The 281,908-nt window shown below is 37.9% G+C and overlaps 31 protein-coding genes and 2 long non-coding RNA genes across 49 annotated transcripts in view; 15 read left to right on the top strand and 18 right to left on the bottom strand.

The window, feature by feature from the left end:
• Positions 1-791: 791 nt before the first annotated feature.
• On the bottom strand, positions 792-2,585 carry LOC135618353 (3-ketoacyl-CoA synthase 6-like). The gene has a single exon (XM_065119238.1). The coding sequence runs from the start codon at positions 2,489-2,491 to the stop codon at positions 992-994; it is 1,500 nt and encodes a 499-aa protein (XP_064975310.1). The 5' UTR covers positions 2,492-2,585; the 3' UTR covers positions 792-991.
• Positions 2,586-15,515: 12,930 nt separating this feature from the next.
• LOC135618360 (nucleolar complex protein 2 homolog) lies at positions 15,516-25,791 on the top strand. 3 transcript variants are annotated; one of them, XM_065119253.1, is made up of 13 exons: positions 15,516-15,678; positions 17,962-18,002; positions 18,095-18,186; positions 20,429-20,500; positions 20,587-21,111; positions 21,223-21,537; positions 21,655-21,723; positions 22,349-22,678; positions 22,755-22,961; positions 23,058-23,144; positions 23,213-23,307; positions 24,821-24,949; positions 25,034-25,791. In XM_065119253.1, exons 2-13 carry the CDS (start codon positions 17,966-17,968, stop codon positions 25,353-25,355), a joined length of 2,280 nt encoding a protein of 759 aa, XP_064975325.1. In that variant the 5' UTR covers positions 15,516-15,678; positions 17,962-17,965; the 3' UTR covers positions 25,356-25,791. The 3 variants fall into 3 exon arrangements, with proteins under 3 accessions (XP_064975325.1, XP_064975316.1, XP_064975321.1); XM_065119244.1 differs by lacking the exon at positions 15,516-15,678 and adding an exon at positions 16,070-16,151; XM_065119249.1 differs by lacking the exon at positions 15,516-15,678 and adding an exon at positions 16,932-17,090.
• A 5,048-nt stretch (positions 25,792-30,839) lies between these two features.
• On the top strand, positions 30,840-34,397 carry LOC135618379 (glutamine synthetase nodule isozyme-like). Its single transcript, XM_065119264.1, has 13 exons — positions 30,840-30,999; positions 31,754-31,793; positions 31,888-31,991; positions 32,103-32,151; positions 32,429-32,535; positions 32,645-32,732; positions 32,971-33,099; positions 33,192-33,266; positions 33,347-33,400; positions 33,494-33,531; positions 33,628-33,787; positions 33,876-33,936; positions 34,033-34,397. Exons 1-13 carry the CDS (start codon positions 30,926-30,928, stop codon positions 34,122-34,124), a joined length of 1,071 nt encoding a protein of 356 aa, XP_064975336.1. The 5' UTR covers positions 30,840-30,925; the 3' UTR covers positions 34,125-34,397.
• A 674-nt stretch (positions 34,398-35,071) lies between these two features.
• LOC135636008 (protein FLOURY 1-like) lies at positions 35,072-35,569 on the bottom strand. The gene has a single exon (XM_065147516.1). The coding sequence runs from the start codon at positions 35,567-35,569 to the stop codon at positions 35,072-35,074; it is 498 nt and encodes a 165-aa protein (XP_065003588.1).
• A 4,153-nt stretch (positions 35,570-39,722) lies between these two features.
• Positions 39,723-42,196, bottom strand: LOC135618386 (probable inactive receptor kinase At1g48480). The gene is made up of 2 exons (XM_065119272.1): positions 40,761-42,196; positions 39,723-40,676 (listed from the first exon to the last, which is right to left on the bottom strand). Exons 1-2 carry the CDS (start codon positions 42,058-42,060, stop codon positions 40,045-40,047), a joined length of 1,932 nt encoding a protein of 643 aa, XP_064975344.1. The 5' UTR covers positions 42,061-42,196; the 3' UTR covers positions 39,723-40,044.
• Positions 42,197-43,638: 1,442 nt separating this feature from the next.
• On the bottom strand, positions 43,639-46,564 carry LOC135618395 (plasmodesmata-located protein 6-like). Its single transcript, XM_065119283.1, has 3 exons — positions 45,711-46,564; positions 44,173-44,274; positions 43,639-44,087 (listed from the first exon to the last, which is right to left on the bottom strand). Exons 1-3 carry the CDS (start codon positions 46,438-46,440, stop codon positions 44,077-44,079), a joined length of 843 nt encoding a protein of 280 aa, XP_064975355.1. The 5' UTR covers positions 46,441-46,564; the 3' UTR covers positions 43,639-44,076.
• A 5,524-nt stretch (positions 46,565-52,088) lies between these two features.
• On the top strand, positions 52,089-53,234 carry LOC135636704 (nudix hydrolase 17, mitochondrial-like). 2 transcript variants are annotated; one of them, XM_065148626.1, is made up of 5 exons: positions 52,089-52,303; positions 52,418-52,511; positions 52,602-52,685; positions 52,783-52,899; positions 52,989-53,234. In XM_065148626.1, exons 1-5 carry the CDS (start codon positions 52,233-52,235, stop codon positions 53,100-53,102), a joined length of 480 nt encoding a protein of 159 aa, XP_065004698.1. In that variant the 5' UTR covers positions 52,089-52,232; the 3' UTR covers positions 53,103-53,234. The 2 variants fall into 2 exon arrangements, with proteins under 2 accessions (XP_065004698.1, XP_065004694.1); XM_065148622.1 differs by having other exon boundaries at positions 52,418-52,685.
• A 2,512-nt stretch (positions 53,235-55,746) lies between these two features.
• On the bottom strand, positions 55,747-58,415 carry LOC135636712 (non-specific lipid transfer protein GPI-anchored 3-like). The gene is made up of 3 exons (XM_065148639.1): positions 57,924-58,415; positions 56,777-56,839; positions 55,747-55,856 (listed from the first exon to the last, which is right to left on the bottom strand). The coding sequence occupies exons 1-3, from the start codon at positions 58,258-58,260 to the stop codon at positions 55,762-55,764; spliced, it is 495 nt and encodes a 164-aa protein (XP_065004711.1). The 5' UTR covers positions 58,261-58,415; the 3' UTR covers positions 55,747-55,761.
• A 1,150-nt stretch (positions 58,416-59,565) lies between these two features.
• LOC135618402 (mediator of RNA polymerase II transcription subunit 23-like) lies at positions 59,566-91,942 on the top strand. Its single transcript, XM_065119290.1, has 22 exons — positions 59,566-59,964; positions 60,062-60,105; positions 60,711-60,810; positions 60,904-61,117; positions 61,216-61,895; positions 63,891-64,128; positions 65,062-65,279; positions 65,981-66,194; positions 68,020-68,306; positions 70,299-70,382; positions 73,892-73,986; positions 77,006-77,168; positions 77,261-77,506; positions 79,151-79,321; positions 79,411-79,524; positions 79,614-79,739; positions 81,373-81,518; positions 86,926-87,166; positions 87,248-88,004; positions 90,478-90,659; positions 91,198-91,301; positions 91,403-91,942. Exons 1-22 carry the CDS (start codon positions 59,878-59,880, stop codon positions 91,617-91,619), a joined length of 4,728 nt encoding a protein of 1,575 aa, XP_064975362.1. The 5' UTR covers positions 59,566-59,877; the 3' UTR covers positions 91,620-91,942.
• Positions 91,943-92,536: 594 nt separating this feature from the next.
• On the top strand, positions 92,537-97,699 carry LOC135618412 (uncharacterized). Of its 2 annotated transcripts, XR_010488995.1 has the most exons (4): positions 92,537-93,517; positions 94,738-94,858; positions 95,309-95,501; positions 96,969-97,699. It is a non-coding gene; the product is annotated as an uncharacterized LOC135618412 (long non-coding RNA). The 2 variants fall into 2 exon arrangements; XR_010489001.1 differs by lacking the exon at positions 94,738-94,858 and having other exon boundaries at positions 96,969-97,698.
• Positions 97,700-98,991: 1,292 nt separating this feature from the next.
• LOC135618435 (cleavage and polyadenylation specificity factor subunit 3-II-like) lies at positions 98,992-118,666 on the bottom strand. Its single transcript, XM_065119308.1, has 13 exons — positions 118,519-118,666; positions 118,251-118,428; positions 116,963-117,035; positions 114,687-114,804; positions 113,351-113,424; positions 111,827-111,963; positions 110,474-110,537; positions 109,239-109,304; positions 107,787-107,856; positions 107,167-107,271; positions 102,687-102,828; positions 101,759-101,855; positions 98,992-100,237 (listed from the first exon to the last, which is right to left on the bottom strand). Exons 1-13 carry the CDS (start codon positions 118,541-118,543, stop codon positions 99,395-99,397), a joined length of 1,992 nt encoding a protein of 663 aa, XP_064975380.1. The 5' UTR covers positions 118,544-118,666; the 3' UTR covers positions 98,992-99,394.
• A 229-nt stretch (positions 118,667-118,895) lies between these two features.
• On the bottom strand, positions 118,896-124,708 carry LOC135618444 (MACPF domain-containing protein At1g14780-like). Of its 4 annotated transcripts, none has more exons than XM_065119320.1 (8): positions 123,179-124,708; positions 121,510-121,751; positions 120,550-120,751; positions 120,394-120,468; positions 120,120-120,303; positions 119,863-120,032; positions 119,696-119,760; positions 118,896-119,623 (listed from the first exon to the last, which is right to left on the bottom strand). In XM_065119320.1, exons 1-8 carry the CDS (start codon positions 123,410-123,412, stop codon positions 118,996-118,998), a joined length of 1,800 nt encoding a protein of 599 aa, XP_064975392.1. In that variant the 5' UTR covers positions 123,413-124,708; the 3' UTR covers positions 118,896-118,995. The 4 variants fall into 4 exon arrangements, with proteins under 4 accessions (XP_064975392.1, XP_064975388.1, XP_064975400.1 ...); XM_065119316.1 differs by having other exon boundaries at positions 121,510-121,817; XM_065119328.1 differs by having other exon boundaries at positions 121,510-121,824; positions 123,179-123,349.
• Positions 124,709-124,854: 146 nt separating this feature from the next.
• Positions 124,855-128,534, bottom strand: LOC135618423 (alpha,alpha-trehalose-phosphate synthase [UDP-forming] 6-like). Its single transcript, XM_065119301.1, has 3 exons — positions 125,758-128,534; positions 125,397-125,670; positions 124,855-125,320 (listed from the first exon to the last, which is right to left on the bottom strand). Exons 1-3 carry the CDS (start codon positions 127,761-127,763, stop codon positions 125,021-125,023), a joined length of 2,580 nt encoding a protein of 859 aa, XP_064975373.1. The 5' UTR covers positions 127,764-128,534; the 3' UTR covers positions 124,855-125,020.
• Positions 128,535-133,029: 4,495 nt separating this feature from the next.
• Positions 133,030-136,633, top strand: LOC135618471 (uncharacterized). Its single transcript, XM_065119336.1, has 3 exons — positions 133,030-133,501; positions 135,051-135,288; positions 136,048-136,633. Exons 1-3 carry the CDS (start codon positions 133,193-133,195, stop codon positions 136,197-136,199), a joined length of 699 nt encoding a protein of 232 aa, XP_064975408.1. The 5' UTR covers positions 133,030-133,192; the 3' UTR covers positions 136,200-136,633.
• A 5,074-nt stretch (positions 136,634-141,707) lies between these two features.
• Positions 141,708-142,224, top strand: LOC135636714 (uncharacterized). The gene has a single exon (XM_065148648.1). The coding sequence runs from the start codon at positions 141,741-141,743 to the stop codon at positions 142,050-142,052; it is 312 nt and encodes a 103-aa protein (XP_065004720.1). The 5' UTR covers positions 141,708-141,740; the 3' UTR covers positions 142,053-142,224.
• Positions 142,225-143,169: 945 nt separating this feature from the next.
• Positions 143,170-150,733, bottom strand: LOC135618475 (annexin D5-like). The gene is made up of 6 exons (XM_065119348.1): positions 150,576-150,733; positions 147,907-148,052; positions 146,940-147,158; positions 145,278-145,493; positions 145,109-145,198; positions 143,170-143,618 (listed from the first exon to the last, which is right to left on the bottom strand). The coding sequence occupies exons 1-6, from the start codon at positions 150,649-150,651 to the stop codon at positions 143,415-143,417; spliced, it is 951 nt and encodes a 316-aa protein (XP_064975420.1). The 5' UTR covers positions 150,652-150,733; the 3' UTR covers positions 143,170-143,414.
• LOC135618479 (uncharacterized) lies at positions 143,721-144,175 on the bottom strand. Its single transcript, XR_010489025.1, has 2 exons — positions 144,040-144,175; positions 143,721-143,954 (listed from the first exon to the last, which is right to left on the bottom strand). It is a non-coding gene; the product is annotated as an uncharacterized LOC135618479 (long non-coding RNA).
• Positions 150,734-152,440: 1,707 nt separating the features above from the next.
• LOC135636719 (type IV inositol polyphosphate 5-phosphatase 9-like) lies at positions 152,441-154,973 on the bottom strand. 2 transcript variants are annotated; one of them, XM_065148665.1, is made up of 7 exons: positions 154,753-154,973; positions 154,562-154,669; positions 154,138-154,477; positions 153,859-153,965; positions 153,441-153,549; positions 153,214-153,365; positions 152,441-153,135 (listed from the first exon to the last, which is right to left on the bottom strand). In XM_065148665.1, the coding sequence occupies exons 1-7, from the start codon at positions 154,875-154,877 to the stop codon at positions 152,961-152,963; spliced, it is 1,116 nt and encodes a 371-aa protein (XP_065004737.1). In that variant the 5' UTR covers positions 154,878-154,973; the 3' UTR covers positions 152,441-152,960. The 2 variants fall into 2 exon arrangements, with proteins under 2 accessions (XP_065004737.1, XP_065004729.1); XM_065148657.1 differs by having other exon boundaries at positions 152,442-153,135; positions 153,859-154,043.
• Positions 154,974-158,478: 3,505 nt separating this feature from the next.
• LOC135618487 (uncharacterized) lies at positions 158,479-164,174 on the top strand. Of its 3 annotated transcripts, XM_065119370.1 has the most exons (9): positions 158,576-158,785; positions 161,148-161,265; positions 161,505-161,607; positions 161,940-162,019; positions 162,092-162,421; positions 162,664-162,740; positions 162,857-162,899; positions 162,974-163,042; positions 163,907-164,174. In XM_065119370.1, the coding sequence occupies exons 2-9, from the start codon at positions 161,218-161,220 to the stop codon at positions 163,928-163,930; spliced, it is 774 nt and encodes a 257-aa protein (XP_064975442.1). In that variant the 5' UTR covers positions 158,576-158,785; positions 161,148-161,217; the 3' UTR covers positions 163,931-164,174. The 3 variants fall into 3 exon arrangements, 2 of the variants coding, with proteins under 2 accessions (XP_064975449.1, XP_064975442.1); XM_065119377.1 differs by lacking the exon at positions 161,148-161,265 and having other exon boundaries at positions 158,479-158,785; XR_010489037.1 differs by lacking the exon at positions 161,148-161,265 and having other exon boundaries at positions 158,582-158,785; positions 162,971-163,042; positions 163,907-163,973.
• Positions 164,175-164,476: 302 nt separating this feature from the next.
• Positions 164,477-174,522, top strand: LOC135618482 (IAA-alanine resistance protein 1-like). Its single transcript, XM_065119362.1, has 11 exons — positions 164,477-165,162; positions 165,270-165,353; positions 165,449-165,498; positions 168,614-168,665; positions 169,962-170,066; positions 170,896-171,164; positions 171,945-172,091; positions 172,175-172,282; positions 173,791-173,892; positions 173,989-174,033; positions 174,113-174,522. Exons 1-11 carry the CDS (start codon positions 164,817-164,819, stop codon positions 174,263-174,265), a joined length of 1,461 nt encoding a protein of 486 aa, XP_064975434.1. The 5' UTR covers positions 164,477-164,816; the 3' UTR covers positions 174,266-174,522.
• A 983-nt stretch (positions 174,523-175,505) lies between these two features.
• Positions 175,506-179,890, bottom strand: LOC135618493 (uncharacterized). The gene is made up of 8 exons (XM_065119384.1): positions 179,752-179,890; positions 179,489-179,529; positions 177,703-177,748; positions 177,516-177,592; positions 177,278-177,423; positions 177,097-177,178; positions 176,137-176,250; positions 175,506-175,692 (listed from the first exon to the last, which is right to left on the bottom strand). Exons 3-7 carry the CDS (start codon positions 177,734-177,736, stop codon positions 176,137-176,139), a joined length of 453 nt encoding a protein of 150 aa, XP_064975456.1. The 5' UTR covers positions 177,737-177,748; positions 179,489-179,529; positions 179,752-179,890; the 3' UTR covers positions 175,506-175,692.
• Positions 179,891-180,340: 450 nt separating this feature from the next.
• Positions 180,341-182,833, top strand: LOC135618497 (non-functional NADPH-dependent codeinone reductase 2-like). Its single transcript, XM_065119392.1, has 4 exons — positions 180,341-180,712; positions 180,874-181,117; positions 181,199-181,378; positions 182,354-182,833. Exons 1-4 carry the CDS (start codon positions 180,381-180,383, stop codon positions 182,576-182,578), a joined length of 981 nt encoding a protein of 326 aa, XP_064975464.1. The 5' UTR covers positions 180,341-180,380; the 3' UTR covers positions 182,579-182,833.
• A 3,756-nt stretch (positions 182,834-186,589) lies between these two features.
• LOC135618506 (non-functional NADPH-dependent codeinone reductase 2-like) lies at positions 186,590-189,195 on the top strand. Its single transcript, XM_065119399.1, has 4 exons — positions 186,590-187,077; positions 187,238-187,481; positions 187,562-187,741; positions 188,716-189,195. The coding sequence occupies exons 1-4, from the start codon at positions 186,746-186,748 to the stop codon at positions 188,938-188,940; spliced, it is 981 nt and encodes a 326-aa protein (XP_064975471.1). The 5' UTR covers positions 186,590-186,745; the 3' UTR covers positions 188,941-189,195.
• A 3,755-nt stretch (positions 189,196-192,950) lies between these two features.
• LOC135618513 (non-functional NADPH-dependent codeinone reductase 2-like) lies at positions 192,951-195,556 on the top strand. Its single transcript, XM_065119411.1, has 4 exons — positions 192,951-193,438; positions 193,599-193,842; positions 193,923-194,102; positions 195,077-195,556. The coding sequence occupies exons 1-4, from the start codon at positions 193,107-193,109 to the stop codon at positions 195,299-195,301; spliced, it is 981 nt and encodes a 326-aa protein (XP_064975483.1). The 5' UTR covers positions 192,951-193,106; the 3' UTR covers positions 195,302-195,556.
• Positions 195,557-199,309: 3,753 nt separating this feature from the next.
• On the top strand, positions 199,310-201,854 carry LOC135618516 (non-functional NADPH-dependent codeinone reductase 2-like). The gene is made up of 4 exons (XM_065119418.1): positions 199,310-199,800; positions 199,961-200,204; positions 200,285-200,464; positions 201,503-201,854. Exons 1-4 carry the CDS (start codon positions 199,469-199,471, stop codon positions 201,725-201,727), a joined length of 981 nt encoding a protein of 326 aa, XP_064975490.1. The 5' UTR covers positions 199,310-199,468; the 3' UTR covers positions 201,728-201,854.
• A 3,390-nt stretch (positions 201,855-205,244) lies between these two features.
• Positions 205,245-207,022, bottom strand: LOC135636724 (uncharacterized). Its single transcript, XM_065148679.1, has 5 exons — positions 206,844-207,022; positions 206,578-206,753; positions 206,417-206,495; positions 205,826-206,032; positions 205,245-205,766 (listed from the first exon to the last, which is right to left on the bottom strand). The coding sequence occupies exons 1-5, from the start codon at positions 206,914-206,916 to the stop codon at positions 205,480-205,482; spliced, it is 822 nt and encodes a 273-aa protein (XP_065004751.1). The 5' UTR covers positions 206,917-207,022; the 3' UTR covers positions 205,245-205,479.
• Positions 207,023-214,561: 7,539 nt separating this feature from the next.
• Positions 214,562-215,714, bottom strand: LOC135636725 (transcription factor MYB54-like). The gene is made up of 3 exons (XM_065148695.1): positions 215,493-215,714; positions 215,006-215,377; positions 214,562-214,920 (listed from the first exon to the last, which is right to left on the bottom strand). Exons 1-3 carry the CDS (start codon positions 215,671-215,673, stop codon positions 214,763-214,765), a joined length of 711 nt encoding a protein of 236 aa, XP_065004767.1. The 5' UTR covers positions 215,674-215,714; the 3' UTR covers positions 214,562-214,762.
• A 2,189-nt stretch (positions 215,715-217,903) lies between these two features.
• On the bottom strand, positions 217,904-223,277 carry LOC135618519 (DNA polymerase epsilon subunit B-like). Its single transcript, XM_065119430.1, has 13 exons — positions 222,901-223,277; positions 222,618-222,795; positions 222,254-222,407; positions 222,041-222,173; positions 220,939-221,015; positions 220,339-220,443; positions 220,138-220,218; positions 219,921-220,051; positions 219,608-219,702; positions 219,229-219,328; positions 218,808-218,922; positions 218,607-218,717; positions 217,904-218,530 (listed from the first exon to the last, which is right to left on the bottom strand). The coding sequence occupies exons 1-13, from the start codon at positions 223,067-223,069 to the stop codon at positions 218,384-218,386; spliced, it is 1,596 nt and encodes a 531-aa protein (XP_064975502.1). The 5' UTR covers positions 223,070-223,277; the 3' UTR covers positions 217,904-218,383.
• Positions 223,278-224,505: 1,228 nt separating this feature from the next.
• Positions 224,506-226,351, top strand: LOC135636726 (uncharacterized). Of its 2 annotated transcripts, none has more exons than XM_065148708.1 (3): positions 224,506-224,878; positions 225,054-225,136; positions 225,442-226,351. In XM_065148708.1, the coding sequence occupies exons 1-3, from the start codon at positions 224,603-224,605 to the stop codon at positions 226,133-226,135; spliced, it is 1,053 nt and encodes a 350-aa protein (XP_065004780.1). In that variant the 5' UTR covers positions 224,506-224,602; the 3' UTR covers positions 226,136-226,351. The 2 variants fall into 2 exon arrangements, with proteins under 2 accessions (XP_065004780.1, XP_065004783.1); XM_065148711.1 differs by having other exon boundaries at positions 224,508-224,878; positions 225,445-226,351.
• Positions 226,352-231,825: 5,474 nt separating this feature from the next.
• On the top strand, positions 231,826-233,454 carry LOC135636735 (homeobox-leucine zipper protein HOX11-like). Of its 2 annotated transcripts, XM_065148727.1 has the most exons (4): positions 231,830-232,226; positions 232,611-232,891; positions 232,979-233,058; positions 233,155-233,454. In XM_065148727.1, the coding sequence occupies exons 1-4, from the start codon at positions 232,007-232,009 to the stop codon at positions 233,423-233,425; spliced, it is 852 nt and encodes a 283-aa protein (XP_065004799.1). In that variant the 5' UTR covers positions 231,830-232,006; the 3' UTR covers positions 233,426-233,454. The 2 variants fall into 2 exon arrangements, with proteins under 2 accessions (XP_065004792.1, XP_065004799.1); XM_065148720.1 differs by having other exon boundaries at positions 231,826-232,226; positions 232,611-233,058.
• A 2,603-nt stretch (positions 233,455-236,057) lies between these two features.
• On the bottom strand, positions 236,058-239,144 carry LOC135618526 (protein trichome birefringence-like). Its single transcript, XM_065119438.1, has 5 exons — positions 237,606-239,144; positions 237,337-237,529; positions 237,058-237,251; positions 236,817-236,975; positions 236,058-236,720 (listed from the first exon to the last, which is right to left on the bottom strand). The coding sequence occupies exons 1-5, from the start codon at positions 238,868-238,870 to the stop codon at positions 236,384-236,386; spliced, it is 2,148 nt and encodes a 715-aa protein (XP_064975510.1). The 5' UTR covers positions 238,871-239,144; the 3' UTR covers positions 236,058-236,383.
• Positions 239,145-249,410: 10,266 nt separating this feature from the next.
• On the bottom strand, positions 249,411-256,861 carry LOC135618529 (uncharacterized). 3 transcript variants are annotated; one of them, XM_065119463.1, is made up of 8 exons: positions 256,692-256,861; positions 256,322-256,414; positions 255,541-255,690; positions 252,136-253,011; positions 251,939-252,034; positions 250,079-250,179; positions 249,917-249,985; positions 249,411-249,791 (listed from the first exon to the last, which is right to left on the bottom strand). In XM_065119463.1, exons 3-8 carry the CDS (start codon positions 255,677-255,679, stop codon positions 249,426-249,428), a joined length of 1,647 nt encoding a protein of 548 aa, XP_064975535.1. In that variant the 5' UTR covers positions 255,680-255,690; positions 256,322-256,414; positions 256,692-256,861; the 3' UTR covers positions 249,411-249,425. The 3 variants fall into 3 exon arrangements, with proteins under 3 accessions (XP_064975535.1, XP_064975525.1, XP_064975542.1); XM_065119453.1 differs by lacking the exon at positions 256,322-256,414 and having other exon boundaries at positions 256,692-256,859; XM_065119470.1 differs by lacking the exon at positions 256,322-256,414 and having other exon boundaries at positions 249,487-249,754; positions 256,692-256,860.
• A 736-nt stretch (positions 256,862-257,597) lies between these two features.
• Positions 257,598-281,908, bottom strand: part of LOC135618536 (kinesin-like protein KIN-7D, chloroplastic) — a 26,070-nt gene continuing 1,759 nt past the window's right edge. For 2 of the 3 annotated variants that reach the window (XM_065119479.1, XM_065119483.1), the window contains exons 3-23: positions 278,157-278,246; positions 276,563-276,615; positions 273,013-273,078; positions 272,864-272,917; positions 271,949-272,008; positions 270,735-270,813; positions 269,579-269,646; positions 268,890-268,952; positions 268,577-268,681; positions 264,287-264,391; positions 264,097-264,204; positions 263,772-263,918; positions 263,114-263,296; positions 262,806-262,964; positions 262,148-262,375; positions 260,467-260,607; positions 260,260-260,385; positions 260,125-260,175; positions 259,858-259,905; positions 259,579-259,761; positions 257,598-258,278 (exon numbers count right to left, since the gene is read on the bottom strand). In XM_065119479.1, coding sequence (XP_064975551.1) covers positions 257,775-258,278; positions 259,579-259,761; positions 259,858-259,905; positions 260,125-260,175; positions 260,260-260,385; positions 260,467-260,607; positions 262,148-262,375; positions 262,806-262,964; positions 263,114-263,296; positions 263,772-263,918; positions 264,097-264,204; positions 264,287-264,391; positions 268,577-268,681; positions 268,890-268,952; positions 269,579-269,646; positions 270,735-270,813; positions 271,949-272,008; positions 272,864-272,917; positions 273,013-273,078; positions 276,563-276,615; positions 278,157-278,246 — 2,621 coding nt within the window. In that variant the 3' untranslated portion in view covers positions 257,598-257,774. Of the gene's footprint in view, positions 258,279-259,578; positions 259,762-259,857; positions 259,906-260,124; positions 260,176-260,259; positions 260,386-260,466; positions 260,608-262,147; positions 262,376-262,805; positions 262,965-263,113; positions 263,297-263,771; positions 263,919-264,096; positions 264,205-264,286; positions 264,392-268,576; positions 268,682-268,889; positions 268,953-269,578; positions 269,647-270,734; positions 270,814-271,948; positions 272,009-272,863; positions 272,918-273,012; positions 273,079-276,562; positions 276,616-278,156; positions 278,247-281,908 lie in introns of those variants that run through there. The other variant, XM_065119484.1, reaches the window with a different exon arrangement.

The raw sequence follows: 281,908 nt of genomic DNA on the forward strand, positions 1-281,908 counted from the left end.
TAATTTAAGTTAATCTAAATCCAAATTCAAATCTCCCAATCATCTATTCTAACATTGTTTTACGAATAATATATAATGTATTATCCGTGAAAAGATAGTATCACATATTTACATATGTTTAGTGTTTTTTTAATATCGAGATATAAGCATGATCGATAGATACTTACAATGTAACTGATACCTTGATGCTATATGATCGACACACTAAGACGATGTTGCTCGTCATATTTATGATTATTGTAAGTTCTTTGGATTCGATGTAATATGATTCTATTAGTGATATTAAGGTACGTCTTTGTGTGTTTCGTCCTCTCTATAACACAAATTCAAATACACTAAAATGCTAGTTGATATCTCGTAACTAATACTAACTTAAGTTTGACATCTTATAGATCGAGAGAATTTGAATAATTTTTTTTGTTAAAAATAAATAATAGGATATCGGTTGGCTTCGAGTCAGCATCGGAATTGGACAGCTAAAATTGGCATTAACACTTTTAAACATCAAAGCCATATAAACATCAACAACATAATTAGGCATGGAATTAAGGCATTAAATCGGCTACGGTGGCCCATCATCACTCAATGATGAACACATAGGGTGGGGAAGCAGCTCGAAGGCAGGGGAACATAGGTTCGTGGGGGGTGCGAAGAAGGCTTACTATTAGATTTATAGTCGGCCTGCATGCAATGAAGATACCGAGTTGTGCGTCCTGAGAATTGAATGCGAGCTCAGTTAGATTCTCCCCATTCGAATGCTTTGAAGCCATATCGCGAAAACGCCATTATCATACCAGCTCAGGCCATCACAATGCATTCATAACATCAACCAGACGTGGTACAGTAACATGCCATGCCACTGTTCTGTCGTACCCCCAACACAGAATATTAAAGACGCCATGAAGACTGGCCGAGGACACTGTAGATATGACATAAAGAAGAGAGAGAGGATGGATTGATGGACGCATGAGAGGGGGTGAAAGCGGTGGAATTATAGCAGCTTTACGACCTCGGGGATGTGCACGGGATAGCGGTGAATGCAGTCGGACCAGGGGCCGTCGACGGGGGTGGCGACGGTGCGTAGGGAACGCCACACGGCGCTGTTGCACTTGAAGCCGCTGCCGAAGCCGATCATCCAGACGCGGTCGCCGCGGCGCATCCGGCCCTTGGCCTCGATGTAGCCCAGCTCGTACCATAGCGAGCTGCTCGACGTGTTGCCGAAGCGGTGCAGCGCCATGCGGGACGCCTCCACGTGGGCCGCTGACAGCCTCAGGTTGAGCTGCAGCTCGTCGATCACCGCCCGCCCGCCGGCGTGGATGCAGAAGTGCTCGAACGCCCGTTTGAAGTCCGGGATGTACGGCTTCCAACCCCGGGAGCCCAGCAGGCGCCGCGCCACCAGGCTGGCCAGGAAGCGGAGCTGCTCCGTGACCGGCAGCACCAGCGGTCCCACGTCCGTGATGTTGGACCGCAGCGCCTCGCCGGCGATGGCCATTAGGTCCTTGGAGAGTTTGATCCCGGAGTTGCCGTCCCCGTCCTCCTCCTCGTAGACGCAGCGGTACGCCCGGTCGTCGGCGCCCTTGTGGGTGCGCACCACGTGGAGGAGGCGGTACTTGGCGCGGGCCCGCTCCCGGCGGCGGTTGGAGAGGAGCACCGCCGCGGCGCCCATGCGGAAGAGGCAGTTGGGGAGGAGCATCGACCGCTCGTTGCCGGCGTAGTAGTTGGGCGTGATAATCTCGGTGGAGACGACGAGCGCGTACGAGTTGGGGTGCGCCTGGAGGAGGTCGCGGGCGAGGTCGACGGAGATCAACCCCGCGCTGCACCCCATCCCGGAGAGGTTGAAGCTCATGATGTTGCTGCGCAGCTTGTACTTGTTGATGATCATCGCGGACAGCGACGGCGTCGGCGAGAAGAGGCTGCAGTTAACGACCAGGATGTCGATGTCCTTGGGCTTGAGGCCCGTCTTGGCGATGAGGTCGTCGATTGCGGAGAAGATTACCAGGTGGGCCTCGGCCCGGGACGCCTCCATGGAGGGGCACGGTGGGATATAATGGTTGGCCGGCGGGAGGCAGGTCTCCTCGCCGAGGCCCGACCGCTCCAGGATGCGCACCTGGAACCGGACGCTCTTCTCGTCAAAGAAGGGCATCAGGCGGGCGTGCTCGAAGAAGGTGGCGAAGGGCACGCGGCAGTTCCTTGCCGGCTGGAAGCAGGCATAGTCGACCAGGTACACCGGGCGCGGCCGCGACATGAAGTAAGCGGTCGCGACGAAGACGACGAGGAGGACGGTGCACAAAGCGTGGATGGCATTGATGCCGAGGGACCTCCAGAGGGAGACGAGCTCGTCCGGGCCGATCTTAGCCGCCTCCAAGAAAGCGGCCACCATGACAGGAATGAGGAGGAAGGTGAGCATGTGGTTGGCCAGGTACTGGTACCCAAGCTTGACGTACTTGAGCTTGATGGAGCTCAAGAACTGCGGCAATGGCTCAGCCGGCATCTTCTAATCTTTCCAGCTAAACAAGGCAAGATCGAAAAAGGAGTGCAAACAGTCGAATCGGGCGAGACGCAGCGCTCCTCGATACCTAGTAGAAGAAGCAACGGTACGGGGATTTATAGAAGGAGGACATGGCCATGGATCTGCAGACCGCAATGAATGGGGAGGCAGCTCGGTAGTTCGAACTTGATGTTCGCTGTCCGGCCTACTGTGAAAACAACGTCCTTGGGATCTTCTATTGTGGTTATTGTTATAATATTTGTAATTGCAGTAAGGAACGGCTGCGATAGCATTACATGTCGTACTCGATCCATTTCTTTAAGATCCCGAACCACAACCCCGAGGCATCACCACAAATGCACCGCCCATCGCACGAGCCATGGACCAGAGATGTGCATGCGCACGATGTCAACCACAATGTCAGCCATACTTTATTGGGAGATCAATGTCACCCACAATGTCCGCCATGCTTAAATTGGGAGGCCAAGCAGCGTTCAAACATGTCAACCTGTAAAGTGGGTGATTAATCAATCACTCTTAAATATGGGTAGTTGTGCAGTGCCCAATTTCACATAAAATATAATAAATACATCCAAAATTATATATAACATACCATAAAACATTCGCCTACCAAATCCACTTACTGAGTGGTAAAAAGATCTGATTTGTGGTTGAATGATTCTGCCAATCCTATGATTTGTTTATAGATTTAAGGACATAATTTGAGATGAAGGATGATCAATACAGTACTGGAGATACAAGGATGAGTTGGCCAGTGGTCCAAGATGTAACCATAGTGCGTGTGCATAGTTAAGGTGCACAGTCATAGCAGGGGTGATAAGGGTAAAAATGACGATGTGACACGCCATGACGTTAGCCGACGTCTCATGTCTCGATCGGCGCAACTGCACTCGGTTAACCGAGCCGGAACATTGGTCGAGGCGCATTAACACCTAACTTAGGCTTGGTTCTTCACGCCACGCCAACCCCATGTCAGACGCTATCAGCCTGCCTCCTGCAGGCAGCCACATCAGGTAACATCACACTCATCTATAAATACCTCAGAGTTCTAAACGAATGGTGAGGAGGACGAACTCACACACAACACTTGTATGGAGGCATCTCTTACTCCAAAACCCTCTCCACATCGCTAACTTGATCGTCGGAGGGGTCGGGTCGAGCTCCCGGCCCGACCTGTGTGCAGGTGCGAGACGGTGCTGCCTCTTCCCGGCGCTGCGGCGGAGCTTCCTCCCGACCCGACCTACCGACCCGACCTCCCGACTCGAACCATCGTGCTCGGCCGCCGGGAGACCCCGAGGGACGCCGCCCGAGATCCCCGACATCCGGATCCCCGAACCAAGCCGCGTCGGCCCCGAGGCCACGGCTTAAAAAGTTGTTTCCCACAACAAATTGGCGCTAGAAGGGGGGGCCCGAATGTCGAGGGATCCTCAAACTGATCCCGACAAACTCCCTACCGAGGGATCGTTCTTAGTAGGGGCGCAGATCGTGCGTGACGGGCCGCGGGCTGACGACCTCCCCGCGACCTCAGAACGCTACTGGCGTTCATTTGACAACCCGGATCTGCTTCCGCCCGAGGGCGCTCCGAGCGTCCCCTCGCCGGTGTCGTCCGAGGCCTTTCACGACCTCGCTCGTCAAGTCCGAGCTCTGACTGATATGGTGCAAACCATCATCCCACTCGTCTCCCAACCGACACCCCCGCTTATGACTCAGCCGCTACGGCAACAAGAGCCTCCCGCTTGGGCCCACATGACGCTTCTAGAGCCTCCCGCTTTGCCTTGGGTCCGACCGACCCCATGCGGGGATCCAGTGATGGCAGACCCGAGCAGCCCCCCGGAGCCCGAAGTATTATCTCCGGAGTCAACGGACTCTCTGCGAGCCCAGCTATGCTTTCTTAGTCAGCGGCTCGACGAACTAGAGAAGGAATTTCGCAACTCAAAGGGAGAGCTCGGGATGGACACATACCGAGGATCTCCGTTCGCACTAGAGATACGATATCACGCGGTTCCCCCGAACTTCCAGCTCCCTTCTTTGGACGCATACGACGGCTCCACTGACCCAGCGGACCATGTCGCCTCTTTCCGTGCCCAATTGGCACTGTACGGAACGTCTGACGCTTTAATGTGTAGGGTGTTTCCCACGACCCTGGGGGGTCCGGCCCGCACATGGTACAACGGCCTGAAGATCGGCACGATCACCTCATTCGGCCAACTCGCCAAGGACTTCGAGCTCCACTTCACAGCCCATGCCCGGCCAAAGCCCTCCGCGGCACTGCTCCTCGGATTCAAACAAAGAGAGGACCAGCCCCTCTCACATTTCGTGGATCGCTTTGCCACGCAAATCCGGAGCTTACCGAACACTCACCCCTCTCTGTTAGTGCAGGCGTTCATGATAGGCTTGCGACCTTCCAGATTCTGCTGGTCCCTCGTAGAGCGACCCCCTACCACAGTACCAGATATGTGCTAGTCATAGGTGCCCGGCAAGCCAATCACGTGAGTGATGGCACGTGTGACTTGATACAAAATCTTTTTGCTTATTATATTTTGACGTATATCACTTTATAACTATTGCATATGTGCATATATATATTGTGATGTCCTTGGATTTGTGCAATGGGAATCGGATCGTGATGAGATCACGATAATGAGATCGATTCACCTTTAAACACATATCCTAAATAATTCCGGTCATAGGTTACTCGAGAGGGACATCATGATAACTAGATAGACTGGTGTGCTGTATACCCGTCCATATGATGGATGCAGTTGGTCTCATAGCTGCTCGTGTAGGGACACTAGGGATATAGTACAGGTGCTCATTAGAGAATGAGTTAACTGATTGATCCGCTTACGAAATGCTGGATGGTTGATGATGCCTTATTGTCAGACAGCGATTCCATAGTCCTAGTGGTGTATCTGGTCCTTAGACTTGAGACACCAAGGATGTCCTGTATGAGTGCTCCACTCTTTGATACCAGACTTATAGGTTTGACTGTCCCAGATCTAGTACAGCTGGTCATTGGGAGTGGTAGTCGACCTTACGAGGGCTATTGAGTGTCGATAGAAGATCATCCACTCTCGGCGTCATGAGAGGAATATCCTATGTGTTCTTGCTCAGACAAATCCCTGGCCAGGGTCATTCGGGTTGAGAGAGAAAGAGTTCTCCGGGAGAATCCGATTAGAGCGAGACTCGAGTAGAAACCATATGGGTCTGACAACACCATGCTCGATATACGGTCTCAGTGATATTAGATGGATAAGGGATTATAGGTACACGGTAACTGAGGACAGACAGGTCCAATGGATTGGATTCCCCTGTATCGTCTGGGGACTACGGCGTAGTGGCCTAGTACTTCCGTAGTCGATGAGTCAAGTGAATTATTACAGAGATAATAATTCACTGAGTTAGAAGGAGTTCTGACAGGTATGACTCACGGCCAGCTCGATATTGGGCATAGAGGGTCACACACATATGGTAGGCATTGCGATGAGTAGAGGTTCGGATATGAGATATCCGACGGAGCCATTGTCTTATTGGATGCAGATCCAATACTTAATAGGGGAGGACCCATTAGGGTTTGACAGGGGACCTCTATAAATAGGAGGGATTCAGAGCCTCATAGGCTAGAGCCTTTGCTTGCCTTTCCTATTCTCCTCTTCCTCTCCACCTCAAAGCAGGCCTGGAGTCTTGAGGAGCGTCGTCGCAACTCTGCTGTGTGGATCACCGCTAGAGAGGAGGACGCTTGACCTCCTTTACCCTCTCCTAAGGATCTGCAAGGAAACAGGGATATACGATCTCCCTAGGTAACACAATCTACTCTATACGCAGTTTCATGTTTCGCGGATTTTTGCGCACCAATCTTCGCACGACGACGAACATCTTTTTGGGAATCGGGGATTTTGTTTTCTTGTTCTTCCGCTGCACATGTGATGTCGCCCCCATGATTTCCCAACAATATGCTTCAGCGAGCTAACCGGTACATCGCTACGGAAGCTTGGGTGACCGCAAGGAAGAGGAGTGACTCTGGGCAACGGGCCCTGTAGCAGCGGTCAAGCATCCGTAGTGGCTATCCGGTGTAATCCTCGTGCAAGGAATCTAGCCCCTGCCTCAGTCTCTTCCAAGCGAAGGCTCCATGTTTACCTGACCGCCTCTTGGCTCACGGTTAGCTTTGGCTTAACCCCCCTCTTTTTTGCATTCGCACGACTCGGTCTTAGACGGCCCGAGTCCACCTCAATGCGGCCTGCGCGCCTGAGCGGTGCCCCTCGGTCGCAGCCTGCTTGCGCCGAGCACCTCGGCCACACACTGCCGAGATCCACCTCGGCGCGGCCTGTCCGCCTGTGTCATGCTACTCGGTCGCATGGTGCCCGAGACCACGTCCGCGTGCCCTGCCCGCCTGCGTCGTGCTACTCAGCCGCATGGCCCTCACGACCACGCCTGCGCGGTCTGCTCGCCTGTGTCGTGCTCCTCGGTAGCATGATGCCCCACACCTGCGCGGCCTGCCCGCCTGCGTCGTGCTCCTCGCTCCCATCATCCCCGAGACACACCTGCGCGACCAGCCCGCCTGCGTCGTGCTCCTTGGCTCCGTGTTCCCGAGACACACCAGCGCGGCCAGCCCGCCTGCTACGTGCCCCTCGGCCATATTCATTGCCGAGTCCATCTCAGGGCGGGTTGCTCACCTGGGTCACGTCCCTCGGCCGCAGCCTGCCTACGCCGAGTTTCTCGGCCACACGCTGTCGAGTTCACCTCAGCGCGGTCTGCCCGCCTGAGCGATGTCCCTTGGCCACACCGCCGAGATGCACCTCAGCGTGGTCTGCCCGCCTGAATCGAGTCCCCCGGCTTTTTGCCATATCCCTCGGCTACGTGTTGCCCGAGACCACACCTGCGCGGCCTGCCCGCCTGCGTCGTACTCCTCGGCTCTTCGGCTCCGTGCCGCCCGAGACTGCGCCTGCGCGGCCAGCCCGCCTGAGTCGTGCTCCTCGGCTCTTCGGCTCCGTGCCGCTCGAGACCACGCCTGTGCAGCCAGCCCGCCTGTGTCGTGCTCCTCGGCTCTTCGGCTTCGTGCCCCTCGCGACACACTTGCGCGGCCTGCCCGCCTGCGTCGTGCTCCTCGGCTCCATGTTCCCGGGACACACCTGCGCGGCCAGCCCACCTGCGTCGTGCTCCTCAGCTCCTCAGCTCCTCAGCTCCATGTTCCCCGAGACCGCGTCCGCGCGGCCCACCCGCCTGAAGACAGAAGCCATGCATCGGTCTCCCCTCGTACAACAGCCGACGATAGCTCCTTTCGGGAGGGGGGGGGGAGGGGGAATATGATAAGGGTAAAAATGGCGATGTGACACACCATGACGTGAGCCGACGCCTCATGCCTCGATCGACGCAACTGTACTCGGTTAACCGAGCCGGAACACTGGTCGAGGCGCATTAACACCTAACTCAGGCTTGGTTCTTAACGCCACGCCAACCCCATGTCAGACGCTATCAGCCTGCCTCCTGTAGGTAGCCACATCAGGTAACATCACACTCATCTATAAATACCTCAGAGTTCTAAACGAATGGTGTGGAGGACGAACTCACACACAACACTTGTATGGAGGCATCTCTTACTCCAAAACCCTCTCCACATCGCTAACTTGATCGTCGGAGGGGTCGGGTTGAGCTCCCGGCCCGACCTGTGTGCAGGTGCGAGACGGTGCTGCCTCTTCCCGACGCTGCAGCGGAGCTTCCTCCCGACCCGAACCACCATGCTCGGCCGCCGAGAGACCCCGAGGGACGCCGCCCGAGATCCCTGACATCCGGATCCCCGAACCGAGTCTCGTCGGCCCCGAGACCGCGGCTTAAAAAGTTGTTTCCCACAACAAGGGGTATATCGGATAACCTGAACATGAAGTTAGAAGAAGAGGAGGGAACCCAAAGGAGAATAGGTAGATGAAACTTTGGAGAGGGTGATGGATTTTAGACTGATATTTTAGATATTGAAAATTTCTCAAAGGAGAATAGCACATAAAACCCTGCAAATATTTAGATATTGCAAAAAAATTATCCTAAAATAGTTAAGAAATTTTAGACTCTTTTGTTTGTAATTTTAAATTTTAAAAGGATCACAAAATGGATTTTCATATATTATTTAGGCATATTTTTCTAATGTTTAGATAATTTTGAAAGTTAAAAATCTTGACATGAACTCAAATAGATGATGATCACATATGAACCATATCATCTCAATATATTTGATATCCACCTCATCGGACACATTTCCACTCCTCCCTATATATAAAAAAAACAAGTTAAAATGGTATTTATCAATTTGTACAATTCTATTATATTAACACTCACTTTATTAAAATAAGAACATATCAACTAGCCTAATTATTTAATATATTTATTCAGATATCGTCTTAAGAAAAGTATATTATCATAAATAAAATATAATAGAACATTAGAAAATTCTACACTCAGTCCATCTACGTTTATATTATATATATATATATATATATATATATATAATTTTTTAAAAACTAGTGTAATATACATATAGGTCTTTTGAGGTGATAAGAGACTATTTGGTCGATGGACGTACTTGTACGGTTTTGTTCTTTTCGAAGTATATGAGTTTCAAAAAACATCTTTAGGGGCAAGAAAGACCTAGCGGACTTATGAGCCATTTGTTCCAATAATCCTCAACCAATGTGGGACTACATGATCTTATCAGTGCTCCCTTATGTATGAGAGCCAAGGTGTATGGTTTGAGAGCGAGTTTGCGCAACCAAGATACAGGCCTCGGGCACTCCTTCTAGTACCAATATGATAAGGGACCATTTGGTAGATTGATCATCGGTGCAGCTCGTAGGCTCGTAAGGAATTGTTCGCTTTGGACGATGGGCGTACTTAGCACAATTTTTTCTTTTTCGGAGCATATGGGCTCCAAAAGGTGCCTTTGAGGATAAGGGAGACCCAACGAACTTATCATCCCTTTCCCATACTCCTCTGGCATTAAATGATTTTATCAGTATCCCCTCTCATAGGGCCGCACCAATGATCGACCGACAAAATGATCTCTTATCATAGACTAATTTTACTTATCATCCAATCTTTTATAGCTAGTTTTTGATCCAAAAGCATCATTTTTAATAATCATTAATAATTAAAGTAGTGGGTCATCGGTTACATGTCATTCATCATCGAAGGTACATTCATTATAGTTGAGAAAATTAAACGATACACCACATGTCAGGCAATGATTTATCCACCTAAGGTACATTTATTGTAGGTCGAGGAAGACCTACCAAATGATCGGTCGACATTGCTTAACCCTTTGGTCCCCGAGGGAAACAGGGGGCATCGCAATTAAAATAGAGGTACGTACTCCAGTAGCTGGTTTGCATGCGTCACCTTCTTTGATATCAAGATGGTTTTATGTCAGCGTACAGTAAATGCAGGTTCTCCTCATGCTAATAGTTGGTATGCATGATGTTCATCGAAGGTGTTTTGATGTCGATCTGTGGCGCAACAAAAATGGAGGCACTTCTTATGTTAATAGCTGGTAATGCATTATGTTCTTTGAATTCAAGAGGATGTTTCAATGTATAGAACAATAAATATGATGTTTTCTAAATTCAAGAGGGTATGTTAATAGATTAATAATAAAAATATTGATCCGATAATATATTAGATCTATTAATCCGATGATAATATAGTGAACTCGCTTATCAAAGTCTAAAAAAACCTCATTCAATTTATATTTTGACCCCATTACAGATATGATATATATGAAACTTAGGAGAGGGAAGAATGATGAAACCTTAATAGAAAATTTCTAGTTTTTTTGTCTAAATAAATCCTAACCATTAACGTAGATGTAAAGATAAGTATATTAGATGTATGATTTTTTTCATGTTATATGAGTCATGACATATATTTAATATTGTAATGTACTGCAATTATATGAAAACCACAATGTCACAACTAACAAAATCTTTATATGAAAACAAGTGAAGAAGACTGATTTTGATTTTGATTTTGATTTTGATCCGACTAACAAAAATCTTTATCCCTCTTAATTTAGAAGGTCAAAACAGTATATTATTGTCATATTCCAAACAGTATATGTGATTTATGAGATTGAGACATATGTTGAGAATACCTCAGATAAAATAATCGTCAGCATAAAGTGATGTGAAACACACCTGCAAGTTCACGTGAGGGCCCACCGTCCGGCTTCCGCCAGCCGCAACAAGGCAAGTGACGTACCCTGCGGATACCCTTTGGCCCACCCTCAAAACGATCCAGATGTCTATGCACACCAGCGCGTGGATCCCAATGATCTGGTCCAGTGATTATGATGGTGAAGGCATGGGTACGTTCCGAACGATGTAATTGCCGATCAAACCAACGTCACTCTTGCCAGGCTTTCGGTGCCCAATCACGATCGGGTAGTTAGGGGAGTTTATGATGATGACGACGGTGAGATAAGTGCCGGTCCCACTTACGGGTCTTCCCCCCGCCGCAGGGTAGGCAGATGGGGTTATGACGTTGTTGATGATTAAGTGCGGGTTCCGTCTGGCGTCGATCTTTATTCTCCTCCCTCGTCCGGGAGGTCGCCGCCGCATCCGGCCCGGGTTCGCTCGCCGCCAGCTGCCTCCGCCTCTCCAGGAAGATCTCCTTCCTCTCCCACTTCCTCGAGGAGATCCGCGACTCCGCCGCCAGATCCGGCGACGCCACGCAACCGCCTCCCCCGGAGGCGGCCTCCTCTTCGTCGCTGCAACCATCCGCATCTCATCTTGCTTGGATGATCTCTTGATGGCGCTCGTGGTAGCCAAGAAAGGAATGAGGGCCGGTCGAGAAGTGACCCTAGTCCTCTGAATCGTAAGAGATGACTGTCATAAGTGTGTATGGTTATTATGCTTTAACTTCTCGTCGGATCTCCGGCTTCAAGCCCTCAATGAAAATCCCGAATAACTTGGTTTGATACTTCTGAATAGTGGAGGTTTGTCGGATCTTTGCTAGTTGTCCATCAGTATTCTCGTAATCAGTGTTTGTCGGATCTTTGCTAGTTGTCCATCAGTATTCTCGTAATCAGTTGGTTCGAAGCGGATCAATGGTCATTTTTTGAATTTGTTGTCATGAGAGGACTCCATGAGTGTGTTCAAACTAGTCAAATCACTGTATGGCATCCCCTTCAAGATGTATAGCTGTAATTTCCACCATAGATGCGTCCGCGATTTTGTGATATATTTTTTTTTCTCAACCGCCCCGTGCTTGCGCGAGGCCTACGGTCGGTGTGTGACCGTCGCGACGAACGACCGTCAACCACAAAGCTAACATTGACCAGAGTCTGACAACATCCTTTCCAATGCCCTAACATTGAAGACGACTATAATCCGAATGTGTGAACGATGCATGATCACATGCTTCGATCGAAATAGAAATAATAATTAGATATAATCAAAATAAAATTAATATATAAATTGATATTATTTCTTTAATAATCTTTGATAACTTAGATATTAATGACATTATTTTGATATAAATTATAAAAATATTTAATATCAAGATTAAAATTATTTACTCTTTTTCTATTTTTTTTTATTTTCAGGAGAACAAATGATTTAGAAAAAGTAATTAGGAGATTAGTTCTCATCAAATTCATCTCTTAAGGTATCCAAACATAATTAAACTTCTATTCTATTTGTTGATAACTAGCATTAATTAGGGCTATAAAATCAAGCACTTTTTCATATAATTAGACAAGCATTACAAGAGAAAGATGGTGAAAAATCACTAATTGTTCCATCTTCATGTGGCCAATTTGAACTTAGATTGAATGACATTCTATTTTTCTCATTTTTTGATCCATTTTATCGCTAAGTGATATATAATCATTCTGTCTGTCGTTTGGACTATTTTACTGGCCAAAATTTAGTCATGCTTCCATTTCCTTTCATGAACTTCATATTGCAGATATGCAATGTCATCTGCAATATGAATACTTTCTCATCCTATCAATTATTGTATTTACGCTTCTCTGGATCAAATGTCTTTTTAGGACGATTTAATGGTCAATCACATATGTATTTGTTTCAAAAATCTTGTTCTTGTAGTGGCATTCCAATCCTAACAATGTGACAGACCATCGGGGCTTTTGTTCAGACTTGCACCACTTTTCCATGCACTACTGCTTGTCTATTGTGTGAATCTTGCAAAAAGGAGCACAGACAGAGGCAAGGCAGAGGCCATTCCAGTTCTTGTGAAGCTGCTATCAGCTAATGACCATCAAATTCAAGACCCTTTGAGCAATGGCATGATCGATGAGGCACTCGCCACATTATCACTTCTTGTAAGCCACCAAAGGTAAGATGGCGATTGCCAAGGCTAACACTATCCCACTTCTGATAAGGGCTGCTAAGCACCATGCAAGAAAGACGATGAGAAGAACTTGGCATGCATATGGAGTTAGGTGCCTTGATGCCACTGACTGCACTTGCAAATCGTGCCACTTCTCTCATGGAGCATCTTAGAAAGTTGCAGATGATATGGCTGAATTATGCATTCTGGTATTACTTACTGAGCTATTGTGTGTGCTTGAAAGCTAGCTTGCCTAAATTATCAGTGAAAATTGTAGATGCCAAATCCATTTATGTTGCCTTTTTCTTTTCATTATTTGATTATGTGCAAAACTTGTAAGGATTATTGAGTATCTTTTGCTATTCTCCAACTTCATGTATTGATCTTGTAATGATTTTGGATATTCTGTTTACATATTGACGCAAAACTTTGCAGTATAACAAAATGTCACTCTTTTGTATTATTAAACTTCTCAATTTGCGTATAAATAATCTATTAGATCTATTATTAATCTACCTCTGCTAGTTCAAATACTGAAGATAATCTATACATTAACTCCTTGAAATATACCGACTGGGCAAGAGAGATTGGGACGACGGATACTGGGAATGAGTATGACTCAAACTGATCAAGACTAATGTTGATGCCACTAAATATCAATACAAGTCAAGTCTAATATAAATCAATTGGATCTTCCAAACACTTAATAATAAGTCTAACAAATTAATATTTTCATAACATATCTTCCTTTCACATGTTGGTTGATTATCTCTGTGCTCTTTAAGAAAATATTCACTTATATTCAAGTCAACGTGTAGTTTAATTTACATTACTTGACTCATCTATTTTAGTGAACTTAGATTAATCTATTTATTCTTTTTTTGGGTTCAAACTCTACTTGATTCGCTGTTAATGTTGAAAAAGTTAAAATGGTGAGCCTGAGCCAAATTCATCAGAATTAACATGCATAAAACTAGACACCAGATTATGACACTCGACTTTTTTTTTTATGAGGTACCAATTTATTAAAGCTTCGTTCTCAGGTTAAATTGAGAAAAATTAACCATAATTTTGAGAGATATACATGTAATTTTGTCAATCAAAATTGGTTAGGCTAATTATAGATTAGCTTTTGTAGTTAGAACCTTTTAGCATCTCAATTTTTGAATTTAAAATATTTATATTAAAATTTCTATAGTTATGAAAGTAAAATATTAAACCCCATTTTCTATGACGTTGTTAGTTTATTGACGGAAGATATAACATGTGTATGAATAACACAAAGATGATGGATAAAAAAAGTAATTTTAATGATGATGATAGACTAGTTACAGATCACCCTACGTAGTTAGATCTCTTTAGTATCCCGGTCCCTAGGCTTAAAAAATATATATTGAATTTTCTATAATTATGAAAGTGAAACATTTAATCTCATTTACTCTAACGTCGTCGATTTTATTAATAAAAAATACAACATATACATGAATAGTATAATAATAATAATAACCAAAAATATAATTTCAATACTAGTGATGAATGATGGCGTTGTGAGTGGCTGTTATGGTGGTGGTCGACGATAACAACGCAGTTTTTGACCTTGCTAATATCGATCCGAACATCGATAATGAGAAGGAAGAGGAGGCAGAATAACGAGGAATCTATATTGATACTAGAGGAGGAGAGGACGAAGGTAAGGCATTTGCATCAACATTGCACTGCTCTACCTCCTCTTCCTCCTCTGGCATCACTTTGCATCTACGTTGACACTGAAGGAGGAAGTTGAAGCAGATGAGGCATCTGTGTCGCTAATGACGAGGAGGGAGAAGGAAGAGAAGGCAAGTGAGCTAGCATAGATATGATCAATCGATCTCAAAACCCTAGCCAAAATGGCAATTTCCAATCCGAAGGCTAATTGCAATGCGATGATCTATCGTTTCTTCGTCATCTCGCTCGTCATGTTCGTCGCCACCATCTTTTTGATACTCTCCCCCACCACCACGGTGTTAGAGATGAGTAGGAAGGAATATGAGAATTTTTTTATCTCTCCCACCATCGAATATGTATTCTTCGAGCCTCCATTTTATGTGACGATTAATCCTCGTCATTCAATATGAAGTAGGTTAGCGATTATGCCACTATGGTTGGGGCATATGCATCATTCGCTTGTTGGTTGAAGCTCGAGAGCTCGAAGCAGGCACACGCCTCTTCATTGAGCTCACTCGCAATCTCTCCCTTCTTCTCACCACCCACTATCCCTTCCTTGAATCTGTCACACCATTGAATGAAGTGATTGTTTAAGAATTTGAGCGTGACACCGATGCATATGCCTCACCTACTTCCTCTTCCTCCTTTGACGTCGACATAGATGTAGAGCAACGTTGGAGGAGGAAGAGGAGGTAGAACGGTACAACACCGACGTAGATCCAAATCACCTCCTTCCTCTTCCTCCTTCGATGCCGATGGAGAAGCCTCGTTACTCTGCCTCCTCTTTCTTCTCATCGTCGATGTTCAAATCGATAGTGGTAAGATCGACCATCATCACAATAACCATCAACGGTATCAATGTTTGTTATCAGTAAAATTATCCTTTTATCGATCGTTTAAATATTAATTTTTATAATTTTAAAAATTTAAATATAAATTTTTAAAGCAGGTCACCGCCTGCTTTGTCCGATCAGGATAAAATTGGTTGGAACCTTCCTCATCGCTTCTCGCCTCGTGCGCTGCAAGGAGCGATCGCCTCCTTTGTCCGATCACCCGCCAACGCCCGGTCACCGCATCTCCCAGCACCAACCGCCGCCCCGGCCGTCTCCCGCGCCACCTGCCATCAATAGGTTTGATCTCTCCTCTCCCTCCATTCTTTCGCTCTTTCTCGTTCCTCTCGTCCGCAGCATGGAACCGCCCCAGTGTAGCCCTCCCCGCTCCTGCCTCCGTCTCCCCCTCCTCTCTTCTGTCGCGGACACGACTCCTTCCTCTTTGCTTCCCTCCTCTTCCCTCTCGGCAGTGGCGCCTTCCTCTCTCCTCCCTCCACTCTACCCTCGGCCACGACTTAGAACAGCTGTTGGTACACTCCCCGCTCCTCACGTTGCTTCCTTTCCCTCGTCGACCGCAGCCTGTTGCGATCGCCCGATCTACGGTGCAGATCAAAAGAGGCGTGTCGACTCGGTAACTGACCGAATTTACCGATTCGACTCGGTGATATATACACACCCAACCCCGTCCAACGTAAACGCATACCCTAGCCGCTGCCGCCTCGGGCGACATCTCTCGAACCGTCCGTCGCCACCCTGCAGCGTCGCGCATTCCGGTACGCCTGCTCCGCCCTTCTTCTTTCTCTGTTCCCCTCTCTCCACGATTGCCGCCCTTCCACTTATCTCTCTCTGACCAGGAACGCCCGGTCGAACGCTCTACTCTCTTCTTGTCTCATCTCTCCGCCGTCCCCTCCTCCTTTCCACACGTGTCTCCCCACTCGCTTCTCCCTCCTCCCTTTCTTCTCCGACCTATCCTCTCCTCTTAAGAGGCAAAAGGAATTGGTGCTGATGCTTAATTTTGTCTCTAGATAACTAATGTAGAGGCATATTTTTACAAATAGTTTTTCTTTCTCCAGTAGGTTGCAACTAAATCTGTTTTATGTTATCATTTGATGTGTATTGTTTTTGTAGAACTATTTTCCGAAAATAGTTTTGGTCAAAAACAGCTCGCCTAGGCGCTCGGGCGAGGCGAGGCCCTCTTATAAGGACCAGGCGGCGCGCTTCAATAAAGCGCCGCCTGGGCGCTCGCCCGAGCCCAGCGCCGGGCGCTTCGAGCGAGCGCCTCGCCTCGCCTCGCCCGAGCGCCTCATATAAGGACCAGGCGGCGCGCTTCAATAAAGCGCCGCCTGGGCGCTCGCCTTGAAGCTCGCCGCCTGGGCGCTCGCCCGAGCCCAGCGCCGGGCGCTTCGAGCGAGCGCCCGGTTGATATAAGGCAACCGGGTTCAGTTAAATCTGCGTTAGTTGGTTCAATCGAACCAACTACCGCTCGCAGTTACCTCAAAACCTGCTCGCGACCCTGACTTCCAAACCTACGGTGCGCTTTCTCCCTCTGCCTCCGCCGCCGACGATTTCTCCCTCTGCCTCCGAGTCTTACTCTGTCGCCGACCGAGTCTCCTCAGCTTCCGCTGCTGTCCGCTGCCGCGGCTGTTGTCCTCTGCTTCTCACCGCTGCTTCTCTGAGTTCTGACTTCTCACTGTCGGTTTCACTTTCACTGGGTGATATTTTTTTATCCCTTTTAACAGTTATACTCTTCCCTTCTAACTGTTGTTAACAGTAAATTATTTGTTAACAGTAGATTATTAGTTACTTTACAAAATAATCTTTATTTATTAGATTAATAATATCATATATTTTTATATTTTAATATTCTAGAGTATCTCGTTTCGTTTGTCTCGAGCGTTTTGGGATCTTGGTGCCTAACACTTTTTAAATCATTACCATGATATCATTAAATAAGTGAAACTTTATAAAGATGATAGTAAATTTAGTCAACATAGCCAAAGAAGGATGGTTTCTATGATGATTAAACATATATTAACGATATATTATGATGGACTCCAAGGCCAACCGAGCAATTATGAAGTACCAGAACATATCTTCGGGCAATTTAGCAATCAAAAGTAGCGATGCAGGACAGGTTTGTGACAATTTGAGGAAGTATTATCTTAATTTTTTAAGAATTGAGGAAGGGAAAGATAATGACTGAAAAAAAAGTAAGAAAAAACGATGACACACTCTGGCTCAGTAATGAACTTTCATGGTTGAACGTCTTGTAACTCTGCACGTTTCATACGTGAACAATGGAACCTGATTGCATCATTCTTTTACGTATCATACCCATAACAAAAAAGACTGAGTTAATTTACGAAAAAATACTAAATTTTTTAAAAGCTTTACTAGCTGGAATTAAAAAAATAATGGTGATTGAGGAAATTCAATCACATTTTTTTGTTTTCACTTTGAGGAGTATTGTTGATTTTGTTTGTTTGTTTGGTAATCTGTTTCGTATCTTTTTTTTCCCCCACTTTGAGGAGCATTGCGGTATAATTTTAAAGTTTTGTTTCTGTTGTATATTCTATTTTTCAGAAGGATGAAGGTGAATGGCATGTTTGACTACGATGATTCAGGTAATGGTGGAAGCTATCTTCTAACTGTTACTATCTTAGTATCCATCTATGTACTAGTTTGTCATCTAACACAATGTATGTGCATTTGTTAGAGAAAAGTAGCTTTGGGGAGGAAGAAAGCCTTTCTAGTTCACGGAAAAAAGCCAAAGAGCATGTGAAGCAATTGCAGAGACTTCAAGAAAAGGTGACATTTTTCTCTTGTGTCATCTTAGTACATGAGTTTGTGAAATATATTTATGCACTATTAGAATCTTCCCTTTCAATAGCATTTTAGGATGTTTTTGTCTTTTATAGGTACTGCCATGTTATTTCGTTTAAGTTGGTTGTTCTTGACGTGGTATGGTGTTTGATGCTTGGACCATAATATTTGATTGAAATGACTTGTCAATGTATTTGTCTAGGAGCTCTGCATATGCATGCTTGTCTCATATGTAAAGGAGTTAATAGTGTGTCTTTGTTATAAAAATATTGTAGTGATCACTAACTAAAATTTATTTAGAAATCTGTGAAATGTCTAGACCAAGGCATTAAGATAAGGGAAAAAATGATGGTTATCTACCTGATAAATGATGGAAGAATTTAAAGATAGGGAGAGACTTTGTCTTCTATGCATGGTTACTTTTGACTTGGAATAGCATATGATATGTATCTTAGGAGAAGAATCTAGATTTTTTGATGTAATTATGGTATGTAGGAATTACCATAAAGGATTATATGAGGTGAGTCAATTGAGTTTCTAGTAAGAACAGATTCATATACTTTTACCTATTTGGACTAATTGTGTTTGCCCTTACAAGACATTCATGATAAAATTTATGGTACAATTTATTTATTTGTGATATTTTATCAATTGACTAAAGTAGAATATTGATCATTATTGAAATCTATTGAACATTTTGTATGTTAAGTTGAAAAATATTGATAGAATTAGGGATGACTTGTATTACAAGAAAAAAACAATGAGAAGTTGCACTGAATATGAATTACAATTAAGACCAATTGAGTTTAGGAGACCTGAATTTATTGGGGTGGTTCTGTAGATAGATCTAACGAGGACTTTTGAGAAGTTGAACAAAGATTTGCTTAGAAAAACGAGAGAAGGTGATATCTTTAAATTACGAGGATTATCACCCTAAGCGAAAATAGATTATAGGATAGTTTTGCTTGAGGTTTTTGCCCTTTAAGTGTTTAAATCATAGGAGACGCCCATTGATTTCAATCTCGGTTATTAAAAGTATGCGCTGATTGTTATACTGTCACAAAGTATAAGTGAAGTGCTTCAAATATTTAGATCGTAGGAGAGGCCAATTTTAAAAAATTGACAAGAAGATCTAAGGAAATTTTTAGCTCATAGTTTATAGCAAATTTTTTCCTTTACTTGTATGATAGAGTTTCTGATAAAACTATCAGGTAGTGAACATTAATCAGGTTTGATGCAGTTGTTTATTCGAGAAAACAAGTTATGGAAATCAAACAGTCTTGAAACTTGTCTGCCACCAACATAGAAAGATCAAATTTATTGTTCACCAATATGGCATGCACATATATTCGTAGAAGTATGGCAAGATGCTTTTGAGTTATACAGGCATTATAAACAAAAAGGTTTAAATTAATTAGGACCAGGATTGATCATGTGAAATATAATCTAACAATATTAAGAGAGAAACCGAGGAACTACTTGAGACGGAGAAATGAGATGTTACTGCATGAATTGCCGGTATCATACCAATCCAATAGGCGAGTATGGTATAAGACCAACCCTTAAATCCTTGCATAATATAATTCCTCAGTTTTTTCTTTCAACATTAGAGAGCTTCATCTATATTGGTCTGGATGCATGATAAAGATCAAGTGCTATATACATGATTACTCGAGAGAAACCAAGGAATTCCTCAAGACGGAGAAATGAGATGTTACTGCATGAATTTCCGGTATCATACCGATCCAATAGGTCAGTGTGGTATCAGACCAACATTTAAATCCTTGCATAATATAATTCCACAGTTTTTTCTTTCAACATTAGAGAGCTTCATCTATATTGGTCTGGATGCATGATAAAGATCAGGAGCTATAGTATGTACAGGATGCTGAGATATTCACATTTTGCTTCAGCTCTGGAGCTTGTGGTGTAAAAAATTATCAACATAATTGTTCTTAGAAATGGTTATGACTGCGATGACCTTTGTTGGCAACCTTGTCTGTTGCTTCTCCGCTACAGAAGATTTTATTCTCTTGTAGCCTACTATGCACCTCTGTAATTGCTGGTCTCGTCTCCTACACTTCGACAAATATCAAAGTATTTTTTTCATATTCTCCAACAAAGTCAAAGAAGTAATGTTTAAGACGACTTCTGATAAAGAATTTTACTTTGGATTCATGTGACCAGCTTGATTGAACTTCATTTAAACATCAATTTGTTTTTGCAGGATCCAGAATTTTATGAGTATTTGAAAGAGCATGACAAAGAGCTGTTGGAGTTCAATGATGAAGATATTGACGTGAGTGTCAATCAGATTGATTTATGGTTTCATGTCTTGTTATGGCCAATTAGAAAGCTGACCTGTTTGCTCAATGTGCTTTCTAGGAAGAGTCGGGAACTGATTTGGAGGAGGATGTTAACTCTCATGTTACTGTACAAAAAGAGCATGAACCATCAGGGAAAGTAATCACTACTGCGATGGTTGATGGATGGTGCATCGCAATTAAAGAAAATAAAAACCTTGGTGCACTTAGATCTCTGCTGCGAGCTTTTCGGATGGCATGCCATTATGGTGATGATAGAGAAGATGGTTCAGCTCCAAAGTTTAGTATCATTTCGAGCAGTGTATTTAATAAGATAATGGTGTTTGTTCTAAATGAAATGGATGCGATTCTCCGTGGTTTGTTAAATGCCCCTAGCTCAGGTGGGAAGAAGGAGACTGTTATAGATCTCATGACATCTAAATTGTGGAAGAAGTATGGTAGCTTAATGAAGTTATATCTTGGTAATGGACTCCATATATTAACACAAATGACAGATGAACAAATGATATCATTTACTTTGAAGCGTGTCAAGGCATCAGCTGTTTTTTTAGCTGCTTTTCCTACTCTTTTGAGGAAGTATATCAAGGTACCTCAAAATTGATGTTCTTTTGCAGTGCATTTTTCTTATTTCAGTGTCTAGAGATTTAGGACTTTCTCCTCTTTTTAGATGTGATTTTCAACTGTTAAGCTGTTCCAGGTTGCTATTCACTCTTGGGGCACTGGCAGGGGTGCTTTACCTGTGGTTTCATTTCTGTTCCTGAGAGACTTGTGCATTCGACTTGGTTCCGATTGTCTTGATGCATGCCTTAAGGGTGTATACAAGGCTTATGTTTTAAACTGCAAACTGTCCAAGTCCATAAGTAGATCAAAGTTGCAACACATTCAATTCCTTGGGAATTGTGTAACTGAACTGTATGGTGTGGAACCGCCAGCTGCATATCAGCACGCATTTGTTTTCATTCGTCAGTTGGCAGTAATATTACGAAGTTCCCTTACTGAAAAGGGAACAAAGGTAAGGCAGTGCTGAAAATCTTAATTTTTTGAGTAAGCATCTGTATGCAGATAATCATCATACTTTGTCCTTTGTTTACTTTTTTTAATTTTATGCTTCTCATATTTCATCTTGAAGGCAGTAAAAGACAAAAATAAAGGGAAAAAACAGCAAGAAAGCAACAAAAACACAAAGCAACAAGTTCAGGTGAGTCCTGTAGTGATCTCTTTATGGTCCATCTCTTTGTACTTGTAAAACTGGCTTGTTTAAGATTAAGGTTTAGCTGCGTTAATTTTACTTGGAAGAAGTAAATCCAGAGCAATTTGTCGGTGCACACAGATTTTATGTGCGGTGTAGCTTCATATTGCTAGAGAAAAAAAAAGAAGAAGAAAAGATATGTTCTTCATTCTAGCGAAACTATGAATTCTGCTGTTTCATTTTTTTTCTTATTTCAACAGCATGGTATATTTGATGAATGTTAACTTTTTTTTTTCTAGTTTCCATGCCTTATTAAATGCACTTAAATCAGAATTACATTGTTCTCGAAATATTTTTACCGCAACATTAGGAAAAAATATCTCATGGGAGGTTTTGCAATAGTAGGATTATGTAAATACTATTTACTAACATGCTTATTCAGTGCATTTATCAGTATAAGGTTCTTTAATAGACAGTGGAAATGAAGATGTAGGTTTTTTTTATGTTGCAATCCTAGTGGGTAAATCCTTTAGAAAATGGATCTATTTAGTTGCCTTGTTTTTGTAGCATTTATATTTTCAAAGAAGCCTCATTGTTTCATACTGTTGACATTATGGTTCATGTCCTTTTGCAGAAAGCGTATCAAAAGGTCTATGATTGGCAGTTCATATTCTGCCTTGAAGTTTGGACTGGTGTTATATGTGCCTACAACTCGGAAGCCGATTTTCGACCTTTGGCTTATCCACTTACTCAAATAATAAGTGGGGTAGCATCATTGGTACCAACTGTTCGATATGTACCACTTAGGCTTCGATGCATAAGAATGCTCAACCGCATTGCAGCAGCCACTGGTACCTTTATTCCTGTGTCTTCCCTTCTGCTTGATATGTTGAAAATGAAAGAACTGAATGGTCCTCCAACTGGGGGTGTTGGTAAAGCAGTCAATTTGCTTAACATGAAGCAGGTGAAGTTTGTTTTGATAATTTTATAATACAGACTGACAGCACTGGAAGAATTTTCACCTTAAAATGTTATTGCAGGTGGATAAGACGACAATGAAGACACGTGCATTTCAAGAGGCTTGCATATATTGTTTGGTTGAAGAACTAGCTGAACATCTGGCTCAATGGAGCTATTCACCCGCCTTTTTTGAGCTGTCATTTATCCCTCTTGTTTGGTTGCGGAGCTTCTGCAAATCCACCAAAGCGGATAGACTTCGGCGGGAAATAAAGGAGCTAATCCGTCAGGTATTGTGTGGTAAATAGCTATGCACACCAATGACAAGTACCAAAAAAAGGAGAAAATAATTTGTATTTTCATTGAATGTCATGCCTTTGTCTCAGGTGGAGGCAAATTGTGAATTTACAAACTTAAGGCGCTCAAAAATTGAATTCTCACCTAGCGATCCCGCCATAGCATCATTTCTTAAGGTATCTGTTCAACAACATTTTTTTTATAACTTCTTTATCCGGGCTAATCAAATTTTGTTTTACAATAGGCTGAAAAGGAATGTGGAGATAGTCCTCTTTCAAAGTTTGCTGCTAATTTACGTTTCAGATCTCAACAGAGGAATGACTCTCTGGTGGAATCTAGGTTGGTATTATTAGGGATGCAAAACCATCACTGACTTATTTTACTGTTTTTAAGATAAGAAAAATGGACTAGAGTGTTTTGGCCAGATTCAATACATGGTCAATTGAATATTCATGATCATCTCTTTATATTTAAAGAGAAGAGAGAACCATTTGTTATCTTGATGCTGTGTCTGTAGTACATCTCAAAACGAAACCTCTTTTTTTCTAATTCCAGCAAAATTAGTCTGATCATCAGTAGTTGAGTATAGATTTAAAGAAACTTTAAGGGGGGAAAGAGAAATAATGTAGAACTAAATAGTAGGGATGGCAATGGGGTGTGTTGGTGTAGGTTTTACCATCCCCATCACTATCCCAAGTTAGATTTAGTACACTCTGTTCCTACGATATTGCTCGGACATCTCTGTTTTAATAGGCCAAAGGATTGGATGATGGCTGCATAGCTTCAAATCCACCGAACAGCATTGATGATGGTGAGAGTTATTAAGCAACAGGAGAGCTTGTTGACACTGCTGCTGCAATTGTTTTCAGATATGAGGGAGAATTGCAGAGGAGATGCTTACTAGGAATATAATTGTGTAGCAAAGGAAGGAGAGAGGGGATGGTAGGGAGGAAATAGATTGAGAGGAAAGGAGGGAGACGAGTGAAAGCAAGTGGAAGGACAGGGAAAGGTGCAAAGATAATATGGAATTGGGGACGTGAGATAGGAATTTAGACTAGGTGATTTAGGGATACGTGAAACATTTAAGGGATTAAGTTTGGGTAACTCTGTTTGAGGTTTTCTATCCCCATGGATTCAGATTTTATTTTAACTCTACTACTTATTGGCTATAGAATAAATAATAGTGGACCACTGAATCTTGGAGCCAGTGAAAATCATGACTTAAGATCTTATGAATCAAGGGGAACAGAAAGAATTTAAAGAAACCACAATGTTTGTTGTTTAATGATTAAACAAAGAAGTGTTCATGTTTCACAAGCATGATGGTTGCTATGCAGTTGACTTTGATAGATCAATTCGTTTATTGCTTAGGTAATAGTACAGGCAACTAGATTGCAGATAAGTATTGATTGAATCATTTACCACTCAATATCTCTCACAAGTGAATGTATATAATGCCAAGTTTAAATGTATATAGGTTTGTTTATATACAACCAATCTCATTAGAGATTTGAATACAAATTTGGAATTAAATGGGATGTGATAAATAGCATCATTATTCAAGGCTTTGAATAATGAGGCACACATTGTCTGTATCAAGTGAAACAGTGGCAGATTTTCTTTTCCATTTAAAATTTTGAACACGATGGTTTTGAGCTCTAGTTCAAGTATTGTATTTTGCAATATGGTACATGTTAAAATTTTGAGTGTCATGCCTAACAAAATTTCTAAGCTCTTTTAACGTTTTAGGAAGATAACTTGTTCCTGTCCATTGGCTTTCATGAGTGCTCCTTTATTTCCAATGAAATTCTTAATTTGCTTATGATTAATACATGTGCTTTTCTATTGTCAGTGTTCTTGTTGGAGCAGAATCTTCTTTGTTTGGCAGCAAGATACCTGAACTTGATTATGAAGATGATGGTGGAGATGTGGAAGAAGGTGCTGCTGTGTTTAGCTCATCTTGGTTGCCTGAAAAGAAAAGGTGTGGTCCTATTTATGATTAGATGCCCATCTTCACTTGTTGTCATTTATCTTCCACATTTTGATGATGTATAATGTTGCACAGTAAGGAAAAGAAGAAGAGCTCGAAGAAGCGACCCAGAGATGACAAGCACGATGTTGGTGGAGATGAGGATGTGATTGAGGATCTGGTCCTTAGTTCGGACGATGAAGGTGATGATGTTGATAATGCCAGTGCTCGTAGCAGTAGTCCCCCTCTCGAGGATGGATACCAGGAGGTGGGGCAGGATTCTGTGAAACAGAATCATAAAAAACGGTGGCTAGCTACCTCATTAGATCATGTCAAGGGGCAAGAAAAGTCAGCAGCTGCCACTGGTAAAAGAAGAAAACCTCGGAGAAAGAAAGCCAAGAAGAGTGTAGATCCTTGAACTATGGTTCCATACTGTGATAAACTTGTTATATTCCTGCTGTCGGAAGAAGAACACAAATGCTATTGGTTTTTGTGCCTGTGAATGAAAGTCTATTTAAAGGCTATTTGGCATAGAGAGAGGCAGGGAGGTGGGGAGGGAGAGTTTTCACTGTAGGGAGGGGAGCGAAAGCAATCATGGTTGATCGGGGATAAACAAAAATTTTGCTTGTGAGATGTATATCTTTGGTGATATCATCTCGATAGCTTTTTCTAGTTTCTAGTGTCTTGTTTATCCGCTTGGATTTCAGAATATGTAGTAAGGAGGTGGCAACTATATTTTACAAGGCAAATTACTTACAAAATTGATTAACTACATTCACTAGGTTGTGCTACTTCTGTAATGGGAAACAGAATCATTTTTGCTATATATTTTAATAAATTACACTTCCTGGTGATTGTGGTGTTTTAGAGATCCTTGATCAAAGTTGATGAGTCATTAATTTCAGCTTCTTAGTAATCATGTTCATAATTATTTTGAGGTTTTTATATGGATATCCTTTTCAAATTGGAAATGGTTTATTAGTCTGTCATAATATATGTTCTTTCAAAATGGTGCATCAGTCTAAGCAATTGAGTTGTTTATAATTAAATGACAATCAACAGATAGAGATTAACCATTAAGGGTATATGCACATTTATTTATAGGAAAGTTTTTAGGTTTAGTAAAGAATTACATATGCTAAACTTCAATTTAAAGGGACAAATGCAAAAATCATTGATTTTGGGGTGCTCTCTCTCTCTCTCTCTCTCTCTCTCTCTCTCTCTCTCTCTATATATATATATATATATATATATATATATATATATATATATATATAATTTTGTTAATTATTTTACCTTATTTTAGAAATTTCTCATAATATCATTTAATTTCCAAACCCAATCATTATGATTTGCGACAACTGAATCTTGAGAGAAGAAACCTTTGGTTGGCATGATGCCATGTGGTTGAGATTCTTAACACCATATAATCCAACAAAATCTCCTCATCAATCATATTCCACTCACTGTTCCATGTTTTGGAGCTTAGTCATCATTTTCTAAGATTTTAGATTCGAATCTCATCTCTCATAAAATAAATAAATAAAAATCTGAGAGAATAAAGGCATGTAAGATGGCCTTAGCTTCCCTCCGTAAGCACATTATCCATGAAACTTTGGAATATTTTGCAGCAAAATTGAGGTCCTCAGCTTCAAATTTCTTGGCAGATAAAGACCCCGACATGCAACCTAATGATGCTCTCTCGGAAGTTGCCAACATGCATTGGGTTGGCTCTCATTTGGTGCTCTCAGTCTTCCCTGTCATGGTCACTGACCATCTTGCCAACTCACATTGGAGAATTATTTGGTCCAGGGTGATTCTTTGACCTTGATTGATAACCAGGTGATTCAAGAACGATGTGAAGGAGCAGCCTCGTAGCTAAGCCCTTCTCTTACGATACCAATCGGATCATTTCAAGTACTCCAATAATAATTTGTGGTGAGTATCCAATTTGCAACCTGTAATTTAATGAATGATTCATATCTATCTTAGAGAGGATGCCGAGAGTTGATGATGACATATTTAGGTCATTCGATTTCCTTGTGTAAAACACGTCGTTCTTTTATAATCTCAAAATTATAATGATTAAGAATCATTAGATAAAGATATTCATAATTTGAACTATTGTATATATAAAAAAAATTAGTTTAATTTGGTTGAATTGAGATGGATATAATACAATCCAACCAAAAAATATAATTCACTTTGCTAACTAAACGATCAAGTGGAGTGGTTTGGATAGGAGGACATGTTCCAAGGACCACACAAGTAGTCTTCTTGCATCTCCCTCTTAGCTTTCTTCCAATGGTCCTATCTTGCCAATTAGACAAAAAGATACTATACATGAGAGGTGAAAGGTTTTGTCTTTAATAGTAGAACTTTAATCTTCATCTTACACATTTTTCTCATGACCATGATCGATGATGATGATGATATTTCATAAATCTGAACCGGCTTGAATCGTTCTTGTGATCAAGGAAGAATATATGTCTCTTAAGAAAAAAAAAAAAAGATCAAGGAGTGCTTAAAAAGCATTATATGCATAATTAATCAATCGGAAGAGGATCGTTTGGGATGACAAACTCCCTTAAAAAAGTTCTTATCATCAAAAGCAAAAAAAAAAATGTTAATAATATAGAACATTTAATGCATTTGGCTTAGGAAACAATAATATTAGTTGAGTTCGAAATAACAAATGTTAAGATTTAGGAAGCCTAAGAACACATTGTAGACTTTATATGATTCCTGTTCAAATACAACAAAAAGGTTGCACATAACAAAGAAGATAAAGATGCCATTTCACTTTATTATCCTCTCCTTTTGAATCTCCCCAATCTCCAGCACAATATCTAATTTGGATCATGGGAGAAAGTTGCGGAACATGTGTTCTAGTTGGGATATCTATTCGGAACCCATTCGGTTCAGTTTCCGAAAGAATAAAGGCACAAAGTTGTAAGAACAATTGTTAGGTATGTGTGTCGTAGTAGCAAACTCGGATGGCATTTGTTTCACTTTTGCATCCGAGTCGATACCCACATTAATGTTCAAAGTGATTAGAAAAATGAGATAATTACAAGAAAAATGAATCTAGAGATCCATCTTGCTGGGATAATTGATCTTTTAATTTATTAAGTTCGAAATATTAATTTAAAATACTTAAAATAATATTAATAGTATATCTATAAAATCATTATAGATCAATCTAAATCTTTTTTTCACTACAAATATGAGATTAAATTGAATGTTATAATCTTTCTAAAACTAAATCTAAGTGTTACAATCTTCACTACTTAAGAGATTGACCATATTATCGAGGTTCAATATATCTTAAAATTAGATCATAGTATTATTATGATATCATTTTATCGAATAAATCTAATATAACTTTTTATTTGAGTCTCTCATGATATCAACTATTATTATTTAATTAAATGAGACAACGAGCTTAGTAACTTTGTCGAGCCTTAACTATCTGTTCAAAAATTCTCAAACTAAAATTAATAGTTATATATTCATTAAATCTTTATAAATCGCTTGAATATGACTACATTCGGGACTTCCAATATCAACATTTAGTGATTGCTAACGTGTTTAGATTTATTTAATGACACAACATCCAACATGCATCTGACTTAGAGAGCCACTAAAGTGATGGGCACTATATAGACCACTTCCAATTTAATCCATTGTTTGAAATAGCACCACCAAATATATATATATATATATATATTATATGTGTGTGTGCGCTTGTGCGTGCGAAAGTTTAAGCCCCTTAATTATTATCCGTATTAGATAGAAATTATTACCATCTAGCTAGATTTATTATTTGAATAGCATCATTTTAGGGCCTAAGATTTTATTGGAGATCGTAAGAAAAGGAAAATAGTCTTAGTTTGCATATGGTATGATTGGATTAGTATATTACTTATATAACAATGCCAATGAGGAGCAGTACCCAATTTGTAATTGCAGATACTTATAACCATGCATTTCCCTAAGATTAAAATTAATTTACTTCTCAAGATAAATTTTATTTTGTTGAATTAGTCTTCTATTAATATCTAAGAAGTGCTGGCTATTTCAATCTCTGCAGTTGTCATGTTCAATCTAGTTGATTTGGTTTTGGTTGCCTGTTTAGAAGTGGTTTGATATGCTCAGATTACATACTCAGAATCTTGAATAGATTATCTGAATATAGAGAAAAAGTTATCAGAGATTGATTGAAGTTTTCATGTAGATGTTGACGTAGATATCGACATAAGATCTTGTTACAGTAAAAATGTGCCATATTGATGCCACTTACTCCATAACTTAGCTCTATTTGGACATCTCCATTTTATATGATTGATATGGTGGAGCCATCTGATTGGTGAGCCAACTCCATATGATTGATATTTCAATTGTGCATGAAGAATATCTCAGCTCTATGTGATCGATATGATGGAAGAGAGCTATAGAATCTTAAGTTTGATGCAATATAATAATAACTATAATGAATCATATATCCTCGTAACAATAACACAATAAGTAATATAACAATCATGCATACTATAAAAATGATGAATAGATGACATACTATATCTTAAGTCTGATTTATCCTACTTATCAACTGACTTAAGCTTCAGGAACATTATTGAGAGCGTCTTCCATATAGTTTTGCAGGATTCAAAAAACATTTGAAAGAGATTATTTTGAGATCGACTTAGAAAGAATCATTCGAATTAGTTTTCAATTTCAACAACTAGAAATTAAACTAATAGATATATATATATATATGCCAATTCATGGCATATAAATGGAGTTGGGTATGATATATTTTCTTGGACTATATATATATATATATATATATATATATATATATATATATATATAACCTATCACAATGATATTATGTTTACTCTGATATGATATTTTATAGTCATAAAATTAAGGAATTACTTGCTTAAGTCTTCAGCTAATAAGTAATTGGATCGATGGATCAATCAAATCCACTACATGTTTACTTAAAATTCTAAAATATATAAAAATATTAGAAAAGATCAAACTTAAAATACTAAAAATGATAAAAAAAAAAAAAAAAAAAAAAGAAGAATGTGGCATGTTATGTAACTGTAAAAAAAAAGAAAAAAAAGACAATAGGACAAAAGAGACAAAAAGTGTGGCCAAATAGTAGGTGGAGAGGGAGGATTGTTCGAGAGAGAAGGTTAGAGCTCTAAATATAATTTATTTTTGCTTAACATTATAGATACTAAAATAATCTTGAATCAAATTTTTTATTTTTTATAATAATAATAACAATAATAAAAATCATAAATCTCAATTATTTGAGATTAACTATATATAAAAATGTATATATTTAGTTAAGTTCAAAATACTTAAATATTTATTTATAATTTTTATTAAATCTTTATATATATTTTTTAGTGCATACTCAAAATATCTTAAATAATCTTCTCTTATCTTATCTTCTATCGAGATGATATATAGTTGTTCATATATTAAAATATTTTTTTATTGCTCATTAATCTTTAAAGATAATTTATTTTTGCTTAACATTATAGATACTAAAATAAATCGAATCAACTTTTTTCTTTATTTTCTTAGATAAGTAAAAAAGAGAACTTCTCTGAAAAATTTAAAGCTATGTTAGCTTTCTCATTCTATCATCCATTACCATAATTATTTTTACTAATCCCAACATAATAATTGTCAAATTATAAAATAAAAAATTATAAAGTATTCGTCACCATCATCTATTTATATATTTTTAAATAAATTAATTAATAATTATATATTTGTTTGTGGTTAAGAATATATATAGATAATTGACCAAAAGAAACGGAGTGCCCATTTTCCTCCACGATCTCACCACCAGCCGCCTATATAAACCCTTTTGCCACCCCTCTCCACCTCGCTCTTAGATCTTTTCCTTTTTGTGTTTGTAGGAGAGAGAGAGAGAGAGCTTTGATCGCTTCGTTTGCAGCAGCCATGTCTCTGCTCACAGATCTCGTCAACCTTAACCTTAGCAACACCACTGACAACATCATTGCCGAGTACATATGGTACGTTTGCTTCCCTCTTTCCTCTGTTATTTTGCTTGTCGTTTCTAGTGCAAAGGCGGCTCCTTTACTGAATATTGAGATCGCAAAGACGCTGTTCCTTCTCCCTTTCTTTTTGTTGGAACTTCTCTGTGTGTCGTAAACTCTTTTCCCTTTCACGGATCTATTCTCCTTTTTTGGCACGCTTTTTAATGCTAGTTTCTACTGGTCTCAGTAAAGATTTCAGTGGTAGACTTGGATCTTTGGCCTTGAGGACCGTTCTCTGATCTATGAAATGCGAAAAGGCTGTTCCTTTCGTGCATTTAGGGATGGTTTGAGTTTTATAATTAGAGCGCAGTAGATTCTTTCTTACTCTTTCTACGTTTTGATGTTCTTTTGCTGAATCCTTCCCTCCTACCTGTTGTGGCTCGATTATTACTTCCATTGGACTTTTGGTTTTGATTATCTTTTAGGTGGTAATGGAGACGATGGATTCCAGGACTCTATCTATGCTTCCCTACATCTGATCACTATATACGTCCAATTCTAACATATGTTTCTGAAGAGAGCCTTCTGATCGTCCATATATGTTTAGTCCTTCATCATTTTGTTCTTCTGTTTTGTCCAAAATTTGATCTTAAAGAGGTGTTTATTATTTTAAACATATATTTTACACTATTTCTTTGTGTAAAAAATAGTGTTAATATATGTTTCATGGTTTCTGCTTACCATTCAAATTGCTAGATGACATTTAGTATATGTTTACTCTATGCAACAGGATAGGAGGAAGTGGTATGGATATGCGAAGCAAAGCCAGGGTATGTTGTTGTTATCTTAACTAGATGATTGGTAATATGTAGTTATGTTTTCTGTACTGCTTACCAAAATACTGAGTTTGTTCCTTTTGAGCAGACTCTCACTGGTCCTGTCACTGATCCCTCTAAGCTTCCCAAGTGGAATTATGATGGTTCCAGCACAGGTCAAGCTCCTGGTGAGGACAGCGAAGTGATCTTGTAGTAAGTCTTGCATCTCACCTTTTTCCATTTCTTACGGTTTTAGGTATTTTTTGGATTAATTCCGACTTGTTTGTGTTATAATTCCTTGTACAAATTGCCTCTGTTGTGTAGTCCTCAAGCCATCTTCAAGGATCCATTCAGGAGGGGCAACAACATTCTTGTAAGTAGATTCAAACACAGCTTTTGTAAGATATCAAAAACATTTATTGTCCAGGAGTATTTACAGGGGCTTAAAATTGTTTATGGTTGGCTCTGATTCGTATGTCCATTAATATTCTACACCATTTGTCTTTGATTAGATGCTTGTATTTATATAAATCTGTAGAGTGTAGTCTTTTGATCCCAGGAAGGTGTTCATTTCTTGAAAGGTTTGCATAGTATGTTTCCTTCAACTCCATTACGTACAAGAGAACTGGAACAGTTCTTTTGACTTGTAGGTCATGTGTGACTGCTATACCCCAGCCGGAGAGCCAATTCCCACCAACAAAAGGTTCAATGCTGCTAAGATATTTAGCCATCCTGCTGTTACTGCTGAAGTACCATGGTATATGTCTATATATATGATCACCTTATTATTTTGTTTATTCTCTCTCTCTTTCTCTCTCTCTCTAGAAAGAATCCTAACCTTGCTTCACATTCTACATGAATAATAGGTATGGAATTGAGCAGGAATACACCCTTCTGCAAAAGGATGTCAAGTGGCCTCTTGGTTGGCCAGTTGGTGGGTTCCCTGGTCCTCAGGTAATCAAATTATTCTCAGAAATACTTGATTAAATGATAGGATTATGTATCTTGATACTTAATTCTTATGATGAAAGTTACTACAATTCAATATCCAATACTACTAGAAGGTATAATCTCTATAGTTATCACTTATGTTCCTTTGAGATGAAGAGTTCCATTTGTTTTGATCTTAATTTCCTATTTTATGTCTCATAGTGTGCTCATTCAATCGTCGTGTTCTTCTTGTTTGTGGCAGGGACCCTACTACTGTGCTGCTGGGGCAGACAAAGCTTTTGGCCGAGACATAGTTGATGCTCATTACAAAGCTTGTCTCTATGCTGGTGTCAACATCAGTGGCATCAATGGGGAAGTCATGCCGGGCCAGGTAATCTTTGTTTCCTTGCAGTGAAAAGGTCTCATTTCTCTCTCCCCTCCTTGATAGTGTTTGTAAGCAGCTGCTCTTTCTATGATGTGCAGTGGGAGTTTCAAGTTGGTCCTGCTGTTGGCATCTCTGCTGGAGATGAACTGTGGATTGCTCGTTACATTCTTGAGGTGATTAATGTTGAGATTATGAGAACATAACTCACTATGTATCCATTGGCTAATTCAAGCTTTCTGTTTTCTCCATCCAGAGGATCACTGAAATTGCAGGTGTTGTTCTTTCTTTTGACCCAAAGCCAATCCAGGTTAGATTTGTGTTCTCATTTTCTTCCTTCCTAAAGCATATGATGACAGAATGGGAATCACCATTTGAAATCATTTATCTGTGTGACTGCTAGGGAGATTGGAATGGAGCTGGTGCTCACACAAACTACAGGTAACACAAATTGCCTCATCATTGAATCCTGCTTACATGATTTGCCATTGAAAAGAATGACAGCCGTCAAAGTCTCACTCTAACTTCTGCTTCCAGTACCCAGTCCATGAGGAGTGATGGAGGATACGAAGTCATCAAGAAGGCCATCGAAAAGCTTGGCAAGAGGCACAAAGAGCATATTGCTGCATATGGAGAAGGCAATGAGCGCCGACTCACTGGGCGACATGAGACTGCTGATATCAACACCTTCCTTTGGGTATGTGATTCATTCCCTGATCGAAATCATACTATTCTACTGTCGTCTCAGATCTGTTCTCATTAAGCTGCAAAATTTTGGTCGGTAGGGTGTTGCTAATCGTGGAGCTTCCATTCGAGTAGGCCGTGAGACGGAGAGAAATGGGAAAGGTTGAACTCCTTACAACTCTTCTTGTGTCTCATTCAATTTGCTTAATTGCAGTCTTTTATCCTTAGTTATGATGGATGTGTTATACATCTCTTCAGGTTATTTCGAGGATCGAAGGCCCGCATCGAACATGGATCCATATATTGTCACTTCCATGATTGCTGAGACCACCATCCTCTGGGAACCATGAGCAGTGGAGCAGCCATGGATCCTTATATTTCAGGGAACTCTGTGTTCTAATGAATTGTGTTTCATTGGGAAGTCTCATTTCTTTTCCTGTTAAGTAGGGAAGAATAAACATACTAAGATCATTGTGTAATGTGCTGTGAAAGTCTGAAATGGCTTTTCTATCAGCTTTGCCTTTGCAATGGATTTCAGAAGATAGGATATGAACTTCTATGTTTGTGATCATAATTTGTAAAAGGTTATCAGAAGAAGTATTTAGGGAAGTAGTGTTTCAACATCTAGCAGTTGGATTGGATAATCATGATTTGACCATGAACTGATTGCTGGTGGCTTTTCCCAGATCTGTAAAAAGTTAGATCTCTCAGTTCCTAATTTCCAGGACTCTCTTGCCCACTGCAATTTCCAATTAAATCATTAGGTTGTTCTTCATGTGAGAGGCCAAAGCAATAAGAGTGGGATTTGACAAAGAATGGAAAGGTTAAATATGCTGAACAAAATTCTCTTTGATATGAGAAATTTGCTATTTCTTTTCTTTCTTTTTGGCCTTAGTGTATGATGACAGCATCTCCATTTGCTTTGCAAATTTCAAGGAATCTAATGCTTTATTTGTAAGGGCCAGTAAGTCTTCAGAATTCTGCTTGTGATCTGATATGCTCTGTTTGTTCTTCACCATCCCATAGAAAAGATACTATTCTGAAAGGCTATTGCATCACCAGGATATGATTCCTTTGTCAAGTCTTTTGACATCAGATAATGAAGGATTGTGAAAATTAGCATGCTTGAAATTTAGTTGCTTGAAAATGAATCTGATAAGAATTTTTTTTATTATTGCTAAATCCTAACTTCTATAACAAAATTCAATCCACCATTGCAACTCCAGATAACTTTCAGACATTGCTCTGCTCAAACTTTCTAACGCCACCTTGTAGTTTTGCTTGAGCATTCACCATCCTACACTGTGGTTCTCATTATGTCTGCTGATCTCCCTGCCTCAAGTTTCATGATGATCCAATGCAAAGTTTCGATCACCAGATCATCATACGACTGCTTCTGCTCTGCCATTTCGCGGAACAGCCGAGCTTCTCTCTCAATCAGTCCTTTCTCGTTCTGTAGCTTTGCAATCTTGGCCATGGCCTCTTCGGCAGCCGATGAAGCTGCTACCCTCTCCTTCTCTGGTTCAGAAACCGCCGCGGTCCGATGCTTCCTTTCCTCTGCAATCTTCTCCTTTAACTTCACTGTACCATCTCCCTGGAGTCCATCATTCTCCCCTTCTTCATCAGATAAATCTTTGAAACCATTTCTGATCGTCCAATTTCTACTCCCCAGCTCAAGCAAGCATACCTTATTTCTCTTTGATCTTTCAGGTTGAGAGGGCTTCCGAGTTCCAATTTTGGTGCCGCAAGCAGCACAAACACCACCATTAGTACACAGTTCCTTCTTCCAGTTCATGAGTACCTTTGGGATCAGCCTGAGAAATATATCGAGCTCCTGGAAGCGAAACCCAAGGCACCATACTCTCAATCCTAAGAACAAGAGGCTTGGCAACACAAACATGTTGCATGCAATGGAAAGAGAAGGGAAACCAAGAGAACCACAGAAAAAAGCCAACAAGCCAGGAACTGATGCCATGAAGAGGAGTTGACAGCTCTTCCTCCTCCTCAGATTACTGGCTCAGACTTCTCTCCAATCCAAACCCATTTATCCTTCTACTGGCTTCCCTCCTCACTTCACTTCAATCCAACAAGATTAGTTTCTGGATAATGTAAAGAAATCAAGGGCAGGAAAAGTTGCTTCTTGTTCTTGGTGTGTGCATGGCACTGAGAGAGAATTTGTATGTAAATATGTAAGAAAATGGAAAGTGAAACCTCTTTGGGGAATTCAAAGTCTACAAAGTATTGGGAGTGGCAACCTTCAAAATGTGGAAGGAAAGCTATACATGACAAGATACTAATTGATTTTAGAGTAGATAAGGTATCTAAACATCATGTGTGCTCTCAAGTGATAAAAATCATAGAAAAAAGAAAAAAAAAAGTTTATTCAGCTTTTTTTCTATAGTAAAAATCATAGAAATTTTTATTTTTAATAATATATTTTTTAAATATCTTTTCGAAGATATTCGATGAAATTAGAATGATACAGAGGTTAACATGATCTCAACATAAGGAAGGAATATTTTTTTTTTTTTACTGTCTTAACAACTAATGATCTATTGAAAGCTAACGATCTTCAACGCAATGGTCAATAATCAATCAATTTTTGTCTATTGGCTCATCTATTGGGTGATTGATGTTCGAACTTAATCGACGCAACCAGTATTTACTATCTAACAATGATCGATAATCACCATATCTTCTTATTTGAAAGTGACTTTAATTTTATTTCTCAGAAAAATTTCAATTAAATCATAGCCTGTCACCAAAATAATCATCTTAATATATTTATGAGGTATATTAAACAAAGTCATACTTGCGGATATCCAAAAGTAAATGTTAGGAAGGGAGAGAATACTTTCAAACCAAAAAAGAAATCTTAGAGATAAAAAATTAAAGAATATATCAAAAAATTGATGTAGAATTAACATGATTAATTTTTTAATTATAAAATTGATGTAGAATTAATATATCAATTATCGATATAAAAGTTAATTTTTTTATTTAAAAAAACTAATAGAAAGAATATCTAATTGACCCAAAATGAAAGAGAATAAAAAATTGGCCAATTGGAGCTTCTCACTACAAAATAATCAAATTAAATGCCAAAGAAAATGATCAAGGAAATAAAGCCACAGCTTCATAAAGTGATTTCTGCTGCTTCACTGAATCAGAGAACATTATTAATAAACATTTTATAAGGACCAATAGTGAAGATTCAAATTGATTGATCTGATGAATCTAAATCACTGATCCAAAATATCTAAGCCCAATATAATTGTCGTAGGGCGACGATGATATTTTAGTAGTTTTGATTAAAACAAAAAATAATAAAAGTGAAATATTTAAATAATAATAATAATAATGTTATAACATAAAATTACATATTTTCTATGAAAAAGAATCAGTGGATGTTTTCTTGATGATGTCAAGTTCAATATTCTGAACCTGCCAACTCCAAGCTGACTCATAAAATGTTGAACATAATGATACTCATTTCAACATATCTTTGACTTGTTCTATAGTCAGACATGGCTTAAGAAGAATCCCATTTCAACATAGGTACAGATTGTTGAAATAATATTCACAATTTCCTATTTCCTTCTTCTTTGGGGAGGACTGACTCATTCAATGTTATAGGAAACAGCTACGAAGCTACTGCAAGAGAAATTATATACAAGTCCTACCTACACAAATTCCAACTCTTCATCCCCTCTTCATTGTTTCTGATGAGATGCTGCCACCCCTCTTTATGTGCAGTGCAATAACTCAGCAACTACTTATTTCCTTTCATCTAATATTTAATATGATCAACATATGTGTGTAGCAGTAGCTATCAATTCCAATTCCAATTCTGTCTTCTTGTTCTTTTGTTTCATATTGTTCCAAAGCAGCAGTTTGGCAGCACCAATTTCTTGGAATATGACTTGCATTGGTTACTATCTTTCCAGGAATTAAGAGAGGGGCTGAGAGGCTTGCAAAGAGGGAGGAGTTGATGTCTTGACCTCACTCAAAAATCTGATTATTCAACAGTTCAATGCTGAGAAAGTTCATGGAAGATGTAGTTCCATGACCAGTTCTTAAAGCGTGAGCATATTTCTTTTGTCTCATTTTTTGGGTTTAAGATCCAGATCAGATAGTGGGCATGTTGCAGAAACAAGATTCTATTGTTCTTGGAAGAATGTTTTGATATGATTTCTATGGGAATCAAATCTGCTTTATTGGGTTTATCATTCTCTGTATAAAGCTTGCTTCTGTTTCTTAATCTTTGAGCTTTCTCTTCTTTTCACAAAGCTAGCATTGTGTTTAACAAGCTTCCTTCACTTTCTAAAACATTGTTCAAAGTTCACCAAAAATCTTATAATTATTTTGAACAATCTTAAGTTGAATTGGTTTGACTCAAACATTTTAAACTTGCATGATTTACATTAGTCAATGTCAAGTGATGTGGATTTCAAGTGAGTCAAGAGCTTTTGTCCAGATCCTAATTTTAAGGGAAAGGTTGGACAAATAATTCTTCAATGTCAAGGCATGACAATAAGATTTGAATAAAAATTTGGAGCTGTTGATAGGTAAGGATTGTTTAATTCCAATGGGAATGGCCTAATTAATATGATGGTACATAATGGTCTAAACCAATAGAAATTAAAACCTTGTGCTCAATACTTTAATCATGTGGTTGTCAGTCATTAAATGATATATCAGATGGAGGATTAAAAATGTTTATATAATCAGAATTTAACAATAAAACTTTGTCCTTTTTGACATTAAAGTAATGCATTCAAACCTATTTATGCCAGCCTGAATTTATCTCATATTATTTTTCAACCCTATCATTTTTTTTCTATACCTAAAAAATATTTTTAGAAAACCTTTTTGCCTGGACATGATGTGGACAATGACAAGAGTGAAAAATTAAAAGGAGAGATACAACCAGTAAGGAGATATATTTTAAAGTACAAAAGAACTTAAATATAGCTGTGCAATATGTAATTTCTCTAATTTTTTTTTCTTAATAGGAGCATTAAAAAATCAATTGGAGTTATTTCTTTTTCTTAATAGTGCTGGTGGCATGTGATGATCTCATTAAAGCTTCAGAATCAATCCATGGCCTCAGTGTCTCTCAATCCAAAATCCAACCAGCTAATATGTGTATATATAATTGATACATGCCCTTTGATATTGATATTTCCCATCTATTTCTTATCATCCAAATCTACCTCAGAGGCAGGCTTGCCTCCCACAAATTTACAAGAATCATATAAATGGAAAAGAAAATATCCAACTTGATCACAGATCTGCACAGCTGTTCAGAATAATAAATCTTTAACTTCTTTCTTATAAAATATATAATAACTTAATCTGGGTCCTGAACTGGATGGAATCTCACTTGTGAGTTCTTCACTGAAGCTTGATCATAAAATATATGCCAACTTGTGGCAAGATCTCAAACATTTGAAGAGTAATCTAACCATCAATTGATGTCCACCAAACCCAAGTGAAGTCTGCTCTTTTATTCTTTCTGATTAGATAAAACACAGTGGAAGTATCTGCATTGCTTTGCCAAACTAATAGAATATATGAGGCTATATTGAAACTTACCTAGGATTCCTGGCTCACAAGATTCACTTGATGATTGAAAGCAACAAGGTCAAAAGCACCCATTAATGACTAACTTCACTCTCTGGAGTGGAACCCACAATCAAAATGTCACCTTGTCACATGAGACAACCCTGTCATGTTCTTTTCTTGACCATGAAAGCTGACACATAGTGAGCCATAGACAAAGAGTTGGTGACCAATAAATAGAGCCTTGCATTGAGGACATGCTAACCATTTACACAATCCAAAGGGAGAATAAGTCCATGATGACATTTTCACAGAAACATACATGATTTGGATGGTTGACAAATTACAGCAAAACGACAACAACAAATGGAAGCATTAGCAGATTCACAGACAAACTGAATACTTAATTGAGAGTTTCAACCACAGCTACAAAAAACTACTACAATATTATATATAGTATGAAGAGTGGAATGCAATTGCAACAATGGCCAAGCAGCCACCAATCACACCATCACATCTACCTAAAACATTAAGAGTCTCAACATCAAAAAAATGATGACATGAGTTTTAGAGCCAAAATCCAACATATAACAGTTTGGACTTAAAAAGGGAGAAGGAATAAAAGAACGATCAAACTTTGATTCATCCATGGAGGCAAGACATCCTTAAGATGATAAGACCAGTGCAATTATCATCATGTAAAGCTCAATCACTGTTTGATATGGCACCAGCAGTGTCGATGATGGTGCCACCTTGCTGCTGAGTTCTCTTGCTCGAACCTCTGCAGATCTCTTCAATCCGAGCCACAACCTCAGACATCGAAGGTCGGTTCTCTGGGAACTGTACAGCACAATCAATGGCCAACTGCAGCAGCTGTACCATTGCCTCCTCAACGTTTTGGTACCTCAACAATTCATGATCGAACACCTCGGAGTTCCATTCCTCCCTGACAACCGATTCCACCCACCTGGGGAGGTCGACGCCGTCCTCGTTGTTGAGCGCCTGCGTTGGTGGCTTCCCTGTGAGTAGCTCCATGAGGAGCACGCCGAAGCTGTATACATCAGCCTTCTGGGAGACCCTTCGGATGTCGGTGACCTCTGGTGCACGATAGCCGGCGGAGCGTTGACTTGGCATTGGAGTTGACCCGAGACTGTTTAAGCCGAAGTCTGAGACAAGAGCTTCGTTGAATTTGGCGAGAACGATGTTGGACGACGTAATGTTGCCATGGGAGAGGCCAGAGCTTTTCAAGTGGATATACTCGATGCCTCGGGCTGCTCCAAGAGCAATCTCCAATCTCGTCTTCCAGTCGAGAGGGGTGCGACCGGATGATTTGTTTCCTGCCATTGGAGTTCAATTTAGGAGAACATTTTCAATCCTTCTGTCGATCCGAAATCCTTGAATGTACAGAAGAGAGAGCTCACCATGAAGGACGGAAGAGAGGCTTCCGTTGGGCACGAACTCGTAGACCAAAAGCTTCTCATCCTTGCTGTAGTAGTAAGCCTGCAGGGTCACCGAGTTGGGGTGGTCCATGGCGCCGATTACCTCCATCCGATCGCGGAACTCCTTCTCGGGGAGGTTGACGTCCCGGAGGCGCTTCACTGCCACCACCATCCCCATCTCCAGCATCGCCTTGTACGTCGTCCCGGACGTACCCTTCCCGAGGACCTCTGCCGACGCCCGCAGCAGGTCCTCCAGGTCGTATATTCTCTGAACATTGCCTACGAAGACCAGCTTCTTGCCACCCCCGCTTGCCCCTCCGGCCACCGCCGCCGCTGTCCCTCCCGCGTTGTCCGCCACCTCTCGCTTGCCCCTCAGCGCCATCTCCGCCTCCGGTCCCATGCTCCCGCCCGCCTTTGACTCAGCCTCGGCATTTCTCTTCTTCCGGTAACAGGGGACCAGGAAGAGGAGAAGAGCCAAGAAGCCGACGGCGGAGCCGATCGCGATCCCGGCGATCGCGCCGGCGGAGAGCTTCTTGCTCCCTCCGTTACTGTCGATGCCGCCGTTGGGGCTCGATGAAGATGGCGCCGGAGACGGAGAGTGCACGCCGGCGCAGGGGCCGAGGGGGCCCCCGCAGAGAGAGTTTCCGCTGAAGGAGCTCGCCGGAAGGCTGCGGAGTCTCGCGGGTATGGAGCCATTGAGCTGGTTGAAGGACACGTTGAATTGGAGGAGGTTCGGGAGTCGGAGGTCGGGGATCTCTCCGGAGAGCCGGTTACGCTCGAGAAGCAGCGTGGAGAGGCGGGTGAGGTTGTTGAACGCCGGGAGGATCGCGCCGACGAGGGAGTTATCGGCGAGGTTGAGGCGGCCAAGCTGGCGGAGGGCGAACACGACGGTGGGAATCTCACCGGAGAGGCGGTTGTCTTGTAAGTAAAGGTAGCGGAGGCTGGCGAGGGCGGCGAAGTCCGGCGGGAGGGTGCCGGAAATGAGGTTGTAACGAAGACTCAGCGTGCGGAGCGCAGTAAGGTTACCAAGAGTTCCCGGCGGGATCGGGCCAAGAAGGGAGGATCCTGGGAGACGAAGCTCGGAGACGCGGCCGGCGGCGCAGGTCACCCCGTGCCACGAGCAAGGCGAGAGGTCGGAGGCGTTCCACCGCCGCGTGGCGCCGGAGACGGCGGCGCGGAAGGCGAGGAGCGCGGCGCGGTCGGAGGCGAGGTCGTCTGGTGCTCCACCCCCGAACAAGGATAAGAGGATCACCAAAGGGAGAAGCATGAGCGGCAAGCCCATCGATCGGTGACCGGCCTCTGTTTTTCGGTGGTATGCCTGCAGAAGCTTAATAGAGAGAGAGAGAGAGAGAGAGAGACGAAGTCGCAGGCGTCGTTGAAGACGCCCTTGTCCCTGTCCTCCCTATCGCAGACTTCTCTTTTGCTTTTGGGAAAGAGCAACGCAGTGGGTGTTGTTACATATAAAATAATTATTTGGAAAAAGAAAAAGAAAAAGAAAAAAAAGGGGAAAAAAAAGGAAGGAAATAATTTTCAGTATATTTCTGGGAAGGTGTGAGCGTGTCAGAAGCTCAAAAAAAGGGAATTAATTTGGACTAATTAATGATCGGGGAACCGTTGTCGGAATATGGAGAGTCGGCGCTCCTCGATCGGTGAGATCGAGCCGTCCATTTCGCGGAAGGGGATGTCTCCACCGTCGGTGGTGTTGTTGGGCCGCGATGCGGCTTGGTCGTACGGTGATGGGCCGGCCGGCCTGGACGAACCGGTTATAAATGGGCTGGATCTGGTCGACTCGAATTGGATCCGATGTCAATCTTTTATATCACATCACACTTTCATGGATGCATTTACTTTCACCATTATTTAAGACTATAACTTGTAAAAGGATATACAACTGTATCTGTATTACATGATGTTGACTGCAATAAGAACATTGATTTGGCACACCTGCATGCAACAAGAGGCTCATATGGATACTCTTTAAATTATAGTTTCTGGGATCATTATTATGTTGAGAGTATGCAAACATATTTCAACCTTGCTGGAGGCTTATAAGTCCTTAATTTTTCTGCTCCTTAATCAATATGAGATTAAATATTCATAGGATGATAAAAATATTGATTTATCATAATATAACTAGAAGGAGAGTCATGAACTTTTTGAGGGTACTGACAAAAATATTTAATCTCATATTAATTGAAGAATAGTAAAATAAAAAATTTATAAGTCTCTATCATTATTATTTTTATGATTAAAGATACCTTTTTGGAGTTCATAATTTTTTTTTATGTAAATTCCATTTGAATTTACAGATTGATCATGTTGGAATCAGCAGACATGACCAAATTCTAAATTGTTGTACATGGAAACAGTGGCAAAGAAAGGCACAGATGACTGACTGATTAGATTCTGTACAGGAATTGATTATTAAGAAGGTTATCTTCTTCCTTTTCAGCTCTAAAGAGAAAAGAGAGAGAGAGAGAGAGAGAGAGGGAGAGATTAGATTCATCCCCACTCATCATTCATGCTTTTGGTACACTTTTTTTGCTTTTCTGCTTTTTCCTGAGCAAATTGATTACCCCATTAAGGTCCACCTTTGTAATCCATACTTTTGATGGCTGTGTTCAGCTTTGTCAGTACACAAACTAATATTTTGTTGTTAATATATTCTCAATATGTTCAGCAGAGAAATATGTTAATAAAATTCTTTGTATATGTTGCCTTTGATCGATTATATGAGAAATTTTGTAGAGATCAATAAGCTTCCATATGTCCAACAATTAAGCTAAGACTTAGAGATCATACTCTCTTAGAAAATGGAGTTGCTAAGATAGCAGCACCACACAACTTTCTGGATCAAACAGAAGCCAAATCTATTTGGTATTTGGATTTGATTGATACATGGCTAAGGACATTTTAATTACTCAACCAAACCCTAGAACATGGAATCCTAGTTTCCTACCATTACATTCCATCACAGATCACCAACCTAAGAGGCAAGAACATCATGCACTAAATTAGACCCATTCAAAAGCTAGAATTATTTGTTCAGAATGATCAAAATATGAAATAGCTTATTTTTACATGGATTTAGAGTAGTGTGGGGTGTGTTAACAATCTTCCTCTTTGATCCAATTGGGGAACCATTTCCACTTCACTCATCTCGAGGAAGTTGCTCATCCACATCTTTCTAAGTCTCCCCTCCCACTCCTTCAAAAGTCTCCATAAAGCTAAAAGAAATTAAAGAGAAGAAAGCAGAACAAGGAGAGAGGCCCCAAAAGCACTATGCTTCCACTTCACCTTAGTATTTACCTGCAAATGAACCAAAAGAACAAGAGAGGATGGTAAGGACATGAATGAAATGGTAAACTGGACAAGAATGTGTTTGGGGAAATACCATCATGTCCAGCTCTTCTGAGGAAGGATAGGAAGACAATTATGAGAGCTACTCCTGCCATGAGGCCAATGATAATTGCCAGTGTCTTCCCAGCCTCATCACCTGAAGATTAGAGAGAGAAAAGTTGCACAGCATTTGTAAACTTGTTGAACAACATCATTAAAGAATAAAAATCTAGACCAAAGGAAGAAGGAAGAAATAGCAGTGTAGCTATGAGTATCTGTAGCAATACTGATTCCTAGAAATGTGCAAGGTTAAAGACAGTAATAGGAAGTAGATATTGGCATCAATTTGCTTCAAGTTTAGGTATTTATCACAGTAATTAAAAGCTTAAGCTGCATAGATTTTTGGATCTGACACAGCATTACCATTTGAACACTATCAACACCTCTGAAAACTTTATCCTTTCTACTACTTTAAAGCTTGCCCTTCCAATGCTTTTGCAGATCTCTTTCTTTTTCCTTTCGGAGTGGAAGATCTGTATGTGCCTGATCAAAGTAGAACTCTTTCAGTCCATAGCTTGGATGAGAGCATTGTAGACGGAGAAGGGTAGTGGAATGTGGCAGGTCAGGTTGCCCACCAAACTCTGTTGTGTGTTCCTCAACATTAAAGGAGACCACTGAGGAAACATGTCCGTATCAGAAAGCTGGCCTAGGAATTACACCAGATTTGTAGAGAGAGAGAGAGAGAGAGAAGAGAGCCCTGTGTAACCCATCCTTTCTGTGGTCTTCCTTTGGCTTTTCAATTGATTAGGATCTGACAAACACAGTATCAGCCTACCTTTATAATCCATTTGCCAAACAGTAAAAAGATGGAACACCAACTTGTGTCTTACATTCATGTCGGAAATGTGAGATTTGCAAGCTTTTGTAGTGAAGAGATCTATGAAGAATATACTTCTCTTTCTTGGAAAACTTGATCAAACACTATAATCACTAGACTCCTCCTCAAAAGGCCATGGCTAGAAGCTTTTCCAAAAGAGTTGCAACACCATTGTTCTACCAGAGCTGAATTCAGACTTGAATACATAGATGAGAGCAATGAATGGAGTTGTTGAACACATTGGTGATACTTCAGACAACATCCACCTAATACTTTCCTCCTAGCATCAAAGCAACCTCTATCCTTGCCCTGCTGCTACACCTAAATATTTACTTGCTTTCCTTTCTTCAACCAACCAATGGAAATGATACCTGTTTATTCCAGTGACTAAATGGAAACTCCAAATAACAAGTAATAAGATGTTTATTTCAAGCCCATTGTGCAAGATTTTCCTCAATCTAGCATCTAAAACATGTCCTCTAAAAAGATTTTATTTCAGGAAATTTACTGATGAAAATAAACCTTTCAGGAGACAAAATGATAACCTAAATTATGATCTCAAAAATAAAAAGATAATTACAAGAAACATAAAGACTATGCCATAAAGTTAATAAGCTAAGGTCAATTTTCATAAGATCAGCACATCATAAGCAGGTAATTTAGTGGATTGAAGTCCAAGCACAGGGGAAAGAACGCCAGAGTAGGGAAGAGCTTACCATGGTCAGTCTTGGATGTGGTGTAGACTCCATTGGACCAATACTTGGCGTAGCACTTGCCGAGGTAAGCATCGCCGGCCACGGCGAACCCGCACACGGCCCTGAGGTGCGCCACCGCCGCTGCCACACAGTCGTCGCACTCCTTCGCGCTCTGGTCCCCGACGCACTGCGCCATCGCCTGCACGTATCCGGCGGCGCCGACCCTGTAGCTCCCCCCGGCGGCGCCGGACGTGAGGTCGGCGAGCGCGGCGTCGCGCATGCCCAGCTGGTCGGAGTTGTAGCCCCCGGCGGCGGCGGGGCCGCACTTCTTGTAGAGGACGCTGGTGTCGGGCTTGCCGAGGAAGGAGTCGTTGCCGTAGCGGAGGAAGCATCCCCTGAGCTGGACGGCGGCGCCGGCGGCGGAGGGGCAGAAGGCGGAGAGCCGGGACAGTCCGGAGCGGACGCAGGAGTCGCAGTCGGAGAAGGGGAGGTCGCCGCGGCACTGGAAGAGACCGTAGGCCGGGAACGACCCACCGGCGGCGGATGAGGTGAAGTTGGCGTAGGAGGAGAAGGCGGCGGCGTTGGCGAGGGAGGTGAGGACGGAATCGACGTTGAGCTGGTAGGGCGAGCCCAGGGTGTACTTAGGCTGCGAGCAACCGGCGTAAACAAAGTCTGTGTAGTCGTCGGAGGCCGACGTCGTTAGGGAAGCAATGGAAGAGGCGAGGAGGAGGAGAAGCATGAACGTAGACATTCCTTCCTTCCTCTTTCGTACGTCCTTTCTGTGCTGTTCTTGATGAGTTTGAGGTGTTCGCGTGGAAAGCAGTGAGAAGCGGGTGTGTAAAATGCAGAGAAGAAGTGAGGAGAGGGAGAGAGAGAAGGTGGAGAAGTGTGCAGTAGTTATAGTGGTGGAGAGAGGAGAGAAGGAAATGACATGGGAGGTGTGTGGTGGGGTTGCTGAGAACAAAAATTACAGTGGGGTGAATGTTCTGTGACAGGGATGGGCTGACGAGTAAATATTTGTGGGCATGCTTTCATGGAAAGATGACATGCAAGTGAGGACTGAGAAGTTGATTTGATTAGATTAAGATGGGTGGACTTTCTGTTCTTCTTCTTCTTCTTCTTCTTCTTATGGTAGGTTAGCCAGAGATGAAGGAGCAATTGAAGAAGATGGATTCCAGGTTGACCATTTTGAAGTCCATATTTGATGAAAGAAAGTTGACTTAGCTATTAAGAATTTTGGATTTGAATTCTATCTTTATCACTTATTCAAAAAGAAATCATTTAACATTGAAATAGTTAAATCATAATATTTGAATTGAATTGATACATAATATTATATACATTAATCTTGACTAAGTTAACTCAAATTTATTATTTGAATTCTAACACTTTGACTCACTAGAGGATTTATGATGTAAAACTAGGATTTGTAGGTCATAGTTGACTTGCTTAAGACTGGCACTAAAGTTTCTTCTCTGCTTCATCACAGATATCTATAGACATCTCGAATCGAATCAAATCGAATTTTTTTTAGATTCAATTAAAATAAGATAATTTTAATTAAAACCAATTTATAACTGTCCAACTAAATTGATTCAAAATTGATTAATCTGATTCGATTAACATATTAATCGATTTAAAATTTTAAATAATTATATATATATATATATTAATATAAATTAGTTCAATTCAATTGAATCCAATGAGAATTTTGATCCAATTTGAGGACACCATAAAATTTATAAAATTAAGATAATATCATTTATAAAATTAATTTGATTCGGCTTGAATTGATTAATTATACTAAGGGTACTCTTGAATTAAAATCATATAGGTTGGTGAACCTTATGTCGTGGCCGCGGGGTCGGTACGGCTTAGTCCGACTGGCAATATCTAGGACTATCTCGGGGATTAGGTTTTCGTCTGATCGGGTCAGGCTCGGATTTGGTTGAGATGCACTTCTTCAGTGAGCCCGTCCAACTTTATCGCCATCGGATTCCTACAAACTGACCTAGGTCGGGATGGGGAGGGGGATCCCGACTTAAACCTCTCCAAAGATCAAGTTAGTGGTATCCTAGTATTCCCGATGCCCCTTGTCAGATGTTGGCAAGGGATTTTTATCATAGTGCCTAGGGGTCGGCTGTACGTGGCCTTCGCGCGACGGTCAACTCCTCGAGCGATGAGTGTACCTTCGAATGTTCGCCGCCTAGGATATGTGGAACGGCGCCATGTGGTGTCGTCCCGAGCTTCCCGGAGTGGTCCTTGCTACGACGATGCTGGTTGGTGCGGCCCCAGACGACGCGGGAGGAGAACAGCCGTTATCCTGGATTTCTAGTTGCACATCTAACATGGTGCTGCGTCTTCCTCCTTAGGCTCTGCACCTGGACTGACGTGACGGGTGTCGTGTCCTGTGACGGAATTTATAATATGCTATATCAATATATACTCTTTAAAATTAAGTGATTGATAAATCAATTTAGATCAAACTGATTTTAAACCAGTTTAATTCATATTCAATTTTAATTTTTCGATATGAAATTTCAATTAAGGACCGGTAGATTGCAAAACCCGGGCAATTAATTCCTTGCCATTTCATCCAAGTGGCTTTACCTTTATACTTTTTCAAGGCCACTAAAATGCTAATAAAGTTGGTAGCATAAAGCATTTCATAAAAAGTGTAGCTAAATTATTGGTCACAAGTTCAGAATTTTTATACATAGAAACAGTGAATCAAAGCCCAGTTGAAGAGATAAAAGAGTGACAAGTCTTTATCAGTATAAAAGAAAGGGCAGAAGGAATAGTGTGATGGATCCTACTTAGAATTGGAATATTTAAGATTCACACACACACACACATATATATATATATATATATATATATATATATATATATATATACACACACATTTATGAGATCTGTACTTAAAGAGGAAGTCCCCATTTATTAGATTTAATGACTGTGGAAGGATAAGGTAATAGGCAGAAATCAGCAAATAGTTCATTAATCTCTTGCAAGCTGATGCTGAGAAATGATCATTTCATCCAATGACATATTTTTACTTAGTTATGATAATAACCAAAAAAAAAAAAAAACAATGAACACTCAAATGTCATAAAATAGGAAGAAATTTTCTTCCCTCCATTTTTTGTTTTTGTTTTCTCTTTCTCCACCTATGTTGAATTGTAATGATATACACATAGAGGAAACACATAATGGTAAAGATGAGGTTAAATCCAAGATCTTAATGATTTTAAGTTTGATGGTGCCCCTACATATCTTAAAGACTTAGGATAATATGCATATAGTTTTATGGACTCCATCTTGGACCACTATTTGTAGGATCTACTGATGGTTTCCTCAATCATGGCACCATTCCATTATTCTACTCTGGTACAGTCTTTCTTGTTCATATACTCCATAGCTGCAGTTGCAAGTTACTATCTGCCAGACTCGAAGTATAATATAGCACCACAGTCTTCACCAAGCACCAAGGACTTCACAGGAACACCAAGTCACAGTTACATGTTTAGGCTCCTTAGACTTTGGTGCAGTCTCATTCCAGATCTGCAAGTTCCATAATGATTCATCTACGTATCTGTCAAAATAATGGTCACACAACACTGGCCTATAATTGCTCCACAAGAAAAGCTCAAAAGCTTCTAAGCATTGGTCCACTGCCCTACAAAACAGGCTTCCTGTAGGACAGTCTTTATTCCTCCTCAGAAAACATTGCAGAAAAAAAGGTGACTTGTTGTTTCTGTGATACAATGCATGTCCACCTTCAATTGTTATCGACCAGTGCAAGAGGTCACATCGCTATATGCTTCTAGTGCTCCTGGTTCATTAGGGTTTGCAGGAAGCCACTGCACCACCACGGAAAAAAATGGGAGGAAGAGGAGAAGTGTCACACCCAAACTGTCCTTGTCATTGTAGTTATGCCAGTTTGCCTTCCTTCCATCATCCATACCATCAATGCCAGACATCTCATTTCAATGATACAGCGAGGTTTAAGTCTCCTCATGCTGCATGGCCCACTCGGTGTGCAATACTGATCTCAGGTGTCACAATCTTGTAGATTGCTCCAAAACCAAGCAGAATTGTGGCTGTGGTGCTGGAAGAAAGAGGAACCACATCTCATGCATGGCGAATTCGATCCACCGAATCCCATGATCGATATCGAGTGACATGTCTCAGCTTGCGGCAGCTCATCTATTTTGTTCTAGTGAGATGATTAGGTGGCGACATGTGATGAAGAGGGAGAGAAGTATTTTAAAATCAAAAGAGATATATAAACATCAATAAATAAGGAATATATTAGAAAATTGATATACGATTAACGCGATTCCATAATTTTCTATTTGTATCCATAAAGAAAATTAAATTATTAATCATATGAAATCAATTATCTGAGTTATCTTCATTTCAGCATAATCTCTTTGTATATCGTATAACATGAATAATTAAAGAACCTACACTTTTTATTATATATGAGATATATATAGAAGAATAAAACTTTGATTTTTAAGATTTTCTTCGAGAACTATTTCTTATATTATGATTTATTATCCTCGTACGATACTAGATTTAGGAATCCTGAGATATTTATTTGCTTAAGACTGTGCTTATTGTACCAAATAAGAGAGAATAGAAAACTTTCATCTTAACTTAAGCAGCAGCAGCAGCATAAATACATGAGAGAAGAGAAACAATAAACATGCAGTGAGAATTTTCTCTTTTTTTGCAGTGAGAATTGCTGCAAGAGAGAAGAACAGGAGAAACTGCAAAGAATTATTTGAAAGTTGTTGTTTTGTGATGGAGATCGGACATGGAGAGATTGAAAGTAGAATTCTCAATGTCCTTTTAGTACTGAGGCAGATTTGTTTATCTTGTTTGGTAAATCTGCTCATGACCTTTCACCATGGATACAGCCACTAGTGACCTACAATTGTGGCCTTGCCAACCCTATGTAATCCTTTAGGTCATCTACTTGTCACCTTTTGCTGCTGCTGCTGCTGCTGCAGATGATGATGGTGATACACAAAAATGTTACATGTACAAGCAAAGTATATATATATCTTTCCAAATTCTTGATGTGTTGATGACAATTTTTTTTTTTTTTGCTTTTTTGTGATGTCACTTGATGCATTAATCTCATGAAGAATACGATTATAAATCGTATTAATATGATCATAAATAGGTAAATCAGATTAATTTCTAAACCCAAACCCAATTCATTACCAATGACTCTGTTAATGTCATAAACTATCCTAATGGGATAATTGACCCATTAGCTTCATTGAGTTTAGACTAATATGCTTAAGATCATTGACTCCCTTTAGTTTATTCATGTTTATCTCACTTCTAATTTGGGATTAACATAACTATTACAATCATCCCCGTTAAAGGATTAAGGATCAACATGGTCCAAAATCTAATCTTATGTGAGGTCTAATTGACCTTTATTGACATAAATTATTTTCAACTCGGGCCTCTCATCGTATCGAATAATACTAAGTTAGTTCTGATATTATTTATCATAGATTGATATAATGAGATACTTGATATATTAACTTAGTCGAGCTTAACCCATATCGATAATAGTTGCTAGACTCATTTAATCCTTTTAATTTATTAAAGCTTTCTCTTAATTTATTTTGGTGGTATATGCATATCATCACAACATGAATCTATGATAGCCTTGTCTTTTAGCACTAGGAATTGATGATCTATGGAAAATAATTAACCTTTGATTTCATATAATGTGACATCGATACATGATATACATATAAATTCTCTAAGCACACCAAAAATGGTTATAATCTTTGAAAATCTTTCATGGGTTGATTAAATCCCTTTATTTTAAAAGGTACAATAATATTTATGAATATTTGGTTGAGTATTTGAACTATATTATATTATATTATCGAGTTATTTTTTCACGTGATCTCTCTATCATAATTATGAAAGAGCGTCATCAATGGGTTTCTATATTAAAATTCAAAGTTCGTGAATGGGAGGACTATCTGTTCTATGAATAGAACAGTTTGAATAACGAATAGGTAAGCCCGTCGGTTCTGAATCTTGACTCTCGCTTCCGACGGTCAGCATATCTACCCTCGACGTACGTCTGAATCAGTAAGTCTGACACGCTGAACTCCATTCCACCAATATGACGCAACGTGATCTCTCGTCGCGGAACGCGCTTCCGACATGCCGTCCACGCACGCACCGAGAAACGAGTGACGAAGAAGAAAGTCAACTCCCGCAACGCCTGCATCGACGGTCAACACCGCGAATCTTCCCCTCGTCCCGCCTCGCCTCCTTTACGAAGGCATGTGTAAGATCTCTCTCTCTCTCTCTCACACACACACACGACAGGCTTTGCAGGCGGCAATTGGATGAGAGGAAGCGAAGGCACAGTGAAGTTCTCGCTTCCTTTGCTCCTTGTGGTTCCAAGAATCTCGTCTTTAAGAGTACAGGGTGGAAATCTTCTTGAAAGGGAAGTGAGGGGGAGAGAGAGAAGCGAGGAAGACGTTGAAAAGGATGGTGGCTTTGGTGTCTCGGCATGGGAGGAGGCTGCAGCGGTACAGCTCCGGTCGCCGCCTCGTCGTCGGGTGTGTCTCGCGTGCTCTTCTTCTGTCTATCGTTCCTATCGACATGCTTATCTGACTCTGCATTTGACTCGTTGAAGAGTGCTCTATTCTGATGCAATTCTTGCTGATCACCAGATGCATCCCCTACAAGTTCAAGGAGGTGGACGAGCCAGCGATCGAGGTGCTCGTCGTAAGCTCTCAAAAGGGTCCTGAGCTTATGTTCCCAAAGGTTGATGCTCCTCTGTCTCATCTGATCTGCAATCTTCTGTATCAGCCTATGCTTTATGATCAACCACAAGGTCTTGCGTTCTTCCGACAGGGTGGTTGGGAGCTCGATGAAAGCATGCCCGAAGCAGCTTCCAGGGAGGCGTTCGAGGAAGCCGGAGTGCGTGGAAACTTGGAGGTCAGCTCGCAGAGCTTGCGACTCCATAGCCCCCCGACTTCCCTGCCATTGTCCCGCAAAACGTGGCATTTCACTGAACACCTTGTTCCCGTTGCAGGGCACGCTTGGCAAATGGACCAGCAAGGGGGACGACAAGATCCACTTCATGTACGCGTTGAGAGTTACGGAGGTGCTGCAGCAGTGGCCGGAGATGGACGCCCGAGAACGGAAGTGGGTGAGTAAGAAACAAGCTTCCAATGCAGATCCCTACACAGAGTAGTGTGAGTTCAGCACCGACATTTCTTCCGTGATTTGGTGAACCAGGTGACCGTGGAGGAAGCAAGGGAAGTGTGCAAGCATTCATGGATGAGAGAAGCAGTGGATAAGCTGGCAGACCTTCTATCAAGTCCAAGTGGGCAAGAGATGAACTCAGCATAGCATACTAACATCACTGACCATTAAAAACAGAACATTCTTTTATTTTATTATTCTATTATTATTATTATTATTATTATTATTATTATTATTATTTATCGAACAATGAGTTAGTATCCATGTTGTTCTTCGGCAAATAGCTTTGCTGGATGGGTGTATCTATATTTAATGTTTAAAAGAAATAGTGATTCCAATCAAAGATTACATAATTTGTACATTTTGTTGGAGCATTGAGTACTAATCTTGTCACACTGGACAAAGTGGAAATTGGGTGACCAACTTTAGTTTGTAAAAAATGTTAGATTTGGTTGCACTGGTGATGGTTGGTTGGTTGGGTTAATCCAAATTTCTAAATATTAATGATGTTTGAAACATATATATATATATATTTAAGTCAAAATCATATAAATTTAATTACTTAAACAAACTATTATTTCATATGTATCATATACTTCATATTGTCTCAAATTGGATTTGATTCAAGATGGATTAAATTCAGGTAAAAAAATCAGACTGGATGTTGGATCAAACCTAACCCACCCACTGAACAGGTTAGATCAGGTATGATAACTATTGGCTGCCATCACTGCAAATATGATGTTGGAAATCAAATCAAATCATCAAGAAACCAGGATAGAAACCTCACACATCAAATCCTAGCTTACTCTACCTAGCAATCTTGTCTTCTTCTCCTTTGGAGATCTTTGTTCTATGTTTCACTTTGTCCATAAGATCAAGTTGGCATCTGCACTTCCTCATATCCAGGCTGAGTGAATCTGTGGGAGGATGTGGACTCTTTTAGCAATTAAAAATGTTCCAGTGGTGGACAATTCATTTGACCTTATCCTTTAGGATGATCATCATGTATCTATCTATCTGTACCTTGGAATCCAGCCACAGATTTGGGTTGGTGGTATTGGTGTGGTGTCAGACCCAACCACTTCAAGTGCTAGTTTATAAGGCAATTACTACTGCTACTAGTGCTATGGGGGGGTCTTTCCACCACATGTTGATCTCTCTCATACCTTAAAGGTTTTCCTGAGCCAAAGATTAGATGAATGTTTGGTCAATCTGGCTCACCATCCTCACTGTTTGAATGAAGGGTGTTGGTCATATCATGAGAGCCTGTCACTTCAAATGAAAATAAATGGTCAACATATTGACCCATCCAATATCATTTTCCACCAAGCCAGATGTCAAAGTTTCATAGTCCAAATGAGGCCAACTTGGAATTCCTCCACCCACCCACCCACCCACCTACAAATCATCTCCTCCACATACTTGTAACAAAATGAAGTAAAATCCTTCAAAAATGGTACATATGATAAACACTAGTCTTTGTCTTTGTATCATTAAACCCATGCTTCAAATTATATGCTCTATAATACACATGTTTGGTCAAAGGAAAATGATGTTCATACTCTCTCTCTCTCTCTCTCTCTCTCTCTCTCTCTCTCTCTCTCTCGCTATAAATAGAAGTGACCATAACATAGCAGATTAGGAATGCGATACCAAAGGAGGATTTGGGTCTAGAAATGGAGAAGATGAAGCAAAGCAACGGAGGAGGAAGACAACAGGGAATCGAGCAGCGACACTGCGTTCCAATTCACAGCCAAGTCAGGAGGATCAAACAAGAGGATGAGAAGATGGAGGACCAGCTTCGGCCGAAGATGTTCAAGAGGAGGCCGGCCGTCTTCCAGGAGCTGAGGAGGCAGCGTTCGCGGTCGCCGCTGGGAATGGTCAGTCGAGAGATTTCGGTGGGGGAGTAGCATTAGATCGACTGCAAACTTCTAAATCTTCTTTCAGAGTTCTCTCTCTTTTCCCAACTTATGATCGACTGTAAATAGTTATGTAGGATTTCAACTCGTTTCATGGTTTCTATGTGATCATAGGTGACATGTTTTATGTGAGGTTTTTGATTTATCTCAAACGTAAGTTGAATCAAAAACCTTAATAAGATAGTTCTTATCTTAAAGAATAAACGATGAAAGTGGATTTCTAATAAAATCTTGGGGGTCGGATGAGATTTCGATCGAATCCTCAATCTTTAACGAGTGAATTTGATATCACTATCAAAATAATATTTTAGATGAATGATATTTTAAATTCACTCCGTTGTTGATAAGTGAGTTTAGAATGATACCACTAAATTAATGTTTTTTAGGTGTAATAAATGTTGATGACAATGAAAACTTTTAGGATGCAAATATGAATCATCAACTGTGTGATTATCAATGATTTATTGATAACAAATATTATGTAATTATCAAAAGAACAAAGTCAATCCGAAGAATTCTTTTTTTTTTTTTCCAATGGATATGCTAATTAGAGGTTTATTGATGATAGAATCCAATAAACAAAATCTACTCCTTGATACAAAAGAACAAATTGCTCCATCTTACTATGAGTGCCTTCTTATAAGAGTTCCATGACTGTACAATCATATCAATATTACCCTTGCATCAATGAAAAGCTAAGACTTTGGTATGCATCACCTCATTCTGATCATTAGAAAATTAACATCTGATTAAGAACTAGATTTTTGAATTGAGAAATAGCTTGAACATCAAATTTAGTTATTTTTTATCAAAAAAAGATAAGAGTAACATGTTCAGATGTCCTCTAAATTACATATCTAAAATGAAATGGAGAAATGTAAGTCCTAAAAAGGACTTGTTACAGAAAACACCCAAATGATAATTAAAGCTAATACACTCGTTATGTCGATTCCTATGGCTGCACTGCTTGAAGATGGTGCTGAAAACAAGAAACAATTAGTTTCTTAGCATTCCTCTAACATTCAATTTGCAACAACATACACAAGAAATTAAACCACTTTCCTAATATCAGAATAAGTTATTCTTGCTCATCCAAGACATAGCTGAAGAGATAAATGAAAAGGCCAATACATTGCGACAATACTAATCAATCTGACTTGACTTGGAGAACATGCACAGAAATTTGAAGTTTAATAAATTATGAATGTAAATTGTCATTCAGATGAGTTCATTTATGTGTCTCAAGTAGTTTTTTTTCCAAATAGCTAAATTAATTCGTGTATATCTTTCAAATTCACTTGAAGCCTTTATATTTCCAATCATTATTATTAAGAGAAAAGTCACTATTAAGATACCATTTTAATTAGGTCCAAGCAATATCATGAAATTAATCATCATGGCTTGTCGAACTTTCACAATGGCTAAGATTCTAGAGTTTTGCCTTGTTCATTATTTCCATAACAAGTACGCAATTATGAGTGAAGAGCAAGTAAATGCATAAGCTGAGCTATAACAAGCCAACTTTGATTTAAAAAACACAAAACAAAAATCCATTTGATTCCAAATCAAGATTATTTGGATCAAGTGCTATTAGCAAAAATTGACTAAAGTAAAGAAATATAATGCACATTAAATTCTTAATGGATGTGTCTGATGCATAAAAAGAATACACATGCATGTACATGTGTGTATATACATATTATATATACATATATGTATATGTATATATACATATACATATAAATATAAATATATACATATGCATATACATAAATATATATATGTATGTATAGAGATATATATATATATATATATATATATATATATATATATATATATATATATATAATATATATATATATATACATATATAAAACTAGTTCATGAAAGACCATTTACCTTTAGGAGTTGAGGTTGGAGGCGATGAAGCATGAGGTGGGATGGGATTTGGTTTTGGAGCATCTGCAGAAGTCATGAAAAAGTTTAATAGAGCATATAAGTATACTAATTGTATTAGTGATCACCAAGTTACTTAAGAAAAACAGCTTTTATTCTTATTTCACACTTGGAGCCAGGAAATGATCGCTTCGTTTAATTTTGATTAATATTTACAGTAAAAATTACAATTGAGTACAACAAACATTGTCATCTCCTAATTATTTGCTATCATTATGTACTAGAATATTTAGTATGTGAAAAAGGAAAGAGATAAATCTGAAACCTGAGAAAGATATTTTTAGATAATCCATGATTTTTTTTTTGCGGTTTTTGCCAAGTTATTGGGCATAAAAGAGTTTGGGAGAATCCAACAAAACTAATGCTGGATTTGTCATGCAGCAATAGGTATGGTCAAATCAAATTATTTGGTTCAAAAGTTTCTTTCAGGGCAATTGAACTCTAGATGGTATAAGATCTGTCAGATATGGAAAGACCTATATTAAAAGCTTAATTGTGGGATGGGATTTATGGCCTGCCTTAATTATGAATGAATTTGGAACGAGAATCGAAAGATTGTATTTGGTGGAAAATGATTTCCTTTCTCTGACTATAGAGATCTAATGAGATTAAAATGGAAAGACTGGATTATATAAGAATCCATTTCGTGGAAAATAATTTCCTTACTTTATTCTCTCTTTGTTTAGATTAAATCCTCATATTTTTCTATCCATGTCCAAATCTATAGATTCAAATCTACCCCTTTTTTTGGACAGGAATATTGAACTTACCATTTTTTAGGATTCTTGAACAAAGATGTACCTATACATTTCTTGACTTATTTAGGGGGGCATGAACTCACCCACTGCATGTTTGCCACATCTCCATATGATATTATATAGATCAAACATACAAACATGAATAAAAGACTATAACCATCTTTTTAATTTTTAGTTAAAGCAAATTATTGACAAGTCGATTTCATATTAGGTTAAAATCTACAAGTATCCAAACATCATTTAAGTTTATGCAATGGCAAAAGAGGCAGAAACACTGTCTTAGGAATCCAATAACAATAGCAAATCTTCTAGGGGAAGAGCTAATAATCTACCTGAAGAGAACTTGCACTTAGTAACGTCCGGCGCCTTCAATCCGCAGCGCGGGGGAAACCCCAGGATTTGGGACTGCGAGATGTTGAGCGACTCGAGGAGATGGTCGTCGAAGAAGAGTTTGCAGAGGCATTCGATTTCCTCATCCAACGCGCTCCCCAGGGGGACGCAGCAGGCGGCGGGCGGCTTCTCCTGGGACCGCAGGTAGTCCAGGCAAGGCAGTAGTTTCCTCACGCACGGAGGCACGCCAACGTCGGTGTCGCCATCGGAGACCCCCATGGAAGCCCACAGAGAGAGCACGAAGAGGAAGCAGAGGAGGAGGCCCTTGTTGGACGCCATTAAGGGTCTATCGAAAGGTCTCCTGTGCAGCAGCAGAAGAACGACACACTTACGTTTATATAGAGGTTGTGAGAGGGGGAAAAGGTTATTATTATTATTATTATTACCCTTCTAATATTAATTATTATTCATATATACCGTTTTCAGTTACATGCATCCTTCAAAGCGTTAAAGAAAAAAAAAAGGATATTTAATTACCTAAAAATGACTCTAATATCAACATTGAATTGTAGATGCTGACGTAGAATACTATTATATTATATAATTATTTATTATTAAAAAAAAAACCAACTAAACTAAAAAAACATTTCCATTATTATTGTTAACATTTAACTTAATCTACAAAATAGTAAAGAAATCATTTGTGTATTAGTGAAATCAATATTAGGTATTTCTTGAAATGTGCACGTGATTTGAGCTACGTTACGTGGAGTAATATTTCTTGATATTTTTTCCTTAGCTTTTGAACTAAATGTAAGTAGATTTATTTTCATTCCCAGGAATGAAGATGATATTTGTTATTGACTCTCTGATCGATTTGCCAATCACCTGGGGACAAATATAATAATTATTATATATTTCAATAATTATGAGGTTTATTTAGGACCAAGCGTAGTTATTAGAATCTAATAGTAAAAAAGAAAAGTGTTTTAGCACGTATTTTGGATATAATCTCTCTATTCTTTCGAGGAAGGAACTCTTTTTAGATTTTTATATTTGAATAAAATTTCATATATATATATATATATATATTGAATTAGTTAGGATTTTGAACATTTGAATATCTCCTATTTCGAGGATAGAATGTTGTGAGCTACAGAAAATCATTTTGGTTAGAGGTGTTAATTATACTTATGAGAGACTTATGACACACACTCGTAATTGATATTATTAATTAGACTTGATAGTAATTTTTTTTAATTATTATTATTTGATAGTAATTTTTCATTACTCACATAGATATAGAGCGAGAATGGATATAATATTCCTTAAGTTGTTTATTTAATATTTAATAATAATAATTATTATTTATAAAATTGATATTATTAATTAGATTCGATAGTAATTTTTTAAATAGGAGAATATAAAAAATTATTGAATCCTTTGTGTACCTTGGAAAGATAAAAACAAAATGTGGAAGAGAATAAATATTTGTTTGGATGTTATGCATTTGAAAGTAATTTTATATGTATATGTGAAAGTATGATGCGTTCCGGTGAGATGATTCGGAGTGATGTGAGAGTGCATGAACTTGGAGACGCAGATATAATTCCAAGGAACATCTTATCGTCACCGATGGCAGTTTGGTCCGGTAGAACAGTGCGTGCGATAAAGTAGCCGAAAGCAAGGGTTTCATGTAATCCGTCGAATCGATTCCAGGGCGTTCATTCCATTACTCCACCTGTTGACCCGCCCAAGCTCGAGTCCTCGCTCCCCCCCCCCCACCTTGTCTTCCTCCACTCCTCTTCGTCTCTGGTGGCGAAAGCTCTCGGCGATGCAACGAGCGAAACAAGAAGCGTAGCGAGAACGGCAACCTCCGGTTTGTTCCGTGCGATGGATGCGATCGGGTGCTGTTCGGAGGATTTTTGGTGATGAGTCCCCTCTGAACCCCAGTTAATGGAGGCGAACCATCGATCCTCGAGGCCTCTCCAGCTCCACCCCGCTCGAGTCGCTGTCGTCGATCTCTTCAACCTCTATCTAGGCGTAACCTATCTAACCAAATAATCTCACTCTCTCGGTCTTTTTTGTTTCTAGGACCATCGATGGGCTCTCTCCTTCTGATGGATCCTTTTGTTTGCAGAGGAACGGCCGGCAGAGATCGGAAGACCGGTCTCCCGAGGCCTCGTAAGTTGAAATTATACCCTTTCTTACAAAGATTCGATTTATGGTCAGCGTCTTTGAGGCAACACTGAAATAAATGGAAATGAGGATATCGAATATGGCCTAGGGCTTTACTAGGAGTTAGCTAAACTCTTGGTCGCTTATGGTACTTTATGGCGACGAAAATAAAATATCGTGAAATGATGTTTCATGTACGAGGAATTAGGAGTCAAACATTCCTTTTAACGTATTTGGTCAGTGATACCGCTGTTTGGAGTCAAAAATAGGCAATTGGGTGAGTGGGTTTTGCTAGATCTTTAATATTGTTTGTGCGTGTGTTGGGGTGTATAAGTGCTTTAGTTTTATACAAGTTATGACTTTTTTGATGAGTGATTGGTGCTGTTTGGTGCTAGCAATGGCCATTTTGTGCTAAAATTTCAGCAGGAAGATTCTAGGGTATACAAAATTCTTTTGGTAATTCATCAAATATTTTCTTCTTTTTTCGTTCTAGCCTGAGCTTTTCTTAAGATAGAGCAGATTCATTAACTGTCGTAGTGGTTAATGTGTTTTTGGTTCTGGTTATGATGTTGTATTGGTTTGGCTGATTTTGTGGTTTATGTCTATGTTAGAAACAAATTACAGAAGAGGGTCACTGCTCCTCACGGGGAGCTTCCACCGCGTGATGAACAGTTTATATTGGATTTTGAGCAGTTGCAGGGTCAATTTCCAGTATGTATCAGAATCTTTCTGCTACCTTTGCAAATGATTTTGTTTCGTTGACAATGACTTGTAACTAACTGTGCTTGCACTATTGCACTTCAGGATCCGGAGCAACTGCGTACAGGCACAGAAACAGTTATTATGTCTCTTGTTGTGCAGTGCAGCAGTCATGCACCTCAATCAGAATTTCTTCTTTTTGCGATACGGAGCTTGTGCAGCATAGGCTATCTGAAATGGGATACATTCCTTCTTTCACTCCTTTCTGCAGTTTCCGCTGCAGAGGCAACACTTGCGCAGGGTACTCCAGCGACACCAGGTGTGTTTACTGGGTTGTCATCATCTTATGATGTTTTCACTTTTCACCATCTACCGCTACCGTGTCATCTGCTCTGAACCTCCATGCTTCTAATCCAGCATCTCCATTAGCAACTATTCATGGGGTCAGCTCTCCTGCCCAATCTGCTACTGATCAATCTGCTGGGGCAACTCTTTCACCGGTTAAACCATCCGAACTCTCTGGTTCTGGGCATCAGAGTATAACAAGGTCCGGTCAGATGACAAGAGGAACTGCTATGGGTTCTCTCCGTCAATTCTCATGCAAGATTATCTTAGCTGGACTAGAATTCAATCTAAAGCCAATTACGCATGCAGAGATCTTGAGTCAGATGCTGAATTGGTTGGTTAATTGGGATCAAAAGCCTGTGGGATCAGATGACAGTGATGGCAAGAAGGTCTGGAAGCCTGAGAGGCCTGTGCATGAATGGATGCATACATGCTTAGATGTTATATGGAGGTTGGTGGATGAAGATAAGTGCCGCATTCCCTTTTATGAGCTTCTTCGCAGCAACTTGCAATTCATGGACAATATTCCTGATGATGAGGCAATGTTTGGCATCATTCTGGAAATTCACAGGAGAAGAGATATGGTTGCCATGCACATGCAAATGTTGGATCAACATCTTCACTGCCCTACCTTTGCCACTCATAGGTTCATGTCACAATCCTATCCAAGTATAACCGGTGAATCATTGGCCAATGTTCGTTATTCTCCCATCACTTATCCTAGTGTTTTAGGAGAACCATTGCATGGAGAGGTGAGAAATCTGCTTTTTGTTTCAGTATAAAATCATGCATTTTGTATCTTGTTTGCAGCATAACATGCTGCTCTATGCTTGCAAACACGTCTCTTCTTTATCTCAATTTTCTTTGTGGTTGTCCTATCAGAGATGGGAAAAAGAAGAATTCATACAATTGATGAATCTTGTTTGATGCCTACTTGTTTTCTTGTGATTGGTCTAATTGAGGTTCTTTACCATGTGCTAAATTAAAATTGAAGATCTGGTTTTTAAAGATTCAACAGCAGACCAAAAATGTCAGACCATCTAATCATAAAACCCTGACATTCTGTGAGACAGTATGACTTGTAGGTTTGACACCTATGCTTAATTTGTTATGGCAAAATGCTATGTGGATTTCATGTCATACTCTTTAGTATGATGAGTTAGCATCTAAGAGCATATTTCAACTGTGTCGGGAGTAGGAATTAGGACATTGAGTTTTATGGGGAGCACATACATAAAGGCATAAAATACAACTTCAAGGATCTTGTCAACTGATTTTTAACTTGTTGGAAGTATTAAGCTATAAAGTTGAATTAGGTGATAGGATTTCACATAAGAAAGATGAAATAGTTTGAATTTCAAGGGTGATTTGTTGCCCACAATAAAAAATTAATGGCAAACATATGTTGCACGGTTGCATCTACAATTGTTTGATTTCCTATGAATAGATTTACACTCGCAATTCATTATCTTAATTCTTTGGACTTTTGCAAATTGGATGAATAGGGAATGCATACTGATAGAGTGAAGTTACCCTTCTTCTCAATATGTCAAGAAAAAGAGTAGGAATTGGGTTCATTGTTGAGAAGGGAGAAAGATAGGGGTATAGGGAATATGGATGCAGAAAGTTTGGAGGAGAAGAGAGAGGATTAGGAAGAAGTGGGGTTTGTTTTGTAGGTCCAACCCTCTTAGTTAACTTACCAAATTGCATCCCACCTGAGGAGCAAGTTATCAAACATCGCACAAGGTCGAAATATTGCATGCGCAAATCTAGGGACCATAGATTCCGGCAACCATACTTCCCTTGTTTTCTTGTGTCGTTGAGAAATAAAATTGAATGTTTTCTGGAAATATTTTAACATTCTAAGATGTATGGTCTGGATCTAGCAATTTTATTAATTTGATGAAATTGAAAAGTTTCAAGAGTTCATGGTTGTCGATCAAGGGTTTTCATGATGTCTCAAAGGAGCTTACTGTTTGGAGGGTTTCAGTAATATTTGAAAGATAATATGATTGGATGATAGTCTCTGCCAAAAGTCTTCAAATTTTGATCTTACATGTTAATTTCTATAGGTGGAAATCTGACTCAGATTACATATGTAAGAGTAGTGGATTTTGTAAAACTTTTCTTGAGTGAAGCATTGCTTATGTATAAATGTTTGAACAGATGAAAATAAAACGAAATGTCTTTTATAGATATATGTTTAATACATGAAAAAGGTAAGGTTATTTAAGGATAGGAAAAATAAAAAAAGGTAGTTACAAGTAAATAGTGTAGAAGATAGTCAAGGTATTATAGATTTTATTGAAGTCAGTTAACTACTGTCTATCTGATTGTTGAACCATCTTCTTAGGTTATATGGAATTGTTCACCCATCAAACAGCGTACTTTGGTGTCTTTATTAGGTGCCAGACACATTTACAGTGCCACAAGTGATAGTTTAGATGGGGACTGTGCTGATGGTCTATGATTATTTTCTTTTGGAGAGTAGGGAAATTGGAAGAATTGGAAGGAATTACTTGAGTAAAACATGTAGTGGCTGGTGCTGCTTACTATGAGTTTTGCCTGGAGTCGGACCAAGTATTTTTGTTTCTGTGTGTAATGCTATATTATATTTGCAATTACTCTAACCAATAGATCATGCTGATCAGATATATAATTGGGAAATATAAATCATCATCTTGTTGCATTGAGACACAAGAATATCACTTTACTGTTGTCTTACAGCTTATCTCTCCAATTGACAGGATCTTGCTACATCTATTCCCAAAGGGAGTTTGGACTGGGAACGTGCTTCGCGGTGTCTAAGACATGCTCTTCAAACAACACCATCACCAGATTGGTGGAGACGTGTGCTTCTTGTTGCCCCTTGTTATAAACCTCAAGCTACACAGGCATCAACCCCTGGTGCTGTTTTTTCCCCTGAAATGATTTGCGAGGCTGTTGTTGATAGAACAATGGAACTATTGAAGATCACAAACTCAGGCAATACTATCAACTTGTATTATTTTGCTGTATTATTTTGCAAACCCATGAGTAATTCAACAAGTAATTGATTTCCTTCTCTCCAGGTATAAAACTTAGCAATAACTTAATATATCAGGCAAGGTTCATCATACTGTAACATACTATTCAAACTATTCGTACGGGTAGTACATATCTGTCTGACAAGGGGCCGGTATGAGTGGTTCATACCGGTCTGTTAGTATGTCCCATCGTACCATGTATCGGTACGTTGGTATGGTTTGATATGTACTGTATCGACAGTTGGTCGGTACATTGGTACAGACTAGGAAGGTGGACCATATTATTAGGTGACATGCATATTGGATTATGACTCTAATAGCTTCTAAAGCATGAGGAGCTTCTATAGTTGTATTTTCTTTTACACACTTCACATATAAATATTTTTTTTTTATTTTTCAAATTCTTTGTTGTGCATGTCATGATATTGTCTCGATTGGTACCTTGCTGCTGAAATTTCAGTCTCAATTGAGGACCAAATTGTTGTCTTTATTTCAGTTATACTCACATTGAATTATTGAGGATTTTTTTTGACTGGTTTGAACATTTAATATTTAATTTTTATGATGGCAAGTGAGTGGCTATCTGCATTGAGTTCACAATTTTATGAGTGTAAATGTGTAATAATGAAAGAAATACAGTAGAACTTGAATAGTAGATATATTTAGTTTTTTCAGTATTTCCATAAAAAATGCTGCATCTGGTTTAGATTTTGTGCATCTTATGTCTTTATATACTTGTTGCTAGTTATATGTTAGGACTTTCTGTGCCTTATATTTTATGCCACAAGTTCATTAGTTTGTTCTGTCTCTTTATCAAGTTATGCTATTTGCACATGCTATATCTATCCATACTTTTTTTGGTGGTTTTCATGTTCTTGTTTGGCGTTGGCAGAAACACAGTGCTGGCAGGAGTGGCTTATATTTGCCGACATATTCTTCTTTCTTATGAAGAGTGGATGTATCGATTTTCTTGATTTTATTAACAAGATTGCCTCTCGAGTCACAAAGGGTGACCAACAGATTCTTCGCAGTAATCATGTGACGTGGCTGCTTGCGCAAATTATTCGCATTGAGATTGTGATGTCTACATTGAGTTCAGACCCAAAGAAGGTGGTTTTTGTGCATAAGTCTGTTGTTCTCTGTATTTTTTAAGTCTTGAAAGGAGTTAATGCTTGTCTCCTTATATTTTTATGTTATCTATTTTGCTTTTCTAAAAAATATTTTACTTCTAAATTCTAATACAACAATTATAGTTAAGATTTTAGTGTGCTTGCTGGCATTCTGCATCTCATTGAATGAAACCAACCTTTGGTATGCCCATGTTAGCTCATATTCAGTCACTTGCTTGGGCATATTGTTGAAAAGATAAGGTCATGCCTATGCCCATGGAACCATGCTATCGACATCAAACCAATAAAATCTTGGATGATGTGGCATACACAGAATTAACTGTGCTTTCTTTAACTATTGCCTATAATTAGTTGTATATTTACTTTGGAGCAGAAATGACATGTACAAGTACTTTATTCCATGGCTTGTAGCGATCTTTTCCATTATATGTCAGGTTAATCAGCATGATTTTTGGCCTTTTGGCCTTTTACTGGCCATCTAGAAATGTTAATGCCAAAATGCCTTGACACATGATCAGCATTGTCTTGGTAAAAAGGTGTGGTTCAAGGACAATGAAGTGCTCACATGTAGATGGTAGGATATAGCATTTTATGTGTTGCTTGAGCGTTCAAATCTTTGTAAAACAGCTATTGTTAATTTACATCGATATTTTAGGTTTATATTTTTCTGGTTCTTGTCAGGTGGAAACTACAAAAAAGATCATTTCATTTCATAAAGAAGAAAAAAATATTGATCCAAATAATGTCAGTCCTCAGTCAATTCTTTTGGATTTCATTAGTAGCAGTCAGACTTTGCGTATTTGGTCTTTCAACTCTTCAATTAGGGAATATCTTAACAATGATCAGCTTCAGAAAGGAAAGCAAATAGATGAATGGTGGAAGCAAGTAATCAAAGGTACTTCTGTTTAGAAGTGTGCTTGGATGAATTTATTAATTTTTTTTTCTAATACTGATGGTTATTCACTTTTATTTTCTAGTACTTCTATTCCGAGGATTATTCATCTTCTGTATGCAAGACTTGGAGAATGATATGTACACCTAAAGTCTATTTTACATGTGACGTTTTGAAGATAAAATGAGTTTTTTGTCTTTCATAACCACACCTATCATCAGGATGTCTTTCATCTATAGTTATTTTTGATTTCTGAAACATTTATGACAGGTTGAAGTCAAATGAGGAATTTTCATTTTTTGTCATTGGCAAATATTTGTGAGAAGGGTGCTAATAAGGAAGGTTTAAGCCATATTTATTCTCTCATGGTTTTGTAGACAATGTACAGAAGGCAACTGGCCCGAGCTACTTCAAGAATTCTTTTGAGTTACTTCTCTCATGCAACATTGGAAAATTTGCAGTTTAATCTATATAAAAGTTGAATGGCAATCTGTTGGATGTATGAGATAAAGCCTGAAATTGTTTGATGATATGAATTGTTGGTGTGAATGCACAATATTATGCTATTTGTGGAATGATTTAGACATGGATGTTGAACTATAAGCATGTCTCCATGAACCATGTAAAGTTTGAGTCATATAAATATGCATTGGAAAATAACTTGTCTTTTGCTAGTTGCATTTAGGTAGAAAAGGATTTGGTCTGGTTGCTGTAACATTCTTATTTTTATTTAACATGTCAAATGAGTCTTTTAAATCTAGGTATGATTCAATTTGTGTCTTAACCACCTTGGACTACAGATTTCTGTCTTTACGATTTTAATGTTCATCATTATTTTGAGGATTTCTGTCTTTAGGTTTTTAATTTAAGTTGTATTAAATTAAGCTGTTCTGAACTTGTGGAGATTGGGTTGGTGGAATTTGTGGGAATATATGGCTTATGATTCAGGGTCACAAATTAGTTGCTGGGGCCAGAATAGTTATCACTTAGCACTGTAACTTGTGTCACTGGTCAAATACCCAAAGAAAAGGTCCAGTTTTTTGGGATTTTTTTGCAGCCAAAATAGAGATTCCAAAGAAGTTATTGAAAATTGAAATACATACCTTGCGCTCTGTTCAGCTTCTTCTATGGTCTCCCTTTATTATTAATAGACATTATGCTCCTGCTTCTTGGGCTAAAATTGCAACTCTTTGTTCTTTTATATTTGCTTCAGTTGTCTGTGATTCTTTTGAGTTTTTCATTTTATGGATGCCTTTATTCCCTTCTTCTCTTCTTTTTTCTTGTTTTTACTCACTCTTGTGTTTAATATCGATTCTTTCAATTTTGTAGAATATTTAAAAAAAAAATAGCAAAAACCTGTGACATAAATTATTTGTAATTTTGCTCAGATTGTTTCTTTAAAATATCTGTTATTTCATGAATATAGCTAGATATTTAATTTATATATTTAAAAAACCTTACTACTAATACTGATATAGAGCGTAAATCTTTGGTGCTCTCTTTGTTGTATTTACCATGTTAATGTTGTGTAGCTGGTCATGATTCTATTATGGACATAACTTTTTTATGTCATCTGTTATCGAAATGAAAAATCTTACTATCTATTTGTATGCTTTTCTATTGATTGAAGCAGCTTATAACCTGATATTCTTAATTGATTTCCTGAACAATGAGTTCATCTGTCAAAATTAGAAAATACTGGGAGGTTCGATGCAACATATGAACCATTTTTCAGCATTTTTTAATCCATCATATAGACATGCAAAATAAGTTCTCATTCTACTTTATTTAGTTTACATCTTTTATAGTTTTTTTCCTCAATATTTAGTTTCAGGGGATCGTATGATGGATTTTACGAGTTTAGATGATCGATCAATGGGCATGTTTTGGGTTCTCTCATTTACTATGGCTCAGCCAGCTTGTGAAGCAGTTATGAGCTGGTTTACATCAGCTGGAGTAACAGATATTTCACAAGGACCTAATGTACAGTCCAATGATAGGATGATGATGATGCGTGAAACTTTTCCTCTGTCAATGACATTACTTTCTGGTTTGTCAATCAACTTATGTCTAAAGCTTGCATTTCAGCTTGAAGAAACCATATTTCTTGGCCAGGTATGACAACATGATGTATATTGCTTGGCTTATCTTCTTCTGAAGTAATATTTCTTCCCATAGTTATTGATCATGTGCAGGATTCTATTTGTAATGTAGTACTAACAAGTAATAACTAATAAGTAATTGCTAGTTCTTTTCGTTAAACATCGAATGGAGATCAATTTTCCTTATTTTGTTAGAGTTGAATTCTCAAATCAAATTTTCACTAAGCTACAGTAAGTATAACTTGTTTTAGGTCAGAAAGGTAGAAAAACAAAAACCTTGTTTGAAAATGGTTCTTATGGAGTGCATTTATCACCTATAACCTTGGAATCATCACTTAGACTCTTTGAAGTCTTGAAATGATTCACATTATTTAGAGAAGAAAATCCAGTCACCCTGATTTTAGGTAAAGCCTTTCCAACCAGTACTAGCCTGTCTATTTACATACTAAAGAATAGTTTTGTGATTAATGCACATGATATTTTAAATTTTTATTAATGCATTTCCTAGAACTAGACTTTGCAGATAACTAGTACGCAGAATTTGGATAAAATCTAATCGTAAGGATTAAGACATCAATCCTTTACCTCAAAATTGAATGTGGAATCTCCAAATTGAAGATTAACCCCATTTGTGATCTGCATCATTAAAAAAATTTTCAAACTAAAATTCGTGTGATTTGGATATGATTTGTATGTTTATCAAAAGTGACACAAAAAGACCAGTGTAAAATATGTTTATGCATGACAAATATAATCTAGACTGCTTTAATTAATGATTGAATAGATTGACCGTGATCTAAATATGTATTGTTGATCAAATCAGGTTCTATTCTATGTCCATAAAATAGCTTAATTTCTTCTCCACTCAATGCATATGTTAGGGTCTATGAATAATATGATTTTTATTTATGATTTTTTTAACATCATTGATCATATTCAATTGAGCTGCTCTTTGTTTTGGTGTCTCCAGGTTTGTTTTTGAGGTAATATGATGGATTTTAAATCCTTCTGATAGGGTTCTAGCTCAATTCAATATTAATTAGAAATATAAGCATTGAAAAATGGATATGGAAATGATTAATTGTACTTGCATGACCGTTTGAACTTGCTGACTAATATGTAGTTGTTGCTTTTTGAAATATATTTCTAGAATCTTTTCCTTGTGAATGACTTGTTTGCTATTCATAATAAATTCAAATTGTCTTGTTTCTATGCAGTGTGATATTGCAATTCTAAGAAAATGAATCCTGCTTTGAAGCCATATGTTGAAGAGGATTTAAGATTATGTGAACTCTTTAACTTCTATATTTATTAAGGTGCATGAAAAGGTTAACGAGATTTCAGTTAGATAATGATTCATGGTTGTCAAACTCTTAAATGTCCACAACAGTCCATGAAAACTCAATCATGAATGTCTTTCTTGTGTGCTTATTGTCTCTGCAAGTAATATTTAAGCACTAGATTCTGTGAAAGACTATTAGTTTTATAAAAGGAAAAATAATCTCTAATATTTTTTTTTGAAATTTACATCTGCAACTGCCTGCTGTTTTGACTCTAGGGTACTTGGGATTATTTTCCAAATTTAACTTTTCCTCAAGAAAGAAATTTGTAAAAATTTGAAGATGATTTTTTGTTTTTATTCTTGTCGCTCTTGGTTCCTATCTCCTCAGACTTTTGTGCTGAAAAAAGAAATGGTAACATCTGTTAAAGGTGAAATTTTAAATTCCTGGTTTCTATGAAAGATCCAAGATTTAAAAGATTGCTTGCAATTGTTCATACTTCAGTTTTCATTTTGGGTCCTGTTTGATATGTGGTTGCTATAATTCATTAACTTGTTAGACAATCTCTTTGTAATTATAGTTTAAAGACTTTTAAAGTTTTTATCCCGTTGAATCATTTTTATTGTTAATTCTGCATAAACCATGATTTATCATAGTTTTTAATTATGATATTTGAAAAACTTAATTTCTATGTATTGTTATTGACATCTTTCATTCTGTTGTAGGCCATCCCTAGCATTGCCATGGTTGAAACATATGTCAGATTGTTGCTTATTGCACCTCACTCGTTATTTCGCCCTCATTTCACGGTACCCTTTTGTGTCTTCTCTAGTCTATTTGCCATCTATCTTTGACTTAAAAATGGAGTGCTGTTGTCACCCTGAAAATTTCTATGCTTGTTTCTGACATCCATTTGTTACCTTCTGTTCTTAACTGTTCTTTGAATTTTAAAAAAACTGATTAACATGCATATAAGCAACATTATTTCGAAGTTGAAGTTTGGATCCAGTAATTATTTGCTATAAGTTGCATGACTAATCTTTGTAAATTGAATAATATAAGTATCTCTTTTCTTCATGGCAAAAGACTAGTTTAGCAACATCTGATAGCTTTTTGTTAACAAATTATTTCTCCATTGAAAATATGCTGCCAGGTGTACGTGAAGTGCAACTTATACTTTTAAGCAAGGTCTATCGTACCGAAGCGTACCGCCTATACCGGGCGATACGTACCGGTCCGACAGGTTATCGGTATGCAGATCGCCCGGTACAGCTACAGTACTATAGTGCTCGGTACGCCCTGATGTACTGCCCAGTACACCGGTACCATACCGTACCGAGCCCGGGTCGAAACGCCGGTATGGAACGGTACAGCGAACCTTGCTTTTAAGTTTTGCCAGTAAAACTTTTGAAAATTTTGTTGTAACTTGCCAAAAAGATTATGAAATAATCAGTTAACATAGCAAAAAATTAATAATTTCCTGTTGCTGTGTTTATGCCAATCTTTTAAAAGCAGCAACGAAATGCTGGTGGTACGGTTACACTTGTTTATGACAGCATATACGATAACTTATATACCATTTACTTTGAATTTATCTGAAATTAAATTATAACTAAATGTTAAAATATTGCAAAGGAAGCACAAAGATACTTAACTGAAGACAGGGAAGAGGCAATGATACTGTAGCAAATGTAGAACATGAGCTGTACAGTAATTTGAACGGAAAGGTGTAAGTGCTGCCTGCCACTGCTTGGTGGGATTTATCTAATTTATAGATTAGGGATTCTTTAAACTAAGGATTGCTGTTTCGGGTAGCGGATCTGTATTGGTCCTTGGTGGACTGGTATGGACTGGTCAGGTATGTGTACCGACACATGGTACATCGATATGTACTGATGATTCGAAGAAGAAGAAGGAAAAGAGGAAGGAATAGATGACAGTGGAGGAAGGAGGAGGAGGAACAGGAGGCTGTGGTGGAAGAGGAAGGAAGAAGTGGAACGCGGTGGAGGAGGAAGGAATGAGAAAGAAGAGGAAGCAGTGTAGGAGGAGGAGGAGAAGAGGAGGAAGAGTACCAATGGTCGGTAGTATGCAGCGTCGGATGGCAATGGCAATTCCGGGCTTGTGAAACATGGGCCGATATGGAGAGAGGTCTAGCATTTGCGAGCCCTAATTGTAGGAGAACTTTTAAGTTCTTTTTACCTTTTTAATGGGTTGGACCGGATGGTTCGAAATGGGTCGGTACGCATACTGGTTTATGCTGGGACTGGTATGTACAGCCCATTTTGTACCAGTACGGTTGAAAAAGTCATTCACTGGTTTAAACAAGAGTGAACAATGTAGGAGAGAATTCATTGAGCTGAGAAGTAGTAGCAGTAGGCTGACCATTATTTGCCGCCGTTTACAATGTTCTGCAACTGCTTGCCCGTTTAATAATTACCAACCTTGAGAGAGATATGGCATTTAAGTGTGAGTGAAACTGAATAGATTAATTTACAAATTTCCTTCTTATGCTGAAAGCAGAATTGGCAAACTTGGACAAGTTTGTAATCAGTTCCAAAGTAAGATGCATATGGGTACTGGATCCATACTGGCCTATGGCATAGATAGAGAAGGTGTTGAAAAAGAGCAGGGTAGGAAACAATGATGGAGGAGGAGAAGAAGAGAAGGAGGTGACATCAAAGAAAAGGAAGGAGGCAGCAAAGGAGGAAGAGGAGTACTGATGATACGGGGCCAGTGGGTGGCAGCGGATGTGCATGAGAGATAAGCCTGATGCAGGCGCAGACAACAAACACATGTGAGAGAGAAGAGGCGGTTGGTCCAGGCCCATTACCGTTATTGGTTGCGTAGCAAACCCGGTTCACAGGGTTTACTGAGCAATCTGGTCACGGGTGGACTGGCATGTACCGTTCCGCTAGATTTCTGCCAGATTTGTCAAGCCATGGTTGATACAGTGTGGTCCACTCTGGCTTTCTGGCAGATAGTGGTTTCTTTCTCATTTTTAACACTGGGTTAGGCATTCATTGGTCTAAACTAGAATGGATCTTACTTCTGTAGAAATAAGCATGAATTCAAGCATGAAATCAACAACAAAAGTATTAATAAGCACAAAAAAGTGATTTATAATCAAGGCTTCAAGAGTAAAATTAACCAAAAATTTTCAAGTTTAGCTTCAAATTTACCTTGCTTTGTAGAATATGACCTAGATTCTATAGAATGAAAGTTTATTTAGTTGAGACTGAAGCTTGATTTGGTTGAGAGGAAGATTTGAGTGAGACTCCGGAGTAAAGAAAAAGGTGGTGGTTGCTGTTGGTGAGAAAATGGGCAGGAGGGATGGGACGATGGGTTGACTTTGGATACTGGGCTGTAGGCTTACTGTTTGATACACGTATGCTTACCAGTTTGCACCTGGTTGATTTGCACTTGGTTTGTCATGGTTGGAGTATCAATTCTGTGACCAAACTGATAAAATACTAATTGGTATGAACAAGTCTGACTGGGTTTAAACTTGATTTGAACTTGTATATTATTTGCTTAAAATGAGACTTCTAATGTTACTAAATCTGTATCGGTAATCTTAACTAAAATATTATTCTGTCTTGATGAATTTGTTTTAGTTCTTATTACAAATTGAATTTTGTGATAGGTCTATTTATTTAATTTATATAATTTATATGCTTTAAATCTCAGCATGTTCACAGGTTTTTGTGTAATTTGTGATTCATTTGGCTATATTGTTTCACCATTTGTATTAAAAGATGGAATTATGACATAATAAGGATATTTCCTGAGTGGTTAAAATCCTTGCTAAGCATAGACATATGGTATATGGATTTGTCTTAAACTAAGATGAATGACTACTATTTTTCTCTTTAACTAAAAAAATTTCTTTGTGTTTTGCCTTGTTCTGTAAATTGAGTACCATAATTTTAGCATATATGAAACTAGGGAGTCATTTTTTGTTCAAATCTAATGATAAGAATGTGGTGATAATTTTCACAACTTAATTGATTATCTACCATTGTTGACACTTTCCTGAGGCCTTCTTGGTTGAAACAAATAGATCAACTTAATCTCACTTTCTGGATCTGAAAACTAGTTCTTAGTTGCTTTTGAAGTGTTTGAAATTTTATTTAAAGCTTTTATTAGAAATTTTGCAAATTTGAGGCATCTTTCTTGTTTGATTTATAAAAATATTCTGGAATTCCTGTTCGATCTATATTAGTTCCTTGATAAATCCACTGTAAGTTTTTACCATACCACATGACATAGTAATTCCTCCATTTTTATGTAACTTCTGTGTTTGTTCTTTTATCTATAGACTTTGACACAACGATCTCCATCTATTTTAAGCAAGAATGGTGTGTCTTTATTGCTCCTGGAGATATTAAACTACAGACTACTTCCTCTATACAGGTGCTACAACTGCCTCCTTTGTATAAAACAGTCTACTACCAATGCTAATTTTAGTATATTACGTCTCACTGCAACAACTCAATTATTATTTAGTATGAATCATTTGCGCACATTGTTGAGTGGACATTAACAAGTAATTTAATAGCATGAACTGACATTATCTTAAGTCATGTGTGATGACTGGCATATACCGGGATACTATACATTTATCTTGCCTCAAGATGTAATCTTATACTTTATTATATTAAGTACTACTCGATCAGATGGGTTCCCGAAGATGGGAACAATTGTCATGAGTATGAGCAAGGTTTGACTTCCGGTCCGAGCTAGAGTGTTGGTCAGCCGGCTGCATGACACATGCTGCTCCGTACCGGTGTACCAACACATGGTACGCTGGTGTGTATCGATGTTTTGACGAGGAAGAAAAAGAGGTTGAAGAGGAAGGTCTGGTGGAGGAACAGACAAGGAAGAAGGAAGAAGAAGAAAGAAAAGGAGGAGAAAAAGTGCAGCAATACCTGGGAAGCAGTGACGGTGTTGAAGGGAGACTGTAGCATCACAGCGACGAAGAGGTGGTGCCATTGTAGCATTGCAATGACGAAGCGGCGAAGAGGCAGTGTTGCTGCAGCATCGTAATAGTGAAGCGATGAAGAGGCAGTGCCACTGCAGCATCACAGTGGCAAATCAGCGAAGAGGTAGCGTCGCTGCAGCGGCGAAGCAGCCAAGAGACGACACCGTTGCAACATCGCAGTGGCGAAGAGGCAGTGCCACGACTTCGTACGTGCGAAGAGCCCTAATATGCTTTTTTTTTAACGCTGAGATGGATTGGGGCCCACCACTTTTTGATTTTTTTTTTATTTTAATGTAGACTGCCCGAAGTGGTCCGTGTATTGGTCCACGGTCGGACCAGGGTGTACTGCCCAAACCATACTGTTTTGGGCAGTACAGCACAGATTCCCATCTTGGTTCCTTTATAGACAGCTTTGGTACTACTGTGCTAGGCAGTTTACGATTGATACCACCACCTGCCATCACTGAATACGAGTAATAATAAAATGCTGTGATTGTTTTACCACCCGAAAGAGCATTTTATGGGCGGTATGTACTGGTCCGAGCATGGACCGATACACGGACCACCTCTGTTTCAGGCGGTCCAATGAAAATATAAAAAAAAAATCAAAAAGTGGTGGGCCCCAGTCCATTTCAATGTTAAAAAAGAAATAAAAAGCAAATTAGGGCTCACGGATGCAAACCCTCTTCTTGTGTATGATGCCGCAGCCCTCGTTGTTGCCTCTTCACTGCTGTGATGCTACAAAAGCTTAGCCTCTTCGCCACTGTGATGCTGCCGCTTTCGGTTCAATGCTGCTGCTTCTTCCCAGGTACGCTGCCGTTGCACTTCTTCTCCTCCTCTACTTCTTTCTTGTTCTCCCTTCCTTTCTCCTTCCTCCTTTGTTCCTCCATCGCCCTTTCCTCTTCACCCTCTTTTTCTTCCTCGTCGAAACATTGGTACGTTCTGGCATCCCATGTGTTGTTATACCAGTACAGACCGGTACATACCGTTCTCGCAGATTGCCAAAATCAGTCCGGTACCCAAAAAGGCAAACCTGATAGAATGAAAATTGACCAGTTCATGTTATGCTGTCCGGTATCAATCCTTCGTCAGACTAGTAAATAGTGGTCTGTACACATTGATATGGATGGTATTGAGTTCTGTTAATTAGATATATGTTCCTTGGAGCATTTGGTTTATTTTGTTTTGCAGTTTTAAATGAGATAATTATACATTAGAATATTTGGATAAAGTGACAGATGAACAGTGTGAACATGGAAAAACACAGAGAAAACTATTCTACCACCCTCTTTTTGTCTTATCTTTACTGTATCTCTTCTGTGGAAGGAGTAAAAAATTGATCTGAGTATTTAGTTCTTTCTATTTCAAATCCATGCATCAAAGATAGCTGTTCTGGAACCTTTAAATTTCTGTGAAGCTAAATCTAATCTTTTTTACGACTTATATAGAACATCTGCACTGGATTTAATTAAACTAGCACACAAACACATGCATGTACATTTTTGCAAAACGTAACAGTTTCAAGAAATTCTAATCAATAAACATATATCAATTAGTTAAAAATTGACATTGATAAATATATTCATGTTTGTCAAATAAGATATAAACCAGCACTATATAATAAACCAAAATGATTGGAAACAGTTATTCTGGATATTCAGCTAGGTACTTTGCTACTTTTTTCTTGTTATTCCCATTGCAAGCCAGGGCTGCTGCGTGGGACATTGTGACATAGCAGAAATTGGAAATTTATCCAAACTAACTATCGATTGTAGAATTTTAATATCATAAATGCACAAACCAAACTAACAATTGGTGAAGTTTTGAAAGCATACTAACTACATATATAAGGATTGGAACAGAGTTCTAGTCCTTTATGCATTATATATGAATGCCTATATAATTTACCAATATTTTCACAATCACTTAGTTCACTCTTTCCAAGTATTTGCAATTTAAGAGGTTTATCTTTTGCATGAGCTTAAACTGCAGTTAATAGGTTACATCTTTTGAACTATCAATTATTTGGTAACTTGAGAGGGTTGTCTGTTGCTTGATCTTAAACTGCACTTAATAAGTTGATCTTCCTAACTATCAATGAGACTTTGTCTTTATGGCAAGACCCTCTTGTGCGTAAACTTGTTTATGCCAGGTATTTGGCCTCAACTTTATAGGATTGACTTTGGCCTGCTAGCCCATGACAAGGATCTGTTCAAATTTCTGCTGATGCCTTTTTAATCTGGGATTACATAACGAATTGAATAACATTCTTGGATAAGCTGCTGATGACAATGTTGGTGATGGTGACTTATGATTTCTGCTTGGCGGCATTATTCACCCTTTTGAGTCTTAATTTTTAATAGTCATCTGTTCATTGGTTCAATATAAGTCACTTCCTCTTAACTTTTTATTGAAACTGTATTGTGATCATGTTGGTGTGTATTGTTTAAGGTATCATGGCAAGAGCAAGGCATTGATGTATGATGTTACAAAGATAATCTCTATGATAAAGGGAAAGCGTGGGGAACATCGCCTTTTTAGACTGGCTGAAAATTTATGCATGAATCTGATTCTCTCAATACGAGATTTTTTTCTGGTGAAGAAAGAAATAAAGGTTTAACCAACTTTGTTCAACTTACTGCTATTAATACCTTTAGATAAATGTTAATAAACCATATCTTTCCTTAGTAAGGCTGGTTCTTACAGGGTCCAACTGATTTCACTGAGACACTTAATAGGATTACAATAATTAGCTTAGCTATCACCATTAAGACACGTGGAGTTGCTGAGGTTGAACACACGCTTTACCTTCAGCCCTTGCTCGAACAGATTATGGCCACTAGTCAACATACATGGTCCCAGAAGACTTTACGTTATTTCCCTCCAACTATTCGAGAATTTTTGATGGGAAGGATGGACAAAAGGGGACATACTATCCAAGCATGGCAACAGGTATGCTATTTCATCTTGAATTTTCCCTTGTTTGTTTGGGTTTTTTTTTGTGCACCTGAGTTTCATTTCTGATTTTTATTAGCCATCTGCGTGTATTTAAATTGAATTTTATTACATATTTTAGACTTTTAATGAACTATTGGTATATTGTTAAATTGAAATAAGGAATGACAATTTTTGATAATTCTGTTATCATTCAATTGTTCTCGAGTTGATCCATTCAATGGTTCAAAATGTAACAATATGGCAAAAGAATTGGATCCCATGATCCCAGTTAAGTATTTGTTGGGTCCCTTAGGCACTATTGTACCTAAAATAGCAAATTTCTATTCATATTACCACTTAATAACTTATAATCAGATATTGTTAAAGAAATATTTGCTACTAGACAATTTTATGACTTGAAAAATCGATTTCAGTAACGATGGTCTTTTGTTATTGATAATCACACCTTCAAGGTATATATCTTTACATCTGGATAGATTATCTGGGAAGGTAAGCGACAAAACTATATAATTTGATGAGGTCAAAATGTAATTCGTTGAGATAAAAGTTGTTGTACGAACTTGATACTTAAATCAAGTCAAAATCTTGATGTCTAGGTGCTTGAGTAAAGACTGGAGTTATACAATTTTTAACATTTGGTGAAAAAGCTTTCACTCTGCATTGTTCATAATCCATTTATGAAGTAAAATTATCCACAATGGTATTTAGGGTAAGATTAACCTGGTTAAGGGAATTTTAGGAGGCACATGGGTAGGTGCAGGCAGGAAATCTGGTGGTATGATGGTGGCCAGGCCCCTCTAGAGTTGAAAACATCCATTCTAACTACCCCTTTGCTGGGCTTATTTTGAAGGCAACGAGCAACAGATCTTGCTTAGGCACCTAAGCAAGTGACCATGACTATAGTATCTCCAAGATGAAATGAGATAAAAATTTAGATGCTAGAATTGCTCTTTGAGGAGCTTTATCTGTTCTAAAATTTTCTGTTGGGAAGAATTAATTTTGCTAATCTCTGGAGAAAGCCTTATACATGGAAATTTCCATGGTTATTAAGTTACGGTTCAGCCCACTTAAAACTAAAATAATGATACAGAGAATTCCAGCTTTGCAAATATACTCATTGAAGTAGAAAGGTTGAAAAAGAAAACTGATAGTAGTTCTCGTAGAATATGTTGGTTGTTGGAGTGAAACATAAACCTTGATCATCTACTGGTCTACCTTAGATAAGGAATTTATGATGTACCAATGAACATATTCTGCCATGTAGAAAGATCCTATATACATAAAGTTCTTTTAGGTTAATTTAGCTCTTATTCCAATAAAAAATTGACTCTATGTATGTTGCAATTCCATGTTCTTATCAAACAAATATTTATATCCCCATATAAATTATTTGGAAAGAACATCCAAAAATCAATGATTACTTTAAAATGAGCTGGAATACAAAATCCTGTTGATGGAACTAGTACAAATGCAATATTATAGTAAAAAGGATGAGCTAATGTTTTAATGAAATGTGTATGGATATACAATAGTCATTTCATTATATTTGGTTACTGGAAGTCAAATTATTGTTTGAGTTAAATGCTCTTTTCGTTATCTTGTGATTCTGATTTGTTATTACCTTTTATTTTACATCAGGCAGAGTCTACAGTTATCAATCAATGCACTCAGCTTCTCTCACCCTCTGCTGATCCTACTTATGTTACGACTTACCTTGGTCATAGCTTTCCTCAGCATCGTCAGTATCTCTGTGCTGGGGCTTGGATGCTTATGAATGGTCAGCCAGAGAGCATCAATAGTACCAATCTCGTGCGATCCAATTTCATCTTTCTATAATAATTATTTATACATGCTCGTCTATATTTTCCTACTTGGAACTCAAATCTGTTTGGATACAGGGACGTGTCTTGAGAGAACTGTCACCTGAAGAAGTGACATCTAATATATACACAATGGTGGATGTGCTTCTTCATCATATACAGATCGAGTTGAAACATGGACATCCTGCACAGGTTCACTCTTTTTATAAATAAAAAATCATCTGCTTTTCAAAATTTTGATAATGTGTAATCATGTTTGTTGGGATCTAAATCTGCTGCAGGATCTTCTATCGAAAGCAATTGCAAATTTTTCCTTTTTTATTTGGACACACGAGCTACTTCCTTTGGACATTCTACTTCTAGCTCTTATTGACCGAGATGATGACCCTTATGCTCTGCGCATTGTGGTATGTTTCCTGGAATACTTCTTGTTTATGTTATTAAATTGAAGATCATGACATGATTGCCTTGATAAATGAAGAAATTTGTTAGTAAATGAAACTTTAATATAGGATTTATTTTTTGCGATATATTTTTGAATTATAACATGTAATGAAATCTCACCATCTAGAGTAAAATGGCCAAAAATGATCTTGGTTGACCATCAATCCCCATTTCATTATATCATAATTCTTGGTCCATGTTAGGGGCGGCAAGTCTTAATGCAAGCAATCAACCTGACGATCCAGACTGAACATAAGATTATCCAGATCACATTGAATTTGTTAAGTTCATGAATGATTGTCCAGGTTCAAGTTGTGTCTGGATGTGACCAACGAAATTGACTTCATAGGTGATCAATTGAATGTGTAAGGGTGTCTTATTTTTCTTGTGTTATTCAAAGCATGTTTGGTTCATCCCCTAATTTAATCAGATGACATTAACTGATAGGTTAATCATGTCTAGGGTGTTCAATTTGAATTTGTATGGGCTGGTCAAGTCAGTCAAAGCTTCACTTTTCCTGTTATTATACTGATATGCATGCTGGATTAGGTTTAAACCTCAAGATACTTATTTATCATTTTTGGTTAAGAGTTATATCCTACATTTTGCATCTCAGCTTGATACAAAGGTGACAAACAAGATTGATCTGACCCAATCCCTCCTTAGCCCATACAAAAACTGTACATGCTCTTGGGCAATAGGGTCAATCTTTAATTTATCCTATAATAAATCAGTTCAGTTAACATTTGAGTACGCAGTATTCATCTTTTAACATTACATGTCAGTTTCAATCTACTATCGATCTTCTTAACTTGAGAATAGAAATTTTGCTTAATGCTAATGGCAGGGAGGAGAGAACATGGACAGATTTGGTCAAATTGGGAAAATATGCTTCTAGCCTTCTAGTACACCTAGATGATGGGGAAGATATGGTAGTAGTCAAGCTTTAATCTTAAATGATAGGATTCTTGCTTCTAAGATATGGGTTCACTCAGACATGTTATAGCATCATCATACAATTATTTACGCATGTTAATCTGTGATGTGGAACATTGGATTGTGATGTTCTGTAGATACAGTTATTTATACTTCACTCCACCTTTTCCTCCTCATCTGTTGGTCTTCCTTCCTTCTTCCTCCTCCCCTCTTGTCTTCCCCTTTCTCTTGGTTCGGATGATAATTCATACCGAATGTTGGGATGTCAATCCATATCTGAATTGTACTAGAAAATAGATAAAAACATTTAGATTTATTAACTCTGATTCAGGAACATTAAAATAATTGGAAATGAATTCAAGAATAAATTAAGTCATCCGAGCCAGACTTGATAATGCTTGACTATTTCTCCAGATGACAGGAAAACTCTCCTTTAGCAAAAGGAATTACTTAATCTCCTAATAGCCCAACCAAATACTTAGTGCAATAAAAAAACCCAAATCAAAACTATCAATTGAAAATCATACTCCAATCTATCATGCTTCTTGGTCATGCATTTTTAAAGTCCCATACATGCAACTGTTTTGTGATTTTTGTTTGACGTGAAGGCCACTTATCAGGTACATTTTCCTAAATGATTTTGTAATTTATTTGACTCAGATAAATCTGCTTGACAAGCCTGAGCTTCAGCAAAGGATTAGAGTGTTCTGCACCAATCATTCTTCTGAACATTGGGCCCATAATCAACCTCCAAAAAGAGTTGAACTTCAAAAAGCTCTTGGAAACCATCTTTCCTGGAAGGATCGGTAAGACTTACTCTAGAGGAAGTTCCGGTGCTTGCATACTTCATAGGTCAATTTTCTAAATTTAGTCTTCTGATTGATATATTTATGTGAGTGTGAGGTTCTTATTTTCCAAAATTGAAGGGATATTTTCACAAATTAAACCTTTTTGAATATCCCATTACCGACTTCTTTGGGCCTGTTCTAGACCCAAGTATTGGAGCAGAGAGAGGTAGGCCACTGTCAATATGGATAATTTGGTATGAGTTGTTAGGTTTAGTCATTATACTGGCATTTTCTAATTATTTGAGGATTGCTGCTGCATACTACAGTACGAATTTCACTACATTGGTTTCCTTTCTTCTGCGTATATCGTTTGCCATAAAACTTAAGAATACCACACTTGCTAAATCCCTGCTCTGCTTTTATGAACATCATAAGTATGTTTCTTTTGAAACCCAGATGCTGTGCCATCAATTTATATCCTTGGCTTTGCATACACCAAGTTAACCGGTTCAGCTTAAGTTGGCGTTCTGTCACTGACTTAGTTGGTTTTGCCTAAATCGTGCGGCACCCTTGCATGTCCGTCCGCAAAGGTCAACATCCCTGAAACCTCCCATGGTCTCTCAGGACCTACAAAAAAGAAAATGGGTTAGAGAAAGCGCCTCACTCGGGATCCACAAGCAAACATTTCCGAAAACACTTCATAGTTAATGCAAATTACAAACACACTTTACAAGCTCTGAATGGTTGCACAACAAAGGGTCAAAATGGTCCACTACAGACCGAATATCTTTCACAAGTATTCACATGACACAACCTTTATTTACAAGCCTAAAACGGCCACCAAACCCAACTAAAATGGGGTAGTTAAGTCTTCGACTGTCCCTTTACATGCTGTGCAAAGCAGGAACAAACCAAAAGATACGGACATACACAAGCATTACATCAAACATCCTGTTTAGAATTTTGTCCGTGACAGTTCGTTGCCTTTCTTTTATATGAATTGGATGATAATAGCTGTACAATTATTAAACTTTTCTAATGCTTTTTGGCTAATATTTACTTCAAAACCTCATTTAAGCTCATGTCTCAATTGAAGATCTTTATGAAATGAGTTTGTTCAGCATTATTCTGAGCTTCTTTGGATATTGCCATATATCACATGGACCAAGACCATATTGGTGGTAATATTTGGGTCCATTAATGATTAAATGCGTTTAATAAATACTTGTAGTGTCTTTTCCATGTTGTTTCATATCGAAGCATAAGCCAACTCTTGGGTAATGATGTGATAATATGTCAAATGATTGACATGATTACATCCAGAAATGAATCTTATTCTAATTATTTACATCAAAGATTGCTCAATATCAACAAATACAGTTATTAGACCTCTAGATGGTGAATGAAAGGGCGAAATATTTGTTAGATGAACAGTGTGTATGTTAACTGGGAATAACCATGTTTGTTTATCTGACCTCTTGTTTAGCAAGCTCCATCTTATGAGCATCAATTTGGCACTTTAGCACTTTATATGGGTCTTTGTGATGGAAGGGGGCAAGCCTGCTATGCATAGTAGTTTTTCAGATGCACCTGCACTGTATAACTCCCAGTTTGGACATTTCTTTATCCCTACACTAATTCACAGATCTCCTTGTTCTTGTTGTAAATGATTTTTTCTTTTGTTCATGTTAGTTTAGACTCAGTTCCACTACAGCAGCTTCTAACTAGAAGGGACATGTCTTTCAAAAAGATGCTAATGTAAAATGATTCCTTTGACTATGTTATCACCCATAACATAGTCAAAATCAATGGATACTTTTGAGACATGTGTAAATGGGAAGAGGGTAGATGCTTCGTGCACGAGCTCCATTATTAGACAATACTGAGGGAAGATAGGCACTTACCTAACTTGTATAGTATCTAAGATCTTGTCTAATACTGGGATGAGAATACGTTAAAGTTTAGTGCATTACTAGGATACCATGTGGGTCCAAATCAGAGAATAATTGGATTAGTGAGAATTCTATCCCATATATGTTGCACGAACTCCATGGACAAATGAAGATATTAAAAAAAAATTTCAATTTGTTCCTTACTATCACTTTGTCTTGTGGAGACCATTATAGTGGTTTCAATAGTTACAAAAAAGTTTTGTGCTACAAATTGGAAAAAAGTTGAGAAGATAATTTTTAGCTAATAGTACCCATCATGACATCATTCGAATATAAATAGCATCATTTGTGATCTTAGTTGTGTACTTCCCATAATTCTAGGCTGAAACTGAAGTTTTAAATAATAGTTTTATGTCTGAGTAAAATGTAGGGAATTGGTGATCTATAGATCACCAATGTAAATCAATTATTCTGAAGAAGTTAAAGTTTTCTCAAACACATTTACTATATAATACTAGGTTGTAGTTGCAAAAGTCTTATGTGCATAAAGATTTATCTAAGGGGCACATTCCGATTGGTTTATGCATCTGATCGTTATCTCCTAGTTGAGATTCTGTGGTAATGATTGAGATACAAATATTGTATGGGTATCCATGTCAAGTGAATAAGGTCGTAGAAAAATAATAGATTCTATGTTAATCAAGGATCAATGGAGTTATTTGGGGTCTTAGATTGTGATAAAGAGGTGCACACTGTGGGTGATCATGTAGCTCTGCATCATAGAAGGTTGTAAAGGATGGTGTTCAATGGTAGTTCTTTAGGAAGATGATAGCTTTTGCTTCTGATATAAAGAACCTATTTCGTGGAACAAAGGTAATAGGTGCATGTTTGCCTGAATTAGTAAATAGTATTATAGTTATGGGAAAACCTTGGTATCTCATCTTTTGCACTATGGATGCCTTGAAAATCATTGAACAATGTAGTGTAAAAGCCGAAGAAATGTAGACTTGTCTAGGTATTTTTACTTTAGGTAGTGCCATCATATTCACGGGCCCTTCATTCTTTGATTGAATCCGATGAAGCTTCAAGGATGAGGAGCTAAATGATTAAACTGTCTTTATGATAGCAGACAGAAAGACTATTTATCCTTTGATGCATTGCATTGTGAATAGTAAATTAAAGATATGAATATTTAAGTAGAACTATTGACAGGCTACATGGTGTCCCAGCTACGTAATGTATGGAACTTTAGTGGAAAAGAGAAGTCACTACATAGAAATTGGAAGCCCTCAAGTTAGCATGTCCGCTTCAATAATTTGTTGAATATTTTGAAAGCATGCTGAATTTCTGAGAGGTATGAGGGCATTTCCAGTTAGTGTTGATCCATGAAGGATTCACATAAGAGGTTAGGTCAAGTGACATTTCTTTGTATAGTTAAAAAAATTGAAGGTCTATATGATTGGATTGGAAACATTGGAAACTGGACCATTCACAGTTCTGGTCCGCTTCCTAGATAATTAAAAAAAAAAAAACTGAATGAACTGGCTGACATAACTAGTTTTTTGGATAATCCATATGATAGGTCAAGTCAAATAGAATCAGCCTGCTTTTGTATCATTTTCAAAGCTACTTTGAATTTCTGCATTTAAATCTTCTTATTATTTGTTTTCAGTGTATTTAAGTCAATCTAAAATTAGGATTGAGGGGAGAAAGGAAGTGCTCTTGTCCAGGAGCCAATTGGCCTTTCTCTTTCCTCATATGGTCATGACTCTCCATCCATCCCTTCCTTCCCCGCTACCCCTCTCCCTCTAGCACTCCCCCTCCGGCTACCATTCTCTCCACCTGCCCTTCTCTTTCACCCTTTTCTCCTGTGCACCTCTTCGTCCCACCAACCCTCTCCCTCCAAACACCCCTCCCTCTGATCTTCACACACATTGTACTCTAGTCACTTATCTACCCATGGTTGCTTCTCTCCCTTCGGCAAGGTCTTTCTCTAATTTGGATTTTTTAATTTGGTTAAAGGTCATACTTATATTTGTTTATGCTATCTTTTATCTTATTTTATAATTTTATTGCTTTAGATTTTAAAAAATATTTTATAATGCTACATATATATCTTATATATTTTTTTAGTCAAACATTCGGTCCGACCAATTGGTCTATTGGTCCAACTAGTGACCCAGTATCCTGAGGCTCAATTGAATTGTTTTTGGGTTATGCTTCTTTGCATTTTAGGACTAGAATGAAAACAGTAACATCAACAACACAAGCTAGGTTTGTGGTGGTATGTTGTTACGAAATGTCCAAGATAGTGATTTAAAAAGGCGCTCGAGCGAGGCGAGGCGAGGCGAGGCCCGAGCGCCTCGCTAAACTTCCAGGCGGTGCGCTTCAAAGAGCGTCGCCTAGGCGCTCACCTGAGCTCAGGCGCTGGGCGCTTCGGGCGAGCGCCTGTGTTAAACCAGGCGACCGAACCAAGATTTTAGGTTTGGTTCGGTCTCCAGTGGTTAGTTGGTTCAATCGAACCAACTAAAATCGATATCAGTTGTCGCTGCCCAACCCTAACCGGCTAACCCTACTCGTTTCCGCTGCCGCTTCCGCGCTCGCTACTCATCGTTGTCACTGCTCGCAACCGCTACCGCTGTCGCCGCTCCCGTTGCTCGCCGCTGCCGTTTCTCGCCACTGTTGCTACTCGCCGTTGCTGCTGTCGCCGCTCTCGCTCCTACTGCCGCTGCCTCCTTACACTCCCGCTACCGTTGCCTCCTTACACTCCTGCTACCGTTGCCTCCTTACACTCCCACTCCGGCTCCCGCTGCCGTTGCTGCTGCCGCTTCCTTTTTTCTCAATCAGCAGACACAACACTCCCTCACACTTCCTTCTCCTTCTGTATACTGCAACATTGTTGTATACTGTTAACAATATACTGTTAACAGTATACAATATACTATTAACAGTATAACAGTATAGTGTATACTGTTAATATTGTTAGGTTTTGAATTTTGAAACTTTTTGTTAATGTGACATTGTGATTTTTTATCTTAGATTTTCTTAATTTAATAGCATATTTTTATTTAAAATTTTAAATAATTATATTTATTAATTATATTATATATTTTTATATTTTAGCGTCTCGCTTCGCTCGGGCAAGCGCTTGGGTGAGCGCCTAGCGCCTCGGGCGTTTTTGGACCTTGGCTCCTAACGCTTTTTAAATCACTGGTCCAAGAGCCTCAGCCTGATTACAGACAGGCAAATTTTGAGCTGAACCTACCATTTTATTTTGACTATGGATTGTGCTTACACATCTCAATCTCAAAGTCTTGTTACATCATAAGTTACTCCACTATGTGTCCACATCACCCATATCAAAATTGTGTTGAGTTGATTTCCTACAGGGGTAGAAAAAGAATGAGAACATTGGGTTAGTCACTTTTGACTTGTCATCAACTTTTCAAATGTACCTACAACAAGATATTTCTGTTCTACTAAATTTGATGGGTCGAATTGAATCTTTATAATCACATACATGATCATTGCAGGTACCCCACTTTCTTTGATGACATTGCCGCACGCTTAATCCCAGTTATTCCGCTTATAGTTTATAGGCTCATCGAGAATGATGGTACTGATATTGCTGACAGAGTTCTTAGTTCTTACACTCAACTTCTGGCTTTTCATCCTTTGAGGTTTTCATTTGTTAGAGACACTCTTGCATATTTTTATGGTCACCTTCCAAACAAGCTTGTTTTGCGAATACTAAAAGTACTTGATCTTTCAAAGGTACTTCACCTTTTCTTTTCAATATCAAACCTATTTTTACTTTTAATTTAGTGCTTTAATTGAAGCTAGATTTTTTTTCAGATTTCATTCTCAGAGTCTTTTCCTCAGTATATGGGTTCATCGAACTCTGTTGGCTGTCCTCCTCAAGAATATTTTGCAAACCTTCTACTAGGTCTTGTGAATAATGTCATACCCTCTTTAAATAGTAAAGCAAAGTCAGACTCCACAGGAGATCCTTGTAGCAATTTTGGGCGTCCAGCTGCAAATAGAAGCCAGGCAACTTCAATTAATTGTTCTGATGGTCAGAAAGCCTTCTATCAGAACCAAGATCCTGGGACATACACACAACTTGTCCTGGAAACAGCAGCTATTGAGATTCTTTCTCTCCCAGCATCAGCTTCTCAGGTAGTAGCTTCACTTATTCAGATTGTTGTCCACATACAGCCAACACTTATCCAGTCTGGCAATGGACTTCAAAGTATGTCCCATGGGCAAAATTCTGGTCTACCAACATCACCTTCTGGTGGAAGTCCTGAATCCATGAACACAAGCCGTTCAACTACTTCAACAACTTGGGTCAATGCCAACAATTTCGTTTCCAAAAGTGGCTACTCATGTCAACAGTTGTCTTGTCTAATGATACAAGCATGTGGGCTTTTGCTTGCCCAGCTCCCACCAGAATTTCATATGCAGTTGTATTCTGAAGCATCACGCATCATAAAAGATTGTTGGTGGCTTGTTGATAGTAAAAAGTCACTTAAAGAGCTGGACTCTGCTGTTGGCTATGCTTTGTTGGATTCTACATGGGCTTCTCAGGACAATACATCAACAGCCATAGGTATGTCTTGGGTTAAGTAGGCATTCCATTGATATTTAACATTTAAGATGTTTCATGTTGATTGATCGTGTTCATTCTTGATATCATTGATTAGTATATACCATTATGATTGCAAAGTGCTTGCCTTGGCCGTCCAACATAGACTAGCTATAACCTTCTTGCGTATCTTTCTAGTGGTGAAATAAGAAGCCAATCAAATGACGAATCAACCATCAAAGATGATCTCTTGAATTTTATTGTCGTGGAGATGATTGTAGTAGTTCTCAGTTCCTCATCTCATGTAAAGTTTCAGAAATGATATTAATGGGATTTGCTAATTTTTTGTCAGTCAATTGTTAGATGGTCGAAACTTCCCATCTCTATTAAAATCCATTTACTAGTATCGACCTATATATCAGGCATGGAATAGGCACCAATTAAATATAGAAAATTTAGCATGATATGAACCTTATCCAAGATTTCTAATCTCAGAGTGCCATGTATCTCCAGTAAAAAATGTCATATACATGCTGATCAACCTATGCTGGTCTGTGGAAACTTATGCTCTGTTGGAATGCTAGCTGGGCTCTATGAGAAGCTTGTGTTTGCATGTCCTTGGCGAGGAAATGAACCTGTGTCAACATCATGCTTGTACATTGAAAATGACCAAGACTGACGTCCATGACTTGGCTCTCCATATCAAATGATCTTTTATCATTTTTGGTCTATAATTAGAAATTAGCTTTTAGAATGTTGCAATTAGCTTCAAGACTTAAATGTAAATAATAATATCTCTAGTTTCTAGGCTTTGCAGGTCTGCTATTGTTCCTATTGGCTAATCCAAATTTGGCAAGCCTTCTTTAGATGTCATAACTGTGAAGTGATCAAAATCTTAATAGGCTGAAATCTTAGTTGCATAATTCACAAGATCAGTATTGGGATCATGGGTAGCTGGGGATCATACAATTGATATTGGTGGTATCACTTGGATTAATGGGATCAATGTCAACTGAAAAGTTAAAAAAAGATAAAAATAATAATTATTAAAATATGGAATATTAAAATAATACATGCTAAAAGACTATATTATCATCATTTTTCATAAAATAGCTATTTTTCGTAAAAATATATTGGTCTTGTAGAATGTAACAATGAAATTGATTCAGAATATTTATAAAAATAACTATTGTTTAAATTGTGAATCCTATGACACTTGGTGTGATGATGGCATTCCTACCTTATGAGGTTTCTTTTGCTTCATGTTTTTTCTCTTCTTCTCCTCTGCTTTCTTCTTTTTCTTGGTCTGAGGTCATCTAATAATTGACCAAAATTGGTCAACTCTGATTGAGTTTGATTGGTTCTAGTTTATTCCAACCAAATTCTAGTCATGAGGTCGAAAGTTCAACCGAATCACATCAATCTTTAATAAGATCAATATGGATCAGACATACCATATTGTGAGCAGGCAATATTGCAGACTATGCTTCATCAGTGGTCGCTTCACAATGTCATCTTTTTGCCCTTCTGTATCCTTTCTGCAACAATAGCATATAGCAAAATGGTAAAGTGTTTACTAACCCCCTGCAGATTGAGTCTCTAATCCATCCCGTTGGAATATTTCACCTATTGTCAATTATTCCAGGCACACTGGAAAACTTTGAGTGGCATGTATGCTCCATCTTATGGCCTGTAATACATGATCAACCTACAACTCTTTGCAGACTATCCCATGCCTTCCTAGCATCAAGGTTTTAAATACTGGATTGATTCAAATTTTGGCTACCGGTAGATCAGTATAGTACTACTATACCTGGCAGTATACTGAACTGCACCATCAGATATCAATGGAAAAAATAATAAAAAGTACATATCGACTGGACCAACCTATATGGTTTAATAGCAGTCTTTGGGCAAATTAATAAATATTGATTAATACTTATTGGTTGGTATGATATTTGAAACCTCCATAGCATTATATTTTGTGCCTCTTTAGCTTATTATGGAGGAGAAAGGATTTGAAATAAGTTATTATTGACATGAAAACATTATCAAGATGGTTGAGGCAATTTAACATTTTACTTGCTGCTTTTCTAGATTTTATGCCAGTTTATAGAAGGTGTTCGGAAGCCCCCATAGTTTAATTCCAGAGTCACAGATCGTTGTGTTCTGCATGTCTGACTCTTGGCAATATGGCTTTGACTTTGAGCATGGTGCTATAATTTCCCTGACCCATTCGTATAAACTTATGGTTTACATAGCACTACAAATTACCAGCAGAGGAACACATGCACCCTTGCCATGCAAACCCTGATATGATGTGGAGCCATGCTACAATTTTGCTTGTATTTGCTAAACAAATGTCTGGGACTTAACTCCTATGAAATACTTGCATTGATCCATATCTTTTTTCTTACACTGGACTATTTAAATCTTCTCAGCTGTTTAACTTTCTCTTTATTAACCCAATGTTACTTTTTACCTTTCTGTGTCTCAGGAAATATTGTGGCACTGCTGCATTCATTCTTTAGCAATCTTCCACATGAATGGCTAGAATCAACACATACAATAATTAAGCATCTTCGGCCATTGAATTCTGTTGCGATGCTAAGAATAGCTTTCCGCATAATGGGCCCTTTACTGCCTCGTCTTGCCTTTGCTCGTCCATTGTTCATGAAGGTACACATAGAATTATTTGTATGCACATTTGTGAATATATGTATTACTATTTTTGTGTTAAAAGTTGTGTTTTGTATCAAATCTACGAGGGACCATATTGGCATACCATATTAATCCAATTGACTATTAGAGTGGCACCAGTACTTGAAAATTCTTGGTTTTGTTACTTGTTAACATTTATAAATGCTTTAACAGTGTGCCACTCATTCTATTAAAAGATCTGATTGACAAACTACTTGTTTTGTGTTATCCTCATTACTATGTTAACAGTTGCATACTCGGATGCGATCACTGACTATTATTTCTATCTACAAAAAGGGGATTCTGCCGGTTAAGATGTCATTTTGACTTTCAACATTGCTTTAGTCTTTATGACCTCTTAGACAAATTGGAAAACTATATAACGTATTATATGATGCAGGCACTCTTTTCCATATCTTGTTCTGTTTAATCTATAATGTCCATTGAAGTTCTTATAATTGGATGATACTTGTCCTTTGTCGACCCTAACATGGACCACTTATATCTTGTTCCGTAGACACTAGCTCTGTTATTCAATGTGATGGCTGATGTGTTTGGAAAGAATTCACAGCCTGCAGTTCATGCTGAAGCATCAGATATAAGGGACCTTATTGACTTTCTGTAAGTTGTATACATGATCTCTGATTTGTATGTCAACATATATGGATTATATTTGCATGTGAATTATAATCTCTTGTTCTTCTAACATTTTGTGAAATCAGGCACCATGCTGTCATGTATGAAGGACAAGGGGGACCTGTGCAGAACACCAGTAAACCCAGAGTGGAGAGCTTGACCTTGTGCGGCAAAGTCATGGAACTTTTGAGACCGGATGTTCAGCATCTTCTTTCACACTTGAAGACTGATCAGAACTCCTCCATTTATGCAGCAACCCATCCAAAGCTAGTAGTACAAAATCCAACGCAAACAAATTTATGATCGGTGAGATAATCGAGTTTAATCTTTTCAGATTTTTAAGATACATAGATTGTTTAACTACTAGCGATGGAAAAGGCATTGATTAACTGGAATTTTAGAACTGTAGAGCTCCTTGAATGGTTCTTTTTTATTGCTAGTTCTTCCCTGATCACGGTATCATCCACCTCTATCAGTAAGGTATGTAAAGGGATTTATTTTTGTGCTATTAACTCAGTGGTGACAAAAAGCTTAAAATAGTCTATGTCCTGTTAGATCGATACTGTACGGCGTATAAATGGGATATTGATGTGTATTGTTAATAAAGATGGATGTCAGTGTATTAATATCGTGCTGTGTTTCAATGCTGTGATTTGGTTGAATCAACTCATTGATTGGTACGACCTTGATTTGATTACCATCTCGCTTCGTTGTTTGTAAAAGCGATCCTGAAAAAGGAAACAACAGTTGAAGTAACCATGTGCATCGACCTGCAAAAAGGTTTCTTCATAACGCAGTCATGTGGCGGTTTTGTTGTGTATGTTAATGTGCAGGATGGAGACTGTACCTCAAAATCATGTTGTTGGAAAAATGTATTCGAGTTGGAACCAAAGAGACTACTCTTTCTCTTCTCTTCGAAGCAAGAAAGTAGAATTAATTCAAACCCTAATCTGTTCCTGCCGCTATAATTTTGTTAGCTTCAGTTAGCGGAATCTTCATCGTCGTCGCTGTGGCACGCCGAGCCTAAGCTCGAGTTGGGCCTAACCCAGACTTGATGTGGTCAGGGTCATAGGTCCCGTTCGGCTTTGAGATGCGTGTTTGATGCTTTGAAATTTGTGATCTTCTCATCGGTGTCTCATGACGAACCTTAGCTTTCAGATTCGCGACGTGATGATTTATTTAGTTGTAGCTTGTGCTCTTATCACAACTCGCTAATCCAAACATGTATCGGTGCTTTGACTTAAACCCTTTCTCGGCCAAATTCCGCCGCCGGTAATCATTTCCCACTCTCGCAGTAAGTGTTCCTCCTCTCCACTCCGCTGCGGCTGCGGCTGTTGGATGGATGTAGGACCTCCGGTGTGGCAGTTTCCGGCTGGCGGGTGACTGATGGCCTGAAAACTCCTCCCTTCCTTTCTCTATTTGGACTCTGCTTTTATACAACACTTTCCACGGCTTCTTAGTTTGGAGCCAATTTCTGTCGTTCTACACTTGGAAACCCAAACACAGTTGGTTGATTACTAGCCGGTGGTATACCATATTAGGGATTGCTTAGTGCGGTAGCAGATGCCCAAATTAATGGAAATGTGATTTACCAATGAGTTTCAAATATTCTGATAGGTTGCTTTGCTTATAGTGGTCACCTTTAATGGTTGTGTTCCGATTTACTTTCTCCGAACAGGGTAGTCATGGACTTTCCTGCTCTAGCAATCAAACTAGGATTATATGACTCTGATAGTTGCTTTTACTTATAGTGGTCACCTTTAATGGCGATTGCAGGAAAGTAGATATTCTGATAGTTTTCTTTTCTCGGTCAAATTCTTCTGCCGGAATCCTCCGGGCAGCCATAGTGCTCCTCGGTAGTGACCATGACCAATGGTTTTATTGCAATGTTCATTACCATTGAAATGTTAATTTGGCTTCCTTCATATGATTTTAGTTCTGCTTCTTGATATATTTTTTTATCATCGAGTCTTCACAAATAACATTATTCTTAGACCTTTGATTTGATAACTAAATCCTTGAATGTCTGATTTGTATTCTTCATTCTAACTGCTGTGTCATTTGTATTTGCTTATATTCTTTATTTCTTGGACTGGTTTTAAAGTGTGAAGTCTTCCGTTGTCAATTTCCTCGATCCAATCCCTTCTACTCTGATGAACCACCAAGACATTATGGCACTGACAAACCATTGAGTGTTGGAGGTAATTGAATTTATCTAATATAATTGTTTGAGAAAATAAGGATCATATTCCTCTGTTGAACTGTCAAGTATTGCTAAAAATAGCTTCGCTAGATGAGATTTTCATTTCTTAAATTACTCCAAACAAGTGAACTCTTCTAGATTGAATATTTATATAAGTATATAGGCGATGACCTGATTCAAAGGGATCTATTGCCCTTGAACAAAAAAAAAAAAAAAACTTTTTGTGAAACCTTAAGAGGAAAAAAAGACTATATTGGATTATTTTATGGACAAGCAGCCTATTATTCTAGAACAGTTCAGTGATCACAAGATCAACAAGGATCCTGTGTTAGCGTTAAGGAACTCTACTTAACGAATTCTCCTTAATGGTTTTGAAACCATGTTCAGATCATCATGTGTGAACGTTTTTATCTGCCAATGCAACTATGGTAATAAAGATGTTCCCTCATATCTAGAATGTTGCTTGGTTGTAGGGAGACTTTTCAACTGATGAAAACTATTCCAGCTAGTAAGGAACCTTAATTATTGCAGAAGGTCTAACAAGAATAAAGCAATTGTTGATTATAAGGAATAGCAGCAAACAAGATCATTATAGATATAATCTTCTACCTTTGTTGGATTCTTTTGTTTTTATAGATATAGCTGATTATATTGAAAAATTCATAACCTTGACATAGTCAATCAAATAACTCATATAAAATTCATTTTCACATTATTTCTAAGTAATTTCGGCTTGTAAAAAAATTTCAATGCATATAACATTCTTAAGGCTTGCATTTCAAAGTTGAAATTCATAGATATCTTGAAAATGAAATAAATAAAGAATTAAGTTTATTTTATCACTGGATAAAATCCAATTGGTAAATATCTAGAGACAGCAGAGTAAGAACAAAAAAGCAAGGGTAGATCCAATCCCTTTGACGTGATCTTGATGATTTTGTGCCCATTCCTGGTCCTACTGACCTTACACCTGTCCTGCCTGTATTGCGACCCCTATATTTCAGCTTATCTTATATCATTGGCTTTCTTGAAAGTATGGTTTGCAGTACCGGTCCGTACCGCCCGGTACGGGCGGTATGTACCGGTCCGACAGGCTTCCGGTACGTGGACCGCCTGTTACCGGTCCGGTACTGCTACACTATCACTATGATCAAGAAGTGATCCTTTGTTTCTGAAAATCATGCGATAAAAACTGAAGGATTTCTGTATATTGAACAGATACTGTCGAGATCTGATGGCAAAACCACTGTGGCCTTTGCCTTTGTCGATTGGTTACCCCACCATAGCCAATATTAAAAAATGCAACTACTGCAATGGTCCTTTATGCTATGAATTTCAGGTTTGATATGAATCTGTGCTTTTCTCTCTAAATCTTATTAGCTATTGCTTATTTCAGATAAATATGCAAACATTATTTAATTAAATTGTCATGAAAATTTCATATTGTTAAGTAACATGGTACTCAATACTCAAATAGTATTCCAAATTTTTAAGAAATGACTGAAAAGTAAGATGAACAACATTTACTGGTTGATTAGCAGAAGAATCAACCTGTTCTGATAGATCAAATGGGTAAGAATTGGAACCGAATGATCTATCTATAAAGTGGAGGCGAATATATGCTTCTAAGCATTTTGAGGTGGTGCATGTTTCTCCATTTGTTCAGCTGAGATATCACTCCTATGCTTGTTTATGTATAATGAAGGAATTTGAGATTGTTGTCATCTTTCTTGTATCACACATCTATATATCAGGAAGTTAATTTCTTTTGAAATTGTTCCATTTGCAGATCATGCCTCAGTTACTTTATTACTTCGGTGTTAGAAATGATCCCGACTCTCTTGATTGGGGAACCATTGCTGTGTATTCGTGTTTAGCCTCATGCGAATCAAAGAGGAATTCACATGGGTTCAGTAATATCCTAGCACACCAATGACTTGAGGGTGCTCCGACATATATACCCTCTATGATTAGAATTCCAGGTTCGATGAACTTGTTTACTTCCATGTCCTAATAGATGACTCTTTTCCTTATATATGTTTTATAGGATTAAGTGAGTATGGAATTAGAGTCGAAGTATGGCAACTGATATCAAACTATCTGAGAAGATACTTAGCATTACACTAGTTGGTTCACCGCTCATCAATAGATTTTGGAAAGAGACACTAGGTGCTGCATCATAGGGTCAAGCCTTGCATGGCGATTCGACACCACAAATAGGGTGTAAGACCCATTCAAGCTAATTTGAGTTTGTAAAATACCATAGAGAGTAACCATCCATCATAACGCGATTAAAATATAACTAGCATTCATGATACAGTCATGATATTATTTTTGCTTCTATTCTCAAATGAGAAGGTGTTAATTTCAAGGTTAATTCACACAGTTGGTAGAGTTGGTAGATTGTTATTTTTCTCAAAATTTTGCCTCCTAGCTTGATAATTGTAGTTGTTCTTGCTTCATGTTTTGGTAAGCCAAAGATCTTTAGGTATGACTGCTCAGTTTCTCATATTCTTGACTTGTCATCCTTATGAGGTTGTTGTCAAGGGAGAGTGGGACTGAAAGGCTTCCTCCCTCTGTTTTTGCTTCTGAATCATGTTCAAGATTAGACGTGCAATTCACATGCTTCTTTGTCAAGTTTATTGTGTCAAAATATGGTTGCTTTGCAGTGCCACAGCATTTTCGAATTTATAGTACAATACATTAATCTTAATCTTCTTACTTGTTCTTGTATATCAACATATCAGATACCTTTTTTTTTCTTTTCGGCCAAAGTAAAAATTCAGAAACATCCTATCGAATCTTTGTTTTCTGGATTATGGAGAGAATGTCACGATGAGGATATCTTTGTTTAGCCTTCTTTTCCGTCTCAAGATATATCACCATGTCCTCAATTCTTCTGTATTTTTCTCGAGTTGTGTCTATGTAACACCCCGAAAGTGGACAAGATTAAGATTAGCTTATAAGGATCTGATAAGTGTACTACTATCAACTTCAGCTTAAGCATTTTGATCAGTGAATTAGACTAAACGAAGTTAATAGGCTAGTTAGCTCATCAGGCTCGAGTCTTAATAGTCTACGAACACAGTGAATTTTGCGATCATTTCTTTATATCAATATTTCCTGTCAAGCAGAAACTCTAAGATGAGATCTTTCAGTATTCCAGACTGCATAGGCATAATGATGATATATGGAATAGGAATTTTTTGTTTATTATGTTTCTTGTTTATCATATTTTCTGGCATATGACATGTCATTAGATACAAATATATTATTATTATTATTATTATTATTATTATTATTATTATTATTATTATTATTATTAATGTGAGCGATGTCAACTATTAAGTATCGATACATGATTTGATGTGAAAAGCACCATCGACTGCTAATCCTGTCAACGAAAGCCGTTTCAAATACTGACCCGAAGACGTGCATATTTATTGCAGCAATCGCCTTCCAATTTATTGCACCCGTCACCGAACCTGAAAGCTCAAACTACTGCCGGCCGCCGGCACCCGACGTCGACGCCACCGGCTCCGCCACACCCTCCTTGGGGCTGCATAACCCCACCGCGTGCCGCGCCCAAAACCCGCCCGCCGCCCTCGCCCTGGCCGCCCGCCTCCTCTCCTCCTCTGCCGCCGCAGCAGCTGCCGTCTCGCTCCGCTTCTCCTGACGGCTCCCGACGATGAGGCGGTCCAACTCCCTCCTGATCCACTCGATCTCGTAGGCGTCGAGCAGTGGTATGGCAGGCCTAGGCTCGGCCGTCGAGCTCTCACCAGCAGCAGCGCGGTCGTCTAGCAGGCGGCGAGACGGCCGCCAGGCCGCTTGTGCCTCGCCGCAGCCGGTGCGGTGATGGCACCGCGCCCGATCTGCCGCCTTCGCCAGTGGCAGCAGCTCCGGTGCAGGAGCCACCGACGAAGAAGACACTGCGCTTGTCCTTCGCGTCCCTCGTTCCATGTAACCAAAGCTTCACAGAGAGAGAGAGAGGTCTTAAGGTACGAAGAGAAGGATAGCTTTCGCTGGATCTTTGTTAGTTTTGCGTGCACCAAAAAGAAGAAGATGAAGTGTGTGCCGTGGGTCAAAAGAAAGACTTGCATATTTATTTGAGCCCTATCGCCTTTCTCTTTCCATGTGCTTATTGTTTTCTTTAAGAAGTTTCCTCTACAGTTGACTTTGACCAGAGAATAAAACATGTTTTAGTAGGATGCCGATGGAGATCAACATGCAAAGCAAAATTGGTATCGGACTTCCGTTCATACTATCGGCACATGCAAAGCTTTTATTATGATTTAAATATGCATGATGATACTACGAGACACAAACACATGATGAGATGTCGGTAAGGCTTTTATTATGATTTAGATATGCATGATACTATGATTCGATAGATTATCGGACCATTATTTACCGTCCGATCTAGACTTGATAGAACAATAGATGCGAGATATAGCACAAAATTAGCCAATCCATGAGCTGACCTATTTATATTTTTTAGAATATAACACCATATGTTTAGAGAATGATGATCTCTATTTTGTTATATGGGATACTAATAATAACTGATCTCGTTTCATGTCAACCAACCACTCCACCCCCAAAGACCTGCCTCGAAGAATGAAATAAGCATTGTTGATTAGGAATAATGTATGTATGTATATGAGAAACTTACCCACCAATATAACCCTCTTTATGCAAAATAAATATCAAATTTCTAATACTAAAAATGTCCCTAATATCTATATTCAAATCCAAATCATATTTGATATATTAAAATCTTTATCGATTAAACTAACACACACTAAGTCATATTCAACTAATATAACATCTCTTACACTAAGTCTAACATCTCTCATAATTTTTTTTCAAGATATGTAATACCGTAACGTATCGGTGTTTCGAGATTGACTCGGTACGGTACGATACTGACATACCGAGTGATACAACAGGACAAACCGAGCGATACACCCTTATATACCGAATAATTTTATATATTTTCTTCATAATGTAACACTATAGTATAAAAATATAATACTATACTAGTACATACCGCTCATACTGGGCAATATCATTCGGTACTGCATACCATGTTTTTTTTGTCACTCAATGACAGTATTTTTCTGGGTTTAAGATATGATACACAGCATCATTAATGTCATCAACTTCAAGATCATGTCATTATTAATACCCTTTCTCATAATAATTTGGTGGTCGTTCATAGAATGATAGCCTTACATCAGGAGTGTCGTTATTTTGATATCATGTTTAGCATTGTACATCTACTATTTGATGGTGAACAATAACTAATATATATCATCTAAAATACCGCACCACACTCAATGTAGATATACCAGCATCTCAATTCAAATATAATTCTTAACGAAACAATCCGATTTCAAAAGGGCTACTCAAGAAATATTCAAATTATCGCTCTTATAATTCATCAAATACTAGGAAAAGACAAACTAGTGATTAATAAACATAACAAAAAGGATAAACAAAGACGAAAAAGAAAATGTGGATTACAATAAACAGCAACAACATGCAAATTATTTAACTTGCATAATCTGATTTTTTTTTTCTTTGTTAAGAGCACTAATAGCTAAGTTTGGGAAAAAAAATATATTCAAGTTAAATAATTTGCATGAGACAAAATTTGCTCCTTGAAGGCTTACCATTTCTAATCTTGAAGAGTTCTAACCCAACAGAAAAGCATCTTAACCTTGAAGGATTGCACCACAATCATTGTGATAGTTAGATTAGAACACAAACTTAGCTGGGTGAGTCGAAAATGGTTGCCTTTTCCTGCTGTCTTGGTGTACCGAGTATTTCTTGGGTTGGATCACGTATAAAACATTCTCACTGAGATTAACACTTAGCATGATAAAGCTAACTGTCCCATTATTTGCAGAAGCTCTCTGGCTAACCTGTCATCACAAGGTGACCAGCTACAGCAGAAATATACTACTGATTCACCTACACCATTCTCCTTTTTCCTGTAGGAACAATGTTCATTTGAACAAACACAGACATGAAAGGTATGCAACTGCAGAGAATCAGAGGCAATTTGGATATCTTCACATTCAGTTCTGGTTTCCAATTCTGACAGCAAAATATGAAGGAGAGTATTGTTGGCTGTGGCAAGCCTGTCTTCTGTTGCCAGACATCTCGGCACATCAACCCTCGTAATAGAACTCGCATGACAGTGCGTAGTATTTGCTTCATTTGATAAATGCTCCATCCTAGTAACTTCCACAGGACAGCAAAAAGCAAACCTGACTTGATGCTCTTTCACTCCGAGGGTACGAAGAAGCTCATTCTCATGGATGAGCTTTGCAGTTTTGGTTTTCTCCATAAGAAGGATGCCTTCTGCTGTTGTATCCTCTCTTGCCAACTTTATTATTTCATTATCCTTGGAACTAGAGTCTGAAATGGACACAGAGCTGTTTTTTACATTACTGAGCATAGCACTGGAACAGCTCCTGATGAACTTTTTTGTGACATCAATTTTCACATTTTGGGTTGTAGAAATCAGCAGTTTCTCATTGTTTGCTGGATAATAGCACTGGATTCCCAGCTCAGATTGGATCCTTTCTTTTAGCAAGGCCATTTTAGGCCTTTCTCCATGCACAAGTATCACATGTTTTGGAGACAGATACTCGATGAGATCCATGATCCCTTTGGCATCAGTGTGAGGACTAAAAGACAGCTGATGGATCTGCATAAAAGGAACATTAATATGAGATCATCAAAGGATTTAAAGGAAAAGAAAATCAATAAGAATCCAAAGGCATCAGGCATCAGGAACAACAACCGGAATATTATGCTGAAAAAAAGAAAAGGTTCTCACAAAGGTGCCTAAGGTGAACTAAACTTTTTTTTCTCACAAATATCCAAGCTAAGTATCAAAGTATCGATAGGGCAAACAAATCAACAAATAGGAAGAACATCAACAAGAATAAGCAACATATAATGCATAAAATAAACGAGGAAAGGAAGATAAAATAGTTCAACAAGATAAGTCTTTAAGTATTCGGCATGCATAAGCAATAAAGAACATATATTATGTGTGATGCTATATTATTCATATGCAAACTAATTCCAATAGTTTTATTAAAAGGCCATTTCTACTATGAATGTCTTAAACTATATCTTCTAGTTATAGAAAATAACTGCAGCTCAACTGGGACTAAAATTTAATTTTAAATTAAGACTTGGTACCAAACAAGTGCACAACCTGACTTGCCTTATGCTTAACACACGGTAGCCTATGAATAAGAAGACTTTGCTCAAGATGGTAACACAGGGTAAAAGCTTACAGTACAGTGAAAAGATTTTGGAGTTCAACCAATAACATGAATAATTCAAAGTTTAAAGATAATACTCCGACTTGTGGGAGATGCACTCCAAGTTTAAAGTTGAGTACAACAATGTACAAAGAGCCTGACCAAGTCCCACTAAATCCCAAGAAAAAAATAGTTGTTCTGCCAAACTGGTACCTTACACATTTGGCAAGGTGCAAACCTAGATGATCTATACTAGACAATTATGACAGTTCTGAGTACAAAGAAGAGGGTGACGGTGAACAAAAGGCATAAGATGTCAGGAGCAAACTAGGAAACTAAGGGTGGTATAGTTGGTCGAGTAAAACTGCAGTGGCACCCATGTAAAGCCCATGTAAGGTGTAAATGAAGATGTTATTCAAACACTATATCCTGTCGATGTGCTAAAGAGCAGTCTGGTCACTAAGAGAACCAACAGGAGACCAAAGCCCAATTCAGGATTATGAGGGCCCAAAACCAAATCATGATCATGTAGGGTAAAGAAACATGTTATAAGAAAAACAGATCCAGAAGGAAAAAATGGTGCAAAGTTTGTTTACAATTGTGGCTTTTAGGATGTGCAAAGGCTTGCTTCCTGCAGCACCTTAAAAAAGGCATAGCACAGCTTCTTTGACCATGAAAACACATGCTTTACTAAATACTTTGAAAAACTACAAATTTCACTATATGATTTTGAGGCTTATCTACTTGAAAATATGTACCATGGATAGTACTCCAAAGAACAAAACTTCTAAAACCTTTTTTTGTATAGCCTGCTAAATTTATGACAAACAAAGTTGCTAAAGAAATCTTTTCATTATTATTGAACAATAATCATAGTGAGAAACATGGTGGGCAGATATAGCAAGAATAGGAGAAGAACCAAAAATTGAAAAGTATCAACACTGCATCAAAACCTGACATCTGACGTCAACGTAGGTATCTTTGTCCAAATCAATCTTGGTTGGTTTGCCAGACATCAGCTTATGCCCTATGGTGCCAGCAACACAGTATCTGCAAGGAGATGAAATTTTCATTTGACAAGCATAATAAAGATGTAATTATTGTTACTTCAAAATTAGAGGATGACTGGCAATTGAGATGCAATACACAACCAGCACCTGCAACTAGTCAAACTCCACTAACTTTGTTTTATTAGAGCTTTAGTATGCCCACATTTAATTGACGAAAATCACAAGCACATATTCAATTTTAATCACCCAGTGGATTGTAAAGAAATAAAAGTTAAAGCATACCAAAATGAAACTAAACCCTTTCAGATGGTTACCAAGGACAATATTCTGCCACATGAACCAAGGAATGACACTGAGGACATAAATTTTGAACTGCCTTTGCTGGGATTCCATTGAGATCTCAACAACTAACCCAACACATTATCAATGATTTCGCCCAGCCAGCCTTTACAAGAGACTTACTTGACTCCACTGAATCATGAGTTCATTACTACTGTACAACTACAAATGAGGAAGAATAGATTTACTATAGTAATAACAGGCAGAAAAAACATTAGGACTTAGAATACCCTAAAATATCTTTCTTGACATGTATTAGTGGAGATAAGATGGAAGCAAAAAGTGTGAATGAGCACTGTTTTTCTTTGACAGATAGAAAAAGGAAAAAAGAACAATCATGACTTCAATGTTCTTGGATACTCTTAATATTTACTGCTTCCATTACCGTAGTAGCTGATTTAGGCAATAGTTCATTGGAAGATTCTGGTAAATACAAATTTATACCGTAGGGAGATTTAGAAAAAGCAATTTGTCTACCAAGATAAAAAATTAGAATGAAAGGTACGGTTGAACTATTGTGATATAATAGTACCCAGGAAGTGTAACCAGGTTTAGCTCAGATGGAGCCCATTGCTTGAAAACCTCAAGGGAAAATCCACCACTAATCATCCCCGGCGTTGCAAAAAGAACACATGGTCCAGGTGCATTTATAAGAGACCGATCAAAAGGGCACACTGTATGATCACAAACGACAAGAACAATGTTAAAACCTGAAAGAAAATAAGAAGAAAAGTAATCACTCAAAAGGACGTCAGTTCACATGCAAATTAATGATTCTTATTTACATGATACCAGATCAATAAGAGAGCTGACAAGCAACACATTTGTCAATTACTTGAATATTGTTTAGTCTTTATTATGTGTCCTATGCAAATAACTTGTAAGATACCATGTCTCCTATCTAAATGTTAACTCATAACCTGAATTTCCATATATGATATGCACACAGGAACTCAAAGTACAAAAACAATCTAAAAGCAAAATGCTCAAAAGCAAAAGATATTAGATTATGATAATTCAATATCACCAGAGGTCTCTAGGAGATGGCATGCTAATCAGTAAATTGCAAATCCTTTTCATTAGCAAGCAGTCAGCTTTAAGCAGCTTATGTAATAGTTGTATACTCATGCGATGAGGTGCACTCCTCTGTTTGGTCTTACACAACTGCCTAGGAGCACCTTCGGCGAAATGATATTTGTCATGGTTAAACAACAATTCTCTTTGGCGAGAATGAGTTGCCTCCAAAAATAAGCTGCGAGCATAAGTCAGTTAACTTCAGCTGCAGCTGGCAAAGCCTAAGTATTCTGATTTCAACTAATTGGATTATGGTTTCCAAAATCAACGAACTTCATGTTTTGAATTATTATACTCATGTTTACAAAATGTACAGAACAATGTTTGTCTATACACAAAGTTTTGACACAATAGGCACCAAGCTAAACAAATTTTAATTTACTTCCATTGTCAAAAGGAGTCCAAACACTTCATGCCTATCTATGTGGTATTCATGTTTCATGAGTGCCAGTTGGCATGTGACTCAACACATAAAAGGGATAAATCAACTCATTATGCATGATGTGTTGTTATGGACAAATCTATAAACAGAATGTTCGATATAATGTTTATGTATGTCTGTGTCTTTCGATTTTGTCCATGCTTTGCACAACATGTAGAGGGCTTGTATTAGGCTTGACAGCCCCATTTTGATTAGCTTTTGTGGTCGTTTTAGACTTGTAAACGCAGGTTATGTGCAATCATCGTGCAAAGGTAAAATTGACTAGAAATAGGCATCCAGGCAATCATTTTGGAGATTTTCTAGCTCCGCAGGGTGGTGCAAAGTGTCAGCTAGCACAGCATCCAGAAACTACCCGGGTGATGCATGGCTGGATGAGCATTTGGGATAGTGTCTAGGGCTAGTTCACTGCCTTGTTCCACAATAGTATCATGTGGGCACTTGTGGGGACTTTTGACCACGACGGGCAATCTTGAACCCTTTGTCACGCGACAGTTCAAAGCTTGCAAAGTCTATGTTTATAATTTATATTGTCTATCAAGTGTTTGCTGAAATGGCTACTTGTTGGATCTCGAGTTAAATGCTTCTTTAAACTCGTCTTCTCTTTGGCAGGTGCTTAAGGGACCATAAGAGGTTTCGGGGAGGCTAATCATTTGCAAACGAACACACAAAGGTGTCGTACAACTTAGGCAAAACCAACTAAGTCCATGATAGTGTGGCACACAACATGAAGCACAGAGGAGAACCAACTCTTCAAGCAGTCTAGCAATTGTGGTTGCACATCATGTCATTTGGTTTCAAGATGTGATTAATAAATTTCATCTTTGATCTCAAATTGTAATTGATACATTTCATTCTTACCTTAAATTGTCAACAATTCTTTAGTATTATATTCAAGTTGTTAAATCAACTATCTTTGATCCTGAAGTATGAGATCCTACGCTGTCAGTTTATATTGCCAAGGTCATGTTAAAGACATGCACAGAGACTAATGGATCTAAAAGGATCATAGTAAAGAGTAAGGCTGTTTTACATCGAAACTTCAAGGGCCGGTCGGTCTTCAGCAGTGCTTTAAAAGGGTGACGCAGCTAAGAACAGCAGGTACCCAACTCGTGGACACTTGAAATTGCTTATTTAATTTTCAGCACAAAAGAAGTGGAGTTAGAAGCTGGTATAATGATCAGAATAGCAAGATTGACAGCTTTTTGGTCATTTCCAGCAGGACTGCTATATAATCAGCCAATATAGGAAGACAAAGGAAATAGAGAAGATTGGAACTGAGAAAAGAAAGGGATAACGATTGATTGAGATGGTTGGTGGGCAAGAGAAAACAAGGAACCTCCATTATTGAATTCAAAGTACACTAACCTCCATTATTGAAAACAAGAAATTGGTGTTCTCTCTTAATAGATGCAAAAGATCGGGATATGAACAACGATTAGGACACTAACTACTCTAAAAGGAAACCAATTAGAGACCTAGCATAGTCATCAAATCAAGTTTTATCTTATTTCCAAACTATGACAAGGAGGCAAGTTTACTCAAATCTGCCTAATTCTATTTTCTAATATATAAGACTCCAATCTAAACTTTCATATATTGAAATACAAAAATATATAACAAAAATTAATGAAAATGAGGTAGAGGCTGAGAAGGAAAGGAGGCAAAGGAGAAGGAAAGGAGGAGAACTACCCATCTGATGGCCGAGGGTGGCAAGTGACAAACGATGAGCCTGCTACACCGAGTGGTTTCCAAGTTGCATATGCAACTTGCATGAAAAACCCAAAGTACCTTTTTATATTTTCAAGAATTAAACCAGACCGGACCACCCCTATCAGATGCTTCCCATGGAGAAATCTAGAAATACACTTCTATTATATGTGCTTGAGATTAGATCGAGCTTCCTATAATATCTATCGTTCTAATTAGATTCTAAAAATTCTAATCACAATTTTAAAAATCAGCTACCTAAATTAGGATCACCAATAGATGTGATTGGCAATAGACAACACCAAATTGCGTAAAACTCTGTACTTCAGAATTTTGCTGTTAGAACACCTCAAAGAGGTGTATTGAAGTATCTAGTTCAAGTCTGTAGCAGCACCTGCTGTTTGTTTAAAATTGTTCAACATCGTTAATGTCGATCCCATGTCTGATAAAAAAGGTGGATGATTATATTTGGCCCCTGCCAGTCAACACCAAATTTTATCATACTAGCAATTCACAAACTTACTATTCATACACAAGATAGACCCCCTGGTTAATGTTATTTAGTGATAATATTGTTTTGATTGATGATAAATTAGATGGGATCAATGGGATTGATTGTGAACTTGAGCTATCGACAATCTTAGAAACTAAAATCTTAGGTTAAGTAGATCTCAGATCAAATATATGAAATGCAATTTTAGTGATACCTAAAAAAAAACAAATGTGTATTGAAATGGATGGACAAAAAATTTTCATATGTGAAAGATTTAGGTTTTATTCCATAGGAAGGAGAGAGTGACAGAGATTATTGATAGAGTAAAAGTTGGGTGATTAAAGCAAAGAAAATCTTGGAAGCTTTATACCGCCAGTGGGTGCCTCTTAGACTAAAAGTAAACTATCTGTTAGGCCTGTAATATTTTGTAGACGAGAGTGTTGGGCAGGAAAATGTCAAGGTGGATATACAGGATTACTGAAAAGATAGAATAAGAAATGTTTTCATTTCTAAACAATTAGGTGTCGCCTTGATCAACTATAAGATAAGGAAAATTTCTCTAACATGGAATGAGCATGTCCAAAGGAAACGTTTAAATGTTATTAGTTGAAGTGAGTCAATTATGATTAGTCATACGAGCAGAGATAGAGGGAGATTTAAGAAAACTTTATCAAAAACAATGAAAAACTAATTCAATGTTCATGAATCTTCATGTAACCTGAGATATTGCCTTATAAGAGCTGCATAACAGAAAAAGATTCACGTGGTAGACCTTAAATAGTTCAGACATTATACCTTGTTGTTGCACCACTTAAATTGGTAAGGATTGACTAATCTAGGTAACGGTTGTCCAATCCAAGATAATGTATATGCGAGAAGAAGCAGAAAAGAGAAGAGTAAGAAGAGAAGTAGAAGAGAGAAGGGGAAGATAGAGAAAAGGAGACTTAAGATGCATTTAAGGGGAAAAAACAATTTTACTTTGGGAAATTGCATTTAGGAAAGAACGTATTATTTGATAACCATCAAGTTTTATGTGCTGGTGAAGCCTCTAGAAAGCTTGTTGCGTGTACAATATAATAAATTACAAGTAATGGATAACTGCCCTTGTAGATTAGCATATATGAGTGTAAAACTTATCTGCTAATGATAAGCAACCTAACTGAGTAAATTTAAAAAGTCATTTAAAACAATTAATATTGTCAATGACTGTTATCATGTCCAGTTATTTCAGACATTCTCATGGAGCACTTTGTAAGGATCAATAATAAATTACAATTTAGCTACTTGAGCAGGTACCATGTTTGAAGTCAAATGTATTGCGTACTGATGAAGTATCTTTGATCTTTTGGCTGGTCCATCCAATGAGCATCTTATAATACATATTTGCTTGTATTGTCAAGCCTAGCAAGTATTGAGAGAAACAGTAGTCAGAAGCATTGGATGGTTGAATAAAAGCTCAAATGTATGTTGCTTTCAACATGAAAAATAAAAATAAAAATTGTATTTGACAACAATTGAACTAATCCAGTATTGAGAATCTAGCATCTTGTGACAGCCTTTCTTTCATGCTTAAGTTATGGCATGCATGGATATTGGACACCTAAACAATAGTTCATTGAATGACGTGAACAGCTGTCATTGACAGTTCTTATGATGTTTAACTTAAAAATAACAGCTGCATCAAAGCCAAAAAAAATGATATATACATGCAATCCTTTTAGTTGAATCACTCTAGCTTCAAACATTTGCTATATACATTTGCTCAAATTAAGACTAACTCCATAAGATCATCAAATAGAGAGTACAGGAACTGCTTTCAAACATATCAAGCATGAAAGAAGACATAGATAATCTTCACTATAAAATTGCAACTGAAAGAATAAAATAACTAAATAAAACAACTAACATGAACATACCAGCAGAGAAGTAGATAGGAACCTTTAAGTTCATACGTTCCCAGTAATCATCCAACAAAATGCAGAGTTCCTAGCACACAGAACTTGTCAACAACAATTTTTCGCATGGACTAGGATTTACATGTTATGCATGTGTTGACTAGAGTGTGCATCATTGTGCTATATCCAAGCAATGTCGGGTGTGCAATACTGCACTAGATCTAAGCCATCGGATATGCATAATTGCACTACATCCACTCCATGTCAGTCATTCACCATCAGGTGTTGTTGGGCAAAGCATGGTCGTCAGAACTACTTCATGACATCCAGCATGTTAGCTATTATCAGCATGCCTCTGGTAAATGAACTTGCATAAAATTATCCTGCCAGTTCCTTGCTCATGGTACATGCTGGAGACCAGACCAGCAAAGAGGTGGCAGCCTCAGGACTTTTAAGCCTAAGTCATATATTAGGAGGTGATTAAGCAAGTATTGAATAAACACAAGCAAGAGTACAGGGAAATGCACATCAAATGTTTAGAGAAATCATTTTTCTCAAACAAATGATATGGTAAAAAAAGTAGGCACTATGCAGCATATTTTTCTATCTCATCCATGATTGTCAGGTTTTTAATGTTCTGTCAAGAAGCTTCCATAATCATGGTGAATGTACTCTGCATATGTCATATGTGCATCTTCTCCTGCGGTCTCCATAGTCCCGCATAATGTCCACATATTAAAATGATCTTTTATGAAAATTAGGAAGACATTTCACTAATGACAATGAGAACCCATTTTCTAAAAACTCTTTTAACTTCATAAAACATAGGTGTGGTTTTGGGTCCGTAAAAAATAATTAATAACAAAAAAAAACTTTGACTTACAGATTTATTTAACTCAGGATTCCGCTAATTATCGTCTGTAGGACCAGAAAATGCCTGTTACCATATCATCATATCCAATTTGTGAATTTTTGAGTATCTGTCTAAGGAGTTTTTTGTTACCAACAAAGGATCTAGGCAGCTTCCTTTCAAGTCAAAATCACCTGATCTTGGGATGCTCATCAAATAATGAGAATAAAGACTAAATGCTTCCTACGATAATATTACTACTAATTTTAAATCTAAAGTATGAGAGGTCCAAAGCTGTCTCAAGAAATTTAAGCTTCAAAAAGTCAAGATAATACAAAATTATAAATAATAGTTGGCAGTTCAAGATTTATATGCTTAAAAAAGCCAAGATTATATGAAATTTTAAAGTAGAATTGGTCTTTTGGAGAAAAACCGGACAAGCATTAGGACAAGTTTTGAAAAGGAAACAAAAGTAACAGTGAGACTTTAAGGACATATGATTTATTCCATATTCTAGCGGAACAATAAGTTTCAAAAACATTAAAAAAGAAAAAACATGGCAAAAGTCTTGTTTAAAAGTAGGAAGAAAGATTAAACAAACAAACATTTGTATTCACCAATACCTGTGCTCTCCCCAAGGCAAATGTTGGGATCAGAACTTTACCACCTCCAGCAACACATTTGTGGACCTAATAAGCAGGATAGAAGTATTAGCAGCCAAGATTATGTGCTAAAAATGGAAAAAGAAGCAACAACATCAATCACATTAAAGAAAACCAGAACTCTAGATGATCAAACTAGTGTCATCATAACTTCTGGTTCTTGATGCACTAAGATGCTACATGGGATGGTCATATCTAGTAATATGTTACATTTTAATCTATTATTTTATTGACTGCTCCTCCTTGATATCCAACTCATACGACAGAAGATATTTTTTACTTCAACAAATGATGTTAACACCCATGGCACATGTGGCCACACTCGTTTGAAATAAAACATGGGGCAGGTTTAACAACAAAATTTAGAAATACAAAATGTTTAGTCATTACATTAAGTACCCCACAAGTGCTTCAATTTGTCACTGATTATTTGTTAAGGAACAATACTCGGTAATCAATCAATTATGAAGAATTAACTACACTAATTTGTTGAGCTTTTATGGTGATTTGGGTATATCTTTCTGTTCCTTTTTTAAGTCTTTGCACCTAATATTTAAGCCTTTGCATCTAATATTTGTCAACAACTTCAAAAAAATTAATCAAATGCAATAATCCATCTCTAGAATTAGTGCAACGTAAATGAACTTTAGAATAGTGATTTTTTCTAAAAAGATAGTGCTTTTATTCATGATATCAAGTAAGAAATTTCAAAGAGTTCACAGGGAAAACAGCTGAAGGTCAGCCATGCAACAGAAAAAGATCTTGGCATATATTCTCAAGCAGTAAGCCAGAATTACAAATAGACCAATTTCAAAAGTGATTTAAAACAATATAAAAGTGGACAGTTATCTCTGAGGGACTCTTCCTGCCTAATTAGTGAATAAGTAGCAGAATGAAAGGAAAAGAGCAAAAGAAGAAGAATGGAATGAATAAACAACAGTTATTCTCTCAGATCCTCATCATTGTCATTCTGACTTAGCAGCAATTTGGGTTAACAATGTATATATACTGTTCCTATCTCTTGCTTCGATGGTTGTATCAATTAACAGTATATAATAGATTAATCGGCTATTAGATCAGTTGACCATAATGATTTATGGTAAGAACCAAGGAACTAAAACAATTTTGACATTATTCTACAAAATATGAATACCAATAAAATCTCCCTTATGTGCATGCAGAAAGCCAAGACATACCGCCCTTAAGAACTCCCTTTCCCGTGCATACTTTGAGTCACGTATGGTTGTTGCATATGTGGATCTGTAAATGAGATAAACCAATGAAAAAATATAATTAGAAAACAAAAATAAAAGAAAAAACTTCTGAAAAATTACAAAAAAAGACATTATGCCATGACTTATACAGTGCAGGTGAGGACCATAAAATACATCATATAAATAATATTAAAAGGATTATAATGAATGAAACCAACAACAGTATAACTAAACAAATTTTCTGTCTTGCCTTGTTTTTACTAGGTAAGCAACTTCAAAGTTCAAACAACCATGAACTTCAGATTGGTTTTCTGACTCATGCAACACAAGTGAAGTCACCCAAAGACTTGATTCTCTATTCATCTTGTTCCTGCTTGGAGAAGCTTGATAATTATTTTCTATCAGTAAGTTCATATTATGTGGCCAATAAGACAAGTTGACCACCAACCAATTGATTTCCACTCTACATTATTTGGTATATTACTTGACTTTTCCAATAATCACCGTGTATAATTTCTACAAAGATTAAATCCTTAAGCTAACCCAATGTATTCAGGTTTGGCTAGCCAAAATTGAGTTGGTATGTTGACTAAAGCCTAGATCATAATACCATATTCCAAAACATTCTACGCATCTTCTCCATGAGTTCTTTAAGCAATATACCATACGATAGGGTGAAAGCATTAGTCAGTAAACTTAAGGCACTTGGGATAAGCTTGCATAAGATACTGCAAAATGAATATAACTGCTGCTCCAAGGAGTAGACTATTCCTAGATTTAAGCACTCATGGATTCAGTTGCTAAGAGAATAAAAACAATATTAGTTTCATTGTGCTATTGGTGATTTTAGTCATTGTGAACATTCTCACCACTCACCAGACTCACCATAAGTTTTTATTTTCTTTCCCAGAGAATCCATTTGCAATTTAATTATTCCCTTCTCTCCTTGCCAACTAATGTAATTTTCTCTTGTATGTAAACATTAATCCTCGATTACTTGCACAGTGTTTGTATGCAACTCAGATCATTAATTAACTCTAGTCTTCTTGTTTTCATCCTCTAATTCCTACTTGCCACACAACACTTGCAATCCAGATGGAACCCGAGCCATATCCATCTTGCACTAGGTAAGTTTTCAACAACAAAAATGGATTGAGACAGATATATGATGGATACACATTCACATAATCATATATGATAGAAAATGGATTGGGATGGATAGCATGGACAACATTGTGCCCTGGCCTTGCATCCAAAAGTTACTTGTTAACAGATGATGTTGCACTTATACAAAGGAAAATAATGAAAGAAGAAATACACGTATATGCTCCATACTCAGTTACAAGAAGGTCCAATTGTAAGCGATCAATATGAGCTGCCCCAAGATGTCGATCAGGTGTCATATTATAATCCCCAGTATAGACAATAGTGTTCTCTCCAACCTTTGCATAAATCATTGCAGCTCCAAGGACCTTACATGTATACATAGAATACAAAAGGATTATAGGCAATATACAATACAGTGACAGAAGAAATTTATAGAAGAACAAAAAGGCAAGTATGCAAGCATTCAAGCAACTAAAGAATAAGAGATAATTTTGATTTTTATCACATGGACAAGGAATGAAGAAACAAAGAAGCATATCTAAGGCAAACAGTATAGTTCAAGGACATGTAGCATTAGCAATATACTGAAGAAGAAAAAGAAACAAATAAGGGAGCAGCTCATAGAAGACACTAAAATCCCATGTAAAAGTAGCTAAAATGTTAGATAATTTCACTTTCATTTTTTTGTACAAAGGAAATGTCACAATAGTATGTAAAGCTGAAATTCAAATGAATCCAAAGTATTCCAAACAGTGTCCATATATTGGTTTGAACCAGACCCATACCAGTTCAGGCAAGGACTGTTACATTGGGACGAACTGAACTCGTACTGATCTAGCCAAAGGCCAGTACAGGTCCAGTAACCGAGACTTTGAACCTTTCTTGAGATATTGATCAACCATCAATTATGTTTCAATTTTCAAGTCCTAAAAATTGTTCTTTGTCAAGTTGGAAAATCATTCTCTTATATGCTCCACGTGCATTGAACAAGATCTTAAAAATTCAACAGAAATAGATAATCAGTATATAAATCATTAAAAAAAATCAACAAGATACTTGCTATTTGAAGCTGATAAAAACCCTGCAAGCATCCAGGTTTTTGCCATTTGAAAATGTTTTGGTCAGAAGCAAAATTATAGAAATGAGAACAATCAAAGCCTGGGAATTGGTGAAAAGTTCTCATATCTTTTCTAAGTTAGTATATAGAAGACATATTCAAATAAAATAAGTTCTAAAAGATATTTACAACAAGAAATTCATGTTATATGTGTGCCCATGTTTACTAAAATAGAAACAGATTCCTGCCAGGTTGGGTTACATTTCTATTCCAAAATTGCTAGCTCAACAAATTCTTTTCCTGTTTGTGTGTATGCTTGTGTCTGGGGAGAAGGAATAGAGTTTTGATTGATGTTACAATTCAAAAAGTAAAATGAAAAAGTACTTTCCTGTATCCCTTTATATTTTTAACTTAAGAAACCAATGCAATTAACAGATAAATGTTTCAGGAATCTTATTTTGATGTTTATTATAATTTAGAATACAACATTTAAAAATATATATATGTTCCTGAAGCAGTCCTAGATAGAATATTTTCCAACTAAAATGGGAACACCCAGTATACATGGCTCTTGTCAATGCATGGTTTAGGGAAAATGAAATATTAAAAAAGACTTGAATAAGCACACTTTAATGGCTGCCATCTGTAATGTGAAACACATTATATGAACTATGAAGAGCTAAAGAACAAATTACATGTCCTGCATAGTAGGCACGAATCTCAAGATCCTTGTCAACTTGAACTGTTTGTTTCAAGTCCAATGGCGTAACTGCATGGAAAAATTCATGCAATCTCTTAATAAGCATAGAAGTAGCACTATGCATGTATTTTTTAGAAGATCAACAGGAAAAATTTAGTCAATAGCAATAAAATATTCTGATTTAGTGCTACCTTAAAACCACAAGAGGTGGGAGAAGTAAAAAAAAACAGCAGAAACTCATCAACCAGAAAACAACATAGGAGAGTGCTACTACTACAACAAAAATAAGTTTTAGGTCCCATCTATTAGGATTAGCTATAAAGATCTTTCCAATTACTGAGCTCTTATAAGGGTAATACTAATCAAACTAAGATGGTCATCAACATAGGTTGGAAAGGTACATAACCACCAATATTTACTGGTCCCACTAGGTACTGATATCGAAACGTAAGCTAAATAAAGTTATATATCTATCCATTTTCATTTTATTTTATTTTATTCAATATATCAGGCGAAGGTAGGAGACCACCAGTACATTAGGCCAACATTTAAATCCTTGCTAGGATCTATTTATCTCCTTTAATTGCTTCTAATAAACTTTGTTATGTATTCCTCTCAACATCATCATCTAAGCAAACTTAACTTTTTCAAAATTGTTTCCTAATTGTGCAACATTCAAATAGACAAAGCATAAAAAGATTTTAAAAGCACCTTATGTGATCATTTATACAGCCGCATATATGGTTCGCATAGTGGACTGCACTGCACATCAATTAAGCTTTTGTGTAAGGTGGTATCTTGCAAAGAGTGGTGGTGCCAAAGCACTAGTTAGCGATGGGAGCAGCAAAAGGTAATGAACCAGAAGAGGAAACGTTTTCCTTTGTTCAATGCAACCTTTTTCCTCTTTCCAAGTCTGGAACTAGAAGGGGAAAAGTTTTAACAATAAATGTGCAAAGGCAATGAAAAAGGAGAAATAGTAACAATTTAGTTATCACAAAATTATCTAGCGAAAAAAAGAACCCTTTACTAACTACAGCCATATTGAGCAATTTCGTACAAAATAGTTTGATATAAAAAGGAATGAATAACAACTAGGCAAAATTTAAATGTCATCATAAAGTCAACAGCAATTGGAAACAACAGCTGAAGCAAGTCACCGTTTTGAAAAATCCATTACTACTTCAAAAATAAAACATAAATTTTTTAATTATGTGGAATAAGGATAGTCCCTATAACAAAATCGGTCATGTCAAGACCACTAAGCATGAAATACACGTATGAAACCTATGTGTCTTTAAAGTTTTCACAGCATAAAAAAAAACTAAGCATACCTTTCTTCATACAATCCATAATGTGATCATATGTAAATTGTTCCTCCTCTCCTCGTCGATCTACCATAACCTTCCTATAATCTTCTAACATCAATGGGGCCAAAGCTTTTGTTGGATACTGTACAAACAAATGACAGAATCACTGTGATTTCAGCAGGCTAACCAAAATTAGTATATATAGTGATAAACAGAATTTCAAAGCTTATCTTATCCACAAGTAACTGCAAAAAAAATATGTACAAGCTTTTCATAACCCAACATATTTGAGATGATGTAATCATATGCTCTAACCCAAATTGTAGTACAACTTACAAGTGCAAATTCTGACAATGGTTCAGATATCACAAATTAAATTGAATTGACTATCACTCCTAAACACAAAATACTTTCATATATAACACACATAATGATGGGGTACCTTTCTTGATATAATTTAAAAAGGTCCATGTCTATCTCCATGAAATTTTCTGCACCACAGGTCATATATGTCTTATCATACAGATTAGTCACCAGAAGGGAGCAAAGGTACATGCTGTGTGCTAAGCCAAACATAATGCCACAACACATACATAGACACATGACAATAATAGCATGGAGTGACAGGGCACAAGTGTTGTGGCAGATGGCACATAATATGTAACATAATGGCTGGAGAAACATACACCTATCATATTTTATTTCTACATAAATCATACCATTCCTTTCAATGTGATTAGATTGGGAGATTGCAACTTGCAGAATTCTCCTCTTACAGCTGAATACCAAAACATTTCCTTGTCTACAAATACTTCCCATAAATAGACCACTATCTACCTCCCAAATATTAATGCCTATATTCCTAATCACAATTTATTTGAATTCTAAATATTAGTTGAAAAATTACCCAATTGCCATTTTTCACATATGATATGTCAGCACCAAGTAGTTCTAATCAAGGTTCGCCATACCACAACGTACCGCTCGGTACGTGCGGTATGTACCGATCCAACAGGTGACTGGTATAGATGGTACGTCAGTATGGTCTCATGTATCATGCGTCGGTATGCTTGGTACAATTCGATACATACAGTATCGATAGCTAGTCGGTACACTGGTATAGACCGGTAAAATGAACCATGGTTCTAATGTCACTAAATAAACTTATATATAGTCACTTTCAAAATTGAAATTTTCAATTTTGCACCCACAACCCTTATTCCATAAAGAGGAACCCACTATACTATGATCTCACTACAACAACATCCGAGGATGATCAAGCACACACAACCTTAGCCTCACCTGTAAAGAGACTATTATCATAAAATAAAACCATGATCCTTCGATCACATTGGAGCTACTTTACCACTATGCCAAAACTTTCCCTTAATTCATAACATGAAAAATAGCTAGCGTTCCTTTTCTTTTAAAATATTATACTATGAATGGCCATTTTAATATATTTGGATAAACACCTTATTTGCTCGTGGTGACCTAGACTATAGTTTGATTGTGTTCTCTATAGGTGAGCATGCAGGACATCAAGAAATAACATAGTTAGGGACATCATCTTGTGTTTGAGACATCTGATGACAAGCATTTTTCAGTAATTCATTTCATAACTTTTACCATCTGTTACAGTTTTTACCAGTTGTTTTCAAGAAATGTGAATGGAACTCAATTGCACCATTCAGGATTATCAAAGATGCCATGACTCTTTTTAGTCAACCATGAGAAATTATAAGTATCCAAATTGTAGAATTTTGGATGCTTATATCAAAATTTTTTAATCTCAAGATAAAAACTACATACCAACACTTCGTTCTTTTCCCCTATGTGTTGTATTGTTTCTCTGTTCTTTCAGAAATACAAACTCAATGGCAATAACAGTTTAACATAAAGTACAACAACATTCATAATTATAATTGTGATTGTTGTTCTACATGTACATTCTAGATGATTTCCATCAAGGATTAAGGTTCAGCTTGCCACCAACTTCAGTAACCTAATAGATGGGTATGGTATGAATACACCAAGCAGTATACCAAGTACCAACCTGTATTACCTAGTATCATGGCAAAAATAATAAAAAATAAAATTAATGGTATTTGTTCTGGTATCAATTTATATTTCAATCTTGGTACTGATCAGACCTAGTAAATACCAATTCGTACCGATTGTGAAATACAGGATAGGGTACCATGCTAAAAATGAAAGTATCCATTGTCAGAGCATTTAACATCACTAGCATAACCAACTGACAAGCAATTTTGTAGAAGTTAAAGTTCTTGCATACTTACTGTCATGTAAATGGGCCCATGGTAGCCACAAACTTCTGTGAAATATGGAAGAGCACCAACATGATCCAGATGACTGCCATGGTAAAAAATATATTAATCTCATAATTACATATTGTAAGAAAGTGGAGATCAAAGCACAACTAATTATAAACCCAAGTCAGCCTAATAAGAAGCAAAATACCATATATGTTTAAGCACTTGCAGACAAGATTAAAATGACAGATCATAAGAGTTGGAATCTACAACCTTTTTGATCTTCTCTTCTAACACAGGTTGTCAGAAAGTACCTTTAGTCAAAGTACCTACTTACATGCCTTGGCTGTAGCTTCTTTACATGAAATATGTCCAGTGCCTTGATAATGCTTCTACTAAATAGTGTCACACAAAGCTTATATGTTGTTTACATCCAGCAATTAGGCTTCATGAGGATGAACAATATTTCATTTTCCACAGTTCAATGGTACAACTAAAAAGTAAAGTCATTAAAGGCTATGCTTCTGTTACCAACGCCATAAAATTTTGAGCCAATAATGACCTAAATGATCATGATGCCAGGACAAACAAGATAATAAAGCTAGGTTTCCTTAATGGCACATGAATGTTTCTGCTAAAAAAGTAGATAATTTACACAACTTGGAAAGTTATGCTTCTTCAAAATGGTTGCGCCATAAGTTCATTTTATGAATAAAATTTATAGTACACTAACATATATACGATGAAACTGAGATGTTGAATAAGTCTCCAGCAACAACTTTTCGGTTTAGGATTTCAAGTCTCTTGATGGGTAATACACAAAAATCCAAGAATAAAAATTTAAAAAGTGATCAAATGCTATAAAGTATAATTTCAAGCAATATTCATTAAAGAACAAAGACAACCAAAAGATAGGAACGAAATGGAGAAATTGAAGGAATCATATTTCAAACACATTGTTCAAACAGGTGATTTGTAATAAAAATGAAAACAATGATCCATACGTGCCATTCCAAAACGATTTGAAATAAGGAACTGCATTTTCATAGGTGAAACATGATATATAGTAGCGACGACTTAAAAAGAATAAATGGCGTTACAGGTACTAATCTTATTTCTGTGCCAATTACTACCATTCAACGTAAAGAACTTATTTTTGCTGATAATAACGGAAAACAAAAACCGAAATTGAATTTATCGACAGAGATGCTGTAGATATCCTACCATCAGTTTGTTCTTGTACTAACATCACAACTCTTGACCTTTTTACTCAAAGATGAAAAAATGCACAAACGCGAAGCTAAAGAACACTTACAAGTGGGTGATGACCACGCAGGTGAGAGCGGAGTCGAAATCGCCGGTCTTGGAGATGAGAGAGAAATCAGGGAACCTGCGGCTATCCAGGTATCCCATGTGCATACCGCAGTCGAACATGATCCTCTTTCCACCCATAGAGACCACGACGCAGCTCTTCCCCACTTCCTGCCCCGCCCCTTTGAAGCAACCCGATCCACATTGAACCAAAGAAAACAAGAGGAAAAAGAGAAATACCGATCGAAGGAGCCCAGGGTTACAATTATTACCTAAGACGAGGCATTCGATCCCCATGGATGATGTGACTCGTCCTCCCGCGGTAAACCCTAGACGATTGGGGGTTTGGTCATCGAGGGTTTTAAATTGGTCCGGCTATTGTAGGCCGCGTGGAAATCGAATGAGAGAAAGCAACCCTCGTACTCTCTACTCTCTCCTGCACCCATAAGATCATTGAAAAAGAAACGTGGGACCCTAACGAGGTTTCTTCCGCTACAGGTCGTTGGTAGACGTCTTGGCAGGTTTGTTATTTTATGCCATGTTTTACGCACACCCCACAAAAGAAGCCCCATATATATATATATATATATATACGGTATAAACAGTATACCGGTTGTAACTTATAAGCAAAGTTTGTGAACCATTGTAGTGGTAAAAACAATGTTACAATTGCTTCTTTAATTACATTATGATCTCAAATATTCACAGTTCAATGAGAAAAGAAACCATAAATATGCTAATCCCAGACATTACGAGATCGAGGCGAGGAGAGAGAACTTGACATTCAGCCTAATCTTCCCCTTCGCCACGTCCAGCTTCGCACCCGTCACCAGCCAATGGCCAGGGCTGTGCTGAGGGCCCTGGCACAGGTGAGAGGTGTCCACAAACCTGAGCAGCTTTTGCTTCCCCACTGGCACCGGTGGGCCCGACGGAAACACAGCTGAGTCCACCACGGCTTCCGGGCCAGGCTGCTTTTCCCTGTCCAAGCCGCCGGACAGCGAGCCGCTCACCGCCGAGAAGAAGCCCAGTTTCTGAGAAAGGCAGGACGGGCCCCGCTGCCACTGCGACCGGCCGACGACGCAACCGCGCACCTCGGAGTACAGCAGCCTGAGGTGCAGCACGCTAGTGGACTCGTGGGCCTCCACGGCAAGCTGAGCTCCGGTGACGACGAACGCGGTCGCTCCTCGGCCATCGGTCGCCCACCGGGGGTCGTACTTCACCGGCGCAGTGCACACCCGCGCGAACTTCTTCCGCTGGACCGGCTCGTAGTACCGCTCGTCGGCGATCACGTCCGTTCCCCGCCACAGCGGCGCCTGATCGGGCTGTGCTCCGAGGAATGCAGGCGTGTGTGACAGGTGTTCGAGGTGAACTGCTAGCCTGATCATGTTCAAGATGCTTCATAACGTGATGCCTAATTGCAGCACTACGGTATCAAAGAGTTCTACTAACCGGTCGTTCTTCTTGCCCTCCAGGTGCAGTCGCATTCCGGTCACCGGCCGCCTTCCGACAGTGACCTGAGTTCCCACATGATTCAGGTGTTATACGGTGGTAGTGCATGAGAAGGATCACCAAATGTGCATCCAAGGAGACTTGTGGAATGGCGAGAGGATGAGTACCTGACAAGTGTTGACATAGAGCTTGGGGCTCATGTGGCTAAAAGTAAGTGCTGGTGTTGGCATGGACCTGTTTGAGATGGGACCAAGGGGTAGATCGTTGTGCATGGGAGCCCAGAACTTGTGAGATTGGAAGTCCAGGAAGTAGTGCAAGTCTGATAGTGGGGGTTTATCTGCGGAGGAGATTTATGCCATTAAGCAACATTAGGATTTTAGTTTCCCTGATCATTAAGCTTGCATGAGAGGATGATGACACTTACATCGAATGTACAGGTTAATGGCATGAGACAGGAATCCATATCCGGGGACCCCCTTGAGCAGTGAGGTGATGGGAAGGAAGGTGAAGTTGATAATGTCCGGCACTGAAGACACAGTGAGAAGCCACTCGCCGTGGCTGCTTGCTGAAGTATCTCCTCCTCTCTTACAGCACATGACTGTCACACCCTGAGAGGATGAGATTGTGTCAAGCTTCCCAGAGAGCAGAAAGAGAGTTTGTGTTGGAAATAGGCACTGCATGAGATATCTTGTACTTACATCTTTGCAAACAACCGGAGCAACCCCCTTGACACCATTCTTATGTAGGTCAAACACATTGAAAGCCTCTGGAACCTGTTAAACAGCATGAGTCATGACAGTATCTACAAAAGACTGGATGCAGTCGAAGTTTCTGAGTGATTTATTGAAGCAGACCTTAAGCTTATGTTCTTTAGATTTCCAGTAGAAAGGAGGAAGTGCACATGTCCCTGTGAACAGCTGATCCCCAAGCTTATCAAGCTGTTGTTTGAGTTCAGATGGGGGGAGGCTGGAGGACTGGTCTTGCTTCACATAAACCACATCCTGACCTCCCACACTTAGCCCCACTATTATATGTGTGCCATAGTTTTCAATAAACCTGCACATATATCCAACACCATTTCAATCAGTAAACTTTGAGCCTGGGAAGGATTCTTCTTCTATCAGCTATTGTGGGTCAAAACTTGTTAGTTAGAGAGTTAGCAGATAGAAGTTGCTTACAACTTGAACATTGAAGGATACTTATGACTGTTAGAAACAGGGATATCAGAGCTGTAGGTTGACTTGTGATTCCAGTTGGTGACATATTAACTTACAGCATTCAATGTCAAGGATTCAGATAATTGACCAGAGAGAGAGCTTAAAGTCTTCCTTGAAAGAGACTGGTGTAAGGGTTATCACATTCTAGCTGAAGATGGACCAAATCACTTACAGGAGGTTGATAGCAAGGTGGCTACAAAACAGTTCTCCAACCTAACATGGACAGATAACCATGACATTTTTCTCTCAAGACCCACGTATTCAACATTGCTTTGCTCAGTCATAGAGCTTGTTCAATAAAAAAAGTCGTCTTTCATGAATTATCCATCATGTTAGATGAGCTCTCTTTGTGCATGTTCAAAAAATACTGTTTCTATCTCCAAAGATGTGTTCTCTTTGGCCCAATCAGCTTACTGTCTAATATAAAACTTGTCGTCCTGCAGTCTAAATTCTACCTCTGTTACAGGTTAATTCATTGTTGATTGCAATAAAAACCTTAAACAAATGCGAATTACGTTTACTTTGAAAGAAAAGCTTTGTCTTTGTAGAACTATACGTCTCTGACTTTCATCATGTTAGTGATAGTTTTTAGCGTACCTTGCGATTGCGCAGGGGTCCCAAGTTGAAGGAACAGCTTTGACAACATGATCAACAAGTGCAAGTGGCTGGTGCTCGATTCGCAGCTCAAAGAGAGTGATGAAGTAGCCATCCATGGCAAGGAACTTCGTGTTCGACGCATCCTGAGCCCATGTGCTGCCGTCGAAGGCGAACGCATAGTTGAACAGGCCAGAGGGGATCTTCCCTGCCAGTGAGCTCCTGTGGTTGAACAGCTCCGACATCTGCATGGTTGTTTCAGTTGTCTTTGAGAAAGTGCCATTTGATTTAGTTTGTACTCTGAACATGACCTGTGTGCTACAGCAGCTAAATTGTTCAACCACTGATTATTTGGTTGTGCAAGTAGATTGAATATATATATATCAAATAAGAAGAATAGAAAGGGAAAATGATATCCAAAATCTAACAGGTTGATTCTATATATATCAAAGAAGAAGAATAGAAAGGGAAAATGCTATCTAAAATCCAACAGGTTGAATCCATAAGAAGTAACAATCTTGTATGTGACAGCAGAGTTAAACCTGCATACAAAATAAAAAATTGCCACAACCTACAGGATATGATCTATTGCAAGAAACTTCTTTTTCCTTCTATGTTGAATGCAACTGAAAACAAACATATTGGGATCATCCTTCTTTGAGTTCCATCTCTTTTTCTTCTCTTATTCTGAGTGGCTAAATGTGAATGCAGTACAGAACAAGCTGCATCAGCAAGTTAATTGAGAACAAGAAAGTGACAGCATGACTTGAAAGCTAGACTTTTCCCTGGGAGTTAATGAAACGCAAACTACCGGATGGCCTGACATATTTGTTGATTGGTGCTGGTTACAACCAATTTCTTGACCTCTACTCGCATAAAAAAGCAAAACTTGGGAGTTAATGTTTGATTAGCACTCCATCACCTTCCTGATTCAAAGACCATAACCTGTGCTTTGCCAAGTGTCTAAATTGTCAGGGATTGACCAGTGTTTTGGAACATTTGCAGGGAAACATCTAATAAACAACAAGTCAAAGAACATTAATGGCAAATCCCAGAAAACAACAAAGGAAATTTCTTTTCAAGCCCCCAAATTTCTTTTCATCCTAATATATCTTTTAACAAGACAGATTTAGATGATTTCCTTGGAACCTTGATCATATTGAGTTAAAATTACCTAGAAGATTGATTGTACCAAACAGCCCTTCTCCTTTACTACCTTCAAATTCTACCAAATATTTAGAGATCTTATGGCTGTCGATAAAACCAGCAACATCGTTGTGAATTTGGCAGTGTGATGCTACAGAGCTAGGAGATCATTCTTTTGTTTCTTAACAAGGAAGAAAGGAATAGGAAAACATATATAGTCGCTTTGAACAAGATGGTTCGGAAAAATGAGAAGGAAGAACTGATGATGGGATCAGATGAGAAGAGAATTATGAGACTAATGATTACAAAAGACAGAAACAAGCACCACAATTGCATGCATAAAGCCATAAACTCACAAAAAACCTCGTAAAAAGCAAAATCTATTGCTAGAAAATGCAACAAACAGATGACGTGCATCTTTTTCGATGTACTTGACCTTCACATATATACAGCATTACTTGAAGTTTAGGAAGAGGAAGAAGAAGAAGAATTTGATCCAGATAAGGAAAGCACAAAGAAAGCAAACCTGATTGAACTCGAGCACATCGGACTGGTACCGGACCCGATCCCCCTTATCGCACTTCACATCAACAGAGACATCCTTACACAGGCCAAACCCAGGCACAGCGAGCTCCCTCTTCTCATCCTCATTTATCACCACCAGCCTCTCCTTCCCCCTGCAGTACTCCGGCCGGAAGTCGCATGCGACGTCGAATCCCCTCCCAAGGCACGTCAGAGCCCTTTCCACGACTCCACTCATCTCCTCCTCTCGTCTCCCTCCAACTAATCTCGCAGCCGAAGATGGAACAGTTCTCGAGAATATACCATATGCATGTCAACGATGGACTTCGTTTCCCCTTCAGCAACGATATGGCTACGCTGAAATCGATGCTTATAAAGGTAAACATCAGAAGAAGAAGAAGAAGAAGAAGAAGTCGTAGGTGGAACCTCCATTTGATTAGAATTTGCTTGCTTGACCTGAAGGCGTTGATCTACGTAGTCCATGTGATCCTCTTGGCTGGCGTATCAGAAATGGCAGCAGGATTTGACAGAGTATACATACATATATAGATACATATATATGTATACTACTGAATCATGATCATTGTGCTAGTTAACCAAATACTTGCAAACAGGTGTGGGAACAGAAGAATGGGACTCGAGCCATTTCTCTGGATCTAGAAAGAGAAATGCTTGTGACGTCAACTCTGAACCGTACTGGAACTGGGACGGGCAGTGAAGGTCAAAGCGGTGACGAAGAGTGGTAAGAAGTCTTGAAGGGAGGCTGTGGCCGCAAGCTGTTAGTTCACACCGCAAGATTTCATTCATGGAACGAATTAGACCTCTCCAATCCAAACCAGTCGAAGTCTGAAAAGGTCAGAAAGAAATGTGTGGAGACAGATCTGAAGAATTCCTGCTTTGAGTGATCCAAACACTGTCATGCAACTCTTAAAGTCCACTTATATGTCAGGGAACAAAAAACAGAAGTGGTCAAAGTCATATTTATTCATTTCTTAAAAGTATTTACATATTATTTTTTAGGGTATACATTGCATTTCTCAAGTTCCATCTCAACACTATTATTTCTTTTTAATACTATTCTTTGTCATATACCCTCCATTAGTCACCATAATCAAACAGGTCAAACACAAGAAAGAATGAATTCAGGACAATTAAACTTGAGGAGAAAAGAAAAGAACTATCTTTGGACAAGATCAGAGATGTAAAACCACTTAATGAAGCCTATTAAGATCTAATTTTATAACCTTAACAAGGATGTTCAACCCTTAAATACTACAATTAACATGGATGCAAAGATTTTACAAATTTGAATTTAAAGATTTTAGACTAATGATCATGACATTTCATACATCAAAGCGAAAGCAATTGAAGCAGGTGGAATACCAGCAAAACATTATTGGTAGATACATAATCACTGGGCAAGTCAAACAATTTTGAAGGCTTCTGATACCCACCAAATCTGATTGACATTGCAAGACCAAGTACAGGAAAGCAAGCTATGGGAGATATTAGAGCAAATCACTGACTGGTATTCGGATATTCAAAGAAAAAAAATATACCATGAAAAGTGAAACATTATTTTGAGTGCCGGCAAATCCAATTCACTTCTCATGTGCAGAAGAAATGGTCAGCCAGAGAGCGATGACAGACTTCATGTACATGCTAACAAGATGGGAATCATACATAAAGAAACTCAACTAGATAACTATGATACATAGATATACACAACGTAACAAGAAAAGTGAGGGTCTTGGTAAGGCTATCCTATCAAGGTTACAACAAAAGGGCAGTGGTGCCAGAAACAATTCCACTTGCTAAATTTGTGCGTAAGGTCGAAAGATGAGTCTCACAATGGAACTGAACTCCCGGGTGATTGATCTGAAACGGAGGCCAGTCCCTGCAATAGCCTAACAATCTCTGCAGTATCATCAAGGTAATACTTGGCTTTACTGGGTTTTCGACCAACCGTGCAAGCAAACACTTCAGCTGTAGGGGATAAAGCGGAGCCAGACATTGCGGTCATGATCTCTTCAAACATGTCCTCGTCAGACCGATCATCCCCTATGCAGAGAACAAAGTCCGGTGACAAACCTCTCTCTTTCATGGTTGAGAGTAGTCGTTGAGCTACGAGACCTTTGCTCACACCCTATTGCAATAAGAAAATGACGGTGAGTGTTCATCTTTCAAGCCATGAACTATGTAAGGACATGTGATTTGCTCACCTGTGGCTTAACTTCAACATTGTTTGGCCCACTTTTCACAGAAACGGGTTCGTTAGCAAGGACACTTTCAAGATGATCGAAAAGTTCCTTGGCTTGACACGATCCAAAATCTGGATCAGCATCCTCGTAGCACCAAACCAGTGCAGTTTCCTTGTTCTCGATGGTTGAACCATCTGTTGTTTCGGTGTATAGCCTCATAACAGGCTCAGCAATTTGCTTCCAGCTACGATCAGCGACTGTAACACATGTTTCCCATTCTGCATCTCTCCTTAGCCTGCAAGCAGACATCAGAGACAATTGTTTATGTACTAAAGTGTAGAATTAGACCATGCAGCACACCTAGAGAATTGCTGATTATTACCTAAAGAAGTAGCCATGCTCTGCAGCCATTCCTAGATTCTCACAAGGAGAAAACCAATCGCTCAAAGAGCTTCGCTTTTGTGCACTCACTAGAAAGACTAGATTGTTTTTATCGCGACATAAGCTGTTAAAGATCTGAATAGATTTAGGGCTTGGGCTCTTATCAATTGATGCCTGTGGCATCAAAGTACCATCATAATCCAAAAGGATGGCACGAGTGCTAGTTCTCCTGTATGCAGAAACAATGTGCTCCATAGCAAGCTTCCTGAAGTTTTGGTCAAGCGCCACAACTCTAAACTTCAATCCAAATCCTATTCCCCAACACCTTCTTCCGTCATGTTCCTTGCAAGTCCTCTCCAAATCCTGCAAAAAACTGTTGGCCCAATACCCAACATCATGTGAGATTACATACCTGTGGTGCTTCTCATGCCTTAGCTGTTTCTCTGCATCGGCCATTTCCAAGGCAGAGTCCATTGCATCAGCCACTGCATCGATGTTCCATGGATTCACCCTAATAGCCCCACTAAGGGAAGGAGAACAGCCAATGAACTCCGAAACGACTAACATGCTCTTCTTCAGGGTCGAGGGGTTCAAACCTAAAACCTCATCCAACTTATCATTCCCATGCCGAGCAATGATATACTCATAAGGAATAAGATTCATGCCATCCCGGACTGCCGTCACCAAACAACATTCTGCCACCACATAGTAGGCCATTCTCTCATAAAACTGGAGTGGCTTGTTGATTAGAATTACAGGGTTGTAATCAGTAAGCCCAAAAGCTTCATTGATCCGCTTCACCATTGCATAGCTCTCGGCCTCTACTTCTTTCACATCCTTCCCTTGTCCCCTGGCTGGATTTGCAATCTGAACTAAGACCACCCTTCCTCGCCACTCTGGATGCTGCATGAGGAGCTGCTCAAAAGCCAACAGCTTCAAGCTGATCCCTTTGAATATATCCATGTCATCAACTCCAAGCAGCATTACTCTGCCCCTATCACGGAACTGCTTCATGAGCTCCGCAACCTTTACCTCTGTCTCTGGAAGGCTTAACACCGAGCCAAGCTGGCCCATATGGATCCCAACAGGCAATATCTTAATGCTAACAGTGCGACCATAATACTCTAGCCCAATATAACCTCTCTTAGATTCATAGCTGAGCCCGAGCATCCGGCTACAGCAAGATAAGAAATGGCGGGCATAGTCAAACGTGTGGAACCCAATCAGATCAGAATTCAGCAGTGCTCGCAGAAGCTCCTCCCTGACCGGCAATGTCCTGTAGATCTCAGAAGAGGGGAAGGGGCTATGCAGGAAAAATCCAAGCTTCACACGGTTGAACCGCTTCCTGAGGAATGTGGGGAGGACTATGAGGTGGTAATCATGGACCCAAACGAAATCGTCATCTGGATTTATCACCTCAAGGATCATATCAGCGAAAATCTTGTTAACCGAGACATATGCTTGCCATAGACTCCGATCGAACCGTCCACCGAGATCAGGAGACAGTGGAAGCATGTAGTGGAAGAGAGGCCACAGCTGCTGCTTACAGAAGCCATGATAGAACCGAGAGCGGAGGTCTGCAGGAAGGAACACAGGCACACACTTGAAGGTCTCCAACAGTGTCTGGGAAACCTCATCTTGCTCCGGGATCGGTATTTCCTCACGCAGGCACCCAACATAGACAAATTCCATATCGGGATGCTCGCTTATACTATCTTTAAGCTGGAGGAGGAGGGAATCTTGGTCCAAGGAGAAGGTCCAGCCGCGGCCTTCCGGGCGTCGCTGGGCACGGATAGGAAGCTGGTTGGCGACAATAATGGTACGGTCACGGGGGGAAAGGGATGATCGTTCCGATGACGCATTGGACGCATCGTCGTCGGAATCATCAAGGTCCGGGACTATACCAGTTGCCGTCACCACGCGGGGGATGCCACGGCTGATTCGGCCTAGCGAAGGCGACTCGCCGGAGGCCAACTCCAGCAGATTGGAGTAAGATTTCGACACCATTTTGACAAAAAAAAAAAAAAAAAGTAATTTTTTGGGGGGTGATCCTACTACAAGTCTTTGCAGCAAGAGGAAGCTTCAAAATGGTCTCTTTCTCTTTCTTCCCCAGTTTACCATGAAGAAAACCCAGATCTAAGCATCTAACAATCCCAAAGAAGGTTTGTAGTTCCCGGTTGATTCCTTTACATGCTTTACAGTTTGCCAAGAGAACCAGGAAACGATGAGAGATTAAACCGAACAAGGATTCCGAAGACCTCGATAACAAGGAAAGGAATAAATGCAAGCGGAAAAGCTAGCGAGTGGATAAAATCTGGGGAATTCCCGCAAGGAATCAAATCAGATGAGTGAGAATAGAGAGAAAGAGGCCAACCTTTCTCTTTAAACGAAAACAACCGATTTAATGGAAGAAATCACGCTTCCACTATCCAAAGCTTCCGACGTAGAAGCAAAAGTAGCGATGCCTCGAAACAGATCACCAGGAAACCACTACGGTTCTCGAGATCGGGAAAATTCGCGGCAAAACGGGGGAAGATTCAACGGGGAAAAGGAGAGCGTTACCGGGATCGCAATCCTCCACGAATTCGAGCTCGATGTCCAGAGCGAAGATGGACTGGGACGAAGAGGAGAGGAGAGGAGAGGAGAGAATATGAGAGGAGGGAGAGGGAGGGAGGAAAACAACGCTCGGCCTTAATTAAAATCCCTCGCGGCGATCGAACCGCTGCTGCTGGAGCTACGGTTTCGTACGGACAAGCAGCCGCTTCTACCCGGCAACAACTCTTTATTTATTCCCTTTAATTCTCTTGGGTTTAATTAAATCCTCTCTTTTGGCTCAGCGAGTGCATCGATCGAAATGACTATTCTGCCCTCGGATCTTGTCGCTAGATATGCGGGGATTCGCGCACCGCGTTCTCTGTGAGGGTACTTAAATCCGCCCTTCCACTGGGTTCTGACGACCAGATGACTCGTGAACGCACGGGGAGAAGCATGCGGAGCTTCGGAAGATCCGCGGGAGCGTGGAGGATAAGGCCGAGCCGGGACCCACGACGCCCCGCCGTCCACGTGCCATCTCCTGGCGACGCCCCACCGAAACGTGTCCTCGCCATCTCTCATTCGCCGCGAGCGGGTGTCTCGGGCGCAAGACCGCGTGCCCGTCATCCGATCGGCGCCCCGTGGGACCCCAAGGATCGCCTGCACCATCGGAGGGCTTCCAGGCCACGCGTCAACGTATTAAGTCCTTATCTCGTGGGCCCCAGAAGCCCTCCCAGCGAAAAGAACCCTGAACCGTGTCGCGGAAGCCGCAGCGGGCATCGTGGGGGCGCGGGGGGCCGCAAATGGACAAGGGGGGCGTTCCACTTCCCGGCGAGAGATGGCGACGCCGTCAACTGGATAAGGCTCAGCATATATTTGGGGCATTGAACAAGCATAGGGGGAAGCGTTTGGTTCCAACAGAGGGTAAAATTAGATCGCTGGTCTTCTTGCATCTTGGTGTTGATGCAGGGCTCAGTCGCCCATAGATTTGTCTCCTGCTCACAGCTGTATCCCCCTGCTTCCCAACCTATGGATAAGCTTTGCCTTCTTTTTATGGCTTGTTTTTGATCAGTGTGTAATCCGCGTCATCATCTGCTTGACGTACCATGATTGCTTTGACTACTTCGGACACACTCGATCAGGAACTACGTAGGTTTTCTCCCCACAGTTACTGTGTCAGGAATGGTGGAGACCCAGTGGTCATTCTTTTGTTGTGATTAAGGTGGCGTTTTAGGTTTTTCTTCTGCGGTACGTAAATATAAGACATAGCCACTTGCATGGATGAGGCTTGTGTTCTTTGATCTTTTGAGTTTTAGGGCATTGGATTTCACATTTGTTCCGTGGAAGGGAAAACCTTCGTCTTCTGTCATGAAAGCTAGACCTGGAATCCATACTGGGGAAGAGTGCGACCAAAGAGACGGCATCTGCGGTAACGAAGATGAACATCTGATCAATCTTCACAGGAGTGCTACTACTTGTGGTTTGGCATGAAAGCATGCTTAAATAATAACTATGGATGAACCTGGTCTTCCCAGTATTATAAGCTACAGATCTGCCAACGCTGTCAAGACAAATAATGGTCAAAGGGTGGGGTGGAAAGCTGGTAAGGTGGACCGAACAAAGGATGTGCAAACAGACTGATGCATGAAACCTGCAACAACAAGGATGTTTAAGCCACAGTTGCAGGGGACTGGCAGTAAGCCATACGTTAGCTGTCAAGGAAGAAAGCATCATCAGTTCATGAAGAAGACAGTACTCCTTCCCCTCTCTGTCTTCTTTGTCAGCACTTAATCCTCATCCAAACTTAAAACTCATGAATTTGATATCAGAAAACTTCAAGTTACAAAGTGATAATACTATTATAATCACAAGATCAAAACAAGATAGCGTCTTTGGATTTATCTCCTCGTCTGTTATTTGCGTATAGAGTTGACTTTTAGCATTCTACCCTACACAAAGTCACTATTTTGCATGCACATTCGATTTGGACTGCTGCATCACGAGTCGTATCTGATCTCCGAGCATGAATCCATCCATTTATAGATCTCATAGCATGGAAAAAGAAAATGCCGACCCCATTACATGGGGAAGAGTGTCATTCACGGGGAAGTATGAGGTTGACAGAACTGAGGACTACGATCATGTTGGGAGGAGGATAAGGTCCATCATGCTCATGGTCCATATCATATAGGGATCACAAGATTAATGCGATGACTAGGGGTGCTCTAGTTGGTATCAAAGTTACGTGGAATCAAAATCATGTGGAATCTATTTGGTTTCAAATTTTGTAGAATCGAAATTGATGGTTCCAAAACTGTGGTTAGAGCTTGTCATAATAACTATAATCACATAATTAACTAGTTTCTTTGTTAATATAGTTTATGTAGTCAAAAATGATGATGATAATAAAGTTACAAACAAAAAAACCATAATTAAATATAATATGTAGGACACAAACCATATGTATGGTTCCAAGTTCTTTACTAAAATCAATCATTCTTCCTCTAACATAAATGCATTTTCCTTCAAAAAGAAAAATAAAGCATAACTATGAAATGGTCCAACTTGGTTCTCCTTGCAAGTTGTAGCTCTCATTGCCACTAAGATGCAGTAGTAGCTGTTTGCTTCTCTATGTCTATCTCCATGATCATTGAGAACACCAAGTTTCAGTAAAATTAATAGCTGTAGGCATCAAATTATTTGAGTTGTAGTACAATTTGTTTCTATATGCACTCCTTTTCATAAGCTAGTTGATCCAGCAAGGTTTCTTGAGGAGGGTGATAGGGTTTGAGGAGAAAACTAGGGGATAAGCTTCTAAGGAAAAGGACATCCCCTCTTTTGTCCAGTAGGTATATACAATTGAAAATGTTGGCTACTTAACTCTTCTGCAACATTGATTAGGATAAGCCATTGAAACTGGTTGTGGCAATTATAGGCAACATGTCCTTGTCATCAATCTCATACTCTTATAAGCCATATAAGTTGGATGATGTTGGGAACATACAATAAATGATGTGCCATAGGCAACTCCATTTAGATGATGATAGAATTTTGTATCAAAAGGTGGTATTTCATAGAGCAGACAGGTGAAATCTTGTCGATTCATCATGCAAAGTGGCAACATCCATTAGCAAACCAAAAAAAGGGAGAAGAAAGGAAATGTGACTCTTCCACTAACCATCTTTTTCCATTGGTCTTCTAACCCTTGCATTCATCAAGAGGCCAAGTAAAGAATTGGCATGACAAGTGCTGCATGTTTATTTGGCATGTATTGCTCTTTCAAGATGCCGCATATCATCATCAGATCATGTATCTATCCCTCTAATACTTATATATAGATGTCGATGTCAATCTTAGAGCACCATAATAGTGATGTGAACAACCCACACTCACAACAACAACCTATGGAGAACATTTCATAGTGAAGCAAACATCTAAGTGGAGATGGCAAACTCAAATTAAGATAGGTCCCAAATACTCATTAGATTAGCTTTTTAAAGAGAATTTTGGATACTAAGGGCATAATTTTTTTTAAAAAAAAAATATTTTTTTTAAATTTAAATTATTTTTTAAGAAATTATATATTTTTTAGAAAAATAGAAAATGATTCTGATGATCGAAGATGTGATGATTATAATGAAAATACGACGACAACAACAACAAATAGTATTGTGTTTTGATATGATAATAATAATAATAATGACTTAAGTACAATTAAAAAAATTAAATCTTGAAAATTTTAGATTTAAAAAGACTATAACATTAAAGTTTAAATATTCTAATTTTTAGATGCATTCTAAACAATATAGAAAAGGTTGAATTACATGGATAGTCTTTGGAATACCAAGTGTTGTTTTAATTTGATTCTCAAAAAAAAGAAAAAAAGATGTCAAATTAGCACTAAAACTAATAGTGCATAACAATCAATTTGTTTCATTCATTTCAATGTTCAACATGTTAACTAAGATGAATTCTTCATTTAAATGCATTGTCCATGCTTAAAATACTCTCCTTACTTTCATCTTTTATCTTTCTAAAGAACTATCACCCCCACATGATTGAAGGTTTTATCATCTTGCCCATTTAGTGATAGTTTCTTTTGTGTTCCAAAATCATACCTCCTTGATGATGATAACTTCAAATATAATATAAAATTATTATCATTTATTTCTCGTGAACTAAATATCGATGTTTAATTTTGTTGAGCTTCTAGATTTTATGTACCTCATGAGATTATTCTCTTAGTACCCACAAAAACCCAATACCTCTTTACTCTCACACACACACTCTCTCTCTCTCTCTCTCTTTGAGATGGGCTAAACTCGAGTCTAGTCCAACCCAAGTGCTCACTTAGGAAATCCGATCTCCTCTTTCTAACCCGGGGGCATTATGCTCGATTCGGATTCGAACCGGGCCATGGTCACTCTGGTCCGCAGGAGTTACTTTAAATCTCGAAGGGATACGTAGGTAATATCAGATTGTTGAGGGCTAAATATGTCCTAATAATTTTGTAGTGACTCGCGTTACACTCCGAACTGGATGGAGTGTACGACCCATGAAGGAAGGTCCATCCAACAACGTCGCGCACTATTGGACAAACTTGGTGGGTTATCACTCCGGGCCCACAGATGCCTCCAATAGAAGAAGAAGGTGGGCGAACGGAAGGTCGAAATAGGTTGGCGTTGTACTTTGTAGAAACCATTTCAATGATTGCGCGTGGTAATAGCAGAGGGTACAACGTACCGGCGGTGACAGGCTCCGAGGGCTGCGGATGACGAGGCACCTCGGGTGACCCCGGAGAATGGCGACCGCTTTACATCCGGCCTCGCTACGCGGACGCACGACTCGCCCTCGCCATCTACATCACTCTACTCTCTCTCTCTCTCTGACTCTCAAAGGGCGAGATGGCGGAATCAGAGGGCGTAGATCAGAGGTCCAACGGCGCTCCCGGCGATGGAGGGGGCGGCGTCGCGCGTCCGATCAAGATCGAGTTCGATCCCGTCACTCCTGGCGGCGGCGAGACGCTCTACTCCGTCATCCGCGACTTTGTCGCCGGCGTCGCCTCGCCCCCGCCTCCCTCCCTCCTTCAGCGGCTCAGATCCTCCGCCGCTAAGGCCGTTCCCCGCCTTCGGGAAGCTTCCAGAATCTCCGTCCGCGACCTCCTCCTCTGGACCGGCCGCGGCGGCCCCCTCCGCGCCCTGTTTGTCATCTCGGTGAGTATACTTTGTAGTTTGATTACCTTTGTTAATCTTCAAGCGGATTAAATCGGATTTTTGTTGGTCGTTTTAGGAAATTGGGTCGTTATTGGGTATGTTGGTTTAACAAAGCTACTAAGATCTTTGATGGAAAATATGTTGAATCTACTTAGATATTTCGGCCTTACCGACTATTTCGGAGGATTTGTAGCTTCTTTTGTTTCGTTAACCCTTGAAGAAGCATTCGTATGAAGGGTATTTATAATTGCAATGTGTCACAGCTTAACTTTAGAATATTAGGCAGGTTATGCGCCTCATCCATTGCTTATCACAGCTTAAACCCTATCGCACGACATCTTGAAGAGTAGTGTACTTGCCATTGTAAATTCCCCTTTTGTAACCCTATTATTATGGAATGTTACTGTAGCTTATGCAAAAGATAACATCTTTCTCACTTTACTTTCTTTGGAATCCATTTTATTTGAAGAAAAACATCCTTATAGCTAGTGCAAAGTTAAATCGTTTTACTAGGTTCTTATGGAACAGTTGTGATTCTTGGAAGAGATTGCATCATGTGGCAATGGTTGTGCCATATAAGCTAATCATACACATTGCGCCCAACATAACCCAGATCGAACCCAGTGCATGTGAGACCCATATAAGCGAACCCTAGCATAGTGCATGTGAGGTTTAACTCGGTGGTGGCTCCACGTCGTGACGAGTCCTCTGACTCCGTCCACGGGTAGCCCTTTCCTGAACCCCCTCACTATGCTCAAATGCTAGGTCGGCTCTGATACCAAATGTCACTACCCGAGCCTGATGGGCTAACTAGCCTATCAACTTCGTTTGGTCTAAACCACTGACCAAAATGCTTAAGCTGAAGTTGATAGTAGTACACTCATCAGACCCGTATAAGTCAATCTTAGTCTTGCCCACTTTCGATGTGGGACTAATCAGGGATGTTACATATTCAGTAGCTAAAAACAATCATAGAATGGGTTGTGAAGGAATATACCTATAAATTCTCGTTATGTCTCGAGATATTAATGTCATCGAAACATCTTGACGGAGAAGCATAATGAGATATTCCTATTTTGCTTTTTAGGTTCCCCCCTCTATGGTGAAATTGTGGTTTTGTATCACTAAAACAAGCAATTCTTCGTGCATAATTCCTTTAACACGTATCTGATAGTCATGCTTGCTTGTCGCATCATGTACCTGCCACAAGCAATTTTTCATACATAATTCCTTTAACATAAACTGGTCATTGAAACTTTTACAACTCTTTACAATGAATGTATATGCAGAATGTTAATCGTTTGCCTTTATTGTTTCCTTAGTCACATATAGGCATCACTTTGTTTGTTTTTTCTCATCCTGTTTGGATACTGCATCTTAAATTTGCATGATTACATATTTTCACATTACAAAGGACCTCTCAAATGTCTGAGTTTATTCTTTTACAAGAAGTGATATGCTTGTCATAGACTGTTGGTAGAAGCCTCAGTTATAAGTTCTTTCATGCAGATCAAAAACCACTTATAATTTTCTCTTCTGTATATGGCAGGTTGGAACAATCAGTCTTCTGGCATTGACAGGGTTGCTAAGTTTTATAATTTTCTTGTTCGTGGCAACACTGAATGCTGTCATTGTCTCGTTACTGATGTCGTTGGCGGCTGCTGGAGGATTTTTAGCTGTTTTCTTTGCCTGCTTAACTGCAATATATATTGGAGCAGTATCTTTTGCGATTTTCATAATCTCCACTGCAACCATCTCAGCAATAATTGCTATCATAATAGCTACTGGTACGTAATAAATTACCTAATATTTTAATCTACTGCCTTACAGTTAAGGGAGCTATGTATAGATGACAATCTACCTCTAACTTCTGCGATTTATATAGTCTAGCTGAATAGAAAAAGACATGTCGTTCTTTTCTACTAGTAACACTCTGGGAGTAACTTCTTCATCCTCGAAAAAAAATGCTCTGATGACCTCTGTTCATGCGGGTCTGTGTTGAGATTTCAGTCTGCTTATGATGTAATTTTGTCCAACTTGAATGTATATGATCCTTGTCGGTATTTTTCTCATGACAATCTTCTAGGAGGTGCTTGATAGAAATGAAAACAGAATCTATCAAGATTTTATTTGGAAACAGAATCTACCAAGTTTTTCTTAATCATACAGATTTTTGGTCAGTACCATATAGCATTGGAAATAATTGTTGATCTATTAACATTGATGACCCCAAAAAAATCTTTTTATTGGTTCTATCTGGATTAGATGTCATTAAATTCTGCCGAGGTAAGAATGAGTGAATTGGTTTAACCCATTTATATGGAGATACAAGTAGTTCATGGTACATTATGCAAACTGATATTTTGCAACTGTTGGAGCACATAGCTAACTTCCATGTGACCAAAGAGAGGTCTCCAAATGGTAATTATCTCAAAAGATTAGGCCTTTTAGATACAGATTTTTTTTCCTTATGATTTCAGTTGGAAGATTTTCTTTCTTTTTTCCTTTTTGAGATTCTATGTAACTTGGTCTGAGCACATTTGCAGGATGGATTGGGTTCTTCTGGATTATTTGGCTTGCTGTTAAGAAAAGTCTGGACCTCACCACGCGATCAGTGAGAATGACGAGCTCTGCAATATCGGCATATTCGGCTGCTCGGCAAACAAATCAAAACGGACGGGTTGAATCCAAAGAATGACAGTAGTCACACGTAATCTCCGACTTATTTCTCCTCGGGAGATCGATCTCTTGTGGAGTTTGAACATATAGCTGTATGCAAAGTGTGAAGTACCAATAAAGACCCCGGTTAAGTTCATCTACAACATCTCCAGTTAAAAGTGTTGCAGTTACTTGAAGCCTATGTGCATAGTTGCTCTAAAACCAGATCTTTTTCTTGAAAAGAAATGCTTGATCGAGTCTCTGACTCAGTTTAGCTAGTGATATTGTCATCAACCAGACACAGACCTCACGGCTTCTTTCATGTTGTATGCTTCAGCTTATCCGAAACTCGTTTCGGAACATCTATCAAGAGCTTTCATCTTTTGTAAAATTTATACTACCAACTTATATATGTTTGTTTCTATATAAGTTTCATTACGTTGGAATATACTTTTAATCGGAACAGTTCTCATATCAACTTGAATTCAGATTCGGATCATTTATTCCTATTACAACATCTATCTATTTGTTGATGCATGCATTATGGAAGATAAATTAAACCTCCATCTAATTCATAGACCACAGATCTTGCACATATAACCTAATGGCTAAACCTTAGAAAGATGAAAAACAAGATCAAAAACGTAGAATTGATCTAAACAAGAAAACAACACCATATTGCATGTATTAAAATTAAACATCAAATATTAGGTGTGTCATCCCGTTAAAAAGTCAAGATTTTTTTCGATGAAATGGATGATATAATAAAAGGTGTTTTGAAACTTAAAAAAAGATCTTAAAAATTAAATTGGTTCGAACGAATAAAAAAGATAGATGATTGAGAAAAAAAAAATCAAAGTTAAATAAAGACGATTATTGGGGAGGAACACAATAAGAAGTGTTCATCTACAGTTTGCTTGGATTGGAAGTAAGACAATGTCATAGTTACAAGACAGACGAGCAAGTCTCATAATTTTGTGATGGTTATAAATAGGAAAGTTGTACAAGTCATTTTAAACCCATCCATCACACTCTTTCTTTCTATCTCAACTATATAGACAATGCTATATATGGGCGAAATGATCCACAAAGGTGGTGTTGCAAATTACATGTTGATGGACATCATAGAAAAGCTTCGGTAATAAAAGTGCAAAATGTGCATGGCAAGAACATTAGAGAATGCATGCAAAAGAATGTTCTATGATAACACCATTGCCTCTTCCATTGATTTTTTTCTTTCTCATTGGGCCAAAAAGCTTAATTCCATTTGCATCAAATTGTTAACCAAAGCACTGAAATAGATAATAGAATACGTAATTAGAGTTAGCAAATTTTGTAACATGCCACATTCACTTGTCATTTTTATTTCTGTAAATTTGAGTTTACCATATATGATGCAAAACAAGGATTAACTTTGAGATTAGTGATTCAAATATATATATATATATATATGCGTGTGTGTGTGTGTAGGGATTAACCAAGCAAACTTGTGCTTCCGTTAACAATGGCAATAATAAGACTAAAACCCATGATTTCTAGCTTTATGGCTTCTACTATGCATGTAAATGTTAATTTAGGTTTTGCCTTAATTATTATTTTTATTGGAGGTATGCACGTTACGTTCTAAAGATTTTGATGATGAAATCAATTAATAAGTATTTATAATTTAATCTATATTTTGAGTGATGTATGATGTTTCGATTAGGGAGATACAATTAAAGCAAAAGGAATCATCTTTGGGCCGGAGGAAAACGTGTCAGAAGATTGGACGTCGGGTTGGAGGATTATATAATCGACGTAATTTTTACTATACGAAGGTTTTTCTAACCGACGTAATTTTTTACTGTTGCACTAATTCATCCTCCCTCTTAGTACCGACTTATTCCTAACGTATATATCAATAGCATGTTGAGTCTCCTCACCTAACACATTACCATTAAGGATTATATTATGAAGTTTGATTTGGTAATATTAGCGTTATCACGAATTATTAAAAAATTACTGTTTTTTTAAAAGGAGTGTTGGAATGGGAAGAAGAGATAGGAGAAGAAGAAAGAATACTTAGAGAGAGATAAAGAGAAGAAATAATAATAATAATAATAATAATAATAATAATATGATTATTATTGTTTGTTATTCGGCCAAAGCATTATATAGAAGATATATTTTCTTATTAAGCCGATGATTATGATGATTGTATATAAAAGAAAATATATATTATTTAAAATTAACTAAACACTTATGTACCTTAGATGGTTATGAATTGATCAGAACTTATTCTTTGAAAGGGTCACATTAGATAAACGTTTAGTATAATTTTTTATAAGTTAGATATGAGATATAGATAACTTTTACCATCGAACTAAGTGGGACAAAAAAATATAAGATATGAATATTTTATATATTTAATAAAAATAATTTTGGTTCAAGCTTTGAATACTTAATGATCTCTTTCTTTTGGACGTGATCAAACGCAAAAGATAAAAGAAAAGGCTCTGATCAGTCAAATTAAATTTGCAATCAAACTTAACCTTATTAAATAACAATTACTTAACTTATAGTTTGATTGATTAAGTTATCGATTCTGATGAATATTAACTCATTAAATTAAAATGTCATGTATAAGATCATGAAAGTACGACGATGACGATGATGACAACGACGACAACGATAATAATAACAACAACAACAATAATAATAATAATAATAATAATATTATTATTATTATTATTATTATTATTATTATTATTATTAAGTATTATCAATACTAGGTCTTTCCTATCACCACTTTGACATAATAAGAAGACTATTGTGATAAACACATTCAATTACGAGTCGAAAGATCGGAGAAAAAAATTTTATTGTGATGAAACGTCTCATTTATCCCCTTCACCGATTAGATCGACGGTTGAATCAGCCGTATAATATGCTTCGACTCAAATATTAAAAAAGATAAATTTTTGAAAGCACTGTAATTATATACAAAAATTAACTGACTCAAAATTCAATACAAATTAAGTTTCAGAAAGATATTTTTTTATTGATCCATGAATAATAATATGCAAAAAAAAGATAAGACTTTTGTATTAATTATAATATTTTTTTAAATAACAATATAATGCTTTTATGCCTTTAAACAAATTATTATAGTTCCATTAAAAATACTGTAATCTATACAACAGTGGATCGATTCATCTTATAGATTGTTCCAAGGAACTTTGGGAACACAAGAAAAGGTAAGGCATTAATTAATGGGAAACAACACGAAGGAGAAACACCAACGAGAAAAAGGCACAAAATAAGAGGTTTTTTTGGAATTCACGGTATTATAAATATACAATAATATTTTATATATTAGCTCTTCTTGTTTTTTCTTTGTTGCTAACACCCTAAACACAAAATTCTATGGAGACTAAACAGTTTATATATCAATCATGGCATATTATTGTATATTTATAATACCGTGAATTCCAACTCTGATGACAGTAATCATGGCATATGATAATTGAATGTGACGCATCATCTCAGACTCTGTCTTCCATCTTCTAATGATTATATATATATATATATATATATATATATATATATATATATATATATATATATATATATATATATATATATATATATATATATATATATATATATATATGCCGAATCTGACATTACAAAACCCGAAAATAGTTTGACTAAACCTGGATTAAATTAATATAATCAAATTAACTTAATAGTAGTTAGTAGTATACTTTCTTATTATAAATTAGTTTAATTTTTTATCCACATTTAACATGAGACTAATTTGATAGGTGTTATAAACTTCTTGGCTTTAAGTCGGATATTATAGTAGAAACCCAAACATAATTATCAAATTTATTTAGTGTATAAAAAGGTCGATTCAGTAGGATTTCACACTATGATGTCTCTTAACTATTTGGATAATACTTTTTTGTTTGAACCGTTTATTATGACCATTATTAATAGCTTTGATATTCTTTATTATAATGGGAATAAGGAATGTATCTATTTTGTTGAACTCAAATCATATTATAAGTCAATTCAATTTTTTTCATGCTTATAAGTCATTAAGATGAATAATCCTAAATTATAATATATTCTTTCATCAGATGCTTATAAATTAAATTAAGATTTGGGTATTATAGTGCTACAAAACTAACACCCTTAGCTATTTAGCTATCAAAGAAGCATGGATGAGCACATTAAATTATCCATGTGGCTAAGAAGAAGAGTCTTCTAAAAAGCCGACAAATATGAAACTCTACTAGTTATGTTTAAAGGTGCTTTACCACTAAGCTATCTCAAAATGATGATGTGTTTGTTCTAAATACCATCTCAACTTGTGAACAAAATAGTACAGTAAAATAATGTTTGTTTTCTTTTCCTCGTAAAAGCTGAACAAAGATGAAAGCTTGTTGTTGATGAATTGCCTTATTCCCAAAGCTAAAAGTTATGCTGTGTCACATGCAAAACAATGCCTGAATCCCCTCCTCCCTGCATGAAATCAAAGGGAGTTGGCCAATTACTGGCAAGTGACAACAACACAATAGGATTCAGACTATGTTGCAACTGTCAGACAACTATAGCTGCACCTATTGCTCAAAGTAATGTGATAAGATGGTATGGGTACAACCTTTAAAAGATACCCTCTATCTATTTATGCAGAAACATCGAACTCTTCGCAACAGCTGCTGCTGCTGCTGAACCTTAATTATGAGCAAGTATCCCAGTCTTCCATGCAAGCTACCCCATGCCTATCCTACTCTCTCTCTCTCTCTCTCTCTCTCCTCACTTCCTCTCTCTAGCACATGGCCTGTGGTTTCAGCAAGACAATGGATTCCTTCGTTACATGACAAGCCTCTCAATCAATCAATCAATCTATCTATCTATCTATCTATCTATCTATCTATCAATATGCTCATGTTTTGGATTTCCCTCACATGAGTTCAGAACCCAAAGTGTGTGTCAGAAAAAGCAGCTCCTTCCAAAAATTCACACAGACAACTCCTTGCTCTCGTCAGTCTTGCCATGAATGACCTCTTACTGCAAACTGATCTCGAAGAAGCTAATGTTAGTGTCTTAATTCATCCATATATAATTATGACAACAACCTGAGTGAGAGCCATCGACATCAAGAAAGCTATAGTGCCAGGTTGAAACATTAATTGATGGTGGAACAACTCTCGTGTATGTGAGTGTAAGGGCAGGATTGACATTATTCTCATGGAAGGGAAGTATAAGAGGTCATGGTTTTCCTATGAGCAAAGCAAAAAAGCAAACCATGCATGAGAAAGTATACAGAAAGATACTCTTTCCCCCTTTGTTTTTAAAAGCTGTGTTCTTCGGCTACACAGGAAAGCAGACAAGCTCTACGTAAAGCGCCAAAGAAGCAGTTGTAATCTACCTATAATACGACAAGCAGTGTGGCATTTATGATGAGCTTGAAACTGAGTCAGGCACTCCACTCCATATAACTGCAGATAGTAGTTGGAGACTCGAGGACTGTCATAATAGGAGCAGAAGACGAGGGGGAGGAGGAGGAGGAGGTGGTGGGGGGGAGGGGGAAATGGCGATGGGGAACAGTGAGGTGGTGAAGGTGGCGGAGTGTGGGTGCTGCGGCATGTGGGAAGAGTGCACGGTGGAGTATATTGGGCGGGTGAAGGAGCGCTTCGGTGGCGTGTGGGTGTGCGGGCTGTGCGCGGAGGCGATCAAGGATGAGCAGGCCAGGCTGGGGGTCGGCGTCGAGGCGGCGCTGCTGGTGCATGCCAAGTTCAGGCAGAACGCCACCGTCGACCCGTCGGTGCGCATCGCTCGCTCGCTTCTCCAGTTCTTGAAGAAGATGATCTCTTCGCCCGCTGCCTCTCCTGGAAAGCTATGACGTGCATGGCCGTCTCCCTTCGTCTTCTCACTGTAAACTTCTGAGGTAGCTAACTCGTGCAGTACTGACTGCGGTTAGGTGTAGATGTTGCCGCCATGCTTCCAATAAATGGTTGGTGCATTGGCTCTTCAGCAAAACAATTCTGCAACTGGTAAGCCATCTCTTCCATGCATGACTTTAGATTACTTCAGGGACCAAGTTTGACAGAGATCAGTTCACGCTATCAATGGCTGGTGACGGAAGAGAGAGAGAGAGAGAGAGAGAGAGAGAGAGAGAGCAGTGACACTCTGCATGACAGCACGAGAACGATAAGAAATCCAAAAGTATGAATGAGAAGACAGAATAGGCATTATTAACTCACGAACTGCATTTATGTTAAGAACTTAGAGAACTTGAAACTTATTTGAATCCGTCAAAAACATTTGCTGCTTATTTCTTGTTGACCGAGACATGCATAAAGACTATAATCTAAGATCATGATGCAAAAAGGGAATATGATGGATCAGTTCTTGATGGTTACAACATGATCACAAAATGTGAGGACTTGATACAGCTGCTGCATAAACCAACAGACAAAATGTAGATTAAATTTCACGAGTTTGAAGGCCTAGAGGTTTTTTTTTTGTCATCACATTCAGAACTGGATTCATCTTGCCTGATAAGGGCATTCCAATGACTTCACTGCTGGGTGATTCTGCAGCAGGTTGTAGATGCAACATAGTCTCTCTCAAACAAGCAATAAGATCAACACAAGATTATCTAAAACTGCAAGTAGGAAATGAAACCTGTTGTGCCTACTAAAATACATAGAACCCAGAGATAATATCTTTAAGCATAGGAGAGTAAATTCTCATATCACACGAATATTAGCTACACATTTGTTTCCTACTTTCGAGTTTCCATTCAGTTACACATTCATTAGTAACTTCTGCTTGAGAAAATAACGAGGTTAAATTTCACAGTAAAAGATACATGCAGGCTGAAGAAGCCACAAGGTCGAATTCTCGCACAAAATAATCAATCCTCCCAAGTTGGAACCAAAGAAGGATAAAACTCGGCGTAAGTAGACAGCACAGATTTGCCAAAATCATGAAAAGATAAATCCAAAACGATGAGAAACAGCAAATCTTCTAATCACAATATGATTATGAACATGAAACAATCTTGTCTCCCATACTTCAAATCAACAGTTAGCCATGTTTACAGCCCCAACCCTGCTCCATGGTTAACTCAAGCGTTGTAACCAGGCTGGTTGGGTTGATTTTCGGCCAAGTTGGACACAACTTACTGAAAGTTCACAATAGTTACATACAAAGATTGCCAAGCAACGATGACATATTATATAAACTAGTAACTCACAAACTAAGGGCTGGAACCCACAAGCGCAAGGAGAAAAGTCCGATAATGGCCTGATGTCTCCGAATGTATTGCATCACGAAGTGGTTTCTTGTATTTCTTATGGTACTCAGCCTTTATGTATTGCATGTCAATCTCACACCTGGTAACTACAACCCTTATAAGTGTCACGTCATTGGTACCTAAACCCTTCATTGCCTTGCGCAAAACCTGATAAAATAAGGAGGTAGGTTGACATCATAGTTCAAAAAACAAATACTTGATTTTAACTTGTAAGAGTAGATGCATACTCAATACCGCATTGCTGACTCATCAAGCAATGTAAGACCTCATAAAAAAATTTCAACTACAGGAATACTAATCCATCTTGACATGAACATTTCATGAGAAGTCATATAAGACAAATTATTCTAGTCAAGAACATCCATGCCAAAACTCTAAGATCAGCATCACCAAGAACATGGCTAATGACCTGGGCACAATCCTGCAGCCCAAGAAGCAAAATCTCTTTTCTTTGTTCGGAGCAGTCTTTGGCTAAGCTAATTCCTAAGATATCATCAAATTGTCGAGTTATTTCAGTCTAAGTGTGGCATTCAGTGTGAGGCTCATAACAAGTTGTCTGTCATAGTACCTGGAATGGGAGCAGTTTTGTGCCTATAGTCAAAGTTGTCAGACTCTTATCCAGCTTCCAGGGCTTAGTTGCAGAAAAATAGCAAAAGAAACGAAAACCAGGTAAAATGTGGAAATGAAGAAACAGAGACAAGCATTTAAGATTGATCAGATAACTACCTCAAAGTATCTACTCTAAATACAAACCATGAATGTTATACAGCCTCACGTGCAAGAACCCATATATGTAAGCCTTACACTTGATTGGTTGTGAGAGAGTCCTGAGCCCCATCACAAGGGCCCAGCTGTCTGGCCAATCACTTGTGTCAGGCCAGTCATGAGGATTCATATGTCAGGCTTCTTAGTTCCACCTAGTCCCAGTATGGTAGAGCAGTTTGATAGAAGACCAGAAATCCATCGGCACTTTTTAGAAATAAATGTTGAAATAAAAATTTACAAAACTAACTTAAGCAGACCTGATGGAGTATGATCCCGATTTTACTTAAGAATACTATGTTGATCAAGCTTTAAAAATAAAAAGAGAAACTGGATCAGAGAAGATGTCGGTGCAACATGGAAGCAGAATTTCCTTCATCAGAACTAAACAGTTTTAGAAAGAATACATAGAAAAGTCAATGTGCACCTTTTGAATATTAAAATTCACTTAATGAACCACTGTTAAGTTCAGAAATAATCCTTAGTATTACCAATCAGCAGTAAAAAGAGGATACATGTATTACTTGAATTTGTTGAAAAATTCAGCTAGCGTTGATTTCTGCAAGTGAAATATGTATTAACAAGTGAAAATATGAAGACTCTCTTATAGCAAACAGCACCGAGAATTATTTGTTTTCAACTGATCTTAGATTTATCACAAAGTTCACTATAGCATTCATTTCTGTCAGTGAAATTTTTAGTAACAAAATAAGAAAATGTGAAGCCTCTGTCCTTTTACCATTAATAGCCTAATGGATAAATTTCCATTTGAAAGAAACATGCATCAACATACTTGAACCACCTGGCTTTCTAAATTGTGCAAGTTTCAATCTAAATATGCTATTCTTTGCAGAGGGAATTGAAGAAATATGTACCTTTGCAAAATACTTGCCAGGATTCTCTGCACACCTTAGAATCGTGACAAGGGCAAGTTCAAAATATCCAGATGTTTCACTCTTCACAGCCTGTAGATTAGCAATACTACTTAAAGAACTAGTATAAACAATGTTGATACAGAAAAGTACACTCCAGACCAGATAATACCTTCTCCAGCTTTTTGCCATAAGTATGATCATAAGAAGAAGCAACAGCTGCCAAATGTGCCCAGCTGCATCCACTGAAAATGCGGATAAAGGTATTCTCATCTGTTCCCAATCTTTTCTCACCAGCTTTGTACAGATCCTTTGCAAGTTTTGAAACCATATTATGATCAACCTCAGGTCCCTCGTGGCGTAATGTGCCAACATATGCCAGCAATAACTGCAGGCAACATACACTTTTGTCACTTAAAAGGAAATCCAAGATACGTTCCCCATTTGTGCATTCCAGAGTAACATTAAATGCATCTTGCATTACTTAGAGAGAAACAATATCAGAAAACTAGAGAAAACTATGCTAGATCACGAGAATGTCCTGATTTAAAGTTTGCTAACATGTAGAACAAACCAAGTTTTGATATGCTACAAGCTCGAATCACACTTCACATATTAGAACTTAGTTTCTCCTGTTTAAGAGCTAGCAAAGAGAAAAACTCACTGATTTTAGCTATAGAACAACTTGAAATTCATCCCAGAAGCTTTCAGCAGAAGCTGCTCCTTAATCAAAAGGGAATAGAAATTTATGTATCAAAGGACAGTGCTTAATTTCCATTTCTCTTATCTTTACAATTATTTTTGCAGAGTGTCATTTCCGAAGGTCAAGAATGAGGAGGGGTTTATTTATTGGGAGAGAGCAGTAGGGACTTCATGGTTCAAGAGCTAAAAACATGGGTCCAGTGCTTGTGTCATTGTTTTTGTTTCTAAAATTTTTGGTATGATATCTAAATAATTCTGGAAATTGCAAGCGTTCCCCAAGAACATAAAACAAAAACTACACTATAAATATGTTCCATGCCTCAGTTGTTGAAGTTTAACATTTTTTTTTTTTAAAAAAAAGCCAAGTTGCACCAGATGGTCCCGAGTGTTCCATCAAGACCAGCTCCATTACAGAAGATGATCAGAAGTATCAATGGGATTTACAAATTTCAAACCCAAAAGTAATTACTGATTTGTTTGTATTTAATAGCATAATTCAATTGCATGGAAGGCAAAATAAGACAAAATGTTCTGATCTTCTGTAAAGAATAGACCCATTAGAAAGCAAGAATTCAAGACTATGCAAAAGCCCAATTTCCAGAAAGCTGATCCAATCATAAACTAACCCACCCACCAAACACCAAAATAATAATAATAATAAATAAAAGCAGTAACTTCGCTGGAAGTAATTTGCTTCTTTAGTTTGCAATGCCTTAGCCAAATAATTGACATAACTAACATCTATTCTGTGTGGTCGTGAATCAGAAATTTAAATAAATAGCAACTACATTGTGATAGTGAACTAAACATCATGGTGAATACATCTCCCATGAGTACCATATGTTAGCTGGAAGTTCAGTTTATTTAGTGGAATACATAACCCCTGCGCAACAAAGAATTTTGTTCTTTGTTTATAATACAAAATTAGATCCTTATTGAATCCTACATACTCTCAATTCCTATCATACGCATAGAGGATCTACAGCTCTATGCAGAGACCAGCAGAATATGATGCTTAGCATACTCAAACAGAAACCATTGCTGACAGAATTTACTCATAAAAGGAATTTGACATATCAAAAAAGTAAAGTTCATAATAAAAAAAATTCGTTATCATGTAATTAGCAATGACCTTTTGGTGATCACCAGAGGTGTGATAATGAATGTCATGTTCAAGTTGAACACCAAATCTCATGTGGTATATCTGTTTGATTGTCTGTATTTGTGAGGATGTCCGAGAACATATTACTTCAGTGGCGGCTTGTAAATCAACTGCATCTCCAGTAAAAGCTTGCCTCAAAACAGTTGCATCTCGTCCGGCTGGGTCAAGAATCCACAGAAGCATTGCTTTCTGAAATGAAGGTCATGAACATAGTTACATGATATTCATCTGATGCACTTGATTTCCATGAGAGTCGGCTAAAAGAGAAGAAAAAATATCAGGCTGCTCCATTTCCATGGATATGTTAAATTAGTGCAGTTTAGCACAGGTCTAACTGAAGCTAATAAGCAACCATCACATTTGCCAATTTAACCCAAGTGAGGAGAGAACATGAGCAAGAGTTATCTGGCCAACTTGATGTTGGCATGTGGAGAAACAAGTTTGAGGCGGTTTCGAATAAACAGCTTTGATGAATTAGCTATGTGCAGGTGCATGCAGGTACAAAGCTTGTTGCATTTAGGCAATAATTCATAGTGATGACCACCAGATAAGGGCAGGTTGTCATGGAAACAAAATGTGGATGGGGTTTGGGACAGAGGCTAAGGGGGAAAGCATCTGAATGGATGAGGTTGAGAGTAGTTATGCCTAGTGGTGTGCTAATGTACATGATATGGAATTTGAGATGCACAAAAAATAGAAATGTCAAGCTGCACCAAAATGGTTCATGATAAGAAAGTTTCAGGATTTAGGCTGTTTGACAGAAAATTCTCGAGGCTGCCCGATGCTTGTAATCAGCCTTAGAAATATGCAAAAAATGGTGTTATAATTAAGTTTCCAAAATTATGCTTGACAGCCCATTACAGATAATCCTGCCTATGAGCTGGAATTTCCTTGTAATTCTTCACAAAATACGTTTAAAAGAATCATTTATTCATGCCTTAAGATTTCCACTAAGCTCCGAAGACAGCCGACTGGTAAGCTCTTCAGAGTACATGGTTTTGTATTCCTGTTGTATAAGAGCACGCTGGGTTGCATCACGGTGAGCAAGTATATTTACAACAGCAGCACTATCACACCCAAATCCTGAATCATCATTAGCAAATACAATCCAATTAGTAATTTGCACCAAATTGTAAAACAAAGAAAAAGCCATCAATGATAGGGAACCTCAATTTATAATGAGACATGCTGTCTAATACAAAGTTTGAAGCATCTGTTAGTAACAGCAATAAGCAATTACAAACATATCTTATGGACACCGACTTTAATAGGATGTTCTTCATTGGCCTGCAGCTAAAAAACAAGAAGCAAAGGGCAAAACTAAACAAGATAACTTAAAAACCTTGAGCCTCATAACATCAGAATATATATTCAAGTGGAAGATAATATAAGAAACAGCAATATAGAAGTAACCTTTTCATGAATGCAGAAACTACCAAAGAACCCTTATAAATTTGCCCACATAAATTTTAACCAACTAGAGTCATAAGACAATCAGAACAATTGGTAACACAAGCACCATTATTCTTTCAGCTATCAGTCAATCGAAAGCTCATTCAAATTAACTACATGGAATCATCACTGAAGAAATTAGCATTACAAAAATAATTGCCATTATCTTTCTCCACATATAGTAGAATACTCTTGTTCTCTCCCCATGCCAATGAATGATGGTGAAAAGCTAAACTATGTAAATCAATGTCTTCTGTATCCAACTTTTCTTTTCTCTTTATAGAATTGCCTCAGCTACTTCATTACAGAACCATTCATCCTTGCACATAGCCCATGCTAAACTTCTCTATATATTTACGTGTTTGTAACCTGACTGCTTTCCACCACCCAAGTCATCTGTTTTGCTCCAAACTTGCTCCTACCTTGATCATGGTCACATCCAATGCCACAAAAGTAGTAAAGCATGGCTCTGAATGTTTTTTGTGCAACATAGGTTGTTTAGTAATCTAATTGGCTTAAATCTTAGAATTCAAATTGATCAATCTCCCTAAATCAGTAAAAGCAGCAGTATTGTTTAGTCTTTAGTAACTTGCTTTATTAAAATGCTTGCAAGTAAATAGAAACTATCAAAAATACTTGTGGCTGTGTTTTCTATGCTGTCCCACTATACTTGATAAAATTCTATAAAAAACTCTGCATGGGACCTAGTTCTTTTCATCTATTGCTGTTTGACTCCTTTCAAAACAATAAGGGAAATTTGAGATGGTTGAGTTGGTCTCAGGTACCATATTAAGATTGAAATGCCCCAGTCATCCCACACGATGATGAGTTAGATTGGTAATGAAATCCTACATTGAATTACTATTAATAACATAAGTCTTTTAGGGCAATGTGGCTCAAGCCCATTCTATCCAAGTTGAATTAGTAGATCTATCATGTTTGCTTGTGACAATCTTTTGTATTTCTTTAGGCCTTACAAATAAAAAGTTTGTCATGATCAAAGAGAAACAATTGAGGTATTTGGAACTTGAAATTAGAAAAGAACCACTGATCAAACCTGATAAATAGACTAATACTAACCATCAATAATTCAACTAAACCATATATCACTTTGATAGTTATGTTTGATCCCAATAAGTTTTATTTCAGAAAAGAAACATTAGTTGATTTTTTTTTTCTTTATTCAACAAAAGGAATCCTAACCAGCTTTAGAGGGACTACCGATTATTAAGGTTAGCAAATTCAGATATTTGTTAGTTTTAAGAAACGTGAGTTGAAAGAGCTTGCACATGATCCAAGTTGCAGCATTGACTGTATTACGCCATAAATTCTATTAAAAGACTCTGCCACTGGCCTTGCCTGACTGGCGCATGATTCAGATTTCAACTATCTTTTGTCGACAGATGATGTTTCAATTACTTCAGCCAACTGCCATCAGCGTCACTCAGCAATTTTCCATTCAAGTTTGCCGCCCAACTGTCTAGACACAGGACCTGTTTTAACTCTTAATTTGAATCAGGTCCAAGTCTTACAGGTTACTAACGTCCAGATACCAATACTATGAGTCAGAGTGACTGATTTATGGTCAGCGCTTCCGTACAATTGTACTCAAAAAATTGTTCCTCAAAATTGACTAACCACGACAACAAAAAATGACATGATCAGTTACCAATCTGAACTCCTCAAAATCCACAGGACCAAGATAAGTGAAAACATTAATAATTTAATAAAATAACTGACAAAATACAGGTTCTTGAAACCCACAGAAAAGTTCCTCCATCGCCCTAAAATACTTATTTTCTTTTTTTTTTCTCACCTAGAACTAGCAATAATCTAGCGACAATCTTCCAACAAAGATTAAGAGAAGAAAATCACAAACGCCAGACTCCTCCAAGATCTATAATTACTGACAACCCACTAATGAAAATCACAAAAAAGCAAGAAAAACCCAACAAATAATAAAGGAAATAATAGATCGCTCGAGAAATTACAACACGCGGTGCGGGAGATTCTTCAAAGAATGAAGCTTTACAAAATATCCCGACCAAACGACAAACTGAAGTACAGATAGAAATCCAGTACGCTCTAGAAAGGGGGGAAAGGAGCAGAACAGGGATCAGAAAGGAAGAGGGAAAGAGAACTGGGTTGGATTACCTTTGAAGGCTTTGTAGAGATCGATGGCATCCTGGCGAGGCGAAGTAAGGAACGGAGGAACGCTCAGTGTCGACATCGTCGTCTCTTCTCATCGACGCAGGAAAGAGCGACCACCCAACTCAGCTTTTTATTCCGTAGGACCGCGTTAAAATCGAGGCGGTCTTCGAATTGCGTGGTAGTTAATGCTACGGGACACGGTCAAAAGAACCATTGATGTAACGCAGATGTGGTCGATTTTAGGCCGAATGACCCTTGAAATTTGTTCAGGGTGACGAGACATGTCATACAATTGAAGTGGGTTCCACTCAGGCTGGCAGGTGATGAGCCACCGCATCACCCTGAAAAATATCCGGGGTGATTCGGTCAAACCCTTTCTCCGGAGCACTTCCGCGGTGTGGCGCCCACGCGGGAGTCTACATCGGTCGAGTGGGACCCACGGTCAGGTTCCCCACTCATGTGGTAACTGGGACCCACCAATACAATTTACTTGTGTCAATCGATCGCGACGAACGAAACGGTCGCATCCCTCATAGACAGCCATCACCTGAGAAGATGATCGTACGCGTTCATCAAGCAATACCTACGTTTCGCAATACGGTCATTGCGAAGAACTTGGCAGCAAGTTAAACCTTCTCCCTTTACGTTTCAGTGGCAGATACGGTGACAACAATATTATAGGACATGATGGGGTACACAAGTACATATAATAGCATATGTTGTCGACTTTTAGATATTCATCTTCAAGACGCAACTAGCAATAACTTTGATCACCCCATTTGTCTTGTTGTTCAATCCACCACTTTAATTTCTGGTCGACGGTAACATGAAATAGATTAGACTTCACGTAAAAGTAATGTGCACTTGTTTCTCTTGACTTGGTAGATGATCTGCTCGAACCAGATTTTGACATTTTATCTATACACGTAGTTTTATCTTTACGGTTGATTATATATATAAAGTGGGGGAAAGGACGTCAAAGAATGGAGTTGAGATGCTGACTTAGATAGTGGAGTGGGTTTGGTGGGATAAGAACTTTATGTTATGGCAGCATCTCTAACCTGATATTTTATGCTAAAAAGTATTTATTCTTCTCTTTAATGTTCAAAAAGCCAAATGTTGAATGGTATTTGATGCGAAATAGACATCTAAATTTGATGTGGATGCGACCAAGTTGAGAAGAAATATTCCTCTTTTGATATCTGAAGTTAAAATTTTAAATAGATTATCGTTGTTTGTGAGTGAATTATAACATCTCAGTTTACTCCTACATTAAAGTATTTAAGGATGTGATAGCTATATTATTATCAATTTAAGCTAAATATTTTTGATCTTTTGGTCTCAATAAATTTAATAGCCAAGTTATCATACCAATCTTCTTTATTCTTAAGCATTTTGATCCATCAAGTTGACTCATTCATTATAATCTTATAATAGTATTATCCTAGTATGAAAATTATTAATTTTTGTTTCATCTTCTTTTTATTGTTTTCTCAATATTGAATGCTTTATCCTCTTTATTGAGCCAATGGAAACCCAAATGATGGAAGTGATGAATAAGGTGACTTCATCATTCTAAGTCCACTCCTCTCAGGATGAGCATTCCCCAATGCATGATTTGATCTTTGGTGTTTGCAGTACGAGAACCCACTATTTAGGATGAGGAGGAAGATGCAAATTGGATGTGTTTTTTTTCTCCACTACACATTGAGACCATGGAGAGGGATGGGCTAAAGTGATATATCCTCCTTTGATGAACCAAATGCAAGCAAAGAGAGCTCTTTCCATTGAAATGTCATGCGGTTGATGGATTACTGAGGTGGAATAAGCTGACAGGTTGTAGATAAGCCAGCCACAAGTGTGTGTGTCTTGGATCCTCCAATTTGATCTGCTGCAGCACAAGGTTGAGAAGCATGCAGTAGATTAGTGTAGTGTGCCATGAGCCTACTGTTTACGATGTCGAAGGATCAGACATTTCATCTACTTGGCATGCAACAGCCAGATTTGGTTAGAATCTGTCACATTTCATCTATTCGGGACCTCTCAACCATGCATGCATCCTGCATGCCAGTATCTTTGGGTGCAAGATGGGGAGTGATGAAGACAAAATCGCCCACAATAAAAGAAGGTCGATCATGATTGGTTTTCTGTTCGTCTTCATGCAAATGGCGTTATGTCAACACTACATTTCAGTGAATAAGTTATTGCCAATCATTGCAGCAGGAGACGACCTTCTCCACCAGCCACTGTCTCTTATGGTGCAGGTCACAGTGTCAGATCTCTGTCACGATATTGGATTAGTTCTTGTCGTCTGACAATGAAACAAGTGAGCTCGTTAAACTACAGCATCTGAAAGATTCACAACTGCAGCACCCAAAGATTACTTCTTCACCCATTTCTTACACCACCCTGCCCATCCATGGCGTTCGAAGATTGCAGGACGACGGCGTCGACTTCAGCAGTGAAGATTGCTCGAACTGGTCGGTGGTCGGACAGCTGCGACTCGCATCGTTCGTACTCGGTTTGCTTCAGTCCCTCACCCAGCCACAGTATTCGATCGCACCTACAAAACCAGCACGCTTCACTTCCCCAGCAACAGTGAAATGCATGCTTTAGTGGATGCAGGGACCAATGGACTAACCACGCAGGAGCTCGTCTTCTTTCTCCTATAATACCAGGAACATCCCAGCAGTACTGATCGGAGTTCGGATGATACTTGTAGGTGGGAGAGAACGTGATGGCACCCTCATTCCAACCTTCAAGTGTTCGGCCCTCGGATAACTCTAATCTTAGCTACAGATCAAACAAAGACGATGAGAGGTTAAGCAATGTGTATATGATCGATGTAGAAGAAAAGGGTTGAAGTACCTGATCTTGATCTAACAAGATGTTCCACTCCTTTTGTTCCACCAGTGACCTTGTTTTGGCTTCTGGCAAGGAGATCCTGTAGTTTAAATCCCCAAACAACACTATTCGACTGCATGAAATGTAAAATCACGTTAAGTGAATCTTTCCCGACTATAAACATCACCAGTCAAATGCAAAAAAAAATGAAGTATTTATTTGATTATTTTTCTGTAGTTGAATCTATGGATATTGATCATGAAATGGGTCATCAGTCTTATCTCAACACCATTTAACAAGGTTCACAACAATTTTATTCGACATGATATATATTAACATAACCAACAAGTTCTTGATCTACTAATTGGCACTCTTCCTTTTTTTATTTCTCAACCAAGAAAATATGACCAAAACCATTTATAGAAGTTGATGGTGTACTCACTCATGATCAAGGATCTTCTTCGGCAAATCATTAGAAGAGTCACTGGAAAAGCATGTCTTCGACAGTATATCCATGACATTTGAGTTCCTACGCATCTCATCTCCTTCCTTTCCTCCCGAAGCCAAATGGCAGCAAACAAAACAGAAACTTGATTCATGCAAGCAAAATCTAACAGACACTGACCCCTGCAAGCTCCAAACAAGATGTAAATATGAAGAGAGAGAGAGAGAGAGAGAGAGAGAGAGAGAGAGAGAGAGAGAGAGAGAGGGAGAGGGTTACCTTATTCCTTAAGCAGCCCATGATGCCACAACCAATGCATGAGACACTTGGATTACTAACGTAGACCAAAAGATCGTTCCTAATCCATAATGAGACCAAAATTCCAACCATTTGCTTGCTTATAATGCACCTGAAATCTCCAGCCTTTCTCTCCCTATGGTAGCCATCCTTCACAGGATACACCTTACGATGCTCCGCTGGTTCAAACATCTGAGTAGGCCTTTGTTCGGGTAGGGACTTGTTCAATGTTGCACCTATGATGGAGTTCCACTTCCCGGCCATCTTACTCTCTTCCAGACCAAGGACATTCCTGGTTCTAAGTGGTATGATCTCCTGGAACCTACAACAATGATCAGTTATCAAAATGTTATGGAGAGGAACTATAATTTCAGAAAGATTTGCAGAAGACAAGCGTTGGATATACCCAAGAACATATATGTCATAAGAGTTATTACTGGTGTCCATCCAATTCTCCAAATCAAGATCATCGGACGGCGGGATTCCTCCTACATTCCATGTACCAACAAACACTCTGAAAAGGAACAAAAGAAGCCATGTTACCCTGTTAAGATCATCAAATACATGAAGGCAAAAGCTGTGTTATGTCAAGCTTACTTGTATGCAGATGTGACCAACTGACCACAGCTTGCACCATCAAGCAATGCCATGTATGTTATCAGCAACTTAGGTATCACTGTCAGTGACCAATCTAAGCCGAGTAATAAGATGTGCCAACACATATGTAGCGGCAGATACACCTTGAGCTGTGTGTGTTGGCCTCTCCAAGTTCTCGTTGCCTTGGCATGATACTTGGAGAAGGAAGAGGAAATGGGAGGCTGCTTTATGTAGGAAGACGATGGAACAAAGTGGTGGAGGTAAGGAAGATTAATAGATATGGATTGGCAAGTGGGAGCAAATTGCTCTGACGTTTAAGGTGATGCATGCAAGTCGAGCTCCATTGGATTGCACTACTACTCCCTTGAGATATCATGGAGATATGAGGGTGATGATATGTTGGGGCCAAGGCTGTAAATTCTAGAATCATCCAACTTGTTCTCTTCCTTGTTTACTGTCTCATGGTTTGTGGAGACAACATAGTGAACAGTATGTTGGATGGCAGGCCACCAGCAAGGGTGACAGCAGACATAAAGGACTGAATCAAAATAATTAGGATAATTCTGCAACTTGATCATAATTTATGTCCATCTTGAAATTGTAATCCTTTTGTTCATTGTTTATGCTCTTAAACTAGTAGTAAAATATTATTTATATCATTTTAATGATCTAGTTTCATGTGCAAACGATTCGGAAGACCGATATATATACATATGTATACACACACAAAAGAAATTTTAAGATAAAGTGTGGAAGAAAGAAAAAGAAAAGAAAAACTTAGGATGTTTGTTGGTTTTTTTTTTCAAAATTTATAAGAGAGGTCAAGAGATTTTTCTTTAATCTATAAAAGAAGATATATAATAGTTTTGAGTTATATTGTAATAATATTGGTGGAGAAAAACCTCTAAATAAAAAAAAAAGCCAGAGATCATACCATAAAATTGATAAAAAAAAAAAATTAATGTGGTCCGATATTCCTATCTTTATTTACAAAAAAAAAATTAAAAATTTCAATGTGTGAGATTAATAACACATACCTTTCAATTAATTATAACTTTATAGATTCACTTCTATACCTTATTACATACTCTTCTTAGGAACACTACGGATATGTGAAACATATTCTAGCACTCAATTTTATAAATATTCAATGAGTATGCAAACATAATTTAGCACTCAATTTGATCTAAATTTCCATGGGCCTTTTATTTTTGGCTTCCTATGCACCAACCAAATGCATACAAAGTTGTCAAACACTAGTATATAACCCCACATATCTTGACAAAAGTCAGTGTCAAATCATCTTTGAGTTTTAAATGTTATCATGAAACTCTTAGGGCACAAAACAAGACAGTGCCATCTTTGTCTCACTCTAGGGGATAATCTAATCGTGAGAGCTCACAAATTTATTTAGTTCCACTTGCTAATTTTAATGCTCTCTCTCTCTCTCTCTCTCTCTCTCTCTCTCTCTTTGCGATGTTGCCACTACTTATATTATTTTTCTTTATCTTCCTGGAAGTACCATATCTGCCTTTTTCTCTTGATATATAAACTAGCTGCTGCCAGTTGGTTGATGCACAAAAGCTATAAATTATCACATTGGAACATTCTTAATGCCTGGAACTGCTTACAATCTCTCTCTCTCTCTCTCTCTCTCTCTCTCTCTCTCATTTTCAGTAGTGACATTAATATTCCTCAAGGAAGCCAAATAGGAATGCAGATGTAAGATCAGCTTACATTCTTTTGAAGAGGTTTGCAACTCCTAAACCTAACTATAAATGTTCCATATAGAAAATAACAGCTCAAAAAAGCTTATCCTAATTATGAATCTTAAAGCTCTAATACCATGTAAGCAACATCTTGATCTGAGTTCCCTAACCCATCTAACTGAATCTTTTTCTTTAATTTTGGCTCATTTAGATTAAGAAATTTGCTCAACCAGCTTTGATTAATGTCATTTATATCTAAAAGTTTGAGTCCATAAATGAGACATGATTTATTGATTTATATTCTTATTACTTTCCTTCACATGTGAATGGCTGATTAATTGCTTCCAACTCAACACCTGAAACCTAGATCAATAGAAAAAAATTTTAAATGCATAATCTAGATATGATTTGAATACAAAATCTTTCATTCTGATTTTAATTTTTTTCTTAATATCTTATGAAGTTCTTTGCTTCATCATTAATGATAAATACTCTAAACACCTTCAATTACTCTATTTATCTTATGCCATCACCACAACCAATCAATGCACCAAATCACTTCCCTTTTCTCTACTTCTGAGTATGATATTTATAATGTTATCATGTGCCTCTCACTTGCCATAGCTGGGTGTATGATTAACATATCAATCTTTTATATCCCAAGGATAAAATATCATGATGATGACATGGTTTGAAGCAGTAGTATATGATCAATCAAGGTGCAACAGAAACCCTACAAGTTTAATGGTTAGTGGAAAAGCTGTTAAATAAGTGAAATAATTGATCAGAATGCATGAACCACCACTTCCCTCTTTCTACATTTCCCTGTTTATGATAGAGAGTCTCATCATTTTGGCATTGTTCTCATGGACCCAGAATTAGGTGGCTCATTTTGTAATGGCCTAATGAGGAACATGACAAGGAATCCATAATGTTCATCATAGCTGGCTATCTACTGGAAAAGCTTTGATCTTCCATTTTCTAAAACTACATCTTAACTTCCAAATAATTAGATTTGAACATATTCTTTTCTTCCAACATCAACTAAGCCCATATTCTTTGCTATAGACTGATGGGTACTTGAGGAAGTGATCATGATAAGTACTTCTCATTAAAACAGCTGATTGATCTGCTACTCTATCTACTATCAATTAAGCTGAGTGGGGAAATGGTAGCCAGACAATCTTTAACTAGTTAATCTAGAGTTACATCAGTGTATCATGTAAGGTAAGCGCAAGTTGCAAGCATGGAAAAAGAAGTTTAGCTTGCAAGGTCATAATGATTCTAAAGAATATGAAACATCAAATCTGATGGTGATGGAAACTATAACTCACTCAAATTAGCTCATGTTTTGCTGATTTGTTTTTCCAGGTATTATGCTTAAAGGCCTTCTACATGTATACACTAAATGTAGTGCTAGAAATCATGAGGGAGGTAAGCTCCAAACTTTGGCTCCCCCAAACTTAATATGATTCCTAGTTTCCTTATTGTTTTACTTACACATGAGGAGGGCATCCTTTCTAGTCTCTTGTAAGATCTCCTTCTAACCCATGAAAAGCTTAGTTAGGAAGACATAGAAGTGGGCTTCTTAATGACTCCAAAAGGTCATTAGAGTATAGCTCACTTCAAAGATGCTCAAAGGATTTCACCTTAGAACAGCTTATTGTTCTATCCAAGTCAATTCAGACCCAACCCGGTCCGGGCCATTAGCTAATTTTTCCCGCTCGTGAACCGGACCGGGTTAATGGTGGCCAATGACTCGGGCCATTCTACTCGACCGGGTTAATAATGGAGGCCAATACATTTCAGGCCAATATATAGTGAACGGATCGACGTATAGTTAATCATTGATTTGTCTACTAATTAATGAATACATGATCTGAAATAAAAGATCCGACTCGAATATTTCATATTATGATTGTAAATGGATCGGACGCGGGTATGTCATAAATCCGATCCGCTCCAAAGTGCGGACGAAAACTCGACGGAACGGGTGGCATGCAGGTGTCGTGGCCGTATCTCCTCGTACTCGGCGACTGTTCGGTGTGAGGGTGGTGGGCCACCGTTCTTTAAATCTCCCGTTGCAGGACCCGTCCTTCGCCTCGTCGCCCTTTCGCTCCCCTGCGGTCGATTCCTCTCCAGAGAGACGCCCGAAGGAAGAAAATGACGGAGACAGCGACGGACACGCGGAGAGTGGGGGAGGGAGTCTTTCTTGGAGACGCGAGGGGAGACTAGGAGTGGACGTGGTTCTGCTTTGGTTGGTGGAATCCATGGAGGCGAAACGACTTCTCAGCGGTAAAGAGAAGAAGATCAAAAGAAAGGAGGTGGGTTTCTCATCTCTTCGTCTTGTTTGTTTCATGATCTTAGCGTCTCCCGGGCTTATCTATGGTATTGTGCTAGAAAGATTGGATTTTTTTTTGCAGCTTTTGATCAAATGAGCATGAAAAAGTTCTCTTTTTCTTTTTGTTTTCTCCTGTTAACTTTAGGGCTTTCCCTCTTTTCTTTCTGCTTTTTGTTGCCTTTTGAACGTTCTATGCTCCTATACTGGTGGCCTTCTTTCCCTTTTTTTTTTCTCTTCCCAAAAAGATCTGACTTTAATTTTTGTTCTAAAAGAGGCCAATATGGAAGTGATGTATTATAATACTTTCTGGAATCACCGGCTCTAAGGGTTTTCCTTGTTGAGTTTAGCAAACAACAGCTGGATTTTTGTTAATATGGTGGCGGTTGTTGTCCTTTTATCTTCGTTTAGTTTGGTGCCCTTCAAATGTTTAAGGACTCTAGTCGTTTTCGATATCCTCACTTTTGCAGTGGGCCCTGCATGCAACTGGAGAGGACAACAATTTGATAGAACTTTTTGTTAAAAGTTTGGTGCTTGCTTACTATCTGAACATTTTCCCTAGAGGCCACTCTATATATTCATGCAACTACTGAGATCTTTTGATACATACCATCAGTCCTTTGGGGTATTTGTGTGAAAAAAAAGTGAGCAATTTGTTGGAGAATTCATTGGTTTTAAATAGCAAGGAAAATATTGGTAAAAAGCAACTAGCAGTGAAGTATAAGAAGAAAAGAGAAAATATTTTTTTTATTATATTTTATTTTATATTTTTGCAAATGCAAAACAGAGCTAATTTAATACGAGACTATTCTAGCGTTTGAAATTAACCACATTGCCACTCTATAAGCAGTTCACCACCTCATTTCCATGACAAGTATTTTGCACGTTTGGTGCCTTGGAATCATGCATGAACCACTATCATCATGTTAATCTTAAACATTCTGATGAATTTCTGATACAAGCTGCATCCAACATAATATAGCTATTGTTTCACTTTTGGAAAGGAATAGTAAGCTAGTTATACTCCTATCAGGGTTAAACTTAATTACAACCAATGATCTTCATTGCTTCTCCTAATTGTCACATTTATGATAATAATACTTGCAATATAAGTCCTATTTTGGGGGCCTCCTTTCTTATGTCATAGATCCTTTATTTCTTAAGTTACAGGTATTTACTAATTGTTTGCACTTGAGCTAGATAGTAAAGATGATGTGAAGATGTGCACTGAGATAAATATCCTTGGCAGTTGGTTATGACAAAAAGAGAAAAAAATTGTATAATTTATCCCTCAAGATTTGTATGGAAATTTAGGAAATTTTCAATGAAAATATGAAAGTGTGCTATTTATAGGAGATCTATGAAAGTGAGCTTATGTGATGTAAGTGCCAGTTGGTTAAGGAGATATTAGGAAAGACAGAGATTATAGCAGGACAAACTCTTAAGCAGAAGAGGAGAATAACCTTCATTATCAAATTGTAGAGAGAATGAAGGGTGAGGGGGATAAAAACCATATGGATTGGTGTAAGTTAATTTCCAAATGAAGGACTGGGTGGCCACGGAAACGGATTTGAGTTCTTATTTCAAAAAGTCATAATCTTCTGCCCATCTTTGCATTACCACCTCACCTACCAATATGGTGATTGGATAGGCAGAATGGGGCCTGCGTGGAACCCGCTAGTGGGCCCTTTGCTGCATCTCAGCGTAGGTGAGATGGCTGTGGCTGCATTCATGTGAGTTTATACTTTTTTTGTATTTTAGAAGAAATCACAATTTTCAAATCCGTACATGTAAGCAGGCAGGAAATTTTTTTACTTGATAGCTATGGAAATAAAATATTAATGATGATTATGCAATAAAGTGAGTGGGTAATGATTTATCCTAGCATAGAGGCTTGTGACAGAAAGATTTGAATGCCAGATTGGATATTATAGATGTGCACACTATTGTGAAGAGTGGTGTTGAGATCATTTCAGTCCAAGCCCTAAGATTATAGTAATATGTTGTAATATTAGAGAGGATTCAATCATTTGTGGTTTTGGTGTGTTGCAGGACTCTGTAAGTTCAAACTATTGAGGACTAGAAATTAAAGCTTTGATTACTTGATTTTAGTTGGAATTTCAGTTTCACTCACATCTAGAGTGGATCTGCTGAGAAAAATGAATTATATGAATATGCTGATTACTCTGTTAGTGTACCCAAGACCTGGAAATGTTTACATGCTACAGCCAGACACAATCTTGACAAGCTCTGCTCGAGTGAGAATAGATATTACAGCAAAATCCTTTCATTTGAGAAATTTCTGTCTTGATGCACACATCTCTTTGACTTCACCAACATATTTTCAGGAGATATTTTAACTTGAAAGACCAAGCACATGGTAAAATGAGAATTCAGTTTCTGAAATTGTGAGGGGACATGTGCAAACATGTGAATTGGAAGAGAAATGGAGTACAACATCACATGGTAAAGTTCCTTAGCATTTGATGTACAACATCAAAAAATGATTTCCGCGCTCATGCATAAAATATTTAGTCTAAAACTCTACTGGCTTGGTTAACTTTCATCTGATTTATCTATATTGATTATTTTTCTCAATTAAATTATGATTATTTTTTTCATGCACTTAATTATTTAAATAGTAATGCTTGAGGAATATATGCAAAAATCTAAATGTTGCAACTGACAACAATGTGTTTCTGTAGGTACTTGAGAAGAAAAAGGCAATTGATGAAATTATAAAGAAGGCATCATCTGTCAAGGACCATCTAGTTTCCTTTCCTCCCTTTTGTCACTATGAAAGAAACGGTAAATAGGAGCTAGAACTTTAAGAGCATGGGAAAAGATGTACAAGTATGTAATGTTACATTTCCAAGTGAAGATGGTAGTTCATAGTGCTATACTTTCTTTATGCCGTTTTAGGTTTAAAGAACTTATTATCTGAAAACTCAGTTTTCTATTATAAATCCAAAACAACCTGTCTTTTCAATCTGTTATGTGACATAGACAGTTGGATTTATGTATCTACACATCTGTTTCTACTTTGTAGCTTTCTTTCTTCTTGATACCATCTATTTATATAGTAAGTTCTTTCTATATCTCACTGTGATAGAATCCTGATCATGTTAACTGATGATCAGGACTTTCTGTCTGCTTGGAATCAGGACTTGGAGACCAACTTGCTCCTCCTGTTAAGAAATATATTCAAAATCTTCTTAAGGTAAAACCATTTACTTTTTCAATTTTAGGATGCATTAAGTACCAATATCATGTGATAAACCAAATTGTCTAGGTCAATATGGAAGGTCCATATGGTCCAGAGTGGCAAATGGAAGAGAAAGTGAAGCGCAGGGAAATGGTTTCACCTGAAGCACACTATATATTTGTGCGGCAATCCACAAATACAACTTCTAATGAGAATTTATCAACCAAAAGTGAGGAAACAACCTATCCTGGTCAGACAGGTGATCGGAATCGTCTGGTTGGTTTTGTGCATTACCGGTTTATTGTTGAGGAAGATATTCCTGTTGTTTATGTATATGAGCTACAGCTTGAGACTTGCACACAAAGGAAGGGATTAGGGAAGTTCCTGATGCAATTAATTGAACTTATTGCTCGTAAGGTAACAATATATGTTTTGTAAAAGTGATACATATGTGCATGGCAATTTGTTTTTTTATTTTTGTTTGGCACTTTCATCAGATCTGGTTTTGTATAATTATTGTCATGCTTTACTGTGAAGTTGTTTCTACTTCTTTCCATTTGGTTGATGGAAAAAGTGAATTTTGAGCATGACTAGCATCTTAAAATAGATGGCTTCTTGTTTGACTTGTCCCTGAATATTGTGTTCCATGTAATCATTAGAATCACATGGGAGCTGTGATGCTGACAGTACAAAAAGCTAATGTTCTAGCCATGAATTTCTATACAACTAAGCTGAGGTAGGTTATTATCTAAACATGGATGATAAGTGCAGATCATGTAAGAACATAAATATCATATATCATTACTCTTCGCCTTTAGTTTGAATTGAGAAGTCAAATTAATGTATTTTCAGATATGTCATCTCGAACATTTCACCATCACGAGTGGATCCACTGGTATGTTTTTTCTTATCTACAATCAAATTTTTTTTTTTTAATCTATGGAACTTACTCTTGTTCTCTCATAGTAGATTGGAGCTGAGAAAAGCTATGAGATTCTATGTAAGACGTTTGATTCTGAAGCCAGAGCAAAATTGGAGGTACTCTCTATTCTCATAGTAAATAAACCTTTTGCTCCAGATTTCTTTAAAATAGTGGTTAATGTCTATGCAAGTTTATATCTATTTATACAAATCCTCTCTTGCAACAGTAGACTCTGGTTTTTATCTACTTTCACCTTTTAGTCTCTTCAGTGTGGTTGATCCTGCCCAACCTCTTAGGACCAAGACAGATCATCAGTGAGAGTTGTTTGCCCACTTCAGGTCTCAATCACAGGTCATAAGTTGGGAGTCGTTCTCAGTGTATCCATCACCTGTTTTGCTCCTCCATAGATGTCTTGTGGTTCTATATCAGACCTTATACCTCCATCAAATGAATCCTAATGTTCGTATAAAAAGTTATGCATGGAACATACTGGTTAGGAGCCAGAAAGGACAACCATGAAGGTGTGGTTAAAAAGACAGGAGACTACTATAGGTGTAACACCAAAATATATTTGATAGCAAAAAGAGAGATAAGATGAATGGTCGCCTGGATTTATTTGACTATGATCAGAGTCGGCTTAGTTCTCTAGAATGGCATCCGTTTCCCATTTTTTACTCTCTATATTTTCACTTTACTTTTGCTTGCATATGCTCATTTTCCATGGATGTTGATGTCCAAATCCTAATACCATGTTATTATCTTCCATTTACCATGAGGATGCAAATGCATTTTTGTATGCTTCAACCTTTGAAATATTGTAGAACTTATTCACTAGTAATCTTCTCAAGAACAATAGTAGTGTTATTAAACAAAATGTGATCAAACAAATATATGAAGCCTAGAAAATTTGATCTTTCAGATGTTTGCATGTTCTAATGTACTTAAACATCTGTCTGATGCACTCTCCCCAACTTATGCAGGAAAAGCAGCAGGATGATGGATGAGTGCAGTGCTCTGTTTCAAACTGTTACTAGACAACATTTGTTGCTGAAAGATGTGCATGGCCAATTCAATTGCCTATCTGCTTAGTTTCTAATTTATTTTTGTCTTGGGCTAAATTTTACCCCGAATTCCACAGCCCATGAATGTAATGCAAAGTTTTTTCTTACCCAACAATTTAGTAGAAATACTTACTGTTCTAATGTAATAGTTTCTACAAAATGATCAATTCTTAGCTGAACTTGTCAATTCTTACTGAAATATGCATACATTCATATCTCTTTGCACATGACTGGATTGGCTTTACTAGTATTTATTATCTTTAATTTGTAATGTCTAGACAAAATAAAATAGCACAAAAAATGGCATAAAATGTTTACATGTATATGCATTTTTCGATTCCACATGTCAATCACATAGGTGGCTAGGAAGGATCGTTACTGCACGCTCCTTTGTACCGGATCCCAGAAGCGAAAGAAGGTTCTGCCACGTCACACCTTGCTCCTCCTTTTCCCATTCCCTCGTCCACTCACTCTCCGGTGAGTCGGTGACAGTAGCGAAACCTCTCTCCCGAGCCCTCGCCTCCATGTCCGAGGATTCTCCTCTGTGCGTCATAGTACGAGAAAATATCTGCAAAATTCCCTAAAATTCCCATTTTTTTTCTCCCTCTGATCTGTGTTTCGATGAGTAAAGGTTCGTTTAGAATTATGGAAAACAAGCAAATCTAACCGTTAACTTAGGGAGATAAATGCGATGGATGTGGTCACCTTTGGCGTCATAGTGGCCATCATCCTCCTCTTCTTCGTCCTCGTCTTCTGCATCACCATCGAGGGCTATTGCCGCCGTTCCTAACCCTAATCTGGACCTTCCTCTTCTCCTCCTCCTCCTTTGATGCCTCCCTCCTCTTCTCGGCGCTTGCGCCTGCTCTTCCGCCTCCTCTCCCTCATCGTCCTCGCCGCCGTCAGCGTCGGCCACTCCTCCTCCTGCCCGTTCTCCCCTGCTGTCGATCTTGATGATCACCACCACCATGACCATGACCATGACCATGACCACGACCATCATTGCGGCCATCATCACCACCACGACCACCATGGCGAGATTCGGGGATCGAAACTTCCCGAGGAGCTGGCTGAGGAGGAGGATCTGATGATGCTGGACGGATTGGATCACCACCACCATCACGAACACCATCATCACCATTTTCATGGCGATCAACACAATGAGCTGTCTCCAGCAGGTGAGTTGGATACGATAATTTGATTCGGTTTTTGGTGAGTACAGATAATGGGTTCTTTTTCTGAAAAATCGCGACTTTTTTGTGTCTGGATGATTGTGGAGGAGAAGGTGTTTGGGTGCGTGCGATGGGGTGCTCGCTGCTGGTGAGCATGGCGTCACTGATCTGCCTCATTATTTTGCCTGTGATCTTCCGTGAGTGATCTGACCTTGGCTCGGTGACGTGTGTTTGGTATTGATCATGATGTTTCATTTTGTGGTCGGAAGTCTGAGTTTTGATCTCTTTGCAGTGCAGGGAAAGCCGTCCAAGGCCGTGGTGGATTCTCTAGCTGTTTTTGGGGTAATTTTATTTATTCATTTTTTTAGAAGTTAGTATTTCAGTGTCAGATGACTAACTAAAAGTAGAATACAGTGATTGCAACTTAGTTGAAAGGAAATCTTTATTCTTTTATCTGCATTATTTTTATATATAATTGTACACTATAAGATTAGTAGCACTGTGCAAGAACTATTTCTTGCCTGCAGCGACCATGTTCTACATAATGAATTTGGATGAAGATGGAAACATATCAAGAATATCATGAAAAAAGAAAATTTATTTTCCAAATCAACCATAGAAAGTTATCTTTTGTAAAGGAAAGAATAATTGATTGATTTGACTTGATGTAATTATAATATTTTTGTATTTTCTTTCTTTGTCTTGTATGTGAGGTTTATAAAATGGGAAAAAGGGATTCTAATGGGATCGACGATGAATCAATCAATAAAGACTGAGTTATTCTCCCACATTACTTGTGACTGTTGCAAGGTCACCATATGAGTTCTGATAGTATAATTTCATCATCTACATGTGAGATGCATAGAGATGTGGGTCCTTCATTCCTAAAAGTTCTTCCTTGAGCCAAAATAGTGATTTAAAAAGGTGTCCGGGCGCTTGCCCAGGCACTCGGGTGAGACAAGGCAAGGCGAGGCCCAAGGGACAGGACTTTTCCACTGTTGAGGGATAGGACCGCCACTTCCTCCATCACTGACGAATACATCTGAAGCTTTCTCTGCCCATGATGTCAACGTCCGCAACTTCCGTGGCCACCGTTGTCATCGTCCTAAGCTTTCTCCATTGTTGCTGCCATCGTCCTGTCACATACGGTCGTCGTGCACCCGCAAAACCTTCGTCAACGAACTGTTGGTTTCTTTTGTTTGCTTGTACATATGTTTAGCAGCATATTTTGTCTTGTTTTTGTGTGTTTTTGCTTGAAAACTGTAAGCGGGAACAGTTTGTAGGGCTGTAGAGCGATTGCTCACCAAAATAGGCAAAACTACCCTAGAATGACCTAGTTTTCGCGTGTCATGGTCTGTTTTCTGCAGACTGCGGTGTGGAACAAAACGTCAGCTATCTAAGCACCTCAGAACCCCTCGGGTGGCACAAGGTTGGATGGGGGTTTGGGGTAGTGTTGAGCACTGATTAGATTTACAAGTTCACAAGTTAAGCCTATAGGAATTTGCCAACGTGCTTGACAGTTGGTGAGTAGTCGTTTATGGACTTATGACAATTTGTTTGCCTTCTAAAGTTCTTGTTTTTTCGTTTCTATCTTGCACACCAGGTGTTTGTTGAATTACTTATAGAGATGCCTTCTTCACGTGACATCGAGACTTGTTCGCCACTCGTTTTTGAACTAGTCAATTTGCTCTTTTACAGGTCCTTTGGGACCTGAGTGAGGTTACAACTAGACTAACCCTTTGCAGATAGATAACGTAAGGGTGCCTCACAACTTAGGTAATTCCAACTAAATACGTGACAATCTGCAGCTTCCTCGGTCGCCACTACCATCAATCTAAAAGTTCTTCTGTCACTGTTGCCCTCTCCTTCACGTTCGACTGTCGATGACTCTTCTCTCCCCCCTCTAGCTACTGTTAACATTGGATTAAATACACTTTTTAATTTAATATCATATTTTTATTTATATAATCATATTTATCAATTATATTATATATTTTAATATTTTAATATTTTAGACCGCTTTGCTTCATTGGGGTGGGCACCTAGGCAAGCGCTTAGTGCCCTCAGGCATTTTGGAACTTTGGCTCATTTTGGTGCATAGCACTTTTTAAAACACTTAGCCAAAAGGATATCTTTTCTATTACCTTTTCTTATTATTATAATTTTCTTTCTCTCTTTCTCCTATTATATTCTCAAAAAAGAAAAAACTTCCTCTATACGTGGCATTCTCATCCTACATCATTTTGTCTCTCTTTTTAGTTCTGTAAATTTTTTACAAGCAACACAAGATTTTTTTTAAAGCACTTTAATTTGTAAAAACATTTTTAAGACTTTAAAAGTCATTTTTTCTTGCAAAGTAATCAAGGGTCCGTTTGGGAACATATTTGAAATGTGCATTGAGGGCCCAATGCACATCTCAAATATGAAGTAGTATTTGATAATTTTTTTTCAAATCCTATTTGGCCTAGATGTTGCATTGAAAATACTCAGATGCTGATGTTACTTAGGAGCATTAGTATTTCAACATTTATAGGATGTTAATATAATTTTTCAAATTTCGAAAGTACTCTATGACTTCATCTAAAATAAAATTATAAGATTGTCAAATTGATTTAGTGAAAAACCAATATGATTTATATTTTCTATAAAGGTAGAATTTTATTTATTTATTTTTAAAGATTATTTAATATTTATTTATATGATTATATTATTTATTTATTCTATATTTGGGTCATATGAACTTTTTTATAAGATTATACTTATTTATTTATTTATTTTTACTTATTAATTTAAATAAAATATGTATTCACTTGTGAATAAATATTAAAAATGTTAGAAGGGTAAATTTATCATAAAATATTCAATGGATTTTTGAAATACAATTTTATTAAACAACACTTTTCTTGCAAAGATAAAATCTAAAATCAAATTGAAGACTTATCTCCTTCCTTTTTCTTTAAGATCCTTAATCATACCTGTGATTATCTTCCTTCTTTTATTTGACCTTTTTTTAGTAACTAATATAAGACTGTAGTAGATGTTCCTATATGGTAATTTATGAAATTGCAAAAGATATTGTAAGCAAATAATTTTTTAAATAAGGAATAATTGAAATGATCCTGCACCGGAAAGAGAGGAACATCATAGAAAGAATCAGTCCAATGGTGCCATCATGTTTTAAAGCAATGTAGCTTTTGCCACATGCGCCATCCTTTCCTCCAGATACGAGGACAAAGATTGGTGTGCTATTTTGTTGATTTTTCCCTACAGCTGACCAGGCATGCAGCCAACTCCACACCTTTTTCATTTAGAGAGAAAAGCTTTTTCACACTTCTTATCCTACTAGAGTAATTGGCCTCATATAATGTGCCTCATGATACTAAAATTTTGACGGTTTGTTATTAGAGACTTTTAAAGATGATGTTGATTAAATATCTTGACTTTGATGCACTTACAGGCTGGGGCAATGCTAGGGGATGCTTTTCTTCATCAGTTACCCCATGCATTTGGTATGATACTCTGTATACAAGATTCTTCTCTTTGCTTCTTAACATCCTTTCCTCATTATTTAAAATGATTCTTGAGCTTACTATATATTACTTTGTGGTTGATCCAATTAAAGTTCATTAACAGTTTAGCACTTCATAAAAAGGAAACATAAACAGTATCAGCAAGATTTTTGGGGGCATTTGTATCGATATAAAAGTTGATGCATACACATTTTTTGAAATGCATGCATGAGTGTGCCCAGTATTTACAAATGCAAGATGGCTTTTTTAGATACTTGCATTTATATATATTATTATCTATCTGATGTTTGACTATTTGCATTTGGGAACTGCATTTGCTGATTGAGAAAAATGCTTAAAGCTACAAAATATTGTCTTATTAGCTGAATGGCTGATTTATGATGATAATCTTTATGATCATAATGAAAGTGCTCAAGTATTATATATGCTCTTCGTTATTTTTGGTGCAATTATGGTTATCTATAAAAATATTAAATTTACTTTTTTTTGGCATATGAATGGCACCCAAATTGGGGTTTTAGTTTTTTTTTCAATATCTTATTGTATATCCATGTATTTGAATCTTTAGCGCATAGTACCATAATTATGTTTTTCATTAAGCCTGGCTTTGAAATCTGTATTTTGTCATTGCAAAGGAATTCTTCAGATGAAAAATACAGGACTGTGGTGCACTTTGCATATACATCTAGGGGCAATGCAAGAAACCAAATACACCAAGCACTCAACTTAGCCAGATTAGCCTTTCCCAGTTTGTATTAGTGAATTCCACTTATTTCAACTATAATTTTCATCCAAAGTGAGTGACTCACTTCAGGAGCAAATGCATGCTGAGTTCTTCATTGTTATAAGTGATGGCTATCCAAAAATTTACTAAATTTTGGAAAGCTAGCATGGATTATAGCACATATGTTCAGAAATTGATGTTGGTTTCCTATGTACCTGAACGTTGGTGCAACGACATGCTCACTTTCAGCTGAGGATGCAAGATTTTGCACTAACACATGGTTTACTAATTTTGCTTATCCTGACTTACTGATGTTTCAGCATTAGAAAATAGTTTTTTTTTTCCGAAAAAACATTGATCAGGTAGCTATTCCTAGATAACAATGCATGTGAATGTTTATGAACTTGAGAATTCGTGACTTGACACAAGGTATATTCTTTTGCTTTGATCAACATTCTGACATTCAAACCTTTGAAATAGTTGATTATTGCAGATCCTATATAACAATGCATTTGATGCGTATTGAAAACCATATTTTTTTATTCTTTCAGGTGGGAAGCACTCACATGTGCACGAGCATCATGATCACCATCAAGAGCATGGACATTCTCATTCACATAGTTTGGAAGATCTTTCTGTTGGATTGTCTGTTTTAAGTGAGTATTTCTACTCATTGCTATACTAGATTCATGCGTTACTTTGTATGGATCATTAAGCATTATCTTGTTTACAATTCAAGATGCCAATCTTTGAAAGTACTTTATTCCTTGCTTCTTTATTATCATGGTGCACTGATAATGTCCCAGAACCTACTGAAACTATAAAACTTGAACATGTTGTAAAACTATTGTTCATTTAACAGTCAAGCTTTCATCAATTGGATGTCAGACATCACTGATGAACAAAGCTAGAACCCTTTTTGTAGGAATTTAAGACTGAAGAACAGTTGTTTTCAAACAAAAACCTATGCTTTAGCTATGGATACCAGTAATGTTGCTATTACAGGGCCAAAAACAGAAATTAGAAGACTTTGCATAGGAATTGTGTGCGTGTGCGTCCGCATGCAAATATGATGCTGCTTCATGGCCAAGAGCTGGCAGGTTCCTTCATAGTCCACTAGGTCCTAGGACACCTCAAAATCTAGAATTTCTTGTGTTTTTTATGGTTCAAGATTAGAAAGCATCTTCTTTTTCGCGCTTTCGGACAAGAAATGATATCTGCAACACAGTTCTTTTCTAACAAAAACATATTTGTTGACCATGGAAACCTATAACGTTGCTGTTACATGACCAAAAACTGGCAGGGTGCTGTTCAGAAAGTTTGCTAGGGCCTAGGACAACTTAAAATCCATAATTTTTTTCTCTAGTTCAGATATGTCAAAGGAGAGAAATCATTTCTGTTTGCACACTTTTGAGGCAGGAATCAGTGATATTTTCATCTTGGAGTGCTTCAGTTGGCTAATTTCTTCTCTCACATGCTCTGCAGTTGGCATTGTCCTCTTTTTTTTGGTTGAGAAGGTTGTGAGATATGTTGAAGATAATTCTAGAAAAGGAGCTTATGATGTAGTACATGGGCACCATCATCACCATAAACATCATCACAAGTCAAAGGATGAAAATGAAAATCATGAAGAGTCAAATCCAAAGGGTAACAGTCAAAAGGAAAGAAAGCTAGGCAAAGAGCCATCAGATGATGATTCCAATGGCACAGAGACAAACAAAAACCACACGAAACATGAAAGTCTTCTCCGGAAGGTAAGATGTTAACATGTACAGATATGTCTTTGGTTCTATCAAGACCATAATGTTGTCACTATGAGCTGTGCTCTTCGTCCTATTATCTTTTGCATTCTTGCAAATGTTGAGCTAACGGGTACCCTATCCCCTGCATACTTTGTATGTATATAAACTATCTCTAATGAACGAAAACATCATCGCCATAAACATCATCACAAGTCAAAGGATGAAAATGAAAATCATGAAGAGTCAAATCCAAAGGGTAACAGTTAAAAGGAAAGAAAGCTAGACAAAGAGCCATCAGATGATGATTCCAATGGCGCTGAGACAAATAAAAACCACACGAAACATGAAAGTCTTCTCCGGAAGGTAAGATGTTAACATGTACAGATATGTCTTTGGTTCTCTCAAGACCATAATGTAGTCATTATGAGCTGTGCTCTTCATCCTATTATATTTTGCATTCTTTGCAAATGTTGAACTAACTGGTGCCTTACCCCCTGCAGACTTCTTTTTTTTTTTTTTGCAAAGCTAATACCCTATACATTTCTTATTATCTCTGTCCTGCTGAAGTGACACTTTGTATGTATATAAACTATCTCTAATGAACGAACTCATGAATCCTAATTGTATCCTCACTACGGTCTTCTAGAATCTACTTTGCACCTTTAGGATTTTAATTTCTTGTCAAGTAGGATTTGCCTTGAGCTACAGGTAGTTGTTACATAAAAAATGTTATAATGAATCTTCTGATGGATTCAGTTAATAGTCTGGATGTCTATCTATTCTCATTTACAGCGTGCCAATTCCAGTGGTGCCTCCATAGCTAGTGTGAAAGATTCAAATGCTAGCAATGATTCTGCAAGCCAGCAATCATCCGATGGTGAAACAGCTCCTCAATCGAACTTGGTGTTTGGATACCTGAATCTTTTCTCTGATGGTGTTGTAAGTTTGTGTACATCAAAATTTTCTTCTGGTTTCTGGATGTACAGTGGAATCATGCATACTGAGTACTGTGAATATTTCAGCACAACTTTACGGATGGTATGGCCTTGGGAAGTGCATTCTTATTGCATGGTTCAGTTGGAGGGTGGTCTAGAACACTATTCTTGCTTGCACACGAGCTTCCTCAAGAGGTTATTTTCCATCTTTATACCTTTTTAGCAAATTGTTTATGTATCCTGGTAGCCTTCTAATTACTAATCTGATGCTTTATATCAAAATCTGAATGAATTTTAGAGTGACTTCATTTTCTGCTAATTTCAGGTTAGCAATGATCAATGTTGAAATTAACTAATGTTATTTTGTTTATGTAATATATCTCTAAGTTGGATTGCTCTATATTGTATATTGTAGATGAAAGTTGAAATTCTAAATTCTTTCATTTCATGACCTGTTTACTTACAAAATCTTCCTTGATTAATTATGCTTCATTATGTTCTCTTTTCGCATATTTATCTAGTTTTATGTGATAATTTTGCAAGGATGAGATGGTAAATGAGTGCAGAAGTGGGTATATGATGACTACAGCATTGCATCACGGTTTGTTCATAATGTATATACGATCTAAAAAATCTAAACTTTAGCAGTTTGTTTGGCTTGGTCATATGTTGCAATTGATTATGCTAGTCTAAAACTGCTTTTGCGAGTCATAATTAGCTGACTGGGACATCCTAGAAGATTAAAATCATATGCATTCACAAATATAGAGCAAAAACGTTTTTCCCTTTGACACTGGAAAAATACTATGTTAGTTGCATACACATGGCCATGATTTTATTGTGCACTCTCTAAGCGACAAGGAAAAGGTTTTGGTGAGAATGAAAGACTGAAATCCTAGGCAGATTATGTTCACTGACAGGTGACGGATGAGTTTTGAATAGATAATATCATGTCTTAAGGGCAATTAGCAAAGCTCCCCCATGAAGCTCAGTAAACACCATGGGATGTAGAACCATGATGGCTTCTAAGGTCAGCTTTGATTTATGACCGTCAAGCTGTGCCATCATATTTTCAAGGAATTCTTATTTTTAGGAAAATGTATAGGTTGTCTATTTTCATTTCTTATATTCGTTGAAATATGTTTGCAAATAGTAAACCATATAGCATTTAAATGGCAGGGCAATCTTGGTTCTTCTTCTGCCATGATAGTTTTACTTGTAATATGAATGCTATGTTAATCCATTCATAGTTATTCAGTGGGCTTAAAATATGACTTTATGGATTCAGCTTAATAGTTCTTACAAAAAGATAAATATATAGGATAGACTTTATTTGTCGGTTATTATCAAAGACTATAGATAAATATAATATATTTAAAAGTAGTAAATAGTTCTGTTTTTCCAGAAACCTTTTATAGAGAAGGCATAACCCAACAATCATCAAAATTGTTAGTGACTTGTTTTTCGCAATGCATGCATGAATAGTGAAGACTTGGGATAAGAAAACACCAAAAATAAACAAAGGAGCTTTGGTCTGTAAAATGTCTCAACATTACTAACAACCTGAAAATATTGACTTTTTTTATATGAGCTGTCTTGTTTAATCAAGTTTTTGTTTCTGAAGTGCACTGTACCTATAAACTAGTTCAGACTTTCTTAGTGTTGAATTTTTTGTTTTAACAAAAATATCCTTTTGTTATTAGGTGGGTGATTTTGGAATTTTGGTGCGATCAGGATTTTCTGCTCCCAAAGCCCTATTCTTCAACTTTCTGTCAGCGTTGGCTGCATTAGCTGGAACTGCATTGGTTAGTTCATTCTCTTGTTTCTTCTCTTAAGTTTTCAAGGACGATAGATCAGAACGAGCTGATGAAAGTTGTTTTTCCCCTTCCCCAATTTTTTAGGCCTTGTTTCTGGGTAAGGATCCAGGACAGTCATCATTGATTGAGGTGAAACTCTTCCTTTTACTGTGAAAATTCTGTTTGCTGTAAAGTAACACTTGATAACATCTCTATTTGTTTCTTTCAGGGTTTTACTGCTGGTGGTTTCATTTACATAGCGGTAGCAGGAGTCCTCCCTGAGATGCATGATGGAAAGACAACATTCGGAGGCACAATAGTTCAGTTGACTTCTCTGATACTAGGAGTGGCTGTTGCGCTTTGCATTTCTCTTGTTGAGTAAAATGCTTGATATTAAACGACAACACCTGTTTGTATTGCTGTCGTTTTCCTCCAAGAGAGGCAAATGCTGCAAGTATCCTGGGCTGAAATGAACCCTACAGGTGCCGATTTCTCTATTCTGGAAAACTGTCACCGGAGGAGAATGTTCGCCACTGTTGATGCTGAAGTTTTGATTGTGCCAGTAAATTGTGTGCCGTAAGAAAGGTGTACATTGACATTTTAGCGACACAAACTTTATGATGATCACTTTGAGAATCATGGACTGATGCATCTCTTGATAACATGGTGCTGCTATCTTGTTATTTGTCTAATTTCTTTATTAGCACCACTGATTTTTACATGGAAGAGATACTTGGATCAGATAAACAGTTGTGAACTCCATGTTTACTTTTGTTATATGCGTCTTGATGACAGATCCAAACAGTGGAACTCTTTGGAGCACAGCTATATGTCGTTGATCTAATCTTCATTTTTGTTTTCATGACCACTGTGTATATGACAGTATTTTCCCTTGATTTCAGCACATAAAATCTTGTTCTTGTCACCACTGTTACATGACTGAAGTCTGTTAGCATGAGGAATGACATTTACCAGGATATATTTATATATTATCCAAAGTACCTCCTAAAGTTAGAAGCAAAATAACACCAAAACGAATGGGCAAACTCTCAAAAAAAAAAAAAAAACTCTATGTTTTTTTTATTCTATTAGCATCTCCTTTTTCATTTATCCTCATAGACCATTTTTTTTTCTAAAGGATAAAATTATATTTCTGTTCCACCTTCACCTTGTTACCCTTGCCTCCCCCCCCCCCCTTGTCCTATGTTGTCGTTTGTGAGGACATGCTATCACTCATTGACAATCGCCTAGTGCTGCGTCAATGCCATTGTTCTCCGTACACCTTCGACCTAACCTCAATGCCACTCACCCTCAAAGTCTTGAAAGGATCGTCGCTCGTTGACGACCTCAACATTGCTCATCGGTGCATTGACACAGTCATTATCAATGCATCCACCTCCAACGTAGCCTTCCTCTAGAACGAGAACGAGTTGCTTCGTTGAAGAATCAACGAATCAACCTCCATTCCTTCATTATTGGCCCACCGTAGCTACCTCCTTTTCCTCCGCCAAGGTCGACGATACCTTCAATTAACAATGTATATAAGGATTCTAGTCAAAAGGGGGAAAGAAAATTCCCCTAAAGCCAATTTACTTGGTCCATCACCATTTAGTGCATAGTCATATTATAAAAATGGTTTCATAAATAGCTAATGTTCATCCTACTACAATTTGTTTACATTCTTTTTTGACGGTGAAGAGAGATCAAATAAGGAAAAGGCACCCCTGCTGGATTGATCCTTTAGTCGAGCCCAGTTTTTTGCTCATTTCGTGCTCCTAATTCAATTTGGAATGCTGCCAAAGGCTTCCCCTGCAATCCATCATCAAAGAAGTGCAACATTGAGAAGCCCTATAATAGACTCCTAGGTTAACTGAATCTAAAATATATCGTTAGAATCTGAGAGCCCGTAAAATCTGGTTCAGAGGCCCTGCAACATGCAAAGATTATAGATGTTATACAGATAAATTACATTTTGATTCATTTGAACATGTGGAGTGTTCACTATTTCTCCAGGTAAGACAACAGATCTGTGGTAGGATTAATCAAATGCAGTTGTTCATCAGAGAACCCAATCTGAACTATTATCCAATCTTTGAAGTAGTCTCTTTAGTGGCAAAAGCACTATATGATCCGAGTAACAGCTTTGCTGGTGATATTTGCATGGGTCTTTCTACATGCAAACTAATGAGAAACATACAAAAGAAGGTCAATGACAAAGGACCAGAAGAGTTACGACTTAACACATACATGTACCTAAGCAGTTTTTCTGAGCAGCAACGCCAATATATAGCAGAGACATGCGTCGATAGAAGACAAAGCAACAATGAGCAAGGCCACAAGAACAAGGGTAAGGGTAGATGTCCTCAACTGCAAAATGAAATAAACAAAAGAAGAATAAAATTTTGAGATAATAATTGTTTCTATACCAAAAACCATGACAACTGAAAAACTATAAGCAAGCATTAAAAAAATGGACAGTTTTATGGCAAATGATCCTTGCATATAAAAATCAGAAATAGATGCACATTACACCATGTGGAAAGTCAGGAATACATGTAACTACTAGATTTTAATTCTTACTTTGAACACCTAAAATAGTAACCCAAACTATACAACTATGATTACTGAATATTAATTCATTTTATGCCTTCCTGGGAGGTTATTCTTGACATTCTGAGTCTTAGATTTGGACTACCAAGAGGCTCCTGCCAAGCAGCGTATGAAGAGTGCTTAGCCTTACCCCTACAAATAAAGGTTCTATTCCACATATGCTGCAACAATATATTCCTCCTTGAGGTCAATTGTGTAGTGGAATCATATTGGACTAACACGGTCCACTGACACACCCTACTGACCTCCTAATCTAATGTGTTTATGCAGAAAAACATTAGATGCAACATACACACAGTGTGCGGTCAAAACTCATAGGCCCTGTGTGGTAAGTGACGTGACTTGGGTGAGACACCCCTAATGGAGCTATATAGATCAGCTTTCAAAACATTAAAAGGTCAGGTATGATACAAGGCAACAAATGTCAAGTCTAGAATTTTGGTACCCCTGTTCATTTATACAGAACAAACTTAGATAGTAAAGTGGAAACATGCCTAATGATGTCTCAATTGTACAGCTAACAGTGCAAACAATATCAGTTAGAAAAGAAATGAAGTGACCAAGAAGACTTGTTTCTTTCTCCCACTTGTCAGGTATACATACCGTGTTCTGGAAACCTGGCCATTCAATGTACTTCAACTGACTAGGCTGCTCAGCCAAGAAGACTGCCAAGGATTTCAAACACCTGCATGGATAAGAAGGGTGCACATTCATTTGCAAAGCCTTGATAATTGATCATGAACACATAGTAAATTATGCTCTAATAGTGAAAAATATCACATACATTGCAACACCCTTTACCACACTCAACCAAAATGGTTCTCTATCAAATCCATCTCCATAAGACAATCCATAATGGTCATTACTTCTTATTGATGCACATATGGGCCTAAAATATGAAATTGGCCGTTGAATGCAACTTCCTGGAATCTATATAAAGAGAGAATACTGTTCTTCAACTCTTCACAATGAAAAACATAAAGCTAAAAATATTATTGACCAAATGATGGTTTTGGAAAGACCTTAACATGGCAAATTTTGGACTTGCAGGGCCAGCGAGCAGGAATTGATATCATATGAGGCATGAACAAAAGTGAACCTAGAAGGGAAATGTTAGCTTTTTATGGTGGTCAAATTATATAGAGATACAAATATGTGTATATATGTGTTACAGAAATAATATGGGAAAAGGGGAGGAAGGATTAAAACCTGAACAAGAAGCCATGACACTAGCAACTGCCATCTTCTTGTTAAGCTATACACAATGACAACAATAAGAATTAGGAAATTTCATATTACCAAAGCAGGATACTGAAATGCTTATGATTTATAAAAAACAGCAGGACAAGATTATACCAAAGAGAATAAGGCAGGTTGGTACAGTTGGAAATGTTTTATATGAACAAGTGTTTTTAATTGAGGGAACAGACAAAAACACACATTTCGAATAGATGTAGCTTGTAAAACTTTTGTATAACAGTAGTGCAACTTTTATTATGTTTTGTGGTGCACCTGCACCTAAGTCTTTTATGATACTACTAGGTGTTCAGTCATTCAGCAGATATGATTTATGTTGTCAGTTGTCAACAGTGGAGAGAAGACTAATAAAGAGTTTCCACTGAACACCAAGATCCAGCAGTGCAACAGTTCTGATGAAATATGTACTGTAGGGGCATCGGCAGTTCAAAATGGATCATTTTTTCCCCCTAAACTTAGCAGCTAATGATAACAAAAAATCATGGTCAATTTCAGCTTTCATGCACATTAAGACATCAAAATGAAGAAAGTGTCATAGCAACCAAGTATCACTATCAACAAAATGATGCAAAACAATAACTTACCTTTTGAAGAAAAAATAAATTATTAATTCAAAAAATTTATAAAAGAGGAGATCTATCATAATCATCCATCTCACAATTATGATAATTTGCATGATATTTTGTGGATTTCGCCAACCAACAAAAAGGGAAAGAGGAAATATCAAACAGATAAATAAGCTGTACATGCTTATTCAAAAATGCCACAACTAAATTTAAGTACAGAAACAGAACCTTATGCTAACCAACTAATTGAATATGCAAAGCAAATAAGCAAGCATTTGACCCATATATGAATTACTAATCTCCGAAACTCTGAAAATTTTAATAGCATCACTTACAAGAGATTGGTAGGCATCACATTCAAATAAGCTAGATTAAGTATGTAACCCCTTCCCTTTCAATTCTGTAATCAATCACTTATTACTAGTTGCTACTTTGCATTATCCTAAATAAGATGTGTCTTTGTGTTAATTGTTTATTGTTATATCATTTGCATTTGACATTATGGAATGATCCCTGTGTTTCATCCTTTATTTTTTATTTTTTATATCTAAGTTTTAATACAACAGTGAACAGTTTTAAGACAACTACAAGACTTTCTTATCTATGTTGGTCATAAGAACTTACACCCTTGTGGTGTCATCATAATGAAATGGATGGTACAATGGTGCTTGACATGATACAATAGAAATCTGGACTTCAATAATTTACTCCAATGATGTCTTACCTTAGAGGCATATCACCTATAATCTATAATCAACTTAACAGCATCTCTAATAGGGAGATGAAATGTGCTCAAACTCTATGGTTTCTATTCTTGCATTTAATTCTGCTTACTAATTATTTTGTACAAGAATGAAAAAGACTAAATGACCAAAGCATAAAACATTGATCTAACCATAAATCATGCCTTTAGTTAATGTTATGTCTACCTCTATCCAATTCTCCAACAAATTAAAAGCCTTTGACTGCAGAATATTTATGTGCTTGTTGTAGAAACCAAATGTAAGATTGGCTATATGGAAGAAAAATGACAATGTTTAGTTCCAGTTCCTTAATTTCTTTAATTTCTATTTTTTCAATTTTGCCAAAAAACAGTGTCCCAAATGCAATCATCTAAAAAACACCTAACAAATGTAAGTCAATTATCATATCAAACATAAACCTCAGCTTACTTTTGCTTCTTTCTGATGTAAAAGGAATAGGGAAGACTTTCCTGGAAAACACAAGAAGCAAGGTTATTTTCTAGAACCAAATTAAAGAAAAGCGTTCCAGGAATCCGATTCCATACATGCAAATCGATTAGCTGAACATAAATTGAGATTCATTCCACCAAAAATTAATCACCATGAGATGCGCAATAACGAAGAAAGTCACCTGGATGTTCCAGAAGCCAAGGAACCAAAGTGTTCGGATAGCCGAAAGGAGAGAACGTTACCTCCGGCGGGTGCCAAGAGGACAAGGTCGGAGCCGGCGCCGGCGCGAGAGAGAGGAAAGGGGGGGTTACGGGACGCCCGGGGAGCAACAGTGAGGTTTAGGTTTGGGATGCGGATCCTCTCAAACAGTACTTGTAAATGAATTCTCCAATTACAAATCTCAACCGTCCACTAGAAGCAGTTGCCGCTCAACCATCCGCCCAAGAGGATCCGACTAATAATTTGAAACGATCCGACCCGATTGGCTTTGTGGCTAAATAAATCGAACCGCATAAGCTCGAACTTATGTCGGGCCTCAGGGGAGAAATTGGTCGAACCAAACATAAACCCGACACCACTATTTGGTTCGTATATTGTCGATCTGGTTAACAGAGACCGTCAGATCTTCTAGAAGCAGGTTCCGTGGCAACATGAAAGACTGCCAGAGTCTGAAGAAGGTCTTCAAGTAGTAACCAGTCAAACCGCCGATGTGGTTGGACTTGAATGACTGCTGAGAAGGCCACGTGGGAGGATGCTTTGGAATTCCATAACGCCGCCTCTGCTCAGCGCTTACGTAATGGATTGACCACGTTATGCGTTTACATATGCGAACATCGCCACTGAACTGGGAACCATTCGCCACCTCTGAGCCATGGCTATTCCGGAAGTCGTCCTGAGCTCCACCTCTCCCGCCACAGGCTCCCGGGCGATCCCCGTGCTGGGCATGGGCACCGGGTTGGTCCACTTCACCCCCGAGCAGCGCCCCGCCACCAAGCACGCCATCCTCCGCGCCATCGAGCTCGGGTACCGCCACTTCGACACCGCCGCCATCTATCAGTCCGAGGACGTTCTCGGCGAGGCCATCGCCGAGGCCTTGCAGGCCGGCCTCATCCACTCCCGTGCCGAGCTCTTCATCACCTCAAAGATCTGGTGCGCCGACGCTCACCGTGACCTGGTCGTCCCCGCCATCCGCGAGTCTCTCAGGTGAAGAAGAATAGCTTCATGCTCCTCTTTTACTGCTTTCTTCTGCTTCGAGTTGATGCAAATTACGGGGGATTAACACTGATTTCCTGTCATAATTTTGTGATTTGATCTCTGTAATTGGAGCTTCTTAAAGCGTATCGAATTTTTCCTCTTGGTGTTAGGAATCTCAAATTGGATTACCTTGATCTCTACCTCATACATTGGCCCATGAGATTGAAGACTGGAGAATCCTATCCTCCTATAGAGAGCCACCACATTCTCCCCTTCGACTTGAAGTCTGTTTGGGAAGGCATGGAGGAATGCCACAGGTTGGGGTTGGCTAAGGACATTGGTGTTAGCAACTTCACCACATGGAAGCTTGCAGAGCTTCTCCGATATGCTAAAGTACCTCCTGCTGCTGTCCAGGTAGTCTGATTTCCCTTTACCTTTCCATGATTATTGTTGGATGTTCTGTGTGAGTCATAGTGAAAAGGGACGATTTTGCAGGTGGAGATGAATCCAACCTGGCAGCAGAAGAAGCTGAGGGAGTTCTGCAAGGAAAAGGGTGTTCATGTCATTGCCTATTCTCCTTTAGGAGGCCAAGATATGTTCATGGGCAAGAACTTAGTGATGGAGTCCCAAGTGCTTAAAGATATAGCCAAGGCAAAAGGAAAGACTGTGGCTCAGGTTGCTCTCTTAAGAACTACTTCATCCTGTTAGTAGATTAAATCAATACTGGTATAGGATTATTGAAGTTGGTCATGATAACAGATGTAATTTCCAAGTTCAGCTATTATTTCACTAGAATAAAATTAAAAAATTGTTCTTGAAATTAAGTTGGATGGTTGTCATGATAAGAAAACAATATGATCCCAAATCATTTGCTCCCTTTTGTCTTTTTGATAAAATTTCAAACCACTAGTTAAACATTTGAAAAGGAAATCAACATTAGGGCTTATATTTCTATTCTCTGCTCAAGAAAAAGGATCACTTGAACTTGATTACAGAGTAGAATCAATTCCTGATGCCTTCATGCTTAATTCAAGTTTTTGATGCTAGATAACATATGGCACTGATTTAGAGTTCAAAAGTTATTCATCTCATGTAATGTTTGTTGTATGTACTAACAATTAGATTGAACTTTATCTTGTAAATGAGCAAGATATTATGACGTATCGGAGAACTTTTCATTAACTTGATTGATCACCAGAAACTGTAGGTGGTCAAATGTTACTATTTTTAATCTCTTACGAAACAGATCAAAACACTTTGGGCTACAATGATCATGGAAACAAGAGAATTATAAACTAGCGGTAACCAGCTGACCTGTGTGGTACTAAAACTCGCATCTGAAAGGAATGGGGAATGGTGTCCATCAAATCATTGCAACTTAATAGTTTCTTTATTCTTTCAATCTCAGTTAGACAAAAACAAACATCTCTCAGAAAAGAAGAAAAAAAATCAAACCAACTTATTCGACGACATCGCTTGTTTTGTTATTTTTTTTCTCTTTTATTTTTTCACTGCATGTCAGTTTTAGTGGAAGATTAGCTGTATGACATGCATTGTAGAATGAGAGGTCCTGTAGAATTTCAATCATAGTGCATCAACAGACTGTGTTAATCTAGTTATGAACTGCAGCTTGATGGTTTTTGTTTTCAGGTTTCCTTGAGATGGGTTTATGAGCAAGGAGCGAGTATGATCGTAAAGACCTTGAACAAGGAGAGAATCGAGGAGAACATGAAAATTTTTGATTGGGAGTTGAGTGAAGAAGACAAACACAAAATTAGTCAACTCCCCCAGTGCAAGAGAGTCACACTGCGTTCAATGCTCTCAACAGAAGCGGCTGCCAAGCTACCTGATGAAGACGAGGTCGTTGAAGAATAAAGGAGTTGGTGCTATTAGATCTCTAAAGACGATTTCAGTACTTAACCACTGCATATACAGATCTGGTGCAGGAATTAATAGCTACTATATCTCTCCCTGTTTGTGTTCGGGCTGTATGCAGTGAGTTGATCTATGGATTTATCGACAATCCAATGCTTATGTTTTTCCTTTTCTTTTCTTGTTTTTGGGATACTTGTGTTATGATGAAGAAGTATTTTTATTAATAAAAGTGGTGAAAGATTGAGATATGGAATATATTTGGTCCAATATTTTTCAAAAATACTGTTCAAGAAAAAGGAAAAAAAATTGTAAGAGCAGCTCTTTTTCTATTGGAATAAATTATTTTGGATGATTACACTATACGGTTTCAAAAAAAAATTACATCATAATCTTGCATCGTGATGATGGTCTGAACCCCTTAAAATTTCTATATTAACCTAGAACAAGAAAATTTTCTATATTAACCTCATAATCTTGTATCGATGTCCCTCTTGAGTTACCTATGATCAGGATTATTTAGGATCTGTGTTTAAAGACGAATCAGTCTCATTATCGTGATCTTATCACGATTTTTTTCTTATTGCATAAATCCATTGACATTATAATATATACATGCAATAAATAATATAAAGTGAGAAAATATTATAATAATAATAAACAAAAAGAATTTATATCATATCACACGTGTCATTACTTACGTGATTAGCTTGCAGGGTACCTATGATAAGCCACTACGTCATAGTCCCCAAACGATACTAAGAATCTAATCCATCAGATATGACTATCCTAAGTTTCTATGTATCTATAGTTCATCATTCATCTAATATCGTAGAGATCATATATTAGGCATAGTAACGTCAGGCCCATACGAAATCCTATCCGAGTTTCACTCTAATCAGATTCTCTTAAAGAACTCTCTCAATCCGAGCGACCATGGTTATGGATTTTGTCTTAGTGAGTACTCACGAGATATTTTTCTCGTGATACCGAGAATGGATGATCCTCTGTTGACACTAATTTACCTTCGTAAAGTTGGTTATCATCCCCGATAACCGGCTATACTAGATCTAAAACTTCCAAACCTATAAATCCAACGTCAAAGAATAGAGTATTTATACAAGACATCTTTGGTGTCTCGAATCAGACATATGATTGAGACTACAGAATCGTTATATGACATTTGGTATCATTAACTATCCAACATTCTATAAGTTCATCAATCAATGAACTCATTCTCCAATAAGTACCTGCATTATACATCTAGTGTCTCACACGAGTGATTATGAGAATAGCCACCTTCATCATATGAACGAGTATATAGTACATTAGTCTACTCGGTTATTTCGATATCCCTCTCGAGTTTCGTATGACCGGAATTATTTAGGATCTGTGTTTAAAGATAAATCGATCTCATTATCGTGATCTCATCATGATTAGATTTCCATTACACGGATCTATGGACATTACAGTATACATCCAAATAATATATAACGTGAGAAAATGTCAATAATAATAAACAAAGAGATTGTCTCAGTATGTCACAAGTGTCATTACTCACAAGCTAGGGCACCTATAACTATCAAATACTACTTATGTAATAAGAAAGATTATATAAAGAAGGACAATAATGTTTTCTTCAAAAAGAAAATGAAATATACTTTTGTATGTATTGAATCAAACGTTACATATGTCCTTTCTAATACTTAGTGGATTAATTCTGATGCTCCGGTTTATATTACAAATAATATAGATTAATTTTGATGTTTCAATTTATGTTACTAATAATATTCAATGATTCATTTTAACTCAAAAATTGAAAGAATATATAAGATTCATTGTTATAATTAATTATCTTAAAATGAAAGTGATAATAATATGTACTTATAACGGACACTTATATACAATTTAGTTAATTGATTTTGAGAATTCATGTTATATTTTATAATTCTAGATATTTGGTTTTCTTATCCAGATTTGTTAGGATTTATCTTATTTTGGTGATAATAAATTTAGTACATTTATAATTTAATAAAAATTGATTATGAAATTTTATATAATAATTTATATAAATTTAATCTGAATATGAAGTTTGCAATAATCTTGTAATTAAATACTCAAAAGTTTCAAGAGCTTTTGAAATTATATATATTTACATCTATGAACCAAATGACCTATCCAAATATGACAATGTATATTCATGTAAAGTCTCATTGACACCTATATATAAATAAAGTCAATAGATAATTAAATAAAAGGTTAAAATAATTAGATTTGATGGGAGTAATAAATTTTATGTTAAATATGATGAATCAAATAATAATTATCTATTAGTTAATTTTTAAAAAAATCGAGATATTTATGCTCAATATTTATTTCTAAGAGTATCATAATAAAATAGTGTTACTAAAAGTCATAATGATATCATTATGGTTACGATTAGGAGCATGATGAGTTTTTAAATACCTGATTCAATGTAGGATGAAACTCTTAAAAATATTATATATATCTTGAATAATATTCTTGATAAATCAATTATATCAACTCCATTCAAGTTATGGATTAATAGAAAACTTAACTTAAGACATTTACATATTTGGGATTATCAAGTAGAAATAAGAGTCTTTGACCTATATAAAAAAAATTAAATCGAAAAACTATTTCTAAATATTTTATTAATTATTAAAAATCTAAATAATATAAATTTTATTATCCTAACTATAGATTGAGAATAGTTGAGTCTGGTAATATAAAATTTCTTAAAAATCATGAATTCAATATAAGTGAAAAACTGAAGATTTAATATTGAGAAGATATTAGTTAATCGTTCTTTATCATTTCATATCAGATAAGTTACTCGTTAAATTACTAAACAAATAAAAGAAAACGAACAATATAATAAGCATTGATGAACTTGATAAAAAGATCATTACTGATGAACCGGTAGAACAACCACAAATAATACTTTTAAGAAATTCTTAAATAGAAAACGATATGGTAAGATCATATGGTATATATATAAAAATCATGATATAGGAACAAAAAACAATCATCATTTTCATATACTATAAAGAGTAGAGATTCTAAGAAATGATATGATATAATGAAAAAGAGTCAAAATCGATAGACTAAAATATTATTTGGGATATCATTAAATTTTTAATAATTATAAAAGAATCGATTATATTTAATTCTGTAATATTAAACTTGATTTAAAGGATAATATCGAATGATATAAAACATGATCAAAAAATTTATTTTAAAAGAAGACAATATCTATAACAAGTTTTTTTTTTATTTTTTTTAAATATGGGTTATGTCAAATAGATATGAAAATATATTTTTAAATAGGAATTTAGATGAAATCTATATGAAACAAGGGTTCACAAAAAAAGAAAAAATAAATATTTGGTTTGCAGAGTTTAGAAATTTAATTATGACTTTAAGCAAACTTTTCAAACAATAGTATATAAAATTTTATGATATTAATATATATTTCGAATTTAATAAAAATATTATTGATTTATATATATACTTAAAAATTAATAAAAATAAATTTATTATTTTAATCTTTTATGTAGATGATGTTCGGTTAGGTAGATCACCATTGCAAAGGTCGAAAGGCGAGAACGATACCACCGACAGAGGCCCAAGAGGATGAGGTCGGAGGTGCCGGCGGTGCGAGAGGGGTGACGGAAGCCTGAGGTTTTGGTTTGGGATGAGGATCCTCTCAAACAGTACTTGTAAAGGAATTCTCCAATTATAAATCTCAACCGTCCACTAGAAACAGTTACGGCTCAACCATCCGTCCAATCGGATCCGACTAATAATTTGGAAAAATCCGACCCGATTGGCTTTGTGGCTAAATAAATCGAACCGCATATGTCGGGCCGCAGCGTAGAAGTTGGTCGAACCAAACATAAACCGGACACGAGTATTAGGTTCGTAAACTGTCGATCTGGTTAACAGAGACCGTACGATCTTCTAGAAGCAGGTTCCGGGCCAACACCGACGGCTTTGGATGGCCGCTCCGAAGAACGCATGGGAGAAGATCGTTGGAATTCCAAGCCGCCGCCAGCGGTTAGCGCTTACGGAATCGATTGACCATGATTTGCGCTTACATAAGGGAGCATCGCCGCTGGACGGGCAACCATTCGCTACCACTGAGCCATGGCTATTCCGGAGGTCGTCCTGAGCTCCACCTCTCCCGCCACAGGCGCCCGGGCGATCCCCGTGCTAGGCATGGGCACCGGGTTGGACCGCTCCGCCCTCGAGCAGCGCCCCGCCACCAAGCACGCCATCCTCCGCGCCATCGAGCTCGGGTACCGCCACTTCGACACCGCCGCCATCTACCAGTCCGAGGACGTTCTCGGCGAGGCCATCGCCGAGGCCTTGCAGGCCGGCCTCATCCACTCCCGTGCCGAGCTCTTCATCACCTCAAAGATCTGGTGCGCCGACGCTCACCGTGACCTGGTCGTCCCCGCCATCCGCGAGTCTCTCAGGTGAAGAAGAATAGCTTCATGCTCCTCTTTTACTGCTTTCTTCTGCTTCGAGTTGATGCAAATTACGGGGATTAACATTGATTTCCTGTCATAATTTTGTGATTTGATCCCTGTAATTGGAGCTTCTGAAAGCGTATCGAATTTTTCCTCTTGGTGTTAGGAATCTCAAATTGGATTACCTTGATCTCTACCTCATACATTGGCCCATGAGATTGAAGACTGGAGAATCCTATCCTCCTATAGAGAGCCACCACATTCTCCCCTTCGACTTGAAGTCTGTTTGGGAAGGCATGGAGGAATGCCACAGGTTGGGGTTGGCTAAGCACATTGGTGTTAGCAACTTCACCACATGGAAGCTTGCAGAGCTGCTCCGATATGCTAAAGTACCTCCTGCTGCTGTCCAGGTAGTCTGATTTCTTTTTACCTTCCATGATTATTGTTGGATGTTCTGTGTGAGTCATAGTGAAAAGGGACGATTTTGCAGGTGGAGATGAATCCAACCTGGCAGCAGAAGAAGCTGAGGGAGTTCTGCAAGGAAAAGGGTGTTCATGTCATTGCCTATTCTCCTTTAGGAGGCCAAGATATGTTCATGGGCAAGAACTTAGTGATGGAGTCCCAAGTGCTTAAAGATATAGCCAAGGCAAAAGGAAAGACTGTGGCTCAGGTTGCTCTCTTAAGAACTACTTCATCCTGTTAGTAGATTAAATCAATATTGGTATAGGATTATTCAAGTCGGTCATGATAACAGATGTAATTTCCAAGTTCAGCTATTATTTCACTAGAATAAAATTAAAAAATTGTTCTTGAAATTAAGTTGGATGGTTGTCATGATAAGAAAACAATGTGATCCCAAATCATTTGCTCCCTTTTGTCTTTTTGATAAAATTTCAAACCACTAGATAAACATTTGAAAGGGAAATCAACGTTAGGGCTTATATTTCTATTCTCTGCTCAAGAAAAAGGATCACTTGAACTTGATTACAGAGTAGAATCAATTCCTGATGCCTTCATGCTTAATTCAAGTTTTTGATGCTAGATAACATATGGCACTGATTTAGAGTTCAAAAGTTATTCATCTCATGTAATGTTTGTTGTATGTACTAACAGTTAGATTGAACTTTATCTTGTAAATGAGCAAGATATTATGACGTATCGGAGAACTTTTCATTAACTTGATTGATCACCAGAAACTGTAGGTGGTCAAATGTTACTATTTTTAATCTCTTACGAAACAGATCAAAACACTTTGGGCTACAATGATCATGGAAACAAGAGAATTATAAACTAGCGGTAACCAGCTGACCTGTGTGGTACTAAAACTCGCATCTGAAAGGAATGGGGAATGGTGTCCATCAAATCATTGCAACTTAATAGTTTCTTTATTCTTTCAATCTCAATTAGACAAAAACAAACTTTCCTCAGAAAAGAAAAAAAAATCAAACCAACTTATTCGATGATACCGCTTGTTTTGTTTATCTTTTTTTCTCTTTTATTTTTTTGCTGCATGTCAGATTTTGTGGCAGATTAGCTGTATGATATGCATTGTAGAATGAGAGGCCCCGTAGAATTTAAATCATAGTGCATCAACAGACTGTGTTAATCTAGCTATGAACTTGAGCTTGATGGTTCTGTTTTCAGGTATCCTTGAGATGGGTTTATGAGCAAGGAGCGAGTATGATCGTAAAGACCTTGAACAAGGAGAGAATCGAGGAGAACATGAAAATTTTTGATTGGGAGTTGAGTGAAGAAGACAAACACAAAATTAGTCAACTCCCCCAGTGCAAGAGAGTCACACTGCGTTCAATGCTCTCAACAGAAGCGGCTGCCAAGCTACCTGATGAAGATGAGGTCGTTGAAGAATAAAGGAGTTGGTGCTATTAGATCTCTAAAGACGATTTCAGTACTTAACCACTGCATATACAGATCTGGTGCAGGAATTAATAGCTACTATATCTCTCCCTGTTTGTGTTCGGGCTGTATGCAGTGAGTTGATCTATGGATTTATCGACAATCCAATGCTTATGTTTTTCCTTTTCTTTTCTTGTTTTTGGGATACTTGTGTTATGATGAAGAAGTATTTTTATTAATAAAAGTGGTGAAAGATTGAGATATGGAATATATTTGGTCCAATATTTTTCAAAAATACTGTTCAAGAAAAAGGAAAAAAAATTGTAAGAGCAGCTCTTTTTCTATTGGAATAAATTATTTTGGATGATTACACTATACGGTTTCAAAAAAAAATTACATCATAATCTTGCATCGTGATGATGGTCTGAACCCCTTAAAATTTCTATATTAACCTAGAACAAGAAAATTTTCTATATTAACCTCATAATCTTGTATCGATGTCCCTCTTGAGTTACCTATGATCAGGATTATTTAGGATCTGTGTTTAAAGACGAATCAGTCTCATTATCGTGATCTTATCACGATTTTTTTCTTATTGCATAAATCCATTGACATTATAATATATACATGCAATAAATAATATAAAGTGAGAAAATATTATAATAATAATAAACAAAAAGAATTTATATCATATCACACGTGTCATTACTTACGTGATTAGCTTGCAAGGTACCTATGATAAGCCACTACGTCATAGTCCCCAAACGATACTAAGAATCTAATCCATCAGATATGACTATCCTAAGTTTCTATGTATCTATAGTTCATCATTCATCTAATATCGTAGAAATCATATATTAGGCATAGTAACGTCAGGCCCATACGAAATCCTATCCGAGTTTCACTCTAATCAGATTCTCTTAAAGAACTCTCTCAATCCGAGCGACCATGGTTATGGATTTTGTCTTAGTGAGTACTCACGAGATATTTTTCTCGTGATACCGAGAATGGATGATCCTCTGTTGACACTAATTTACCTTCGTAAAGTTGGTTATCATCCCCGATAACCGGCTATACTAGATCTAAAACTTCCAAACCTATAAATCCAACGTCAAAGAAATAGAGTATTTATACAAGACATCTTTGGTGTCTCGAATCAGACATATGATTGAGACTACAGAATCGTTATATGACATTTGGTATCATTAACTATCCAACATTCTATAAGTTCATCAATCAATGAACTCATTCTCCAATAAGTACCTGCATTATACATCTAGTGTCTCACACGAGTGATTATGAGAATAGCCACCTTCATCATATGAACGAGTATATAGTACATTAGTCTACTCGGTTATTTCGATATCCCTCTCGAGTTTCGTATGACCGGAATTATTTAGGATCTGTGTTTAAAGATAAATCGATCTCATTATCGTGATCTCATCATGATTCGATTTCCATTACACGGATCTATGGACATTACAGTATACATCCAAATAATATATAACGTGAGAAAATGTCAATAATAATAAACAAAGAGATTGTCTCAGTATGTCACAAGTGTCATTACTCACAAGCTAGGGCACCTATAACTATCAAATACTACTTATGTAATAAGAAAGATTATATAAAGAAGGACAATAATGTTTACTTCAAAAAGAAAATGAAATATACTTTTGTATGTATTGAATCAAACGTTCATATGTCCTTTCTAATACTTAGTGGATTAATTATGATGCTCCGGTTTATATTACAAATAATATAGATTAATTTTGATGTTTCAATTTATGTTACTAATAATATTCAATGATTCATTTTAACTCAAAAATTGAAAGAATATATAAGATTCATTGTTATAATTAATTATCTTAAAATGAAAGTGATAATAATATGTACTTATAACGGACACTTATATACAATTTAGTTAATTGATTTTGAGAATTCATGTTATATTTTATAATTCTAGATATTTGGTTTTCTTATCCAGATTTGTTAGGATTTATCTTATTTTGGTGATAATAAATTTAGTACATTTATAATTTAATAAAAATTGATTATGAAATTTTATATAATAATTTATATAAATTTAATCTGAATATGAAGTTTGCAATAATCTTGTAATTAAATACTCAAAAGTTTCAAGAGCTTTTGAAATTATATATATTTACATCTATGAACCAAATGACCTATCCAAATATGACAATGTATATTCATGTAAAGTCTCATTGACACCTATATATAAATAAAGTCAATAGATAATTAAATAAAAGGTTAAAATAATTAGATTTGATGGGAGTAATAAATTTTATGTTAAATATGATGAATCAAATAATAATTATCTATTAGTTAATTTTTAAAAAAATCGAGATATTTATGCTCAATATTTATTTCTAAGAGTATCATAATAAAATAGTGTTACTAAAAGTCATAATGATATCATTATGGTTACGATTAGGAGCATGATGAGTTTTTAAATACCTGATTCAATGTAGGATGAAACTCTTAAAAATATTATATATATCTTGAATAATATTCTTGATAAATCAATTATATCAACTCCATTCAAGTTATGGATTAATAGAAAACTTAACTTAAGACATTTACATATTTGGGATTATCAAGTAGAAATAAGAGTCTTTGACCTATATAAAAAAAATTAAATCGAAAAACTATTTCTAAATATTTTATTAATTATTAAAAATCTAAATAATATAAATTTTATTATCCTAACTATAGATTGAGAATAGTTGAGTCTGGTAATATAAAATTTCTTAAAAATCATGAATTCAATATAAGTGAAAAACTGAAGATTTAATATTGAGAAGATATTAGTTAATCGTTCTTTATCATTTCATATCAGATAAGTTACTCGTTAAATTACTAAACAAATAAAAGAAAACGAACAATATAATAAGCATTGATGAACTTGATAAAAAGATCATTACTGATGAACCGGTAGAACAACCACAAATAATACTTTTAAGAAATTCTTAAATAGAAAACGATATGGTAAGATCATATGGTATATATATAAAAATCATGATATAGGAACAAAAAACAATCATCATTTTCATATACTATAAAGAGTAGAGATTCTAAGAAATGATATGATATAATGAAAAAGAGTCAAAATCGATAGACTAAAATATTATTTGGGATATCATTAAATTTTTAATAATTATAAAAGAATCGATTATATTTAATTCTGTAATATTAAACTTGATTTAAAGGATAATATCGAATGATATAAAACATGATCAAAAAATTTATTTTAAAAGAAGACAATATCTATAACAAGTTTTTTTTTATTTTTTTTAAATATGGGTTATGTCAAATAGATATGAAAATATATTTTTAAATAGGAATTTAGATGAAATCTATATGAAACAAGGGTTCACAAAAAAAGAAAAAATAAATATTTGGTTTGCAGAGTTTAGAAATTTAATTATGACTTTAAGCAAACTTTTCAAACAATAGTATATAAAATTTTATGATATTAATATATATTTCGAATTTAATAAAAATATTATTGATTTATATATATACTTAAAAATTAATAAAAATAAATTTATTATTTTAATCTTTTATGTAGATGATGTTCGGTTAGGTAGATCACCATTGCAAAGGTCGAAAGGCGAGAACGATACCACCGACAGAGGCCCAAGAGGATGAGGTCGGAGGTGCCGGCGGTGCGAGAGGGGTGACGGAAGCCTGAGGTTTTGGTTTGGGATGAGGATCCTCTCAAACAGTACTTGTAAAGGAATTCTCCAATTATAAATCTCAACCGTCCACTAGAAACAGTTACGGCTCAACCATCCGTCCAATCGGATCCGACTAATAATTTGGAAAAATCCGACCCGATTGGCTTTGTGGCTAAATAAATCGAACCGCATATGTCGGGCCGCAGCGTAGAAGTTGGTCGAACCAAACATAAACCGGACACGAGTATTAGGTTCGTAAACTGTCGATCTGGTTAACAGAGACCGTACGATCTTCTAGAAGCAGGTTCCGGGCCAACACCGACGGCTTTGGATGGCCGCTCCGAAGAACGCATGGGAGAAGATCGTTGGAATTCCAAGCCGCCGCCAGCGGTTAGCGCTTACGGAATCGATTGACCATGATTTGCGCTTACATAAGGGAGCATCGCCGCTGGACGGGCAACCATTCGCTACCACTGAGCCATGGCTATTCCGGAGGTCGTCCTGAGCTCCACCTCTCCCGCCACAGGCGCCCGGGCGATCCCCGTGCTAGGCATGGGCACCGGGTTGGACCGCTCCGCCCTCGAGCAGCGCCCCGCCACCAAGCACGCCATCCTCCGCGCCATCGAGCTCGGGTACCGCCACTTCGACACCGCCGCCATCTACCAGTCCGAGGACGTTCTCGGCGAGGCCATCGCCGAGGCCTTGCAGGCCGGCCTCATCCACTCCCGTGCCGAGCTCTTCATCACCTCAAAGATCTGGTGCGCCGACGCTCACCGTGACCTGGTCGTCCCCGCCATCCGCGAGTCTCTCAGGTGAAGAAGAATAGCTTCATGCTCCTCTTTTACTGCTTTCTTCTGCTTCGAGTTGATGCAAATTACGGGGATTAACATTGATTTCCTGTCATAATTTTGTGATTTGATCCCTGTAATTGGAGCTTCTGAAAGCGTATCGAATTTTTCCTCTTGGTGTTAGGAATCTCAAATTGGATTACCTTGATCTCTACCTCATACATTGGCCCATGAGATTGAAGACTGGAGAATCCTATCCTCCTATAGAGAGCCACCACATTCTCCCCTTCGACTTGAAGTCTGTTTGGGAAGGCATGGAGGAATGCCACAGGTTGGGGTTGGCTAAGCACATTGGTGTTAGCAACTTCACCACATGGAAGCTTGCAGAGCTGCTCCGATATGCTAAAGTACCTCCTGCTGCTGTCCAGGTAGTCTGATTTCTTTTTACCTTCCATGATTATTGTTGGATGTTCTGTGTGAGTCATAGTGAAAAGGGACGATTTTGCAGGTGGAGATGAATCCAACCTGGCAGCAGAAGAAGCTGAGGGAGTTCTGCAAGGAAAAGGGTGTTCATGTCATTGCCTATTCTCCTTTAGGAGGCCAAGATATGTTCATGGGCAAGAACTTAGTGATGGAGTCCCAAGTGCTTAAAGATATAGCCAAGGCAAAAGGAAAGACTGTGGCTCAGGTTGCTCTCTTAAGAACTACTTCATCCTGTTAGTAGATTAAATCAATATTGGTATAGGATTATTCAAGTCGGTCATGATAACAGATGTAATTTCCAAGTTCAGCTATTATTTCACTAGAATAAAATTAAAAAATTGTTCTTGAAATTAAGTTGGATGGTTGTCATGATAAGAAAACAATGTGATCCCAAATCATTTGCTCCCTTTTGTCTTTTTGATAAAATTTCAAACCACTAGATAAACATTTGAAAGGGAAATCAACGTTAGGGCTTATATTTCTATTCTCTGCTCAAGAAAAAGGATCACTTGAACTTGATTACAGAGTAGAATCAATTCCTGATGCCTTCATGCTTAATTCAAGTTTTTGATGCTAGATAACATATGGCACTGATTTAGAGTTCAAAAGTTATTCATCTCATGTAATGTTTGTTGTATGTACTAACAGTTAGATTGAACTTTATCTTGTAAATGAGCAAGATATTATGACGTATCGGAGAACTTTTCATTAACTTGATTGATCACCAGAAACTGTAGGTGGTCAAATGTTACTATTTTTAATCTCTTACGAAACAGATCAAAACACTTTGGGCTACAATGATCATGGAAACAAGAGAATTATAAACTAGCGGTAACCAGCTGACCTGTGTGGTACTAAAACTCGCATCTGAAAGGAATGGGGAATGGTGTCCATCAAATCATTGCAACTTAATAGTTTCTTTATTCTTTCAATCTCAATTAGACAAAAACAAACTTTCCTCAGAAAAGAAAAAAAAATCAAACCAACTTATTCGATGATACCGCTTGTTTTGTTTATCTTTTTTTCTCTTTTATTTTTTTGCTGCATGTCAGATTTTGTGGCAGATTAGCTGTATGATATGCATTGTAGAATGAGAGGCCCCGTAGAATTTAAATCATAGTGCATCAACAGACTGTGTTAATCTAGCTATGAACTTGAGCTTGATGGTTCTGTTTTCAGGTATCCTTGAGATGGGTTTATGAGCAAGGAGCGAGTATGATCGTAAAGACCTTGAACAAGGAGAGAATCGAGGAGAACATGAAAATTTTTGATTGGGAGTTGAGTGAAGAAGACAAACACAAAATTAGTCAACTCCCCCAGTGCAAGAGAGTCACACTGCGTTCAATGCTCTCAACAGAAGCGGCTGCCAAGCTACCTGATGAAGATGAGGTCGTTGAAGAATAAAGGAGTTGGTGCTATTAGATCTCTAAAGACGATTTCAGTACTTAACCACTGCATATACAGATCTGGTGCAGGAATTAATAGCTACTATATCTCTCCCTGTTTGTGTTCGGGCTGTATGCAGTGAGTTGATCTATGGATTTATCGACAATCCAATGCTTATGTTTTTCCTTTTCTTTTCTTGTTTTTGGGATACTTGTGTTATGATGAAGAAGTATTTTTATTAATAAAAGTGGTGAAAGATTGAGATATGGAATATATTTGGTCCAATATTTTTCAAAAATACTGTTCAAGAAAAAGGAAAAAAAATTGTAAGAGCAGCTCTTTTTCTATTGGAATAAATTATTTTGGATGATTACACTATACGGTTTCAAAAAAAAATTACATCATAATCTTGCATCGTGATGATGGTCTGAACCCCTTAAAATTTCTATATTAACCTAGAACAAGAAAATTTTCTATATTAACCTCATAATCTTGTATCGATGTCCCTCTTGAGTTACCTATGATCAGGATTATTTAGGATCTGTGTTTAAAGACGAATCAGTCTCATTATCGTGATCTTATCACGATTTTTTTCTTATTGCATAAATCCATTGACATTATAATATATACATGCAATAAATAATATAAAGTGAGAAAATATTATAATAATAATAAACAAAAAGAATTTATATCATATCACACGTGTCATTACTTACGTGATTAGCTTGCAAGGTACCTATGATAAGCCACTACGTCATAGTCCCCAAACGATACTAAGAATCTAATCCATCAGATATGACTATCCTAAGTTTCTATGTATCTATAGTTCATCATTCATCTAATATCGTAGAAATCATATATTAGGCATAGTAACGTCAGGCCCATACGAAATCCTATCCGAGTTTCACTCTAATCAGATTCTCTTAAAGAACTCTCTCAATCCGAGCGACCATGGTTATGGATTTTGTCTTAGTGAGTACTCACGAGATATTTTTCTCGTGATACCGAGAATGGATGATCCTCTGTTGACACTAATTTACCTTCGTAAAGTTGGTTATCATCCCCGATAACCGGCTATACTAGATCTAAAACTTCCAAACCTATAAATCCAACGTCAAAGAAATAGAGTATTTATACAAGACATCTTTGGTGTCTCGAATCAGACATATGATTGAGACTACAGAATCGTTATATGACATTTGGTATCATTAACTATCCAACATTCTATAAGTTCATCAATCAATGAACTCATTCTCCAATAAGTACCTGCATTATACATCTAGTGTCTCACACGAGTGATTATGAGAATAGCCACCTTCATCATATGAACGAGTATATAGTACATTAGTCTACTCGGTTATTTCGATATCCCTCTCGAGTTTCGTATGACCGGAATTATTTAGGATCTGTGTTTAAAGATAAATCGATCTCATTATCGTGATCTCATCATGATTCGATTTCCATTACACGGATCTATGGACATTACAGTATACATCCAAATAATATATAACGTGAGAAAATGTCAATAATAATAAACAAAGAGATTGTCTCAGTATGTCACAAGTGTCATTACTCACAAGCTAGGGCACCTATAACTATCAAATACTACTTATGTAATAAGAAAGATTATATAAAGAAGGACAATAATGTTTACTTCAAAAAGAAAATGAAATATACTTTTGTATGTATTGAATCAAACGTTCATATGTCCTTTCTAATACTTAGTGGATTAATTATGATGCTCCGGTTTATATTACAAATAATATAGATTAATTTTGATGTTTCAATTTATGTTACTAATAATATTCAATGATTCATTTTAACTCAAAAATTGAAAGAATATATAAGATTCATTGTTATAATTAATTATCTTAAAATGAAAGTGATAATAATATGTACTTATAACGGACACTTATATACAATTTAGTTAATTGATTTTGAGAATTCATGTTATATTTTATAATTCTAGATATTTGGTTTTCTTATCCAGATTTGTTAGGATTTATCTTATTTTGGTGATAATAAATTTAGTACATTTATAATTTAATAAAAATTGATTATGAAATTTTATATAATAATTTATATAAATTTAATCTGAATATGAAGTTTGCAATAATCTTGTAATTAAATACTCAAAAGTTTCAAGAGCTTTTGAAATTATATATATTTACATCTATGAACCAAATGACCTATCCAAATATGACAATGTATATTCATGTAAAGTCTCATTGACACCTATATATAAATAAAGTCAATAGATAATTAAATAAAAGGTTAAAATAATTAGATTTGATGGGAGTAATAAATTTTATGTTAAATATGATGAATCAAATAATAATTATCTATTAGTTAATTTTTAAAAAAATCGAGATATTTATGCTCAATATTTATTTCTAAGAGTATCATAATAAAATAGTGTTACTAAAAGTCATAATGATATCATTATGGTTACGATTAGGAGCATGATGAGTTTTTAAATACCTGATTCAATGTAGGATGAAACTCTTAAAAATATTATATATATCTTGAATAATATTCTTGATAAATCAATTATATCAACTCCATTCAAGTTATGGATTAATAGAAAACTTAACTTAAGACATTTACATATTTGGGATTATCAAGTAGAAATAAGAGTCTTTGACCTATATAAAAAAAATTAAATCGAAAAACTATTTCTAAATATTTTATTAATTATTAAAAATCTAAATAATATAAATTTTATTATCCTAACTATAGATTGAGAATAGTTGAGTCTGGTAATATAAAATTTCTTAAAAATCATGAATTCAATATAAGTGAAAAACTGAAGATTTAATATTGAGAAGATATTAGTTAATCGTTCTTTATCATTTCATATCAGATAAGTTACTCGTTAAATTACTAAACAAATAAAAGAAAACGAACAATATAATAAGCATTGATGAACTTGATAAAAAGATCATTACTGATGAACCGGTAGAACAACCACAAATAATACTTTTAAGAAATTCTTAAATAGAAAACGATATGGTAAGATCATATGGTATATATATAAAAATCATGATATAGGAACAAAAAACAATCATCATTTTCATATACTATAAAGAGTAGAGATTCTAAGAAATGATATGATATAATGAAAAAGAGTCAAAATCGATAGACTAAAATATTATTTGGGATATCATTAAATTTTTAATAATTATAAAAGAATCGATTATATTTAATTCTGTAATATTAAACTTGATTTAAAGGATAATATCGAATGATATAAAACATGATCAAAAAATTTATTTTAAAAGAAGACAATATCTATAACAAGTTTTTTTTTTATTTTTTTTAAATATGGGTTATGTCAAATAGATATGAAAATATATTTTTAAATAGGAATTTAGATGAAATCTATATGAAACAAGGGTTCACAAAAAAAGAAAAAATAAATATTTGGTTTGCAGAGTTTAGAAATTTAATTATGACTTTAAGCAAACTTTTCAAACAATAGTATATAAAATTTTATGATATTAATATATATTTCGAATTTAATAAAAATATTATTGATTTATATATATACTTAAAAATTAATAAAAATAAATTTATTATTTTAATCTTTTATGTAGATGATGTTCGGTTAGGTAGATCACCATTGCAAAGGTCGAAAGGCGAGAACGATACCACCGACAGAGGCCCAAGAGGATGAGGTCGGAGGTGCCGGCGGTGCGAGAGGGGTGACGGAAGCCTGAGGTTTTGGTTTGGGATGAGGATCCTCTCAAACAGTACTTGTAAAGGAATTCTCCAATTATAAATCTCAACCGTCCACTAGAAACAGTTACGGCTCAACCATCCGTCCAATCGGATCCGACTAATAATTTGGAAAAATCCGACCCGATTGGCTTTGTGGCTAAATAAATCGAACCGCATATGTCGGGCCGCAGCGTAGAAGTTGGTCGAACCAAACATAAACCGGACACGAGTATTAGGTTCGTAAACTGTCGATCTGGTTAACAGAGACCGTACGATCTTCTAGAAGCAGGTTCCGGGCCAACACCGACGGCTTTGGATGGCCGCTCCGAAGAACGCATGGGAGAAGATCGTTGGAATTCCAAGCCGCCGCCAGCGGTTAGCGCTTACGGAATCGATTGACCATGATTTGCGCTTACATAAGGGAGCATCGCCGCTGGACGGGCAACCATTCGCTACCACTGAGCCATGGCTATTCCGGAGGTCGTCCTGAGCTCCACCTCTCCCGCCACAGGCGCCCGGGCGATCCCCGTGCTAGGCATGGGCACCGGGTTGGACCGCTCCGCCCTCGAGCAGCGCCCCGCCACCAAGCACGCCATCCTCCGCGCCATCGAGCTCGGGTACCGCCACTTCGACACCGCCGCCATCTACCAGTCCGAGGACGTTCTCGGCGAGGCCATCGCCGAGGCCTTGCAGGCCGGCCTCATCCACTCCCGTGCCGAGCTCTTCATCACCTCAAAGATCTGGTGCGCCGACGCTCACCGTGACCTGGTCGTCCCCGCCATCCGCGAGTCTCTCAGGTGAAGAAGAATAGCTTCATGCTCCTCTTTTACTGCTTTCTTCTGCTTCGAGTTGATGCAAATTACGGGGATTAACATTGATTTCCTGTCATAATTTTGTGATTTGATCCCTGTAATTGGAGCTTCTGAAAGCGTATCGAATTTTTCCTCTTGGTGTTAGGAATCTCAAATTGGATTACCTTGATCTCTACCTCATACATTGGCCCATGAGATTGAAGACTGGAGAATCCTATCCTCCTATAGAGAGCCACCACATTCTCCCCTTCGACTTGAAGTCTGTTTGGGAAGGCATGGAGGAATGCCACAGGTTGGGGTTGGCTAAGCACATTGGTGTTAGCAACTTCACCACATGGAAGCTTGCAGAGCTGCTCCGATATGCTAAAGTACCTCCTGCTGCTGTCCAGGTAGTCTGATTTCTTTTTACCTTCCATGATTATTGTTGGATGTTCTGTGTGAGTCATAGTGAAAAGGGACGATTTTGCAGGTGGAGATGAATCCAACCTGGCAGCAGAAGAAGCTGAGGGAGTTCTGCAAGGAAAAGGGTGTTCATGTCATTGCCTATTCTCCTTTAGGAGGCCAAGATATGTTCATGGGCAAGAACTTAGTGATGGAGTCCCAAGTGCTTAAAGATATAGCCAAGGCAAAAGGAAAGACTGTGGCTCAGGTTGCTCTCTTAAGAACTACTTCATCCTGTTAGTAGATTAAATCAATATTGGTATAGGATTATTCAAGTCGGTCATGATAACAGATGTAATTTCCAAGTTCAGCTATTATTTCACTAGAATAAAATTAAAAAATTGTTCTTGAAATTAAGTTGGATGGTTGTCATGATAAGAAAACAATGTGATCCCAAATCATTTGCTCCCTTTTGTCTTTTTGATAAAATTTCAAACCACTAGTTAAACATTTGAAAGGGAAATCAACGTTAGGGCTTATATTTCTATTCTCTGCTAAAAAAAAAAGGATCACTTGAACTTGATTACATAGTAGAATCAATTTCTGATGCCTTCATGCTTAATTCATGTTTTTGATGCTACATAACATATGGCACTGATTTAGAGTTCAAAAGTTATTTATCTCATGTAATGTTTGTTGTATGCACTAACAATTAGAGTGAACCTTATCTTGTAAATGAGCATGATATTATGACATACTGGGGAACCTTTCATTAACTTGATTGATCACCACACTTGACATATGTGGTCAAGTGTTACTCAATTTTAATCTCTTACGAAACAAATCAGAATACTTTGGGCTAGAATTATCAAGGAAACGAGAATTATAAACTAGTGGTAGAAATTTTGATGTGTTTCAGTTTATAGAATATCAAAAAGGTAACCAGCTGATCTGTGTGGTATTAAAACTCACATCTGAAAGGAATGAGGAATGGTGTAGACAAGTCCATCAAATCATTGCAAACTGAAGAGTTTCTTTATTCTTTCAGTCATGTGAAATCTCAGTTAGACAAAAACAAACATCTCTCAGAAAAGAAGAAAAAAAATCAAACCAACTTATTCGACGACATCGCTTGTTTTGTTATTTTTTTTCTCTTTTATTTTTTCACTGCATGTCAGTTTTAGTGGAAGATTAGCTGTATGACATGCATTGTAGAATGAGAGGTCCTGTAGAATTTCAATCATAGTGCATCAACAGACTGTGTTAATCTAGTTATGAACTGCAGCTTGATGGTTTTTGTTTTCAGGTTTCCTTGAGATGGGTTTATGAGCAAGGAGCGAGTATGATCGTAAAGACCTTGAACAAGGAGAGAATCGAGGAGAACATGAAAATTTTTGATTGGGAGTTGAGTGATGAAGACAAACACAAAATCAGCCAACTCCCACAATTCAAGAGAAACACCGTGCGTTCAATGCTCTCACCGGAAGCGGCTTCTAAGCTACCTGATGAAGATGAGGTCGTTGAAGAATAATGGAATTGGTGCTGTTAGATCTTTAAAAACAACTACAGTACTTATCTACTATAAATTAATAGTTACTACATCTTAAGATGTTTGATGAATAAAGATCTGGTGCTGGGATTTGCATTTGATATCTCTCCCTGTTTGTGTTTCGGCTGTATGCAGTTAGTTGATCTTTTGGATTTAGTGACAATCCAATGCTTATGTTTTCCCTTTTCTTTTTCTTGTTTTTGGGATACTTGTGTTATGTTGTGTTCGATAAAGGAATCATATGAACAAGTATTTTTACTAATAAAAGTAGTGATAGATTGAGATACGGAATATATTTGGTGCAAGTTTTCTTTATAATTGTGGTTGTATTCTGACCCTTCAACCAGAAAACATTTATTTATATCTTTTGCATTTTCCAAACGAATTTTTTTGAATGTCTTTTTCAAAGAATACTATTCAAGAAAAAAGGAAAAAAAAAATTGAATACCATCCTACTCTCAAATATAATTGTAAGAGCAACTCTTTTTCCCTTGTAATAACTTTTTTGGGATGATTACTTTATTAGGATCCAAAGAAAATTACATCCAAGTTGACCTTCGTCGCACGATCTTGCATCATCTTAAAATTTCTCTATTAACCTAGAACTAGAAAAACAAATTGTAGTTAATATTCCAGACACAAGCTATACTCAAGGAGATGAATTTGAGTTGCACGAAAAAATTACCAGAAAAATGAAACAAGTAGAAAGGAGGCAATATGTCGAATAAATCAAACAAGAACATTTGATCATCATATTGGAGCTGTTTGCAGTTCTAAAATCACATACAAATTGTTCAAATTAAGCATCCCAAGAAGCAGTGATGGAAAAAGCCATATTGTTCTGCTCTACAAAACCAGAACATCAAAGCACAAGAAATTGTTTCCACACATGTCCAGTCTTAAACAAAATTAGCAGCCTAATCAGGTTCTTAACCATTCTATATAGAATACTGGAAGATTGTGGCAGATGTCAGAAAGAGTCTTAGCATCCAAATCCTCTTGTATGTCATAAACTCCTTTCCTAAGAATAAATTTTAAATCCTATTTAAATGTTAAAGCTTGAAAAGTTCAAATTTTTAACTTCAAATGATGTCAAATTCTGATAAAATGGTTTGGAAGTCATGAAAACTTCAAATTCATATTCTCATAGTTCTTACATAAGATTTTAGCCCATATAAGTGTTAGAAAAATTCAGTTATTCTGCTTTTTTCAACAAAACAATATAAATTTCTTCTCATGAAATGGCCAACACCTTCCACACAACAGATGATACAAGACTTGTGGGTCAAGTTGTTGTGAGTCTCCAGAAACCAGTTCATGCGATCCACTCTGGGAAAACTTTGTTCAAATCAACCAGCTTGACTTTGGGGAGGAAGACAGGAACCAAATTTGATGTCTTCCATCTCTCCTTTGTCCTGACCAATTGTTGTTTGTTGTTTAGTCAAGCTCTTATGTAGCTTTTTCAACCTGCATTTGGCCCACATAGGCCGGAGCTGACATTTGAATTCATTTTTCTCTTCGAATTAGGTTCAACTAAATCATATTAGGTCAGATTTGGTGTTGTTTCATTGCAGCACCTGTGATGAGTTTGAAGAGTCAACAAAGTACACTTTCACACGAATCATCCGACAGGGCTCACATCAAGATCTTCTGGGTCTTTTGTTTCTCTCTGCCACACCTTCTCATGGATAAGACTGTTCAGTAGTCGAGGAAAAGGCATTCCGTGATGGGGATATAAACAGGAATAACCTTTGTATAGGAATAAATACTAGAAGACCAAAATACGCAGCGGAATAAAATGGAAACACAATCAAACAGAACACCAAGATATACGTGGAAAACCCCTTCAATGTGAAGGGTAAAAACCACGGGGCAAACTAGAGATAATCCACTATGAGAATAATGAATATACAAATCTCAATCTCTTGCCCAAAACCCAAGCAACAACCACAAGAGAATAACTGGGATACAAGGATCACGTTACTGCCCACAATATCTAAAACCTCCCAAGTAATCACAGCAAGAGCCTACTGTAGATTTGATCTAACCTGAGATGAGAACACTGCTAGATGATTGTGAACAGTCTCTCTGCGTTGTCCTTGTCTTCTTCCCTTCTCGTCGCTACAAAGATCTGCCTCGTTGCTGCCTTTTTATAGCTTTAATCTGCCTCTAAAACGGAGCCACCACACCCCCCTAATCTTAATTAGGGTTAGGTTAAGAGGGGGTGTGAGCTGTGGGCTGATAAAGCCCACATGGGCTGAATATGGGCCATCAGCCCAACAACCTCCCCTTCAGCCCATAAGGGAGGCTGTCCCATGACTCCTCAATGTGAAGCCATACCGACCAACTGTCGGCATATCTCCTGTCTTTCTTTTGTTAAGGTCTTCGTCAACATGTCTGCTCCGTTGTCATCTGTATGAATTTTCTGAAGCTGCAACTGCTTCTCTTCAAATACATTTCGAATCCAGTGGTATCTGACATCTATATGCTTTGACTTGGAATGAAACATTGGGTTCTTACACAAATGGATGGCACTCTGGTTGTCACAATGCATCACATAATTTTCCTGTTTCAGCCCCAATTCTTGTAAGAATTCTTTCATCCATAACATTTCTTTGCATACCTCTGTAGCAGCAATATATTCTGCTTCTGTGGTGGAGAGAGCAATACACCTTTGTAACCTGGATTGCCATGACACAGCTCCCCCTGCAAAAGTAAGTACATAACCTGAAGTAGACTTCCTCGTATCTATATCTCTTGCCATATCTGCATCTGTGTAACTTGTTAACGCAGGTGGTCCACCTCCAAAGCTTAAACAAACCTTAGAGCTCCCTCTGAGATATCTAAAAATCCACTTCACTGCTGCCCAGTGCTCTTTGCCTGGATTTGCAAGAAATCTGCTAGTAACACCCACTGCATATGCGATGTCCGGCCTCGTACATACCATTGCATACATTAAACTTCCAACTGCTGAAGCATAAGGAACCTTTTGCATTTTCTCCTTCTCCTCATCACTTGACGGACTCTGTTCTGAGCACAACTTGAAGTGACCTGCAAGAGGAGAACCAACTGGCTTAGCATTGCTCATACTAAATCTTTCCAATACCTTCTCGATGTATTTCTCCTGTGACAACCAAATCTTCTTGTTTTTCCTGTCACGAGAAATCTGCATGCCTAGTATTTGCTTTGCTGGCCCCATGTCCTTCATTGCAAAAGACTCACTCAGTTCCTTCTTCAACCTGTCAATTTTAGACATATCTTTTCCAAGAATAAGTATGTCATCAACATAAAGTAAGAGAATAATAAAATTCTCACCAAACCATTTGATGTACACACAATGATCTGAAGCCGTTACCAACATTCCGTCGATGTTCTAATACTTCATGCATTTTATTACCGTTTGAAACTTTGATCCATGTTCAAGTCGAAAGAAAAGGTAAATAGCAAGAACAGCTCATTTCACATCTCATGAAAAGGATTCAGACACCGTAGCGAACAGTAACTGGTAAACGCCCATCTTTACATGGATGCACAGATGCATATATGAATTCAAAAGACATTGAGCTGTCAGCTTCTTCTTAGGTCAAAAGCAGTAGATTGGAGACAAAAGCATACACTGAGCTGATCATGTATATGTTGTTGCCTTGCACTGGAAAACTACTGCTACATTACGAGAACAATTAACCTACGCATATACAATCATTATGATGATGGATGCAGTGGTCAACGGGACTTCATCCTTTTGTTCTCACAATGGTTATTGTGCCCCTCCCTTGTGTTTGGATCCTTGTGAGGCTTACAACCGCCTTCCCGGAAAGGCCAGGGCCGTCCGGCGACACACAAGGACCGTGTGCGTACTCCCCCACCGGGTGGCGGACAGGCCGTCTCGGGCGCATTAGAACCCTCGCATTGACGTCTTCGAGCGTGACTTCCCCCTCCACTCCCCCGGGCTTCACGACAGCGAAGGGGTGCACCACGATCACCTTGGCCTTGTTCTTCTTGAATTGCCTCATGCCACATTCTAAAACCAGCACAAGAATCAGATCCTGTGCAACGAAAGGAGAACAAGAGCACACTGACCTCTTATGGCAAGCGGTTTATCTTTAGGTGTCGGAAGAGAAGGTTTTGCGTCTCTTGGCTGATGGAGATCCTTTCCATGTGGTTCTGTGGAGGACAGCAGCTCCTCATGGGAGGAGGCGGAGGAAGAGGCGAGTGGCTCTCGTGCGAGTTGTGTCTCGGTCATTTGTGTTTTGGCCTTCAGCATCACGTTCAGTGGGTCATCATCATCTTCACGAATATTGAACCAACTCAAGTCAAGAAGATGGTTCATCAAAAAGATCATCCTATTGTCTTTAGTCATTAGATTGTTGGTCTGATCATCTCGTCCACTTTACAGTACCAGCACTAAAATAGGAGAAGTAGATACACGTAGATGTGCGTGCCAAGCTAAACTATTTGGCTAACCGGAAGGGCGTACACTATCAGCCAAGCAAGACAATAAGAAGAAGATAGCGGACGACTCCTATCCATGCGCATGACATGGGGACGGTAGCCAACTTTCTGTAAGCTCCGTATTAAATCACTTCATTATGGCCTTTGTGATAAGTGGGCTTATGTGACAGAATCACCTTTGTGATGCAGGAGAAGAATGCATTTAACACTCAATCTTACCTGGGACGATATTATTATCTTGCAGCATGCAGTTCAAATCATGCGTGGGATCTCCATAACAGTTTGAACCCCAAAACCCCTACCAGAGAAGAAGATGGAAGGAGAAAAGATAAGTGGTTGACTACGGGAGTTTAAATAGCAGTGCACTTCGCATCAAGCACCATGCATATATAATTGAAGTATGCTTGAAGAAGATCTTGGAGCTCATCGGTCGTGGCTGTCGAATCATGAGTTGGGGACGAAGCTACTCGTCTCCGCTTGCACTGGTCGGTCCACTCTGCCACTGCATCTTGCAAGTAGCCGGTCGAGGTCTGCGACGACATGGGAGGCTCCATAGCTGATGATTGTATCACCCAAAGACATGAGAAGACAAGGCCAGTGTAATTGACAGAAACAAATCGAAGAAGAAAGTGTGTTACTGGATTACCTAAAGGCATGAATTGTGGATCCCAATCCAAGGAGGGTTGGTAGGGGAATGGAAAATGGTTCTCCAAGGCCATCGCCTCTCAAGACCAAGTGTGCCGCTGCCTGCTTTCTTTCACAGTGACATGTTTGCTCTTATAAATAGGAGGCTTTTGGGAAAAGGGGCTGCCGACTTGGAAGGCGAGGAGCAGCCAGTCAATGGACGAGGGAAAGGGAAAAGGTGAAACATAATCTTCAAAGCGACCAACCCAAATGAAAGGTGGTGCGGGTTTCGTCTCTTTCTCGTGATTCGCTACGTTGATCTCTCTCTCTCTCTCTCTCTCTCTATTCTTTGGTTCATGCTGTGGAAAAGCTATTGCTGAGTACTGTGGAACAATTAACTACGTTGCATGGGTTTGGTGGGGAACTAAATTTACGGATAGGAATCATATGATCTGAAATCCCAGAGGAGGGGCTCCACATAGTAAATACCAAAAATTGATTGAAGTTTCAAACAGGTAACACTGAGCTGGAATGATCGGCTTATTCATTGTTGTGATTTGACACATAAGTCAACACATTTTGAATTAGTAGTTACATCTATTATTGAGGATTATATCTGAAATGTGAGCTAAGCAATGACCTCCACGAATCATTCTGACACTAATTGCTATTACTCCGTTACTCATGATTGGCCCAAAATAATCATGTGGTTTAAGCTTATAATTAATTAATATTTTGTAAATAATTTATAATTTCCAAAATTATTTCCAGAGCACATATGATTAAATTTGGCTTGCTTGTGCTGATGTCAGCGTGACAACGGCGTTGCGTCCAGTTGGCGTGTGCATACGTGGTGCGCAAAAGTGGGTGCTCTTGATTCGCGTTTTGCTACCGAGTTAAGGCGTTTGTTACCCTTCAATCCTGAGCAAGAAGCGAACGGGCGAGGGCGGACCCACACAGTTAGCCAACCATCACACGGATAGAGACGTGGGTAGGGTCAGGCAACCACGTCAGCGGTAAGACGATCTCGACCGTCCGATGGGAGGATGCTGCTGCTCTTTTAAGGCAACGCCAGAAAGCAAAAGGGCTCCGAAATCAAACGGCTGCCACGGTTCCAGCCAAGTACAGCAGAAGCAGGGACCACGAGAGATGGCCACCAAAAGATCATCATCCTCACAGTCTCAGGTGGTCCTAAAAGCCATCTTCCTCTTCCATTTTCACTTTTGTCACCCAGCGCAGTCTCGCCCATCCATGGCGGAGAACAGAGCCGGAGGGGACGAGGAACCGGCGGACGCGGTGTTGGCGGTGGTGGTGGGAGCCACCTGTCCCCCTTTGCCACTCGTCCGTCCACCACCATATCGTAGGGTAAGTACGGGCAAGACCACGTGGCTAAAGCGTTCCGGAAGCCTCGTGATTCGCGCTAGGCACGAATCCCTACGACTCCAAATTGGATGGGCCCCGTGGCCTTTATTCTCTTCCTATCCAGCGGCGACATGGCGCTTTACGCTATCGTGCTTCGATGGGAGATAAAGCGCAGAAAGCAAACCACGGCTTCATCTTTTCAATGGCTTAAGTCATATATATAGTGTTAAGTGTCTTCATCCCTGAGGAGGAAGGATTCGGCCATTAACGTTCGTGGGGGCCAAAACAGTATGCAGTTCGCTGGCGAAACACAGAAAGGCCGACACAATCATCTCCAATGATACGTCCGAAGCATCCACACTGAGCTGCGAGAGGGCCTACTCGTTGAAACCCCCGAGAACTTTGAGCTGGACAAACGTCAAAAGAAGACGAAGCCGTAGTGGAGAAGGCTTCCGACGTCGGTACAAGTACTCTGCCACTGTGCTCGCAAAGCCATTGGAGGCAGACCCAGGGAGAACTTTCGCTCGACGCGTAGGAGGACAGAGCTCCTCAGCCTCTCTTTTTTGGTTCATCTTTTGACTGGAGGCAGCAGTGCAGATTTGCTGTTGATGTTTCTGCAGCAACATTTTCCAGGACAAGGTAGCCGCTGAGTCAAGGAAAACGCAGTCCCCGGCTCACGTGATGTTCTCGTCTTGATATGGTGTTGTTTCTGAATCGTTCTGCAAAGGCAGAGTAGTGTTCCGAGTTGCAGATGCTGGGAATGGAGATTAGAAGGCTGGAGACAACAGCAACACGATAAAAGTTCATGATTTAATGCATTTGGCATGTTCATCATAATGCAAAGTAGGTTTTGTTTGATTACTGATCTCAAGAAAAAGTAAGATTTGTTTACGATAACCAATCTAACATAAATGCACTTTATCTAACCTGAAATAAAGAGTTGTATTGGCACCCTATCATCTATAAATATTTTTAACTCTAAAAAAAGGTTTTTTTTTTGCTTCTCTCTTAGACTCTCTCCACGTTTGAGTTCCACAAACTTAGATATGGAAGGACGAGAAAAATCCGACACCTGTCTTCTACAATCACCTCCGAAGAGCTTGGTACCTCGAGAACCTCACCTTGGCGCATCGAAGATCCGCCTTCGATCCTCGTCCCTAACATTGCGGCTTAGATCGGAGTTGACCTTCATCCATTTCGGGCTCGGAGCAAATCAGTCAGCCTCATCACTCTTCATTCTTTTCTATATATCAAAGCAGTAATCCAACTAAAGCTTTCACTAAATCCACCAGTACTGTGAATAATACTTCCCTAAGGAACGAGTTACGAGTCATAAGGTTCATGACCGAGATCGTTTTCTCTAGATGTCGAAGAACAATGGAATCTGCAGTCGTACAGCAATCATTGTGAATGAGAGAGAAAGACTCCGCTGCTCACACCACTATAAATCTGGGCTCTGCGTCAACAGCTCATCGATCGACGATTCTCCATCCCACCACTCAACTGCTGTCACTACTAATAAAGATGTCAGTCGAAGCGAAAGTGAGCTCCAATGCTAACATTCTGCTTCTGTCTCCCTTAATATCCGTATGTAGATCTCATTTCTGCATGCGGAAAGTTGTGGTGAAAGTGGACGTCCATGATGGCCAGGATAAGAGAAGGGCAATGGAAGCTGTTTCCAGCTTTAAAGGTAAAAGCTATCTCTATCTTTCGCTCAACCTTTTCGATCGTACAAATCCTTTGTGCATAACGGCGGACTTGAAGAACAAGAAGCTCACTGTCACCGGAAACGTCGACCTCGTGGATGTGGTGAGAATGTTAAGATAACACTGGTGCGCAAAAGAACCAGAGAAGAAGACGGCAGAACCCAAGAAGGAGGAGGAGGGGTGAGGGCGCCATTGAGGCCGCCAAGGCATGCAAAGCGGAGTATCATTTTGTCATATACTCAAATTATAGATGTTTTCACTAAGCCACTTTAAAAGACATTCCTATGGATTTCATTCATTAATACAAGTTGGACATCCTAAACATTCATGCTCCAAATTAAATGGAGCATGAACAAAATAACAAATTAAATGAATGATTCTCCTAATTGATTGAGATAATATTTCCCTACCAACTATTACAACTTGGAGATTTTCTACTAGCAATCAACATATCTATATCTACCTTATATGACATGGACACAAAGTGAATATAATTAATGTGAATACATAATGTTGACATACATTAGACAACATATTATCTAAAACTTGTACATATGCCTGTATATACTTATCGAAGATTCAATAAAAATTCACTTACTTGCACCATTATATGCCAATCCTCTACATATCTTGGTTTGTTCTCCACAAAAGATGTCATCGGAAGCAAAGGTGAGTCCCAGTGATAGCAGTCAAGTTATCTCTCCCCTTCTATTTCTCTCACTAAATTTCCATACGCACATCTCATTTCTGCATGAAGAAAATTGTGGTGAAAGTGAACATCCATGATGAGGAGGACAAGAGTAAGGTGATAAGAGCCACTTCCAATCTTATAGGTAAAAACTCGCTCCATTCACTAAACCATCTTTGGCTCAATCTGTAGAGAGCTAAGAATTCTTTTGTACTACGAACAGGAATCGATACGATATCGGTGGACTTGAAGGACAAGAAGCTCACAGTCATCGGAAGAATCGACCCCGTGCGGTTGACGAGAAAGTTAAGGAAACACTATCACGCTGAGATCCTCTCGATCCGCTCGGAGAAAGAAGAAGAGAAGAAGGAAGAGCCCGAGAAGAGTGAGGAGAAGGAGGAAGGAGCGGAGAAGAAGAATAAGGAGGCTGGTGCGGTCGCCAGTGCATGGAATGGTTACGATCCGCATGTGATACCGCACTACGTCCCGATCACCGAGGAGGACCCAAATGGCTGTGTGGTTATGTAGTTCTTCGTGTATTTGGTGAGGCGGCCACTGATGGCCTGAGGTGGCGCGAGTGTTCCGAGTGTTCCGAGGCCGAGAGGAGACGAACTCCGCATAGGACGTATTAGAAGACTCTTTTGAGTAATTTACATATGACACCTTTTTTTTCCTGAAGAAAAATAAAATATATTATCTATCGATACTTCAACAAGTCATCACATAATCGGCACAATTTGCGAGTAATATTCAACGATCATATAAAATTATTCTCGAGAATCAACTCCTCAAGATTTTCTATTGAAGCTTTTAGATATGTTAGCACACATAGGAGGAATTTTTGTTGAGCTCGTTCTTGATGAAAAGAATAGAAGATAAGAACAATTATTGAAGAAGTTTTATTGAAGAAATAAAAATGCTTCAATACATTAACTTCCCTCAATAGAATCCTGATAAGGATACGACTTCGTGAGTAGGGCAAGAGTAGATCGTTGCTACTGTTGCGATTGTTGTTGTTGTGAGGGCATAGGCGTTCCCTTCGTTCTCCTTAAATTCGCCTTTCATTCTCCTTAAGTCCATCGACTTTTGGCAGATCAGCGAAGAATGTGGCTGCAGCGGCGTTGGTCACTGGCCGAAGACAAGACCAACGCTGGCCGAAGACAAGGGCGAAACTTCGCTTTTCTCAACGACGAAACTTACACCAATCTAGTGACAAACTCTAACTCCAAAATCTTCAATATTTCAAGCAATCTTGTTCTACTTTTAACATGTATTAATTATAATTTCCACTAGCATAGGTTTTGGATCACTGAAATGGACAATTATAATTCTTGATTTGAAACCACATGAACTAATTTAAGCCCCTGTAACGAAGCATATTTTGAGACTACATTTTGTTGCACCAATTCCAGTTTTAGGATATTTAAAATGCTTACTATCTTTATTCCATCATATCAACAAAATTTAAGATATTCTTATAAAACTATTTTGAAATATCTCCAACATTCATGCTCTAATTCGAAAGGGTGTATAAGAAATAACAATGCATTGGATAAATATGACAAATTAAATGAAGGATTTTTTTTTTCTTTTTCGAATGATCGAGACAAGAAATTTCCTGCCAACTATAACATATCATAGATTTTCTTAGTATGAACATATCTATATGTACCTGAATACATACATCTTATATACATTAGACAAAATATTCCTTAGAACTTGTACATGCATCTATGTGTACCCATTAACGTGAAGACATCTCTTCCTTCACACTGCTACTGATACCACTATAAACCCAAACTCTCTGTTATCAGCTCGCTCACACCATTGTGCTCTCCCAAAGAGATCCACAGTCTTGCTTCGTCTTCAATCTCGCCACTCAACCTTGATCACCGCTGAAGATGTCATCGATACCCAAAGTGAGTTCCGATGCTAACATTCAAGCTATAACAGCTGTGTCTCTGCTTGTGTTTCGCTCACTAAACTTGTACGTGCAGAAAGTGGTGGTGAAGTTGAACATCCTCGATGAGAAGGAGCAGAGAAACGCAATGAGAGCAGTTTCCGACCTTAAAGGTAAAAGCTTGCTCTGTTCGCTGCACCGCTATCTAAGGCTCAATCTTTTGCGAGTTGGGATGAAGTCTATTGTACTACGAACAGGGATTCATACGATATCGGCGGACTTGAAGGACAAGAAGCTCACCGTCATCGGAAACATCGACCCCGTGAGCGTGGTGATCAAGTTAAGGAAGCACTATCTCACTGAGATCGTCACGGTCGACCCTGCAAGTTAAGGAAGCGCTATCTCACCATAGAAGAAGAAGAAGAAGAAGGTAGAAGGAGTAGAGAGGCCGCCAAAGCATGCAAAGGTTTCTATATATATCATTATGTAATTCTTCATATATGGTGAGGTGGTCTGAACATTGGTGATTCTTCAATTGCTAAGGTGAATCATTATGTATTACACTCTTCAAGTAATCTATATATGTTTTTTTTTTGCTTGCATGAAACCTATATATCATTTGATTCTTAAAATAATCAAATGATATATAGGGGATGGATCTGATTTACAACTAATTATTGATCTTCAATACCATCAAGGAGAAAGCTTTATTCTCTTTAGAAAGGCTATGCTAAATACTTAAAATAATCAAATGATTCTTAAAATAGTTCCGATTCCATTTTTCTTGAACCAAAGGGAACTCGGTTGATAGAGTAAATTCCTTTGCTGGCAGCTCTTTCGATTTTATTATTTTGATGATAAATAGTATGTTTCTCCTGTGATCAAAATCCAAAATAGTATGTTTCTCTTGATTGCTCAGCAAAGGAAAAGACAAAAAAAGATGGCACGGAATACATTGGGATCCAAATGAGAATCCATTTACCTTCCTTTATATATGGTGTCAATTCAGGCGAAGTACTCACTCAGGACAGTAATGGCCTGTGTGGAATCCAAAACTCTCAAAGCTTTGTTTCTGTCAGCATCACTGTGGCAAACCACATCAACACTTGAGATCTTTACAGACCCAAATAATTTATGGGATTCCTTTCATCAAAATAATTAGTTATAGTTTCATAAACAAAGGAAGTCAGTAATAGCTTGCAATGCCTATATATAAGAGTTAGAAGAGAAAGAAATGAAATAAGACAACAAGTTATTGATCATCTTTCTGGTTACATCATAATCCTATTTATAGAGTTAAAGAAAATCTAATCGATCTAATAAACTAAGGAATCAAGAAAAATATATGACGATCATATCCCCGTTTAATACAATAGTTTTAACAAAGGTATTCAATTTAATTCCTAAAAAAAGGATAAATTATTTGTCGTTTTATCATGAAGTAGTTCAAGTTATGCCGGTTGGAATATTACACAAAATTTATGATTAAATAGGATTTTTATTTAAAAAATCTAGTAAAGATATGAATCTTGGCATAGTTGAAGTCAAAGTTTTCTATAAATATAAATAGGGGGCTTATACATATAAGAAGGAGAAGTGACAAAATAGAGTCAAAAGAGATCATTGGATCTTTTAGAGATTGTAAGTTATTATCATTATTAAGAGTTTTTTATTTTTTGAAGTATCTATGTTCTTCTCATGATATGTTATCTATGATTCTTTATATTCATCATCTTTTTGAGAAACTTTTCAACAGAATTATATATATATATATATTTAAGAGTTAGAAAAATATTTTCTATAGGAAATTATCATATAATTGAAATAGTCATTACTGATCTCAAGAAAATGTGATAGACCTAATAATAAGAACCTCAAATTGCTTAATCTACTAATTGTCTCAAAAGATTGTCTATATATAAAATGCTATAAAAAGGAAGCAAAATAAATGTTCCTTGTTATGTCATTGGACCTCTAGTAATATATATTTAAAAACCCAATAATTAGACTAAACAATCCAATACCAATTATTAATTATCATTGAAGAAAAGCTACTTCAATCAAGACCACAACATCTTGTGAATTTACATGAAGTATATTACAGTTGTCGACTCATCAATGTTTCTACAAATCCATAGATGCATGCTCTTGAGGAATGCTTTCATTCGGAGAGCTTGCAAGCCATGTACATGTCAGTTGTCATGATTAAATATATGTTAGGGTTTATGCGCAGTACACAAATTAAACAGATTGTGAAGATGTTAATTCTTTTCCTATAAGCATAATTATATGCTTCCGACAGCCATGAAATCAATGAACCTGACATGAGTTCCCTTCTTCTCCTCCCCATCTTCTTCTCTCTTTCTTCCCAAATCCTCCTGAGTGCTTTCAGAGTCACTGTTTACTTGGAGGAAGTCATAGAACTCCATCGAGTTATCTCTATCTGCAATCAGACCATCATGCTAAGTAGATTAAAGTACCTAATTACACCAAGTGTTTCCGATGAAAATACCTGTAGAATATGTTACCTTCACACATGTCGAGGTGAGAATCCTCATGCTGAGAGTGATGAACCGTGACAGATGTTCTATCAGACTCCTCGATCATGGAAACCATATTTCTCGGCTCGAGCTTTCTCTTCTTGCATCTCTGAGACTGCTCCTCGTCGACGAAGTTACCATGAAGCCGAGACCGTTCTCTGTGCTTCCGTGCCATGATCACATGCCAATGGTTCTTCACGGCGTTATCGGTGCGTCCGGGGAATAGGCGTGCGATGATAGCCCACCTGTTTCCATAGATCTGATGAGCGGCGAGCAGCAGCTGGTCTTCCTCCTCCGTGAAAGGATTCTTGTTGATCCTTGGATCCAGTTGATTGTACCATCTCAACCTACAGCTCTTTCCTGATTGAAATGATTGAGTGGAAACATTATTAGAACGAACCGTAGAGAGAGAGAGAGAGAGAGAGAGAGAGAGAGAGAGAGACCAAACGCAGGGGCACAGAGATATATACTGCACCTGATCTACCCTGAAGCATCTCGGCGATGGCGTTCCAGTTATGAGGGCCATATTTGGCAACCAATTCCGTGAGCTTCGCGTCCTCTGCAGGCCTCCAGTGACCTTTGGTGCACATCTCTCGACGATCAGTATGCCTTCGGTGGAAAAGAAGATCGCAGAGGTGGAGATAGTGGGGAGACATATAAAATGCGATGGAGAGTTTCTAGTTAGAGAGTTACGGATAGTTACATGCACCGGTGGTTGAATGGTACGTGTAGACTAAAGAGTTGTGGTTCACACAAAGTGGGGTGTGGTGGGGGAAAAGATTAGAGAGAGAGAGAGAGATATAGAGAGGGGGTTGCTTGGGTGGGTGAATTCTGTTCCTCTTTCAACATCTCTCCTCTCTAACCTACAACGTTTACTTGAGAACCAACCATCATCTTCCCCAGCACTACACTGAGGACATGCATTAGTAAACACATATTGGTCACCAACGCCGGGCAAGGAAAGTATACAGTATTGGCATTAATTTCGTGCAGATGGATATATGCAGTGAAAGAAGCAGTAGTTGTAGATCGTCTTCAGGTATGCAAGTAGACTTTTGTAGAAGCGCTGCAACGATGGCAGAAATGGAAGTTGTCTTCCCGACGCAAGAACTTGGTCCAAAGTCTCACCTCCCTCGCCAACCAATCAGCATCAGCAGCTAAGCTTATCACGAAACACTACATTCCTTGCATGGGTGACAACCACCGGACCCATTTCGTCAAACGTTTGATGAAATGCCCGTGTCGAAAAAGATACGAGTAATAAGGTCATTTACTTATACAAATGATTAGTGCTTTCACCGATACATCCACCAAATGCAAGACTTAGTATAAAGGGTTTATTTTAGTCGTTATGATTTTGATCATAGACTACTTGAGTTTTTATGATTTACTCATATTTTAAATAATATTTATATTTTTAAAAACATAACATATAAACTTATTCTGAGTTAGTTTGTTTGCGTGACATACTGACTCATAATAAACTATTAATATAATGATATATATAATTTAAATTTAAAAAAAATAATTTTAATTGATGTGATTTCGATCATAGACCACTTAAGCCCTTATAATTTTATTTGTGTCTAAAATAACTCCTATATTTTAACAAACGTAGCATATAAGCCCCTCATATTAAATCCGAATTGACAGACATTAAAGTCTGCTTATGTAATATGCTGACTCATAATAAATTATTTAATATAATAATATATATAATTTATTTTATATATATATATATATATATATATATATATATATATATATTATCGAGGAAGAGGAAGTGACGGAGACTAGACAGACGAAGAAAGAGAGGTAGAGATAAAAGAGGTGAAAGAGATATAGCAACAAACGACAAACGAACTCGAATCTAATACAAATAAGAAATTCTCCGATCCAATTTATTTGTTCAAATTTTAAAAATATTCTCTTAACTTTGACACAACATCGATTTTTTTTTATTAACTTTATTCCAACACAAAGATTATATAAATAAATCTATTTTATTTTACATATTGTCACTAACAATTCATGCCGGAAGGTAAATTGATCCTGATAATATCTATAGCTGTTGTATGTGATGCATTTATGATGCTTCATGTTTGAATATATGCCTAACAGTTCAAGTTTTGAGATTTATGACAATCCAATCAAATGATTTACTAACGTATCATAATAGGTTTTGAGTACGAATCACATGATCCATTTCACTAAGGTATCTGTCCATTTCAATTTCACCGGTTTTCAGTCAATACTTATGTTTTTCTCTGCAATTGGTTTGAATCTCTTCAATTAACTATAGTTATCACTGAGGTGAAAGGGATATTAATTTTCTTCCGCATGCAATATGATCCACCATATGCATTAAATAGATTAGTCATAAAGCTGCTAGATTTGACTAAGATAAATATATGTTGTTAGACACGAGAACAAATCAGATGGTGGTAATCTTGTGTCAGCATAATAGGTGCCTTTGAATGCATAAAATAATGGTACCAGTAGAACCCCCCCCTAAGGTTCTTTGTGATTAGAATATTGGAACACTTGCAGTCAAGTTCTTATGTCACTATCATATTTTCCTTTGGCAAGAAACACTCAATGTGTCATTTCAAGATATCCTTTTACATCTCCATTGCTTTGTATACAAATCAAGCTCTAGTGAATGTCTCTAAATTAAATAGGGTTCTTAGCAAGAAAGGATATGCTAAAATAATCAAATTGGTAACTCTTTTAACCTTGTTTGCTTAGGTCTTCACTACATCAAAATAGGCATATTTTGTCGTGTCTAATTTATGTCCATGACATGATCACATTGTTAGGTTAAACAATAGAAGATGAGCAATGACAATGTCTACAAATTGTACAGCATTCATCACATGAAGGACATGAACCGAATTGAATGGGAATCAATGGCATAAATATCATAAAAACAAAGCCAACATTAGTTCCTAACTCTTTCTCATACATCCAAAATTTTCATTTACCAACAAAGAACTTGACCTTTAACCTCCAAAGCAGAATCAAGCCATGCGCTGTCCCAGAAAAGATCAGATACATAATTACAAACGAATTTGAAGTTCAATTGAAGTCAACATTTCAGGTTTCACATCTCGGGATATCTGCACACTGATATCATCTATGAACAACACTTCATAGGAGTTGTTCATCGATGCTTCCTTCGAATCCTTAGTTTCCACAAATGTCATACTTATTCCCACAATAGGCCGATGTCACATTAATTTTGTGGTTTCAGAGGGCATGACTTGGCAGCACATACACATACAGCAGAGCATGGTGAACCATAAGCATGGGTTCTGTCAACTGGTGATTCTTAACCATGTAGGGAGCAGTATGGTTCAAACTGGATTAGCTTTCCAAGGCAGACAACTCAACCTCCTGAGTGCAAGGGCGATATGCAGCAAATGTGTTGTCATTAGAGAAGGAGCCTGGATTGAAACAAGTTATTCCAGTATATTTGAAAGCCTTCTGCTCACTCCTGTCACCCAACACTATCTGTAAAACAACAGCATTAAAGTTTGATAACCTTGCACACATGTTTTCAGGTATGCATGACACGAAGAGTTGATACCGTATGTGGAGTTGGATATAATCTAAGGCAGTGATCATAGTTCCAGATGATGGGTTGCACAGTCAGCGGCAAGGGGCAAAGATGACTTTGATGAGTAATAGTGGCTACAAGCTGCAACCAACATATCATCTGAGTGTAACCACTCGCAAATTCCAGTTTTTAGATACAAAAGAGCAAAATAAAAGAAAAATGAAAACTCACATGCTGGAAATAATCACCCGTTTCTGCTGTTGATGGAGGAATCAAACAAGATCGACGCATTCTGTAAAGCAAATCTTGCCGAAAAATAACAATTTCTTGGGTGTAAAATTTAATTCTGCAAATTGCACAATGAGTCACAAATTAAGATTATCAGATGAGCTAGAAACAAGCATATGATTCCATTGCGATGTATACAGAAAGAATAAAAATGACCTCAAGTGCAGCTTATGACATTGGTTTATGTACCAACTCTTATATCAAGTCTAAAGCTTGATGGAACATATCATCTAAAGCGAAATGGGATGGTAGTACATTGATATTCTCCAACCAACTATTCGGTGAGAGTGACAAACTAGCTAATGTTTTTCATGTGGAAAAAATAATTAACAATAGGGCAATTCAATTATCACATAAATCTAACCTGCATGGGTTGCTACGGAAAATAGCACAAGGGATATGCTTTTGCAATTCTTCAGTGAGATACTTTGGCAGAGCACACCTTGGAAGAACCTTGGATGGACCTACAATGTCAAACTTTGTGAGCTTGGATTGCATTAATCTCGGATAAGAGATCACAAATGTTCTCAAATAATCATGTATAGGGAGTATGCATATGAATCATGACATGTGGCAGCACAAAATTTAAGACATTCTGTAGATCATGGGAATTAATAAACTTCCCGACCAGTATAGGCAACAGATACTTAGAGAGGTTATGGTAACAGAATCATGGGCTGGCCCACACCAGAATTGTATCTACAAATTTCAAGTAATAATAGAAGTTAAAGAATAGATGGTACCTGCATCATCAGGACCTGGAATAAACAAAAATCTGCTTTGTTCTCTTAGTCTTGGGTGAGAAGCAATCATTTCTCCAAGCTTTGCAAACTGCATTCTGCATTTTGTAATTTATCTGTCATATACTTATTTTTCTGACAAGTGATACTTAGTACAATCATGAAATCTTGCAAATTACATAAGCTCTTTTAGTTAAAGAACATTGTCAAACAATATATTGACCCCCTCATTCGCAGGAGCTTTGTGCACAGGGCTGTCCTTTTCATTAAGATCTTTAGTCGAAGTGCATCCAGAAAAGGTTAAAGAGGGTCCTACCTGAGAGTTGAATAAGAATAGAAAGCAAGGTTGCAGGGCCGAGAGCAGAAATTCCCCATCAAGATAAATAAAGAAGGAACCACCTCAACACTTTCATAACCGTCAAAGACCACAGCGAGCTTTTCCACAGTCTTTTCTATCAAATAACAAAGTCCATCATTTTGAGAAGAAAACATTAACCCATTAGATTGAAGAGACTAAGAGATACTGAGTCTACCTCTTCATTGTCCAACCAAACATCTGACAGGACCACAAACATGTCATTTACTGCCTTCTTCTCTAGCCCTAATAATCTGAACTGTTTGACATACGGAACCATTTTTTTGTCAAATTTTGACATATAGAAGATATGCTCGTTACTAATCAAGTAAATCTGGCTGGGAATGATGATTTATATAAAGGGTGAAGATAAGAATACATTTTCTTCGGTTGATAAAACGTCTCCACCGAAGAAGTCAAGCCCCATGTGTAGTGCCAATGATGTTTCTCTATCCTCCAAGGGTGGAAATCCACATGTATTGACCTACAAATCATGCAAAAGTTATGAAATTTAGGTTTGTGCTGTAGTAGGAATCCTTGAGATTTAACTGATGATAAATGCACAAAGATCCAAGTAGCTAGATTATATTATATTAACCAGAAGGCTATTTTCCCAGAGACTTCCAAAGCAGAATGAATATAGCCACTTCACCTTAGGGTGCAACTCCAAAATCTTGAAACCCCAAATCATTGAGTGTATTGGTGAAGCTATTACCAGAGCTTACTGCATAAGTCTTACAACAATAATTACCAATGTTTATGTGATTTATAGTATCAGAAAAGTTTCCCAATTGCTTTTGGGTTTCCACAACAAGCATGCAAACTAACTAAGATTCTTAATTTTTTTGATCTTAACACAATTATAAGTTTGTAAAATTGTGAAACATGGATCATACAAAAAACCTCTGATTCATCCATTTCATGAAAGAAATACTAGAGAAGCAGAATACAAAAGCTTACAATTTTAAGGAAGCCTCACCTGGAAAATACCATTTGAAAGCAACTCTCCTTCTACTACAACCACAGTGTTCTCAACAAAGAATCCTGAAGTGATTTTGTGATAAAGATTAAGGAAAAGCTAGTTATAACAGCCTTCCTAGATGAGAAAAGACTAAAAGTAATAATCACATAATATGAAAGGACTGGCACTTTGGCAAATGATACAAATAAATTATAATGACTTGCTGGTTCCAGGGCATCAAGGTGATAAAATTCAGATGATAATGATCATTGTTGATTATGTTGCCCTCACAAAAATTCAGCTAGCAAGCAACAGTAACCCCATTACTTGAAAATTTTCAAGTTGCCGATAACAGATGGATATAACTAAGTTTATCCCACAGAAGAACAGGTTTCGTCTTCTTAAAGCAATAGCAATAACAACTGCTTTTTATGTTTTCTCATTTTTCCCCAGATTATCAGGAAATAAGCATGAACACATATAGCTCAAAGTTATGGAAGTACAAGGTGATACTGATAGGGTCTGGGAAATATATAACCAACATTCTGAAAGGTGGTTGTGTCATGGATACAGCCTTTATGACTAAAGTTTGACAGTAGGAAGTCAGATGGTTTATACAATTATTTTGGGTTACCTACAGCCGAGAAGCCAAATTTCATCAACTTATTTTCACTTTTAGTATACAGCATGAATGAGAGGGATATGTACCAAAAGGTTTTAAACTGAACACACTTAATAGTTTATACTAATCCATTATGTTTGAGAATGCCAACTTGTGCTTCTTTCTTGAGTCATTGATGCTCTTCTTATTGTGTAAATATATTTCAGAACTTTTCAGATAATAAGAAGTCTACAATTCAAATTTTGATGTACATCATGAAGGAAAATTGACATCTTATACACTTATTATTCCATGTTGCAAATTGCAGCCTTCTTACTATTCTATATTATGTCCCAGGTTGACTCCCATCGACAATTTTGGAGGATGAGAAAATCAATCCTCATCAAGGTGTAGGACAAACTATCCTTATCAAACACAACATATGGCCCTTTACTGCATACAAATACTGTAGGCAATTTACTTGCAACTAATCTATGAAAAATAAATTGTGAAAGGATATTGAGTTAGATAAATCAATTGGAACAGCAGCAGACAGATCTTCCAAGTAGAACTGGCCTTCTTCCAACTGTGATATCACGCCCATAATCCATCTTCTTCCGGTGCATCCAATCAAAGACTGAATAGGAGTGATCTGCATACAAACAATGAGGAGGCATAAATCAATAGACAGAGATGTAGAATCTAATCCAAGTTTCAGAAAGAGTATGATACCTCACAGCTCTCGGATTCAGTCATTTTGGTGTCAAAAACGGGTTTTGAAAAGAATTTGTCGCGAGCAATCCTCTGAAGCAGTAACTGGTATCGATCCCTATATAGGGCAGCTTTATCACCAGCATCCCCATGGATAGGCAACTTTCCCGTGTGTCTAGAAACAAATGCAACCCGTATAATAGTCCGATTACCATATGTCTCATAAAATTCAACATAAACCAAAAAAAAAAACCAAATATGCCATTTTTGTCGCAAGTTTAACCTAATAATGCATATAGCCAATGGAACCACGCAACATTATGGAAAGAAACAAACAAGGAAGAAGGAGGAAATTAAGAACGACGAGATCTTTGAGAATGCCTACTCGTAGAAGACGTTCTTGATGGGATCGTAACGAAACCGAGGGATCACGAACGCATCAATCACCCTGAGGGCGAAGCTGCTGCTGGTGCTGGCGGCGCTGGGGTCGACGGCGGCATCCGCATTGAGCAGGAGGCTAACAACCCGGCGGATTGCCTCCCGATCCAAGATGGACGATTTCACTGTTGATGTTTAAATAAAAACGATTTTTAGGAATCCAGGGGTCAGAACAGAGTGAAAAGATGGAGATGGGATCTCAAATAATAACCAAGTTGAAAGAAACGCACGGGATTGCTTATCGATATCATCGATGAGGAGGTCGAGGTATCCGTCTTCGGCGTCAGGGAAGCGGGCAAGGTAGGCGAGGGTCTCCTCTAGGGCGTCGACCTTGAGGGTGAACCCGCGGAGCTTGAACTTGCGCTGGACCTTCTTCCGAGATCCACTCGGCGCCGCCATGGGGATCTCTCGATGTCCCCTTCTTGCCCTACGTGGGGAGCGGAAGAAGGCGGGAAGCTTATGAGGAGGAGACTAGGGATCCGGGTAAAGCCACGGCCCAAGCTTGTGTGGAGGTCACCCTAAACCCGACCGGAACTAATCTACCACCGCAAGGTGTTCGACGAAAAGCCTGTAAAGCTTAACGTTTACTCGCGCAATAATACTATAGTGTTATTATTCCCATGCTTCGTGTATATACTATGTAGTATCGTAATCCATTTAGGCAATACGTGTTAAAAGCGTAGATTTGACGAAACGTAGAAATCAGCCCCATGTGACAAAAGGACGTTTATGTGCTAATTATTAGCATTAATTGCCGATCATATTAACGCAATCCAACCTATCAGCACACCAAATTGGAGAGCGGGCAATGGCGGGAAAGCGAGAGATGGCGGCAAAACCAAAAAACATTAGTGACACGTGCTGTGCACGTGACAAAATATCATGTAAGATTATGTTTAATTGTTTTTAAAAAATATAATATAAATATGTATATTATAAATATTTGATATATTAATAATATTATTACCCAAAAAAAAGATTATATGGAGGGATGCGATAGTAATAAATATAATAGAATTTTTTTCTTTCATGAAAAACTTTAAATTCCCTTGGGAATTTAAATATGATAATAAATAAATCATTTAAATTGTTCTAAGGTTAAGATGATGTTCTGACTAGTAAACAATACTGGTTTAGAATTCATATTATCATTTTTCTAACCATATTTGTAGTACAGATTAACATATAAGATTTTTTTTAATAACTAGATATAAAAATACTATCGATAATTAAATGAAATAAAAAATCTATAATATGGTATTTGATACATAGTTTCATGAATAATAATAAAATTATTATATATATATATATTTGATTAGTTATAATTTTCTTTTTGCATAATTGCATATTTATATGGCGATTTCCCAAATATCAATTAGGAGAAGGTTTTCTTTAGATCAGGCGCAATCGATCACATCCACAGTCGGGCCCATCAAACCACCCGACATGACAAATGGTACACATCAAGCCGGACATCGCATATGGCATACAGCACATGTCACGTCCTCCCATCTCAAAATGGGAGCTTTCAATACGCGAGAAAGCGGATCCGCCGTAGGCGGATGCGGTTAGGGGGCGGGAACAAACCCGCTTTTGTCCATTAACTCGTCGGCCGTGTACGTGCATGCCGTACTCCCATCACGACCCCACATCACCATCATCATCCCCACCCCCAGTCCCACTGATTGATGAAGAGCACCTCTCTCTCCTCCCTCCCTCCCGCTCGTGCCGCACGTGCCGCGTGGGGTCGTAAATGAAATGGATTAACTACGAGCAAAAGAACGGCACCCAAAACAAACAATGATAATGAAAGAAGAGTCCGCTTTAGTATATAGCAGCCCTATTGGAACCGCTGTGGGGTTTTGCACTGTCCCAAATCGTTACCACTCTCCTCATCCATCCATCTGCTTTTCTCTCCCAATCTCATCTACCATGAGGATCCGGAAGAGGCCAAATCCCTCCGCCTCCCCTTCTTCTTCCATCTCTCGGCCGCCGCCGCCGCCGCCTCCGGTTCCTTCTCTGCTCCCAGATCCATCCTCCTATGTCCATCCAACAGCTGGAACGCCTGATAATAGTGGAGGAGGATATGGTGGGAGAGGTGGAGAGAGGTTGCACTCTGATGGGGATCTAAACATAGACCCCAGTGAGGCGGGGAATCCTCCCCATCCTGATCAGCCCCATGGAAGCAGCAGCGAAGCAGCAGGGAAGGTGCGCTTACTTACTCATCTTCACAACCTTCCTTGTTCTTCTTCTGCATCGACCTGCTGCTTTGTTTCGCTTCTTTGGCGAGATCCCCTTCTTGTTCTCGGGGTCCTGATGGGTGCAATGTGGTGATTGTTGCATAACCCCACCGTGGGATGGGGCTTTTTCGGATTTGCTGCAGGTGTTGAGAAAGGATGCGAAGGAGGAGGACGGCATGGTGGATAGCAACGAGGGATGGAATACCCATGTCAATAGTAATTGCAGGTAGGTAACTATTTGTGCCTCTGCCCCCTTCTTGTCCATAGGAAATGAGTAGCTTTCGCTCGTATTACCATCGCTTGCGGGCAAACCAACACATAAAGAAAAGGCAGCCCCAGTGCTGTTGCTTCTGCCTGTGCATGCCAGGCTGACCCATCATCGCATCCGACCACCATTCTCATCACGCATCCACGCACGCACCCACACGCCCTCCCACATCTCCTCCTCTTTCGGATTCCCATGGCTAGGTATCTGCTCATGAGACGAGTATGAAGAGTTACCGAGATTGGCCTGATGTTGTGAATCTCTAGCAGCTCAAGTGCACCGGTGTCGGCGTGGGAACAGCTTGGAGACGCTGCAACATCGCAGAGGAAAAAGAGAGGAGGAGATGGGATGGACATTCAGAAGAAGCCCAAGGGGAAGGGGAGGGCGAAGACGAGTGACACCCCAGCAAATGGTAGTGCTTGCACTAGAGTCGATGCTAGCGATAACGGGAGATGCCAAGGTGAGGATAAGGAGGAGGGAGTAGGATGGATGGATGGGAATGGGTCAAATGGGAAGAAGCGGCGGAGCCCAGCGGTGCTGATGGAGGGGTCGCGGTGCAGCCGGGTCAACGGCAGGGGGTGGCGGTGCTGCCAGAAGACGCTCGTCGGCTACTCTCTCTGCGAGCACCATTTGGGGAAGGGGAGGCTGAGGAGCATGGCCAGCGTGCGAGGCCAACTGGGCACGAGCACTGGTAAGCTCAAGCGAAGCAGTGAGCGAACCACTGCTCTCTCGAAACCTTTAGAGGACAAGCAACCACAGCCCGATGACGCGGATGAGATCAAGATGGAAGATGATAAGGAGAAGACGGCCGCACCGAAACGGAAGAAGATCGGCATGGTGAAGGCTCGAAGGATCAGCAGTTTGCTCGACGAAATCAATCGTCCATTGCCATCTTTACTGTCGCAGCCGCCAGAAGATCCGTTCATGCGGATGCCCGACGGCAGCGAGGCAATGGTGTGAGAACATTAGCAGGTGCGTTCAGGTTCTTATCATGGAGGCCACGACCACTGGTGCTTGAAGAACAACTAATCTGCTCCAAATTTTGCTGCGTTTTTCTCTTTGTTTTGGTCATTTCGAAGGAGAATTCGAGTCTCTACTGCTCTTGGTGTTGTTATGTGGATCTGTACGAGGTATCTTTATCTGGTGCAATCTCCAGTCTTGTGGTTTCCTTCTTCATTCGTCCACAGCCCCGATCCCGTAGACCCAATGGCTGTTGATTGGTGCAACTCCATAATATCCATATACTTGCTACCTCTAATTTTGCCATACCACAGCGGTCTTCCCTTTTTTTATATTTCTCAAACCGCATTTCTTATTTGTCATAATCCTAGAAAATATGTCTATATCAATACCTATTTTTGTATGAGTTGATTTATGTTATGTTTTGAGACCATTTATCTCAATTATATAGCTTTTGAATAGATTTACATTGTTTTAATGAAAGTATAAAAAGATATTATATATATGAGAGATTGGACCTATCTATAATGCATCATAGAGGGATACATCAGGGATTATGAAGAGAAAAAGGTTTTTATTCCGATAATTACCTCAGGTTGATTCCGGGGTGTGTTGGGGTCGGTAAACAACTCTTTGTCTACTGGCCAAAGTGGGTGATGGGACCCAAGGAATGGTGTGCATGTGGGGGCACTCCTCCCCGCCAGTGAGAGGCGCCACAACCTAGAATGTGAGATTGGGTGGAACGTGACATTTTTGACACTCTCACGGCATCAGACATCTTCGAGCAACGCATCTCCTATTCCACCTGCCCGTGACGCGAGGCAGTAATGGCCTTCCGCCGGTGGATCCCGCATGGCTCCACCCAATCATAAGGCGGGTGGGTGAGTGGTACGACTGACGCCCAATAACTGATCCAATGGATCGGCGTCGGAGCCTCCATGGGGACGCGTGTCCAAAAACAACTAGCACAGATGCAGGGTGGGTCCCGACAATCGATTGACCAATGGCAAAGCAATGAGAGGAGGCCGTGAAGGGCCAGCCAGGCTTTTTGTCGTTGCCACTCCAACCATGATGTGTGGCTCCACAAGTGCAGCTCTCTCTCTCTCTCTCTCTCTCTCTAAATTGATTGGGATCTTCTACACCAAATCGCCCAGCTCGATTTTTGATTAATACGATTGATTTATGAGAGTGGATATATTATTATTATCTTAAGTTTAAATATTTTAAATTAGTAAATTATATTTATTGAAGTTAATAGTTTATTTTATGAGATTAGATCATTATAATTAGTATTAGAATCGTATTGATGCAATTGACCAAATCTCAAAATAATTACTGTTGTGTTTGAATCATATTTTAATTAACATAATTTTTTATGTTGAATTCATATACATCCACCTATTAGCGAATAAATATTGATCTAATGTGATAAACTGAATCACCACCGTTTAAAGAAAAGTTGAATTATATATACCGAGTTTTATTCATAATTTAATTGGCTTAAGCTAAGCATGTATACTGAATTAATGTCTAATCTAATATTTTTATAATTTTGATCGATTTAACTCAGATTTATCATTATATTGACTCTAACCGTTCATACACTATAAATAGTGATATTTAAAACATTAGTCTTGATAAGATCATTTAGTCTCAGTTAAAAAAGTATGGGAACCAAAGATTCATAAGTTCATCAGTCTCTCTTATTTTTTAAATGTACATTTTGAAGCTCGTATGCTTCGATCGACTAAATAATCCCTTATCAAGTTTTATAACATCATGTATCAAAAAACTATCTATTAAAAATCGAGGGTTCCAAACATCATTTGATAATATTTTAATAATTTTAAATAAATTAATTGGTAAAAGATCTTGATTATTGGTTTCAAGATTGATTCGATATTCACCGCTTAAAAAAAAGTATGAAACATATGTTTTACAACATCAACATTATATTTTGTTGCGAGATTATTACGTTCACGAGCTTTTCATTGGTTTCCAAACTTTTATCCATTAAGAAATATGCTAAGATAAGCAAAAACATTTTTTTTAGGATAAAAACAGCACATGTAACAATCGAACCCATAAAACACCAAAAATATGTCTTGTAGACAATGGATAATTATGTATGTACTTAATTTCCATATATTGTCCCATAACATCGATCCTTTTCTACCTACGATGAGATGAGATGAAATTAAATAAATTTGAACGAAATTTCTAGAAACTTGTGCATTAATTCTAACCAAGCTATAGTACTTCCCGAGGAAAATAAGCGTCTTCCGAATCACCACGTTTACTCGCACAATCTTGCCCAAAATAGGATGTACGAGGTAACATAAATTGATCATATTTATATAGTCAACGAGGGTGAGCTTTGAATCGGCGATGGAGTCGTTGACTGAGTGTTTGAGGTCAACGTAGAAGCAATCGCTTCATCGAACGGGTGTCTGGTGTCGGACTCCACTCTCCCGTCATCTTCCTCCCACATCTCCGCGTCAGCGCCGCCTCATCTTCACTGCAGCTGTTCCTCGTGCAGTTCAGCATCTCACTCTCAGACCTATTGCACGCCTCCTCTTCACCTTAGAGTAGAGATCATCGTTCTCATGGACCTCGACATAAGGTTGCAGTTTGTCTCTCATCTTCACCCTAACCATGGACCTTCTTCTGGTAACTCCCCATCCTATAATCTTCGGCTTGTGATTCCTTCGAGTGCTATTTCTTTTCCTTGCTGCAAATCGTAGATTCTCGGTCGCATTACTGTTCTCCAAAGCATCACGATGGCAGAGAGTTATTTGCCTCATACTAGTCTCCTCCAGAAAACTATAGTCTTCAGCGTTCATGACTACCTTGCATGCTTCGGTCTCGTTAATGGAGACGTCAGGAAGAGCTTCCGCTGTCATCCACAAGTCATTTACGTCAGCAGCAGCGGTGGTGGTGACAGCGGTGGGATCATTTCTTGCCGTCTTGGGCTGGGAGTCATCTTGGGATACTCCATGATTCATCTCTGCACTATATTTGTATGTGCTTCTCTTCTTCAGTGGGATCTCTCTCTCTGCATCAGTCCAAGCCTGCCGCATATCTGCACCCACAAGACAAAATCCATTCATGAGAATGCTCAAATATCTCAACATTAATACAAAGGATATTAACTAACAAAACGCTAACAATAATTTCAGCTAACAAAACCATTTCCAAGCCTTGGGAAAATAGTTTACTTGAAAGATGAAAGATCGGAATGGATTAACAATGGGAATCGAAGTGGATCAACGGTTCTCCCCCTTGGACAGACAGACACGACCAATAACCAGAAGCCCATAAAAAAGATCTCCGTCAACGCCATCGGTGTCACAGAAATCAACATTCTCATGCATGCCCCGTAAACTATGCTCTGCCTAACGATGGAGAGGAAGGAGGATGAGATGAAGAACTCCATACCTCTATTTAGAGCTTTGCAGTAGAACTATTGGGCATTAACAAGAGAAGAAAAGAGTGCACAATGTTTAGAAGGAAGGCAAGGTTTGACTGATCACGAGAAAAGCTTTGATAGGGCAATACGGCAAGCAAAATGGGGTTAAGATGCATGCACTGTGATCAGCAGGAACTATAAAGGGTGTAGTTGGAGAGAAGAATGCGGTTTATTTATGGGAGGCCTTTACTGATATTTATTGTGGAAGACATTTGAGATATAGAGGATATGAATCCCTCTGATGCAGTCAATATTCCGATATAGGTTGGGATGAGTGGAGAGAGAGTTGCACCTCAAAGATTGTGTCAATGTTCACCCTCTATAGTTAGTACCTCCCTAACTATGAGCGATTAAGGATATATTTTCATGAAAGAAGAAAAATATTTGAAGAATATTTGCTGTTCTAATTGTGTGGCATATTTATTTGTTGAGTGCTTGTCTTTTATGATGCCATGGCTATTACATGTCAAGCTTCAGTTAATAGCAAATATTCCCCATATCAACATGCATCTTCTTCTAGAAATTAATTTGGTCAAACTACTGATGTTTGTTCAAAGATAAAGTTCACAGTTGACCATATGGGTGTCTTTTGTGTAACTTGGAATATTATTTTTATATGATAACATTGTTGGTCAAAGACATGATATTTTTATATTTTTGAAGCAAGTATATAGGATACATGCATTGGAGACAAACCAGATGCTAAATAGATGAATTCCTTTAGGAACAACAACAAATAGGACACATGTAAATTTCTTTATATTCATTCACAAGACATTTATAATTAATGAAGTACATCACCATCTTGATCCAATAGAAAGGAAAAATAAACAATAATCCAGTAATCAAACCCAAATCAATCTACAAAACGACATGACACAAAAATCTAAACAAGTGTTGAGAACAAGCTAAAATTCTTGGAGGATTAAAAATAGGTGAAGCCATCAACTTTATGACCATCGAAGAAGGATTACCAATAGATTGGTAAGGTTTGTATAAGTCGGGTGATATATATCGACTTGACTCATAATTTAACGAGTTTAAATCCTTCTGTTGAACAGTGATGTTTTGGGTTAATGTATTATTGGCCTGATTCAGAAGTTGATGAACAGTGGCGTGGTGAGGCACAGCTCTGTCTACGTTCCGTACGCCTGATCTAAAGATCTGGCGTCCAGCAGCCAATGCCGGTTGCTCTGCAGACATAGACTGCAGCCCTATGAAAGACGACTGTGGAGAGAGACAGAGGGAGCTGGTGTCTCCTCCCGGTGATGGTTGAGCTCTGCGTCGTCCATGATTGCTCGGCGAACGTGCTATGATTGACCACACGAGGAGAGACAAGGTGAGAGAGCTGAGCAAGAGAGTCAGAGGTGTTTTAGGGAGCGTTCTTCAGGCCGTCTCACACGCACAGGGCGAACGTCCCATGAGATGCGACGCTTCTTAAATATCCTCCACCATGTCCGTTATACGACTTGGCTCGCAACAGTGGCCGATAAAATGAACATAACGGTTTTTTAGTTTCCGTTGTACGATTGTAACGGAACTTCGATTCTACGTTGACGAGCTCGTGCACCCCGCTATCGCCGGTGACTGGTGGGGCCCAACATAACGTGCCGGTCACATCGCGACTCGGATGAACCGCCCGAACCGTGATTCGATTGAGCGGTTCAACGAAATTACGCTTCGGATGATGTACCGAGTTACGAGCGTCGCTCACGGCTCGTCAGGTACGCCATAAATTGGTGGCGCCCATTTATGTCTCTGCCGCACCTCACGTGACCTCGTCACGAGCGGACCCTAATCGAATCGAACCCGTTAACGGTTCGATAGTTTCAGTTCTCAAAATCTGAAATAATCGGCAATTTCAAATAAATAAAATAAGCAAATTCGATTCCAAACCAAACTCAGAACCGAACCATTGAGAATCGATTTGGCTCCATTTCGAAATTCAACAACCGAGGTCAACGCTTGTTCTTACAGTGACAAGAACGAATATGTTTTAGTGCAAATATTTTCTCTCGAGAATTCATCTCATTTTAATCTTTTTTTGCAGCAATAGAAAATTTGGATTTGGCTTTCTGATGGAATCCTGGGCTGGACATGGGAAAGGGTGAACGAAGATGGAGTCGCAACGATGGTCAATATGATTATGGTTTTCGGTTGTCAGACTGCTGTTATAACTGCTACCGCTGAAGCCGAAGCTGAAGCCGTTGTTGTTGTTTTCATGTTGCTGCGTTTCTGTGTCGTCCCCTTTCAGAGGATCACGTGTGTTTGCCTACCTCTGAGTGTTGTCGGTCAAACGTGATTTCGCCCACTGCGCTCGCTACCTTTTGTGTTCCCTTTGCCTCTCCTTTGGCCGCCTGCCGGGGTGGTGGTTGTTCTGCAAGCAGCGCTGGTGGGGCGAGATGGAGCAGGGGTTGGCGCTTGGGATGGGATTGGATGTTGGTCGCCGCGAAGAAGAAGAAGAAGAAGCGGCGTCGGGGGACGAGGAGGAGGGTGGAAAGGAGGATGGGGAGGTAAGGAGGTCCTTGCAGCCAGCGCTGCCGCTTAAACTCCTCCCCCTCTTGCCTGTTCCCCGGCAGCCTTCTCCTCCCCTGCTCCGGTTCCCATCGTCGACTGCGACGAGTAAGAACCTAGACAATGAAAGTTGGGTTTTTGTTTCTTTTTCTTCCTGGGTTCCATATGGATTAAAGGATTTGGCGATGGAGCTTTGTCCCTGACATAGTTTGATACACTAAATGTATTAATAATATCGGAGAAAACAAGATCTTTATGCCCTGTTAGGATTCTTATCCACTGGTGTTTGTTCCAAAAGAGGTGAAATGTATTTAGATTTTTTTGCTAGAAAAAGGATTTTCTTACGTTAAGAATTCCGCTGAAGAGATAAAAATGCACATTTGGATGAAAGGAAGCTGTAAAAAAGTGTTCTTTACCCAATTTTAAGACCTTTTATCAGCGGTTGGATTGTGAAGGATTTCGCTCGAAAATTGAACTCTTATTGTTTTGTAGGGAATTTGGATGCCTCGACGCGAGGGTTCGATGTGCCATCCACAGAGGAGGCCGAGGAAGCGGCGGCGGTGTCTTCGTCGTCACCGAACAGCACCATCTCCTTTCGGATGGGCTTCTCCGCCCAGCGAAGCAGCGCTGAGAGGGGAGGAGTGGTGGAAAGGGCGTCGTCTATAGTGAGCGACGAAGAGGAGAACGGATTGGCGAAGAAGAAGCTCCGCCTCTCCAAGGAGCAATCTGCCTTCCTCGAGGAGAGCTTCAAGGAGCACAACACCCTCAATCCAGTAAAAGATCTGAGAACAACAAAAATTACAACTTTTGACGTCATGATTGAATATATATATATATATATATTGGATTATCTATTTCAGAAGCAGAAGCTTGCTCTGGCCAAGCAGCTCAACCTGCAGCCTCGACAAGTAGAAGTCTGGTTTCAGAACAGAAGAGCCAGGTACTCTTAGATCAACTCCATCTTTCTTTCCGTTAGCAGTCATGTTCCTTTTCTGATCCAGAAAAGCTCATCCTTCGTATCTGCATCTAATGGCAGGACGAAGCTGAAGCAAACAGAAGTGGACTGTGAGTACCTAAAGCGCTGCTGCCAGACGCTGACGGAGGAGAACCGCCGCCTCCAGAAGGAGGTGGCCGAGCTGAGGGCCCTCAAGACCACCCACCCTTTCCACATGCACCTCCCGGCCACCACCCTCTCCATGTGCCCCTCCTGCGAGCGCGTCGCTTCCACCGCTGCAGACCACCGGCCGAGCTCCTTCGCCGCCCTCTTCTCCAAGCCTACGCCTGCGGCACCTCGCCAGCCTCCCTGACAACTTCCGGCCCCAACCGCCAGCAGCCACTGGCCATTCATGTACATAACTCTTGTTTTCGTGGCGTTTTGTTAGAGGGACAAGAAAAGATGTGCGTCAACATACTTTGCTGCTGCTAATGATATCCACTGCGTTTCTAGGTGGTATGAGTTGATCTGACAAGAGAGATTTAATTTCTCTTCAAGCAGTCATATAGATGATCAAGACATGAATTATTGATGTGAGAGATTAAGAGGTTTAGCAGCTCATATGTTTCTCTTGTTCTATCTTCTTCGAGTTTCCACTTCCACGAGGAACAAAGAAGTGAAACCAGTCGTGTTCTTGTACCCATCAAAGATGGAACACACAACATGAGGTGGATGGAGACAGATCTACTGGCTTCAGGTGGTGGGTGTGCTCTCCTTATCACAACCTCCAAACACAATCTTGGGATAAATGATTGATTGATATCAAGTGTCTGATGTAACAACTGAAGACTTTCTGTGAGTTGACCATTACACCTCCATCTCTTCTTGTTGTGTGTTCATTAAAGAGAAGATTGAGCTATTTTATATATCCACGATGAAAGAAACTTAAATTGATTATCATATATGAGAATAATAAAATATAAGAAATAAATTCCTTTTTGAGTTTGCATATACTATCACATAAATTTGTGATTATAAGTAAAAAAAAACCTTAAGAGTATTATTTTTCATAATACCCCATTAATATAAAATTTTAAAATATTTTTTTAATTAAAAATATTTATCAATCGTAATAATTTCTATATGCTTTTCCATTTGGATGCCGAAAACAACAATATGATATGACCTCTGCAGCTTAAATGTAGGAACAAATCCCTGATTCAAACTGTTGAACATATTCATCACAAAATGTCTCTTTCATCATTATGGTCATGTAAATCATAGTTTATAATTGAGAAAGTTGTTCATGGTGTTATGCAAGTGGTGGCAAAGTCAAACAAAAAAAGTTTCTCTTGCTCTGATGCAATTCTTGCATCTTGAATTCACATAAACCAATCAATCACTGATGAAGTACTCCAATGCATGCAGTATTTAATGATGAACTGAAGGCAATGAACTAAAGATCAATGGAGGTACCAAAAAAAAGTTGTGGGATGTGCAAAACAAGTAAAATAGACGCTGACAAGGAACTTAATTTACTCACCTCAGATCTTCCAGGGTGGTTTCATCCATGAACACATCAGTGACAGAGTAATTACTTGATCATGATGCATGAAACAAAAACTCATCCACTGCTTCCAACAATAGACATAAAAGCTGTTGCTTTGATTTCACCATTCAATCTTTAATATGCATAAAAAAGAAACATTCTTCGATAGGATATCGTAATAACCGTATTTTCTGATGAATATGGGTTTGGTAATACAAATTAACTCTGTTTGGTGAAAAATGCCAACAAAAAACAAAATTGCTAAGAGTCTAAAAGAAAAAGAGTAATAAGCACAATACGAAAAATATAAGGATCTAAAAATGAAGATCTAACTTCTTATAGCGATAAGAATCAAAATTGCTAATTGTGACAGCTTTTGCTACAAGCAAATGCAAATTTCAGAAGAAAGAACATTTGGACAAGCCAGATTTCTTGTACTGCCACATTGTAATGCTAGTTCTTTTACCATGACGCAAACCGGTACCTAGGTTAAATATGCATCACAGCTTTATAGTGAAGATTCAGGTTAAATCTCCATCCAAAGTTCAGTTAAATAAAATAAATCTAAGACTAAGTGGTCTGTTCTAATCTTATTAACAACAAGACCAGTGACCATAGTATTAATAAGACAATTGCATAGTCAGCCTTCTACACAGTTATTAAAAACACAAATGAGAAATAACTATAGGAAAAAAAGAAAAAAAAGTAAGATAGAGAAAAAGTATATTGTGTAGTAAGTAACCTGCGACACATTATGCAAAACTCTAGCAATCCAAATACCTGCAACACAGCTACATTATAAAGAAAAGCACATTCATTTGCAGTAGATGTGACATCTTAGGGAAAACTCTGGCAATTCAAGATTGCCATATCATGTAACACTTACATGTAAAGATTCAACTAGATTGTTACCCTAAAGTTTACCTCGACGTGTCTCTCAAATTATAATGCTATTCCCTGTTACATCTTACAAAAAAAATCAGCAGTTCAAGAATCTTACATCATACCAACTTAATTAAAGTTGGTCTAAGTTACAAGTATTAGCTTATTACACCATGTGATAGTAACATGAATCTCCAAGTAATTAGTTCAATACCACAATACTACCAAGAGTGAGACCACCATGATGCATTGAAGTCGTTCAAGCTATCTCCCATGTATCTAGAGTTGATTAGCAGCAAAAGATCAGTAATCCTTCAAAGATGTCTCGGGAAGAAAAAATTCAGTGAACTCACATCTATCAGCATGTATATTTGATATGTCAATGTCAAAAAAGGAAGAGACAAGCTATGACAACCGGGAAGAATAAGCTCAAGAGGTAGTAAATGGATTTTCTTTTTGGAAGAAACATGCAGTAGAATGATAGGTAATGCACAAGTCTTGAAAGACATGATCGTGAGCAACATAAATGGACTCATCATTATTAATAAAAGGATGTAAAAGGAAAAATAAAGAATCAAGTAAAACGCTGTTTTATAACAGAGATATGTAATTCTTTATTTCTAAATAAACACATAAGATTAACATCGTACGTCAACATGCCTAAAGCTGCCAGAAAAAGAATTTTGTAGACGTGAGGAAGAACTCACTAATACAGCTTGCTTTCCCTCTCTTGTTGCATAAAATAAATTATACTGAATGCTTTCTTCTTCCAGAAATTTGTATTTTTCCCTCTGTAAGTACTCACATTGACAGTTTGATCCACTCATTGATTTACTTATTTACCTCATATGAAATTAATATACAACACCACTTTATTATCCCCAGGTTGTTTAATTTTGGTTACAGCAGTTGATGCTGTTTGATGATAAGCTGTGCATATAGTAGCTCATTCCAAGAATCGGGCACTCCAGGGAGGCACCAATGACTGCAATCTTGGTATCTTTCAGGAGATCTCCTCTCTTCCTCAGTCAAGTGCTGCTTCCGGTAGATGGAAGGGTGGGCATCTTTCCTGTAGTCAGTCATTCTTGTAATGTTTAAATAGGAGGCAGGAGTTTTCATTCCCTTGATCACCGATTCCAAAACAGTCATCTTTGATGGATATGATGAGAGATACGTCTCATTCTTGATGGGTTCAGTCTCTTTGTCACATTGCCCACCTGAATTCCATTGCCCACCACTGAACAGAAAACAGAATCAAGTGTGAGCAAGCTGAAAGAAAATGAAGCATTTGATGGTAAAACTTATGATCGAGTTAACAAATTGACTAGAGCACCTGAAATGTGAGGCAGAATAGCCCCTGAAAAAAACTAGGGATTTCTTGGGATTGACATTTGTATCCACCCATTTTGACCAAGTATCGAGAGCTTTATGAAATGCTTCGACGACATTCAATTCACTGTATATATGGTTGCCTTCTTGATAGTAGTCCTTCCTGTTTGAAAATATCTTACTTGGGTTAACCTTGGAAAATCATGCAAAACAGTACAAGATTTGATTGTCTAACTCTTGATTACCCTTTTGAGGTCTTCTCATGAGTCCACCAATGCCCTGTGTTGAAGATAATAACATCTGCATCTTTGTACTTGGAAGATGATCTCTCAATTATGTCAAGCCTAAGCGTCTCCTTTTTCTTGCCGTTGCTTACAGGCATCTCCCACTCCTGAACAAGAAATGGCGAGCGGAAGAACTCCACGGAACAATTGAAATCCTAAACAGACAAATAGTAGCAGCTACTGTAATCCTTGAGATGATATGAGAAACAACAGGATGACAAATTGGGAACAGAAACAAACCTTGAACACGAAAGAATAAGAACCCTCTGTTCTGAATTCATGCCTGCCAGAGGCCTCGAAAACCTTCTTTTTGTCTTTGACAGAGTTTCTTAAGATGCAAACCAAAGAGTCCCACATGTTTCTGTTCAGTGAATCACCAACAAATACCAGTCGTTTTCCTCTCAATCTCTCCAACATATCAGTTGCATTCAACCTAAACACACAGATATGAAGTTTAACACATAAAAGAACCAAACACATCAAACTTTCAGATTTCTAATGTTTATCACCTTGGAATGTTGCAGCCATTAGGCTGCCACCGGAGTTTCTGATAAGACCGATCGGGCCGGCCATTGCGGTAGCAATCAAAAGGTTCATCGATGTGAGGGCAGGAGCCCTCGGGATAGAGTGGATATGAATCATCCTTCACCCACCTTCCTTGGAAAATATCACAACCTTTCATAGCACCGATCCAATCCACCTGTCTCTTTCCTTCATCCCTAGCTGATGCTGCGGTCGGACCATTTCCTTTCACGAGCGAAGATGATAAACTTGGAGCCCCTTTCTCCTCACTCTTTGCCGTAGTAGTTCCGGTACTCTTTGTAACCGAGGGAACCCCACTGCTGGATTGGTTCTTTGCAGCAGCCCCAGACTTAGGAGTCGCTGTTGAATTAAGAACTTGATTTACCTTTGACGCGACTCCTTTATCTATCTGATTCTTCAATGGTAAATCTCCATTTCCCGCAGAACCAACTGCAGTTGTGGTCTCATTCTTCTTTGGAGGAGCTCCGGTTACTGTCAGGTTCTTAGCTGCCAAGACTGCATCTTTCTTGGAATCGTCTCTGTCTCCAACCTTAGTCTGGTTCTTCGTTGGCAAATCTCTAGTTTTTGTAGGATCAACTACGGATTTAGTCTCGTTCTTTGAAGGTATTCCATTCGCTGTCTGGTTCTTTGCTGCCAAGACTGTGGCTGTCGCAGAACCAATCCCATCCCTTCCCTGATCACTCGTCGGAACCCCATTTCCGCCCTCCATCGAGTGATTCTTCGTCGAATCTCCACCTCCCTGCAACCCGATTGCAGTGGGTGAATGATTTTTCACCGCAATTCCATTTCCCTGAGACCCAATTCCACTTCCTGTCTGATTCTTCGCCTGCAAAACCCCACCTTTCTCCACACCGACGCCCTCTGCCGTCAAATTACCCGCCAAGATCCCGCCTTTCTCAGCCCCACCGCCGTCGGCCGGCAGATCCTCCGGCAAAGGAGCCGCATTCTCCGGTGATGGCGATGAAGATGAATTGGGAAAGATGTAAGAGAAAAGGGAAGATATTTGAGATCTGTAGGGAGCGGTGGAGACGGAAGCGGACGTGAAGAGGTTGTTGAACCAAGGGGAGGTCTTCTCCGGAGGGCAAAACGCCAAATAAGCGCTGAAGGCAACGAACGCGAAGGCAAAGCCATAAAGGAAGACCTTCGTCCTCCTCTTCCTGAGAAGGGAGAAGAGGGCCGTTAGATCGGAGACAACGGCGGAGCTCTTCGGAGGCTTTGAGGCTTCCTTCATGGCGCAGAGTGAGAGAGGAAGGGAACACAAAACAACAAGAAAAATGGGTTCTTTAATGGCTTTCACGCATCTCTGGCTGCAGGCAACGGAGAGAGGTGAAGAGCGACGGGAGATTGGCAGTGGAAGCCTTAAGGCTCCGTTGCTGTGAGGGAGTGCGGTGAGAGACCGGAGCAGACCAATAAGTGGACTGGTGTTTGCGGCCACCGAAGAACGGGAACTGTATTCCGAGACTGGTCTTCCAGTTCCAAATTATTATATTTTTGCCATTATCTTTTCTTTATCTTATAATTGGAAGGATGGGATGAAATAGCTGTTTCAATTTTAAATCCTAATATTTTTTGGAAATCGGAAAAAGGGTAAAATTAAATCTAAAATTTCAAAATATCTATGATAATTTTTTACTTATTTTATTAAATTATCTTTTTTTTTTTTCACTTTGATTTGCTTGTTTCTTGGACTGATCTGATTCTTTTTAATCACAATACTGTCTTCTATCTTAAATTATTTTATTCTCATCAATTACAATAGCCTCCTAAATTAATATTATATATATATATATATATATGATATAGAAAATAATAAAAATGATTTATGGGATTTTATGAAAACTAATACGTTTAATTACTTAATAATAATAATTAAAATATTATGAATGTCATAAAATCATCTTTAAAAGATGATAATAAATCTAATATATGTTTCTAAAAAAACCACAAAAAATTATAAGAAATACTAATTTTTGGCTCTCATTAAACGAACTTTATCATTATTCCATATTCATAATTCTAATTTTTAATCTAATTAACGGAGAATTCTTTGGATCCTTAATTATTAAGTTAATCGAACAAGATTTATTTTTATTCAAATAAATCCATATTATGATGACTTCGTGATAGAGATATAAAACATATGTACATGTATGCCTTTTCTCCATCAAAATACCCACAAATCGTAATAAAATAGGAAGAGGGAATTAATGACTTTAAGATCATCGCTTTAGTTGATCATCTAAAGGTACAAAATTAACATTGAGATACCTAATCGTGAGAATGGCAATTGAGATCGTGTGAGTGAGTTCTTCTTCTTGATTGTAGTTGGAAAGCAATTCCCGTGTGGGGCCTGCCATTTAATAAAGTAGGGAATCGATCCGATGCCATGGTGGGTGATCTATATATCTTCTTGGAGTGACGGGAAGAGGCAACCAAGTATGGTGGTAAAGGTTGGTGGACGAGGAAGAAGAAGTGGCGGTCATTGACATGAAGAAGAAGTGGTGGTGGCGGCGGGGGCACTCGACTTTGTGTCGATACATGTCTTTTCATGATAGATTGTGATTGGTTTGACTTAGAAATCTTATGTTCATTTCCTTTTCAAGGTTGAGACTTCATGAGTCAAAAAAATAGCATGATTGGGTACATGATTATAATTTTGATATGAACTCTCTCAAGAAAAGAACTCGGGTACATGATTTTTCATATAATGTTTAATTAATTACAAAAAAATTATCCGAATCTAATTTTTAAGATTAAACTCACTTGAGGGAATCTTATAATGGATATAAGAGAATATTTAAATTGACTCGGAAGGGACCTAAATATTTCAAGTCATATGAATTCTATATCTATTGAGATAATACGTATGATATATATCATATCGATTCAAATCTTGGCATGAATTCGAAGATATGATTTCTTACCTAAAATGTGTCGGAGAGTCTTACTCTAAAACGTAGTCGGTGGTTAATTAATCCAACCTTTAAGTAGGCTTCATGATTGGGTCTATTAATTAAGTGGGGTCGAACCAAACAATTAATGGGTAATGGTACGTTGTTGCACCACTAGAGGCCAATTTATGTGGGACTCGAAGTGTCGGCGCGAATGTGCTTGTAGCATTGTAAGCCACATATGTACCAAAGATGAACATCGAATTCAATATCATCTAACTAAATTTAAGGAGCTATCATTGTGATCTACGAAGATAAAAAGGAGGGTTGCTTAAGCCACTCCACTTTATTCGGGATGTGTTCCATTGCACTTGAAAGAATGACTAATCAAATTAGATCCAACTCACATAACACACGCCTACCCAACTTTTCTTTTCGAAGGTTGCAATGCCCTCTACTTGGCTTTAGCTTTGCTTGGGCTTACGATTCATGGAAGTGGGTATAAGAGTTGATTAATATCATCATGCGGGAGATCGTGGCTCTACTTAGATTGTTTGTTTTGATGCTATTAACATTGATTATTAAGTGTATGATAGTTTCCACAAATCTTCGATATGTATTACTAATTATTATATATTTATCACTAGTCAAAGGATTAAAAGTTCAAGAGTTAGTTAATCTAGTTGTTTCTCATTTGTAAAAATAAATAAATTAATACCACTTAATAATAGTTTTAAATTAGAAAATGAATGATAAGTGTTATTTCTCGATTATCACCTTTGAATGAATCATCAATATGATTTGATCTAAACTTGACTCGTTCTAGAAGATTTTTTTAATATATTTTTTTATAACTAGTTAATGGTTAAAAGATATATACTCGAGATATTCGAAGATGAGTATTTCTAATATCGATAAAAATATAAGAGGAGGTAAAGGTAACTCCTAAATTGAATCCGAAAGTCTAATCCTATCAAAACTATAATTTTTATTTTTAAATCAATTACGATCTTTCATTATTTATCATCTCGCTATAACCTAACCCTAATGTAATATGATAACAACCCAAACACCACTCCTAATGCAATTAGAATAACTCTCTAATGCCTAAATTTTAATTTACCTTATTAAATTTGATCAAATTATCAATCAATACAAAATCTCCAAAGTACTCCAAATTTAAAATTCAGATATAGCAACTCTTTCACGAAATTTGTCATACACTACACATAATTGTTTGAATCCTTAAAATGTTGATTGGATTTCTAATCCAGCTTACCATATCGTCACTTTTAAATGCGTCATTCAAAATCGTGTTTATTTATACGTAATAGTCATCAAAAGAAAAATTAGAAAATTGGAAATATAAAAGAACAAAGAATAATGTACGAACGTAGTGTGGCATCCAAAAAGTAGGAAGCCATAACCTCCCATCTCATGATAACCTAATCACCATTGGAATATAGTGGTGGGTGGGTGAATATTCTTTAATGCGTCGGGCAATTTTATAGGGATGTGGAGGTCGTCGTCATTTGGTTGCTACACACAAATTGATCGACTTCTTCTTCTTTTTTTTTTTACGAAGATTTTAAATTAACATAATTCATTTAAAGGGAAGATTCTTGCATGTCGGAGAAGGTGATTATGAAATCTCTTTAGGCTAATTATGGATTATTCATTATAGTTACTATAGCATTTCGATTTTTATATTTTAAAAAATTATATTAACATCCATATAGTTATAAATGTGATATATCTAGATTTATTTATCCGAACGTCATCAGTTTTACCAACAAAGATATTTAATGTTTCAATTAGTGGTGACAGATGACGATATTGTTAGAGATCGTGGGTGATCGTTGTGGATGAGAAGAGTGGTAGTGAGAGGTGAAGACTTAACTATATCTATGTCGATGCCGACATAATTATCGAGCGACAAAAGCACCGTCGATGTAGATGCCGAGTAGTTCTTTCGTTGCTCGACAACTGGGTTAACATCAACACAGATGCAGAGTGACGAAAGGGTCACTCAACAACTACATCGACAATGGGTACGATGACATACTCAACATCGAATTTTGAGATCCATATTTTTCTATTATTACCGAATATGTCTGCTAGAAGCTTGATAATTGCTCACATGCTAGCTTTTTTTCCCGTCGATGACAACCACAATGAATAGAATTCCTTCTTCAATGATCCCCCTATTTCTCTTTTTTCATGCCTATGCTAAAACTAACACGGTAACAGGAGAGCGATAGGAGCTCCAATGACCCTATTTTTGGGTCCAGTAGTCTACCTAATGGGTCGACGATGAGGTAACCATCATCTTCACTATAGATGTCACAATGGCCACCACCATCTGTGTCGATGTCGATGTAGTTGTTAAGCAACACCACTATACATCTACGTCGACGTTGATGTAGATGCTGAGCGACTCTTTCGCCGTTCGATAACTGTGTTGACGTAGATATAGAGCTGCAAAAGGGTTACTTGACAACTATGTCGACATTCACAACAACTACATTGGATGTCGTCATCTACTATCACATATTAGGAAAACCGATGACATTAAGGTAATAAACGTAAATATCTTACTTTCGTAAATATATGGATACCAATATAACTACATGGGGTAATTAAAGTCTTCCTCCTCAAATAATATAGAGAAGCCCTCTAATATATCATTTGTTATGAAACAAATATTAACTATAAAAAAATAATTATCATAATAAAAAAATATTTTCTTTATAATATCATATTGACATGATAATGCTTAATACATACATCATCATTTGACTTCGTGTATCAAGTTTTGATTGACTAGTACTATAGCACTAAATTAAATTAATCAGATCGAGTGAATCAACTTACTATATCAGAGTCCAATCAACACTAAGACACTCCGTCGATGAGAGGTTTCATCGGCCTACTCGAGTTGTGCAGAAGATAGAGATGAATAAAAATGAGGGGTAGTGCGTAAGTCTGAAAGTTGGTCGGTAGAGAAGACGATGAAGTGGGCAAATAAGCACCGGTGTTCGGGGAGATGAAGGTGGAGAGGTCAGTGGTTCGTTTGGGATCGGTCATTATTGATAATGGGCACAGTTGAAGTGTTGGTGGCGAGTCTTCCTCTGTAGCCATTTGTCCCAACCTCACTTTATGTTCTCTCTCTCTCTCTCTCTCTCTCTCTCTCTCTCAATCGTTCGAATACAGTGATAGTGTTGGATGTGACTTCCGTTCACTACGTTGCCTTTTTGAATGCGAAGACTTATGCAAAGGGAGAATTGCTTTTCTTTTCTTTTTTAGGGGTTTGTCCATTACAACGGAGGAAGTTTTTTCTTACGTGATATTGTTATGAATATAAAATAATAATAAATTATTAGTATTAAGTTGTTAGAATCAATTCATGCTATATATATATATATATATATATATATATACATATATATATTACAAAATGATAGGTGATAAAGCATCAAAGTTTGCTAATTAGCAGCACTTTCAAAAAATTCTAATGGTCGGTTGGTTAAAAATATATAGTTAGAGGTGTTAATTCGATACTTAAAGATGAACTTGTAGTGCATCTTGATGACACCTCGATTACTTTCATTAATCGAGCACGAGTAAAACCTTTTATCTTCTTTGAGTGGCTTTATTAGTTCTTCATGGTGGTCTATTCACGGCCTCGTTTTATTGCCATGATGACTAAGTGCTCCGTAGCACTTCGAGCATACAAATCACCCTTTATTATTTTTGCTATTATTAAATGTGTTTCGCTATATTGGATAATGCAATGCTTAATGTAGATGCAAAGTATCAGTGATTCACAATGACTTTTAAGTGGTTCCTTCCTTTTCTGAATTAAGTTGATTTTTTTTATGGAAAGAATAATTACTATATATATATTTATTTATTTATATCTTTAACCTATTTAACTACACTTCATCACATTCAATTTCTTGTTGCTTTCCACCTGTTCCAAACAAGCAAACAATTCCTTCTGTAGAGAGAGACAGAGTGACAAACAAACAAACACCTTCCTTCGAATCTTATCCTAACATTAAAGAGAGAGAGAGAGATTGCCTTGAAGTTTATCCTAATATTGCCATTGCTAATGATCTTTGCTTGGTGCTAACTAACTTTACTAGCAGATCAGCCACAAAGAGACAACATTGATCAAGCCTGCAGAATCAAACAAGCACAAGGAGACAGCAGAAATGACCAACTTCCTTGTACATTACGTTTTATGGTTCACCAAACACAAGTTTCTCATCAGTATCATCATGTTCCCTTCTGAGACGGGAATGAGGCCATTGAGAACTGAGATTTTTTGGCTTTCCTCACGCTTGCTTTACTCACAGTTCCCCATGCCATATGCCATCGTAGTAGAATACATATTACTGACGAAACTGCATTGATGGCTTGCAGGGAAGGCAGGAGGAGGAGGCGTGGGGAACATCTGAATCTTTAGAGGACATCTTACTTGTGGGGGTTCATGTGGATGAAAAGTGATCGAGTAAAGAAGAAGCAACGGAGAACATGTCTTCAGATCATGCAACACATGATCGAGCTCAAGCCTCTTTACAGCACACCATCTTTTCTCTGCCCGAGAACTTCGCATTGACCACTATCATGTGGAATCATTATGTCAATCATGTTGATCATCTCATCGAGTCAACTTCAGCACAATCCATTCTTGCACTTGTACCGAAACTTACACTACCCCGACTTGGCTTTTCTGTGTGCAGCTACGCACCACCAAGGAAAGCAATGGCAGTACTACATCACTCAGACGCTTGCTTGAGAGGGTGACCAAGAGGGAGGAGGGCTCACATGGTGAAAGGTAACCCAAGTGCGGTTAAAGTGCTCCTATGGAGCTTTCCGCCACCGACAGGCATCTCAAATCTATTTGGGCCCATTTACTGTGGAAGACCGGACGATGATGGATGGCACATGACCGTGACCTCCTTTTTATCTTCGAGTTCCTTTTGGAATCAGTGGATGGCGATGGAATACACAGCACCCCTCACACTCGACGCCCCAAACTGGCTGTTGACACTGCGAGGAGCCACTCGAGGTGCTGTTGAAGTCTAAGTGGAAACTGCATCGAATTAAGAGTGAATCGAGAGTTCCTGTGGACAGTGATGACAGGGAGCCATCTGATGTAGAACGAACAGCAACAACCACTATCTTACATCGGTTGATGTAGCTGCGACTTCTCCTCTTCCTTTGTCACGGAATAGAACGATGATGCCAAATTAGATAACTCCACATGAAGATACCAAAAACGAACGAACACTGACAAATCACAAGGATGATTGAATAATAACAAGTCATTGAATTTTAGGCTTGTTTTTATTGGGTTATATAATATACTCAAGGCAGGATTCATTGTGGGTGTGTGTGCACAAGTGAACTGCCTTTGACAAGATAGACTTGGGATTCATTTTGGAGGCCAAATGATGGTTGATAGGATCAATCTTACCTACCAATGTTGGTTAGCTGTCATTCCCATCTAGTTTGTGGCTAAACCTTTCTTTCAATTTCTAATGTATTTGATGTTGGTGATCAACATGTTTGGTTAGCTGTCATTCTCGTCTTGTTTGTGGCTAACCCTTTCAATTTCTAATATATTTGATGTTGTTGATTAGTATGTGTGGTTATTGATGTGCCGACATTATAAATCTTATTATTTTGTAACAATTAGTAAAAGCTCAATTCATGAGTTGATATGAGACGATATATAAGAATGTTGAACACATTTAGATCATCCAAAAAAAGATTACAAATAGAAGAATGGAAGCACAAGGCCACCTCAACTCAACCATTAGGCCGTCGTTGAGATGCAGCCCATATCTAAGCTCTTCTCATTGTAACTCCATTTACGGATTCAACTCATATGATCGTTATTTATGTGATCACAAGATTAAAATAATCACATACTGCCTGCACATATGACACAAAATAATTAATAATACAAGAACAAAAGTAAAATACAAGTAAAGCATTCATGAAAGCTATTATCTACTCTAAGCAAAAGCAAATCTTAGGATTATAAAGACACGGGAGAGTAGGATACATTATTAGAGGTCCTAATGGAAGCCATTTAACTTGTGTTTGTTGGTAGCAAAACATAATTTATACTGAGATATAGGGATTATGATATGAATAGCCACCGATATCTTATTATCATCCGATTTATCTTTATTTCATAAATAATATTTATCTAATTGTAAATCTTCTCGTCCTAATCTTACTCTTTTGTTATGAATAAATATATGAACATGATATTCGATATTGTATACAGATCGCATAGAGATAAGACTGTCCAGAAAAAGACTACTCATGTAATTATTTTAGGGATTTTCTAACTCTACAGAATGGTGTAAAGTATTAGTCAACATAACACCTAGGAGCTACCAAGGTGACATGATTAGACGGACCTTTGAGATAGTATCTAAAGTTGATTCATCGTCTCGTTTCGTAATAGTATCATACGAGCATTTGTTGAGACTTGTAATCTCGACCAACCACTTCGAACCATTCGTCATGCAATCATTCAATCGCGACGATCTCGAATTACATTTTATTTTTACCTGTTTTTTTATTAAATCTTTAAGGGACTATTAGAGATTTGGAAAAGATTGACCCTTTATAGATGAATAAATAAGATATTATACTGACTTCGGAAAAATCAATTAAGTTAGCAACAAATAGCGCTATAGCTTTATCTATGCACATGTTTCATGTTCTTCTCATGTCATCTAACTTTATGCATATATGCCAGTGAAATGTGTCCCGTTTTTATATGTCACTATTTTGACAGAGCCACCATTCATTATCTTGCTGTTGACATAGTGAACGTATGCATATTACTTTACCAATACATGCATATCACATGTTTCATATATATGTAATATGCATGTCACTGGTAGGGCAGACCTACCATTATTTATCTGGTGATACGGTGAACAGATGCCATCTCAAAGCAAATGACATGAGCACAAACACATCTTACACCATTCTCCTTGGTCACACTAGGATTACGACAATATACATTTGTAGGTTTAGTATGCGTTCTAAACTCGAATATTTGTAGTCGCACTTGGATTATGATGAAAGAAAGCCATGAATATTTGATAATGTCCACCATTGCTTAAGGGAACCGATCTTGATCGCAAACAATCACTTGTAGAAGGAAGATGAATTAGCTGCCATTTTTTGATGCCATTTTCTCTACCTCATTCCATTTCAATTCTGCTTCATGTTTTGTGCTGCCAGCTAGTCTACTATTGTTATCATGACGAGTGATACGAGATTTATGTAACCCCAGATCGAAGTTGTTATCATTAACTGCAACTCAATGCATCGAGCAAATTCGCGCATACAAAGAATCAGAGAAAGAACTGCAAGAATGGACTAATTAGGCTTCTGCAACCCATCGACGCTTCGCCACGGAAGAGGAAGATGACTGACTACTGGTCCTTGAGATCCGATGGCCGAGGTGACGGCTCGCAGTCGGAAGGCAGGTCGGAGAGCAAAGCAAGCATGTGGCGGAGGCTCGCGGACCTCGCCGTGCGGAAGCTGAAGGATCTCGTCTTGGTGGAGGAGAAGACGTCGGAAGAGTTGGAGAGGATGAAGTAGATCAGAGCTTGGACGAGAACGAACAGGCTCATCTTCAGCAACTCCTCGCTCAAGGCTTCGAAGGCCATCATCCCCTCGCTCTGACTGTACCACGGAGATGTCGATAGGAGAGGAGAAGAAAGTGTCGGAGTTTAAAGGTGATGCGAGCTGTGAGCCATTATCAGGAAGAGATGCATCCTTATATAATGGTACATTATGGTCTTCTGCAGCTGCCTGTTTGACTGTCATCATCGTCCAAGGAACCTTCCGAACTACTTCAAAGAGATAAGAAGACTATGGTCATCAAACAGCGGTCAAATGCTTAGTGCTAGATCTTCATCAAGGAAAAGAGGGCAACTGGGTGATCAGGTAACCAACCAAGTCTTTGGCAGGCACGTATTTGACTATTTAGCTAGTCAAAAAAAGGTGTGGGAGTTGAATCTGAGAAGCGATGGCTTCGAACGGTGATCGTACAACTCGGACTCGTTCGTTGGCGACTTCGGGGCTTGGTGTTGCCACCGACGTGCCCCGAACGCGTTTGACGGCAAAAAGGGACAAGTTCTAATCCTCACCGGCAGTCGCGTGAGGTTGCACCGTCAAAAGCACGAGGAAAACAGGATCCGACTATTATATTGTTTTTTGATTAGCCGACTTATATTTGGGATTTGTTGTCAGACGACTCGAAAGGAAAAGTGTCAATCAAATGTGTTTTTGTACATACAATAAATATTATTATACAATCGAACGCTCAGTAGTAGTAGTAGTAGTAGTAGTAGTACTGGGGATTTGAACATTTGCTTATTTATTTATTTATTTATTTAAAGGAGTAGAAATATGATTACAAGGACATGTGTTACCCCAACTGTGTTGCATAAATCGATTAGGTGAAAATCTTTAACGAGGACAGCCATTAATAGTGTTAGGGATGAAGAACAACCATGTGTTACCCCAACTGTAACCTCTTTCTGTAAGGTAAGGGGAGGAGGAGGGAAAGCACTTCCGATCGTCCACCTGCAGCCTTTTTGAAGGCTTCAGTCATATGCTCAACTAAAGAAATCAAAAGTGAAACAAGGATTGTGACTATTTAACCATTACAGGTACAATTCTTTCCTCTAGAAACCAACTATTTCATTCATTTATCTCTTTTCTCAGGCAGTTATATATCTACCGATTAAAGATAAAAAATACTTCTTTTCGTGGATAATTTTGTAGTTCATTCATAATCTCTTTCAATTTGTTTAAGGATATCTTAACAATTTTTTTCAAGAGACTCTAAATAAAATGTTTCCATAAACATGAAGTAAATGAATGACCAAAAATGCATTTCCAGTAGTTTAGAAGCAAATGGAAAACTGGTTTTTTCCATGATGATAAGCTCGAAAAGTTCTTCACAACACATGTTTGTAGTGCATTTGAAAAGAGTTGGAGAGAATACCAACGTGTCATTACAAGCCAAGACCAACTGTTCGACCATCTCTTCGTCGGAGACCAGCAGTATATTGCTTCTCCAGATCGGTATCGAGCTCCTCCTGTTTCTTTGCATGGACGCTTCCATCGTTGTTGTCCGGTCTGCACTCGGAAGCCACAGTGCCCTTCACACCCTACAATTGGCCATAGCCACAAAGGCAACCTCAGACTCTAAAAATGTGTTAGTAGGGGTCGAAATTCTAATAAATTGTCATATTTCCAACAACCATGTAAACCGAGATAGCATCAACTACTTTCAAGAACATGACTGCAATTGATAAAAGATCAGAAATTACCATGAGCCTATTGAACTTTTCCTGGCGATCCTGATCTGGAAACAGATGCGAGTCCCATCGACTGGAGGACTGTATGTTGTATTCGACAATGAAATGAGATGCGTGGTGACAAACACCTATAAGAACAATTGCTGTTGCATTCAGAATTACAGGGATTATTACCTCTTCAGTAGAAGTGTTCTTTTTGTTGCCCCAAAGTAGCTTTTTCTTTTGGTCAGTAGACAAGAATCCAACCCCTCCGAACCCTACAAGGTTCCTGTTCACTGCACACGCAATCAAGGTAAGCATAGCAACAAAAGATGTTCAGGCTCATGAAAAATTCTCAAATCATTCATGATGGTTGGTCAGTATCTAGTTAAGAAATTCAATTAGTTAACTGGGGAAACTTGTCTGTTTCTTATGGTAATGACATTTCTTTAAAGTTAGATCAGAAACAGGACAGTTTGAGCACTATGAATGGGCAAAAGGGTCATCGTTTAGACTATTTTTCAATATATAGAAAAAAACACACAAACTTGTATAACCATATTGGATGAGTGGGGTCCAAAGAAATAATTCAGACCTTGAGACTACAATGAGCATCAAAATGTGCAACAAGCTGCAGCAGCATAATCTGCAGGCAATTCACCACCTGCAGATAGGACTGTTTAGGTGATGAGATGCTTTAGCTCATTTTCAGCCCACAAAAACAGCATTAATTCAGACCTTGAGACTGGTGCTGCATGGGAGACCAATTGTGCACAACCATACTGACTTTTTAAGTATTTATGGTGTTGGACATGACAAACTCCATAAATATGTAGAGAGGATGAGGAGGAGATCATGAAATCCATGAAAGAAAATAGTTATTCTTGAGCATCAAAATGTGCAATATGCAGCAGCAGCATAGTCTGCAGGCAATTCATCACCTGCAGATAGGAATGTGTAGGTGATGAGATGCTTGGCTCATTTTCAGCCCACAAAAACACCGTTAATTCAGAGACCTTGAGACTGGTGCTGCATGGGAGACCGATTGTGCACAACCATACTGACTTTTATTTATTAAGTTGGCCCTGTCCAGTAGTGGTACCAGACTCACCTTAGATTGAGGATGTGAATTCTCATTGTATAATTATTTTAGTTTGCGAAAAGGATACCAACAGATAATATCTTCATATTTATCTTATCAAACATAAATGAGGCCATTAACATAGAGTTCTGTATGACAATATTTGAAGATCAAAGATTCCATCAGCGGTATACATAAAACATGTAACTTCTGCAGAAGACACCAAACATGAAGTCACTGAGAAACCATTTACAGACATTTGTAAAACATCAACATATTAGATTTATGCAAAAAGAGACCATATACTTGTTTCCATTACGGCACAATTTAGCAGAACCAAATGGCAAGCAGAGATAATAGCTACTGTCTCCTATTAAATCAATGACAAGCTGAGGGCAAATATTGTACAATTAATGCTCACTGTAAAACATGAAAAGTTTGGTTTCAGATATGCATAAACAAACAAGATGGATTTCTGCAATTGTTCTGACTCTTCTGAAGTACACAAAATGGAGGTAACAGGGTTACATTAAATTCTAGAACTAAAGACCAACATCGGTTAATCAACCTCATTAGGGAGATCCAAAATCCCAAATGGTTTAATTAAATTCATTAACAATTTTTAAAGAATAAAGGGTTAAAAAAGGTAAAACATGAGACAGGTCTGAATTTTACAAATATAAAAGTGGCAGTTTACGTGTATGTATACTTCCCATGATTCCATCACTTGGATTACAAATTAATATGATTAATAAACTTGATAATTACTCAGTAACAGATGATCCCAAATTCAAGAGTTACACATGACAACTAGGGTTTGAGAGTATCTATAACAAAGACCAGAAAAACAATAGATTGGCCATGCATTTTATAACACAAAGGACACTTTCAAGTTTCAAAATAATGAAAAGAATAAAGAGTGAAGAAAATACTCAACCTAAGCACAATTTATAAAGCACAAACTGAAGGCATACCTAGTTCAGCAGCTTTCAGAGCAGCAACTTTTGCAGAATTAACATCATTAATAATATCAGCATTCTTGGTATTTACTTCCTCTTGTGTCTCCTCTCCTATGGTTGGATAATTAGGAACAATTATTCATGCAGATAGTTGCAGAATGCACATACAAATGACAGACAAATAGACAATCAGGTTTTTGTGACGTACTCACCAAGTTCTGAATGACCAACTTGAAGCTCTGCTGAATTCTTCTTGTCTATCAAATCAGAGGCTTTGTCTGAGTTCTTTTCATTCCCACCTTCTCTCTCTCTGTGACTGGCAAAACCTTTTTTCTCTGTCTGAAATTCTTCTCTTTCCCTGCTGTGTTTCTGTCTGGGCTTCTCAACTTCTCTTTCAGTATGCTTCCTCTTTAAAACCAGATCCTCATGTCCACCGAAATCCTTCTTAGTACCTTTCTCATTTTCCCTCCGTTGTGGACCACCAGTATCTCTTTCTTGAGTTACATCTTTGTCAAACCCCATATATTCCTCCTGTGAAGTCGCCTGATCATTCTTATGACTTCCAGGGCTCCTCCGATAATCTTTTTTGTAATTCCTAGGTTCTTTATCTTTTCGCTGGTCCTGCTCTGAAATTTTATCATGATCTCTGGTCAAGTCTCCTTTGTTATTTCCAATATCAGGTTCTCTTCCCTTATTCTTGTTCTTATGCTCCGATATCTCACCTTTATCTTTAGAGTGATGCCAAGTATCTCTGTACCTGTCAGATATTCTTTCACCTTTTGTATAGTCAGAACGGCTGTCATTCCTTAATTCTCGACCAGACCTAGATGACCGCTGATAATTCCTAATATCTTCATCAGCATGCCTGTTATGCCTGCTATAATCATCATGCCTCCTGTAGTCTTGGGAGTTCCCATACAGATGCCTCTCAGAATGCTTCTGAGAATCGTGGGCTCTACTGGACCTGTTACGAGTAGAATCCCTTTCTGAGCCTCTTCCAGCATCCTTTCTGTGTTGATCAGCAGATGTCCTAACACGACCTTCCTTTGGAGGGAGAGGGCTGTAGCTCCGCTCACGTCTAGGACTGCCTATCAGCGACAAAGAAGACACCAATTCAAATGTGAATGGTTTATGAAACAAATATGGGAAGTCAATATTAAGCATTTCCACAAAGAAAAAAAGACAAAGCAAGCCTCAAAAGTGCAAATTATGGATTACTATCATGTTTTGACAATGCAAATTAAATTCTTGAAACAAAAATTTACTTTTTCTTAAAGAATCCCTTTATATCTAGAGCAAGAAAAAGGAAGTGGATAACCTCTGAAGCTTACAGCCTAGGTTAAAGTGGGAACTTAAAAAAGAAAGAAAAAGAATAGCCTCACCGAAACAAAATTTTCACCATATACAAAGCAAGCATTTTACTAGAAGCATGCTAATGACATGGATCTCAAGGCAAAATATGTCAAGAAATACATAGCAATATAGGGATTGCATGCTGACCAGCATATTTTGGGATAGTTGAAAAAATTCATGATCATGCCGACCTTTGTTGGAGAAGCCCACAAGTTAATAGGTCAATTTTTGGCTCATGCTGGCTGATATAGAAGCATACCCACCAGCATAACAAAGAATCACTCCATGCACTAAGGTATTCAACACACCCATGCCATAAAAAGACAAATCCTTGGTTATAAAAAAATCCATACCAAAATATTCATCAAATGCCCAAATATAGAGGGGAATACTCATGCAGGGTGGCAATCCAAATTCACAACAACAAGTCAAGTGCATGTATAATGGTAGTCTGATGCAATATCCTTCTCAACTAGATGCAACAATAACATGAAACACAACAAGAACATAAATTTATCTCACAAACAAAGTTGGTGGGTACTCCTCTCTTCTGTTCAACCAGGTTGATCTTGTATGTAGAATAGAAGCATCACAAATACTTAGCTGATGATATATGTATTTATCATACAACTGATGTTGTCTAGAAAGTATTCAGCATATTGTGCAGACTAGTGACACTTCCAAATAACAAGAATACAGGAAATAGGGAGAGGATAAAACTAGTGTATAATAAGAATGCCATACTGATAAGCATAATACCAATCCAGCATAGTTACATAAGAATAGCGCTAAGTAGACACTGGTAGAGATCAAAAAACACTGGGCCACTATGCGATGAAAGATTTAAACTGGACAAAGCATCACATCATAACCTGAGCCAAGCTGTTTGTGCTAAAGAAAGGTAACAATTATGACAACTCTTTAGTATATATATGAATTTTGTCTGTATCATTGATCTCCTTCATTTGAATCAAGGCTTAAAGTTTCAGTTTGAAACTTAATACTGATCCTTGGGTGGACTAGCATGATACCGGTACTGTTGGGGTCAACTTATGTCTCTAGACTCAACAAAGAGAGATGTTACGTCCATGAGAGTGAGGATTAGGGTTTCTTTATATGGTTGAAGTGGAAAACAAGGTTGAGAGGGGAGTCTATGACTAGACCCAACTCCAATCTTGTTAGCATAAGTTTGAAGGAAATAGATCAAATCATGGTAGTCAAAGCCAAGGACTGCAATTTTGTGTCAATTGTCTGTGCCAGTCTTTGGCTGGTCAGGTATGTACCAGTCTACACCAGCATAAATGCGCCGAAAATTCCAAAAAATGGCTAGAAAATATTTGAAACTACCTGAAAATTAGGAAAACCCTAAATTAGGGCATTTTAGTTAGAACTAAATGCAAAATTAGTTCTATTTCAATAAGAAATATCAAAATAAGGAAGGGCTAAGGGATTTATCCTTTTTGGACATTGATGAGTTAAATATGCAATCAAATGGGTCCAATTGACCGTTAGAATCAATTCAATCTGGGCCCTTGATTGATTTCAATTGAAATCTGCCCATTACCAACCGGTACAGGTTAGTAACGATCAAATTTCAATGGTTTTGATCAGTACGAGGGTGCATCGCCCAATATGCCCCCGTGGTCAGTGCTAGTTAGCTATCAGATTGGTACATCTTGCTCATACCATACCATTTCGAGCAATATGTCAAACCATGGTCCAAGCCATGGGTTTCTACACTCTAACATAGCTAATCTCTTTTGATTAGGACTATAAAGGGCATGTAATAACTTGAGGGGTCACAAAATATGAAAAAAAAAAATATCACATAATATCTTTCTCAAAAAAAAAAAAAAACAATAAATCATCCTATTTAACAATGACATATACCAAATATTTATAAGAATTTACAGATTTGGAGGAAAAATGTACTCAATCATTTACATACAAGTCAGGTGCCTACTCATGAATCAGGATCAGGAAACAGATGATTAATTCCCATATACTACTTACATTGAGATACTACTCTAATGAAATGGGAAGACAATTGGACTACCAATGGAAGCTTGTTCCAACTACAAATATCCATACCCTTTAACCAATCAGTAACAGTTCATCCACGTTACTGAACCCCTTACTAACAAAAACCACAAAGTCTAAATTTAATGAAACTAAAGAATCAAATGTGGAAGACATGTCTCATAGCTGATAGCATTTGCATGAAACAAAAGTTCACAACCAATCGATAGAGTCAGATTGCTAACCACCAGATGAAGATGAACCCGATCTACCAACAGGTGAATGGCGTCGATACTTCCTACTAGCAGCATCACTTGTGGGTTTTCTAAATGATGGCTTCAGATCTGATTTATCAGGGGAGGATGCAAGCAAGGAAGGCTCCATCAAACTAGTACCTACATGTTTTCAAAATATTTTAATCATCTGACAGTCAGGTTAGAAGATCAAAGACTTCAAAACCAGAGACAACAAGGGTAAAAGAAAAGATCAAGAAGAAGTACATGCAACATGTTCAAAAGTAAAGAAGATCTATCGCGTAGGTATGACAGATTATGCAAGATAATCTCTACATAATGATCCATGCAAAGAAGAAATTTTGATTTTTCATGTTATAAATTTTATGATCCACCAACTTTTGATCATTCTCAGCTTGCTTTGAGATGCTCCATATGAACCTGTTTAGGTCAGTTAGCCACTAGACAAAAGTTATTTGTAAATATATTTACAACAGACAAGCACAGTTCTGACGTGCACTTCCAAGACCCAAGTAAAATAGTTGAATGAGTCAGAAAGATGAATGCCCGCATTTTTTTTAACTCAGTTGTCGTCTTTCTTCTAAAAATCACTATCAAGCTAGGAAAAAGTAGTCACTAAGGGTTTTGTTAACAATTGTGTCTTACCTAATCAATCCAGTGACCAACAGAAGTCCACAATCATCTAAACCCTCAAGAACACTTCCTTTTATTCTGAAAAAGAAAAACCTTAAGCACTAATGTTCTCTAAAATGAAGGCTTAATTTAATAAAACCTGAAAAGTCTTTTATCTGCACCAAGAGATCCTTTAAATCTCACTTCCTAGCCTGATCAACGATCACCGAGTCATGCGGACAGAAACTAATGCCTACAACAGACAAAAGTTGGAAAAAAACTTTCTATTTCAGAGTTGCATCTCAACGATAGAAATAATAAAATCCAACCCTAGAACAGATAGATGGCAGTCTAGACGAAGATTCTCGCTCAATCTTACCCTAAAATCAACTGCAAAAGGAAACACGAATACCAAATCCAAAGCACACAAGCAACAATTAAAGCATAGACGAGATCAAGAGTCGGACCAGGAACAAGAATCAATTATGCGAGGCGACGATTGACAATGAATTAAGATTACAAAAGAACACCTTGAACAGATCAATAAAAGATATCTCGTCGAGGCGAACGACGCGATGAGAGATGAGAGGAATCAACGAGTTTCCTTCGCTGCCGCCCTCGGTTCGCTAGGGTTTCGAACCATCGGTCGATTTCGTGGACCGAATCGGGTGGGAAGCGAGCATATCATAAATCCTCGCATAATGGTATCCTGGTCCTCCACCGCTTTCGAAGGTAAAACTGTGCCCAACCCGGTCCGGTCCGGTCCGGCCAAGCTCAGATTTGAAGTCGGGCTAACGTAGCGCCCACTAGTAGTATTTAAGGTGGGAATAAAGCACTTCTACGCAAGTAACACCATTCTGTGTTTTTGTGTGACTCGGAATCCATCAAATGGGCCTTCAACTTCTCCCTTTATGGTGGAGCATTAGATTGTAGGGCCACTTTCATGACATATATTATATTGATTTTATCGAGTGGTGATGTGCCAGGCCATCACCTATCCAAGATGAAAGATTCAGAATCTTATATTGATCTGATCTGATCTGATGATGATATACAATCTTATATCATTTACTTAAGATTGAGAATTTATAACTGAGTCATATGATGATATACAATCTTATATGTGATATGATTTTTGTAGCTAATTATTTTTTCATCTCTTATTTTATCTTAATACTTTTTAAGTAATTCTTTCACATATAGATTATGTCATTTCCTTTAGTGTAAAAGTTCATATTTTCTCTTTTAAGTATGAGCTTTGGGCTACCCTCCTTCCCTTCTTTCTCCTCTCCTTTCCATTCATGGATACCCCCATCAAGTGGAGTGAAATGTTGGATGGTTTCAGCTTCACTGTCATCTGCTATCTTTACATATTTTCCAATAACATCTCATTACTGTGCACAAAAATGAAAACCTTTATGAAGTCAATACGTACCTTTCTTTTGTGGCCAGAAACTAATTTCAAGCTGTAAATTTATGGCAACAATTGACAAAACCTGAATTCACATTGCAAACAAAGCTTAATTTACAATGATTACTTTGCACAACACACAGGTTATGGGCCTATGGAACACCGAACAATGATCACATCCCGCATTTATGTCTGTCTCTTCTCATGGATTGGAATCTAAAACTTCAGGTTCAGTTCCTCGAGAGTTCTTCAACTTTGCCACCAGAATCCACATGTTTGCCAGTTCGTTCTCCAGGAAGGCCTCCCTTTGTTTTGATTCCTCCACTTTCTTCTGAAGCTCCGCTTCTCTTTGTTCCTTTTCTACAAGTGCAGCTTGTAGCTCTCTTTCATTGCTGGAAGTCACTTCTTTCTTGACAGTTGGCTCGTGCCGTTTTATGTGGCTGTCTCGTCTGGTATTCTTTGGTCCACTGCTCGCTCTCCGCTGAGCAGAGTTTTTCATGGAGGCCAATTCAGCAGCCAGCCTCTCGTTGTGGTTCATGAGTTTTGTGACTTCCTCTGATAGTGCCTTCAACTCTACACCTGCAGCCGAAGCCAACCCTTTCGCATATGCACTCTCCTCCACCAACTTCTGATTTCGGGCTTCTAGTTGGCTTTTTGCTTCGCTTAATTCAGATACTTTCCGTTTTAGTTCTTCAACTTCGGATACCTAAGGTATTAAATGAAGGCAACAAAAATTTACAAGGTGCTTGACTCTATTCAGAACGAAAAAAGAAGAGTGATGTGTAGCAAATTATGTTGTGTAGGGATGCATCATGAACAAAAATGTACCTACTTTTTGTGGCAGAAATGATAATTATGTTGAACTCTCATATTTGCACCAAAAAATTAGACTAGAGGAACTTTGATATTGTAATTGTCACAAGATATAACTGAACAGAAATAAAACACTATGTCGAAGTGGGCATGTCAAAAATTGTATTCTTTCACACTCGGATGAATTATCTGGTGACAAGCAAAAAACTTGAAGCGTATGTCACATGACCATATGCTATTTGAATATTAAAAAAACTGTCGATTATCTTCCTACATAAAAGAGGGTTCGTTGAAGATGCTGATGATTATTTAGGTAACAAAAATTGATCACAAACTTCAATGTGATAATTGATCTTTGATTTAGGAACCCTGGAGAAGGTGTGTGAAGCCTCCAATGATTGGTTCATGCAATCAGGAACAGACTGCCAAGGATTCCTTCAACAAAGAGTGTTGAACATGAAATAATGAAGATTTTTGATACTCAGTGCGTCAGGAAAAGAAAATGCACAAGATAAAGTAAATAAATATAGAAGCAAAACACAATGAAAGCATCGTAATAAAAAATATAAAAACTTGCTTATAGCCATAAAAACAGCTATCTAGATGCCAGGAAAAATACTTGCAAAATGACAATAATTGGATCAGCTGATGTTTTATATCTAATATCAATATGTAAACATTAGTGTGCATTCAAACTAGAGTTTTCAACCAGTTTTTCAGTCTAAACTACTTTAGTTCATGATTGGACTGATTGTTTCGGATCCAAATATTGTTAAATGTTTAGATTTCTTTGATACTTTTTTATTGTTGATCAAATAAAAGAAGTATATACATTACAGTATTAAAAGAATTTCGGTTTTCGTCTACTTTATTCAGATGTTAGAAATTAAAAAAAAAAAAAAAGACTTTTCATTACTTGACTTTTACACATTATAGCTTATATTTAGTGAAGCATATCTTTGATTTGCAGTCTCCATTATCAATTTTGAGGTGATAAGATTGATGCCTCCATTTTCTTAAGAGTATTTGAGCTTAACTCTCTCTCTAGTCTTTTTCTTTCTCTTTGTTTATATTTTTAATACAAATGACCTTTTTCTAATGGTTTCATGAAGCAAAAATTATAGCACAGTGGGTGCTCGAGGACTATGAGCATTTAGAAAAATGCAATTGAATAAGCAATAAACAGTGCTAACCAAATTCGCATGAGGTAGCAACTCTGCAGAAATATCTCTTGACGGTGTTGATTCTGTAATGCTTGTTTCTTCAAATAAATACTCTGATTTGACCCTCGTTGAGGAATCCTTCATTTCGAGAGATTGTGCAAGTTGTTGCTTCAAGGAAGTAATTGTTTCTTGCATTTCTTCACATTCAAATATCTGGTAAAGAGAGAGATTTTAGTGTTACAATCTATATGTAGTCAGCACAGAAACTGAAGCAACAACGAAAACTTGTAACTCTGTGTTACAACTTGCCTTTTGTTGCAGCTGATCCTGTATTATACTGTTATCTGCAGTCTTCACCTGAAAATGAGTTGCTACTATGTAAGCTCAAATTCATACAATGCACTGAGATATATACATTTCAAAAGTACTTCATAGATGTCACGTTTAACTGACAAAAATGACTGATAAAGCAGAACTTCAGAAACACAAGAACTATCAATTTAAAAGTATTGCACACAAGGTATCAAAAGATGCAATTAAATGCTAATCTACATGAACATGAAAATAAATGAGTACCTCTAGCTCAAGAGATTTCTCATTCAGTTGTTCTAGTAGTTCAGCATATGACTGTAAAAGGAAAAGTAACCATCAAATACTATTAGGTGGAATCAAGAAAAAACAGTAAAGAAAGGTCATGAAGCAAAATTTTACTGGTGAAATCCCCGAGTTGCCCATTCTCTTTTGAGTCAATGAAACTGTTTTGGCCATTTGCTTTTCCAAAGAAGCAATTTGCTGGTTTTTGGCTTTTATCTCTTCACTGACCTTCCTCATCTCCATCTTCAGGTTCAAGAATCATCACATAAGGTCTAGACATATCACATAATTTTGTTGAAGGAAATAAAAGAGATAAGGAATTACTTGAATCTGTTCATTCTTTGGGTTCTTAGCAGCTTCATCTGAGAGTCGCTTTAAAACACTTGAATTAAGTGCTACTTCTCCAGCAAGAATCTTTAATTGCTCTTTAAGCAATTCAACATGGTCTGTAGTTTTGATGCTAGTCTGATATCAGATAAAGCGTGAAAGTTAACAGATTTCTGAAATGTAGAACCATTTTTTCATGAACATAAAAACAGACAGGAAGCATATAATGGCACAAAATTTCCAACTAAAGAAACTGTATTAAATTTATTTCTACATGAAGATAGTGAACTTCCACTAATTACTTCCTAATGACAAATAAAGTTTTTGTAGGTAAGCTACTGCTATTGTTTAAACAATGAAACCAACCTACATATTCTAAAAGAAAATTAAAAACAAGCATCATATGGCTTTTTATTTATTCTTAGTTTCTTCGTCGGGTTAGCCACAGGACATTCATGTTACCATAAATCTGATAAAGTTGCTCCTTTTCTTTCTGAGATAGTTATTCAGTTCCTACTTTGATTGTTAAACTAAATAGAAATGAAATTCAATCACAAATTTTCAAGTAGGCACAAAAACAAACATGATCATGCTTCTTTGTAAGTTACTGTCAATTTTTCTTGTTCTTCCTCCAATCTAATTCAGTTACAAAAGTTTGTTAATAAATTTGCTCATGCTATCCAGCAATAACACTCTGTAAATTCAGTGTAGGAATTCATTTTCAATCTTCAATCTATGGCAATAAGTATTTTGGTCATTATCATAGCTCTGGACAAAGTTACATATATTGATTTGATACCAGTATCAACAACTTGTTGGACTAGTACAGTACCAAGATACCAAGTGGTATACTGATTTGTGCTAGTTGTGAATACCTGAAGAACATAATAAAAACCAAGTGGTAATGAGTTGTCTGGTCCTCATCAGTGCATGGTCAGACTGCTAACTCTCTGGTACATAAACGATCTAACCCTGTTGAGCATTATCAGACTAACACATTTACCATGACCTAAAGAAGCTTGCCTGATTATATGATGCACAGATGGCTGATGAGTGGCCTTGATGTAATTTGTGGTTCAATAATTGCCACAAACACCAACTTACTATCCTTACATGATATTAACTGAAGACAAATGGATCAGTGAATATAAAAAATCTATAAACTGTACCTATATGGGTGACAAAATAATTGATGTTGGTATAACATATTTTCAGTATAATTTTCTAGAAACAGACACATTCTAATATCCAAGCTAGTAATTCCTACTTTTCTTAATTGTTTAAATTTTTATTAAATGACGCTTCTCTGTCTCCATTTTCTGTTCCTCTAAGTAAGAACCTCGGCAATGATAAAAGCAGGGATGAGGTTTATGAGAAATGCGATACTTTGGCAAATAACTGCACTAGTGCTTGACTTTGCCACTGTTGGTCAACTGTCAGTGATAATATTTTATAGAATTTATGAAGATAGTAGTGGTTGTTGAAAGTGATACAGCTAAAAACAAGCTAGGTCATTATCATGACAAGTCTATCCATGTTCATTCATGATGTATCCTAAGATCATATAGGCCATTTTGGCAAGCTTGTTATTTCAAATCATCTGAAGAATTGAAGTAGATAGAATTTATAATACCCATATGAAAATTTATGATTTCAGATAATTTTGTTCATTGCATACCAGAGGTGTCTCTTGGGAAGAAAAATCATCTGCAGGAAGTTCCCTGTCATGCATCACTTCCAACAAATCAGCAGGAATTCTGTCTGGAACCAAGGAATTTGATATTCTGGGCTCTGAAGGGAAGTTTACACTCTCTGCATGAGGAGTTGAAGGTGCAGTGTATGACTTTGTTCTACTTGATTTGTCACCATCTGAACTCATCAATGTTGTCAACCCGCTATCTCGTTTCTGGAAGAAAAAAATTCAATCAAGCATGCAGTGAAAGATAGAATAATAGTAATATAACATCAGCCTACTATCAATTTCAACTAGCCGTAACTGCTAAAAATGGAGTATTTAGACATCTACAACCAAATGTCTCTTGTGACACAAACCTATGTGATAAGGCCATGAATGTGCTCTAACTATATGTCATTCACCCTTTATCATCGTGAATGTCTGCTGATATACTTTTTCATCATTATCATATTGCTTCTGTTCCTGATACAAATTGATTGTTCTATTGCTTACCGTATAGTATGACATCATTAAAATGTGTGTGAAGTCCACTACCTGATGGTAAAGAATATCATGTACTGAAAATTTATATAAATTATGTTCTGCAAGGAACACAACTTGAAAAGTTCATAGCAAGAAGCATCTACACAGCAAGGCATACCCGTATCTTGAACCAGTTTAGGAGTCCATGTTTTCTGTTCTTTTTCTCTTCCTTTGAAGCATCATCATTAGTTTCACCAAATCCTTCCAGGGGAGCATAAAAGACACCATTTTCATTATCTAATATCATATCTCGCCTTCGATATGGGAGATAAGCAAGCTGCAGGATCACATAATTGCCTAAATTAGGACATAATAGGACCAGTGGAAAAAGGTAATAGGGTATCAGTGGATATTTGGAACAGAATAATAAGAAGTTGATAGTAGATTATCTATTCAAGAATTCATGTGGACAAATTAAAACCGAACCTCCTCCTCTCCAAAAGAATGTCTTCGCCTTGGACCAGCACGTTGAGGAAATCTTGGAGATTGGTTTGCTTTTGTAGAGACCAGAATTAATTTTGTTAAACGTTGTATCCTTCCCAGTAAAGCAGCTTTAGCTTCTTCTTCTTGTTCCAGCCTCGACTGTAACTTGACATGACCATCTTCTAGCTTTTCATGTTAAACATTTGCACTAATCAAATTGGCAATGAACACTAAAGAACTTTAACTTTTACAAATATTCTAAAAAATTATTGGAACTGTAATCCCATGTAGGCAGTCAAATAAAATATGCTAATGCATTAGTGGTAAAAGTCCAGACTTAAAAAATAGTATGAAATTGGGGCCATACTAGCTGGTACTCTGGTAGCATACCAGTGCAGTGACAATCGAAATTGGTGCCATAATGACCCCGATACAGTACCAAAATTGATACCTGACAGAGACTTAATATCTTGTTGCAAACTATGATGTGAAATCATGAAGTGTCATTTGTGTAGCAGGTAAGTATAGAAACAACAAAATGTATGCACTGAACATCATGTAATGTCTCAAAATGAACAGGTTCATCAAGTTCAGATGTTACTTTATAAGCAAAGGGGAAATTACCTTACATGTGGTGCAAAAGTATGCAATGATGACCTACCTTTTGTTTTAGAAGAAAAATGTCATTTTCTCCAGAATCCTTTTGTGGAACAACTGTCACAATGCCTCTCTTTAACTGTTCTAGCTCTTGCTTTAAGCAACGGATCTCATTTTGGTACTTCTTTATTAGAGACTTTTCATCTATTATCTGCATCAATAAGCAGAACCATAAGGCAAGGATATAGATGAAAGCAATCAAAATGTGAATGAACTGTAAGGTTAGGCACACAAGGTACAATATTTGATAGATTATTAAGTCCACTCTTATGAAGATGAAAATTATTCTTAAATTATTAAGCATCTACTTGGGTCAGATGAAAACATACCTTATTTTGTGAAGCTTGGATCTCAATGCATTTAGCACGATGAGCAAACTTCAGTGTATTATGTGTCTCTTCTGCATTGCTTGATGATGGAGTCACTGTACAGATGAGCTAAATAACAGGACAAATAAATTCAGAACTGGTCCATTAAGTTACTGATCTTAGAAAAACTTGTACAGTAACATTAACTTACGGAAACACGCCCTTGACCACTTAAAGAAGATTGGAGGAGTCGAGTTAATTTGGAATCTCTGTAGGGGATATGTGTAGCTTTCCCATCAGTTAATTTTGCAATTACCTGAAAAAGGTAGTGGTTCAGTAATTTTACTGGAAGATCTTGATAAATAAAGAGTGAATTTGTCCAACATTGATAACACGATGTAACAAAGAATTTTACAATATATCATAGAGGACAGGCCTTGGTACAATAGTAAGATTGCTCCTTTGCCACCTGAGGGACCAGGGTTCAAGTCACAGAAACAACCTTTTTAAAATATTTAAAAGCAAGACTGCATATATTAACCCACCCCAGACCCCACATTGACGGGAGCCTCGTGCACTGGGTACACCCTTTTTATCATAGAGTTTAGTAGGTCATGCTGAATTAATGATTCCAATTCAATTCATGTTTATAAACTATCATGTAAAACACAACTATGATGAAAGAACTAGTAAAATTTCAACTAAAACTAGATCGATATGAAGAATAAAGGGTAACTTAGCGGGTTGAATAGAGGTTTGCCCTATTTCTTTCTTCCCCTTCTGCCTCTTCTTTCACCTTCTCCCTCTTTCTTCTCCCTCAATCACCGTCGACTCCCTCTTTCTTCTCCCTCGGTCACCGTCGACGATAATAGCCTCAATCGACGGTACCGCTCAGTAAGGTTCGCAATACCGTACCGTACCGGTATTTCAATCTGGGCTCGGTACCGGTATGGTACAGTGTACCGAGTGGTGTAGCACTGCTACAGTGCTACTGTAGCACTGCTACAGTGCGGACCGATACCAGGCGGTCCGCATACCGCTGGCCTGTCAGATCGGTACGTACCGCCCGTATCGGGCGGTATCATTCAGTATTACAAACCTTGGTATAAAATGAACATGATGCAACCCAAAGACAAGTAATTTTACCATGTTGGTGCAATTATGTTTATGCGCACATGATTATTACCTACACCTTTTTTATCTTAGCATTTCATTCTAAATAAATGAAATCAAACCAAGGATAGACAAGGACAAGTGACAACCATATAAAATGAAACTCCTAGGTTGAATCATAGGATACCAATCTCTGCAAGATTCATCATCAAATTACTGCCCTTGGAAGATTTTGGTGACCTGTGTCATCATGTCAGATAGATTGCTTTCTCAACATATGGCTTGTTCATGAGTGATGATTGGAGAAATTTGCTAGCATCACACAAAGAATCTAAGAATTCTTTTAAAATCATTTACCAAGGATTTTCCTTAATAAAACATTTAGCTCTCAACTTTAAACTGCTCTGTCCATGTACTAACATTTAGTGTTAGCAGATGATGTTGCTATCCATGTATCCTGATTAGCCTAGGAATTTGTCATATAATGTTGATATAATTAGAGATTACCCTGGCATAATATTGGGAACATTGATAGATATATCACCTACCCACATCTAACACGGAAAAGAAGTGGTGATAACTATCAACTTATCCTCTGAATCTATAATCTCCTTAAGGCCTATGACATATTTGTGGAAGTACACGATTAACAAGACCATAGGACATTGGGTTGATCTGTCTCCTCCCAATTACCTCAAGAGTACAATAACTTATTTATAGCTGGAGCATCCAGCTTATACTAGCACTCATCTTTTTAGCCCATCCAACATAGGAGTGCAACCTTATATCAAATACAACAGCATATCGACTTCCTCTTATATCTAATGGTTTTAGGTCTTCCATAATCAACACGACCATCTTTGTTCTGATGTCTTCCTATATCAACAGTGATTTGCATCTTTCTTAGTAAACTCTAGCAAAATATCTCATATTACAAACAGAAAGCATGTAAAGTATTGCAATCACATCCTTGTTATTCAACTGGTGATAACTAAACAAGGCCTAAGAATGAAGAATTTAAAATCATCCACCTACCATCAGTCTGACAAGGGTACTAAGCCTCAAATTCACATCATCATGATGCAAATCTAAAAGTCAAAAATAAAGTCCAACATGCTAACCTGAATTTCCTGCGGTGCCCTAATTCTGTAAGAAGGCCTCAAAATGAACAATTTTGGTTCTACAGTTACCTCTTAGATATTATTTCATAGGCTTCAACCGAATTGTTCAACTATTGCTGAATATCACTTTGAAACCCAATTATATTTAGGGGGAAATCATTTGGTTGCATGAAATGCTTCATTGCCTCCTATATATTAATCTTTAAGCCCAATCATTCCTTAACTTCAGAAATGCATGTGGGGAGTTCCTTTCAAATTTTTTGTCATAAATTTTAAAACCCATCCAGGAAGAAAATTATGGTCATCAAACTTGTAAGGTCAAGAAGTTCTTGTGTCATGTGTGACTTAAAATGGCAGTATCTTTTAGGAAGAGACTAAGATTTGCTTTTCCTTGCACACCTACCCTTTCTTGCAAATATGATCGTCCCAATCCCTTTGATACACCCAAAGTGTTATAAATCATTTTATGAAGGTCATCATGTTCTCAAATGTTTGAAACTCCACTCGATCCATGTATAGGATACTGAATCTCATCATTACTCCTCACCATTCTTGTCTTAACCTGCCTTTGCACAAGATCCTTCTATCTAAGCAGTTGTTCCCTTTTCTAAGGTCTTTAACTTCTAATAATTTTTTTAAATAGATTGTCTTAATAAACCATGCAGTAGAAAATTTTCACTTCTCAGCTGCATAAAAGAACAAACTGGCAGAAGGAAAAAAATCAAAGATAAAAAACAAAAAAATAGAATACTGACCAGAAAAAAGTATAGACCTTCGCTTTGATATATATGAGAAAACCTAGGACCAATAGTAGTCAAAAAGGGTACCTTGATCTCAAAGAGATGTTAAATCATAATAGAAAGAAGGCCTTTCAATGTCACTGAAAAATGTGTCTCAACTTGAAAGATAATGTAAAGACAATTGTTTCACATAAATCAGTAGAATTTCAAAATCAGGAAGCAGAGAAGGAAGAGAGAATGACAATGATTAAGCAAGATAATATCAGCTAAAAGAGATAATAATAGTGGAGAGAATAGAGAAGATAAGGATAGATCACCATAGTGATGGAAAATAGAAAGGGAAATCAAAGTTATTCTTCCCCAAGAAAAGTGTAACTAAGAAAAGTTGCTGTCCCTTCTCACAAATCCTAATAATACCCAGAAGAGAGAATAGCAATGAGAGGTTGGAGGTTGTATGGCATAAGAAAACATAAAGTGACAAGTTTTGCATAAATGCCTCAACTACATAATTGGGCATTAGCAACTGCTTCTTCATATGATCCCAACACACCACAAAGATGACATAAAAAAGGAAAAAAAATGAAAATATAGTTTGGTGGGATCGACAAAAGAAACTGTTAAATTAGTGTCAAAAAATCTAGACTATTGCCTCAATATAATTTAAATCTCGGAACTCTATAGAAACTAGACAAACAATTGTTCTCCCTAGACATCAATCCAACCGACACAAACTATCTAGTTTTTTTCAACATATAAGGCACATCCATCATTCCTTTTTTGTAGTATGGCAGCAATATTACCATACACAGACTGACAGAGTTTTCCTTTTGAGAAAAAAAGGAGAAGAATCAGTAGAACAAGAGAAAAAGGAAAATCCTTTATGAAAGTTTTAGGAAACGAAGACCATATATGACCAGGTCAACAAAAGGATTGGATTGATGGATCTTGAATAAAATAGTAACATAGCCTAAAGAAAACATAATGGCAAGAAAAAATCTATCTTGGGGATGACTTCCTATTTTTTGTTCAATCAGCTAGTTTCACCAAAGGTCCTTGCATGAAGTTAACAAGTATGCTTTTTGCCATTGATGAAATCACAAACATATATGCCCCTGGATAAATTAGTTTCATTCATTTATTCCAATAGTGATAAAACTATGGAGATCAGGTTTCCTTAGCAAGAAATCAAATACCTTACCAGAACCTAGTTGGACCAATACACCTTGGTACTACCGAGAATTATAAAAGATTGTTTAAAATGTCAGTAATACAGATACCTTAGTCGATATGGACCACTATTCATATTCATGTTCCTTGGCCTGCTCCAATCATGAAGCTCAGTGTTATCTATGATGAATGCATTTACTACATGACTAATTCACAACAGGAGAGAAAATGATTACTAATGTCAGTGACACACATTCATGGCCATCAAAAGAAGAGAACTGAAAAATAGAAATGTAAAAATTCTAGCACACACAGATATTAAAAAATTAATATTATGAAGCAATTATTCTAAGGTCTCACAGTTCCAAGAGTCAATAGGCTTTTATTTATATAAGCTCCCTCTTTCCGACGGACTCCAGTAGTTTCAGCCCTCGAGCTCTCAGAACCTGCGAGATCGATGAGGTTCTGCATTCCCAAGTGAAAAAGAACGAAGAATTACATAAGCAAACCATCAATTGATGAACTAGTGACAAAAGAAGGCATACAGCAAGACCAAGAAATTCCAGCATCTATGTTAGAAAAAGAAGTCTATGCTAGAAGCTTTTGTATGATGAAGCAATAGAGGATGAGAAAGCAACTACACAAATTTTAAGGCTGAGTGAGATAAACTTACAAGCTGGGAAAAATTAACTGCTCCACCTTCACCGCACTCATCACAAGGGCTACTCTCTATTGTCTGTTGGAAAGCCATAAATTTAAGTAACAAAATATAAGTCTGTAATTACTTGAATTACTGAATTAATCTGTTTAAGACTGTGATTATTGGTTCAAAAATGATTTTAAAGAGGCATACTAAATGATTTTCTATTCAAGGCTAATAAATATGACACCAGAAAGTATAAATGTAGATGCAAATTTCAACAAGTTGACTATGCAAGGCAGCAACAATGCAGAGTTAAATGTCGGAGGCACAAGATGCAACTGAAAATATGGGGAATTCCAGAACTAAAGAATTTCTTAATTGATAAGCACTTGTATTGTAACTAACATATACATGTTGCACTATATTTACAAATTAGTTGGTGAAGCATGAAAAGTCAAAATGTCTGTATTAAAGATGAACTAGGAAGAATTTGTATAGATCTCGTTATTGAAATCTATAGCTCATTTAAGTGCAGTATAAGTACCAGCATCAAAATTGTAGGACTTTGGCTGCTTAGTAAAAGATACATGTTGCACTATATTTACAAATTAGTTGGTGAAGCATGAAAAGTCAAAATGTCTGCATTAAAGATGAACTAGGAAGAATTTATTAGAACTCATTATTGAAATCTGTAGCTCATTTAAGTGCAGTATAAGTACCAGAGTGAAAATTGTATGACTTCGGCTGCTTAGTAAATTGAAGTTATTGGACCCAACATGTCTGTGCTCTGTAATCAACTCAAAAGTCACCATCATTAGCATAATAAAGATGCATCAGAAGCATAAAAATGAAAATATATACGGTGCTTTGTAACTTCACAACCACGCATATAGTAAGAAAAACTTTTTTTCCATGTAATATACCTTAATCTGGTACAGGGATATAACTAAACAAGTTCTTATTTCAAATGGTCTAATTTCTAGTTGGCCACAATCTCCTACCTCCCATCACCTGCAATTGCTTCATCTCTTCTTGAGCCCTAATTTCTATGTGTTTTCCCTCTCTCCCTCTTTGCATGACAGTGCAGTCATAATCCACTCTGTCGCCCACCCTCAGCAAACTACTACCGAATCAGTGGCCCACAGCCCAGCTCCTACAGCTTGCCTCCTACCATCCGCCACCGCCTCATCCACAGTATTTCTGTTTCTCCTCCTTTTCCTTGTTCTGCCTTCTTCCTTCTCCTCCATTCTCCTCCTTTATTCCTCCCCTCTCCCAATAGAACAATGCCTCAGTATATGCTGACGTACCATGTGTTGGTACATCGGCATGAATCAGACTCACGGCCATTATCCAGTAAGGGTTCTCGGTACAAAATTACGAACCTTGACCGGAAGTGTCTGACTTTGAAAGTTGACTGTCGTATCTAGAGGATAGGTTGATTACCCTAACTTGGATATTTGTCAAACTTTTTGAATGTAGATTTTAGTACAAATAAAATGTTGTGATAACCAATAAACCTCTTCAGATCCGAATATGTCCTGTTAAAGTATTTTCTGATAGATCACATTTTTACCACAATTGAATCTGAATTTTCATATGTATTTAGTAAAACTATTTTTCCATAATTATCCCAGAATTATTTTTGTTTATATGCTGAATCAAACACCACTATAGGCATCTAAATCTGATTGGCATGTCATCCCAACCAAAAAAAAAACCTAAGTTACAGCTAGATAAGAACGAGAAATGAACAGGAAAGGATATAAGATAACATCATGTTGAAAATGTAAATAGCTAACCATCTATGAGTCAGTATGCAAGAACAAATTGTGTATATGTATGTTGACCTATAAAAAAGTCAACTGTAAAGTTCACCTTCTCCAGCTGCTATAAGGGACAGTGCATGTGCAGGAGATAGGACAACCTCCTCCTTAATACCCTCAACAAATGTTCCCTGTAAGAAGTAACCATTAAGTCTACAGGACCTGTTACTGTCAATTTATAACAAATTTAGGAAACCTGTTGCAAGGCCTACGGACATCTAATTATAATAAGAGAATTCATAAGAGATGCAAAAGTTATTAAACTAAAAGTCTGTTTCTTCCTTCAAATATCTAAGAAAATCAGCCATGAAAACATATCTGTGAAAATTTTGGAAGCCACGTGGATGCTATGCTACTTGATGTGCTATTTGTTATATCAGCTCGATGGGCTGAAAAGCTAGTCCGTGGCAGATCTGCGTGTCTGCCCAAGTTGCACACTCAACCAAGCACACAAAGGAGCACTGTCACAGAGATGACAGCAGATTCAGGTTATAAATATATTGTTGTAGGTGGCAGATCCTCCCATCGCCAGCGTCCCTTCTTCTTTGCCTCATTGCAGCCATCTTCCCCCCAGTGCTGGCGGATTCTCCCAAAATCTTCATGCCCCCTCGCACCCAACCCGCCAACAACAACAAAAAAAAAACCACACTGCTCCCTGATAGCTCCCCTCCCTCCTCCCTCTTCCCCTCCCAACCGCTGACAATTACCCACATCAACCCAACCGACAACAATCAGACAGCCACCTCAGCCAACAGCAACCCTCTTCCATACCTCCTCCTCCCTCTCCTTCTCTTCGGATCCTTCATCCTTGCTCCCCTCTTCATACCCAACAACCCCCTCTCCATCCTCCTCCTTCTACATTAATTATTTTATTAATATAGATTTAAACAATATAATTTGGTCCTTTAACACTGTGTTATTTTTGTTTATTAATACAGATTTAGACAATATTATTTGATCCTTTAAATGAATACTATTGATCATAATATATATTTTTTAAAATTTTAATATTTGGGAGCACCTCACTTTACTCGAGTATTTTGGCCCCTTGGCACCTTTTAGCACCTCTCGCCTTTGACTATACTGGCTCAAATATTTATTTAAGCCCATACATTAAGTGCTCATAGCTCAGAGTTCACATATCATGAAAGACAATTGCTTTGCCAATAACAACATAGACATTCAAAATAAAACAACTGCCAAACTTGTACTAGTAAAATTAACCATACTTGAAAAAAATAAATTAACCATATACATAAAGTGTACCTGAGAGTCCTCTCTGATTCGCAAGTTCTGTCCTGCTGGATTTAGCAAATCATTAACAACCTGGATCCATAAGTTTCAGTAAGTGAAAATGTAAAATGATATATACTTACTGAAAAGGAAAACTAATTAATTGACAATTTACCAAAGCTCATGAAGCCATATTGCTAAAATTTTGAAAGTTTGTCAGAGAATTCATGAAACTCATCAAGGTTAACAAAACAATATATCATGATGTTACATATATTTTAGATACCAGTACAAGCATGACCCTGTACCTACAGAAATGTGTAAATCATGTGTACATGGTCAGATTGAAAATCTTCTCCTTAACTTCTGGGTGGACTGGTAGGCTTCTCATACAAGTACTTATAAACTTATTTTGAAAAGTCTGCAGTTATCTACTTACATAATTTTGAAACTGTCTAGTGAAATTATTCATTTCTTGTAGTTGCATCTACAAGTTATCCAACACCAATAATAGAGCCATGCACAATTTAAGACTCCAAAAAGAAAGACTCTTTCTTTATGTTCTATATACTAATTACTGAATATATATAGTTTTAACTTTTAAGCACATGAAAAGTAGTTGTGATTAAAGAGATTTTAATGTAGGAAAAACTCCTGCAAATTTGTGATCTCTGTTTGATACAAGTAATTGGTTTTGTACAGAAGCTAGCAGAAAATGGATTCATATATGTAGTATGTATGCCTTCAAGAGATCAGGTATTCCTCACAAATTTTGGAAAAATTATTGGATGCTCTAAATATATATATGAAATCAGAAGCATAAAAATCCTCAGCAACAAACTACAGAAAAAGAGAACACACCGAGTCACAAAGAGAGGGGAAAATAAACTTCAAGTTATTTTGCAGAAAAATAAGCCAGCAACAGATGCAGGAGTTTCTGAAACAGACCTCATTGTAGATTTCCAGGTATGATACACGAAGAAGAAACTCACGGCTTGGAGTCTAGAACCAAAAGGACATAATTAGATGATTTCTGTAGAAAGGATTCCTGAACTTATTGAAAAGCATTTCAGAGATGGAGAACCCATCCAAATAACCTCTTGTATGATGCTAAATGCATCTTTTACAGCCAATGGTATGATTCCTGGGGACCTTTGATCTCCCTGACAAAAAGAAATGGATATGAGCTTGTTATATAATTTTCCAACTGCATACTGCAAAGTGCAAACATCAAGTTCTATTAGACTAATAATTGTGTTTATGTCCTAATTTTACTACCAAAGCTACAAGGGAACTAAGATCATTTTTGGGGATGCAAGAACTTGTGATGGACCAGGTCTGGCTTCTGATTGACAGTTTTTCAAATGCAAACTTAGCAAACTATATGAAAGGAAAACATGAATTGCAATCTTAATCCATATTGGTTCCAACAGACAAGTGTACTACTGATAAACTACATTAGAGCAAGATTCCTCTAACATTTCAATGCTGGTGACTGTTGAAGAAAAAAATATCAGACAGCGAGAAGAGTGGAATGATATTATATTATATTATATTATATTATATTATATTATATTATATTATATTATATTATATATGCATATTTTTGTGTTTGTATATATACCTGACCTCCTGCATTGCAGTGGTCATAGAGTTTGTGCTACTTGGACCAAAAAGGGTGCACAGTTTGAGTCCTAAAACCTCTATAATTCTTTTCTAATCATTGGACTAATTCAGTTATTGGACTGGTCCAATGCAAAAATGAATAAAGAGATGGGTCTTATTCATTACAAGTTTTTGTGCCAAGGGCATTCACAGATGGTATCTTACGATATTTGCTTGCGATTTAATGCCAAGTTCAAAATGGAATGTACCTACAAGGTGTTTTTCTTGCATGAAAATTCTGGTCAACATGTTTTTGTTCCAGACGTGTGATGGTCAATATAGACTAAATGTTGAATGGTCATTCATCAACATGAGATGCACTCAGCATGTACCGACCTTAAGTTGCCTGGAATGGGAATCCTGAATTATGAGTACCTCAGATTTGTTACTTTTTCTTATCTTGTCAAGATCAAAATTAGCCTAGTAGCAAATATTTTATCTTTATAAGTGAAAATCCAATAGCCTATGATGATTGCAATCAAGGTTTTTAAGTTCGACTGATACTGATTTGGGCAACTGATTAGAGTGGTATGGTACTTTTAGACCACCTGTTATCACTGAATAAATAATAATATTGATCTGTGCCAAGCTAAATATGGTCTGATCCAGCTCATCAAATGTAACTACCAATCTCACATGTATTTAAGACCTTGATTAAGATGACGGTAATCCTCATTGTACTAATTTCTTGCTAGATTAATTTTATACTCAAGGTACATGGATAGGCATGATCCGAATTTACGTTTCAGGAAAGTTTCAATTAGTACTAATTCCAACTTATCCCAGCCAAGAATTGGGCAGCATAGAAATTCTGGTCAGACACCCAAAGCATCAGGACTAGGGTCCCTAATGTATGCTTGGAAGTGGGAAATCCCTGGACTATGGACTTTGAAATTCCAGGATGAACATAAAATAAGCATGAAATCCCCTTGCCACAACAAAAACAGAATGTAAATAAGTAGTCAAATGGGGATTTTACTGGGAACTAGGAATCCCACTTGGAACTTCAATAAAAACTCATGAATTCTAATCCCCATACCAAATGTGGTCTTAACGTTCCAGTTTCAATTTTAGTATGTTGTTGAAGCAAAATGCTTCAGAATTTTGATAGTTCTTGATCATGATGAAGCTCTATGGTTTGAAAGATATAAAAAATGTTTCCAAAAACAGTTTTTCTAAACATAAGCAATCTAATTCAATTTTGCATTAATCAAATAAGTTGATAATTATTTACCTATCTTTGCTTCAAAAGGAAAAAATAAAAATGATAAAAATGAAAATATAGAAGACTTTTTATGATTTATGAAGTTAAAGAAAAGCCAAACCCAATTATGAAGTAAAAAAAGTTACCAATGAATGATGAAGGTTGCACTCCATTAAGAAAATATCTTTTGTCAATGAAAGTAAAAGCAGGGCTTATAACAGACTCGTTACAAGTTTCAAAAATTGATCAGAACCTTATGATATCAGTATACGAGGAGATATATTGACATGTACCACCCAATATCACCACACAAATAATAATAATAAATTAAATACCAACAAAAATCAGCCTTGGCTGGACCATGAAACAGTACCCCCGAACACCCCCCAAAAAAAAAAAAATCCAGTACTTTAAACTCTGAGTAAAAGGTCTCAAAATTCTAAGACACATGATTTTACAGTGTCATGGATTCAATTAGTCATTAAGTTCATGTATTTAAATTATTAAGAATGGACCTCTTTGTTGACCTTTGCCCACGAAGGCTTCATGGAATCCCTAGGCCCAAGCAACTAGCAGACTCACCCAATTAAGATACCAAGAATAAATAGAAATCAAGGATTACAATCTTGTATCGGGGTATTGTATCATTCCCTAGCAGGAATAGTACGTACCAACCAGTACCAATGTACCAAAACACATACATAGGTATGTACCAAAGACTCAAAGAGGAAGAAGAATGAGAAGGGAAGTAAGTAAGTCGCGGTGGAGGAAGAGGAAGGAATAAGAGGCAGTGGAGGAAGAGGAGGATGAGGAAGGAGGCGGAAGGAGGAGGATGAGGGAGAAGAGTAGGCAGTGGAGGAATAGAATGAGGCGGAAGAATACCCGAGGACGCGAGAGGGCAGCAAGTTCGGCGGACAACAGCTAGATGAGGGAAGGTAACCGGGAGCAAGAAGAGGGAGAAGAGGGAGATAGCCAGCAGTGAATGGCAGTGAGATGAGGGGAGGTAAGTAGCAGCAAACAGCAAAAACAAGAGGGGTCTGCAGTGAAGAGGGCTCATGATCGTGAGCCCTAATTTCAACCCTTTTAAAGTTCTTCTCTAAATTAGACCGAATCACCCATAATGGGGGCAATCCGCATAACACTTCACGCTCAGACCAGGAAATATTGGTTGGTACGTACAGGCAAAAAGGAGTTCCATGATAAAAACACCAATTAAAACTTAGTTATTAATTTGTGCATGTCAAAGCATATTTGATGTGAGTATAAATATTAATATATGTATAATTGGGCATCTACGTCAATTGTTCTTATATTTTTAAAGCACAAAAACTACAAGAAACTAAAAGGATTAAGAAAACTCCCTAAATTTACTTGGGTTAGAGAAGATGTTCAAAAGGGAAATGAAAGAAACTGGGTAATTCAATTCTCTGGTTTGCTGGGTATACACCACTGGAAGTTGGTAAGGCCAGGTATTTTAATCCTTGTTTCATTCTGGTTTCAGTCAATCTTGGCAATACAAGCAGAATTGTCAGGAAACTAGTTTAATTTTAACTAGTTATGCTATACTAGAGATGATATTCCCTTGGTTTTTTCTTGTACAATGCTGAAATTTAAACCATGCTTTCATGTAGTTGCATACAGATTTAGAAAGTAATAAACCTAGGTCAGAGGAATGGAACAAAGCAGAAGAAATTGAATACCAAGCATCAATAACATTAATACTGCAAGTTTCCCTGCATTGTATGTGAGAGCCTAGGTACAAAAGTTGTGACCCTCACATGCATTGTATGTGTTTTGCCACTGCTCGTAACCCCGTAAGCAAAGATTGTGCCTGTGGAAAGATATTAGAGAATGTCCAATTAAGATTTATTGACATTCTGCAAGACAACAGTGCAGTTATAAGTTGGTATAGGTCTTATATGTAGACAGTCATGCTTCCAGGTCATTGTCATCAGATCAAACCATATTATCTGCTTTTAGGCATAAAAAATGCTCTACTGCCTCTACATACAAAGCAACACAGAGGCCTAGTAATTTGTAATTTATGATTGTTTTGAACTAATCTATAGCTTTTACTTTTTTCTTTGTTTTATAGGGAATTTCGTAGATACTGAGCCCTTCCTGTTTGAAACTTGGTACCTTTCCTTGCATGGGTTATTCTACAACTCAACTTTGTACTATATTCAATGGTCACTCAAAAAAGTAACTGAGGATCTAGAGTGTTCCAATTGAATTTTGTAAGTGAACCCAAACATCAGTTGCAAGTACAATAACAGGGTTTATGCAAGTAAGTTGTCTCCTAATTTTTTTAGTCATCTGACCTCAGTTCTTAATAGTCAACCAATACTAACAGAAATGATCTATGAACCTAGAAGGATTTCATCTTTTGTTTTCTTTCTTGATAAACCAATTCAAACTAATTTCAATTGAGCTCAGTTGAAAAGACCCAATTTTCTGAACTCTAGCAGAATAAATATGTTTCAACAAAATTAACCAAAACTAGAAGAAGCTAACTGAAATGAAATTATGTTGAATTTCTGTATGGTGTAGTTCAAGGTCAATCGGTTTTGAGTTCAACAAAAAAAAATTTAAATTAAAATGGTTTTTCTGTTTTTTGGTATTTACTTGCATAGGAGCTGTTAGTAACATTCTTAAGAAACTTAAATTTAATCCACCAAAAGAAAACATGCTATTAGTGTATATAAATTGTTGATCATTGGAGAGGAGATTTAATTATCAATTCATTATATAAAGCAATTTTGTCTGCAATGAATATGACTTCTGCTGTTAATGTTATTGCCCAAGCAAGATAGCAGAGAACATAGTTTGTGGATGACATATATGGTGGTACTTTGTAGATTGTACCAAGTTTTGGCATAGCATAACAGGCTAGATGTGTCTTGTTCATCAATGATTGACACTTGGCATGCCATATGACTATCTGACAAGAAAAAAAACATCATTTTGAAGGAAAGTAAGTCATAACGATTTTTACTCTTCAATATTGACATAAAAAGCAATTTTTTCTTCAAATTCAATAATCCATCACTTACCCCAAACAATATTTCACTAGGTTGTAGCAATATAATGTGCAAGGAAAAGTTCTGAATGACATCAGAGGCAAATGAAGAGGACATTAGGTTCTAGTTTCATGCCTGATTAAAACTTAGAAGAGCTAAAAGTTCTTCCAAACCATGCTTTATCACCATAGAGGATTAATTTGTCATCATAAACCCAATGGATATACATATATATTTATCTAAATAACATGGCCAAGACCAGCAAAGATCTCCAGGTTTTTCCTTAAATCCTCATTCTTCAAGATCAATGCCAAAGAAAAGAATATAAACAAGAATATAATATGCAATTTACCATTTACACCCTCCATAGCACTGCTAACAACATGCTGAGCAGCAACATCATACACATGTCGTGTTGTTGTTGTAGGTCCAAAAACACGATCTGGAGATTCAGATTAAAGCAAATAGTCAAGGCCAGCTTTCCTATGCACTTAAGGAAAATGGAAGCACATAAACACATCTGTGCTTAATACTCAAAAACTGTACAGAAACATTTGTAGAAAAAACAAAACACAAATTTTAAATTTAAATATCCAGTATTCCTCATGAAATAAATATACACCAATCTTATAACTTCTAACTAATAACATGTCTGTGACATATTCTAGGTCAAGCAAATCCATGGAATACTATTACGCAGCAGGAGCAATTGAATTGGAATAGCAGTATAACAATTGAAGGAGAAAACAGCATAGAATTACGAAAGCATAAAAATAGTAAAATATTATAATAACATTATATGTGTGTGTGTGTGTGTGCATACGTGTGCATGCATGTGTGCTTGAAGATCTTTTAGATACCATTTCAATTGGTATCTAACTTTTCACTAAAAGCCATACTAAAGATAACTGTAAAATAGAAAAATTCTGCAAAAGATAGCAATCTTTAAAATAAATATGATATTTAATAAAGTCATTGTGAATGTCTCAACTATTGCATGTTTGTGGTATAGAAAGACTCAAGTTATCTACCTACAATATTAAGAAGCCTTGTCAATGAGGTTGCTCGTTTGTAACCTTGATGATCATAGTTAAGAGTCATAAAAGTTGTCAACTTAATTATAGGATTAAGGTTGAATATATTGACCCTCCCTAAAACTTGCGTTAGTGGAAGCCTCATGTAATAAGCTCTCCCTTTTAGATGGGCCTTATTGTAGCACTGATGTGGAGTTTTGGATCAAGGTATGCAATATCGTACTGTCCCAGTGTTTCGAAGTTGGCTCGGTACGATATGATACCAGCGTACCGAGCGGTAACCGGTACCGAACGGTACACCAGGGCTTACCGAGTGATTTCTTCTTCTACTGTAGCACTGCTACAGTGTAACACTGTAGTACTATAGTGCTGCTACAGTATATTACTGTAGCACTATAGCACGATCGTCCGGTAGTGGGCGGTCCACGTACCAGTATACGGTCGGACCGGTACATACCACCCGTACTGGGCGGTACCATTCGAAATTGCATACCATGCTTTGAACATTGCAAAAAATAAAAATAACTTATAAAGAGAATGCCCAATGGCCAAAGCATTTTGGATTTATCCCAAAATTCATGGCATCTCTCTTCTTTGCGATGATATACCTCCTTATATCCTTTATTTCACGGTGGATTGCAAATGTTGCAATAATCGTGACAAACAGAATTTGACGGTTGTAGGCTTGTAGCATCTTACTATTAGTAGCATCTCCTACATTTTATATTCATAATCAAAGGTTTCCGTTTACCTTTCCTCCAACTCAAGCTTCCCTCGTCTTCTCTTCCTCTCTTTTGCATTCCTCTCATTCTTCTTCTTATTAGATCAGCTAAAACAAACTATCTTGGACTGACCCTTAACTGATTTCCAATTATAAGGTCAAGAAATCAACCAAAATACCACTGGCCTTGGATGGTACTGATATAAACATGTGTATTGTGTCAAAATCAGGCAAAACAAGAAGAATTTATATTGATGAACTTTTCATTTTGTCAATCCATTCTGACTTTTGAAATTTTTGATATACAACATTAAGATTAAATATCAGACACAACTGTAATCTATCGAAAACATTAGAATTCTATTACTTCCTACATCTATTAAACACATATAGTCAGCCATCAATGTGTTAAGTTCTTTCAATTTCCTTAAGGCTCAATATTTAGATAAGTTTTGTGATTTCTTGGATACCCTAGTATTCTTGTAAAAATGAATCAAAGATTGTCTTCCCATTTTGGTTTTAGTTATTATTTATTGCTCCTTTCAGTCATAGGAAAATATAGTTAGAGAGCAAGGATTTTTGAGGATGCTTCCAATTACATACCTTTGATGTGAATGTAGTAAGGATTAAAAAACCAGTCAGACCAGTCCGTATTGACTAATCATTACACCAAAAACAGGGATGCAGGCTGGCGATTTCATGTACTCCAGGCCAGAACAGTTGTTACAATGCAGTAACCATATTGAACCGAGCTTAGCACCTGGTTACCCTTGTCATTTTTCTACTTTTTTGACACCCAATCTCCTATCTTGTTTTCTCTCTGTTTCATTTCTCTTTCTATCTCTCTCTCCACCTCTGCCTCTTCCTCTTCCCCACCACCTTGCTGCTGCTGCTGCGCTACATCATTCCTTTTGGGCAGCTATTCCCACATAAGATACAGCAAAGCACCAACAGGAAGAGCTTTTCCCAATGATGCCTTTCTTCAAATAAGCCTAGAGATTTTGTTTTACAAATCTCAAAAGCCTTTATTCATTTCAATCACCATTTTACAATTTTTCCCTTCATCCAATTCAGTGACATAAATTAGCCCAACCTGATGCTGCTTTTCATGCCATATGCCAAGAGCATTCCAGAATGTAATCTTTATTTTTCCTGCAAAGTATATTTTAAAACTAAGACCGATACTTGTCCAAGTATTTTGTATTTCTTAATATTGTTCATCCATGAAGTGTTCCTCCTATGGATGGTTTCTTTGTGTAAAACCATTTGTTAGAATACGTTCACCATTTTCAGTAATCACAAGGACTGGAATATGTAAGACTACATCTTGCCAAAAAGTTTTAAGCAAGTAGAAGATATGACATAACCATAAGTCATAAAATCCAGACCGGACTGGCTGGTTGGACCAGGAAAATTGAGAATCAGATTCTCAACCAGTTTCAGTCACCAATTAGTCCATTTGAGCCTTAAAAGGACTAAAATTTCCTCAACTCCTAATTTATTATCAAAAGTATTACAATTTTTTTTCTGGAAGTGTCTAAGAATTTTTATTACAAGGATGAAGAAAAAAAAATCCTATTATATTTGCTATTCTCTCATCCTCTCGACATGCTTATTCTCTGATGGTTGCATCTACCATCCTCTTTCACTATATTAAAAAATATTTTAAAAATTTTATCTATATGTTTTATATTTTTAACATAACATATAATAATATTCATTTTCAAAGAACTGTATTAAACTTGCAGCCCAACCAGTTGACTTATCTATTCAGCCAAAGATCCAGTACCATGATACTTGACCAAGTGGATGTCCGATCATGTTCTAATAACTATGGCCATAACACAAAGCCCTAGTATATGTGTATGCATACATGAGTATATATAAATGCACATTTGTATATATATATGCTTCAAAAAGATATATATTAAAAATAACAATTATTCTAACAAGAAAATGTTAAGTAATAAATTCTCCAATTAATATAAGCAGTTACATATATTTTTAATGATCTATGTGAAACGAACCTTATTCTTATCAATGTGTTCAATGTGAGCACTATCGTGGAAGAGGTTACTAACAGCATCACTTCATTACATAGGACAGAATAAGGAAAAGAGCAAACCATCATGAGTTCATTGAAATGATGAATCAGAAGGGTCAAAATAAGTAGAACTAAAATTTGATTGAAAACAAGAATTACTTGGTTAAGTCTGCAAAACAATCAGTCAGAAGTAACATTTCCAATAAGTAACAAAAAACAGTTTCATATGTTCAAATGGATGTTGGATTCTGCAATGAAACGTTGAAAATGAGACAAAATATAGTAAGATAGAAGTACCACCAACT

This window comes from Musa acuminata, chromosome BXJ1-3, assembly GCF_036884655.1.
Source record: "Musa acuminata AAA Group cultivar baxijiao chromosome BXJ1-3, Cavendish_Baxijiao_AAA, whole genome shotgun sequence".
Classification (NCBI taxonomy): domain Eukaryota; kingdom Viridiplantae; phylum Streptophyta; class Magnoliopsida; order Zingiberales; family Musaceae; genus Musa; species Musa acuminata.

Coding starts and splice junctions, on each gene's coding strand:
- LOC135618379 (XM_065119264.1), top strand. CDS start 30,926: ATGTCTCTGCTCACAGATCTCGTCAACCTTAACCTTAGCAACACCACT. Junction 33,267..33,346: donor TTGCTCGTTACATTCTTGAG/GTGATTAATGTT, acceptor TTCTCCATCCAG/AGGATCACTGAAATTGCAGG. Junction 33,532..33,627: donor GGTGCTCACACAAACTACAG/GTAACACAAATT, acceptor TTCTGCTTCCAG/TACCCAGTCCATGAGGAGTG.
- LOC135636712 (XM_065148639.1), bottom strand. CDS start 58,260: ATGGCGTCCAACAAGGGCCTCCTCCTCTGCTTCCTCTTCGTGCTCTCT. Junction 56,840..57,923: donor TAAGTGCAAGTTCTCTTCAG/GTAGATTATTAG, acceptor TGACTTCTGCAG/ATGCTCCAAAACCAAATCCC. Junction 55,857..56,776: donor TCCAACCTCAACTCCTAAAG/GTAAATGGTCTT, acceptor TCTTGTTTTCAG/CACCATCTTCAAGCAGTGCA.
- LOC135618353 (XM_065119238.1), bottom strand. CDS start 2,491: ATGCCGGCTGAGCCATTGCCGCAGTTCTTGAGCTCCATCAAGCTCAAG.
- LOC135618395 (XM_065119283.1), bottom strand. CDS start 46,440: ATGTCTACGTTCATGCTTCTCCTCCTCCTCGCCTCTTCCATTGCTTCC. Junction 44,275..45,710: donor CACATCCAAGACTGACCATG/GTAAGCTCTTCC, acceptor TCTAATCTTCAG/GTGATGAGGCTGGGAAGACA.
- LOC135636725 (XM_065148695.1), bottom strand. CDS start 215,673: ATGTCTCCCCACTATCTCCACCTCTGCGATCTTCTTTTCCACCGAAGG. Junction 215,378..215,492: donor GATGCTTCAGGGTAGATCAG/GTGCAGTATATA, acceptor CATTTCAATCAG/GAAAGAGCTGTAGGTTGAGA. Junction 214,921..215,005: donor TCACCTCGACATGTGTGAAG/GTAACATATTCT, acceptor GTCTGATTGCAG/ATAGAGATAACTCGATGGAG.
- LOC135618487 (XM_065119377.1), top strand. CDS start 158,732: ATGGAGGCGAAACGACTTCTCAGCGGTAAAGAGAAGAAGATCAAAAGA. Junction 161,608..161,939: donor TTGTCACTATGAAAGAAACG/GTAAATAGGAGC, acceptor ACTGATGATCAG/GACTTTCTGTCTGCTTGGAA. Junction 162,020..162,091: donor ATATTCAAAATCTTCTTAAG/GTAAAACCATTT, acceptor CAAATTGTCTAG/GTCAATATGGAAGGTCCATA.
- LOC135636719 (XM_065148657.1), bottom strand. CDS start 154,877: ATGTGTTGGCACATCTTATTACTCGGCTTAGATTGGTCACTGACAGTG. Junction 154,670..154,752: donor TTGGTCACATCTGCATACAA/GTAAGCTTGACA, acceptor GTTCCTTTTCAG/AGTGTTTGTTGGTACATGGA. Junction 153,550..153,858: donor AAGAAGATCCTTGATCATGA/GTGAGTACACCA, acceptor CATTTCATGCAG/TCGAATAGTGTTGTTTGGGG.
- LOC135618482 (XM_065119362.1), top strand. CDS start 164,817: ATGCCTCCCTCCTCTTCTCGGCGCTTGCGCCTGCTCTTCCGCCTCCTC. Junction 170,067..170,895: donor TGTTGGATTGTCTGTTTTAA/GTGAGTATTTCT, acceptor CATGCTCTGCAG/TTGGCATTGTCCTCTTTTTT. Junction 172,092..172,174: donor ATCTTTTCTCTGATGGTGTT/GTAAGTTTGTGT, acceptor TGAATATTTCAG/CACAACTTTACGGATGGTAT.
- LOC135618360 (XM_065119253.1), top strand. CDS start 17,966: ATGAAGGTGAATGGCATGTTTGACTACGATGATTCAG. Junction 22,679..22,754: donor ATTTGCTTAACATGAAGCAG/GTGAAGTTTGTT, acceptor ATGTTATTGCAG/GTGGATAAGACGACAATGAA. Junction 23,145..23,212: donor CCATAGCATCATTTCTTAAG/GTATCTGTTCAA, acceptor GTTTTACAATAG/GCTGAAAAGGAATGTGGAGA.
- LOC135618444 (XM_065119316.1), bottom strand. CDS start 123,412: ATGAGTGGAGTCGTGGAAAGGGCTCTGACGTGCCTTGGGAGGGGATTC. Junction 121,818..123,178: donor ATGTGCTCGAGTTCAATCAG/GTTTGCTTTCTT, acceptor TGTAGCACACAG/GTCATGTTCAGAGTACAAAC. Junction 120,469..120,549: donor CTAAAGAACATAAGCTTAAG/GTCTGCTTCAAT, acceptor GCTGTTTAACAG/GTTCCAGAGGCTTTCAATGT.
- LOC135618475 (XM_065119348.1), bottom strand. CDS start 150,651: ATGTCGACACTGAGCGTTCCTCCGTTCCTTACTTCGCCTCGCCAGGAT. Junction 145,494..146,939: donor CCTCTGGTGATCACCAAAAG/GTCATTGCTAAT, acceptor TGTTGCCTGCAG/TTATTGCTGGCATATGTTGG. Junction 143,619..145,108: donor CTGGCAAGTATTTTGCAAAG/GTACATATTTCT, acceptor TTATTTTATCAG/GTTTTGCGCAAGGCAATGAA.
- LOC135636704 (XM_065148622.1), top strand. CDS start 52,233: ATGGTGGCTTTGGTGTCTCGGCATGGGAGGAGGCTGCAGCGGTACAGC. Junction 52,304..52,417: donor GGTCGCCGCCTCGTCGTCGG/GTGTGTCTCGCG, acceptor GCTGATCACCAG/ATGCATCCCCTACAAGTTCA. Junction 52,686..52,782: donor GAGTGCGTGGAAACTTGGAG/GTCAGCTCGCAG, acceptor TTCCCGTTGCAG/GGCACGCTTGGCAAATGGAC.
- LOC135636714 (XM_065148648.1), top strand. CDS start 141,741: ATGGCGATGGGGAACAGTGAGGTGGTGAAGGTGGCGGAGTGTGGGTGC.
- LOC135636735 (XM_065148720.1), top strand. CDS start 232,007: ATGGAGCAGGGGTTGGCGCTTGGGATGGGATTGGATGTTGGTCGCCGC. Junction 232,227..232,610: donor CCCATCGTCGACTGCGACGA/GTAAGAACCTAG, acceptor ATTGTTTTGTAG/GGAATTTGGATGCCTCGACG. Junction 233,059..233,154: donor TTTCAGAACAGAAGAGCCAG/GTACTCTTAGAT, acceptor ATCTAATGGCAG/GACGAAGCTGAAGCAAACAG.
- LOC135618493 (XM_065119384.1), bottom strand. CDS start 177,736: ATGGCAGTTGCTAGTGTCATGGCTTCTTGTTCAG. Junction 177,593..177,702: donor TGTCATGGCTTCTTGTTCAG/GTTTTAATCCTT, acceptor TTTCCCTTCTAG/GTTCACTTTTGTTCATGCCT. Junction 176,251..177,096: donor GGCCAGGTTTCCAGAACACG/GTATGTATACCT, acceptor TTCATTTTGCAG/TTGAGGACATCTACCCTTAC.
- LOC135636724 (XM_065148679.1), bottom strand. CDS start 206,916: ATGGCCTTGGAGAACCATTTTCCATTCCCCTACCAACCCTCCTTGGAT. Junction 206,754..206,843: donor TCCACAATTCATGCCTTTAG/GTAATCCAGTAA, acceptor TACAATCATCAG/CTATGGAGCCTCCCATGTCG. Junction 205,767..205,825: donor TAAACCGCTTGCCATAAGAG/GTCAGTGTGCTC, acceptor TGCTGGTTTTAG/AATGTGGCATGAGGCAATTC.
- LOC135618423 (XM_065119301.1), bottom strand. CDS start 127,763: ATGGTGTCGAAATCTTACTCCAATCTGCTGGAGTTGGCCTCCGGCGAG. Junction 125,671..125,757: donor GAGCATGGCTACTTCTTTAG/GTAATAATCAGC, acceptor GTCTGCTTGCAG/GCTAAGGAGAGATGCAGAAT. Junction 125,321..125,396: donor ATGTTGAAGTTAAGCCACAG/GTGAGCAAATCA, acceptor TTATTGCAATAG/GGTGTGAGCAAAGGTCTCGT.
- LOC135618526 (XM_065119438.1), bottom strand. CDS start 238,870: ATGAAGGAAGCCTCAAAGCCTCCGAAGAGCTCCGCCGTTGTCTCCGAT. Junction 237,530..237,605: donor AATGGCTGCAACATTCCAAG/GTGATAAACATT, acceptor CTGTGTGTTTAG/GTTGAATGCAACTGATATGT. Junction 237,252..237,336: donor CTTATTCTTTCGTGTTCAAG/GTTTGTTTCTGT, acceptor TTGTCTGTTTAG/GATTTCAATTGTTCCGTGGA.
- LOC135618516 (XM_065119418.1), top strand. CDS start 199,469: ATGGCTATTCCGGAGGTCGTCCTGAGCTCCACCTCTCCCGCCACAGGC. Junction 200,205..200,284: donor TACCTCCTGCTGCTGTCCAG/GTAGTCTGATTT, acceptor ACGATTTTGCAG/GTGGAGATGAATCCAACCTG. Junction 200,465..201,502: donor AAGGAAAGACTGTGGCTCAG/GTTGCTCTCTTA, acceptor TTTTGTTTTCAG/GTTTCCTTGAGATGGGTTTA.
- LOC135618386 (XM_065119272.1), bottom strand. CDS start 42,060: ATGGGCTTGCCGCTCATGCTTCTCCCTTTGGTGATCCTCTTATCCTTG. Junction 40,677..40,760: donor CCTCTCTTCCGTCCTTCATG/GTGAGCTCTCTC, acceptor CTCCAATGGCAG/GAAACAAATCATCCGGTCGC.
- LOC135618402 (XM_065119290.1), top strand. CDS start 59,878: ATGGAGGCGAACCATCGATCCTCGAGGCCTCTCCAGCTCCACCCCGCT. Junction 88,005..90,477: donor CAATACATCAACAGCCATAG/GTATGTCTTGGG, acceptor TCTGTGTCTCAG/GAAATATTGTGGCACTGCTG. Junction 91,302..91,402: donor AGGGACCTTATTGACTTTCT/GTAAGTTGTATA, acceptor TTGTGAAATCAG/GCACCATGCTGTCATGTATG.
- LOC135636008 (XM_065147516.1), bottom strand. CDS start 35,569: ATGAACTGGAAGAAGGAACTGTGTACTAATGGTGGTGTTTGTGCTGCT.
- LOC135618513 (XM_065119411.1), top strand. CDS start 193,107: ATGGCTATTCCGGAGGTCGTCCTGAGCTCCACCTCTCCCGCCACAGGC. Junction 193,843..193,922: donor TACCTCCTGCTGCTGTCCAG/GTAGTCTGATTT, acceptor ACGATTTTGCAG/GTGGAGATGAATCCAACCTG. Junction 194,103..195,076: donor AAGGAAAGACTGTGGCTCAG/GTTGCTCTCTTA, acceptor TTCTGTTTTCAG/GTATCCTTGAGATGGGTTTA.
- LOC135636726 (XM_065148708.1), top strand. CDS start 224,603: ATGAGGATCCGGAAGAGGCCAAATCCCTCCGCCTCCCCTTCTTCTTCC. Junction 224,879..225,053: donor GCAGCGAAGCAGCAGGGAAG/GTGCGCTTACTT, acceptor GATTTGCTGCAG/GTGTTGAGAAAGGATGCGAA. Junction 225,137..225,441: donor CATGTCAATAGTAATTGCAG/GTAGGTAACTAT, acceptor GTGAATCTCTAG/CAGCTCAAGTGCACCGGTGT.
- LOC135618519 (XM_065119430.1), bottom strand. CDS start 223,069: ATGGCGGCGCCGAGTGGATCTCGGAAGAAGGTCCAGCGCAAGTTCAAG. Junction 221,016..222,040: donor AATTGATTTATCTAACTCAA/TATCCTTTCACA, acceptor ATCTTTATCACA/AAATCACTTCAGGATTCTTT. Junction 218,923..219,228: donor TTCCGTAGCAACCCATGCAG/GTTAGATTTATG, acceptor TGCAATTTGCAG/AATTAAATTTTACACCCAAG.
- LOC135618471 (XM_065119336.1), top strand. CDS start 133,193: ATGGCGGAATCAGAGGGCGTAGATCAGAGGTCCAACGGCGCTCCCGGC. Junction 133,502..135,050: donor GCGCCCTGTTTGTCATCTCG/GTGAGTATACTT, acceptor TGTATATGGCAG/GTTGGAACAATCAGTCTTCT. Junction 135,289..136,047: donor TGCTATCATAATAGCTACTG/GTACGTAATAAA, acceptor GCACATTTGCAG/GATGGATTGGGTTCTTCTGG.
- LOC135618529 (XM_065119463.1), bottom strand. CDS start 255,679: ATGGAGCCTTCCTTGCTTGCATCCTCCCCTGATAAATCAGATCTGAAG. Junction 253,012..255,540: donor GGGTTCATCTTCATCTGGTG/GTTAGCAATCTG, acceptor TGTCGCTGATAG/GCAGTCCTAGACGTGAGCGG. Junction 249,792..249,916: donor AAAAGTTCAATAGGCTCATG/GTAATTTCTGAT, acceptor ACACATTTTTAG/AGTCTGAGGTTGCCTTTGTG.
- LOC135618506 (XM_065119399.1), top strand. CDS start 186,746: ATGGCTATTCCGGAGGTCGTCCTGAGCTCCACCTCTCCCGCCACAGGC. Junction 187,078..187,237: donor GCCATCCGCGAGTCTCTCAG/GTGAAGAAGAAT, acceptor TCTTGGTGTTAG/GAATCTCAAATTGGATTACC. Junction 187,482..187,561: donor TACCTCCTGCTGCTGTCCAG/GTAGTCTGATTT, acceptor ACGATTTTGCAG/GTGGAGATGAATCCAACCTG.
- LOC135618497 (XM_065119392.1), top strand. CDS start 180,381: ATGGCTATTCCGGAAGTCGTCCTGAGCTCCACCTCTCCCGCCACAGGC. Junction 180,713..180,873: donor GCCATCCGCGAGTCTCTCAG/GTGAAGAAGAAT, acceptor TCTTGGTGTTAG/GAATCTCAAATTGGATTACC. Junction 181,379..182,353: donor AAGGAAAGACTGTGGCTCAG/GTTGCTCTCTTA, acceptor TTTTGTTTTCAG/GTTTCCTTGAGATGGGTTTA.
- LOC135618435 (XM_065119308.1), bottom strand. CDS start 118,543: ATGGGGATCGAATGCCTCGTCTTAG. Junction 110,538..111,826: donor TTGGACCTTCTTGTAACTGA/GTATGGAGCATA, acceptor TCTCATTTACAG/ATCCACATATGCAACAACCA. Junction 109,305..110,473: donor AAAGGGAGTTCTTAAGGGCG/GTATGTCTTGGC, acceptor CCTGCTTATTAG/GTCCACAAATGTGTTGCTGG.